The sequence below is a fragment of the Mus musculus genome, chromosome 7 (assembly GCF_000001635.26).
Source record: "Mus musculus strain C57BL/6J chromosome 7, GRCm38.p6 C57BL/6J".
NCBI lineage: Eukaryota > Metazoa > Chordata > Mammalia > Rodentia > Muridae > Mus > Mus musculus.
In genome coordinates, this window is record NC_000073.6 from 126,837,768 (window position 1) to 127,058,874 (window position 221,107).

At 48.9% G+C, this 221,107-nt stretch overlaps 16 protein-coding genes and 1 non-coding gene across 79 annotated transcripts; 5 read left to right on the forward strand and 12 right to left on the reverse strand.

Moving 5' to 3' along the window:
* Positions 1–9,215: 9,215 nt before the first annotated feature.
* Positions 9,216–14,938, forward strand: Doc2a (double C2, alpha). 11 transcript variants are annotated; one of them, XM_030242081.1, is made up of 11 exons: positions 9,216–9,325; positions 9,669–9,753; positions 10,648–11,095; positions 11,453–11,532; positions 11,715–11,789; positions 11,895–12,004; positions 13,167–13,293; positions 13,373–13,432; positions 13,516–13,679; positions 13,770–14,038; positions 14,124–14,938. In XM_030242081.1, the coding sequence occupies exons 3-11, from the start codon at positions 10,819–10,821 to the stop codon at positions 14,267–14,269; spliced, it is 1,308 nt and encodes a 435-aa protein (XP_030097941.1). In that variant the 5' UTR covers positions 9,216–9,325; positions 9,669–9,753; positions 10,648–10,818; the 3' UTR covers positions 14,270–14,938. The 11 variants fall into 11 exon arrangements, with proteins under 11 accessions (XP_030097941.1, XP_030097938.1, XP_030097940.1 ...); NM_010069.1 differs by lacking the exons at positions 9,216–9,325; positions 9,669–9,753 and adding an exon at positions 9,786–10,265 and having other exon boundaries at positions 13,770–13,851; positions 13,942–14,038; NM_001368356.1 differs by lacking the exons at positions 9,216–9,325; positions 9,669–9,753 and adding an exon at positions 9,950–10,265 and having other exon boundaries at positions 10,740–11,095; positions 13,770–13,851; positions 13,942–14,038.
* Ino80e (INO80 complex subunit E) lies at positions 13,817–24,605 on the reverse strand. 14 transcript variants are annotated; one of them, XR_003946467.1, is made up of 9 exons: positions 24,507–24,604; positions 23,938–24,250; positions 23,709–23,779; positions 23,473–23,525; positions 20,107–20,185; positions 19,909–19,955; positions 19,459–19,575; positions 15,722–15,813; positions 14,666–15,224 (listed from the first exon to the last, which is right to left on the reverse strand). XR_003946467.1 is itself a non-coding variant. In XM_011241777.2 (9 exons), exons 1-8 carry the CDS (start codon positions 24,560–24,562, stop codon positions 15,742–15,744), a joined length of 822 nt encoding a protein of 273 aa, XP_011240079.1. In that variant the 5' UTR covers positions 24,563–24,604; the 3' UTR covers positions 14,666–15,224; positions 15,722–15,741. The 14 variants fall into 14 exon arrangements, 9 of the variants coding, with proteins under 9 accessions (XP_011240080.1, XP_006507793.1, XP_006507796.1 ...); XR_003946466.1 differs by having other exon boundaries at positions 19,836–19,955; XM_011241777.2 differs by having other exon boundaries at positions 19,459–19,524; positions 19,909–20,020.
* Hirip3 (HIRA interacting protein 3) lies at positions 24,162–27,610 on the forward strand. Of its 3 annotated transcripts, NM_172746.3 has the most exons (7): positions 24,205–24,749; positions 24,833–24,953; positions 25,051–25,159; positions 25,402–26,483; positions 26,553–26,718; positions 26,796–26,894; positions 26,967–27,355. In NM_172746.3, exons 1-7 carry the CDS (start codon positions 24,685–24,687, stop codon positions 27,128–27,130), a joined length of 1,806 nt encoding a protein of 601 aa, NP_766334.1. In that variant the 5' UTR covers positions 24,205–24,684; the 3' UTR covers positions 27,131–27,355. The 3 variants fall into 3 exon arrangements, 2 of the variants coding, with proteins under 2 accessions (NP_766334.1, XP_030098389.1); XR_001785541.2 differs by lacking the exon at positions 26,553–26,718 and having other exon boundaries at positions 24,162–24,749; positions 26,967–27,362; XM_030242529.1 differs by lacking the exons at positions 24,205–24,749; positions 25,051–25,159 and having other exon boundaries at positions 26,967–27,610.
* A 296-nt stretch (positions 27,611–27,906) lies between these two features.
* Positions 27,907–48,529, reverse strand: Taok2 (TAO kinase 2). Of its 6 annotated transcripts, none has more exons than XM_030242721.1 (19): positions 48,441–48,529; positions 42,730–42,896; positions 42,481–42,552; positions 42,285–42,386; positions 41,640–41,685; positions 41,424–41,520; positions 41,153–41,266; positions 40,956–41,047; positions 38,259–38,352; positions 38,086–38,167; positions 37,290–37,457; positions 36,882–37,166; positions 36,531–36,689; positions 34,430–34,795; positions 34,139–34,342; positions 33,635–33,874; positions 30,343–30,555; positions 29,230–29,412; positions 27,907–29,148 (listed from the first exon to the last, which is right to left on the reverse strand). In XM_030242721.1, the coding sequence occupies exons 2-19, from the start codon at positions 42,859–42,861 to the stop codon at positions 28,630–28,632; spliced, it is 3,168 nt and encodes a 1,055-aa protein (XP_030098581.1). In that variant the 5' UTR covers positions 42,862–42,896; positions 48,441–48,529; the 3' UTR covers positions 27,907–28,629. The 6 variants fall into 6 exon arrangements, 3 of the variants coding, with proteins under 3 accessions (XP_030098581.1, NP_001157246.1, NP_001157247.1); NM_001163774.2 differs by lacking the exon at positions 48,441–48,529 and adding an exon at positions 46,139–47,200 and having other exon boundaries at positions 27,910–29,148; XR_003946498.1 differs by having other exon boundaries at positions 27,910–29,148; positions 29,548–33,874.
* Tmem219 (transmembrane protein 219) lies at positions 48,452–91,054 on the reverse strand. 4 transcript variants are annotated; one of them, XM_006508155.4, is made up of 8 exons: positions 90,866–91,054; positions 85,043–85,269; positions 61,030–61,156; positions 59,259–59,460; positions 58,982–59,171; positions 53,836–54,065; positions 51,124–51,293; positions 48,452–48,548 (listed from the first exon to the last, which is right to left on the reverse strand). In XM_006508155.4, the coding sequence occupies exons 3-7, from the start codon at positions 61,068–61,070 to the stop codon at positions 51,156–51,158; spliced, it is 801 nt and encodes a 266-aa protein (XP_006508218.1). In that variant the 5' UTR covers positions 61,071–61,156; positions 85,043–85,269; positions 90,866–91,054; the 3' UTR covers positions 48,452–48,548; positions 51,124–51,155. The 4 variants fall into 4 exon arrangements, with proteins under 4 accessions (XP_006508218.1, NP_082665.1, NP_081103.1 ...); NM_001374613.1 differs by lacking the exon at positions 90,866–91,054 and having other exon boundaries at positions 48,453–48,548; positions 59,259–59,457; positions 85,043–85,139; NM_028389.1 differs by lacking the exons at positions 61,030–61,156; positions 85,043–85,269; positions 90,866–91,054 and adding an exon at positions 60,457–60,511 and having other exon boundaries at positions 59,259–59,457.
* Positions 77,953–78,059, reverse strand: Gm23445. The gene has a single exon (XR_003947197.1). It is a non-coding gene; the product is annotated as a U6 spliceosomal RNA (small nuclear RNA).
* An 18-nt stretch (positions 91,055–91,072) lies between the features above and the next one.
* On the forward strand, positions 91,073–110,130 carry Kctd13 (potassium channel tetramerisation domain containing 13). Of its 2 annotated transcripts, XM_006507735.4 has the most exons (7): positions 91,073–91,531; positions 92,866–93,035; positions 103,566–103,655; positions 103,744–103,796; positions 104,380–104,575; positions 109,238–109,346; positions 109,794–110,130. In XM_006507735.4, the coding sequence occupies exons 1-6, from the start codon at positions 91,288–91,290 to the stop codon at positions 109,298–109,300; spliced, it is 816 nt and encodes a 271-aa protein (XP_006507798.2). In that variant the 5' UTR covers positions 91,073–91,287; the 3' UTR covers positions 109,301–109,346; positions 109,794–110,130. The 2 variants fall into 2 exon arrangements, with proteins under 2 accessions (XP_006507798.2, NP_766335.1); NM_172747.2 differs by lacking the exons at positions 109,238–109,346; positions 109,794–110,130 and adding an exon at positions 107,118–107,842 and having other exon boundaries at positions 91,112–91,531.
* Asphd1 (aspartate beta-hydroxylase domain containing 1) lies at positions 108,220–111,815 on the reverse strand. 3 transcript variants are annotated; one of them, NM_001039645.2, is made up of 4 exons: positions 111,791–111,815; positions 110,504–110,680; positions 108,950–109,063; positions 108,220–108,443 (listed from the first exon to the last, which is right to left on the reverse strand). In NM_001039645.2, exons 2-4 carry the CDS (start codon positions 110,607–110,609, stop codon positions 108,334–108,336), a joined length of 330 nt encoding a protein of 109 aa, NP_001034734.1. In that variant the 5' UTR covers positions 110,610–110,680; positions 111,791–111,815; the 3' UTR covers positions 108,220–108,333. The 3 variants fall into 3 exon arrangements, with proteins under 3 accessions (NP_001034734.1, NP_001348417.1, NP_001334586.1); NM_001361488.1 differs by having other exon boundaries at positions 110,504–110,872; NM_001347657.2 differs by lacking the exon at positions 111,791–111,815 and having other exon boundaries at positions 110,504–111,392.
* Positions 111,816–112,727: 912 nt separating this feature from the next.
* Sez6l2 (seizure related 6 homolog like 2) lies at positions 112,728–132,843 on the forward strand. 7 transcript variants are annotated; one of them, NM_144926.5, is made up of 18 exons: positions 112,768–113,349; positions 114,233–114,364; positions 115,007–115,306; positions 115,618–115,757; positions 115,948–116,149; positions 120,502–120,687; positions 121,280–121,448; positions 122,024–122,187; positions 123,970–124,170; positions 124,586–124,724; positions 125,498–125,694; positions 125,796–125,990; positions 128,958–129,149; positions 129,247–129,438; positions 129,940–129,978; positions 130,160–130,277; positions 130,393–130,489; positions 132,286–132,839. In NM_144926.5, exons 1-18 carry the CDS (start codon positions 113,271–113,273, stop codon positions 132,313–132,315), a joined length of 2,772 nt encoding a protein of 923 aa, NP_659175.1. In that variant the 5' UTR covers positions 112,768–113,270; the 3' UTR covers positions 132,316–132,839. The 7 variants fall into 7 exon arrangements, with proteins under 7 accessions (XP_030098391.1, XP_006507800.1, NP_659175.1 ...); NM_001252567.1 differs by having other exon boundaries at positions 115,187–115,306; XM_006507737.3 differs by lacking the exon at positions 114,233–114,364 and having other exon boundaries at positions 112,765–113,349; positions 132,286–132,843.
* Positions 132,844–134,852: 2,009 nt separating this feature from the next.
* On the reverse strand, positions 134,853–138,636 carry Cdiptos (CDIP transferase, opposite strand). Of its 9 annotated transcripts, none has more exons than NR_155497.1 (6): positions 138,059–138,079; positions 137,540–137,624; positions 137,173–137,317; positions 136,842–136,945; positions 136,686–136,743; positions 134,853–135,140 (listed from the first exon to the last, which is right to left on the reverse strand). NR_155497.1 is itself a non-coding variant. In XM_030242724.1 (6 exons), exons 1-6 carry the CDS (start codon positions 138,634–138,636, stop codon positions 135,105–135,107), a joined length of 693 nt encoding a protein of 230 aa, XP_030098584.1. In that variant the 3' UTR covers positions 134,853–135,104. The 9 variants fall into 9 exon arrangements, 7 of the variants coding, with proteins under 7 accessions (XP_030098584.1, XP_030098582.1, NP_001349161.1 ...); NR_155498.1 differs by having other exon boundaries at positions 137,747–138,079; XM_030242724.1 differs by lacking the exon at positions 138,059–138,079 and adding an exon at positions 138,302–138,636 and having other exon boundaries at positions 136,912–136,945.
* Positions 138,637–138,690: 54 nt separating this feature from the next.
* Cdipt (CDP-diacylglycerol--inositol 3-phosphatidyltransferase (phosphatidylinositol synthase)) lies at positions 138,691–142,732 on the forward strand. 3 transcript variants are annotated; one of them, NM_001379260.1, is made up of 6 exons: positions 138,691–139,039; positions 139,151–139,285; positions 140,495–140,648; positions 141,148–141,229; positions 141,534–141,636; positions 141,768–142,732. In NM_001379260.1, the coding sequence occupies exons 1-6, from the start codon at positions 138,997–138,999 to the stop codon at positions 141,911–141,913; spliced, it is 663 nt and encodes a 220-aa protein (NP_001366189.1). In that variant the 5' UTR covers positions 138,691–138,996; the 3' UTR covers positions 141,914–142,732. The 3 variants fall into 3 exon arrangements, with proteins under 3 accessions (NP_001366189.1, NP_001334585.1, NP_080914.1); NM_001347656.2 differs by having other exon boundaries at positions 141,538–141,636; NM_026638.4 differs by having other exon boundaries at positions 141,555–141,636.
* A 6,360-nt stretch (positions 142,733–149,092) lies between these two features.
* Positions 149,093–176,827, reverse strand: Mvp (major vault protein). 2 transcript variants are annotated; one of them, NM_080638.3, is made up of 15 exons: positions 176,752–176,827; positions 164,042–164,191; positions 163,713–163,908; positions 160,706–160,829; positions 160,459–160,590; positions 158,471–158,565; positions 157,969–158,205; positions 155,753–156,034; positions 154,787–155,031; positions 154,508–154,705; positions 151,779–152,165; positions 151,059–151,175; positions 150,551–150,677; positions 149,710–149,898; positions 149,093–149,347 (listed from the first exon to the last, which is right to left on the reverse strand). In NM_080638.3, coding segments are annotated over exons 1-15 (2,613 nt in total). In that variant the 5' UTR covers positions 176,754–176,827; the 3' UTR covers positions 149,093–149,215. The 2 variants fall into 2 exon arrangements, with proteins under 2 accessions (NP_542369.2, XP_011240254.1); XM_011241952.2 differs by lacking the exon at positions 176,752–176,827 and adding an exon at positions 165,970–166,021 and having other exon boundaries at positions 149,097–149,347.
* Positions 176,828–177,283: 456 nt separating this feature from the next.
* Pagr1a (PAXIP1 associated glutamate rich protein 1A) lies at positions 177,284–179,585 on the reverse strand. The gene is made up of 3 exons (NM_030240.1): positions 178,676–179,585; positions 178,433–178,515; positions 177,284–177,702 (listed from the first exon to the last, which is right to left on the reverse strand). The coding sequence occupies exons 1-3, from the start codon at positions 179,152–179,154 to the stop codon at positions 177,503–177,505; spliced, it is 762 nt and encodes a 253-aa protein (NP_084516.1). The 5' UTR covers positions 179,155–179,585; the 3' UTR covers positions 177,284–177,502.
* A 189-nt stretch (positions 179,586–179,774) lies between these two features.
* Positions 179,775–183,683, reverse strand: Prrt2 (proline-rich transmembrane protein 2). Of its 4 annotated transcripts, none has more exons than XM_030242963.1 (4): positions 183,606–183,683; positions 183,238–183,317; positions 181,628–182,588; positions 179,775–181,249 (listed from the first exon to the last, which is right to left on the reverse strand). In XM_030242963.1, exons 3-4 carry the CDS (start codon positions 182,522–182,524, stop codon positions 181,049–181,051), a joined length of 1,098 nt encoding a protein of 365 aa, XP_030098823.1. In that variant the 5' UTR covers positions 182,525–182,588; positions 183,238–183,317; positions 183,606–183,683; the 3' UTR covers positions 179,775–181,048. The 4 variants fall into 4 exon arrangements, with proteins under 4 accessions (XP_030098823.1, NP_001096033.1, XP_017167769.1 ...); NM_001102563.1 differs by lacking the exon at positions 183,606–183,683 and having other exon boundaries at positions 179,775–180,963; positions 181,117–181,249; positions 183,238–183,444; XM_017312280.2 differs by lacking the exon at positions 183,606–183,683 and having other exon boundaries at positions 183,238–183,441.
* On the reverse strand, positions 183,683–189,421 carry Maz (MYC-associated zinc finger protein (purine-binding transcription factor)). 6 transcript variants are annotated; one of them, XM_017322010.2, is made up of 6 exons: positions 188,461–189,421; positions 187,537–188,387; positions 187,109–187,172; positions 186,677–186,848; positions 185,251–185,401; positions 183,683–183,688 (listed from the first exon to the last, which is right to left on the reverse strand). In XM_017322010.2, coding segments are annotated over exons 1-6 (1,431 nt in total). In that variant the 5' UTR covers positions 188,653–189,421; the 3' UTR covers positions 183,683–183,687. The 6 variants fall into 6 exon arrangements, 5 of the variants coding, with proteins under 5 accessions (XP_017177499.1, NP_001359450.1, NP_001359452.1 ...); NM_001372521.1 differs by lacking the exon at positions 183,683–183,688 and having other exon boundaries at positions 184,367–185,401; positions 188,461–188,547; positions 189,184–189,238; NM_001372523.1 differs by lacking the exon at positions 183,683–183,688 and adding an exon at positions 185,715–185,939 and having other exon boundaries at positions 184,367–185,401; positions 188,461–188,823.
* Positions 189,422–189,961: 540 nt separating this feature from the next.
* Kif22 (kinesin family member 22) lies at positions 189,962–204,700 on the reverse strand. Of its 2 annotated transcripts, NM_145588.1 has the most exons (14): positions 204,577–204,653; positions 197,981–198,173; positions 196,357–196,484; positions 196,111–196,265; positions 195,702–195,911; positions 195,395–195,625; positions 195,115–195,268; positions 194,862–194,997; positions 193,162–193,330; positions 191,568–191,733; positions 191,148–191,209; positions 190,303–190,515; positions 190,164–190,223; positions 189,964–190,073 (listed from the first exon to the last, which is right to left on the reverse strand). In NM_145588.1, the coding sequence occupies exons 1-14, from the start codon at positions 204,632–204,634 to the stop codon at positions 190,026–190,028; spliced, it is 1,983 nt and encodes a 660-aa protein (NP_663563.1). In that variant the 5' UTR covers positions 204,635–204,653; the 3' UTR covers positions 189,964–190,025. The 2 variants fall into 2 exon arrangements, with proteins under 2 accessions (XP_006507264.1, NP_663563.1); XM_006507201.2 differs by having other exon boundaries at positions 189,962–190,223; positions 204,577–204,700.
* A 7,688-nt stretch (positions 204,701–212,388) lies between these two features.
* Positions 212,389–214,908, reverse strand: Zg16 (zymogen granule protein 16). Its single transcript, NM_026918.3, has 4 exons — positions 214,866–214,908; positions 214,152–214,213; positions 213,860–213,992; positions 212,389–212,832 (listed from the first exon to the last, which is right to left on the reverse strand). Exons 2-4 carry the CDS (start codon positions 214,204–214,206, stop codon positions 212,517–212,519), a joined length of 504 nt encoding a protein of 167 aa, NP_081194.1. The 5' UTR covers positions 214,207–214,213; positions 214,866–214,908; the 3' UTR covers positions 212,389–212,516.
* Between the last annotated feature and the right edge of the window lie 6,199 nt (positions 214,909–221,107).

Below are 221,107 nucleotides of genomic sequence, written 5' to 3' on the forward strand. Positions count from 1 at the left end.
AGAACAGCTGGAAGAGTCTATCAGCCCATGGAATCTCCTGTGTTTGTTGTAAAAAAGAAAAAGAAAAAGAAAAATCAAGTAAATGGAGGATGGTTACAGATTTAAGAGCGGCTAAGAAGGTAACTCAGTAAATGGGTCATTTACAAGCTGGGCTCCTCTACCATCCTTGTTACCAAAACCATGGCCTAGAGCAATTGACTTGAAAAACTGCTTTTTCTGAATACCCTTGCATGAGAAAGACAGGGGAAGGTTTGCTTTCTCAGTACCTACTAAATAGTAGTCAGCCACTAAAGAGATACTCCTGAAAAGTGCTTCCACAGGGATTGTTAAATAGTCTGATTTTGTCATATCTTGTGCAACAACCATTAGAAATTATCTGTAAGCAATTCCTTCAGTCTATCATTTATCATAATATGGATGACATTCTGGTGGCTGATTCTGATGAAGATGTTTTAGAGAATATGTTTATGGTAACACAAAAAATTCTACCATGCTAGGGGTTACAGATTGCTCCAGAAAAAATACAAAGAGGAGGAAATTCACTCAGTTACCTGTGCTACAAAATCAATCAAACAATTCAGCACAAAAGGCACAGATCTATAGGGACCAATTGTATACACTTAATGATTTTCAAAAATTAATGGGAGGGATTAACTGGCTGAGGCCTGCAATTGGATTAAGTACATATGAGTTAGGTAATTTGTTTCAAATATTACAAGGAGATTCCAATTAAGCAGTCCAAGATGTCTATCGGCCAAAGCAGAAAAAAAGAGTTGACTCTTGTAGAATAAAGACTGCAAGAGGTGGATGTGGAGAGAGTTGATCCTGAACTTGAGTATTTTCTGGTCATTTTACTTTCAAGTGATTCTCCTACTGGGCTCATTATGCAGAGGGAAGATAGTATTATGGGATGGATTTCTTAGCTCATAAAAATTGAAGACATATATAGACAAGATTTCTGAATTATCAAAGGTAGAGTAAGACTACATCAATTGTCAGGAACACATTCGGCTAAAATTGTAGTACCTCTTACAAATGCTGAAATTATGTTATTATTTGTGGTCAATGAAGACTGGCAAAAAGTTTGCAGTAACTACTTGGGTGAAATTAAATATCCAAAAAGCAAATTATATAATTTATTAAAAGAACTAATTGTATTTTCTAGGTATACTAAAGAGAACACCAATTCCAGAGGTAACAATGTTTTATACTGATGCAAACAAGATGGGTTATAAGTCAGATAAAATAAGCAAGGTGGTCAAAAGTCCGTATACATCGGTTCAAAAGTCAGAATTTGTATGCTATCCTTATAGTATTATTAGATTATCCTGAACCTCTTAACATAACTACTGATTCCTTGTATGCAGAGTCATTTTGCATATAGAGAATTTGTACCTGATAACTCCAAATTAGCATTGTTTATACAATTGCAACAGGCCATAAGAAGTAGAAATTATCTACACATATTTGGTCTCATAAAGGTTTGTCAGGGCCATTAGCTCAAGGAAATGATGAAACTGACAAATTACTAGTAGGGAATATGTTAAAGCCTCAAAATTTCATGAGAAAAATCATTTTTAAAAAAATATTTATTATATGTAAGTACACTGTAGCTGTCTTCCATCACACCAGAAGAGGGCATCAGATCTCATTATGGATGGTTGTGAGCCATCATGTGGTTTCTGGGATTTGAACTCAGGACCTTTGGAAGAGCAGTCAGTGCTCTGAACTGCTGAGCCATCTCTCCAGCCCGAGAAACATCATGTTAATGGGAAAGGTTTAAAGAAAAAAATGTCCATCACTTGGCAACAGGCCAAAGAAATAATAATAAAAAATTCTTACGTGTTCTCTATACAATCAAATTCCATTACCTGCTGGTAGTAACCCTAGGGGCACCAAAAGAAACGACATCGGGCGGATGGACGTTTTCCATTTTGCAGAACTTGGAAAGCAAAGTCATGTCCACCACACCATTGACATGTACTCGGGGTTTCAGTGGGTAACTGCATTAAGTTCTGAAAGGCTGATTGTGTGATTACATACTTATTACAAATAATGGCAATTATGGGGATACCTGCCCAAGTTAAAACTGACAATGCTCCCGCATATGTATCCAATAAAATGCAGCAATTATTTGCATATTACAATGTAAAACATGTTACTAGTATACCACATAATCCCACAGGACAAGCAGTTATAGAAAGAGTCAATCATACCTTAAAAGAGATGCTTATTAAATAAAAAGGAAGAGGGTTAAAAACCCTGGGATAGTCTAAATAATGCTTTGTTAACTCTCAATTTTCTTACTGTTGGTGAAAAAGGAACAGCAGCAGCTGAGAGACACTGGGTTATTGAAAAACCTGAGGAGCTCGGCCAACCAATAAACTATAAGGATGTGTTGGCATCAGAGTGGAAACCTACAATAGTGTTAAGATGGGGATGTGGCTATGCTTATGTAGCTACAGAGAATGAAAAATATGGTTATCAGGGCTGGAGAGATGGCTCAGCGGTTAAGAGCACTAACTGCTCTTCCAGAGGTCCTGAGTTCAATTCCCAGCAACCACATGGTGGCTCACAACCATCTGTAATGGGATCCAGTGCACTCTTCTGGTGTGTCTGAAGACAGCTACAGTGTACTCATATAAAGAGAAATAAATCTAAAAAAAAAAAAAAAGAAAAAATATATAGTTACCAACAAAACTTAATAAAGATTAGATTGAACCAGGGAAAACCTCTCATGAGCTGAGACGATGCCTTCACAAAGCAAACAGCCCAGGTGATTCAGGCGTCTCAGTTACTGATTTACCCTAGATGTGCAAACTAACTTCCAAAAGGCTAGTCCTAATGACTGATCACACAGAGACTGGGAAAACAGAGATTGGGCACCAAATGCTACAATGACCTTTTTTCAAACTAACCATTTTTCCCCCTTGGGGCCCATACAGGAAATTTTCACCCCAATTCAGCAGGGAGCAATTTCACAAAGATTGTCACCCTAGTCCCTTAAGGTGATGTGGATAGGTTTGGTCATTTGATGTGTTGTTATAATTGTTGTCATCTAGGATGGAAAGTTATTATTGGTTATGATCAGAGATTGATAAAATTTTAAAGTTATTTTGTTTGAATTACTGTATATTAGAAATTTAAGGTATTTTGTTTCATGATTGCATATTGATAGAAATTTAAATTTTTGTTTGAAGTATTGTATATTGATAGAAATTTAAAGTTGTTTTGTTAGATTATTTGACTTTATTGTACATATGCCATTTATTGAAATGTGATGGTTCTTACAATTATTTTCATTGTGTATAGATTGCTAGTGACAGCAAAAAGGAAAATTCTTAAACAGAAAGGGGCTTTAAAGTGGAAACTTCTAGTTCTTTGGAAAGTTATGCCAAATGAAGGTTTGCTGGGGCACACAGGTGAAAGGATGTCTTGCTAAATCAAACACATGAAAGAATGTTTTCCTGAAGCAGACACAGGTGAAATGTTTGGCTATAGCAGACACTTGAAAGGACACTTGATGAAGGAGTATAAATATGGCCCCACAGACAGTGGGAGACAGACACTGAGCTTTGGTTTGCTCCGCCTTGCTACCCTTCCCTAAAGACGGGAATGTATTGGTTCGCCTTACATAGCATCGTTGAGCTCAACTTGTGGTAATGCGCCATTGAGAGAAACTCACCCAAGAACTGCTTGTGGGGTTCCTACAGAAGCTTGCTACTTCTGCAGTCTCGCCTCAGGCCAGTTGGTGAGCCTGGTGGTTTCTTCAGGATTGAACTGCAGCTGCTGGTTTGTGTGTGGTGTCTGCCTGCCTAGAGGAATGGTCTGCAGCTGCTGAGTTGTATTTGGTGTTTGTTTGCTATGGGACTGAACTGCTGCCCAAGAAGATTCGAGCTCACCCCCAAAGAACTATTGCTGAACAGGTCGACCTCCCCCATATCCTAATAACTTTTCTCTTCCACTACCACTTCTGGGTGGTGGGCTAGAGGAGATGTTGAATCCTTATTAAAAGTACTTGGAGCCGGGCAGTGGTGGCGCACGCCTTTGATCCCAGCACTCGGGAGACAGAGGCAGGTGGATTTCTGAGTTCAAGGCCAGCCTGGTCTACAAAGTGAGTTCCAGGACAGCCAGGGCTACACAGAGAAACCCTGTCTAGAAAAACAAAAAACAAAAGGAGAAGGAGAAGAAAGAGAAAAAGAAAAAAAATAGTACTTGGAAAAGCAGTGCCTGCCTACACCCCACCATAGAAGTGATTTTAGGGAGGCTTCTGCCCTGTGGTAGCACATAAAGCTCCCGAATAAAAGACACACAAACCTGGTATTTTTATTAATACACTGTAAGCCTAAACTGGGCAGGTTCTGAGCTATTCTAGCCTGCACTCGAGCCATAGGCCTGGTGTTATTTGCCCACTGAGCCTTGCTTGCTCTGCTCCATGTGTGACCTCAGGGCGATTTTCCCTGTTCATGGTCCATCCTCATCCTCGTGATCCATCCTGCCTCATGACAACCTCCCTCTTCCCCCACCTTTCCCATCTCCTCCTAGTCCCTACCTGAGACTTCTCTACTCCATTTTAAGTCCTGCCTTCCTCTCTCTCCTGCCCAGTTACAGGCTCTAGCTTTTTATTACCCAATCAGAGATTATTGGCGAGTATTCTTTACAGCACACTGGTCAATACAATGCCCATGTCCAGACTGCAACCTGATTTTGGGACACAGCACTCAACTTCTGAATACACAACACACAAGATGAGCCCCAACACCTCACCCACATATACACAGAAAAATAACAAAGCCCACCCCTATTCTACCAGCCAACCAGAATAAGGCAGATGAGACCCTTTCTCCTCAAGTTGACCTCTGAACCTCCTTTCCCTCCGTCTCTCTGGCCATCAGTAATTGTACAGAGTTGTGCTGTCCTGGACTCTATTTAAGGTTTAGAATATATTTTGGGGGTGTGGGAATGGCTAGTGGGAGGCAGAGTATTTGCAGCAGAAATGTGAGGATCTGAGTTTATATACTCAGACCCACTGGGCATGGTGACACACACCACAGGATAAAATCCCAGCAGAGGCAGGAAAATCTCTGAGTTCTAGGACAGCCAGAGCTACATAGTGATATCCCCATCTCAAAAAAATAAACAAAAAATCCCCAGAACCCACCCAAAGCTGCACATGTGTAAACCTAGCACTCGGAGATGAGAGAACTTTTCTCAAGGTGAGGATACACAGACTATCTTTTGCCTTCCACATACATGCCATGGCATACACAAATGAATGCAAAGGAGGGAAAGAAGGAAGGAAGGATGGATAGATAGATGATAGATAGATAGATAGATAGATAGATAGATAGATAGATAGATAGTTTCTGCCTTCTGAAACCTTGAGAAAAAGCTCACAGATGCATATTGGTTTAGCAGAGACAGACAACTGTTGGTGCCTGCACTTGCTGCCTGCAATCTCAGCCCTTTCTGAGGGGCTTACTAGAGCCCCTTGGCTGAAGTCCAGCAATGGGGGATACTTCCTTCTCCATTTGGTCTCTCTGCGGGGTGCCCCATCCCTCACGGCAACATGGACTCACCCTCACTGGTTTTCAGGGCTCATCTTGGCCTCCTCTTTTCATATATATTCTCTCTCCCTAGGTGATCTCATCTATTCTCATGGCTTTAAATACCATCTATATGCTGGTGACTCACAAACGTATATTTCTAGCCCAGACCTCTCCTCAGAGCTCCAGACTCCCATGCCCGACTTCCTGCTTGATGTCTCCAAATCCAAAAACAGTAATCCTACAGGAAGGTCTCGGTTCTCTTACTCCAAGCCCGCGCCTCTCTCTTCAGCAAACGCTTCTGCGGTCTTTCTAGGTGTTTACCTGAGGATCATCTTCAGTCTTTCTTCTTACCTGACAAGCCCCGAGTGAGCATCTGCTGGTGTGATTTCCAGCAGAAAGCTCATGTCTGTCTAGATGTAGTGGTACACAACTGTCATCCAAACACGAGAGGCTGAGAATCATGAATCCAGATCTCTGCCTGGGATGTCTATCCAGATGCTGTCCCAAAGAAGAGGGGAAGGAGAGGAAAGAGGAGAGCAAGGGCAGGCAAGGCAGAGATCTTTTTGTTTGTTTGTTTGCTTTTTGTTTTTCGAGACAGGGTTTCTCTGTGTAGCCCTGGCTGTCCTGGAACTCACTCTGTAGACCAGGCTGGCCTCAAACTTAGAAATCTGCCTGCCTCTGCCTCCCAAGTGCTGGGATTAAAGGCGTGCACTACCACGCCTGGCTAAGACAGAGATCTTACATTTGATTCTCTTTTTCTCTCTCCCTCTCCCTCTCCCTCTCCCTCTCCCTCTCCCTCTCCCTCTCCCTCTCCCTCTCCCTCTCTCACTCTCTCAGGTTTCCTTCCGTTCAAGCCAAGGTTTTTCAACTGATCTATTGATTACCACAGACTTTGGTCTGCTTTCACCATGTGGATTCCTACCACCTAAGTCCCAGCCTCAACGATCAGCAAGAACCAGTCAAAGCCAATGTATTACAGAAAAGGGTCCTGTAAGAGAGCCAGGCCAGGCCAGGCCAGCCCATCTGCCTGGTCATCTTCTCCCATTTCCTTTCCTCCAAGCTGTAAGCCACATCAGTTTCTGACCACTCTATATTCTGGGTTTTCATCAAATGACTGATTATTTTTTTCTGAGAGGATTGTGTTAAGTAGTCCAGGTTGTCTTCAAGCTTGGAATCCTGCCTTCACTTCCTGAGGGCTAGGGCCCACTCATAAGGCTTACTCAAGGTCTCCATAGCCTCCCAGGTGCTCCCACACCTTGCCCAAGCCATTCCTGCTATACTCTGGATCCAGCTAATGCCTCATTTTGGAAATGCCAGTTGGTACATTTCCTGTAGGAAGGGAGCCCTGAGGCACCCGGCTCTGGGCCATCCTTCACCCGTCTTGATTGTTGGGATGAATCATCTGTGTGTCTGTCATCATCTGTGTGTCTGTCTATCTCCCTACAAGACTGGAGGCTGGAGCTTGTTGCATAGAAGCTCTTCAAGAAATGATGGGGTAATGACAGAGCTTTTCCCACGTGAACTGGTAAGGCTCATCACGGTCTGCCACTTCCTTGAACTCCTGCCTTTGGGGGAGGCTTTGCAAGGCATGCTGGGATGAGTCCAAGATGTCCATAGTGAGAAGACAGCATTGGAGGATTCATTAATCACACAACCACTTTCCTTTGGTCCCTGTGTCCAGGCCAACTGCACCTTTGCTCTGTAGTGCTAGCTAGTCTGGAACGTACTACATAGACCGTGGCCTGGAACTCATGGACAAACTTTCTGTCTACACCTCCCAGGTACTGGGATTGCAGGCATGGGCCAGCAGGCGTGGCTTCTTCCTTCATGACCCTGGAGAGCTATGAAGGATGCATACTTTGTCGACACAAGGCCGAGTCTGGTCTTACACACAAAGATGACTGTAATCCTTTTCAATATTTATTGATTTGTGTAAGTGTTTCCCATGTCCCACATGTAGAAGCCAGAAGACAACTTGTAGGAATTCGCTCCTTCCTTCTACCATGTTATGTCCTAGAAGCAAACTCAGGTTTGTGTGTCGAGTGCCATTACCATCTGAGTCACCTCACACCCTCAAATGTTTGTGATTTGAGTGTGCTCTTTGGAAGGGGTACAGACACATGGCACAATTCAGAAGCATGCGGATGCGATGGCTCACACCTTTATTCCCAGTACCTACGGTCAGAGGCACACAGATCTCTGATGGCAGCCTGGTTTACACAGTGAGTTCCAGGCCAGCCAGGGTTACATAGTGAGGCCCCATCTCAAAGGAAAAACCATACAGAAAGTTGTATGTTGGAGGCCAAATCTTTCCTATGCTTGCCCTTCCCTGTTCCACAGCAACCTCACTCTTTAGCGGTCACCATAGTTACCATTTTCTTGTGCAGTCTTCTGGAAATAATACATGAACAATTAAACATGTGTGAGGTCTTCCCCTCATTCAAACAGCAGCATTCCCATGGGCTGCTATGCACTCTGCATCTTGGTTTAAGCGAAAGAGAGAAGATGAAGACAACTGTGTGTGTGTGTATCTCAGAAGCCTCATTTTTCATGGCTATATACTATTTTGATATGGGAAATTATGTCATAGCTGATTTAACCAGCCTCCCATTCATGAACATTTCATTTGTTTTCTTTTTAGCAGTTGTAGGTAAGCCAGTTGGTGGTGGTGCATGGCTTTAATACTAGGACTCGGGAGGCAGAGACAGGTGGATCTGAGTTCGAGGTCAGCCTGGTCTAAAAGCACGGTGAGTTCCAGAACAACCAGGACTATACTGAGATACCCTATCTCAAAAAAAAAAAAAGTTGTAGGTAAGAATCTTGAACTATTATTGTGTATATTGCTGGGTATATTGCTAGGATAAGGTCGGAGCTGGAGTTCCAAAGAGCATGTGTATTTGTGATCCAGTGTCAGACCAGTTGCACCAGCAGTGCCATTAACTCATTTAATTAGTAAGTTAAGAGTGCTGAGACTTGAATTTTGCCCATTTCATAGGTGACTGGTATTGTGTTATATAATGTGACTTTATAGTATTCTTTTAAAAAAGTTTTAAAATACAAACATGTAAAATTTACATGTAACGACTACCATGTTATCTTTTCTTTTTCTTTCTTTCTTTTTTTTTTCCAGAGACAGTTTCTCTGTGTAGCCCTGGCTGTTCTGGAACTCACTCTGTAGACCAGGCTGGTATCGAACTCAGAGATCCGCCTGCTTCTGCCTCCCGAGTTCTGGGATTAAAATTGTGTGCCACTATGCCCAGCCCATGTTATCTTTTTTATTTGGTGTTAGGGATCATACACTGTACCAGGGGCCGCAGGCCTGGACAATGTTCAAGTGTACAGTTAGTCAGTATTAAGCATAGTCACATGTTGGGCAGAAGAATTTCTCTGTTGAGTCCCAATATTTAGTGAGGCTGACTTAGTGTCAGGCCGGTCCGAGATGAATCAGCCCCTGTTCTCTGCCGCAACTCCCCGGCTGTAAACAGGGAGATTTAAACTGTCATCAGAGCTGAGTCTAAGGGTTATGGATAGAGGAATATAGAGAGATATAAGTGTGTGTGTGTGTGTGTGTGTGTGTGTGTGTGTGTGTGAGTGTGTGTGTGTGCACTCCAGAAGACTGCTAGGATCAGGTGACTGTAATGACCCGGAAGGCAGTTTTCAGGAGCAAAGGATCCTAGAGGTGGCGGCAATGCTCTGAAACTGAAGGTTACTTGCCAGCTGTGGCCAGGGGATTCTTGGCTTGAAGGGCCTCTCTGAGGATTTGGTCTTTCCAGGAGGTAAGTTCAGGACGCAAGAAAATCAAAGGTTAGGGTTGAAGCCTCCTGTTAGCACACAGCCTGTAATCCCAGTGAGGTAGGAGAGTCAGGAGTTCAAGGCCAACCCAAGCTTCCCATCTGGCTAATGCCCATTAAGATATTTAAAAAACAAGACAGAAGGCTAGTGGCGAGAGGCAGGAGGCAGTTCGTGGTAACTGAAGGTTCGAGGGACAGAACTGGAGATGACAGAGGGTGGTGGGAGATGTGGGTCTGATAAAGAGACCTAGGTTCTAAGGGCTGAGTTGAATCACAAGATGGAAGGAGGGATGGGAAAGCCAGTCTTCTTCCGAATGTGGTTCCCCAGAGCGGCAGGAGCAGGTCTCTCCTCTTTCGCCGGCGGGTCCCTAGGTCACTGCGGATCTCTAAGCCACACCCACGGACACCCAGGGGTAGGACAGCTGCCCTTTCCTTTCCCCTCTGGTGCTTTCTAGGATGGGGGTGTGAGTGGAAACCAGCGTCGCTATGGCAACCAGGCCGGGTGGTCGGGCCCTGGAGCCCTGGGAGCCAGCGAAGGCGAGAGGCGGGGCAGCGGGAGGCGCCAGGGCTGCGCGGCGGGGCGGGGGCCTGGGTCTCCCGGGAGGAGCTGGGGAACACCGGGCGCCTCTCGCGGAGGTGCACGCCAAGTTCTCGGGTGAGTGTGCACGCGTGTGAGCTGGCCCAAGGCTCACGGGCGGGCGTGAGCACGAGCACACGTGTCGAGTGTGCACTCGCGTGCGTTCTGGGGCCCGTGTCTGGCCCTCTGCGCCCCGCGCCCCTCCCGGCCGCCCGCAGCAGCTCCCGCCACTCCCGCCCCGCGCCGCTTCTCGCTCGGTCCTCGCCCGCCGCGCCGCAGTCGCCGCCGCCGCCCAGCCTGCGCCCACGGGCCGCCCGTGCCGGGCACCTGTTGGAGGCTCAGGGACAGGTGCGGGGGCTGGACTGGCCAGGGGAGCGCGGGTGAGGGTGAGAGGCGGAGAAAACGAGGCAGGGGGTCCCTACCTTGGGAGAACGGATGACCCGGGTTAGGGATAGGCAGGCAGGCAGGCAGGCAGGCAGAAGCTTGGGCTGAGTGAAGAGAAGCCTAGAGGGGTGGGTGACACCCTGGCCAGCCCCGCGCCTGGTGCAGAAGATGGCCAGAGCTTCAGAGCAAGCAGCAAAGGAGGGAAGCTGTGGGGTCCCTGGAGGACTTGAGGGGATGGGGACAGAGGGAGAGCCCAGGATGAGAGGAAAACCCTGGAAAGGTGACAGAGGGACAATGTGCAGGTAGTGAGCAGGGTTAAGGGGGAGTCACGACCTGTCTGCTTTAGGACTGATCTGGCAACCCACCCAGCCCTTTGTGAAGCCAGGCCTCCTGCCTGCCCACCAGCCAGCGCAGATCATCTTTTCCCTCGACACCCAGGAAGGGAGGGCAGTGAGGTTCCTACAGACCCCAGCCGGCCACTCCAGCTCTACACCCGTCTCCCAGTCAGAGGTGCTGCATGAGGGGCCGCAGGGGCGATCGCATGACCATCAACATCCAGGAGCACATGGCCATCAACGTGTGCCCTGGACCCATCAGGCCCATCCGCCAGATCTCCGACTACTTCCCTCGCAGGGGGCCAGGACCAGAGGGTGGCGGCGGCGGCGGTGGCACGGGCTGCGGGGAAGCCCCAGCTCATCTGGCCCCTCTGGCTCTGGCCCCCCCTGCGGCTCTCCTTGGGGCCACTACACCCGACGATGGAGCTGAGGTAGACAGCTACGACTCGGATGATACCAGTGAGTCTGGGGGCTCAGTGAGCTTGTGGGAGAGAGCAGCCTCCTGAATGTGTGCGTGGAGGATGGGGAGGAGGGAGGGCAGTCCCGCCACCACAGCTGCAGTCTGGGTGCAGATTACAGCTTCAGCAAGGCTCAATATTCAATATTTCTGCTGAGACACTCCACCACCCACACAGACAGTTGCGGCCGAGCCAGGGACCTAGACGCAGGCATGCACATGGCTGCTCAGCCTCCTGCACATACACTGGCAGGCCAGCAGAGATGTGGACACATCCTTTTAGCCACCAGGTCTCACACCTTGACCTGGACCAAAGACTCATACTACCTTCTCTCTCTCTCCTTGCCCTTTTTCTGCAGCCGCCCTGGGCACACTGGAATTTGACCTTCTCTATGATCAGGCTTCCTGCATGCTGCACTGTAGAATCCTCAGGGCCAAGGTGTGTATCCCTCCTTCCTAGGCTGTCACCCTTGGGGAGAGGTTCCATCTTCCCCCCAATCAGAGGTACTCCTTCCTGCTCCTTCTGCATCTCTGGAACTGTACTCTGTGGGGAATCTAGTCCTGCAGGAGGCGGGAGAAAGGCTTGGGGGTCTAAAGTCCCCTTTGCATCCTGTCCTCCAGGGCCTCAAGCCCATGGATTTCAATGGCCTGGCTGACCCCTATGTAAAGCTTCACCTCCTGCCAGGAGCCTGCAAGGTATGTCTCCTTCCAGGACCGGCTTGGTTTATGGGTCCCTTCCTACCCCCACCTTTGGGGCTGGCAGGGTCCATGCATCAGAACCCTTTGTCCCCCATGCCCCAGGCCAATAAGCTAAAAACCAAGACACAGAGGAACACACTGAACCCTGTGTGGAATGAGGAGCTGACGTACAGCGGGATCACGGATGATGACATCACCCACAAGGTGCTCAGGTGAGGGCAGCGCCTCTGGGCAAGCTGGCATTGTAATGTTTGTTTGGTCCATCTCTTTATGTCCGATCAAGACTGTCTCGTTGATACCCCACCATACCCAGTGGCTCCCCAGCCCCTCAGCAGCAGGTTCAAATGTTCTTACAGGTCTTCTAGCTGGGGCCTGGGTTTGGCATCCGAAGGCCTTCAGCCGTGCCTACAAGTTCTTGGCTTCCCCTGCCAACCTCAGTCTTTGATATCTGAGGCTCAGCCCCAAACATGCCTCTTCTGGAAAGATTTCTCTGCTCTCCAAGACCCCCTTCCATAGCCTTTGGCTTCAGTCAGATCTACACACCCCGGGCTGCCTGCCCTATGCCATATCTACCTATAATCTGAGGAGGAAAGTCTTCCCGGTCAGAGAACTTGCCACCACCCTAGGTGTGAGAAAGCACCCCTAAAGGAGAGTGTGGCAGCTGAGTCCAGGCCAGGAAAGACTTTACTCCTGAGTAATAGAGAGCCGCAGAGGGCCTCTTATCATGGGACAGACGAAGGCAGCAGCAGCAAAAGTGGCCTCACAGTAGACAGTGGACCCTCAAGGTCACAGGCAGTGTGTTGTTTCTACCGGGTCGGCCCAGGCTAGCCCTGGACTTCGTGCCACCCTACCCAGCTCCTAGGGAGCGTGTCTCTGTTTTAATCCTCATAACAGCATTGTGAGGACACTTGGATGACTTGTCCAAGGTCACACAGGTAATGAGCAGGGCTGGAATTTCAACACACCTTCACACCATAACCACTCATGTCTCAACACCATACTGCTGCACCTGGGCCTTGCTCAAATGGGGAAAAACAAGGCACCCAAGTCAATCAGGAGTCATTGGCTGGTTACTACCACTGTGTCTGGCCATACCCACCCAGACACACATGTAGCGTTCAGCTGGCACTTGTCCCCAGGTGGGGAATGGAGCAGTTCTAAAAGCTGCGAGGACGAGGACGTCCTGTTCAGCTGGGTAATTCTTGATAAGATACTGGACAGCCTTGGGCAGATCCACTTACCCTTCTCAAGCTCCCACCCGTTTTACAGATGAGGTGAACTTAGGGCAGAGCTGGGACTGGTCCGAGGACCTTTTTCTCCCTCCGGAGTGGGGCTCAGATACCCAGGGGCCCTGACCCTGCAGTTCCCTGCCAGGATCTCTGTCTGTGATGAGGACAAGCTGAGCCACAATGAATTCATTGGGGAGATCCGAGTGCCCCTCCGCCGCCTCAAGCCTTCACAGAAGAAGCATTTTAACATCTGCCTTGAGCGCCAGGTCCCGGTCCGTGTGGGTCTAACAGGTACGGGGGAGGGGATCTGGAAAGGTCAGCTTGCCAGAACCTTTTCTTTCCCCCCCTCAGCTTCCTTCACCCTCTTCAATGTCTGCGGCGCTGAGGGGCATATCCTGTTACCTGAAGGAGGTGAGGCGAATGATGCCGAGAGCCCTGTCTGGGTGGGAGGTGGGGAGAGCCTGTAGACTCACCTCTGCCCCCTTCTCTGGCAGCTGGAGCAGGCAGAGCAGGGACCTGGGCTGCTGGAAGAGCGCGGGCGCATCCTGCTGAGCCTCAGCTACAGCTCTCGGCGGCATGGGCTGCTGGTGGGCATTGTTCGCTGTGCGCACCTGGCTGCAATGGATGTTAACGGCTACTCTGACCCTTATGTGAAGACGTGAGCCCTTGCCCAAGCCTGACCCCAGCCTAACTGCTCTGGGGCCTAGCCTGTCTCTAACCAACTTCACGTTCCTCTCTTACCCCCTAGGTACTTGAGACCAGATGTGGATAAGAAATCCAAGCACAAAACATGTGTAAAGAAGAAGACACTAAATCCGGAATTTAATGAGGTAAAAATGTCAGGGAGTAGAAATAAAGTTGGGCTGGGGACAGCGATGTGGTTAGGCCTCACAGAAAGCACCGCCTGCCTTTGTTCTCAGGAATTCTTCTATGAGATTGAACTCTCCACTCTGGCCACTAAGACCCTGGAGGTCACAGTCTGGGACTACGACATTGGCAAATCCAATGACTTCATAGGTGAGTGGCAGAGCCCACCAGGTGCTCTGAGGGAAGTGGAGGAGAGTGGGCGCTGACACGTTGGCCTGCCTTGCCTGTTCTTCAGGTGGTGTGTCTCTGGGGCCAGGAGCCCGGGGAGAGGCCCAGAAACACTGGAATGACTGTCTACATCAGCCGGACACAGCCCTGGAGCGCTGGCATACTCTGACCAGCGAGCTGCCCCCTGCAGCAGGGGCTTACCCTTTGGCTTGAGTGAACAGCAGCTGTCCATCACAGGCCCTCTGGGGCCGGGTCCAGTACCCAACCTTCGCACGAGTGTGTTGCACGTTTACATGGGGTGGGATGCCCCTGCCCCACACTACCTGTCTTATTTTTGTGAGTCTCTGTGACGGGCCTGTCTTCTTGTGAGGGACTGTGGAGAGCTATATTCACATATGCAAACTTCCTCCTGCCTGCCTTGCTGTTACCTGCAAATATGCAACCACCCGTGCACAGGGCCACGTGGGAGTCTCCTGCCAGTGCCCCACCCCATCCTGCAGCTCCTTTCTTGGCCTTTCCAGGCTGCCTGGTCCCCTGCCCCACAGGGAGGGGGTCGGATTAGGGAAGATTAGAGGAGGACGTTTCCAAATAGAGGAAAGGACAAGGAAAGAAAGAGCCAACTCTTTAATACAGAGCCTTCACTAAATCCCAGCCCTGCGTAGCTGCTCTTCTAAAGGGGCGGCCACCGTAGGTCTCTACCTCCCGAAGATGTAGCAGACCCTTTTGGCCACTCGTTTAAATAACTGTTCCCTGGATGGGGCTGGGATGTAAGGGCAGGACCCTGCCACCTTCCTCGGGGACATTGTGCATGTTTACGCCTTTTCTGATTGTGTCAGTGGCCGAAGCATGGCAACTGGGCATCAATAAACATCTCTTGAGGAAGTGGGCTTGAGTTTGCTGGCACAGGAGGAGTGCTGTGAGGTGCCTGGCAGGTGGCACTGGGTGGCTACTCTGGAATGTCGATCACCAGGTCGTCATCTCCGTCCAGGGCGTCATCCCCACTGCCTGCATCGCTGAACATCTGCTGAGGGACGGTGCTCAGGATTGTATGTGGAGGCATCTTGGGAGGAGGCAGGGGGGTCAGGGCTGCCCCAACACTGGCACCAGAACCCCTGGCTGGGAAAGCCAGCGGCCCACCCACGGGGCAGTCAGGGGGTCCAACCGACATCTGCAGCAGAGGGAGAAACGTAAAGAGGTCTAGTCAGAGGCATCGGCACGAGGAAGATGCACAGTGCCCACTGAAAGGCATTCAAGGTGTATGCGGGGGCCCACCGCAGCCCCTCAATCTCACGCCATGAAGTTCCTGGGGTGAGGGGCAGTGATGGAGGCATGATGGGGATGGGGTGAGGGGAGTCTGACAGGGAGCCTGACAGAAAAGCTGGGCTCTTCCCTTTCTAGCAAGGCACTCTGGTTGCTCTGTGCCAGCAGTTACAGCCAGATTCAGGACCAGCGCCTTCTTCCTGCCTCTGGGCACCACCTGCCACCACTGGTCGGCTCTCCCTCCTCCACCTGTGGGGTTCACTGGGTTATAGTAGGCATCACAGGCTACCTAAGCCAGAAGCCTAAGCAGTAGCTTTGCTCCCCAGTTTCTGTGACATCGTGGATGAGCCCCTCCTTGGGACCCCAGCAGCCACCAGCCTGGGCCAGGACCTTCTCTCAGCTCACCTGGTCTAGGTACCAGCCTCCTAACTGGACTCCCTGCCTTCAGCCTCTCCCAGCTCCAGCTCCTCCTCCACACTGCGGCCAGAGTGATCGCTCTAGAACACAAACCTGAGCATGTCACTCCTCTGCCTGAGGCCTTGGCCTTGGCTGCCCTCAGGATGGGCAGTGAAGTGTGCCTAACAGGCTGGCTCTATTCTATTGGTCAAAGTCACGCCTTGTCCTCTAAGGTTGAAAGGACTCTGCTTGCCCCACCCTGCCAGGTCCTCACACATCCTCCCTCGAGAGAGCTCTCTGGATGCTTGTGACAGCTCATGTGCCATGGGCGTAAACTGAACACCTAATATGGCCTAAGTGATGTCTACCAATAATCTCTACTTTATAGACCATCCTAGAAGAGAGGTGGGGTCATATATCAGAGGAAGGAACTGGTGAGGAAATAGAAGTTAAAGGAATAGGGTGCTGGCCCTCACTGTGTAGCACCCAAGGTGGCCATGTGGCTGGGGTAGCAAGTAGCACGTATGTGTGGTCTCTACAATGACCTCCTGACATTGCCATCCCTGCTTGGCCTGTGGGCTGCTCTATGCTTCTCAAGGACCCCCTCCCTTACCTCTGCTTGTGGAGTGATGAGAGGGAGCTAGAGAAGGCGAAGTCTCAGAAAACATGGATGGCAGACAGGAGGGCCAGCTCTGGAAAGAACCAGGACCCCTGTGGTGGTCTGAATGAGAATGCCTCCCCATAGGCTCTTATGTTTGAATATTTGGTCCCTAGCTGGTGACACTGTACAGCATTAAGTAGCTGGCCTTGTTGGAGGAGATGTGTCGCTGGCAGTGAGGTTGGACTTTCCGAAAGCTCTCAGTCTTCTCAGCTAGCTCAGGGGCTCTCTCTCTCTCTCTCTCTCTCCCCTCTGCCCGCCCCAGACTCATGGGCTCTAGTCCTCTAAATCCACAAGTCCCAAATAGGTGTCACAGTGATGGAAAAGTAACCAAGACAACTGAGCACACAGAGAATTGGATGCACACACATGACTAAAGAGGACAACTCCAGGGGGACCAGGCCTCTACAGGACCCCCTCAGCATCACCACCCACTCCCCAGGACCTCCTCAGCCTGACCGAGAGCAGCCAATGTGGCTCTATGGGGCTGCCAAGGCACAGGCACTGGCTAGACAGGCTATGTTCTCGCCCTTCACTCATTTTAGCCTCTCCATGACTGAAACAGAGTTCAGTGACATGCCCAAGGTCACATGGTGAGTATGTGAAAGTGCTGGATTCAAATCCAGCTCAGGCCAAAGCTCCAGCACCCTTGCTACCTCCTCTGCCGCCCACCTAGAAGCTTCTGGGCCGCGGCTCTTCAGTGTGAGCATCGAGGCCTCCCTCACCTCTCAGTGTCCTTCAGCCGCACTGCACCTCCCCCACCCCCTCACCCCAGGAAGATCCTAATCTTACTGACCCTGTACTCTGTTAGCCCCTCCATGGTTCCCAGTGCCCAGAAGCAAAAGCGGTTGACTCTAGCTTTTCCCTGCCAACCCAGTCACTGCATCCAAACACGCCCAAGCTCTTACCTGCCCTAGGTTGCTGTGTCTTTTCTCCCACTGTCCTGAATGCTTTCAACAAAGGCCAGTATACATCACTATCCCAACTGTTTTCCCAGTGCTAGGGGTCAAACTCAGGGCTTTGAAAATGCCAGGCAAGAACTACTACTGAGCCACATGCCTAGTCCTAAGAATTCATACTTAATCCTTCGGAACTAGAGTACAGGTAGGTGTGAGCTGCTTTTCAAAAGCTTGGGTTCCTTGGAATAGCAGCAAACCATCTTAACCACCGAGTCCTTTTTCTAATCCCAAGAACTCATTCATTCATCCTTTATTTTTCTCTCTCCCCTCACTATTCCTTCTTTCTCTGAGACAGAGATACAGCCCCGGCTGGCCTAGAACTTGCTATGTACATCAGGATAGCATCAGACTCATAGTCACCTGCCTCTGCCTTCCACAGTTTAAGTGTTGGACTTAAAGGTGTACAGCACCATGCCAGGCAGCGTTCACACTCTCAGTCACTATAAATACACTCTCTGATTCTGCTTGTGCTGTCAGAGCACCGAGAGCTCGTTAGCCTGGTCCCTATCAGCCTTGCCTCCCAGCTGGTGGGCATTATTACCAGGTCTCATTAGCTTAGGCTTGCTTCTCACACTCCAGAGCTCTACCTTCAGCCTTCCCACTTCTCCATTCAGACAGCCCTATAGAGGCCCAGCTCACACAGGCACTGTCTAGTGAGCATCTCCAGATGTCCTCTCCACAGGTCTCCCTTCTAGAATCCGCTACTCCCATCCTCCTCATCTCAGGAAAGCTGCCAGTCTGCATCTCACTCTCGGGTAAGAGCCTGGAATCCTGGGATCCCTTCTCCTTCTCACACACTGGGCCTCTCCAGAAACCTCGCAGACCTTCTCTGACATGGATCCATGGTGCACTCTGCAGGGCTCTTGCAATCACTGCCTTCTCACCATCTGACTGTACCCAGGCCTGTCTCCACAGAGCCATGCTGTCTATGTGTCTAAAAATGCAAGCGGAACCAGACCTTGCCCTGCTCCCTGCCCAAGCAGCTCTCGCTCCACTCCCACATAAGCCCAGTCTCTCTAGCCCCTCAGGCCATGTGCTTCCACCCTTGGCACTTATCTGCTCTCATCACTGGCCCAGCTTCCTCCCCATTTGTTTTTTGTTTTTATTTTTTTCTTGCTTGCTTGTTTTGAGACACATCCTGACAATGCAGCCTTCGCTGGCTTAGAACTCACTTTGTAGACCAGGCTGGCCTTGAACGCATAAGAATTCACCTACCTCTGTCTCCATAATGCTGAGATTAAGGACGCGAGCTACACACACCCAGCTTCCTCATCTTTCAAGGAGCACGTTCCCCAGACTGAAACCCTTTCCCAGACTCCTCGTGGCCTGCTTCCTGTACGCACTCAATAGCACCCTAGATTATCCTCCTCTAAGTCCCATCCATTCGGTTCCTTTTTCCTACTAGGGCCAATCTATCTTACTGATCTTGTGTCAATTTTGCCAGAACAGGAGCTCTGTACGGGGGTTTGTCTCAGTGTCCAGCTAGGATAGTCAACACAGGAGGTGCTCCAGGACACTTGCTGGTTTCAACTGGTTTGATCACTTTGAGTCTAGGATACTTGCTCAGAGTCACACTGTTCTGAATTGTGGGAGCCTTGACTAGACTCTAAACCCCACAAGCCTGACAGCTCCAGGGCTGCATGCAGTACTCGTATGTGTACAGAGACACTTCCCTCTAGCCATGCTGCAGGCCCTGGTCACACACGTAGGCCGAGGCAGGACCTCAAGCCTCCGAACTGGGAGTCCTCCCAGACCACTGCCAGCACAGTCCTTCCCTCTGCCTTCAGTGCCGAGCCTTGGCCGGAGACTAAGCAATTCAAATTTACCTTTCAACATTCCTGGACACTGGGCTGGGGTGTAGCCCAGTTGGTATGCCTAGCATGCACTAAGCCCTGGGCTCAACTCTCAGCACTGCATAAACCAGGTGTGGTGGCATACACTTGTAATCCTAGCACCTGAAAGTGGGGACAGGAGAACCAGGAGTTCAAGTTATCCTCCTAACTAATGCTATAAGAGACCTTTTCTCAAGCAAAACCAGTCAGTTCCTGTACATGCCCCCTAGTGTTAAGCCTCCTTTAGATCTAAGTCCTGCCTTTGTGGCCCCTCCCTATAGTCCCACATCAGGGTACCTTGAGTTTCCGGGGTAGGCGGGGCCGTTTCTCCAGCTTGGGCCTCAGGGGGCTGGGCTCAGGCAGCTGCAGGGCCAGGTAGTCAGAAGGGAATGGGGGGTAAGGGGGAGAAGCCAGCTGCAGGTGGGAGCAGGAAGATGGAGATGGGAAATGGAGTAGGTGAAGGGAGGAAATGTACACAGGAGAATGGAAAACAAAAGACATGCTGATGAGTGTGGCTCCCAGGCTCCTGAGAACAGAAGGAAGGGACAGCAGCAGGACTGTGTCCTGGGTCTGCCCCTAGTCCTACACAGCCAAGAGTAGGCAGCCCTGACTCACACCCGCCACAGGTTACTTGCTGGCCACATGTGCACACATTCTGAGTTGGTAGGACTCACCCTTGCCCAAATGACACCCACAGCATTCCCAGGCACAGTAGCACACTGCCTCTTAGCCTTGGTCCCAACTCACCGAGCTCAGGTATGGGGAGGGGGCCCCAGAAGTCTGCAGGGGAAAGCCTGTTGAAGGAGGCAAGGAGAGGCTGGAAGGGGATGGGACACCTCCCATGGGGGGGCTTCTCTTCCTGGAGAAGGATAGGGAGGAGAGTTAGAGGCAGCTGGAAAGCCCAGGTCCCCATCCCTGCCCTGGAAGATTCTGGCTCCTGCTTACCTCTTAGGGGCTGGCGTGTCAGACAACTTGGGTGTCCCCTCTGTCTCACTGTTATCTGAAGATGCGGTGGCATCTGAATCTGTGGGGAGGGCTGGTCAGTGGGGTTGTAGAGTTTCCCAATCCACCTTGGAGGTCTGCAACCTCAACACCACAGAGAGTGCTAGGTAGGGAAGGTGACTTCCCCGCTGGCACACATTCGAGCATGTGCTTCTGGGTGGGTGGGTGGGTGGGGTCCTCAGCTCTCATATTTACTTCTCATGCCGGCAGCTCCACGGCACTCTTGTCACACATGTGACTTGCCAGGCTCCATTACACTCTTCTGGTGTTTCTGTAAGTCCATCACCTGTGCTTCCTGGATGAGCCCACTGAGCTCGGAAGGTGTGTACAGAATCCGAACTCAGGTCTCAGATCCTCTGACCATCACAGGCCACTCTTTCATGTGCCTCTAAGTAACCCTCAGGTTTTGCTCCATTTTCCTTATCTAGAGACCCCTCAAAACCACTAAAGCCGCCAGGCGTGGTGGCGCACGCCTTTAATCCTAGCACTTGGGAGGCAGAGGGAGGCGGATTTCTGAGTTCGAGGCCAGCCTGGTCTACAGAGTGAGTTCCAGGACAGCCAAGGCTACACAGAGAAACCCTGTCTCGAAAAACCAAACCAAACCAACCCAAAAACCACCAAAATCCTAAGGAGATGGTCCAGGGCCTCTGGCGCTTCGGTTAATTGCTAGCTCAGTGTTCTTCCTAGGAGACTCCCCATTCCCTCAGCACTCACCACACAAGATGATACATGTTATCTTGGATCCTTTACTTATATCTGAAACACTCTCAAGGTATGTGCATCCCTGGATGGCCTGGAACTCAGAGAGATCTTCCTGCTATTCTCTCCCCATGTTTATGTGTATGTTATGTGTATGTTATGTGTTTGTGTGTGAGTATGTGTATGTGTGGAATGTTCATGCACAAGTCTGAGAGAGTCAGAAGAAGGCATTCAACCCCCTGGAACAGTGACATGCTTGTGAGCTGCACGTAGGTACTGGGAACTGAACCCAGGTCCTTCCCAAGAGCAGTAGGTGCTTTTAACTGCAAAGACATCTCTTTAGCTCTTTGCCTACAATTTAAAGTTAATTGTAAAACAAAACAAAACAACAACAACAACAAAACTTAGGTTGGAAAACCAGCAATCTGTCTTTCTGCTCTTGCCGCACACACCGACCGTCCTCATCAACACCACTCACCTAGACATCACTCACAGGTGAACTGCTGCTTCAATTCCTACACACCGCTTAAAGTTGTTTTCTCATTCATACACAGTTCAGATCATACTTGCTTTTCTGTGCTCTACAAGCTGGAACATACTGTTGATAAGATGGCTCTGGGTAACCCAGGTTGGCTTGGAATTCAATATGTAGACGAGGCTGGCTTTCAAGCTCACCGGCCGAAGTGTTAACATTAGAGACATGTTTCACCATGCCTAACTGGCTCTCATTTGTTTAGTTTTATTTGAGACAGGGTCTTACTTTGTAGCTCAAGCCGGCTTGGAACTTAGAGCGATATATCCTCCTGTCTCAGCTTCCCAATGCTGGGATTACAGATACAAGGCACCATGCCCAGGTGGGTTTTGCATTTGTAGCTTTTCATTTTTACTTAGAGACAGCATTGTGTAGCCGTATGAACTCATGGTTCTCCTGCCTGTACCTCTCAAGACGGGCTGGGATTAAAGGCCTGTTCCACCAAACTTTGCTTCACAACCCACCCCCTTTTCTTTGAAACATAGTTTCATTTAGCTAGGTTGAAACTTATATTTAAATTAAAAAAAAAGAGTTACGTTTACTTATTTGTGTGCATATGGGCACACTCACGTGGAGGTCAGAGTACAGCTGAAGAGAACCTTGTCTCCTACAGTGTAAGACCTGGGGATTGAATTCAGGCAGTCAGGTTCAGCAACAAGTGTCTGTGCTCCTCAACAAGCTATCTCAAAAGAAACTAGGTGTGGGCTCAGGAGCTAAGAGCACAGCACTGGCTTCTCTTGCAGAGGACCTGGGTTCAGTTCCCGGCACTCGCTTCACTGCCTACAACTGTCTGTAACTCCGTCAGCGCCCTCCCCGACCTCAGAAGGGACTGTGTGTGCAGGGCAGGCAGGCAAAACACCCATGCACATAAAATAAGTATGTTAAAAAATAAACCACGCAGGTGGGTGGGCATGTGGCACAAGCATGAAACTCTAGCACCGGGGAGGCCTGGTTAGGAGACTATGAGTTCAAGACCAACTAGAGCTACAAATGAAGACTACACCTCAAACAACAACAGCAAAACGCTATAAAGATTATGAAACTACATAAAATACAAAATGTCATGCTCACAAATAAAAATTCTAATAAAACACGAGTTGTTTTGTTTCCTAATATGCTGGCTGTGGCTGCTTTCACATGAGCCATGCAGTTTTTGCTTCAATGACAGTATTTTATAAAGTAAAATATTTTCCTGACTCTTTGCAAAGGAAACCCAGCCTGTTATTCTGCAGTTACTGCCGTCTTTAATCCTCGTCAAGCTCTAGCCAATCACTTAAAATTCTAGTTTGTGGTTTGGAGAGATGGTACAGTGGTTAAGAGCCCGACTGCTTGCTCTTCCAGAGGTCCTGAGTTCAATTCCCAGCAACCACGTGGTGGCTCAAGGCCATCTGTAATGGGACTGGATGCCCTCTTCTGGTGTGTCTGAAGACAGCTACAGTGTACTCATATACATAACATAAATAATTCTAAAAAATCCTAGAAAACCACTTTTCTTCTCAATACCATTAGTGTGTTTGTGCAGATACCTACATGCTATAGCGAGTGTTTTGAGATTAGTGGACAGCTTTCAGGAGTTGTTAGTCTCCTTTGTTCTTAAAGATTGGGCCTCAGTAACAAACTCTATGCCTCTGCCTCTGGCATGCACTACAGGAATGGCTACTACTTTTATCTTTCTAGTTTACTTTTTCACTTATTATAGACAACTGATAGAAATGACAAGCAGCCAGAGGCTTCCTTCATTTTGCCAGCCTGTGTCAAGCACAGTACCTAGAACACAGTGGATAAGGAAATACTTGAAAATCCAGAGGCGTGGTGTGTTCTTTGGAGGCAGAGGCAGGCGGATTTCTGAGGCTAGCCTCAGGCTAGCCTGGTCTACAAAAGGACTACACAGAGAAACCTTGTCCAATGGGGTGAAAAAAGACAAAACAGGAAGAAGGTGACAGAAGGCAGCAACTAGGCTTAAGAACCATTGGAGGGGCCTGCATCAGCTTCCGGACCCTAGGAGGGTGGACCTAGGAACACGTGTTTCAAGGGCCAGTATCTCATATCTTCCTAAAAGTGGTCATGACTTTGCTCACCAGAGGAGTCTTCATCCACGTTCTCATACTGCAGAAGTCGATCTAGAAGGAAACTGAGACAAGTGGGAAGGAGGGTGGGTATCCCCATTTTGGTGGTCTTGAGCCCTACCTAGTCCCTCCTAGGAGACCCACTGGATCCTCCTAAGACTGCATGCATTTGGGATCCTGTTCCGGGACGGCGTAAGAACGGATTCCCTGGGAGTTAACAGTGCCCTCGTGCCCACAAGATGCCTTACCTCTTGTCTCGGGAAACCTTCAGCAATTTCCTTTGCGCCTTTCTGAGCTCCTCCTGGAAGCACTCGTGCTCCTGCGGCGGACAGGGCGGGTGCTGAGCCAAGAGCAATCCATAAAAGACCCAGAACCCGGAGACATCTCTCCCTACTCACCCCCTTTACCACATGGGTAAACTGAGGTCCTCTCCGAGTTAGGCCTCACACTCCACAACCGCCCCACGCTGGCACTCACGTAAATGAGGAACTTGAGCTTCCGCTTCAGATTCCTGTATTTCTTTTTGTAGTCCACTTCGCCGTCCGCTGGTCCGTTCATGACCCGCCAGGGAGAAACGCCCCGGAGTAGAGTCCCGCTACCCAAGTCCGCCCGGCCTCTCACACCTCCACTTCCGGAGACTTTGCAACGCCGTATGAAACGGACTACAACTCCCAGCGTCCTCCGCGCGCGGGGAGCGTAATCACACCGCCCGCCCTCCTGGGGGAAGACCCGAAAGGAACGCTGCTTCCAGTGGCTTCGCGGTGAGCTGAGGTCACAGAGGAGCTGGACACTGGGGGGGCACAATTATTGATTGTAAACTGTTTATAAAGATTTGGAACCAAAAGAATATAACCAGAAATTCAGTATGTTAGCGAGAATACCGTCTCCCTTCTGCCTTTCGAAACAAGCGACCTAATTTGTTAATCCCGACCACAGGGATTGATTGAACTGATTACGTTATAAAGACTGCCGGCGCCGAACCGGCTTCTAGCGAAAATTTTAACACGTAGTTTTAGCAAAGAGTCGAAACCTCGCTCAAGACCCACCAGCTGCTCAGGAAAAAGCAAGGTCGGCCAAAGTTTTCCGTCTCAGTGCTCCACATCGGAGGCTCAACGGTCCCATTCCTCACGAAGCCGCCGCACTGCGCGTGCGCAAACTACTGTCGCTCGGGAAACCAGCCTTGAAGAAAAAAAGGCGGGAGCAACCAATCCCTGGTGACGCAAAATGGCGCCGGGAGATGAGATGCGAAAATTCACTCGCAGCTTCTTTCGAGCTTGCCCGGACCTCAGGTGCATAGAGTCTGGGTATTAGAGTCTGGGTTGTGAAGGGGAGGGGTTAGGCTGGAACTCTGTCATGACACGTGTCTCTGTAGCTCGGTTACGCACGCCATCGTGCGACAGAAATTTTTGATTCACGTGGGTCGGGATCATCTTGAACCTGAAGAGAAGCAGGCGTTGAAGCGGCTGGTGGAGGAGGAGCTGCCGAAAATGCAGGTGTGGGTCTAACCCTGGGCCAGCAGAGACAGGGTTTGTTGCTGAGGGGTTGGGGCAGGGCATCTTGGTTCGGTTTGCCCTCATGCTGCACCCACAGGCGGATGCTGGTACCAGGGAAGGAAAGCCAGACTTTATCAAAGTGAAGAGGTCTCCTGCTCCCTGCAGTGACCCAAAGAAGAAAAGGTTCCGCTTTAATTCAGAGTCAGGTTAGTGCCTTCTTCCCTGTTTATCTGTCTGTGACTCCAGCATCATTGGTTTCTTCAAAAGGCGAGGCGCATGTATTAATTGCAAGGCTGGGGCTTGGGGGACAGTGAGTCAGGAACCAGCTGGGGCCACAGCTGTGGTGCTTCTTGCTGCCCTTCACTCTTAACCAGAGTAGATCTAGAAGCATCCTATTCTAGATGGAAGGAGAGGGAGGAATCCATCCAGTCCCATCCCCATGTTTCAGAATCCAGCTCTTCACCATCCAGTCCAGATGGCTCAGGACCCTCAACAAAGAACAGGACAACCAAGAAGACATGTCTAAGAAGAGCCTTAAAGAAAGCAGTTGAGAGCACAGATGAAGACCACCAAACAGACCTGGATGCAAAGATGGGATTGGAGGAGAGCAGTGAGGGGGAAGCAGAGGGCTCTGTTAGATCAGGTAAGGTCACCGAGGAAGAGGAGGACATGAAACAAGAACAGAAGGGCCAGGTTAGAAAGCAAGCTGGGGCCAAAGACAAGCAAGTACCACTCAAGGCAGACAGGAAGCAGGTTAGGGAAGAGAGTGGGAGCAGTGAGGAGGAGGCTGTGCTGCAGAGAGCAAAGGTGGAGGGAAGCACAGGTGCTAACTGCCAGGAGGAGAGTGAAGAGAGCGGAGAGGAGAGCCCAGCTAAGAAGAAAGAGCTTAGTGAGCCCAGATCCAGAAGTAACAGAGCAGAGAGAACAGCCAGGGAGAGAAAGAGCTATAAGCAGAAAAGCAGGCCTGGGAGGCCAACTGGAGGCTTGCGAGACAGCGAGGCAGAGAAGGAAGGGGGCACAGTGGGCAGTGGGGACAGCAGTGAGGAGGGGGAGGCAGAGAAGGAAGGAGGCACAGTGGGCAGTGGGGACAGCAGTGAGAAGGGGGAGGCAGAGAAGGAAGAGGGCACAGTGGGTAGTGGGGACAGCAGTGAGGAGGGAGAAGAGCACTCGGTGAAGAGAAAGAGCAAGGTCAGGACCCAGACCGAGAGTGGGAGGAGGCAGAACACAAGCAGCAGGGATGACAGTAACAGCACACAGGAGCAAGCAGCTGCTCAAGGCACTACAAAGTCAGGCAGCCTAGGCAGCAGTAATGGTGACAGTGACACAGAGAGGGAAGTGAGTGACTCCCAGGCAGGACAAAACACCAAAGAGGAGAGGAAGAGCCGCTCTTCCAACAAGAGCTCCAAGAACGGCCAGGCCCGAAGTTGTTCATCTTCATCAGATTCGAGTCCAGAACCCACAGGTCAGAAGGGCAAGGCCCGAAGTTCCTCATCTTCATCAGATTCAGGTCCAGAACCCACAGGTCGGAAGGTGAGAGGACACACCAGGTGGGTGGGATCCACTCAGGAAAAGGGACTTCAGCTGCAAACTCCTTATTAGGCTGCCTCTCGCTGTGGAGAGGACCACCCAGCTGTGGCTAGACTAAAGCGTTACATTCGAGCCTGTGGTGCCCACCGAAACTACAAGAAGCTGCTGGGCTCCTGCAGCTCCCACAAGGCGCGCCTGAGTGTCCTCAGGGCTGAGCTGGAAGCACTGGGCATGAAGGGTGAGAGGGGTGTGCCTGAGATCTACAGGAGGGCCTGAGCACTGGGGAGGAGGCCTCACAAGCTGCTTCTGCTCCAGGGAACCCTTCCTTGGAGAAGTGTCGCGCTCTGAAGCTGCAGCGGGAAGAGGCAGCTGAAGTGGCTGCCCTGGATGTTGCCAACATCATCAGCAGTACAGGTAAACAATTTCTGCTTCAGGGAAGGAAGAGCCTGGGGTCCGGGAACTGATTTTTCTCTCCCCACCTCCCAGGCCGGCCACGAAGACGAAATGCCTGGAACCCTTCAGGGGAAGGGACCTCCCCAGGAGAGACTTATCGCCGAACCCTGGACTCAGAAGAGGAGCAGCCGCGCCAAGCACCTCCAGACTGGTCCCATATGCGTGATATCATCAGCAGTGACGGTGACAGCAGCTGAACTCCCGTGTCCATGGTGGACCTTACCCTGTTATACAAGAGCCTGGTCAGTGGAAGCAACTTCCAAAGACAGACTACAGTGGCAGGATCCAAGTTATTGGCACACTACTCAATTTCATGTTCTCTAAGATGGCCTTGGGGTTCATGTGCAAGCATCCTCTCCAGGCATTTGAGTGGACTGTTGTTTGTTTTTAAAGACTCAATAAAAAATGTTTGTAATTACTTCATCCAAATTGGTCCCAAACCGTCATGCCCTGTCTGTCCTTTGGGGTCAAGAATTTAGTAGTCGAATTCTCTCTCTTATCGATTCCAGAGTTGTCCTAGCCCCTGTACTGTGTCATCCAGTCTGTCACCAGATGGTATCAGAGAGGGTATGGCTCTCCCTCCTCCAGTGTGGCCAATCTGGCCTTAGCAATGTAAAGTTGACTCCAAGAATGTATGCCTAGCATGAATAAAGCCCTGGGTCTCAACCCCAACAACACACACACTCTCAGGCTCAGTTCATCTTCATTCCCATGCCGCCAGGGTCTCTTAGCCTCATACAGGGAGTTTTAGTAGACCCGTCTGGCCAATCAGAGCCCAGGTGTAGTAAGATAGACAAATGGGATCCCAAAGCAAAGCAGAATAAGGACTTAAGCTGATGACCTTCTAGTCATATGTGCACCCACTAAAATCACTACAACTTCAATCACGTCACCCAACTAAGCACAAGTAATACTATCACTTGCCACTGATAAATTCTCCACACATACCTTAGACAAAAAGGGAGACATCCTGTGGTCTGTTAGAATAACCAACAGTTTATTAAAAGCTCGCCCTAGGGCTCTGTGCCAGCCCCATAGCTGAGAGGGGCTCCCATGACTGCTCCCAGGTTTGGCAGCAGCCCTTTCCAAGGTCCTTCCCTTGTCCCCCGCCCCAGCCCTGACCCCAATTTAAAAAAAAAAAAAAAAAAAAAAAAAGACAAGACGGCACAGGACGTCAGACAGCAATAGGAGAATGGTGAGACTCAGGCACCCTGACTGCAAGACCCCTGATCCTTCTGGAGGAAGGCCTCCTCCCATTCTCCTTGCTTTGGCACCAGACCTGCTCTGCCATTCCACCAGGTCTGGGGGCCCTGTTGTCCCCAGTTCATGGCCCCATCACAAGGGTTGTATAATTCTCTGAAATATAATATATCTAGACCCACCCTTCCCCTCCCCTAGGGGACCAGATGAATATTTGACACTCACAGTTCCCACCTTTTATAGGTGGTGATGGAGGGAGACCCTGGCACCATGGTGGGGAGGCAGGGCTCCTGGTCAGCCTTGGGGCACCAATGCCCAAGCTGGCCTGGGGTCACTGGCCAGCCCCAAGAAGCTCATGAGATGAGGAGGTCTGATGGGGGAGCTGGAGCCAACATCTGTCCCCACCACCACTGTGTAGGCTTCAAGCACACTGCCTGTAGGATCAGGCACCACCCACTCCCACCTTGCCCTACTCCTCTGCCCACCACTCTGGACTTCAGGAATAGAAGTGGGAGGAGCCGTTGAGGATGTGGGAAGCAACACTGGTGCTTCGGCTCAGCGGCCCTGGCACTGCAGCAGGTGGGCCGACGTTCTCACCACTGCTGCCCCCTGACGCTGCCCGCCTTAGGGGTTGAGGACTGTTTCTTAGCAGCAGCAGAGCCCCTCCACGGGGTGTTCCACTCTGTGTTGGGGGCCCTAACCAGTTTGGAGGCCCTGGGGGAGCCAGCAGAGCTGGCTGACGCCAAGCTGGTGGGGGCATGCCTGGTGGAGGAGGGCCATGGCTCCAATGGGCCCCTGAACGGGGAACTGGACGGGAGGGCCAGGCAGGGGCGGGGGGTGGAGCAGGATAGCCCTGGGCCGCAGCTTCAGCTGGAATGCCCCCCAGAGCCATGCTGGAGAAGCCCAGTCTCATGCTCTCAGCATCGAAGGCCTCGATCTCACGGGCCTGCCGCTCAAGCAAACTCCGGATACGTTCCGAACGGCCTGTCTGTAGGGCCAGCAGCTCTTCTTCCACCTGGGACACCCAGAACAGGGGTGAGTCCTGGAACAGAGAGCCTGCCCTTCCTTTCCCATCTTGGGGGGACAAACCCCTTACCCGTTGCTCTAGCAGTGCCCGCCTCAGAGCTACTCTCTGCTCCAGCTCCCTCAGCTCCCGCTCATGCTGGCTCTCTGTGCGGATCTTGATCTTGCTCTGGTAAGCGTTGAGGAGCTCCAGCTCCTGCTGGAGCTGCTGCCGCAGGGCCTGAAACTCTGCCTCTTGGGTCTCATCAAGCCGGAGCTGGAGGACAGGGAGAACAGGGTTTAGGGACCTCCTCCTCTGTCCCCATCATCCTCCCCTGCCCCAGTAGGCCTGGGCCCTAAGGTGGCAAGGAGCGGCAGTCTCAACCTCTATGAGAATGGAAGATGGTCATACCCTGTGGCACAGCAATTACACTTGCAGGAATCTATCCCCCAGGTATACTTGCACATGTGCTCCAAGTGTTCACGGAAGCGTTGTGATAGCAAAATGCTGGAAACAACCTAAATGTCCACCAATAAGGGATGGGTTAAATAAATTATGGTACATCCATTCCATGGAAAACTCTATACCGTAAAAAACTGAGATAGACATGTGATCTGGAATGATGTCCAAGAGATACTGGGTGGAAAAGAAGTCAGAAAACTACTGTAAAGTCTGATCCTATTGTGTTTCAAATCTGCACTGGAAACTCTACATAAGGCAATCATTACAAATGCACCTCTGAGAGGTGGGACTGAGTGAGAGCGGGGCCTCTAGCTCTTTAGACTCAAGGTGCATTTGAAGCAGGCCACTCCAGTGCTGGTACCGTTTTCCTAAGAGATTCTTTCCAGATTCCTGAAGTCTGAGTAAAATGGTCTGAGAGCCACACTCATTGTAACCTGCTCCCCTGCTCCCTGTTCACACAAAGTAAACTCAGACCCACAAAAATATATTACAGCCAGTATTTTCTTTGGTGGTTCTTGGCAGAGCAGGCAGGGTGACTTTACTTTCTTAAGATATTAGGAAAATAGTAAGAGAAATAATAAGGCCACTAAGGAGACAAAACCACTATGGAAAATGCTAGCAGTGAAAGAGCACCCAAGTTTCCTAAGTTCAAAAGCTCTGTTCACATCTCCCACCTTCCTTTGCCACAACAAGGTTTAAAGCAAAGGCCAACTCCACAGTCCCCTCCCAGAGCCCAGGCCTCACCGCCTGCGAGCTGAGCATCTCTGAAATGGACTGGTCATACTGCTCAGCCAGGATCGCCAGCTTGCGGGTCTGCTCCTCCTTGAGCCGCTTAAGAAGGCTCTTGTGCTGAGCTTTGGGTGTGGTCTCCAGCAAGTGTGCCCGAAGAGCCTTGTATTGCCGCGTCTGGATCTTACACGTCTCCTGGAACTGCTTCTTGATCTGCAGCTCCTTTGACTGTGCAGTGAACGGATCAAGGGGAAACGGGGCAGGGGAGAAGGAGAAGAGGAGGAGGAAGAGGAACAACGAGGGGAAGGAAGAAAAGGAGGAAGAGACAGAAGCAGAGACAGGGAGAGGGAGAGAAACAGAAAACATGTTAGACAGAGGGGGCGGGGGGAGCTGTACACAGACAGACGTGGAAAGATGGAACTGTTGAGAGATGAAAGTCTCCATGGGCAAGAGAGGTGGAGGAAGGAGAGAGGCTCTGAGTACATCCAGAGTTGCACTGGATGCACAAGAAGAGACGTAAAGATCTTACAGACAGGAAGCTGAGAATCTTTAGAGGGCTGAGTACACAAAAGAAACGCTGATCATGCGAAGAGGGAGGGAGAAAATATTGCCCTGAGACAGAAGGATGTGATCACATTGAATATAAAAGAATATAAAAGGCTGAGTGAGAGACCAAGGCACACACAACATCCACGAAAGGGTAATACAACTAAGGGCAGGCAGAGGAAAGCCCAGGCCCAGTACCTGAAGGAAGGCAGGCAGGAAGCAGCACTGGGCTGAGGAATGGGTAAGAGGATGCCCCATGTCAGGCCACTGAAGGGAAACGGCAGCAGAGAGTGGCCAGAAAAGATCTGAGAAGTTCCGCTGGGAGCAGCTGCCCCCCTGACCAGATCCACACTTCAGCTCAGCCCAACATAATCAACCCAACTCCAAGCCCACAGCAATCCCAGACCTCTAGTTTTTGTACATTCTACCTGGTCCCAACTCACCACCCTTGACTGGAGGTTCTGTGGTTCCAACCCCAACCCTGTAGACTAATGCCTGACCCAGGTGAGAGACGCAGTTCCAAACCGTGTAAGCAATAGGTTCACAGTAAAGGAAGGGGCAAAAAGACCAAAAGCCTTTAACCCTAAGTAAGTACTCGCTGGAAGGGTCGCACAAACAGGTGGAACTGTGAGATGAGGAAGCTCTGTGGAAGCTCCACAGGGACTCACAGCCCAGAGCTGGTTGTGGTCATGGTGCAATGAATCTATGAAGGCAGAGGATGAGGCTGAGGTGTGAAAGGAGTGAAGACAACGGAGGTGGGGTGAGGCGGTCATGGAGCTGAGGGCCAGGGTCCAGATTCAGGGCAAACCAGGGAGGCTGGGCGGTAGGACAAAGCAGACAGAGGCAGCCTGGGCCAAAGGTGTAGTTCCGCTCAGATATTTTATTTGTGTTTTTCTTTTTTTTTTTTTTTTCTTTTTTGGTGGAGGGGAAGGGGACAGGTTGGAAGGGAGACAGAAAAACAAAATCAAAGAGGGAAAACCCCCATGACTTCCATCCCTGCCACCCCTGGCCCCAGGCCTGAGCCAATGAGGGTGAGGATGAGCACACACAGCAGGGGACAGCAATAACTTAGGGGACTGGGGAAAACACAAAGAGTGTCATTTCTGGACTCCATAGCAGAGGAGGCTGCCTGTCTAAAAACCTAGATCTGGGGCCGGGATTGGACTTGGGAAAACATACTGAGGAAGAAAGGTCAGAAGGGGAGGAGAGGCTGGGAGACTGGAGAAACTTTACTGAGTCATGGGAGATAAAGTGCTCAGTGCCCTAAATTTGGGTGGAGAATTGGAACTGGTTACCTCCAGGGAGGCAGGGTCCTGCGAGTCTGAGATCTCCGCCCAGCTACAGTCCCTGGTGGTAGCTGTCGGGAAGCAGAGAGCCCAAGACGGCGTTGGCTGCGTGGCAGCAGCCGAGGGATCCGACTAGGCCGTTCACCCTTAAGCAGGCCCCAGCTGGCTAGTATATGAACAGCCCAGGGGGGCAAGCAAGAAGCTAATCTGTGGCTAGCCCGTGCTAGGCGCCAGTTCCAGCCCTTGCACACAGCCCAAACTCTTGTTAACTGAGCTAGGGGGTGTTGAGTAGTGCGAGGATTTCCCTGACGGGGCCAAGGGACAGGTAGTCGACTTCGGAAACCATTCTTATTGGTCTTAGGGTACAGGGCAAACAGCCCCCGGTCTCCTACAGCCCCACAGCCCTGTAGGGCCCGAAAGACCATGGGTGACAGGCGTAGCAAAATCCTCAACCAGAGTCGAGAGATACCCCGACGCATCTGGGGGCCTTGTTGCCGTACCCATTTGCCCCCAGCTGCCATAGCTGCCAGAGGTAAAGCCAGGCTGGGCCAAGCTAGGAGCCAGGCAGCCCCAAGGCCCAGAGGCACACCCATAAGGCCTCTGCGCCAGCTCAGGCTAAGGACAGCCAACAGTGCAGTACCCTGAGCCAGGAGTAAGAACAGACCGGGGGGCAGGTGTAGAGCTGTACAAAGGAACAGGTAGGAGGCCCCCAGGCCCACTAGCCCTACCTCAAGGGCCAGCAGTGCTGCCTGCAAGCCACCTCCACCCTGGGCTGCCAGCAATGGGAGTAGCAGCAGGAGGAGTAGGGGCAGGAGGCCAGAGGAGGACCCCACTGCAAAGGATAGGCCAGCCAGGAGGCCATGAGACAGGAGTCCAGGGAGCTGGCTAGTAGGGTACTGTCTCAGATGTGATGGAGGTGGCTCTGGGGGGATATCTGGGGAAGGACAGCCATCTCCAGGGTCCCTGTGGGTTCCAATTGGAGCCCCTCCCTCTTCTTCCTCCTCCTCTTCCTCCTCCGGGACTGGAGTCAGAACTGGACCCTGGACCCAGCCAAGCTTGAACTCCACATCCACAAGGTTCCCACCCTCCTTCTCCCACAGACTCCATGCCGCTGCCTCTTCCTGGCCAATAATATTTCTCTCCTGGGATGCCAGTGATGGGACTCTAATCTCCTTCATCTCCTCAGATATATCCCAATCTTCCTCATTAGCCAGACTCCTATGTTTTTGTGGGCTGGAACTAAAGGTTCCCATTTCTTCCCCCAGAATCCTCTGCTCCTCTGGCTCCAAGGTAGTCCCTTCCTTTCCCAGAATCCTTCTCTCTGGCACTGCTTCCTCCTCCTCTCCCAGCATCCTTTGGTCCAGGATTGCCTCCTGGCCAGATGAGCAAGGCTGCTCTTCACTAGGGGTGCCTGTGCTGAGTGGTCCCAGAGCCCCAGTAGCAGGGAGGCCCATGGGTAGCTGGCCTGCACGTACTTTGAGGCTCTTGGGCTGCTGGCGAACCTGGGCCGCGTGCTTCTGCCGTAATTCTTGCTCCCGTCGCTTGTTGTACTCCAGCTGGTTGCCTAGTTCTGTCTGGTGCTGAAGGCGGGTAAGTTCAGCACGTGTGCGCTGGACAGCCTGGAGCTGTCTTAGCTCCAGCTCTCGGGTAGCCTCATGCTGCCGTAACAGCAGAGCACACTCCAAGTCCTTCTGTGTCTGTTTCTTATTCAAGTCCTAAGGCAGAGAAGAAGTAGAACTCAGGGCCCAGTGAAGGAGCCTTCTTGGTACTGAAGAATTAAGGGCAAGGAGGAAGTGAAGAATGAGACAAGTAAGGGCATCCTATCAGGGTCCAGTAGGGACAGAAAGCAAGAAGAATGCTGAAAAGGAGCCAAATCAAAACACAAGGAGGGTAGATGAGAAAGACATTAGCAAGGCAAATGAAAGAGAGAGGTACTAGGCCCTTTACCACGTGGAGAAGGGCAGGTGGGTCAGGTCTACCTCTCGAAGCAGGTCCTGATCTAGGCTGTGCCGAGCCAGTAGCATCTTGCGCTTGTATTGGCGACACTGAAGTTCAAAGTACTGGCGCTGCCTCCGCAGCAGCCCCGCTTCCTCTTCTGCCTGGCACTGTTGCAACTGCTCCTTTTGCCTCAACAGCCACTCAGCCTTCTCTCGTTTGGGTGTGCTAGGGTTCTCCTGGAGCTCCTGGCAGGACAGTGGGGGAGTGGGTCAGTGCCTGCCTTTGTCTTGCCTACCTGCTGGCCCTGGTTCACCCAGGCAGTCTGGCCAAACCTCTTTCAACTGCTCCTTCCGCAGCTTGTAGGTTCGCTTCTGCGCCTCCAGCAGGGCGGCCAGCTCCTTCTTCTGCTGCCCCAGGATGTGCTGCTGGAACTTCCGCTCCTCCGCCTGAGCAGCCCGTGCCTCCTTCTCACCAATGGCCTGGTGCCTCCGGGCCAGCTTCTCAGCCTCGGTCCCAAAGCCAGCCCGCTGTGCCTCGAGCTCCCGCTGTAACCGCCCACTGTGCTCCTCACGTTCACCCCTCAGACGGGACTCCAGGGCCAGCAGTTGCTTCTGGTGCTGACGTCGCATCCGCTTGTAGCCACTCAGCTGCTCTCGCAGGGCTGAGTCCTGCTCATGCTCCTGGATCTGACGGCTGACCTAGGGGAGAAGGAAGGATAAACAGTGGGACTTGGCCCTCACCCCATCTTACTCACATAGATAGGAAGACCACGGTTCTCAGACTCATGGTTTCATTGTTATTAATTAAGTGTCTTCTTCACACTTAACTCTCTGAATCTATTTTGTCAAATGAATAATTGTTTACAACATGGGTTGGGGAAGCAGACTGCGGTGATAAGAGATGGGAACCACAAGTCCTGGTGCAAACAGAGAAACAACTTAGATCAGTGTGAAAGACTGGCTAGGACGCTCCTGGGCTCAGAACCCAGCTCTGCCCGTTATTCTCACCTACTCTCAATGAGCAAGCTGACTTCTCAAACTACTAGTTCTCTCATCTGTTACACAGGTCACACCTCTGCATAGCTAAGTGTGAGTGGTGGCTAGCATCCTCCCTTCGGCAAACACCACTGAGGGTGTACCGTGCTATAGGGACTACGTGAGGATCTGGGTTCTGACACGCTAGATCACGCTCTGGTGACCTCTGGGCTCAGTTCAACTGCTCTCTTAGTGGCTCTCAAGTAATGTAGTTGCCAAGGCCCAGGAAAACCAAATCTCTCTGCATAGTAGGACAAAGCAGCAACAGCAGCTCAAGAGCGGCCTAGCAATCCACCCCCAGTCACAAGCAAAAGCTTGAAACACACATCAGACTTGCCCAGTGGTCACCAAAGGGATTACTGGTACACAAATGCAGCCAAAACTGGAAACCTATCTTATCAAGAGCTATGTTTTAAGAGAAACCTGAACTTGCTGGGCATGGTGCTACATGCCTATAAATTCTAGGACTCAATAGAAGGATTACAAGTTCAAGGCTGAGCTATTTAACAAGAACCCATCTCAATAAGCAAATAACCCCCTTTTCCATGAATTGAGAAAAATAAATTTTAGAAGACCAAGATCCTATTTACAGGAACAGAACCCCACCCAAGGGTACTGGGCAAGTATGTTGGACAACAGCCTCCCCAAGCCATAGTAACCTCAACTCTTCTATTTATTTATTTATATTCACTCTACATCCCATTCACCCCACCCCTTCTCTCTTCCCAGTTCCACCCTTACAAGTCCCTTCCCCTTTTTCCTGTTTCCTTTGGGTACTACCCCACCTCAACTCTTAAATGAGATCCACTCCTTTCCCTCTTCAAGAGAGCTGGAAAGACTAAACATAAGCACGTGTGTAGGCCTGACAATAGGGCAGGTCCCTGAAATCCACTCCCACACTCTGAATCTAGCAACCCTGCACACTGCCCTGGACCACCACAGCAGGGCAGACGTGCCTGCTACCACAGCAGGGCAGATGTGCCTGCTACCACAGCAGGGCAGACGTGCCTGCTACCACAGCAGGGCAGACGTGCCTGCTACCACAGCAGGGCAGACGTGCCTGCTACCACAGCAGGGCAGACGTGCCTGCTACCACAGCAGGGCAGATGTGCCTGAGCAGGCATGTAAAGCACCTGGCGGCAGAGGCCTCCAGCAAGGTCTCCACAAGCTGGTATTTCAACAAGGCCTTGAAAGCAAACAGTCTGGGAATACCCAGATTAGGTAGGTGTGACTAAGTCTGCTTGGAGAAGGGAGCCAGCAAAGACAGCAGCAAAGTGAGGGTAGAATCGAGCCTTAATGTGCCACAGAAAAAGTAACTGCTGGACTTCTGTCTGATGTACCAAGTAAAAGAGAAAAGAAAAAAACTATGGTAAAACTGAGTGAAGATGGCCATCCTTACCAGGGAGGCAGTACGAATGGTAGCAAAGTGGTCTCGGTTGCGGCAATAAGCTCTGCGGCGAGCAGAAGAGGAGGTGGAGGTGGGAGGGGCTGCAGGTGGCTGGAGTGGACCTGGGGTCATCTCTGGCTGGTAGGGATCATCATATAGGTTGTCTGAGCCCTAGAAAAAGGAAAGAAGAAAGGGATGCTCAAAACTCAGGTGCCAATGGGCCTGAAGGGAACCCAAGGAGATAGACTCCTTCAGACTAAAAGGAGGAGCAGACACCTAGAGAGCAGGAACCCAGTCATTCCTGAGCCAATCAGGTGAGGCTTGGCCTTGTATCCACTAAGCTGCTCAGGGTGACCTGCGTACCGGCAGCCGGTGGATGATGGAGCTGTGGGAAGTGACTGTATGCTCCCCCTCCTGCATCATGGCCATCTCTCTGGATTCAGGGCCTTCTTCCTCCTCCTCCTCCTCCTCTTCCTCTTCTTCTTCCTCCTCTTCTTCATTATCTGAGGCATCTGCTAGGCTGTTGACTGAGCTGCTCTGGCTGGAGGCGCTGATGGACATGCTGGGCACTGAATGGCTGCTCTCTAGACTGGTCAGTGTCCCTGCACGGTGCGTGTAAGGTTCTGCCTCCTGGGAACAGGGTGTGAGCTGTTGGGCAGGGAAAGGGAAGGACAAGGATATGGAGTAGCACAAAGAAAGAAGGTGAAGACAAATGGGGAAGAAGGACCAAGCCCTTCTTGGGTGGGGAGGTGTCAGGTTAAGTTAGGTCACCTCCTCTTCCTCTGGGGCCTCAGCACCAGGGCCATTGGGTGCCTCTTGGAACAGTATCTTCTTCATCTTTCGGTACTGCAGGTTATCCAGTTCCCGTACAGCATCCTTGGTCCTCTGGATTAGGTCCATGATGACTGTGGGCGGTCGCTCCCGGAGCACAAAGCGGTGCTAAGGCAACAGAACACCTGAGATCTGCTGTCAGTTCTCCTCAGCCCCTCTAGATTTCATCCCTTTCAGCATCTCCTAACCTGAGGCCCCTGCCCACTACAGCTGCAAGCTCACCCTTGTCTTATCTTTTTGCCCACAGAAACTGTCTTTACTATCCAGAGAGTGTCATTTCTCCAGGCACTGCTGAAGGCAAGATATTCAGGAGATCTAGATGCCAATCCAGTTCTGGTTACCAAAGGCCAAGTGCCTTTGGATGAATCAAAAGACCTCTTTAGGCCCTCAAAGGTTATCCTTTAAAATCCAGCAGGTCAATCCAGCAGTTTGTTCATGCTAACTAGGGCTTCTTAAGACACACTGGGTCTGAAAAGGGAATGAGACTCCAGCAGATTGGAAAACTTAAAAACATTGAAGGGAGTTCATACATTTATGGTCTGTGACTAAGAAAAATGTGAAAACAAATGATTACTTAAGACAGTATAGCAGATAAAATCTAGCAAGACAAGGGAAATGAGCCATCAGGGCCTAGGGCAAAATAGATAAAGAACGCTTCCTGGATGAAGAATTGGGAGTCATGATAGTTTTCTACGGCTCTACCAGCCACCAGTTCTACAACACTAAATGTGCTCACCTTCAAAAGAACCTCTGAGGTTGGTCTGTCTTGAGGGATTTTCTGAAGACAGGAGTCAACAAAATTCCGGAAGTACTCAGACCTGATATCCCAAAAAGTAAGATAGGAGAGGCCATGAGCCAGGCAGGCAGATCCTATGACCCAACCCTTTGGCCAGGAAGCCCAGTCCTTACCAGTGTCCTGACTGGAGAGCAGGAGATTCATTCTGTGCAATGTGGTATAAGGCACTCATTGCATTCATGTTGAACAGTGGTGGCTTCCGCTCCGCTACAGAGAGGACAAAGGAAGTGGAAAGAGGCAGATGATCAGGAACTAGATGGGAACTCAAACAGCTGGGGTTCAAATCCCATCTCCCCGGCTTTCTTCCTGATTGACCTTGAGCAATTACTGATCCTGCTGCATCTTAATTTCCTCTAAATAAAATGTAATGTTCATTTTATCTGCTGCACAAGGGCAGCGTAGGGACTAAAAAAACAGAAAGAAGCACAGTTATCAGCCAAACTAGTGTGCATAAACTAGTTACCAGCCAAACTAGTATGCATAAGGCCAAAGAGCAAAGCCTATAGTGTAGGAAAGAGAAACAAAAAACCATGTACTCTGTTCAAGAAAGTTCCAGCCTGGAATGAACTGAGCCAGTAGCGCTGGGGAGAGCTCAGGGTGCAGCTTTGTTGCTGAATGCTGCTTAGCACCTGCCAGCCTCTAGATCTCATTCCCCAAACCACCAAAGCAAAACACAACTAACACCAAATTAAAGCTGCTAATCATGGTAAGGGGAAACAGATAAACGGCCAGGAAACGAGGTCTTTGGAAAAGGGAGCGCTGGGGGAGCTGTAAGTGGCGAGCCAGGAGCTCCTTGTAGTCCAGGCAAATGTATGGTTGGTTTTGACCTAAATAGTGATTTAATTACCAACAATTACAAGAATGTAAATTTCCAGTTTTTCTTTAAGAATTAGATATGGTGCCAGGCAGTGATGGTGCACGCCTTTAATCCCAGCACTTGGGAGGCAGAGGCAGGCGGATTTCTGAATTTGAGGCCAGCCTGGTCTACAGAGTGAGTTCCAGGACAGCCAGGGCTACACAGAGAAACCCTGTCTCGAAAAACCAAAAAACAAAGAATTAGATATGGTAAAAGGAGCTGAAACTATATATACACATCAATGGTCCTTTAGAGGAACAGAGACCTCCAGCTTGCCCTGACTTCCCTCAACACTGTTCCACTGACACAGTACTGGCTGTCTCTTTCTTTCTCTCTCTCTCTCTCTCTCTCTCCCTTCCTTCCTTCCTTCCTTTCTTTTTTTCAAGACAGGGTTTCTCTGTGTAGTCCTGGCTGTCCTCGAACTCAGATATCCACCTGCCTCTGCCTCCCAAGTGCTGGGATTAAAGGCGTGCGCCACCATGCCCAGCCTGGCTGTCATTTCTAATCAGGCTTTCCAGTAATGGAGAACTAGTTCTGTGTATCCATATCTCTACAAAATCTAGGAATACAATAGACAGCTCTTCTCTGTGATCTGTTTCATACATTTTGCCACCAGTTTGGTCATGGCCTCAAATGGTAAACAAAGGGCAAGAGTACAACCAACTCTCTGATGGCAGGCACAGGACACAAGGCAAACCAAGGCAAGAAAGTGGGTGAGCTCTTAACCATTCCATATGTGCAGAGTCCATAAAAGGAAGAGGAACCAGGGGCTGTAGCTGATTTAAGGAAGCTGGGGACAGTTCTAGTTTAGGAGGCAACAGAGAGCCACAGAGGACTCTGAGCAGGGAGTAAAAAGACTGCACTAAGCTTAGGCAGACCTCTCTGGCATCTGTACATCAGAGAGACTATAAAGAAGAAACTAGTTGTTGGGCATGGCGGTGCACCTGGGAGGCAGAGGCCTGCGGATCTCTGAGTTCAAGGCCAGCTGGTCTACTGAGTGAGTTCCAGGTCAGTCAGGATACACAGAGGGAAAACAAACAAACAAACCCTGTCTCAGGGATGTTGGGGGGTGGGGAGGGGGAGACTGGCAGAGGAAAGATCTCTGCAGGAAGCAGTCAGTTTGAACTACTCTTTCCTTGGACAATTACTTCATGCTTGGTATTGTGCTAGAGATCTTACAAGTATTACCCCATTAGACTGCTTCAGTAGTCCAGCTTGGCAAAGAGCACCAACATAGCTCCAAGACCTGAGGTACTCACTTGGGTCTAACTTTTAGGACCTCTCACCTCATTCCTCTGTGTTATACATGTAGTTCCAAAAGCTCACCTCAGGCTGGCCCTGACCTGTTAAGTCCTGCAATGCTGCTTTCTGTCTAGAATACTCTACCCTGCAGCTTTCTAGCAGCTTTTCATCTTGGAGGTTTATTTAAACATCTCTACCACACAGAGGGCTCCCTCAGTCCCTAAACTTTAGAAGTTTTTTTTATCTCTGTACCACTGTACCCCAGTGATAGAAAACACAACTAGCTTCCCCTATTTGACTGCATTTTTAATGAGGGTAGGAACTTTACCCCTGTACCCCCAGAATCTAGCACACTGGGCAGTAAAAACAGATTTAGAGCCCAGGTAATAGACAAAAAGCAAGAACTGCTATAATATCTTTAAGTGTAAAAATTGGTGAGGGGACCTCACATGGTGGCACACTCCTTCAATCTCAGAACTCAGGAGGCAGAGGCAGTCAGACCTCTGAGTTCAAGGCCAGTCTGGACTACAGACTGAGTTCCAGGACAGACAGAGAAACCCTGTCTGGAAAAACAAAACAAAATAAAATGCAGGGTTTGACAGTTGATTGTATTGAAGTCGGAATAGTCAAAATGGACAGGAACCTAGAGGCCTAGGGTCCATGGGGATGGGAAGTGGAGAATAAGCTGAGGAGGTAGAGAGGAAATCCTTACCTAGCTCAATACAGGTTATCCCCAAGGACCAGACATCCACTTTGCCATCATATTGTCCCTCATCCATGGCTAGGATCACCTCTGGAGCCATCCTGGGAGGACAACAGAGAAGAATGGCTAACGCTGAACCAGATCCTACACTTTTTATTTCCAATATTTTGGGACTAAAAATTCCACCTACTACCTCTTTTACTCACCAGTATGGAGTACCCACAAAAGAGTTGGCAGGTGCCATGATTGACGCAGAGCCAAAGTCCCCCAGTTTTACCAAGCCTGGTTCTGACAGCAAGATGTTTCCAGCCTTCACATCTCTGACAGAAGAAAGTGCAGAGATGAGAAATGCATCTCAGAAAAGATGGGGGTGGGGGTGGGGTGGGGTTGGCAGTACCCAAGACAATCAGAGCTCAGCAAAAACGAGGACTGGTACACAGAGTATCCTATTCTCAGCCACAGTTGGTATCATCATACCTATGGATCATGTTGTGTGAGTGTAGATATGCCAGGCCCTGAAGAGCCCCATGGGTCACAGCTGCAATCTCTACCTCCTGCAGGGGTTTCTTGTGCACTGTAGAAGGAAACCAAATAACAAACTGAGGGACCACAGGGGGAATAAGATGGAATAAGCTACTTTCTCCTATGGCTTTCTTGTTTATCTTCCTTATGCCCATGTTCAGATTTACCTACCTTCTAGAAGATCAGAAGCTGAGCCCAGGCAATACTCCATCACCAGCTAAGGAAGGGTCAAGTGTTAGAGATCATCAGATTCTGGCCACCCAGCTCCCTTGAGCAAAACTCAAAACAGAACTTTATTGTTCATCTTCTACTGAGGCAATGCCAAAAGGGTGATAGAGAAGGGAAGCCAGAGAAAACAAGAGGTGCTGGGAGCATCTCTGGATTCAAGCCCCTGCCCCACCTCACCCCCAAAGATTCCAAGACACCTACCACTGCTCCCATCTGGGCCCCTTTTGATCCCCCTTAATCACCACCTTCTAAAGAGCATACTGTCTATGCAACTTGGTGTCAGCCTCTTCTGCACCTCTACACAGATGTTCATTTGTTTGTTTTTCTTTTTTAATATAGGATCTCACTGTGTAGTTTTGGCCCAGGTTGGCACAAAACTCACTAGGTAGTCCAGACTGGTCTTGAACTCACAGAGATCCACCTGTGTCTGCCTCCTCAGTGTTAGGATTAGAGGTGTGTGCCACCATGCCTGGCTTATTGGTTTTTCTGAGGACTAACATAGTCAGAAAGAGACTGCCTGTTTAAAACGCTGGACCAGGAAAAGATTGACCTGAGTAAAACTGTTACTGCAGTTGTGGGACAGCTCACCCAAGCTGTGTGCTCCCTCAGGTAACAGCCCCGGTACTGAATGGTATTAGGATGCCGTAGCTTCTGTAAGAACCGCACTTCCTTGATGATATCCTGCCATTTCTAGAAGGTCAAGAGAAGAAGGGGTTACCCAGGCTGCACGTTGAGACTAGGGCCCTCTGCCCTCCACAACCTGATGTTAATCAACCTGACTCACCTCATTTGATTGCTTCCCACTATAGGACATCTTCTTGATGGCCACCACCTCACTGTTCCGGACATCCCGGGCCTAGAGGACCAGATTGGAGGATGGAAAAGACCACCTTGGGCATGGGGTGAAAGAGGACCCGCTGAGCTATTAGAAGAGGGTGGGAAGGATTATTTTGGTGGAGTGGTGCAGAGGCCTGGAGACCCACAGGTTGAAAGAGACTGAGCCCTGCTTTACCCTTTTCAAGACCCAACTCACAAAGTACACTGCTCCAAAGCTGCCATGGCCGATCTCCCGGAGGTCAGAGAAGAGCTTCTCAGGGTCATCCTTGAAGAAGAGCTCAGCCACATCAGGGTCCTTCAGGCTCCCGGCCCGGCCCCCAGCTGGCATGATGGCCCCAGGGGGCCCTGAGATTGGGATCTTGCCTGGAAAAAGGACATAGGACCCTTAGAGCTAAGATAGGGCCCAGAGGGAGAGAGAGGTCCTCCCTCAGGTTTCTACCTCCTCCTCCCCTCATTTACTGATGAGGGGGAGGTACTGCTGAGGAAAGGTAGGTAGGGGGGCTGTTAATAACAACATCAAAGCTAAAAAAAAAAAAAGTTGCCCTGGCAACCAGATGGGGGTGATGGTAGTGGGGATGGCTGGTGGTCTCTGGAATCCCTAAAATTGCCACAAAGACAATTCTGGGAAGCCAAGCATCCCCTAATCAGCCCTCACTAATTTCTCAGCTCCCTATACACTGCCATTTCCCTCAAGCATAAAGATTTGTGTCTCAGCCAGAGCTTCAAATCCCAACATGTCCTGCCCCACAAGTTCTCATAGTCCAGTGATTTCCAGGGACCTTCCTGTACCCCTTGGTGCTGAGGCTACCTCCTCCTTCAAGCTCTCAAACACTGGATGAGAACAGGAAACAGGCCGGATGTGGTGGAAATCCGGCCATTGTTACAAGTTGGTACTGGCCTGAAGGGACCAAGGAGACTCATTTTCAAAAAACGTAGGGACCCTGTGGCAGGGAGAACATCCAGACTAGGAACAGTAGGGACTGGCACCTGACATTGGGGACCGCTGTGTTCTGGGCTGCCTCTCTTGTCCAGTCCAACTGCATAAGCAGCATACATGGGAATAGGATGTTGTGGGTCACAAATAACATTCTCTGAGCATGGGTGTTAAGCATCTCGGCAAGCATCACCTCTCAGCGGGCTCCACAACCTCATGGATAAACACTATGGTCACATGCATCCCTTACAGACACGAAAACAGGTTCTGAAAAGGCAAATGATTTGCTACCACCAGGCATCCAGAACAATTATATGAAACTAGCAAGGTCTGATCAAGATCACCATTTTCCAGAGTTACTGAGGTAGAGAGAAGAAAAAGGCCTTTCCCAAGGTCACAGAACAGGACCTTTCCCTTTCAGGTTCAGGACAGAATTCTGTTAGGAGGCAACTAAGCCCAGCCTCCCTGTTTTAGGAGAACCTCCCAGATCATTCCAGCCCTTGAGGGGTGGGCGTTCCAAAGCAAACTCAAAAACAAACTCCAAAGCAAAGTTGCCACAGGGTACCAGGACCAGAACGCACACTCTAGGATAGGCTTTTTAAAGGACTAATGGGAATTTTGGACACAAAGCCCTCAGCAGAGTTGGACTCCTGAGGCAGAGTTCTAGCTACTTAAAAGTACCTAACAATTTCAGCATATAATTATATTCTGTGGCACATTGTTTCCTGTCCATGCTGTTAATTTTGTCTCCTTAGCTCAACTGGAAGCTGGCGGGTGGAAAAGGAGCTAGACTCTTTGTAGGCCCTTAGGGTGGGAAAGGCTCACAACTGACGGACTGGCTGCTCTCAGCTGCTTAGTCTGCTCAAGGCAGGCCCTCTTCTCTTGGAGCATAGTGGCAACCACCCCTCACCACACACCCACACAAAAGGCAGGGCATCACAACTTGCCAAGGGAACCCTCATGACTTCTTAACCAGAAACAAGCCTAAGACTGCCAACCCAGAACCTCAGGCCCCATGAAGAGTGGCAGCCACTGTAAAAACATCGTACAGGTCCCCTTCCTTACAATAACATTTGGGCAATCACCGTGGCCTGGGCTAAATCATAATCACCTTCGAAAGCCCACGTTGCAAAAGAATCCCTAAACTGACTGACCAGTGCGCCCATCTGCAACCTACAGCAAGCGCTTCAGGTAAACTGACTGACCAGTGCTCCCATCTGCAACCTACAGCAAGCGCTTCAGGTAAACTGACTGACCAGTGCGCCCATCTGCAACCTACAGCAAGCGCTTCAGGTAAACTGACTGACCAGTGCTCCCATCTGCAACCTACAGCAAGAGCTTCAGGTAAACTGACTGACCAGTGCTCCCATCTGCAACCTACAGCAAGCGCTTCAGGTAAGTGGCTTACCAGTCCTTTGGTAGGAGATTACAAAATCCCGCTACAGGAGATCTCACTCATACTCAGAGCACTTTGTAGACACCAAACAAATGGCTTTTCCTTCTCTGATTCCAGAGTTGCCAGAGGCTTTACTCCTGGGAGCGAGGGGGCACAGAGAGGGGCTCATTCTAACTCAACAGCTAAGAAAAGGCTAAAGCCATCACTTTTTAGAAGAGAGAACTATCTCTGGAACACGGGCCAAAGTGTGGGATCAGAGTAAAAATGAAGGTCACGTTAGAAAAACACCCATGAGGAAGAGCACAAAGCAGAGCTTCCTCTCAGGAAAAGCTCCTTCTGGAGAGGAAGATCATTACACCCCCAATTTCTAAACCTCACCCTGATACATTCCCCCGCGGGTCCCTCATCAAGCCCAGGCTCAGAAGAAGTGGGTATCCAGTCAGGGACAAGACTTGAGTTAAAATCCTGAATCTGTCACTCAGTGACCTTGAACAACTTTGCTGAGCATCAATGTTTTCAACTGTAAAATGGGAAGACAATAATAAGAGTTCCCACAGGTTGAGTAGGAGTATGTAGTATGGAAAAAAATGTATGCAAAAGCGCTCTGTAAAGGATAGGTCACTTGACAAATATATGAGATTATTTACACCATCTCAGCAAGAGACAGGGCTGGAGGAAATATTACCCCCTCACACACACACACACACACACACACACCTTTGCAAGGACAAAAACTCCAACTAAACCAAGCCAGAAAAAAATATAAGTTCCCAGTGTGGTGGCTTGCACCTGTAGTCAAAACTGTAAAGAGGTTAAAGACTGGACTCCAGGGCCAGATCGACCACCCAGGGCTACAGAAAGGCTGTCTCAATCTAAATAAATAAATAAGCCAGTCCACCTACATGGGAATCAACACCCTAGAGCAGTCTTGGGGAAAAAAAAAAAAAAAGAGTATAATAAAATCATGAAGAGGTGGTTGTGAGGGCAAAATTAATAAAGACTAGAAAGGTGGAAAGCCATTTGATTGGCTAAGCATCCTAGGGCGTGACCCTTGGTGACAAGACAGGCCCTGTCACCTGAGAGTACCCCTTCAACCAGACACAATGAAGGCAAGAGAAAGGGAGAAGAGGTAGCAACAGAAGCAGACTGGGCTGGCCAGAGACTGACCATGGGCCCAACAGGAATCCCTATCCTGAGGAGAGGGCCTACCCAGCCCCAGCTTCTCGGCATGGAGCTGACCAGAGGGGCTCATGCCCATACACCCATGTCTCTCACCTGGTAGGGGTCACTATGGTGCCCCAGCGCCTCCGCTTCCGCCTGGGGTACTCCAGTTGCTCTGACAAGCAGGGAGAGGGGCAAGGAGACCTTCCCCCTCGCCACCTCTTCCTCAGCTTTCGCCCTTCCTGAGGGGCGGGCCCGGGAAGCCTCCCCTGGAGGGGAGGGGGTGACAACCTGATCTGACCTCGCGGTCCAGTCCTCCCCCAACTCGAGGGCGACAGTTGCTGAATCCCGGATTTCCGATTGTGGGGTCTGAGCCCCGTATATTTGCAAGGGCTAAAAATGAGTCCGATATCTGATCGCTTGGAGGATGAACCCCGGATATTGGTGCACACAGGGTCCTGAATCCCAGGTATTTTAAATTCTATAAAACAGAGACCCAGGTTTGTAAAGGTTGGGACTTTGGGTCCCAGATATCTGATATACGAGGGTTTGATACCTGGGTATCTGAGAAACAAGGGACCAAGCCCCAAAATTTGGGACCCAGGGGCCTGAGCCCCAGGTCTTCGGCCACGACAAGGGGCCCACCCCGAGGACGCCCGGCTGCACGGCCCCTCTAAGGCTGGGGTCCGAGAGTGACAGCCCCTACTCCAGCCCTGGCCTACTCCCTTTCCCGTCCTCTCTCTCCGGAACAGCTGAAGGACTGTAGCGGAGGCGCTGCTGATGGTCCCTGTGCCTCACTCCCTTTCCTTTTCGTCTCAGCTTCTCACCGCACCACAGCCCTGCTCTCGTCCCGGCCTCCCTCTCTCTCCCTCTCTCTCTTCCTCCCAATTCCAAGATGGAGACCGGGCGGGAGCGCGCAGGCGCGGTATGCACGCCGGGCCAAAGGGGTGGGGCCCCAAAGGAAATAGCCCCGCCCCTCGCCAGTAGCCGCCGCGGCCCAGACGACAAGCTGCCTTCGAGCCCAAGTGCGCGCGCGCCCCGCCACGCGGATCCTTGGTGGGAAGAGGAGAGGAGAAAGGCTTGGCTTGCTTGGGGTGGAGCCCAAGCGCGCGGTCCAAGGACTGCTGGTGGAGAGAGCTGTGGCGCATGCGCCCGCCACGCTTTCGCGCTGCGACTGAGCCTGTTGCTAGGGGAAGCTCTGAGGGGGTGCTCTAGGAAGGAAAGCTGTGGTCTGCGCCTGCGTGCAGGGTAAAGGCTGAAAGGAGTAAAGCAAGGCTGCTGGCAGCTGGGCGCCGGAAAGGCGGGAAACCGGACCATTATTATGTTCACAAGTATCTAAACTAAACCTGAGCTCCCAAGTGCGAGAACGATGTGCCAAAGTTCGGAAAACCCAATGGGTCAAATCCCTACTGGAAAATTGAGGTCCAGTAGGATTGTATAACTTGCCAAAACGCATTAAGCATTTCATACACAGAACATCAATTTAAGTTCATGGAAGAAAACAAATGACAAAGTAGCACAGTTGTGTTCACAGTGTGTCTAAAGAGTATATAGTGCTAGATTAATGCTTACAATTCCAGCACTCAGCAAGCTGAGGCTGAGGCAGGAGGATACCAGTTCTGCAGGGTATGTAACCTAATGGAGTTCCAGTATCAAAAACAAAAAACAAACAGACACACAAACAAACAAAGAACAAAAAACCACAAATATTTTCCAAAGCAAATCCACCAACACGGCCACAGTTTTAAGTGACCTATGCCAACTTGTATTTCAAACTAAGGTCAACAAGGGTAACAAGACGCTAATCATCAGGAAACTAGAGAGGGTGACATCCAAAGATTTTGAGTTCCAGGCCAGGGGGCCCAGGCTTTTCATCCCAGCAACTTGAGAGGTAGAGGCAGGCAGATCTCTGAATTTGAAGCCAGCTAGGGCTCTATAGTGAGACGTGACAAAACAAGGCTGGGGAGCCTGTTCAGTGGTAGAGTGCTTGCCTGCCTAGTGTAGGCGAGGCTCTACATTCAACCCACAGTGCCACAAAATTGGACAGGAGCAAAATGACTAAGTATGTGCTTGCTGAGAAAAGGCTGGTAACCTGTGTTCTATCCCCTGAACCCATGCAAGGGTTGAGGAAGAGAGCACAACTGCTCTGGGACCCCCATGCACGGGCCATGGCATGAGCACACCCAATAAGAAAGAAAAGCCCCCATGGAGTGGTGGCATGTGCCTTTCATCCCAGCACTTAGGAGGCAAAGGCAGGAGGATCTCTGAGTTCTAGGCCAGCTTGGTCTGCAAAGTAAGTTCCAGAACAGCCAGGGATACATAGAGAAACTGTCTCGAAAAACAAAACAAAAAAATTCTTTTACGTCAACAAGGAAAAGTCCCCAGTATTTACTTTAATCCAATCCCCAGTAAGTACCTTACACAATAGTAGTCAAAAGCCATTTATTTTCCCACAGTCTAGTTCTTCACTTTTTGTAATAGGTCTTCTAAACTCAGAAGTGGGCCCCAAGAACTTGACCTGTACCTGGAGAAAAGGAAGAAAACAGGACAGGTAAGAAAACCCCTGGATGAATTTCTGCAAGGATTCAAAAATCAGAGGAAGCGACATCTAGGGATAGGTTCTGGCACTCAATCCCACTGGGGTAGCCTTGGAACTCTAGGATCAACCAGCAGCCAAAAAGCTAGATGCCTTTTCCCACTTCCGAGTGAATAGGCTCCACTGTTTCCTATTGTAAAAAGATGGGTGGTGAGGCCTGGCCCAAAGGAAAATTAGCAGTGTTCTCTGAGCTTCCAGTTCCTCTGGGCTGGATTCATTCCACAGTCTAGGCTGTTTCAGCTTCTCCCACAGAGATGTCCTAGCACACAGAGGCCAGCAGAACCTGGGGAGGGCTTAGGAGCAGGACGAAAAGCATGCAGCTCTCAAACGTGTGTGTGTGTGTGTGTGTGTGTGTGTGTGTGTGTGTGTGTGTGTGTGAGAGAGAGAGAGAGAGAGAGAGAGAGAGAGAGAGAGAGAAGATGAAGAGCTGTTCTGGATTGCTTTTATTCACTAAGAGAGATGTTGTAAATTAGTAGTATTAGTACTATGAGGACCTCATCTACTACATTTGCCAAGCTCTTTCCCTCCAAAGATCTAGTTAGCAGAGAAAACGGTTTTCTATGTGCCCTGGTGACTGAGTGAAGGCATAAAGCGCTTTGGCAGAGTAGACACCAGTACCAGGGATCCCCATTCAGTAGATCCACTGGAGCTGTCTGAGTAGAATTCCAGGAGGGCCAACGGATGGCTCTGTCACTCGGCTGACAACTTGAGTTTGAATCCCAGGATACACAGGATGGAAAGAGAGAATGACTTCCAAACATGTGCTGTTCCATAAACACAAATTCATGGCTCCTCCTCAAATAAATAAATAAACTTAAAAAATAATAATTTTGCCAGGGGTGGTAGTGCATGCCTTTAATCCCAGCACTCAGGAAACAGAAGCAAGTGGAACTTTGGAGCCAGTCTGGCTTACGTAGCCAGCTTCAGGCCAGCCGGGACTACACAATGAGATCCTGTCTCAAAATGAGTAAGTAAATATTAAATAAGTTTCAGGGAAAAAAAATGAAGACTCCATATTTAGGGCAGATCATCACATGTGAGCTCCCTAATTCATCATTGCTGACATGTGGGCGTGTGAAGTTCAGCTCCACTGAGTCTGACAATCAGAACACTACTTGGAAGACATCAGTCACAGAAGATATGTATGAAAGCATATCTAGTTAAAAAATAAGGCCCTGTGTGGTGTTAGTACAAGTCTTTAATCACAGCACTTGGGAGGCAGAGGTAGGTAGATCGCTGATTTTGAGGTCAGCTTGGTTTACACAGTGCGTCAGGTCACTGGGGCTACAAATGAGACCATGTTTCAGAACAAACAAACAAAAAAAAGTAAAAGGAGGCCCAGGTGGCTCTGTGTTAAAAGCACTTACTGCTCTTGAACAGAACTGATTTCCAGCAACCACATCTGGCAGCTGAAAACCATCTCTAACTCCAGCACTAAGGGCTAAGGGATCTACCACCTTCTTCTGCCTTCCTTGGGCACCTGTGCACACATGATGCATATAAACTCTTGCAGGCACACACATATATACATAAATAAAAGTAAATCTTTAAAAAAATGGAAGAGTGGGGCCTTAGGGAGTTAAAAAATGAAAATACAAATAAAAGCAAACGATATCCATGCTTAGAGAGAGCTTTCGCTTCAATAATCAATCACACCTCCAATAGACTTCCTTGACTCTGACCCTGTCGGTCACTAATCACACAGTTGCCATGATCAGTTGTATAACTGAACAGGATAAAGCAGGAGAATGGCTCACAGGGAGAGCAAGGGTGCTATCAAGGAATGTGGGAAAAACAATCTTTCCTTTTCGTTTTCTTCTTCTTCTTCTTCTTCCTTTTTTTTTTTTTTTTTTTTTTTCTTTTCTTTTGTCAAGGCAGGGTTTGTCTGTGTAGCCCTGACTGTCCTGGAACTTGCTCTGCAGACCAGGCTGGCCTCGAACTCAGAGATCCAAATGCCCCTCAGTTTGGGGATCCAAGGTGTGTGCCACCATAACCCAGCAGGGGAGGTATCTGCATTGCGGATAACAGTCTTTTTCTCTTTTGCTAGTATTTATTAGTGTCCACTTTATAACAATTTACCAAATTGTACTTTTATGGTTTTTGTTTACATGAAAGTTATTTATTTCATAGTAAAAATAAGGCCAGCAAGATATCACAGCAGATAAAGGTTCTTGCCATGAAAGCAAGTTTGGTGACCTGAGTTTCATTCTCCTGACCCTATATAAATGTGGAGGTGAAAACCAACTCCATCAAGTGGCTCTCTGACCTCCACATGCACACCATGGCACATGGGTGGACACACACACACACACAGAAGGAAAACAGTAAAAATAATAAAAATATTCTGTTTACAGAGAAAACTGTTCCCAGTTCCCCAAGGACACAGTTGAACAGGGCTCTCAGGGACTCACATGAAGCTATGATGGAGGATGGATGCCAAGGATCTGCTTTTCCAGGTTACAGCTGCCATCCCTTCCCCACCCTAGTTCCCACAGAGCCTCACCTGACAGCAGAGTGAGGCGCAGTCTGTCGCCCTCAAAGCCGTGTTCTAGACCAGTGGAACTCTGGGCGCGGATGGAAGCAGACTGCAGTGGTACAGCAGAGGAGGCCACAGAGCAGAACCAGGAAGAAGCCCAAGCCCAGCACTCTGCTGCCACACAGAGCCAGCTCCTCCTAGTGGTGGGGACAGAGAGGAAGGGGGAATGGTGACAGTGGAGAGGGGTGGGAATCTTGGGAAGATATCGTGCCCCATTCCATGAAGAACAGAGACAGGCCTCCATGAGGCAGAGCCCTTCTGACACCTAGGGGCAGCTACGGGTCAGGTGATGGATAACATTTGTCCAGATGTTTTCCAAACTGCCTTCCTGCCCAATCATCAACTGAACTCTCAATGACTCCCCAGGGGTCACTATTCTCCACATTCCACTTAGCTTCTTCCCTTTCCCTTCCCCTTCCCTTTCCCCTTCCCCTTCCTCTTCCTCCCTCCCTCCGTTCCTTAAACAAGATCTTATTATGTCTCAGTCTGGTCTCAAACTCTCACGTTCCTTCTGCCTTCAGTCTTCTGACTGCTGCGGTAATAAGTGTTTACCGTTACAGCCAAACATAGATGTTTTCAAAATATTTTTTATATCTGTATTTGTACATGGGTGTTTTGTCTGCACATATATCTGTGCACTGCCTGTATACTGTGCCTGCAGAACCCAGGAGGGGACTTCAGATCTCCTAGGACTGATATAACAAATAGTTGAAAGTTGCTATGTGGGTACTGGGAAATGAACCCAAGTTCTCTGCTGAGGGAGTCTTTGCACTTAACCACGGAGCCATTTCTCCAGCCATAAGACTCTGATTGCCAGCAAATGCCTTTACTTGCTTAAGTCATCTTAATAGCCCTTCACATTTTAAAGACTATGCAAACAGAGCCAAAATCTGTTTCCCCAGATGGCCTCTTAAAAATTATGTAATTATTTATTTTAGTTTTTTGAGGTAGGGTTTCTTTATGTAGTCCTGGCTGTCCTGGAACTCTGTAGACCAGGCTGGCCTAGAACTCAAGAAAGATCCACCTGCCTCTGCCTCCCATGTGCTGGGATTATAGACATTGTGGTGGTTTGAATATGTTTGGCCCATAGCAGAGCAGTACTATTAGAAGGTATAGCCTTGTTGGAGGAAGTGTGTCACTGCCGGGCCAGGGTGGGTTTTGAGGTCTCAAGTCTGGCCAGAGTCAGTCTGCTCCTGGCTGCCTTCTGATCAAGATGCAGAACTCTCAGTTCGTCCTCTGACACCATGCCTGCCTGGACTCTGTCATGCTTCCTGCCTTGATAATAAAGAACTGAACCTCTGAACCTGTAAACCAGCCCCAATTAAATGTTGTCCTTTATAAGAGTTGTCTTGGTCATGGTGTCTATTCACAGCAATGGACTAAGACAGGCAGGCATGCACACACACACACACACACACACACACACACACACACACACACCCCGCCCCAGCACAAATGACCTTTTTTACTAGGAGGAATGAGCATGTAGCAACCTGCTGAGACCTGCTTTCTCTTCCCTAAGGGCTCTGGATGGCTCCTACTTCAATGTCAAACTGTAATGCTTAGTCTAACACTCACAGTAGCTCAGAACTGGCCCTGAAATTCAGATTTCTCCTGCCTCCTTCCACATCATCCCTAAACACCTGTGAATGTCCAAAGGGTGAACTGCACTCATTTCCCCCTTGAGGGATCACCTTCCAGGGGACAGGGGGCTGGACTGCAGCCTTACCTTTGCCTCTTAACCAGATGTGTGCCTTTAGGCAATTCATTCCCTCCCTAAGGCTTTTTCCTCATCTGCAAAATGGGATAATAGTACCTATCTCACAGGATTATCTTAAGATCAAATAAGGCAATACAAATTCTTTGTATACTATAAATTACTATATATAACTATTTCTTACTAAAAATATTCAAGTTAGAGTTAACTGCTCCTTGCTTTATGTCTGTGTAACACTCTGCTCATATCTCTATTACAGAGACTACCTCTTTCTGCCTCGAATTATACTTCCTAGTCTCTTTTGTTTGTTGCTGTTGTTTTGTTTTTTGTTTTTTTTTTTAGACAGGATCATAATAGCCCTGGCTCTCCTGGAGCTCCCTACATAAACCAGGCTGCTCCGAGTCAGCAGACAGCAAATGGCTATCTCTGAGCAAATCTGTTTTGCATCAGGTACTATGCTGAGTACTTTATGGTCATTCTTTTTGTTGTTGTTTTTGATTTTTTTGAGACAGGGTTTCTCTGTATAGCCCTGGCTGTCCTGGAACTCACTTTGTAGACCAGGCTGGCCTCGAACTCAAAAATCCGCCTGTATGGGCATTCTTATTTCAATCCCAATTACTAGAATTTGTAGATTATATCATATTTGTCTTTTGCAAATGAGGAAGCTAAGTCTTAAGAGATGCCATGCTTGCTCTAAACATCACTGCCTGTAACCAAAGGCAGGGTTGTCAGAAACTATGCCTGCTCACTCTTCTTTTTTAATACACGGTCATCATAAAGCCCAGGCTGACCTTGAACTTTCAATCCTCCAGCCTCAGACTCTATAGTACCAGGATTGTAAAGGAGCGTGGCACCACACCAGACCAAGCCCATCCATTCCTTCTCTACTAAGTGAAGTGGCCTCTGCAACCCTTTCAGACAGTGCTCCACATAAAACCTTGAGGATCAACCTAGGCACTTACTGAAGTAAGGAGCTCGGTGAGCACAAGGCGCTCGTGGCTCCAGACCCTGACACACTCCTCACCCATCACTGGGCTCAGGGTAGCATTTCCAACTCCCTCCTCTGAGCAGGATATAGGTGGTTGGCTAGAGGGCAGGACTTTTGGAACACCACTAAAATATAGGCAGGTCCCTGGAGTCCTTCCTGACGCCACTCTGGCTGTGACAAGGACAGACTCTCCGGCAGAGGACCCTGCAAGAGACACAAGACACAAGGTGAAAAACAGAGTGAGATACTGGAGATATAGCCAGCCGCAAAGAGAACTGACTGTTCTTCCAGAGGACCTGGGTTTGGTTCCTAGCACACACATTTAAAGGTTTGTAACTGCCTGAAACCCCAGTTTCAAGGGATCTGATCCTCTCTTCAGGCCTCCTTTGGTAAACACACACACACACAGCATTCACAGATATATGTACATACACAAACCAGGTATGATGGCACATGCCTTGAATGCCAGCACTCATGAGGCAGAGGCAGGCAGATCTCTGATTGAGGCCAGCCTAGTCTACCAAGTGAGTTCCAAGACAGTTTGGGCTACAGAGAGAAATCTTGTCTCAAAGAAAAGAAAAAAAAAAAAAAAGAAGAGAAAAGAAAGCACAATAAAAAAAAAGAAAGAGTTAACTTATCCAAATAAATCAGTTATTTTAATGGCACCAAAAGCCATCAAAAGTTCACACTCTGTTTCAAATTGCTGGACAAGGGGCTGGAGAGATGGCTCAGTAGGTTAAGACCACTGACTGCTCTTCCAGAGGACCCAGGTTCAATTCCCAGCACCCACATGGCAGCTAACAACTGTTTATAACTCCAAGATCTGATGACCTCACATAGACAGGCAGGCATAATTCCAATACATATAAAAATAAATTAAAAAATAATTAACCGATAGTTTTCTTGGTAAGTACCTTTGGAGCAATTCTCAGTACAAAAACCACAAAGTTAAACTGTCAGTAACCCATCTCACTGTCAGTAACCCAGATAGATGTACTAAAGAATATACAAACCAAGGAAAGCTTTCAGAAAAGATTAAAGAAAATACAGGTTATATTCCAATTTTAAAGTGTTGAAGGCATTTCTATGAAAGACAAACCCAAAAGGTTTTTGCTTATTTGGAGCCCAGAGTAGCGTAGAAACCATTATGGAACCAAGGCTGACCTCCTGCCTCTACCTCCCACTGTCAGCACGACTCACCGCGTCTAACTTTTCTCCTCATTTTACAGGAGCAAAGAGAATGCTCACCAAACTGCTGGTGAACCTACCTTTTCTTTGTTCATTGCTATATAGTCTGAATTTCTACATAGTTGGAATGCAGCTCATTTGATAAAATGTGTGTGGACCACAGACCAGCATAAACCAAGAGTGAAGGGTACCACACACCTGTAATCCCAACACTGGGGAGGTGAAGGCAGGCAGACAGACAGCAAGCACAGGGATTTTGAGCAATACAGTGAGTTTGAGGCCAACTCTGGCTAAATGAGATCCTGCCACAAACTAAGAAACACCAAAATCAAATGCACAGTGCTAAAAACAGACGAGCGAGATGGCTCATCCAGGAAAAGTCCTTGCTGTACAAGTGTGAGCACTGGAACACTTGGTATCCAGAAGCCAGGGAAAGGTGGAAGGAGAGAGCCATGGACACAAGGGTTTTCTCTGACTGCCCATCCCCATGCCAATCAAGACAAAACAAAAACAAATGTAAAACTGCAAGTATGTTAACAGGTAGGGGTGTCGGCCCAACAGCATAGGAGGCCCTTGGGGTCATTTTTTTTTTCTTTTGGTTTTTCAAGACAGGGTTTCTTTGTGTAGCCCTGCCTGTCCTGGAACTCACTCTGTAGATCAGGCTGGCCTCGAACTCAGAAATCCGCCTGCCTCTGCCTCCCAAGTGCTGGGATTAAAGGTGTGCGCCACCACCACCCGGCTCCCTTGGGGTCATTCTTAAGCACCAGCAAAAGAAAAAAAACCTAAACAATATAGACTAAGATGTTTGCTTTGGGGGCTGGAGAGACAGCTCAGTGGTTAGGAGCATTCACTGCTCTTCTGAAGGTCCTGAGTTCAATTCCCAGCACCCACAAGGCAGCTCACAAAGGTCTGATGACGTCTTCTGGTGTGCAGATGTACATGAGGACAAAGTACTTATATACATAAAATACGGAAATGAATCTTTAAAAATGTTTGTATTGATTTTATCAAATACAAAAAAGTGAGGAAAGGATAGTGTTAATTACATAAGAAAACATTAAAAAATGATGGCCTAACCACTTAGTGGGTCAATTACAGCCATTCAAATAATAGGCCAGGTCGTGATAGACACAGAAAGCCATATGTGTCTAAGTGAAAAGGAAATACAATTTTATATACATAATCATCACAACTGAAGAATCCACAAGAACAACTCCATAGATAACTTCCCCTCCACTCTACTGCCCAATGGGCTTGTGGGCCAGATGCTGTTTTGTTAATCCCAGACAGTGAATATCTCTTAGTTCACAAAAGTTTTACCTACATTTTTTTTTTCTTCACATCCTTTCTACTTTTTTCTTTACTTTTGTTTGGAGGTAGGGTCTCCTTATGTAGCTCTGTCTGTCCTATAACTCACTTTGTAGACCAGGCTGGCATCAAACTCAAGAGAAGTCCACCTGCCTCTGCCTCTCCCTCCCTCCTAAGAGTGGGATCAAAGGCGTGCTTCGCTACATCCACCTCTACATCCACCTCTGTTATCTTTTCCTTAAAGTTCAGACAGCAAGCCCGTGCTTCTGCCTCAGCTTCTCCGGGCTACAGGCTGGATGCTAACTCCCACTCTCTGTGTAAGCCACTTCCTCCTAGTGTCCCTGTCAACAGACCACTCCTATTCCTTTCTTGGTTAGACTGAGTTTGTCCAATGTACTAGATAAAGTCTAACCATTTTGGGTTGTACACAAAAATCTTTCCTTTTTTAAATTGGTTCTTTTGAAACAGAATATTTCTGTATAGTCCTGGAAGTCCTAGAACTCACTCTGCAAATCAGGCTGGCTTCAAAATGGGAGATCAGCTTCCCTCTGTTTCCTGAGTGCTGGGATTAAAGGTGTGGGCTACCACTGCCCAGCTCACACAGAATCTTTTATTGGACGTCATCAGTTGCAGCTCGAACCTAGAAGGAGTGAACCAATGCCTGCAAGTTGTCCTCTGACTGTCACATGTATGCTGTGGAAGTCATATACATGCTCACACACACTAACAGACACATGTAACTGCATAACTAGTTAATTAATTAATTAAAACACTGTGCATGCTTCTACTTCCTGCTTTGGCCTATGTCCCCACTCAGCATCTCTTTCCTACCCCATCCAAACTGAGCCTGGGAAGTTCCTAAACATGACATCATAGCTCCTTCCCATCTACATGCTTTGTGTCTGTGACTCCTGTTACCTGGAGTGGCTAAGCATTCTAAAACCTTAAGTTTAGATGCTGTATCCTTTACCAACTTACTGTACCTTCTGTTCTACTTCTCACACTGACTGACTCTTGTTAGACAGACTGTTAGCAACTTAAGGGGAAGGCCAAGAGACTGGAAAAATCACTAGTGAAATAAATAGGGCTTCTCTGTGATGAGGGTAGGTAGAATGAAAATGAGAGAAGAGTGCTGATGAGGGGAAAGTGGTGGCGCACACTCGGAGGCAGAGGCAAGAGGATCTCAGTAAGTTCGAGACCAGCCTGGTCTACATAACGAGTTCTAGAATAATCGGAATTACGTAGAAAGACCCTGTCTCAAAAAAAGCAAAAACAAACAAACAAAACAAAGTGCTAGTGAGAATAGAAGACAATATAAGTCTTATGAGACTATAAAATGGTATATCAGCTTGGAAGTTCGCCAAGAGATTTACCAGAGAGTTATCCTATATTCCACGCGTGACTATATTCTCAATAGTACTAAAATTTATGTTCACACAAAAACGAGTGTTAAGAACAACATAATTTCTTTTTGGATTTCTTTTCCTTTTGGGGGAGACAGGGTCTTATTATGTAGACTTGGCTGGCCTGAAGCTCGATATGTAGATTAGACACCCACCTTTGCCTCCCTAGTGCTGGGATTAAAGGTATGAGCGCCAGACCAGGCTGAAACAGTGTCATTTCTAATGATCCAAAATGGAAACAAACTAAATGTCAATCAAATGATAAACAGATACATAAAAATGTAGAGTACTCACCCAAGAATAGTATTCAACAATAAAAAGAAATGAAATAATGCTACTACATGATGAACCATAAAAATCTTATCTCAAGTCAAAGAAGCCTGTCACAAAGGAATGCATATGGTAGCAATGTCCAAAATAGGCAAATTAACAGAGAGAGAAAGCAGATTTGTTTGTGAGGCCTGGGAACCTGGAGAGAAGAGGTACAGAAAAGCTATGGTTTAGCTCCACTTAGATTAGATAGATAGATAGATAGATAGATAGATAGATAGATAGATAGATAAAATATATATGGATTTCAGGGTGGTTCCACAGTTGGGTAAACAGACTAAAAGTGGGCTGGAGAGTTGGGGCAGCGGCTAAGAGCACTGACTGCTCTTCCAAAAGTTCAAATCCCATCAATCACATGATGGCTCACAACCATCTGTAATGAGATCTGATGCCTTCTTCTGGGGTGTCTGAAGATGGCTACAGTGTACTTACATATAATAAATAAATCTAAAAAAATAGACCAAAAGTAACTTAGTTGTATACTTTAAATGAGTGATATACATTTTGGAGGTGGTTTCAGATCTTGACATGTAGTCCGGGATGACCTGGAACTCACTCTATAACCCAGGAAGGCTGGCATGCTTGCACTCTCTCTTCGTATCTATCTAACTTTCTATGCCTAATGGGGCAGGGCCTTGCTTTTAAACCTGAGGCCTCTTGGTATATTTTAGGACAGAGTTGAAGAAACTTGGAACCAGAACAGCAAAGCCAAAACACAGAACCTATATTGCGGACAGCATTCATTGTAAGTATCTCATCCTATCTAACCTGTGTCATAGCAAAAGTCACTAAGGTGTACGGATGTGTCCAAGTTAGCAGTCTGGTGAAGTCAGAAGTCAAGCCCAACCCTAAATGTCGTGACATTGGACCGCCATTTTCCCCAGGTCTCACCTGTCAATCCTATCTGACTACCATGGATCTTGGCTTGGAATGTTTGGGTTTTGTTTCTGTCTGGACCATCTCCGAAGTTCAAAGTGGTCAGTAAGCCGACGACGTGAGGCCCTTGCCACGTCCCTGTGACTGTCTCATTCATGGGGCACAGACTTAGCTGGCCAAAAGATCTCAAGAAGGAAACCCAATCCTGCGTGCAAAAAGGAGAGTGACAGAGAGGTGAGAAGAGCAGCAGGGGCGGGTATATACCACAAGGGTGAGCACCCCGGGTACTTACCTGGGGAATGTCAGGGCTACGGAGGCCAGTTGTGTGGGTGAGGAGGAAGCCACCAAGGCCCAGGCCAGAAAGGCCAAGGAGCAGCAGGATCAAAGTGGCACAGACCAAAGGTGGGTGATGAGCCAGACAGAGATGCAAGTTGTGCCCTGCCTGGCAGCTGCCCATGGGGAGCAGAGGGGTCTGGGCCTCCGTGGGGTGCCTGCTGGAGGACAGTAAGGGAGAACTAGACAAGAGCCTGCTGGTCAGAAGGCACTCACCCATGCTATACAAAGATAACCTAAGGTTAGAAGACAATGAATTTGCTCAAGGCCACGCAGAAAGTGACAGAGCCAGGACCAAAATCCAAGATTCTGAACTCCAAAAGTTCACCTCCTTACAGCACTTAAAAAAAAAAAAAGCTTTCTTTCGTTTCTGAAATATCCAAAGGAGAAGCAGGGAAGAGCATTCTGTACTAGCAAAAGAGATGTGAAACGAATTCTCAGCTGGAGAAAGAGGAAGCAGTTGATCTGGGGTGAGGCTTTGGCAGCCAAGTCACAATCCAGACCGGAAGTGTCTGGGTTCAGTTTCCAGTTTGGAGTTAAGCTAACTAGCCAGGTAGGAATGGACGGCGCTCACACATGCAACCAAGCCAGTTGGTTGTCTGTGAGGTTAGGATGTCCTGAAAGGGAGTTCTAAGAGCACCAAGTAATGAGGATTCGACTGGGCAGCTGTTTGCTCAGTACTTGGCCATGCAGGAATTCAACAGACGTCCATCTCCTTTCTTTCTATTGGTGTCATACTGATCCTTAAGGCCAGAAGCCAGTAGAATACTGAAGCTCAGGGACTCAGAAGTGGTAGGGCTACGGTCTAAAATCCATCTCCAATTTCCGAGTACCCTATTCCAGGCAAGAAGCGATAGACTGATGAAAATAAGCATCTGGAAGGCAGGAGATCATTATAAGGTGTGAGGGGGACAGCGTGGGAAAGTGTGGAAGCCACTGGGAAACACAGGTGTCACATATGCTCGGCCCCGGCGTGGCTCCACGTCCCGGCATTTCTGCAAGGGGGAGGGGAGGAGGAGGGAGGGCAGAGCCTGAGGGGCAGTAGCGGCTGGTGCATCTGGACCTCCCGTCCTCCCCAAAGCCCCTCCAGAAGGATCTCGACACCCGCATCCCTTCCCGATCAAGCGGCGTCAGATCCGTTCGCCACTAGCTCTCACCGCTTGCAGCCCAGCAGAGGCCGGCGCCCCGTGACGTCATGGGTGGCTTGGCGGAGAGGCGGGGCCTTGCTCGCGCGTGCACGCTCCGGCCCCGCCCCAGTCCATTCAGACGCGCATGCGCGGTGACCACGGTTGGAAAGGTTGCTGGCTACTCCCTGGCCTAGTTCCGGCCGAACCAAAAGAAAAGTCACCCAATGGGCCAAGTGGAGGGAGTAACTTGGGAGTAGGTGATAAAACTAGCAACAGCCGAGGGAGGCCGTGCTAGCCGTTTTGGACATCTCAGGGTCTCCCTCCTGAGAGAGCACAGGAGGGTCAGAACCTCACCCAGGCTTCTGGGAAGGACTTGGGGGTCCTCTGGGATGGATGGGACTTTACTCTTCCCCTCTGTGTGTAGTGTATAGGTTTTGCTCTTCTCTGCCCTCTCAAATACTTACGGTCTACACACCTTGCCCTTGGACTTTGGCTCTTTTCTTGAGAGGTCCCTAAGTGCCCAGGACCCTAGAGTTGCAAGGCTGTTCAAAGGGGAACATCTCGTCTCACTCTGTTAGCCTTTTAGAGGGAATATCATCTTACCTGAAACAACATAAGGCACGGAGCCAGGAACTCGGGCTCATCCTCACTCTGGTGATGCAGTCCTGTAACCCCAGCAGTTAGGAGGTGGAGGCCTGAGCATCAGGAGTTCGAAGCCAGCCTGGGATCCCTCCAAAACCAAACAACAACAAAATGAATAAATCTAATTCTGCAAAAGCCATAATAACCCTGTTGTCCTGGGGATAAAACTGTCCCCTTTACAGAAGAACATTTGTTTTGGTTTAGGGTAGGGCAGGGTCTTACTGTGCAGATGACATGGAACTCACTTATGTAGACCAAAGTGTCTTTGAACACAGAGATCCACCAGCCTCTGCCTCCTGTGTGCTGGGATTAATAGTGTGGAACATGGTTCTCTAAAGAAAAACATTTGTACCTCCGGTTTTAGTTCATAACAGTTCTCAAAAAATGTAAATAAAGCAAAAAAAAAAAAGCAAAATGAGGTATCATTCATATCTGTTAGTGTAGCTACCAACAAGAGATCAGAAACTAGCGAGTGTTGGTAAATATGTGGACAAATTGAAACTTCAGCTGAACATTGTTGGTAGGAACATACACTGGTACCGTTATGGGGAAGAATTTGACTTTTCCAAAAAAGGAAAATCAACAGAAATAGTATTGCCATGTGGTTATAATTCTACTTCTGGATATAAAATTGCTGCCCAAATTTGAAACAATGTCTCTGTGAGACTTTGTATACCCATTGTACTGGCTGGTTTTGTGTCAACTTGACACAGACTGGAGTTATCACAGAGAAAGGAGCTTCAGTCTCCATGAGATCCAACTGTAAGGCATTTTCTCAATTAGTGATCAAGGGCGAAAGGCCCCTTGATCAAGGGTGCTATCCCTGGGCTGGTAGTCTTGAATTCTATAAGAAAGCAGGCTGAGCAAGCCAGGGGAAGCAAGCCAGTAAAGAACATCCCTCCGTGGCCTCTGCATCAGCTCCTGCTTCTTGACCTGCTTGAGTTCCAGTCCTAACTTCCTTTGGTGATGAACAGCAATGTGGAAGTGTAAGCAGAATAAACCCTTTCCTCCCCAAGTGCTTCTTGGTCATGATGTTTGTGCAGGAACAGAACCCTGACTATGACACCCGTATTCCTAGGAAGATTATTCACCCCTGACTACGACACCCATATTCCTAGGATGATTATTCACCCCTAACTACGACACTCATATTCCTAGGAAGATTATTCACCCTTGACTGACTACAACAGCCATATTCCTAGGAAGATTATTCACCCCTGACTACGACACCCGTATTCCTAGGAAGATTATTCACCCCTGACTACGACACCCGTATTCCTAGGAAGATTATTCACCCCTGACTACGACACCCGTATTCCTAGGAAGATTATTCACCCCTGACTACGACACCCGTATTCCTAGGAAGATTATTCACCCCTGACTACGACACCCGTATTCCTAGGAAGATTATTCACCCCTGACTACGACACCCGTATTCCTAGGAAGATTATTCACCCCTGACTACGACACCCGTATTCCTAGGAAGATTATTCACCCCTGACTACGACACCCGTATTCCTAGGAAGATTATTCACCCCTGACTACGACACCCGTATTCCTAGGAAGATTATTCACCCCTGACTATGACACCCGTATTCCTAGGATTATTCACAAGAGCCAGAGTGAAACTTCCCTAGAGCAGAAGAATGGCTAATCCAAATGTGAGTCACTCAACATATGAGGGAATATTACTCAACTCTGAAGAGGAAGGGAAGCCATGTACGGTGTTGCATGTCCATGTCTCTAGCATCCATGAAGTAGAGGCAGCAGGACAAGGAATTTAGGGGCCACCATCTTTGGCTACATATTGGGGCATTTTATGCTGAGTGAAATGTAAAATGTATCAGTCACCAAGAGACAGCAGCAAATGATTCCAAGTATATGAAACAAGACAATAGTGTGTGATCCCAGGCATCTGAGATGCACGAGGTAACAGCATATGATCCAGTAACATGATGTGTACAGGACAATAGCAAATGGCTCTCCTGTATGAGATGCAGAAGGTAAGCAAGGGAATTACTCTAACTCCGTGAGATACGTAAGACAGTAATGAATGATTCCAACTACAGGAAATGCAGAGCACCCAAATGTGTGTCACCAAAACGTGAGGTGCAGAAAACAATGGCATGGGATTCCACTTACGTGAGACCCTCAAGACAATAGCAACTATCTATACAAGATGATCCCACGTCCATGAGAGCCTCAAGACAATGGCATGTAAGTCCATCATCATAATATTCACCATAAATTGCGTGTGATTCCACCTGTACATGATAAATAACACAATAGTGAAGGATTCCACCTATATAAGCTAGACAAGACGATAGCATACGATTCCTCTAATTTTTGATGTGAAGGATAATTGCTTATGATTACACCAACCTGAGATGCACAAGACAGTAAGCAAATGATTCCACATATATAATATACATAAAACAATAGCATACGCTCCCAACTTTGTGGGATGTATAAGACAACTGTACATTGACTCCACTGAGAGGCCTGTGACATGCATGTCCCATGAGATGCATGAGACAACTGCATATGAATGCACATGTACAAGATAAGCAAGAATAATAACAAATTATCCCATCAGTACATGCGTGATGCAAAAGATAAATGTAAATGACATCACTCATATGAGGTGCACAAGACAGCAGTGAATGATCCCGTAGATGTGTGATACACAAAACGTTAGCTTATGGGTCCCCTCTGTGAGATGAACAAAAACAGAGCAGACAATTTCACCTCTATGAGAAGCACAGGCTAATAAGTGAGTGGTTCCATCTATACAAGATGCACAAGGCAATAACAGGGTTCCACTAGATGATGTGTACAGGGGAATAGCTAATGATTCTGACTACATGAAGAGAACAAGATGATTGCATCCCACCATGAGATGGAGAAAAGGGAGAGTATAGGCTTCTACCAACATGAGATGCTCAAGACAATAAGAAATGATTCATTCTGTATGAGATACACAAGAGGACAGCATGTATAAGAGATGTTTAAGGCATTAACGATTCCACTCTATGAGATGCACAAGAAAATAGTGTATGATTTCCCTGACAGGAGATGCACAAGATAATAATGTATGGCTCCACTTACGTGAGATGATCAGCCCTATAGTGAATGATTCTACTTTTTGAGCTGCACAAGATAACAACTGATACCAAGACAAGAGCATAAGATGCCATCTGTACATGACCCCAAAGCCAATCCCGGTGGTGGATAATGCATGCCTCTAATCTCAGCATTGGAGAGGCAGAGGCAGGCAGACCTCTGAGTTTGAGGCAACTACAGAGTGAGTTCCAGGACAGTCTGGACTACATAGAGAAAACCTGTCTTGGGGGGGTGGGTGGGGAAGAGCGAAAAGACAATAGCAACTTATTTCAACTATGTGAGATTCACAAGACTGTAGCCAATGATTCAAATTATCTGACCTACACAAAACAGAAGTGTATGATTTCATTGACTGTGTTGCAAAAGACCATAGTGCATGATACGCATATATGAGACAAGGAAGACTAAGTAGAAAATTATTCCACCGATATGAGATGCACAGAGAACTAATGAATGACATCCCCTACATTAGACCACGAGATAATCGTGTCTGATGCTACCTCTGTGTCACTTTGCGAGATGAATGAAACAGTAGAATTTGATTCTATAGACATGTCTTGCAAAAAACTGCTAGGGCCGGGCGGCGGAGGCGGTACACACCTTTAATTTCAGCACCTGGGAGGCAGAGGCAGGCGGATTTCTGAGTTCCAGGCCAGCCTGGTCTACAAAGTAAGTTCCAGGACAGCCAGTGCTATACAGAGAAACCCTGTCTCGAAAAACCAAAAATAAACAAACAAACCAAACAACTGCTAGGAAGGATTCAGGAGATGAACAAGACAGGATCATATGATTTGACCCACACGAGATGCATAGGACAGCAGCATATGGTTCCCAGGGTACAAGATGCACAACACAGTAGCAAGTGATCCAAAATATGTATGATACATACGAGAGTGGTTAATTACCCCACGTCTTTGAAGTGCATAAGACAATATCCACCAACATGATATGCACAAGACAATCTTGCAATTGCAAGATTCCATTGTTATGAAATGAACAAGACGGTAGCACGTGATTCCCCCAAATGAGGTGCAGAAGACAATAGCAAAGAATCCCTTCTATATCAGGTGCACGAGGCACTAATGTATGATCACACATGTGACGCACAAGTCGATTTTGAATGATACACTTATGAAAGCTCAACAAGATAATAGCATATTTCCCCACCATTGTGTGATATAAAGAGTAATTGCTTGTGATTTCATCAACCTGAGATGCACAAGACAATAAATGAATGTCACATATATATGCACAAGACATATGATTCCACCTATGACAGTAGACATGAGTCCGCCTATATGGGATGCATAAGACTAGCTGGGTATGGTGGCGCACGCCTTTAATCCCAGCACTTGGGAGGCAGAGGCAGGCGGATTTCTGAATTCGAGGCCAGCCTGGTCTACAGAGGTGACCCCACCTCTGTGAGATATAAAGACAGTGGGAAATGAATGATTTGCCTCCAAGCAGTGAAAAAGAAATAGTGTGTGATTTCAGTGACATGAGATGCACAAGACAATAGTGATTCCTACTATCTCAGATAATAAAGTGAGTGCCCCTATCTGAGAGGCACTAGACATAGACACTAGCACATAATCCCGTCCACGTGACTTGCACAGCACAATAGCTTATTACTTCATTGTTGCAAGGTGACTATCAACTCAGAGTCAGAAAGTGATGGCTGCTAAAGACCTGGAGAGGGCAGGTGATTGCACGTTATTATTTAACGGATTCAAATTTGTATGCTTGCTAGGCAGAGGCAGAGGCAGAGGCAGAGGCAGAGGCAGAGGCAGAGGCAGAGGCAGAGGCAGAGGCAGAGGCAGAGGCAGAGGCAGAGGCAGAGGCAGAGGCAGAGGCAGAGGCAGAGGCAGAGGCAGAGGCAGAGGCAGAGGCAGAGGCAGAGGCAGAGACAGAGGCAGGTGAATTTCTGTGTTTTGAGGCCAAGCTGGTCTATATAGCAAGATCCAGGCCAGGCAAGGCAACATGCCAAAACCTTGTCCCAAAATAAAGAAAAAAACCAGAAATTTTAGTTTTGCTCAGAGAAGCATCTTGGACATGGGTGGTGGAAATAACTGTAATCACTAGCAAGTGAGTATCCTTAATACTACTGAATGATATACTTAAAATGGCAAAATCACACTGGGTAAGTTGTTTTGTGCCCTTAGACTCAGTATTCTGGAGGTTGAGGCAGGAAGGCTGAGTCCAGTGCTAAGCCTAAGCCTCATAGCAAGATCCAGTCTCAAAAAAAGGGGGTGGGGGATTGGAGGTGCGTGGTCAGAGAGATGTGGCTCAGTAGTTAAGTGCGTGGTCGGAGAGATGTGGCTCAGTGGTTAAGTGCATGCACTGCTCCTCCCAAGGACTGGGGTTTGATTCCCAGCAACCACCCACCCATATCAGGCACCTCACAGCCACCTGTAACTTCAGTATATAGGGATCTGACACCTTTGCCCTCTGTGGTCCCTTCACAAAAACCCACACACAGAGACATGCACATATACATAATTAAAAATAATAAAAAAATGTGGCAATAATAACTTCTTATGTATAATTTATTACAATTAAAAATAATAGATCCAGGGCTGGCAAGAAGGCTGAGCAGGTAAAAGCACTGACTGCTCTTCTGAAAGTCCTGAGTTCAAATTCCAGCAATCACATGGTGGCTCACAACCACCCATAATGAGATCTGACACCCTCTTCTGGTGCATCTGAAGACAGCTACAGTGTATTTATCTATTTGTTTGTTTGTTTGTTGGTTTGTTTGAAACAGGGTTTCTCTGTATAGCCCTGGCTGTCCTGAACTCACTTTGTAGACCAGGCTGGCCTCGAACTCAGAAATCTGCCTGCCTCTGCCTCCCGAGTGCTGGGATTAAAGGCGTGCGCCACCATGCCTGGCTTGTACTTATTTATAATAATAAATAAATCTTTAGGCCTGAGTGAGCGAGGCCAACGGAAGTGAGTGGGGTTAACCAGAGTGAGCAGAGGTCCTAAATTCAATTCCCAAACAATCACATGAAGGCTCACAACTACAGTGTACTAATATACATAAAATAAATAAATCTTAAAAAAGAAAAAAGGTCTGGAAAAATGGCTCCAACAGAAGAGGAACTGTTGTTCTTGAAGAGGACCTGGTTTCAGTTCCAAGGGCTCACATGACAGCTTGTATTCACCTGCGGTTCCAGGCCAGCCGAGGCTACATAGTCAGACCCTGGTCTCAGAGGGAAGGGTAGTGATGGCTAGAGAGATGGTTCAATGGTTAAGAGCAGTTGCTGCTCTTGCAAAAGACTTGGATTTGGTTCCCAGCACCCATACAGTGGCTCAAAACCCATTCTAACTCAAGGCTGAGCGTGGTAGGTGGATGCCCGACTTCAGCATCCCTCCTCTTGTCTATGTTTAGTGCTCAGATCAGAGCTGATGGTCTGAGTGCGAACCATCTACAGCCTGACTTTCCCAAGCTCTGCCAAGAGAATATGGCAAAGTCTGAGGACGAACACAGCTGGAAGTCTACAGTTCCCCCCCCCCCCACTGCCTCCCCACTGCCCCCACTGCCCCCCCATGCTGCCACTTTATTCTTTACTTTTTTGACTTTTTGTTTTGTTAATTTGTTTATCTAATTATGTGTATGTATATATATATAAATGAGTGCTGGTGCCTACAGAGCACAAGGTTATCCAGTCCCCCTGGAGATGGAGTTACAGGGAGTTACAGGCAGTTGTTAGCCACCCAGTCCAGTACCGGTGCTGGGAACTGAATTTGGTTCTTCTCCAACAGCAGTGCTTGCTCGAAACTGCTGAGTCATCTTCCTAGTCCTCCCTCCCTTCCATTATTTAGTTTGTGGGCATCTCCAGTTGGGCATGCATGTGAGTCACAAGTTGACCCCTATCCTCTGTGAGGGCCACTGGGATCTGCTTCTAGTCACATCTTAGCAGTGTACCTTTACCCACTGAGCCATCTGACAGTCCCGTTGGTTCAATTGCTTTTTGAGATAGTGCCTCACTGTGTAGCTCTGGCTGGCTTGGGACTCCCTCTGTAGACTAGGCTGGTCTCTAACTCACAGAGATCTGCCTGCCTCTGGCTCCAGAGTGCATCGTTATGGTTATGTCTCAACAGGACATCATGTAGTCTAAGCCTGCCTTTAACTCACTATGTAGCTGAAAATGACCTGAAACCCCTAATCCTCCCGCTTCCACTTGTCAGGGGAAGGTTACACACTGGGGTCACTTTACATGGCGACTGCCTTAGTCTCACCTGACTCAAAGTCCTTCCAGAGAAGGAGAACAGCTAGCCATGTGGTGTTCCTAGAAAACATTGTAAGCTAAGAGAAGAAGCCATTGTTACTTGGGGGAAAAGATCATAGCTGAGACAAATAATTCTCAAACACACTCTCAAGTACACACACAGACACACACACACAACTAAACTAAACCAAAACAACACAACAACAACAAAACCAAAACCAAAACAAAACAAAAAACCCACCACCACCAACAACACGGGAAGAAAAGATGAGGAGCAAGAAGCTTGGAACATACGCTCCTTTTCAACCTTTTTATTTTTGTTTTATGTGTATAAGGGTCTTGTCTGCATGTATGTCTGTGCATCATGTGTGTGCAGTGTCCATGGCCAGAAGGAAAGGTGGAGGCCCTGGAATTGGAGTAATAGACAATTGTTAGTCACCATGAAGGTGCTAAGAATCAAACCTGGGAACTCTGGAAGAACAGCCAGGGCTCTTAATTGCTGAGCCATCTCTCCAGCTCCTGGAAAATACATCCTTGAAATACCCTCCTCCCCCTGCACTTGAGTGTATACTACACGATGCACACCCTCTATAGGAGGCCATAGACTGGCATCTCTAGTAGGTCTTCAGGGTTAGCAGAGGCAGAGAGCGAGGCTAAGCTAGAGTTGTTAATAAACTCTATAGATGTGGGTAATCTAGCACACAGACTCTGCAAAGGCCTAGAGAATGTCTCTCTTGACTTTTCCTTTCCTGTCTCCTCATCTCCTTGGACCACCTTGCCCTGGGAACCTTCTTCTCTTTCTATCTACATAATAAAATTAGACGAGACCTGGTTTCAGTGAAAATACGTGAAACATATAAAGAAACAGTAAAATACTCCATTTACATAAAATAAAGTACCCAAGGAAGCACAGGACGGGGGCTTTGGGTTTCCCAAACAAAAACTTGAAATCACCGGGGCCTAGCAAACACAAGTCAGCTATTGGATGGATCACAGGTCCCCCAATGGAGGAGCTAGAGAAAGTACCCAAGGAGCTAAAGGGATCTGCAACCTTATAGGTGGAACAACAATATGAACTACCCAGTACCCCCCAGAGCTCGTGTCTCTAGCTGCATATGTATCAGAAGATGGCCTAGAAGGTCATCAGTGGAAAGAGAGGCCCATTGGTTGTGCAAACTTTATCTGCCTCAGTACAGGGGAACGCCAGGGCCAAGAAGTGGGAGTGGGTGGGTGGGGGAGCGGGTGGGGGACTTTTGGGATAGCATTGGAAATGTAAATGAAATAAATACCTAATTAAAAAAAAACAAAAGAAAAAGAAGAAAAAAAAAACTTGAAATCAACTACTTCTGAAGTCCTTGAAGGGATAGAGGAAATCACAGATAAAGAAATGAAAGAAACCAGAACAATGTTTCTGTCACTCAGTGAGACGGCTGGGAATGTATATCTGTTGGCAGAATGACATCACAGCACTGTATAGAGTGGGCATGGGGCACAAACAATCCCAGCACCCAGGAGTTGGAAGCAGGAGGATCATGAGTTTTGGATGGTGCTTGTTTGCTTCTTTGTTTTGAGACAGGGTCTCCCTATGCAGCTCTGGCTGTCCTAGAACTCACTATGTAGAGCAGGCTGACCTCAGACTCACATTGATCTGCCTCTGCTTCCTGAGTGCTGCAATTAAATGTGTGTGCCATCATGTCCAGCCCAGGATCCGGTGCTTAAGATCATCCTCAGCTATATATACCACAGCCTGGGATACGTGGGACCCTTCCGGAGGAAGAGGAGGGGGAGAAAGAGGAAAAGGAGGAAGAGGAAGAAGAAGGAGAGGAGGAAGAAGGTATGAGAACCAAAGCTGGGCTCATTAGCATATGCTATCCCTCTCAACACACACACACACACACACACACACACGCACACACGCACGCACGCACGCACGCACGTGCGCGCAAGGAAGGAAGGAGAGACAGGGAAGAGAGTATACATGCAAGATTTCTCAGCAAAATACTAAGAAACAAACACAGCAGCATATTAAAGAGATTATAATCCATGACTAGTTGGAATTTCTCCCAGGAATACAAGTTCAAAATTTAGGAATCAACCCTTGGCATGGCACATACCTTTAATCCCAGCACTCAGAAGGGAGAGGCAGGCTGATAATCTCTGTGAACTCAAGGCCATCTTGGTCTACAGAGTGAGTTCTAGGCCAATCAGGGCTATATCATGAGACCCTGCCTCAAAAACAGCAACAACAAAAATCAGCCCATGACATACAGCAGATTACTAGAACAAAACGTAAGAAACAAACATTTCAGTCAATGAAAAAAACTTTTCTTGTGCCGGGTGGTGGCGGCGCACAACTTTAATCCCAGCAGTTGGGAGGCAGAGGCCAGCTCGGTCTACAGAGTGAGTTCCAGGACACCCAGGGCTACACAGAGAAACCCTGTCTTGAAAAAACCAAAAAAGAAAAAGAAAAAAAAAGAAGAAGAAAAAAAGAAAAGAAAACCAAAACAAAGAAGAAGAAGAAACAGTGTAATATTAGTTGTCTCATAGTGGTGGTCAAGCAAGGTGACTCATGCAGCAATCAAAATTGCTACAAACTCAAGACCAGCCTGGGCTACATAGCAAGTTCCAGGCCTGGCAGAGCTATGGGACAAAATTCTGTGTCAAAACAGTAGTCAGAATGGAGAGATGGCTCAGCAGTTAAAAGTACTGGCTGTTCTTCCAGAGGCCCTGGATTTAGCTCCCAGCACGTAAGTGAGAGTCAACAACCATTTGCAATCCCAGCTACAGGGGAGCCAACACCTTCTCCTAACGCCTGTGGGCACCAGGCACAGACACATGCTTGCAGGCACAACACTCACACACAAAAAGAACTTGTTCTTGTTGTTTGAGACAGGGTTTCTCTGTATAGCCCTGGCTGCCCTGGAACTCACTTTGTAGACCAGGCTGACCTCGAACTCAGAGATCCGCCTGCCTCTGCCTCTGGAGTGCTGGGATTAAAGGCATGCACCACCACGCCTGGCTAAAAAAAATAACATTTTAAACACAATAAAAATTGATAAGGGAAAAGAAAAGCCTCTGACAAGAGACTGGAGAGATGTTTCAGTGGTTAAAAGCACTGATTGCTCTTTTAGAAGAGCCAGGTTCAGTTCGCAGCTCCCACACAGTGGCTCACAACATCTCTAACTCTAGTTCCAGCGAATCCCATGACCTCTTCCAGCTTGGAGGGCACTGCATGCATGTGGTACACAGACATACCTGCAGGCAAAATGCTCATACTCATACCAAATAAAATGGAAAAAAAAGACCTTTTTATAATAAAATTTTTATAATGCACAAATGGAAAAGAACTTTTTCAAATATATCCAGTGGTGACCACTTAGTGCAGAAGAATTCATACACAGTACGGGATGGAAACCCAGCAAGTAATTCACTCAGCAAAACCTTTACTATGTGGGCATCAAAGAGTAAATACTGGTCTGAACCGATGTTTCCAGAAAAAAGCCACACCAATGTTAAAGATTCTGCCTATCTGATTGACATAATTAGAATTTTGTTAGTGTGGAGAGTTGGAATATTGCAGATCAACAGGCAGATTCTCTTGTGCTATTTTTAGTCCCCTTAATAGCCAATATTGGCCCACCTCTGTGTCTGGCCTTACATCCTTCTGCCTGCCATGTAAAACCTTTGGGATATATTACCTTAACAGGTAACCAGCTTCCACAAACCCTCAAAGGTAACATTTAAAATCTGTAACAGAGATGGTCTTTTCTATAACCCTGCCTACCTCCTGTTTCCACACATTCCACACATGGATTTGAAAAGTGCCCTGAGGCCTGCAAGGAGAAATGCAGGAGAAAATGCAGACTGCCAGACCAAGGACCTGAAGTCACATGATGGCAGAGAGAGCCCCACAGACTCTTCTCTGGCCCATGTGCACTAAATAAATGTGAGAATCTTTTTTTCTTTAAATGAATTTTATTCTTTTTTTTTTTAAGATTTATTTATTTTATGTTTAGGAGTACCCAAACACACCAGAAGAGGGCATCAGATTCCATTACAGATGGTTGTGAGCCACCATGTGGTTGCTGGGAATTAAACTCAGGACCTCTGGTAGATCACTCAGTGCTCTTCACCAGTGAGCCATCTCTCCAGCCCCATCAAACTGTTACTGTATTGGAACATGGTATGAGAGCAAACCAGATCTGCATTTCTGGGCCATAGTTTCTTGTATTAATCTCAGTGAGAAGCTGTTTCTTTTGTTGTTGTTGTTTGTTTGTTTGTTTGTTTGTTTTGAGACAGAATTGCTCTGCGTCCTGGCTATCCTGAAAGTTACTCTGTAGACCTGGCTGCTCTTGAACTGAAAGATCTGCCTGCCTCTACCTCCAGAGTGCTGGCATAAAGGTGTGTGCCACTACCTCCTGGCTGATAAACTGTCTTTATTCCCTTTAACGTGCTATACCATATCTTTGTGTTGACACCGGAGGAAAACTTGGCTGCACAATACCTTTAGCAACACTTCACACATGTTAGCATCAGAGAATCCACACTGGAAAGAAGCCCTACAAAGGCAAAGAATATGCAAGGCCTTTAATCAAATCTCAGTCCTCCTGAGGCTCAGGGAAATCCAATTTGGTAGAAACTTGTGCATGGAATTACTGGGGCGTGGGGAGGCTCTGCCAGATGTGCAGACCTGAGAACCGCAGGGATCTGTGCTGAAGAACAAGTCACAAATGTAAAGAAGAAAAAAAAAAAAAAAAACACCCTGCTCAGACCCTGAGGTTAATAAGGCGCTGGGCTGGGGGTTGGGGTGGGATGCGTTTCCCACAGACTGTGACAAACCCTTGAATTGTTCCTCAGCATTTATTGGCCATCTTCAGTTGATGTTGTGGGGAAAATACATCAACCTAGATATCAGACTAGCTCAGCAGGGTTGTCTCAGAAAGGCTAGAAATTTGTTATGATTTCAGATGCGCTCCATCACCTCACTGCTAAAAACCTCATGAGGGATAGCCCTCAGGCCATCATGGCAGAATCAAGGCTGCTTCCAGGATGCTCTTGGTCTGGAAAACTGAATTTGGGTGAAGGTCAAACCCTAAAGTTTAACATTTAAGTAAATAACAGGTTAGAAGGGGGAGGAGAAAGAGAGGACGAGGCTCAACTTAAAACAAAGGCTGCATATACATTGCTCAATAAAAAAGATACACAAAAGGCTAATAGAAAGCTGGGCAGTGGTGGCACACGCCTTAAATCCAAGCAGTTGGGAGGCAGAAGCAAGTGGATCTCTGAGTTCAAGGCCAGTCTGGTCTATAGAGTGAATTCCAGGACAGCCAGGGCTATGGAGAAACCCTGTCTCAAAAAAAACAAAAACAAAAACAAAAACAAAAATTAATAATTAAAAAAAAGCAAGCTAATGGAACATCATTGGTTGCTTGGGAATGCAAATCAAGAGCACAGTTGGGGTGGGGATTGGCAGTGGTGGGCCCTCTGTAAACACCAGTGCTTGGGAGGCAGGGCAGGCAGTTCTCCTGAGTATGAGGCTAGCCTGGTCTACAGGTACAGATCCAGTCTCAAACAAATGAAACGTGGGTGGTTCGGGCTGAGGAGATGGCATGAAGGATAAGCACTTGTGACAGCACACAGGTCTGTGCTCAATCCCTGGAACCCATACAAGGTTGCCAGAGGCAGCCCCGGTCCATAATCCCATGACTTTCATGGCAAGATGAGAGGCAAAACTACAAATTCTTGGAAGCTCATGGTCCAACTACCTAGCATCTGCCTCAGTAAACAAAGACACCCTGAAGTCATGGGCTGACAGTCAAGGTTGCTCTGTGACTCCCACAAGTATGTTCTGATGTGGCCTTGAGCACACACACTCACGCATGCTTGCAACCACTATTTGTATTTTTTGTTGTTGTTGTTGTTTTGTTGTTTTTGTTGTTATTTGTTATTTGGGAGTTTGTTGTTGTTTGATTTTTTTAGTCAGGTAGACCAGGCAAGCCTGAAACTCACTAAAATAGTTTTTAAAGTAAGGTAAGTATTGACAAGTTTGTGGAGAATAGAAAGCCCTTGCCCGAAGCTGCATGCATTGTGGAAAACAGACTGGCAGCTCCTTGATAAATTAACTATAGAATTACCAGGTGGTCATGCAATTTCACTGCTAAACACACATCGAATTTGAAAACAGGTATTGAAAGGAAAGGGCGTGTGTTCTAGCCTGCAACAGTGAAACAAAGAACTAAGCCTGTGTCTGCCGGCAGATGGACGGACAAACAAGTATACAACACTATGCCTTAAGAAAAGGACCACGAGCCGGGCAGTGATGGTGCATGCCTTTAATCCCAGCACTTGAGAGGCAGAGGCAGGCAGATTTCTGAGTTCGAGGCCAGCCTGGTGTAGACTCTGTAGAGAGTTAGTTCCAGGACAGCCAGGGCTATACAGAGAAACCCTGTCTCGAAAAACCAAAAAAAAAAAAAAAAAAAAAAAAAAAAGAAAGAAAGAAAGAAAAGGACCGCTAGAGCTGGGGGGAGGAAGAGCCATGGCTGCTCTTCCAAAGGACTGCAGTGACTACATGGGGTGGGAGGTTACAACCTCCTACACCAACTCCAGCTCCAGAAAATCAGGCATCTTCTGCCTCTGAAGGCACCCCATCCTGTCCGCACCCATGTGTAAATTCTCACAGATGCATACATATATGCATAAAGATAAAGTTTTTTAAAAGAAAGGAAGCCTGGCCAGCACGCCAGAGCCGGAAGAGGCTCTGTGGATGTGATTTTAAGTGAGATGTGCTTGGCACGAAGGGACAAACATGCTGTGCTCTCCTGTTCTAGATACCCAAAGTAGTCAGAAAGTAGAATGAACAGTGTTTGCCTGGGGTTGGGGGAAGGGGAAAAGCTTAATCTGCTTCAAGTTGGGAAATGAAGTAAGTGGTGGGGCTGGAAAGAGCTGATGGTCATCTCTGGGCTGTACATTTAAAAAGTAGTTAAACTCGTGAACCTTCTTTAGTTTACCTGTGTTTCGCCAAATAGAAAGTGGAAACAAGGAGAAAGAATGGTAGGAAACAAAACCTATCTCCACCCACCCTGTCTGCAAGCAGGAACTCTGTCAAATTTGCCTGAGCCCTCTATGGTTCTCCCAAGCATCCATCTATGCTGAGAATTGCTCTGTAATCTTGTCCCCCACCTCCACCCCAATCCCTGAATTCCCCCCTCCCCAACTCTCACCCCTCTTTCACAGAGAAAGATGATTAACATGAAATCTTTGAAATTTTATGAAGGAAATTAATATGGGGATTCCAGACAGTGAGGGGTCAGGACCTCTTAAATAGGATGGTATCCTGGTGTGGTAAGAACTGATTCCTATGCCCATAAAGACCTTTAGGAAAGTCTGTAGGCTGGACTCAGACAGAAGGAACAAGCAGAAACTAGATTGGCTTGCTAGGCAGGTATGGGAGCTTAGACTGGAGTTCTGGGAGAACAGGCTGGAGTGTTAGTCTGCAGCTAACCTAACAAGCTATGACAGAGACCCCAGGTTACTATGAAGTCAGCAGAGATTCTATTCAATTTACTTTATTTTCATGTGCGTGTTTTGCACCCAGGTATGTAAGTGTCCATGAGCCTGCCTGGTAATCACCTTGGAAGTGGAGTTACTTGTTGCTGGGATCCACCATTTGGGTACAGGGAGCAGAACACCAGCACTCAGGAAGAGCAGTCAGATCTCTTTACTATTGAGCCATCCCTTCAGCTTTCAACAGACTTTTTTTGAAAGAGGAAGACAAAGCTGAGTGTGACTGTGTGTGCCCATAGTCTAAGACTTGGGAAGTAGAAGCAAGAAATCAGGCGTTCAAGGTCATTCTCCAGTATCTCCCTAACCCTAAGCCTAACCTAACTCTCTAATTCAGGTCATCCTCAGGTATAACCCTAACCCTAACCCAGACCTGAAGACAAGGCTAGGCCTAGCACTAATCTAACCTTAACTCTAACACTAGCCCTAGACCTAACCCTAACCTTAACCTAACCCTAGCCCTAGCCCTAACCTAATCCTAACATAACCCTAGCTCTATCCCTAGCCCTAACCCTAACCCTTACCCTTACCCTTACCCCAACCCCAACCCTAACCCTACCTATACAGTGAATTTCACAGGCAAGTCTGGGATATGTGATGCTCTATATCAAAGGGGGAAAAAAGAGAAAAATAACTTAATGTATGCATTTAAAATATTGTATGTCGTGCATATGTGTTATATGAGTATGAGAGAATGCATATGTATTATATGAGTGTGAGAGAAAAGTATTTTTGTGTTTGTATGCATACATAGTACGAGGAGTTCAAGGCTAGGCTCTGCTAACAGTGAGTTTGAGGCAAGCATAGGCTGCATGAGACCTTATCTAAATACAAAGACAAACAAACAAACAAACAGAAAGCCAGTCCAATTGTAATGTGGAAGTGGGTTAAAGGAGACCAAAGGAAGAGAGGGAAAAATAACCAAGACCAACTTCCAGAATGTAATCACAATGTGGTGCGGGAAGACTGGGTCACCACTGTGAGGCTAGAGACGGTGGATAAGTCAAGATACCTCATGGAGGCAGAACCAGGAGGACTTGGTAAGGAGAAGTTGAAGTGAGTTGGTCTGATGCTTCTGGTATTCAAATACTAAGGTCTGTACCCCAAGACCTGGTTGCTCCAAGATGAGCAGATCCTCATGTATAAACCTCATCACTCAACTTATCTGCGATTGGTAAACAAACATGCCTATCTATACCTTGTAGCTGGGCAGACAAGAGGTAGGCGGGGCTTTGTTTCCCAAGCTTGGGGTCTGAGGCAGAGACCAAGGGAAGAAAGAAGAAGTGGCCATGGGGTAGGTGGATTGTGAGCACATGGTCATGAGGACCTGCCAGTTGGAGTAGGAGCAGCCCAGGTGGAGCATGGCAAGTGATATCTCTGGGTTAATGACAGGGAAGTAGACAAAATAGCATCGAGGGTTGATATCTGCCCAGCTCTAGTGCTTTAAGACTTATACATATAAAGGCTTGTGACTTTTATTTGGGAGCTAAATGACCTAGGGTGGGGTAGAAACCCCCAAAGGATATTCACCACAAGAAATCAAACTCCTTTCTGCTGTTTCCTTTCCCTCTGCTCAAATATACTTGCACCAATGGTTTTAACCATCCCCTGGTGTCTAAAGCTAAGAGCTCCAATATCACAAACATGATATCACAAGCCTGAACCTTTCAGGATCATACCCAAATCCCAGACACTGTGAGCAGCTCTACTATATCTGTAGGTCAGATATGGAGAGCAGGACTCAGCTCTGTTGTGCCTACAGTGTGCGCTGCCCTGCTCTGTGCTGCAGTTCCTCACCTTGAATGATGCCACTATCTGCACTCATGCAGCCATAACCCAGGGCTCATCCTTGAGTCCTCTTGCCTCAGTCCCTTGGATGAAATCTGTCCCCAAACTTTCTGTCGCGCAGACATTTCTCAACTCTCTCCTCTACTCCCCTTGCCTTTGTGCCTTACCAGCTTTTTTTTTTTTAAATATGGATTGCTTCACAAATTTGTGTGTCATCCTTGCACAGGGGCCATGCTAATCTTCTCTGTATCGTTCCAATTTTAGAATATGTGCTGCTGAAGCAAGCACGCCTTACCAGCTTTTATCTCTATCTACCTATCTATCTATCTATCTATCTATCTATCTATCTATCTATCTATCTATCTATCTATCCATCCATCCATCCATCCACTGAGACTGGTCTTGCTATGTAATCGGGCAGGTCTCCAATTTTCTTTTGCCTCCTTCTCCTCTTCCTCTCCCTCCTCCTCCTCTCCCTCCTCTTCCTCTTCCTCCTTTGGAGCCAGTCTCCTGTCACCCAGTCTGGCCTTGAACTTACCATATAGCCAAGCATGGTGTTGACCTCCTTATCCTCCTGCTTCCACTTTCCACAGACATTTACTTCCATGCTCAGCTAGCCTTGAACTTGTGATCCTCCAGCCTCAGTCTTTGGGATTATGGATGTGCACCACAGCACCAGGGATCAACCTCTTTCTTGTTTGGATTGTTGAAATCATCTCAAAAACGTCCCTGAAATTCTCTCGGGGGCAGTAAGATCATTCTAATCTTGGCTACTGGGTACCTGTGAGCATCTGCTGCTTTCCCAGCGGATGTGGTTGTGAGCTCCAGCCGGTCCGGGGGTCCTCTACCTACCCCTCTGCCGCAGTGTGGCCTCTGCTTCTTCTGCGGCTTTGAGCTTGACTGAGAGCTCAACACTCCCCAAGCAGAAGTTGTATGGGCCTATGCCCAGCATCAGCTGCTCCCACCCAGGCACGTCTGACCTTCTCCTCCTTACTCTTCTCAACACTGAATTTGTTTTTCATCTCAAAGAACCTCCCTACATATTTCATATCTACTTGACATCTCCACATGGCTGTCAAACAGAGCTCTAAAGATTAACATATCATGGATTTTTTAAAAGATTCATTTTATTTATGAGTACACTGTTGCTGTCTTCAGACACACCAGAAGAGGGGCATAAGATCCCATTACAGATGGTTGTGAGCTACCATGTGGTTGCTGGAATTGAACTCAGGACCTTCAGAAGAGCAGTCAGTGCTCTTAACCGCTGAGCCATCTCTCCAGCCCCCACAGATTTTTTTTTTTTACATTTTATTTATTTTACATGTAATTCCACAAAGTTGTCCTCCTACCTTTGCACATACTGTAGCATGCATACTCACCCACACACATCATACACACACACAAAATAACAATAAGTAAAAAAAAAAAAAAACAAAAAAAAACAACTAAAAACTAAAAAAGACTATGAGGGTGACAGCAGTCAGGCTCTGTCTGCTCCATTTCTTACTGACATTTCTAACCTTCCGGCTGATATAGTATAAATTTGGGGAGGGATGAAACAAAGTCTCACTATGTATCCCAGTCTGGCCTGAAACTCACAGAGATCTACCTGACTCTGCTGAGATTAAAAGTGGTCACAAATTTTATGGTTTCAGATTGGGACAAGGGACTGAGCTGCATATTTTACATATCAAAGCAGATGTGGCTTCCAGGTTCTCCCAGCATCCCTCAGTCCCTATGTGGCATACCCTACCCCTAATCTTGAATTTTCCCGCCCAGGGGCTGGGCTACTCTTTCTCCAGGGGACTCTTCCTGCTAGGTACCGAATACAATGACAGGGACTGCCTGCAGGAGGCCGGGATGGAGAGATCTCAGTAGACCTCAGCAGCTCTTTGTAAAAAACAGTTGCTCCTATTTCTTCTAACCTTAGCGTGAACAACGGCTGTATAGATTTCATTTGTGCATGACTGCTTTTCAGTTGTCCTTGATGTGCATTATTATTCTGTTATATCTGACTTTCTTACTTCTTTCTTCTGCTCTGGTGAATTCTGTGAAACTAGATGTTTCTTGATGTAATGATTTTTTTTTAAAAGATTTATTTATTTATTTAATGTATATGAATGCTCTATCTTCATGTACACCTGCATGCCAGAAGAGAGCATCAGATTACATTTATAGATAGTATTGAGCCACCATGTGGTTGCTGGGAATTGAACTAAGGTCCTCTGGAAGAGCAGCCACTGCTCTTAACCTCTGAGCCATCTCTCCAGCCCAATATAATGATTCTTCTTCTTCTTTTTTTAAAAATATTTTATTTATTTATTTTATGTATGTGAGTACACTGTCGCTGACTTCAGACACACTGGAAGAGGGCATCTGATCCCATTACAGATGGTTGTGAGCCACAATGTAATTGCTGAGTATTGAACTAATGACCTCTGGAAAAGCAGTCAGTGCTCTTAACTGCTGAGCCATCTCTCCAGCCCCCAATGATTCTTAAACAATTAAAAATTGAGGCACGGGGCACAGCACAGCACAGTCCTAATGGCCCAGGCCCATGCTGCATGTTCTTGTCTTGGAAACAATGTAACAACTGCACAATGGTAGTTCCAGATTAATGTTTGACTTGCAAAGCAAGTTCGAAGAAATTATGAGAAAATGAATGAGAGCCAACATTGGAACCCCAAGAAAGGTAAAAGTTATTGAAGTTATGAAATAAGCTTGGCACAACATTTAAGAGTGGTTCCTAGATAAGGAAATATAGAATATATAAAATCTTATATTAGTAAAACTCAGTCAAAATACTGGGACTCTTTTTTGTTTGTTTGTTTGGGGGTTTTTTGTTTGTTTGTTTGTTTCGAGACAGGGATTCTCTGTATAGTTCTGGCAGTCCTGGAACTCACTTTGTGGACCAGGCAACACTGTGACTCTTAGGAGAGTCATTGTGTGCAATGTGCAGAAGCAGAAAGCTAGCAGAACTACTGAGTTAAGGGTTAACTTGATTCTTTCTGGTCACTGCCCGGCAGCTTTGCCCATGTCATTTATCATTAGAGCTTCACAAGAAAATGCAAGTAGCTGACCTCGGAGCTCAGACCTCTGAAGTATAATAAGTTAAAAGCTAAAGTTTAAATAACGATAAGTTTACAATTATTATTGTGGCTACAGGCTTGGGAAAGCTTGAAACTTTGGGGAACAATTATAAATCTTAATTTTTTGTGGGATATGGTTATTCTCTTTCTCTCTCTCTCTCTCTTATGTTTTTTTTTTTTTTTTTTTTTTTGGTTTTTCGAGACAAGGTTTCTCTGTGTAGTCCTGGCTGTCCTCTGTATTCACTCTGTAGACCAGGCTGGCCTCGAACCCAGAAATCTGCCTGCCTCTGCCTCCCAAGTGCTGGGATTAAAGGCATGCTCCACCATGCCGGGCGTAGATATGGTTATTCTTTTGACTTTGATTTGGCAATGACTATACAGTGTCTTTTTTTCTGCTTGCTTTCAGAGTATCAATAAAAGACTAGGGTACGCAAAAGGCAGGAGAGCATGAGAAGAGCAAGCAGAAAGCAAGTAGAGAGTTGAGTGAGGAGAGGATGTGAGGTGTGCATGGAGTGTGTGTGTGTGTGTGTGTGTGTGTGAGAGAGAGAGAGAGAGAGAAGAGAGACAGACAGACAGACAGGCAGGCAGACAGAGATAGAGAGAAAGGAGCATGCCTGTTGTGTGTGTGTGTGATGTGTGTGTAGGAGTATGAGAGTTCAAGAAAAGAAAAGTGCACAGGAAAAGGCAGAGTGTGTGCAGCCTCAAGCTGTGAGCAAGTGAATGAGAAAGAGAGCAGAGAGTGAGAGAGAAGAGAGAGAAACTTTAAGCCTTGAAAAATTGCCTGTCAGTTTGTACCCCAAAAATAGTCTGTGTATATTTATCATGCGCCTTCCAGATATCCCTGCTTCCAGTTGAGAACTTGGATCCTGTGTCAAGGCTGGACCCTGACATCTTCCCTATTTAATCCAGACACACACACACACCCCTCTCTTTCTGTATGCAAACTCTTTCTTGCTTTCTCTTCTTCATCTCCTTTCCCTCCCTCTCCAAGTCGACTTCCCGGCCACCATTCCTGGGGTCAGTGAACTCACCCAAGAGCAGCTTCCCAATAAACATGCATTTAATATAATCTAACCTAGTTTGAATTGGCTCGTTTCACCTGTGGAGATAATATATCAACCAACACACTTGGCTGACACATTACAGATATTTGGCTGTTTTGATGGAAAAAAACAAACAAACAAACAAAAAAAACCCAAATAAAGCAAAACAGGGCTGGAGATGGCTCAGTGGTTAAGAGCACTGACTCCTCTTCCAGAGGTCCTGAGTTTAATTCCCAGCAACCACATGGTGGCTCACAACCATCTGTAACGGGGATCCTATGCACTCTTCTGGTGTGTCTAAAGACAGTGACAGCAACAATGTACCCACATACATTGAAATAAATAAATCTTAAAAAAAAAACACATGGAAATTAAAAGCCTGTGTTGGTAAGGTAGAAACAAGTGCTAACCTGGATGGGGCCCAGCTTACTCATAATTGTGCTGGCGAGGGTGGGACAATCCACTCATAACCTTGAAAAGAGTTTACAGAGACTCAAGCTTTCTCAAGGGCAGGCTGAGAATCACTGAGGCTAATGTAATCGCTGATTCAGCAACTCTACCTTTAGGAGATGCTGTTTCCTTACACTGTGGACAGACGCCAGGGCTTGTACATACAGACAAATGCTCCACTCTGAGAGGCATCCTCCACATCTACGGGTTTCTTTGGCAAACCCACTCATGTGTTCTGAGAAGTATAACAAAGATGCTTATTGCAGCCCTGTGTATAACAGACGTGAAACAACCTAGTTGATCTGTCAGTGGAGCCTCTAGCAAACCATGCTATATCTACAATTAGAGCACCATTCAGCTACTAAATAGGATGAGACGCATCTGCACACTCAAGTGTGAAAGAAGCCTGAGATACAGCAAGTGGAATCAACACAGCATAAAGAAACATACAGTATGCCAGTGTGTGTGTTGAATAAAATGATTAAATAAACATGTGTGTATAATATACGTATAAATAAAGTATATATTAATATATATGTATATGTAGAATGTTTGAGAAAAATTTTGGTCAATGGTTGCTTGTGGGGAAAATAAGGATTGCAAGTATGAGGAAACCTTAGTGGACATTGGATATTCTTACTCTTAAATCTTTTCAATAATTACTAAATAATCTTAAGCAATAAGAGAAGCCAGGCATGTTGGTACACACCTTTAATCCCAGCAGAGAATTTAATCCAGCAGTCTGAGGCCAGCCTGGTCTACACAGTGAATTCTAGGCCAACCAGGGCTGCATACTAAGATAGATCCTGACTCAAAAACAGACAAACATAAATAACAGCTAAGTAATAAAAGAAGAAGTGTCAGGCTGGGGTTATGTCTTGGGTGTAGGCTGCATCCTAACCTACAGCAACCTGCTGTGTGAAGCCTGCTCCACAGAAGTCTGTTTACTCCCCTGGGAGAAAGCACTTGTCCAAGGAGTGTAGTGTAGGGCCCTTGGGGGCGTTAAGCCAACAGCCTGTTTTGAGACGCTTGAGACGCCTGAGCATATCTGGTGACTGCGATGAGGGATACTCTGAAGGCTTTTTGTTGATTTTCTCTCCCTGCTTTGAAACCCTGAGCTGTCTTGGAATAGAAGCTTCAGAGAAGCCCTGTAGAAGACTCTTCGCAGATTCGCCTAGAATCTCCTGGCTCTTTTGAATCTCAAAATTGACTCAATTCCTCAGCAACTGGCAGGCCTTCATAGAAAAAGCATGAATTTATTATGTGAGGACCCCAAGTTCAATCCCAGCACCACACAGACACAAAAAGAGAGTAAGGAGGTAGCAGGAGTCCTTAAAACTGCTTCTTTGGACAAAGAGCTTTAGCCCTCTGTCTGATAAAGCTGCTTAACATAAAACTGTCAAATCTTTTGTAGCCTCTGTATTTCTTGTTTCTCTGTCTTTTATCTATATATGGTATGGGGCAGAGGCTGAATATTTTCTGTTTGCTTGTTTTTCTCGGCAGTTTGTTTCAAAATGGGCAGCTGACCTAGGTGGGAAGCCAGGTGAACGGCAGGGGAGAAAGAGAAAGGACTGGACTGGAGGTCTGGAGTATGACCTTGATCCTCTTCATGACATGTGGCCCTGGTCCAATGGACTTTGTTCAGAGAAACTTGATTAGAAGTGCTGTTATGAGCCACATGGGTGGCTGAAGACATAGGTCCATACTAAAGTGCTTGCCCCACACAGACAGGACCCTGAGTCTAATCCTTAGCCCTGTGATACACAGGCATGTAATTTTCTAGGAGTGGGCACAGGCCTGGAATCTTAGCACCCAAGAGGTGGAAGCTAAGACCCAACCTCATCCTCAGCTATGTACCATGCTGGAGGCCAGCCTGGCCTATGTGCAATGCTCTTTCAAATAAGTAAACAAGATTCACGTAGTACACAGTACGTCAGGGGCAGCCAAAGATCCCTGAATGTGACTCCAGTCCCAATGGTGGTTCTAAATAATCACTTTCTTCTACAGCCCAGCCCAGCCTCGCACGACGAGTGTGGGAAGATGGTCTTGATTCCATGCACTGTAGGCTGGCTTGGCTAGCCCTAGTCATAAGGAAACTGCATTGTTAGGCTGGGCCCACAGAGCAGGAGAAAGGGAACGGGGAGAGCTCTGGTGGGCCTAAGGTTTCCCAGGCTCCAGTGCTCAGAGGAAGGTGAAGTTTCAAGGAGATTTTGGAGAATAGTATGAGGGGGCCTACTGTCAGGGATGCAGAAAAGTGACTTAGTAAGCAAGAAAACCATCACTCAGCCTCAAGCTTTTCTGTTCCTCCCTACCACGCAGGCCTAAGCAGCCACTGCAGAACTGGGGATGCTCTCAGCAGAAGAGCACTTGCCTAGCAAGGCAAGGCCCTGGGTTCAATCTTCAGCACCAAACGTAACATAGAAGCATCGGTGTCCCTGCTCCTGGTTCCAGGGCTGGATGGCCCCATCAGGATCCCCTAGCCGACACACTTGATGATGGTGGAATTGCTTCTAGCCTCCAGACTAGACTACACACACTCACAGACCAGCAGAGCTCTTAAAGACTGGGGCCTTGGTACACAAGGTTCCTCTCCTACTCTCCTCTGGAAAAGCAAGCCTAAAAGGACTCTCCCAACACACCTGGCACAAGCCCAAGCCCCACCCCCGGTCCCCCAAGAAGCCCTTACCTGCGATAGTTCCACTTTCTCCTCCTCCAGAGGCAGCTTGAAGCCAGGAGGCAGCACAAGGCTGCCAAGCCTGGCGTCCCCCGGATTCTTCTGTGTTGAGGCCAGCTGTATTAAAATGAACTTTGTTCCCTGAGGATTTGTTCATGGACATGTTATTGTGTACTTGGCTGCAGTTCCCATGGCTACAGGCTCACAAAGAGAAGGGAATGGGTATTCACCAGCGGTTTCTGAAAAATAGGAATTTGACCTCATTTATAGTCAAACATGCAGCAGAAATTCTTGCAATAACCTAACTTAAAAAACACCACCACTGCCCTGCTGACGTATGAATTTTATCTCTGGTTCAACCCAGGTACATTATAGCTTTGAATTGGTTATCAAGGATAAACCTCTATGCCAGGCAGTGATGGTGCATGCCTTTAATCCCAGCACTTGGTAGGCAGAGGCAGGCAGATTTCTGAGTTCAAGACCAGCCTGGTCTACAGAGTGAGTTCCAGGACAGACAGGGCTACACAGAGAAACCCTGCCTTGAAAAACCAAAATAGATACATAGACAGACAGACAGACAGTTTTTAAAAAATATATTTTAAAAAAATCTGTATATTTGGACTACTGAGATGCATCCATAGAGAAAGGCCCTGACTGGCAAGGCTGCTGGTTCCATCCATGTAACTATTGTGGTGACAGGAGAGAACTGATAAACACATACATGCATACATATACACACATGCACACACAAGAGAGAGAGAGAGAGAGAGAGAGAGAGAGAGAGAGAGAGAGAGAGAGAGAGAGAAAGAGAGAGAGAGAGAGAGAAGAGGGAGATTAGAAGTTTAGAAGTTCAAGGTCATCCTAAGCTACATAGTGAGTTTGAGGCCAGCCTGAGTTATAAGAGACTGTCTCAGTAAACAATGAAACAAACAAAATTCACTATCATTCACTAAGAACCCAAAGCTGTCTTTCGGAGGGCCACCAGGAAGACACCAAACATTGAACAAAGGAAGTAGGAGTTGTGATTCTTCAGAAAGGACAACACAGTCTAGGGAGGCCTGAGGCAGCAGCTGAAGGCCTAAAAGTGACTCACCACAGGACTTACATGTACTGGGTCTCTAGGATTTGGACAGGGGTTTTGCTCTGCTTAGAGCACTGTCAGGAAGCAGGAATGACTCTGGCTGAACACAGTCTATCTGAAAGAAGAGCAACAGGCCACAGCAGGCTCTCAGGGGCTCCTCCAGGTCAGGCAGATGGAGCCTGGGCTCTATCACACATCCTGCCTCTTCTCCAGGATTTTGCTAATCAGGAGCAAACATGTGTAGTTGGACTAAGATAAATGTCCCCTCCTTTTGTTGAAGGGCTCTCTGTGGCATGACAAAGGCCGTTTTGTAGCATTTGGCACTGGTCAGAGAACATCACACAATGGCATCGCGCATAGTCTCAAGGAACAAAAACAGCTAGGAATCCTAACACAGAGCCTGAAGCCCGTTTTGTCTGCGTCTTTGTCTTTTGTTTTGTTTTGTTTCTCTAGGCAGGCTTTCTCTGTGTAGCCATGGCTATCCTGGAACTCACTCTGTAGACCAGGCTAGCCTCAGACCCAGAGACCCTTCCGGCCTCTGCCTCCAGAGTGCCACTTCATCAGGCTCAGTTTGGTTCTTTTGTGCAGGAGCTAGGAAGTGAAGAGGGCTTCCTCTTGTGGGCTTCCTTCTGTGAGGTGAGCACTGACCCACATCCGCAGGCCTAGTCTCACATCTTGTCTTTTTAAAAGCTCGAAGTGACTTTCTTTTCTTTCTTTTCTTTCATTCTTCCTTCCTTCCTTCCTTCCTTCCTTCCTTTCTTTCTTTCTTTCTTTTTAAAGTTTTATTATTTTTGCATATGCATGTCTGTTTGGATGCCCTTGGAGATCAGAGGAGTTTTGAACTTCTGGAGCTGGACTTAGAGATGGCTGGCTGTGAGCCACACACCGTGGGTCCTAGGCACTGAACTGGAGTCTACTCCAGCCGCGGCTTTGTCAGCGCAGTCACAGAGCACTCTGCCAGAGCAGCAGTGTACAGGCACAGCGGAGAGCACCTGGTGCAGTCTGCATTCCCCTTTGTCAATGGATATAAATGGAAACTGGTTTTGAGCTACTAAGTAAAAGGTGCGTTCTTTGCGTTGCGTGGGGGGGTGAGTTTTGGATCACCCTTTCCAGTAGCATCATCCCTATTCAGAGAAGTTTATCCCATGTGGTGTGCATGATAAGGGACTCAGTCATCCCTGCTGGGAGACAGCAAGAGTAGCCTATTGACCCATTTTAGAAATTTCTGGGCATCATTTTCATGAAAACGTGGCCCACTGGAAAAAAAGGTCACTAAAAATATCTGAAGACAACCACCAATAACATCCATGTCTATAAAGTAGAAGGAAAGGAAAAAGCCTACAAGCAGGACCAACTAGGGTATAGGTCACATTGGGTGGGGGTCTAGGGATCACGCATCACAAAAGGCATGGGCAATTTTTCATCTCTTGCAGTGGGCAGATTCTGTGAGGGAAGTTACAGCTTTCTCACTTGGTGACTTAGAAGTTAGGCTCAGTATGGCATCCCTGGAACCCTAGCGATTAGGAGGACTAACCTGGGCATGGAAGCGCCTGCTTTTAAGCCCAGTGCTTGGGAAGCACAGGCAAGCAGTTCTCTGTGAGCTCCAGGACAGACTGGTTTACAGTGAAACCCCGACTTACACAGCAAGAATGCGTGTGTGCGTGTGTGTGTGTGTGTGTGGTGTGTGTGGTGTGTGTGTGTGTGTGTGGTGTGTGTGTGTGGTGTGTGGTGTGTGTGTGTATGTGTGTGTGTGTGTGTGTGGTGTGTGTGTGTGGTGTGTGTGTGTGGTGTGTGTGTGTGTGGTGTGTGTGTGTGTGTGGTGTGTGTGTGGTGTGTGTGTGGTGTGTGTGTGGTGTGTATGTGGTGTGTGTGTGGTGTGTGTGTGTGTGTGTGTGTGTGTGAGAGATGTGTGTGTGGTGTGTGTGTATGTGGTATGTGTGTGGTGTGTGTGTGTGTGTGGTGTGTGTGTGTGTGTGTGTGTGTGTGTGTGTGTGATGTGTGTGTGGTGTGTGTGTGGTGTGTGTGGTGTGGTGTGTGTGTGTGTGTGTGGGGTGTGTGTGTGTGTGTGTGTATGTGTGTGTTGTAAGGGGGGCACTGGGAAACAGTCTCCTATAGAGAGCCCAGATGTTATATTAGTTTCTGTTCCTGACAGGCTAGGATTTACTTACTCAGTTACTGTTTATTTTTCTGAGACAGGGTTTCTCTGCACAGTCATGAATGTCCTGGAACTTGCTGGATCTAAAGGTGTGTACCACCACACCAAGCTCAGGGATAGATTTATTAGTAGCGTTACAACTGTCTAAGCAGAAGCAGTTTTGTTCAGGTTCAATTGTTACAGGACCAAAGCTTAGAATTAATTTTGTAAAAAAAAAAAAAAAAAAAAAAAAAGCCTTAAGGATGGACCTATGGAAGATGTCTTAGTTACAGTTTTATTGCTCTGGAAGAACATCCAGTGTGCTTTATATCTGAGCCATCTCTTCAGCCCCAGGAAGTGGAAATAATTGTTACTGGTTATCATAGTCATTGTTATGCTGGCTAGGGATGTAGCTTAGTTTAGAGTGCTTGCCTGGCACGCACAGATCCCTGGATTTGATAACCAGAACCACATTGGCTGGGTGTGGTAGCCTGCGTCTGTTCTGTTACTTAGATGAGGGGTAGGAGTCTCTCAAATTTGAAGCTGGTTTGGCATACACAAACCAACCGACTTCCCCCTCAATCTTATCTACAAGATGAAAGGAATGAATCAGGGCTAACTCCCTGTGTAAAGCACAGGGGTCTCAGACCTTCAGCAGCCTGCAGAGTCAAGAAGGCAGTTCAACTCAACAGGACCCCAGTAGCCAGTGTTGGTTCAAATTTGGAAAGTCTGACCCCCAACTAGTTTATTTTATCCATATTTAAGCACATCACAACTTGGTGAAAACTTATTCTGGTAATAATTAACTCGAATTTGAGTTAAAAACAAAACAAAACAAAACAAAAAACATACCAAAATCTCTTTGAGGAACAAAGAAAACTAAATACAGGTCAGATGTAACTCCATCAAAACTCTGTAAATTACATAAAGATAGCTTTTAAAGACTGTCTGGGGCTGGTGAGATGGCTCAGTGGGTAAGAGCACCCGACTGCTCTTCCGAAGGTCAGGAGTTCAAATCCCAGCAACCACATGGTGGCTCACAACCATCCGTAACGAGATCTGACTCCTTCTTCTGGAGTGTCTGAAGACAGCTACAGTGTACTTACATATAATAAATAAATACATCTTAAAAAAAAAAAAGACTGTCTGTGGAAGACAAATTTACAACTCTCTTTAGGTGCTGGAAGTCTCTTGCCAAACAGAGAGCCAAGGTCACCAGGTTAGTTAACGGCTGGTTCCAGCCTTCTGCAAGGTATAGCATTTCTTCCCTTGAAGGAACAACTTTCTGTGCTTAACATTACAGATTCCCCAAGTGTTTATCTGTGAGTGCAAGGACCCCTCCCCCATGCCTCCTACAGTAAAGAATTAGCATTTGTAGGAGAGAGTTATATTCGGTCATTTTGTGTTCAGATATGATTATGGAATATGCTTCTTATCCACCAGAGTGTGAATTTGCCTGAAATTGGTGTTTTGTAAAACTGAGCTGACCAAGCCACTGCCACAGCCTCGCTATGGGTGCTAGGCCAGTCCTGGCAACAGCAAGGCTTCAGGGAGGAGAGCAAGTTCCAGTCAAGAATTACCTTCTCACTGCTCCACCTGGTAGGGAGAGCAGGCTTGGCAATCCCTCTTGGCAGAACACAAGTTTCTTCAGTGCCGGACACATTTCTTGATAACATCTTCTAACAGCCACTTTGCTTCTCCACACTGCTACCTCTCCAGAGCCAACACTAGATTTGTACCCCTGACTGAGCAGCAAAAGAACCAACCAGACCCAGAGAGAGGAGCTTTGCCCAGATCTTCCAGTCAGCTGGTGACAGAGTTGGAGAAGAGAAACTGGAACTCTCTCCCGACACAGGGGTTTTCTATGTAGACTAGGGTTGGACTTGAACTCAGAGAGCCACCTGCTTCTGTCTCCTGAGTGCTGGGATTAAAGGTGTGAGCCAACACTGCCTGGTTTGACTTTGCTTAAACATCCAAGACAAAACCCCTTCCAGACGTTAGGGCAGGCTGTTAAATACCTCAGCTATCACCTCTTGTTCACAATGCCCTATACCTTCTTCTCTTTTGGGGTTCCTTGGAAGGTCTCATGACAGCTGGGATTCTAAGACCTTCACTAGCTTGTCCAGTCTTATTCTTGTAATCGCCACGTTCCTGCCTAATGGTTCTCCTTTTGCTTTGAGATAGGTAAGACTGTATAGGCCAGGATCCCCTGGAGCTCATAATCTCTCTGCCTCAGCCTCCAGGGCTAAAATTAGTTATATGTAATTCAGGTCTCTATCCTTTTCCCTTCAGGGAACTCTTTGCACCCGCCTTCTAACCTGTGAGTCCCCTGGAAACCCTATGGCCTCATTGGAGAACTTTCTTTTTTCTTTTTTTTTTTTTTTTTTTTGTTTTGGTTTTTGGTTTTTTCGAGACAGGGTTCCTCTGTTTAGCCCTGGCTGTCCTGGAACTCACTTTGTAGACCAGGCTGGCCTCGAACTCAGAAATCTGCCTGCCTCTGCCTCCCGAGTGCTGGGATTAGAGGTGTGTGCCACCACGCGCGGTGAACTTTCATTTTGTTGACGGTTCTTCTAACAGTCTGTCAAGTGCACTGAGCTGGGCTAGGAAAACTATACTCAACCTTCAGCCTCTGCGCTTGTTTCTTTTTACGCGAATGAAGCGCTGCTGAAATCGTCACGGGTTGCGGTATTCTCCATCCACATGAACAAGGGGGCAAAGGATCCTTTAGACGTTTTCTCAGAACACCACACCCCCCAACCCGCAGGCTGGACTGCAACGGCGCCACCGACTGCGCACGCCCCGGTTCTTGGCTCCGCCCCCGAGACGCGGCCCTCGGCCTGGCCGCGCCTGCGCAGCTCCGCGCGCCGGCTTCCGGGTGGAGAGAGCGCGCGATGGGGCGGCTGGTGGACGTCGCGGAGTAGCTGTGGAGAGTGGGCGTGTGCGCCGAGCGGCCGGGCGCCGGCGCTGGAGTCGCGGGATCTCAGGGAACCGGACCGGGGCGCAGAGAGGGCCTCCGACTGCCACCCGCGTCCGCTCACTGGCATGTCGGCCGAGGCCTCGGGCCCGGCGCCGGCTGCGGCCGAATGCTTGGAGTCCCCTAGCCCCTCGAGTGTGGAGCCTGGCTCCCCCTCGTACAGTCTGAAGCCCCTCACCCCGAACAGCAAGTATGTGAAGCTGAACGTGGGCGGCTCGCTGCATTACACCACGCTGCGCACCCTCACGGGGCAGGACACCATGCTCAAGGCCATGTTCAGCGGCCGCGTTGAAGTGCTCACAGACGCGGGAGGTATGCGTGCCGCCGGTACACGTGCTGCCCTCCAGCTCCCAGTTCATTCCAGGCTCCCTAGTCCCATCTTATCTTTTCCTAATTCAGAATCTCTCTCTTTCCCCAATCCTTTACTTCCAGCAGTAACATCTGCCAAGCGCTCCATTGCCGATTATCTGCTCTTCTTCCCTTAGTTCAAACAGCCAAGGAACCAGGTCTACTGCAAGCAGTACCCCTCAAACAACCTTTATCACTTACTTCCCACTGCCCAGCCTTTTGTTTGCCTCTCTGCGGTAGAACCGCCCCAGGTAGCCTCGAGAACGGAAAGATTTGGTCTGTCTCTAATACAAGTGCCCAGTGCCCGCACTCTAGGAATCATCCATGAATGCGAAGTGAAGGGCGCAGCTTTTCTTGACAGGTGAACCTTAACCTTCTCGGGAGTGTTGCCTTAAATTTGGGACTCACTTATTGTAGAATAGCTTTAAGGGGAAGGGCTTAACATAGATAAAAGCAAACACTTAGGAGGTGAAGTTCGGCTTTCAAATACCGAAGATGAAAATTCACTTATTTGATTAGTATTGTGATGCGTCAGTTACTGCTAGAGAAAGTTTGGTAAAGGGAAATGATGAATCTTGGGGAGTTAGCCCCACACCCCGCAGGGAGTTGGGGAGGGCATGGAGTAGGAATGACCAGTAAGCAAGAAAATCTCATGTAATCACAGTAATTCTTGGTATTCCAAGTAATGTTACTACTTCATCGTTGTGAACCGGAGGATTGAAGTGGGCATTTTTCATTAAATTAGATGGTTAAAATGAATACAAGGGGTTACATTTATTGATAAGGTAATTTGGTAAGAATCTCCCCCATGGTGAGCTGGGCCTGGTGCCTCCTGCCTATACTGCTAACACTCAGTTTGGGTTACATAATGAGATCCTGACTTTAAAACAACGTTCCCACGGTGAGAGCCTTCTGACTGCCCAGCAGATTTGGGAGGGATCTGTTCCGTGGCAGGTGTGTGTATGATACACTGGAGATGTTTGAAACAGTTTTTGAACATGGCAGAGGTCTGAAACAGGTAAGTATTAGGTTTTCTTGTTGTCGTTCTTGTTGCCTCCCTGTCCCCACAGGGTTTTTTTCATGTCACCTTGGCTGCTGGAACTCACTCTGTAGACCACCAGGCTGGCCGCAAACTCAAGAGATCCACCTGCCTCTGCCTTCCAGATACTGAGATTAAAGGGGTGTGGCGCCAGGCATATATAGGTTTTCCTATGGCGTTGGAATCAGTTTCTAACAATGTATTAGCCCCAGTGCCTCCAGCAAGCCATCCTTCCTTTTGCCTTTTCCCACCCCACCAGGTTGGGTGCTGATTGACCGGAGTGGCCGCCACTTTGGCACAATTCTCAACTACCTGCGGGACGGGTCGGTGCCACTGCCTGAGAGTGCCAGAGAACTCGGGGAGCTGCTAGGTGAAGCCCGATACTACCTGGTCCAGGGCCTGATTGAAGACTGTCAGCTGGCGCTGCAGGTGAGAGCCCCTCCCCCACCCCCCCTTCTGGGTCCCTGTCCTTCTATCCAATAGGTAGCTATTACTACAGAAGAGAGATGTGGCCTAAAGAGCCTGGCTTAGACTTGACATAACCCCTAGGCTTTTGATATTTGGGGGCACAGTCCTCGGCAACATCCCCACTGCTTAAAGCAGGGTCTCAATACTCTCTGGTGTCCAGACTGTCGCCATTAAAAATGCCTGCTCTGGGAAGTGGGTGAAGGGGCTGAAGAGATGGCTTAGGAGTTTTAAAGCACTGGCTGCTCTTCCAGAGGTTCTGAGTTCAATTTCCAACAACCACATAGTAGCTCACAACAATCTATAATTCAATTTGATTTCTTCTTCTGGTGTGTGTGAAGACATAGCGTATGTGTTTACATACATAAAATCATAAATGCCTGATCTGTGCTTGTAGCTGTTCCTGTTCAGTTAGTACTATCACCTGAGTGACATTCCCACACAACCCCAGCCCATTTTCCCCTTTGCTCAAAAGCCTTAAACTCTCTAGGCCAGTAGGGGTCTCAAGTTATATAATTTAAGTTTTTGATTTCTTGTTACATTTATGTGTGTGTGCTACTGCAGTAGAGTTTTCACCATGTACAGTCTGGATACGGAGCACTCACTGGTCATCAAGTTTGGCCACTGAGCCATCTTAGCAGCCTGCTCTCACTTCATCTCAGTTTCAGCTGGAGTGTAATAACCTTGACGATCAGGTTCTGTCCTGGGAGGCAGCACACATGTGCATAAGCACGAGTGCCTGTATGCCAACCCTCGGGGCTTTTTATTTTAGGGTTTTTTTCAACACTGAAACTCTTTCCTCAAAGTGTCATAAAGTGGAGCCATACTCCATCCGCAGGGCTGGGGCTTCCCAGGCCTCCCACCTTGCTGTTGTACTTCTTTGGGTTCTGGGGACCCCATCAGCATCCCCTTTGGATCCAGCCCGGCTCTGCTGTGCTCAGTACCTTTCAGCCAGTCAGTTCCTGTCTCTAGCTTTCTGTTTTCCCGTTCCAAAAGATAAGTAAGAAAAAGAAACACAGTGTAGTAAGCTTTAATCAACTCGTTCAGGGTTACTGTAGTAACACAGTAGTAGATTGTAAGTTGTGGTATATTGAATGCCAGTTGTAAGTTCACTGGAGTCTGAACTGCTTTTCTCTCAGGGAATGCTTGTTGGCTTTAACTGTTTTATTATGTTTATTCACTTAATGTGGGTGTGCGTACAAGAGAGAAGGAACCATAGCATGTACATGAAGGTTAGAGAGTCCCCCCTCCCATTTCTTTACCTCCAACAGTAATCAATAGTTATTGATTATTATTATCTGATACTGATGCCTCTTCCTTCCATCATGTGGATTCTGGGGACTGAATTTAGGCCTACCAAGCCACCTCACTGGCCTGATTACTTACTGGCTCTTGAAATCCGAAAGGGCAGAATTCTTTTGGATAGTATATGTATATATTTCAAATTTTTTACCCATAGCCCATGGGGGGAAAATTAGTTTTATCCTTATATAATTCAAAGCATTGTGTGAAAGAGTGCTGTTAAGAAAATGTCCCTTAATGTACCATTCCTTTGTCTCCTCTATCCCCCTCTCTAATATTTGAGACCCATTAAACTTATTTTATGACCCATTAAAGAGTCATCATGTAGCAGTTTTAAAAATATTGAATATCTTTTTTAACATATATTTTTGGGAGGAATGGCATGTGCCACATGTATATGTGGAGGCCAGAGGACAACTGTGAAGAATAGATTCTCTTCTCCTACCTTGTGGCACCTGGGGAGGGGAGACCAGACTCAGGTTGTCAAGTTTTGCCTCCTTTTCTTTCTGAGCGCTTTGTCTGGCCCTGAGCTAGACCTTGGAAGGAAGGATAGTCCTGCTTAGTTACTTTATGTTACAGTTTTGAGACAGGGTCTAGCCATATAGCCCAGGTTAGCCTTGACCTCAAGCTCTTCCTGTGTCAGCCTCCTGGATGCTGGGATTACAGGTGTGCCTGTCTAGCTCTGCTCTGTTATTGAAGTTGACCTATTGTCCTTGCATACTGCTGAGTCAGGAGGGATTTTGCCATTGCCTAGTTGGTACATTTTGTACCCTTGGTTAACATACAAAGATACAAAGAAACATTAGGGATGCTTTAAAGGCCAGTGATCGGTTTCAGCTCCAGTTTATCTGACTCCCAAGTGTAGTGCTTCCTTCCCACCCCCACCCCCCAGCTTTTTCCTGTCCCCCTCTTGCCCTTGTCCCTGCCCCTGCCCCCACTCCTGCAGCAGCTCCACAGTCCTCAGGGCATGCCAAAGCAACTCCAGTCTAGGCAAATCTTTTCTCTTTAAGTTTTGTGTCCCTTCTTCCCCTTCTTCCCAGTCCCTTGACCATCTCCCCTGACTCTACCCCTGTCTAATCCTAATGTGTTGGTACATATCCTTGGATTATATCTCTTCCCTGGAAGACCTAACGCATTTTTGCATATCCGCTTTTGCTGTGTATTTGTTTCCATCAGCTTACTTAGCTGTGGGTCTTGGTGCTGTTTTTCGCTGGGCACTTCCTGCAGGATCCAGTCACACTGCCTGGGCTGCAGCAGGAGTCCATGCTGTTTTCTCGCCATATTTTACTCATTTATCCTCCTGAGTTTTGAGTTTACTTTCTCCTTCCACCCTTCTGGTCTTATTTGAAATTTTGTTTTGTTTTTTCGAGACAGGGTTTCTCTGTGTAGCCCTGCCTGTCCTGGAACTCACTCTGTAGACCAGGCTGGCCTGGAACTCAAATCCGCCTGCCTCTGCCTCCCGAGTGCTGGGATTAAAGGCGTGCGCCACCACGCCCGGCTCTCCTGAGTTTCTTATGTTGCTGTTCTTGCTTAACAGGAGATCCTTGACGGCTTCAGTTTAGTTCCTAGGAGAATTAGACCATGTTACATAAGAGCATGGATCTCACATCCTCTGAGGCATGAATTAAAAACAATTGGCTTTCCCAGCCAGGTGTGGTGCCACACACCTTGAATCCCAGTACTCCGAAGGCAGAGGCAGCAGGATTGTAAGTTCAAAGCTAGCAAGAGTTACATAGGAGCTGGGCATAGTGGCACACACCTCTAATCTCAGCCCTGGGGAGTAAGAGGTAGGCTGATCTCCAGATTTCAGGACAGCCTGGTCTACAGAGTAAGTTCCAGGATAGCCAGAGCTATACAGAGAATCAATTAATCCCTCCTTCCCTCCGTCCCTCCCTCCCTCCCTCCCTCCCTCCCTTCCTTCCTTAAAGAGTTACATAGGGAAATCCCATGTCAAAAACCAAAATCTTCTATTTTTTTTTTTTCTGGCCTTTGAGGAACAGGTTTAGATATTGTCAGTATTTTCTTTTAAAATGTCACTTGTCTGTGGAAGAGATGTGTGTTTAATATCTTTATTACATTTTATTCATATTTGTATGGGGCATGTGTGTCCTACAGTGAGAATGGTAGGGGTCAAGAGAACAACTTGTAAGTGTCAGTTTTCTCCTTTCAACATGAGTGTCCCCATGACCAGACTCAGGTTGTCAGGCTTGGTGACGGGCATCTTTATATGCTGTGCCATCTTGCTAGCCCAAGATCCTTGATTTTTTTTGGGGGGGGGGGGGAGGTGCGGTTCGAGACAGGGTTTCTCTGTATAGCCTTGGCTGTCCTGGAACTCAGTCTGTAGACCAGGCTGGCCTCGAACTCAGAAATCCACCTGCCTCTGCCTCCCAAGTGCTGGGATTAAAGGCGTGCATCACTACTGCCTGGCTAGATCCTTGAATTTTTAAATTGCAAATAGCCATTTGTGTATAGGTATTATATGTGGGTATGTGCACATATGTGCATATGGAAACCAGAGGTTAACATCAAGTGTCTTCCAGTCATATTTTACATTGCTTTCTGGTTTGTTTGTTTATTTTGAGACAGGGTTTTACTTTATTGTCTTACTTGCCTGGAACTTGTTATGTAGTCCAGACTGGCCTCAAATCCACAGAGATCTGCTCCTGCCCCCGAGTGCTAGGATTAAAGATTATGCTCAGCTTCCACCTTACTTTTTGAGACAGGCTTTCCTCCTCCTCCTCCTCCTCCTCCTCCTCTTCTTCTTCTTCTTCTTTTTTTTTTTTTTTTTTTCCGAGACAGGGTTTCTCTATGTAGCCCTGGCTGTCCTGGAACTCACATTGTAGACCAGGCTGGCCTCGAACTCAGAAATCCACCTGCCTCTGCCTCCCTAGTGCTGGGATTAAAGGTGTGCAGATTCACTGGCATGGGTAGGTTTTCTGGCTCAAGGGACCTACCTGTCTCCACTTCCTCAGCGATGGGATTACGGTGTACATCATGGGCTTTTACATGGATACGAGGAACCTGAACTCAGGTGGCCATGATTGTATGACAAGTACTTTATTATTGACTGAACCGTCTTTCCAGCCCCACCACCTAACATTTTTAGAGCAGTATTATCAGCTATAGAAATTTAGGGAATGAATCACCAAAAAAATAAAGCATCAATTTTTTTTTTCAGGTTTTTGTGTGTGTGTATTTATGTCTGCTCACTAAAATCTGGCCATGTTGTATGTACTATTTTGTATACTTTTTTTTTTGACATTGTATATCTTTCTGTGTCAATAAAATTTTTACTCTAACATCCAGGGCATATGCTCCAGTTTCTCTAGTTCTGCCTGAAATGTGTTGAGCAGTTCACTTCTAGTTGAGTTTCACAGTGTGTCTGGCTATGTTCTACAAGTGTCTTCCAATCTGAAACAGCCTGGTTTTTTGTTTGTTTGTTGTTCTTCTTATAAAGCATAGCTGTTAGAAGACATTCCCTATAAGAAGGGTCTGCTTACCAAACTTGCCTGATTGCTCAGTTCTGATGTCATTTGGTTTAAATCCTGATATATCCCAGATTTGCTGCAAACGAGGCCATAAATGTAAAGGTTTGATGGGTTAGAGTATGTTCTAGAAGGTGTAGTGTATTTCACACTGTATTACATCAAGAGACTCATGCAGCTCCTCTAGGCCTGGTCAAGCATGCAGATTTGGTCCCTGAATTCAGATGATAGATGGAGTCCTCCCTCCTCTGTGTGCCGATTTCCTTGTTGCTAACTATACATTTCTCTGTGTGCTAGGAATTTGGGCATTGAGGAAGCAGCAGTAGCCTGTCAACAACACACCAATTGACAGTTCTTGCCTGAGTCAGTGATTTCATTAGGGATAATTATGGGTTTAATATTTCTTCTGTGTTCCATGAGGTCATTTGTAAAGTCGTGCTTTGCACTACCAACTGAGTCTTGTAGTCAAATAGCACTTTCCCATAGCAGTGTAGATAACCATTGGTGGTGGTGGTAATGGGGTTTACATAGTTTGTTGTTGTTGTTTTTTTTTTTTAACTATTCTATGTTTTTATTAGCTTTATAAATTTACATACAAATCTTTTCATATATGGACTTAAAAAAATGTCCATCTTGCCTGCATTGTGTATATGTAGACTACATGCCTGCCTGGTACATCAGATCCCCTGGAACTGGAGTTATGAATAAGTAAGTGGCCATGTGGGTGCTGGAAACCAAACCTAGCTCCTCTGCAAGTGCAGCGAGTGCTCTTAATCCTGAGCCGTCTTCCGCCCTCAGATGTGGACGTTCTAGTCTCAATGAGACTCACTTCTGTAAATGTAAACTATGAAGGGATTTAACTCTTCTTTTGTTCCTCATAGAGGAAGTTAAAATTTCTATTTATTAAACAATTTTGATTCCTAGTATCCAAAATGGCCACCGGTGATTCTTGCCTCCCACCCTGAACAGGATTAACATGTCCCAATCATATTGTAGAGATACATTGTGTAACTGGAAAGACAGTCTGAAGTAGTTGCCGGCTGACTTTGAACTCCTGATTGTTCTACCTCTACCTCCCCACTGCCAAGATCTCAGCTATGCATTACTACCCTCAGCTCTAATGTGTGACTTTTGAAATTAGGTCATAAAATAAGAATGGCTTCCACCTCGTGGATCCTTCACTCTGATAAGCAAGCCATTGTATGAGGAACCCAAATAGTTCTTGGGAAGTCTCCCTGGTAAGGAACTGGAGCCTTCTGTCAAATGACTCCCAACTATGTGAACAAACTTTATCAGAAGCAGCTCCTCTAGGCCTGGTCAAGCATTCAGTATGCAGATGCACTTCTGGCCAGCATCTTACATTGTTTTCAGTTTTGAGATAAGGTCCCCTTACATATCCCAGTCTAGCCTTGAACTCAGGCTCTTCCTCCTTTCACTTCTTATAGACTGGCATGACATCATGTGCAATTGTGACCAACTGTGGCTGTCATCTAGACTAATTCATGAGAGACTGTGGGCTGGTCTGAAGGTCTGACCCTCAGAAAGTTAAGGCAACAACAAATGACTATTGTGTAGTTTGCTATGTCTATAGTAATTTATCATCAAGAGGTAACACATTGTGCAATGACTTCCAGACAGAACAGAACACACACAACAGAACTCAGAGAGACTATGACAAGTACAGGCCCAAACCAGACGAAAGCCAGGCACTAAGAAGGGGAAATGGATGTAAAGACCCACTCCTAACAAGAGCCTGTTTGCAGTGGATAACTTCTGGGAAGGGAGTTCTCCAGTGGAGTATAGCAACCATTTCAAGGTGTCCAGGAGTGGCTAGCCCAGACATACTCCATACCTTTTAGTTTGGTATTTTGTCTCTTACTGGTTTTCTTTTTCTTATTTTTATGTTTGTTTGTTTGTTTGTTTGTGTTCAGACTGGATCTCATTGCTTGTCCTGGTAGAAGTGAGGGTAAGCTAAAGAAGCAAACAGTGGAACAACAAAGCTAGGGACTATTTGCACAGTCCCAAGCTTTCCAATAATGCATACAATTAACAAATGGCTTCCCTGCAAAGATTAGATACTGAACATTCCTAGGAAAATGTAAGGATAATTCAGAGTGTGATTGTCAAGTCCTTTGTTTAGACCCCAGAAGTCCCCAAAGAGATGCCCAGAGAACCATTCAGTTACATACTAGCCCTTTTGTTTTTTAGGCAGGTTCTTCCTTTGTAAGCATAAGCCTTATCCTTCTATGAACTTGATTACAGGAATGTGCTATATATTCACCCAAATCACAGCTCTTCTAAGAGGCTAAGATTGCACTGATCCGTAGCACACCCTTAATCCCAGCACTCAGAGACCCAGTCTAATAGAAATAAAAGTTTAAGGGCTGGAGAGATGCTCAGCACTGACTGCTCTTCCAGTACCTGAGTCAATTCCCAGCAACCACATGGTGAATCACAACCATCTGTAATGGGATCTGATGCCCTCTTCTGGTGTCTGAAGACAGCTACAGTGTACTCATGTACAGACCATTAATAAAATTTTTTTTCCGAGACAGGGTTTCTCTGTGTAGCCTTGGCTGTCCTGGAACTCACTCTGTAAACCAGGCTGGCCTCGAACTCAGAAATCCGCCTGCCTCTGCCTCCCGAGTGCTGGGATTAAAGGCGTGCGCCACCACACCCGGCCATAAATAAATCTTAAAAAAAAAAAAAAAAGTTAAAAAAGGCAATTTAAGATATGACCTCTCAGTTGCTTGTTTCCAAGCCCAAAGCAGTCAAAAGCTCTTTTCAAAGAGGTTACAGGTGTGGTGTGGGTTTTTTTGTTTTGTTTTGGTTTGGTTTGGTTTGGTTTTTTCTCTCTTACAACATGAACCCTAAGCTTATACAACAATAAGCGTTTAATAGATTAGCAGGAACTTGAAGGAGCAGCCATAGCTGAAGCACAAGAGGGCTTTGGACAGTGAGATTCGTGCATGTGGGAAGCAGGCTGAGGAAGCTGGCAGAACTATGACTGTGTCCTGGCAAAAGAATGATTCTTCTGGGCACTGGAACTCCGTGTGGATCATACCTGATTAGGGGTACGCAACAAAGGTACTCAGTGAGGTACAGGGTTAGGACCAGTTACTTCTACATACCTCCTCTTGTCTTTGCCCTCCCTACCTAAGTAGTGGTTAAGTGGAAAAGACAGCATGCCTGTTGTTCATGGCTCTTCCGCTAAGAAAAAAAAAAGTCCTTTCCTGAGCTGAAGTTGATGAACTGTGCCCAAATGGCCTTATCCCATCCTGAACCTAGTTCAGATTTTCTCTGCTTTGAGCTGCCAGTGTAGTGATGAGACTTGGACAATCTTGGGAGCAATGAATTAATGGAGCCAACCTTGAGAGAGCTCCCAGTGACTTAAGGCAGATGAAGCTAGTCATAAGACAGTGAGCTGTCCATTGTCCGTCTTCTCCTTTGCATTATTTTCTCTGGAGAAACCAGCTGTTGTGTTATAAAGACATTCAAGCAGCCCTACAGAGAGGTCCAGTGGCAAAGGTTAGGTCCCTCATGCAACAACCATGTGAACATAGCAGCCATATGTCTTAGAAAGTGATCCCTAAAAAGCAGTAGTGCTCTCAGATGCCTGTACACCCCTGCTGTGCATGCCTCATGGGAGAGCCTGAGGGCCTGAGCAGCTCACCAAAGAGGAAAAGGAACCGTAAAGACCTTACTTTAAGTGAGGCTGTGGCATTTGGGGCCATTTGTTACACAGCACAGAGAACAGGTGTGTGTCCTGCTTCCTGCGCTTTTCCTCAGCTCTCACCTGCCACACCCACAGGTTTCTGTCGGACTTTATTTTGTCTCTGTGCCAAAACTGCAGTTTCCATTATTTTGCCTTTGTAGTGGATCCTTATGCCTTACAGACTCACCGCTTCAAAACTGGCAGTAACTGCAGACTTCTATGCTTCCATTGATGTTTTGTTTTGTTTTGAGGTAGTTTTATTAAGTAGCCCAAGCTGCTTTCAAACTTGATAACCACTTGCCTCTGCCTCCCAAGTGCTTCCGTTACAGTATACACATTCCTGTCTTTGGTTGTTTTTGTTTTGAGACAATCTCAACGCAGAGTCCTGCATAGCCTTACACTCTGTATAGACCTGCACTGTGGCTCTGCTTCGCGTCTACCTCCTGTCTCCTGATTGGATGAACTTACGTTTCTCCTCTGTACTTTCTATGAGAGTTAGGTCTAGGCCATTCTCACAGACGCAAGTTTAAGCGGCCCTTGCACCTCAGCCTCTAGTAGTTGGGCCTTACAGTTCCATTTAAATTCTATATGTACATATGAACACTCATAAACACATACACACAAAAACCTCTTAGCTGGGCAAGGTGGCACAGGCTTTTAACCCTAGTACTTAGGAATCAGAGGCAGGTAGAGCTCTAAGTTTGAGGCTAACCTGGTCTACAGAGTGAGGTCTAGGACAGCCTGGGATACATGGAGAAACCTATCTGTCTTTTAAAAAAAAAATAAGTCTCAAAACCAATTTCTGGAAATTGTCTTAGACTGTGGCGTTAGAGACAGGCATTCCTCTAACATGTTTCTAAAGGGACATTTCAACATGTGGGACGCTGAGACAGGAGGATTGTTTTTTGTTCTGTTTGTTTTTGAGACAGGTCTCACTGTAGATCAGGCTGGTCTCAAATCCATGACATCCTCCTGCATCCACTTCCCAAGTGCTGGATTAGAGGCGTGTGTCACCGAGACAGCCGAGGCAAAGGACTGTCCACTCAAGTCATTTAGTAAGGCTGTCTCAGTATTTTAAAAGTTAATTTTTTATTTTTAAAAATGGTGCAGAGTAGCTGGGTGGTGGTAGCGCACACCTTTAATCCCAGTACTTGAGAGGCAGAGGCAGGCAGAGTTTGAGGCCAGCCTGATCTACAAAGTGAGTTCCAGGACAGCCAGGACTACATAGCCTCACACTCTATATAGACCTACTCTCTTTCTACTAAGAGAAACCCTGTCTCGAACCCCCCCCCCCCCCAAAAAAAAAAAAACTGGTATAAGTCAGCGGCAGTGTCCTCAGTGTCCTCGCTTGGGATGCCCTCACGGTCCTGGGTCCAACCCCCGGCCCTCCAGAGATAAACAACCTCGCTGTACTCAGTCATTCAGCAAAGTGTGCTTACACTGGTCATCACTGTACAGTCCTCAGGAGGCACATGTCAGAACAGACGCAGGCACAGACTTAAGTGCTGTGAAGAGAAGCAACCAATACTCCGAACCCAAGGAAGCTATGTAACTGCAGGAGTGGAACTGCCTGTGGGTCAGCATGCTGAGCTGCACACAGCTCAATGCAGCACACCCCTAGCAGGCTGACCCATGCAGTGTGTGCCTGCAGAACAGCAGGTTGGTAGGCTAAGGGTGGAGTTATGGGGAGGGCAGACAGCTAGACTCTTGTAGATGGGCCTTTGGGGACCTGCTGCCATGCTTGGACTTTCATGTTAATTTTACACACACACAAACACACAAAAAATAAACCTCTTAGCTGGGCATGCTAAATTATACACTAGCTGTACCACTGCACAAGACAGCCAGAGTGGCGTGGAGTGGTCACATCCTAGTGAGCCTTGGAGACATGGAAGAGTATTTTCAACCCCCAAACAGAGTCACACAGCCTTTATTTAAGTGGTGTGAGTCAACACCAGTTGTACTGCTAATCAACTTCCACTTCCTCTCCAGCAAAAAAGGGAGAAGCTGTCGCCACTATGCCTCATCCCCACAGTGACATCACCCCGGGAAGAGCAGCAGCTCCTGGCCAGCACCTCCAAGGTGAGGCCCTGGAGCCCGTGGGTTGGGCAGTTGTGATGGCTGCTTTTGTTTCCCAGTCTCTTGACTGCATCCTTCTGCCTCCCTACAGCCTGTGGTGAAGCTTCTACACAACCGCAGTAACAACAAGTACTCTTACACCAGGTGAGCGGGGGCGGGGCGGGGCGGGGCGGGGCGAGTGGGGGCGGGGCGGCTCTGTGTGTTTACAGCCACAGAATCCTAGGTTTGGCAGAGCTCTACTATTATATTCCATGGAGGACTGTGGTCATATGGAGAGACTGCAGAATGCCTGCCTGTTGAATGTCCCATCCCATCTGTGCCACCTGTCGTCAGTAAATGAGGTTCAAGCAAAGCCTGTGATAATAGTTAGCATAGGCTAGTCCCTTATTTCCCAACAGGATTGTTCTCAGTGTTGTCTGTTAATTTATCTGTGTTCCCAGTGGTCTGAGGATGTGTTGGTCTCCAACTAGAGATGATATTATGGCACCAGAGGATTACGTAACCTGCCTAATGTTGCCGAGTTAAAATGTGGCAGTGCTGGGGTGCCTGGTGACAGCCTGCACCAGGAGCCTCTGTGCTAGGCAGTAATTTGCCTTGCAAATGTGTCCCCTCAGAGGCCTACACAGTCAGAAGTGCCCTGCTGCACAAGACTGGGAATGTGGGCCCCACTGGGGGGAGCGGAGGGAAGGAAGACAGTCACCTAAAACCGCTTGCCCCTGGTTCTCAGCACTTCAGATGACAACTTACTGAAGAACATCGAGCTGTTTGACAAACTAGCCCTGCGCTTCCATGGGCGGCTGCTCTTCCTCAAGGATGTCCTAGGAGATGAGATTTGCTGCTGGTCTTTCTACGGGCAGGGCCGAAAAATTGCCGAGGTGTGCTGTACCTCCATAGTCTATGCTACGGAGAAGAAGCAGACCAAGGTCAGAGGGGGTTGGGGAGGGTGGGAGGGAGGACTGGGACCCTGGACAGAGGTAGATCAGCAGATCTGGCAAAGGAAAGCTCTTTGGTGGTTATTGTGGGCCAGAGTTCTAGTTCATGGCTATGTAGTTTGGGAAGGTCACCTCATTACCAATGAAATGAGGCTACTAGATTAAAGAAGATTCTGTTTTCCTTTTCTTTGTTTGGGGTGCTGGGGATTAATTGGTCCCCAGGCCTTGTGAAGAACATGATTTACCTGTTAGTGGCTTTTTTAAAAAGCTGTATTTAATTTATGTGTATGAGTGTTTTGCCTGCATGTACATAAATATACCACATATGTGCTGGTATTTGTGAAGGGCAGAAGAGGGCATCAGATCCCTTGGAACTACTTGTAAGCAACCAACCATGTGGATGCTGGGAAATGAACCTGAATAGTCTGCCAGAGCAGGAAGTGCTCTTAACCATTGAGGCAACTGGCCAGCCTCAAAGCAGGATTCTTAGTGTAGGCAGTGGAGAGGGCTCAGTGTTGTCTGCGGTGCCCAGGATAGTATGCAGGGTTAGAGCATGTGTGCGCTTTTCTGTATGGAAAGCCCACGAGCTGGGTTCAGTGTGCGTGAGATCCCAGCACTCAGCAGCCTGAGGAAAGAGGAGCAGGAGTTTAAGAACATCCTGGGCGACATAGTAACATCCTGTATCAAAAACTGTCCCCTAAAAAAAGGCCCATGGTTCACTTTAGAACCTCAGAAGGTCCACTAGCAAGAGCAGGCTTTGATTCTGCAGGATTGCAGAAGCAGCTCAGGACCTCACAGCTAAGCCAGTGCTATACCACAGAGCCACCTCCCCAGCCCTTTGCTGTCTCGTTTTGTTTTGAGACAGTCTTAATATGCTGCACAGGGTGGCCTTGAACTTGCAATCCTTCAACATCCGCTTAGACAGCCAGAATTGTACACCTCTCAGGCACGTGGTGCAGACCTTCAGCTTCAATACTCTGAGGCAGTTCTGGACCTGCCAGGGCAGCATAGTAAAATTCTGTCATTAAAAGGAAAAACTAAAACCTCCAGACCTTCTGAGTTGATGCTGTGAATGTAGTAGCCATCAGTGGACATTTCACAGTATCCAGGGCTGGAGAGATGGCTGAGCGGTTAAGAGCACTGGTTGCTCTTTAAGAGGATGTGGGTTTGATTCCCAGCACACACCTGGAAGTTCACAATTGCAGTCCCAGGGGATCTAACACTCTCTTCTGGCCCCCAGGGGCACTGCATTCGAGTGATACACAGACAAGCATGGAGACAAAACACCCACACATATAAAAATTAATTAGTTAAAATTTAAAACTGTCTCAATACCCAATCTGTGTTAGGCACTGCCCCACTGCAAACCCCAGAGGCAGCCTGTTGACCGTGCAGAGCTTCCTTAGTGGTGTCTGATGAGCAGTCAATCCCTGTCGCCTGTCGCCTAATGAACCCAAGCCGGGCATCGTTTCTCCCTGGACACATTTGCTCATGGAATCTCAATGCAACTGCCCCAGACAAAGTTGTCAACCCCCTTTTTAGCTGCACAAAGTGCTGTTGTCTTGGGTAGAACACTGGCTGCAGAGCAATACTATACCTTTTCCTTTCCAATGTCCCCTAGCCAGTATTAGTCTGATACTTGTCACCTAGTGGAAGGACAAAGAAACACTGGTCAAAGAAATGGAAAGTACCTCATCTTCCCGCAGGGTTTTTCCCCCTGCAATTAGGAAGATCTGAAGAGGTAGCTTAAGAGGAAGGTGTGGTGGTGTACACCTATAATCACTTCTAACGGGAAGCAGTCGAACTCAATCTTACTGGCTGGCCTCTTACAGGAGGATTGCAAATTCAAGGCCATCTTGGGCAATCTAGTGAGACTGTCTTAAAATAATGAATTCAGTAATAAACAATTAAGAGTATGGGTGTAGCTCAACAGTAGAACTGGTCCAGCATGCATGAGACTCTGGGTTCATTGTATCCTTTTCAACACTGCCCAGCAGACTGCCCCTTTTCCTGTGTCTTCCTCTGTTTGTCTTTGTTCTGTCCTGGCACTTGAGATGCGTTCCTGTCCTGCTGCCACCCCTCAGTGTGCTTTCCCTAGCTGTCCACCTCCCTCTCTTGAGTTGGTCAAACACCACATTCCCAGCAAGGCCTTGTCTGAATTCCCTACTGAAAGATGAAACTCTCTTGGGAAAGGCTATTCACATCCCCTTTCCAGCTTTCTTCATAAGATGTCATCATCTGACTTAATATATATCTTAGGAAGAATGAGTCTGTGTTCTCCCCCTAGACTTCCAACATGCTGAGGGCAAGCATTTGTTTATAATACTACGTTCCTGATGCTTGGAACAACCCAGGGATAGTGGCAGTACTCAGGACTTACTAAATGAAAAAGCATTCCAAGAGCCTGGGCAGTGAAGGAAAGAAAACAAGTCTAACTGCCTTTGGGGCCTGGAGGAGCCCACAGAGGAGCCGCTGGGGAAGCGCTGTGGGACTGGGCCAGAGGTAGGAGCTATGGGTTGCTGGCCTTTTGCAGGTGGAATTCCCTGAGGCTCGGATCTTTGAGGAGACACTGAACATCTTAATTTATGAGAATTCCCGTGGCCCAGATCTCGCTCTCCTGGAGGCCACAGGGGGTGCAGCTGGAGGTGGTGGGGCAGGCCGAGGGGACGATGAAGAGAACCGAGAGCACCGTGTCCGGAGGATTCACGTCCGCCGCCATATCACCCACGATGAGCGTCCCCACGGCCAACAGATTGTCTTCAAGGACTGACCTTGGCCTTCCCCCGCTGTCCTCTTGCTTCTGGGACCTAGTCCCTCTGTCTCTTTGCCCCGGCTCTGCTGGCCAAGTCGTGGGTCTTCCCTCTGTCCCCTCGTTGCATGCTGTTTTCAGTGAGCCCTTTCCTTCCAGTCATCACCACTCACTGCTAACCACATGGTACATTCCAGCATTTCCCTCTGGCGGCGCTCTTCAGAAAGCCAGTGACCGCCCCTCCTCTACATCCTTGTTCTGCCATCTTTCTCTTACCATCTGATTCCCTTTCTGTTTTGTTAATACATTGAACACACGTGTAGAAAGGACAGTGCTATCAGCCACACTCCAAGCTGCTTTCCGCCATTGCAACAGAGTACTTTGCCCCTCCTGCCCCACCATCCGCCACCTCCCTAACTTTGTACTAGGCTGGCCTGGACCTGTGCCAGCTCTGCTATCGTGATCTGTTTCATATTATTTATTATTTTAATTTTCTATTAAATTATTGGAATAAAGTTGAGCTGAAGGTCTGCTGCTGACTCTCGGGTGAGGGATGCTGAGACGCTTATGTTAAGAAGATGCTACGGAAAAAAACAAAAACAAAAAACAAAAAAGATGTGCTGGGCAGTGATGGCACATGCCTTTAATCCCAGCACTTGGGAGGCAGAGGCAGGAGGATTTCTGAGTTCGAGGCCAGCCTAGTCTACAGAATGAGCTTCAGGACAGCCAGGGCTATACAGAGAAACCCTGTCTCGGAAAAAAAAAAAAAAAAAAAAAAAAGAGAGAGATGCTTATGCCTGGCTGTTTTGTGGTAGAAACATGAGCCCCTTGTCCCAAGCCCTGGCCTGGGATTGGTAACTGGGAAGGAAAGAATCAGGACTTAGGAGAGGATTGAGAATTTGTATTCAATGCTGGCTGAGGAGGTGGAGAAGAGGTCCTGACCACCACTCAGGCTGTCCGTGAGTGCAGCATCACTCAGCTCAGGTGCCAGAAGCGTCTCTCAAGGGTCTGGAGCGAAGACAAAGTCGAGAGCTTGGCGTTCTGCCCCAGCCACATTAGGATGCCAGAGGTCCACAATGAAGACCACTCGAGGCCCATCTTCAGGGGATCCTAGGGCACACAGGGATGGAGACAGCAGCTGATACCAGAACTCATGTGCTAGGATTCATAGTATAGACTGAGGAAAGCAAAGTCAGCACCAGGCCCTCACCAGTGGTGCATATTTGTTCATTAAGCCACGGTTTCATCCTGTAGCCCGGCCCTTAAACTCACCATCCTCCTGGCTCAGCCTCCTGAGTTTCACCATACCTGGCATTTACAGTGGTAGCTCTGTGTGCCCAAAACGGGTACATTTTATACCAGCTGACAGGCATGATATGATTAAATAAATGCCTAAGGTTTCACAGCAAGAGGATAGGGGTGCAGATAGTCTAGCTTATGGGCCTAGCCCATATGCACAGTCACCCGGTAAAGAAGGCAGATGCCCCACAGGTGATTGGAGGAGCTGTGGCTCGCCCAAGGCTGTGCAGTCCCAAAACAGTGCTGCTGAGAGCAGATTGGCTGGAATCCCTCCAGGTCTTTGGTCCCCTGACCCACCAGAATGTGAGTCCTATTACCATTATGAGCCACTGTGTGCAGGAAGGAGTCGTCCACCAGGAGGCAGTGCCCTTCAGCCCAGCACTGGGGCTCACCACCAACAACCAACTCACAACCAGGAGGGATCTTCAGGCCTGTGAAGAGAGAATGGGAATGGAATCCACCATTCCTGCCTGTGTTCAGGGGGCCTGCCCACTCAATGGGCCTCACAGGCCAGATTCTGTGGAAGTCCTGCTTTGGGAAGCATATCTGTCATTTGGAAGAAATCTCCCCTAAACCATCTCCTCCTGGACTTTCTGTCAATTCAGTTCCAGAATCTACTGTGTACTGGGCACCTCTCCCATGAGGCAAAACTAATGGATCCAGTCTGACCCCAGGACCTTAGTCGAGTGTGCTGAGAAAACAGCCGACTCTGACGTAAGTAAGACATTCCGGAAAGTCGTCCTTAAGACTGGGTAGTGTTCCCAACCTTATGAAGGTTAAAAGTCCAACATGTGCATGGTATCTCCAGGGAGCAGCCAAAAAGCCCTCACCCAGGGACCAGGGGTTGGGATGAGCCCTGAGGCAGAGGGGTGGTCCCTGAGAAGCCCCAAGTCCTGTAAACTGGCAGGGAAACTGTTCTGTAGGAACTCCACGTCATGCCTCTGGGTGTCACATGGCACAGAGGGGTGAAGGCAGGTCTGGTAGGAAAAGTAGTATGCCCCAAATCATAAGATCCACCCAGCTGGCAGTACACAGAGATTTATGCTAAGCTGAAGTCATAATATTTACTTTCCCAATTTTCTTTCAATCTTTAGAACATTAGAAAATCTCAGGGGGCTAGGGAGATGGCTCAGCGGCTAAGAGCACTGCTTGCTTTTCCAGAGGTCCTGAGTTCAATTCCCAGCAACCACACGGTGGCTCACAATTATCTGTAGTGAGATCCGACGCCCTCTTCTGGTGTGTCTGAAAACAGAAAATGCCAGGTTGGTGCTATTGAACACCCCACTAACATTGCTACTTATCAGCGAAGAAGCCTAAATAAAGTAGGCTACCTACTGCTCACACCTTTGATCCCAGAACTCAGGAGGTAGTGGGAGGCAGATCTTAGTGAGTTTGAGGCCAACTGGCCTGTATTTAGATTCCAGGCCAGTACTACATAGTGAGATGTAGATTATCTCACTATACTCCCTAGACTAAATAAAAGAGAAATAAGACCCAGGCTTGCCTCAGACTTGTGATCCTCGCCTCAGTCTCCCAGGTGCTGAGATTACAGGCATGCAAGACCATGCCCTGCTCCAAGCAGTCTCTTTTTACAATTTAAAATTCATTTTCTGGGTATTTCCTCTTCAGGGCAAGTAACACTGACCACTTACATTTCAGTGAGAATTTCTTTTAAGTTAAAAGGGGGGAGGGTGGCTGGTGGTTGGAGACAAAGAGTCAGCGTGGGACACTGTGTAAGCCACCACTGACTGGATAGATGCATAAAAACAGAACTCAGATCTGGTTGGGGAAGATTCTGAGAAAAGAACCAAAGTGCAGAAAGAGGTAGTAAAGTAGGAAAGATGGAAGGTTTGTAGACAGGCTATACTCACCCAGATGGCATCTAACCCGAGCATTGGTGGGTCCACAGCGGCCCTCAAGCCGGGCCCCAGGCAGTAGAACGGAAAAGCCAGCATTGCCGAAGGTATTGGCACTCATGAAGCTCCGTAGCCCCCTCAGTGCCCGATAGGCTCCTGGGCACCGCCGGCAGTTGCTGGGTTGGCATCGGCCTGCTTGGTACAGCAGGAGCTGGTAGCACCCAGGGGCCAGGGGTGGGGACCAGCCCCGAGGCAGAGGAGTAGTTCCTGAGAAGTCCCAGCTCACAGCCCCGAAGTCCCGCAAAATGGCGGGAAAGCTGCTCTGTAGGAGCTCCACGTCATGCCTCTGGGCATCACGTGGTACAAAGGGGGACGAAGGCAGGTCTGGTAGAAAAAGTAAGCCAGGGCGCTGAATGCCCATGACCCCTGCCCCTCCTGTGAGGCCAGAGCCTCCCTGAGCTGCCCGCCTCACCCTACCCATCCCAGCCCAGGAGTAACGCCTGGCATAGGCCCGAAGCCGCCTGCTCACTAGACCTTCTGCCCTGGGTCCTTCTCCAGAATCCCCAAGGCCCCTTGGGCCAGTCTGAGAACATACATCAGGCATACCACTAACACCCCCAGCTCGGCTCCCGGTCCCCAGGGCCTGCATGTCTTGGGAACCCAGTCGGTAGCAATACCAAAGGAACAGAGAAGTGAGGGCTCCGAGGAGCATAGTAAGGGCTGAGGAGCCTAGAGGCAGTGGCCATGGAAACATGATAGGCAAAGAGGCCCTGGCTAAGTGGCAAGCTGCATCTTGCAGACCCCAGCTCCCTGGTACCCCCAGTTCTCCACCTGACCCCTCGATGACTGCTTCCTGATTCCCTCCCTTCCACATCCCCACTCCTGTTCACTCCTCCTACAGGCCCCCCAACAAACCTTCCCCTCACTTCCCTCTTTCTTTCTCCCCTTCCTTTTCTATTTGTCTCCACTCGGAGATCACTCTTGTTCTCTCTTCCTTCTGTGGTTCCTCTCTCCTTTCCCCTTCCCGCAGTCTCCTCTTCCTTTCCTCTCTCCACCCTCAGTCTCCCAGTCTCAGCTGGTTTCTCCTCCCTCCACTCCAGCCCCCCTTTCCTTATCGACCCCTTCTTTTTCTTCTAGCTTCCCCTGACAACAGCGGTTCCTACTCCACCTGGCCCGCAGCCCCACTCTATAGCGGCTCTTTCTCTTTCCTCTCTCCTTGACCTGTCTTCTCCCTCGAAAGGGTCGGGTCTGTCCTCTCCGATTCCCGACCTCCTACACACCCCTTCTTGGGCGCCCACTCACCCTGACGTCACTCCTTCCCGCAACCCTCTCTGTTTAGCTACCCAGGACCCCTCCCAGAGGCAGCCGCAGCCCAGCCCTGCAAGGGGGGTGGGGGGAGACTTCTCTCTGGATTTGCCGCTCCAGACCCCCTCCCCCAGCCCTGACCGAGCGCCACGTGGGGTACAGGGACACAGTGCCAACCTCTAGCCGCCCCGCAATGCGAAAAGAAGGGCAGGGCAGACTCGGGGGCGGGGCGAGAGCCCTGACCCGCTCGTGAGGCCGGTGCTCTGGAACTGCGAGTCCGGCCGTGGGCCTGCGGGTCCCTGGAGAGGTCGGCCTGTGACTCCCCTTTCCCCTGGCTTGGCTACGCCAGAGCCAGCACAGAGCAAGACGCGGGTTCGCGAAAGCGGCTTCAGCCAATCAGTGGCTTCAAGGCCGCCCGTGCAGGCGGGGCCGGGAGCTGTCCTCGCGCCCAGGTGCTGAAAGGGCACTCGCTTGCTCAGTGGCAGAGCCAGTAGATCACGGGTGGTAGCCGCTAGGCTGCAGGTCTCTGTCAGGTCGCCTGCTAGAGAAGGGAGTCTCAACACATACCCATCAGGCTCCTTACAAACCTGGATACTCCCCATTTTCCTGCGGGAGGGGCGAGCCCATCCCACCTGAGCTTCCATAAAGGGCATAGTGAAGGCCCGCGGGGAGGTCCGGGTGTGGACAGAGGACATACTGGACAGGCCAGGAAGACGTGAACCAAGCTGTGCCTACTCTTGACACCTTAGGAAGACCAGGTGCAGATACCAGATGTTCTGGAATGGCGCCGGGAGGGAACCTAATTACTACTGGGACCAGAGTTTCCTTCCTCTCCCCTAGGGGCCTCGGGAAGTGCAGTCCTGGCTCGGCATCCCTCCTTCCTCCATCTGCACTTCCTCCTCCTCCCTCGTCAGAGAATAAATCCCAGGCCCCTCCTTTCACCCGTCCCCAGGATCTGACGTGGGCTTGACACCTTTCTCAGCTTCTCCCTCCCGCAGCTCCAGTGGCCGAGCTTCAGCTTCCCTGGTTCCGCAACCCTTTCCCTCTTCCTCTCCGAGATAAGCCCCGGTTGAACCTCATAAGGGCCCTCTGGATCCTCAAGCCCACCCTGGACCCTCGGAAGCTGCCTTTCCCCTCCCACTTTCCCCGGCTATCTATCTATCCATCCCGATGGGCCCAAGCTCCCGAACAAGGGGATAACCTTCGGCCCTCTCGGCCCCACCCCCCGCAGCGGGAGCCGCGCCCCCCTTTGCCATAGATCGCAGAGCAAAGGATAAAGATTGAGCAAAAGGGGGCGGACTCCAAGCAACCTCTAGGCCAATTCTGCTTCTCCATCCCAAAGGAAGAAAATTTGCCTTCCTTTGCCGACCCTTAGCAGGAAAGCAAAATTAAAGGAAAAGATAAAAGGACGCAGAGGGAAAGTGACAGCGAGATTATTCAGAAGAGCCACAGAGGAGAGAAATTAGTGTGAGTCGCCATGGGGACTCCCAAGGCCCAGCACCCGCCGCCTTCCCAGCTGCTGCTCCTAATTCTGCTGAGCTGTGCCTGGATTGAGGGTAAGGACATGTGGGGGTGGGCCCTGGGAAGGTTCTCGCGGGTCTTCTACCTTCTTTCTCTGAAGATATTGAGTCTTCCGAGCTTGTGGGGGAGGGGAGGGGCACAGTTGACTGGGAAGGGGCAAGCCAAGGCTCTTTGACTGTTACACGGAGCCCTTGAACTCCTAATTTTAAGGAGATAGAGAAATGAATAAGAAGAGCATTTAGTTGTATCTTAGGGGTTAAAATTCGGGAAGAAGAGCTGAGGGAAGTTGGGTGGATTTCTGCGGAGGCGGTAGAAGCAGGCAGGGTACCTGGGTGGGAGATGGAGGTACTGGGAGAGATGCCAGGCGCTGTACACACAAATGTTCTTGGACATATGGACAAAGGCAGATGAACACAATCAGGGATATTCAATCCCTGACTCTACTCTGATCCCCAACCAGAGTCTAGAGAAGGCACAGAGGCTGCAAAGACTGCAGAGAGAGAGAGAGAGAGAGAGAGAGAGAGAGAGAGAGAGAGAGAGAGAGAGAGAGTCTGCAGAGGCAAAAACCCTGAGAGAAAGCTGGCACTGCGGAAGCAGTCTGGGAGATGCTGTCAGACTCTCCTCAGAGTTTAGGGATCAGGGGAGTATTTCACTGGGGAGGAATAGAAAGCAGTCCCAAAGCACACCCTGCTAGAGCTGTCCAGGGTTAGTACTAATTAAGGTTCTCACTGAAGGCCCAGAGACCAGGAGCTGGAACTCAGTGAGGGAGAGGGCAGATTGGAGCCACTCCTCTGATCTTGGCTCTCAACCCAGCCTGGGACTCCCTGAGTGTCCGATAAGATGTGCTCTGGGGAGCATCTCTCCAGATAAGGACAGGATGTAGAGGAATGGAGAGGTTCACAGGACTTCACCTCCTAGGTCTGCCCCTGAAGGAGGATGAGATGATGCCAGAGCCTGGAAGTGAGACTCCCACAGTGGCCTCTGAGGACCTGGCTGAGCTGCTCCATGGGGCTTTGCTGCGGAAGGGCCCAGAGATCGGCTTCTTGCCGGGTGAGGCCCACAGTGTGGCATAGGAGTAGAGAGAGAGGCTATGTCGCTGAGAGCTGGAGTGCCTGGCTAGAGGGAAGGCGGGTTAGAGAGAGTTCTGTGGGAGAGACCCCCTAGGAAGCTGAGAAAGAGTCAAAGCTGGCCCTCGACAGAACCAGAGACAGGGACAAAATGAGGAACAGTCAAGAGGTCATGTATACAGAGAGAAAAATGTGAATTCAGACAACCAGAGTCACAAAAATGGCGAGACAGAGAGAGATATAAAACCAGATCATAAAACTAGGATCATAAAACCAGAGAGCAATAAGAATGCTAAGCATAAAAAAGCTCCAGAGAGAGCTAAACAGAGAGGAGAGAGAGAGAGAGAGAGAGAGAGAGAGAGAGAGAGAGAGAGAGAGAGAAGGCAGGAGTGAGAGCCAGAACTGGGGGTGGGGAGAGGCTCAAGGGGGCCGTTAAGACGGTGGTGAAAAAGAAAAAGGGAGTTTTAGCTACAAAATCTTGAGAGAATGTGGGGAGCCTGTGTGGGTAGGGGAAATGGAGCCTGTACCCTGTGGGGAGGCTTTGGGGTGTTTATTCTAAGCTGTTCCCCACCCCCATGGGCCAATTTGCTGCTCCTGTGTGCTGACTACCCTTAAACTATCTCAGGATCTGACCCAGACCCCACACTAGCCACCCCTCCAGCCGGCCAGACTCTTGCAGCACCTTCCCTGCCACGTGCCACTGAGCCAGGGACAGGGCCTCTGACGACAGCTGTCACCCCCAAGGGAGTCAGGGGGGCAGGCCCCACCGCGCCAGAGCTGCTGACCCCACCCCCTGGAACTACAGCCCCGCCCCCGCCTGGCCCCGCCTCCCCAGTCCCACCCCTCAGGCCTGAGGGAGGAGAGGAGGAAACCACCACCACCATCATCACCACAACAACTGTCACCACCACTGTCACCAGCCCAGGTGAGGTGATGGAAAGGGCATAGATGCTCCTGTGTGGGACTGGCTGAGGGAAAGCTGCTTGGATCACGTGGAAGGAGATTTAGGTACAGGTCAGAGAGGGGTAATGACACAGGCCAGCGTTAAGGTCCAAGGGCTGTTCTGTGGGCTTCCATCCATATTGTAGTTGGGGAAGGAAAGTCTCAGGTGAGGTAGAAAGGGTGCACAGGATAACGATGGTGAAGGGTGGTGGGGATACAGGCGAGCCCTGAAGATGCTCGGCGGGGAGGGCATCACGCAGGACCTCTCAGTCCCAGCTGCTTACATCTCTTTAGTTCTGTGCAATAACAACATCTCGGAGGGCGAAGGGTTTGTGGAGTCTCCGGACTTGGGGAGCACTGCCAGCCGCTCCGTGGAGCTCCTAGATTGCACCTACAGCATCCATGTCTACCCTGGTTATGGCATTGAGATTCAGGTACTTTTCTGTGGTGCCTATTGAGTGTGACTGAACCTGGCCTGGGAATTGGTGAACCTTTTTTCTGAATTAGATGATCTCAAAAGACTTCTGCAACCTGGGTGGTTTACTGGAGGGTTGGGGCTTAGGCTGTCATGTAACCCCTCCCCCTTCTGACATCCCCTGGCCTCCGTGTATCTGGCTTCTCTAGGTGCAGACACTCAACCTGTCTCAGGAGGAAGAACTTCTGGTGTTGGCCGGTGGGGGTTCTCCAGGCCTGGCCCCCAGACTCCTGGCCAATTCCTCCATGCTGGGAGAAGGACAAGTGCTGCGGAGCCCAACAAACCGGCTGCTCCTGCATTTCCAGAGTCCTCGAGTCCCAAGGGGCAATGGCTTCAGGATTCACTATCAGGGTGAGGAGTCTGAAGTGCCAGTAGAGGGACAAGAGCCACCTAGGGTACAGAAGACATCTCAGGGTCCCTCTGACTCAGGGTTCTGAGAGAATCTTCCTCCTGCTTGGGACCCTCTGGGGAGTGGGACCCTCAGAAGACAATCATGCACATTTGCTCACCCATTCCTGGGTCTGCAAATGCAAGTAGCAAATTCACTTATTCCACGCAGTGACTTTTTACTGAGTACCTACTTCATACCAGGCTCTGTGTTTGCCTTGGGAAAAACAATAAATTAGCCCACTATAAGTCTGTCTTTAAGGAGCTGAGGATCTGGGTGGAAACAGATAGTAATTGGAATGGTGATGTCCGTCAGGTAAGGCCTATGATGGAGGAGACTCAGGCCAGGGGAGCAAGAATCAGAGAGACCAGTATTTCTCTAAGGAATAGAGGAATGGCTTCTTGAAAGAGCTGGTGACTAAGAAGGGACCTACAGGATGAGCTGGCCAGGGAAAGGGTGGGAGGAAGAAAGGGAAAGAAGCAACTGGAATGGATAGGAAGAATATATTCCGAGTCCCAGAGAGGAGAGAAAATGGAGCCCTTAGAAAGGTGGAAGGTAGGGTTGTCTGTATTGTGTGACCCAGGGCAGTTTATTTCACCTTTCTGTGTCTCGTGGCTCCGACTGAAAAGGGGAAATTAGAATACTTACCGTGGCTGTGACTAGGCTGATCAGAGGAGTTAGTACCTGTGGAGTATTGAAAACAGGGTCTGGAGCACAGTAAAACCCTCAGTCAATGTCAGTCAGTGCCCCCATGGCCAGAGCAGAGAAGGCAGGGAATGGAGAGTGACTGGAAAGAGCACCCTGGGAAGCAGGCAGACAGGGGCTCAGGGAGCTTTAATCTGCAGATTCGAGGCAGACAGCTCGAGCAGGTTTGCAGTTTTGGCAACTCCTTCTGACTTCCAGGTCAGTACAGGGAGTGTCTCATGCATCCACACGTGGATGAGCTACACATGTGATTGATGCTAGCCTCTGTGTGTGTGTGTGTGTGTCTGTGTGTGTGTCTGTGTGTGTGTGTGTGTCTGTGTGTGTGTGTGTGTGTCTGTGTGTGTGTGTCTGTGTGTGTCTGTGTGTGTGTGTGTCTGTGTGTGTGTGTGTGTCTGTGTGTCTGTGTGTGTGTGTGTGTCTGTGTGTCTGTGTGTGTGTGTGTGTCTGTGTGTGTGTGTGTGTCTGTGTGTGTGTGTGTGTCTGTAGTGTGTGGTGGCTTCCCATAGTGCAAATGTATTTTGTAGCACACATACATGTGCGTGAGCCAAGGGACTCAGCCAGTATCCTCATTCCAGACAGTACTGTTCTCTGCAAAATTATTTCATGTGCTCTTAGAGACAGGAGCCACTGTTCCTTGGCCCCATGTACTTCCCCCTTCTTCCCAGATACCACGTGTATCTTATTGAGGTTGCAGCATATGTCCCTTCCTCATGCCCTGAGGGTCGATTGTTCAAGGCAGAACCTCCTACCACCAGACCTGTAGGAGAGACCAGGGAGCCAGGGCTTGTACTTGGTGCCAGTGACCTGGTTGTTGGAGACACAAGCATTCTTGCCTTGGGATGCTAGATATCAGATGGAAAAATAAAAAATAAAAAGCTACCCACTGGCTCCTTTAAGCAGTCATTTCCCTAGGGCATCAAAACTAGGACTCCCGGGCTAAGTGGAACATGGAGGGGAGCAGGGCTGTTTCATAAAGGGGACTTCATTGCCTGCCTTGGTTTTCCTGATTTGCAGCTCCTGCAGGCATTCTTAGGACAGAGGCACTGTTAAAGCCCTCCTTAGTCCACTCTAACTGTGGCCTCATGTCTAGAGTGCCAGCCCAAGTCTAGCAAATTTGCAGGTGCAAAGCCCCTCACTTCAGCCACTGCTTCTCATGCAGAGAGGGCTGAGTCAGCTCCCTCTCTCAGAGGAGGGAGAAGGTTTGAGGTTGCATGGCTCTCTCAGACACATGAAACTTTATTGAGCGGTCAGAAACCAGATAACCAAGTCTGTGCCCCATGGTCATTCCTAAAATGAGGGTCAGTGTGTGTGTGTGTATATGTGTGTGTGTGTGTGTGTGTGTGTGTGTGTGTGTGTGTGGCATGAGTCCCCTTGGGCAGGAAGTCTTTTGCATGCTTTGTTTTCTTTGTTTTGAGACAGTGTCTCATGTAATCTAGACTGGCCTGGAACTCACTATGTAGCCAAGTATAGCTTTGAACTTCTGATCCTCCTACCATTCCCAGTGCTTGGATTATAGGCCTGATTAATTCAGAGCTAGATATTCCTTACTGACTGAATTATATCTCCAGTTCTCCATTTAATGTTTTTATTTAGATTTCAGACCCATCCCCTTACTGGTATGAATTATTGAAATTAGTGAGAGACACCCCTTTGCAGTATGAGATCAACCAGCTCAGGCATTGTTTCAGTCTCATAGTGATAACATAATAGATAATGTAAAGAGAACATGACATATAAAGAGTTGAACATGGGTGAGACCTTATGGGAACGGGGAAAGTCTAGAAGGCTTCCTGGAAGGCATGGTCCTTAACTTACTCTTTCAAAGGTCAGAAACAGACTAGGAAGCCTTGCATATAGAGGCCCAGAAATGGGCAAAGATACGGAGATGTCTGTCTGTGATGGTGCATGCAGGTAATTCTAGCTCTCTGGGTGCTGAAGCAGGAGGTACAAGAGTTCAAAGCTAACCTGGACTATATAGTGAGATCTTGTCTCAGAAAAAAATTGAAGGGTAGCTAGGTGCCAATGGTGCATGCCTTTAATCCTTGTACTTAGGAGGCAGAGGCAGATGGTTTCTGTGAGTTCAAGATCAACCTGGTCTACATAGAGAGTTCTAGGATAGCCTACATAGTCAGCTCTCGTCTCACAAACAAAACAAAAATCACAAGGGCTAGGGGTATATTTCATGGGGGAGCATTTGTCTAATATGTACAATGTCCTGGATTTAATTCTATCACCAGAGGGGAAAAGAAAAGGAAACGATCGTGCGATAGGAAGGAGTCACAGACTGGTTGTGGAGCCTCAGGAGATGAGTACCAACTTAAGGACTTGCTGGGCCTGGCCAGGAAGGGGATAGAATATCAAGCTAAAGCATCCAGATTCGGCTCTGCTGGTCACAGAGGGCTGGCATTTACCCAACCTGCTGTATCTTAGATAGTCGTTTTTATGTCTGCTAGTCTTGGACTGGTGACTCCAGAAAGAAAAGGAATGGGCTTGTTTTGTTTCTGTCTGTTCTCACAGCTAGATAAATGCTTGGTGAGTTTTGAAATGTGGAAGGGATAGATTCCTGACAGTCACCAAAAGTTCCAGAGTCAGGAAAGACAAAGCTCTCTACTGACTAAAACTGGCCTGAACCCCCTACAAGACACAGCCTTGGAAACTGAGCATGGCAGTGAGATTTTCTAGAAGCTGAGGCAGGAGGATTGAGAAATTAAGGCCAATCTGGGCCACATAACAAAACCTTGTTTCAAAATCAAATTCCACCTTACCCACTCCCTATGCCAAATCATTTCAAGAGGTTCTGAGAAGGAATGTAAGTGATACAACTGTGCAGTGTGTAGAGGGGCAGCGGCATCAGGGGATGGTCATCAGAGAACAGCATGACAGGAGTGTGGATGAACGGGTCACTGTTGCTAGGGAAAAGCCCTAATTTGAGGTACAAAGAAGTCAGTGCAAAAAGGAATGGCTACACAGTTGTCAGTGCAAGAGATAGACACATCAGCTTCCCAAGGAGAGCAGAGCACTCCATTTCCACCAAGGGGTCCTCCAGGGGTGCTGAATAGTAAGATCTTAAGTCAACATTCCGAGAGCAGTTTCTTGTGTCTGGCCTGGCTAAAGGCTGTGTGCACCTCCATACAAGAAACTTTGGGAAAGAAAATGCCACAAAGCATTTCACAAGCCGGAGCCTCAGCATCCACCTCTAGAAAGTGGGTCACATTCTTCCTCCGCCTGCCCTTTAAAACCGCAAACTGAGCCTGACGTTGAACCATCTCTGCAGATGCCATTTGATGTTAGTGCTGATAGAAATCAGGGTACTCAACTGATTTACCTGGGGTGCTGCAACCAATAAGATCGGGCTCTAAAATAACTTTTACCTATAAATGGCCAAAGCAGTTAAAATGGCAAAGGCCAGAGATGAGCACTGTTGATGTTGCCTCTTCATGAGGCAGCGAACCAACATAAGGAGTAGCTTTTCTTCCATGTGCACTCCAGCATGGAGCCCATTTGTTCCCTGGGAGTTGGGGATGGAGGGATTTGCAGAAGCACCAAGGAGTAGGTATGAGAACTCACCAGGGGGACAACAGCCCCTCTTCCTCTTTTTTGACCTGTCCAGCATACCTTCTGAGCTGCGGCTTCCCACCCCGGCCAGCCCACGGGGATGTGAGCGTGACAGACTTGCATCCTGGGGGCACTGCCACCTTCCACTGTGACTCAGGATACCAGCTACAGGGTGAGGAGACCCTCATTTGCCTCAATGGTACCCGGCCAGCCTGGACTGGTGAACCCCCTAGCTGTACAGGTGAGTCTCTCATTGCAGGACTTCTGTCCTGGCTGGGGGTTGGGGGGCAAGCTGGGAAATTGCCATCTTTGGGGAGAATCCATCTTGAAGACTTTAGTTGCGGAGCCCCTGTCCCAGGGTCTCCCCTAGAGGTCTCTACCATGACAGTTTCCACCCTTAGAGAACCTCCAATCTTGTCTGGGCTTCATCTTGGGATGCCCCATTTGGTGTATGCCATCCTGTTACCACTTGTAGATGCCTGTTCTTTGGAAAACGCTCCACTTCAGTGAGCTGAGTTTGGGGTTCCTAGCTCTTAGTCCTAAGCTCTTCATTCTGCAACCTATCCACCAAGCTTAAAATGCTCACATTCGAGGGATTCCTTCCTTCAAAGCTTCTATTCTGAGAGTTTCAGTTTTGAGGCTCCTTAACTCCAGGTACCTACCTCTCCAGAGGCTTCATTTTAGCAGATCGATGCATAGGCTTCTATTTCAAGCTAGGCAGCAGCCTAGGGAAAGTCTGGTCTCTCTGCTAAATGCATGGGGCAGAGGTCATCCCTGGCCTAGATTAGGCCTGAGAAAGGGCTGAAGCCTTCCTGTTCTCTCTCTGCCCACAGCATCTTGTGGTGGCACCATCCACAATGCCACACTGGGTCGCATTGTATCCCCTGAGCCTGGGGGAGCTGCAGGGCCCAACCTCACCTGCCGCTGGGTCATTGAAGCGGCCGAGGGACGCCGGCTTCACCTACACTTTGAGAGAGTCTCACTGGATGAGGACAATGACCGGTGAGAATCTCTGGGCTTTGGGTCAGAGGTCCCCACCTTGGGAAAGCTGAGAGGCTTCAGGGGAGAGTCAGATACATTGGATGAGGTTTCAACCTGAGTTTTGTCCTAATCGTCTCAGACAGTGCGGCTGTGCAAACCTTAGATGCCTCAGTGTGCCTGGAAGCGTCTCATTTCTCACTGGTGGGACAGAGCATCCTTCCAAATGCTTACTTAATAAAAGCATTAAGATATGTAAAGTAGTAGGAGTGGTCCCTAGGACGTGATAAACACTATAAAAGTATGTGCTGTCATTTTTCCATTCTTCTTTGTTGCTTTGTAGTGTGCTCTCAGGCTGAGCATCCAGTCTTTCTGTGCCTCTGTATCCTCACCTATAAAATGAGGGGTTAATAATAGTGTCTGACTCAAGAGTCCTTGTGAAGATCAAACAAGATCAAATATGTTGGGGCTTAAAAGAATGCATGGTATGAGTTAGTATTTGATAATAGCAGTTGTCAAGATAAGCCAGGAGAGCAGGCAGGGAGGCAGCTTCCTGGGGGGGGGGGGGAATGCACCTGCCACCCTTCTGTCCATCCCAGGCTGATGGTGCGCTCAGGGGGAAGCCCCCTGTCCCCTGTGATTTACGACTCTGACATGGATGATGTCCCTGAACGCGGTCTCATCAGTGATGCCCAGTCCCTCTACGTAGAACTGCTTTCAGAGACACCAGCCAACCCCCTGCTGCTCAGCCTCCGATTTGAAGGTAATAGCCTCACTTCCTTCCCGACCACACCCAAGTCCACAGCATTTCCTCTTTCTCACACGAGGAATAGTCACAGGCATATACTCTCTCCATGCACTTCTTTGTGGTTGGTCTCTGATATCTGACAGGGACATCTTTTTATTCCAAGTAGTCTCTTCTGATTCCATTTCAGATATGGCGAGATCCATACAGCCAAGTGGACAGTTATCTGTCTCTTAGTTTTTACTGTGCAGTGGCTTCATTGGCATGGAGGCTTTCCCTGTGTAGTGGACCTAACTATGCTCTTACAGACTATCACCTTACTTAATGCCATCAGGAAAGAAAATGAGATGAAAATGAGAAAGGAAATGCTCGTGAGAGTCCAGGCAACAATTCCAGAAATGGTTCCCATTGACTTGATTAAATTCAATTAAGCCAGACAATATTATGATTGGCAAGTCTGAGAGGCATGGCTGTCTCTGGTGGGCCCCAACCAACCTCACGGACTAGAAGTAAGGAAAGCATGTTCCATCTAGTGAGGATAGGGGAGCTGGTACCAGAAGGAAGAAGGATGCTGGACAGGTCAAAAGGAATCAGCATTCATGGCAGTTAGGGGTGACCTTTAGGATGGAGCGAAACGAGATGACCTGAGAGAGGAAGTCAGCGCAGGGAAAAGGGAAAACAGTGCACTTGCGTGGCCACTCAACTTACAGAGAACCAAATCAGCCAAAAGGCACATCGCTAGAGCATTTTTTCTGCCTACCTGATTGTATCTTATACCAAACAGCGTGGCTGAGCATTTGTGAAACCAGTAGAAGAGACAATGGAGAGCTGGGCAATGTAGTAGTGGCGCACGCCTTTACTCCTAGCACCCAGGAAGCAGAGGCAAGCGGATCTCTGAGTTCAGGGCAAGCCTGGTCTACAGAGCAAGTTCCAGGACTGCCAGGACTGCACAGAGAAACCCTGTGTCAAGAACAAAGAAAGAGGCAATGGAGGGAAATGCTCAGATTAGTCAGACGTAGTTTTAGATAGCTCACAAATGGGTAGGATTGGCCCTGGGACCTGGGAGATGGATGGGATTTGCACAGGATGCCTCGCTAGTTTAAGTAATACAAAAGACAGCAGTGAATCTGCAGAAATCCAGAAATGTGGGTTCTGAAAGCGCTAAGGAGCTGTCTGTGTTTCAGTGAGAATCCTTACCTGCATCATAGGTGGCTCTATGCTGCTCTGAAGATGAGATGCTCATTTGGCTGATTTGGTCCTCCGTGAAAATTGAGCAGCTTCTGCACTAGCTGCAGTTTTGGATTCTAGCAACAGTGTGGATGATCAGGATCCAACTGTTATTTCTGAGGCTAGAACACACCTACGCAAGCCAGCTTTCCAGACACACCCCTTCCCAGGCCCCTCACTGCTCCCAAAGCCAAATGTCTGTGGATGAGAACTCATCGTCCAGGATTGTAGCTCTGCCTCTGCAGTTGTCCCCTAGCTGACCCCAGGCAGATGGCTTTTTGTCTGAAGATGTCCTTGTCTGTAGAATAGTGGTTCGTACTATGGTGCTAACTCTAAATGGTGGTTGGCGCAGGTGCATGGTCCCGGCAGCCACTTGGAAGGCTGAGGAAAGAAGATCTCAAATTCAAGGTCAGCCTGAAGGATATAGTGAGACCCCCATCTCTAGATACCAAAACAAACAAACAGACAGACAGCCTGTGAGGGGCCTAGCAATACCCAAATTCATTGTAAATCCTCAACATGAGTCCCTGAGATCTGTCTAATGCTTCATGTTTGTGACAAACTCATTTCTAGCCTTTGAGGAGGACCGCTGCTTCCCCCCGTTCCTGGCTCACGGCAATGTGACCACTACAGATCCTGAGTTCCACCCAGGAGCACTGGCCACCTTCTCATGCCTCCCAGGATATGCTCTGGAGCCACCAGGACCCCCCAATGCTATCGAATGTGTGGATCCCACCGAACCCCACTGGAACGACACAGAGCCAGCCTGCAAGGGTAAGCCCTCATGTTCCACAGAGCCCTTGAGCCTACAGAAGACTGCCCCTGAAGCTGGGACCCCAGGAAGGCATTGTGCACGAACATGGAAACATTGAAACCCAGGGCCTGGGTAGAGCTCTACCCCTTCCGAGGCTGCTTTCTTGGGGGAGTAATTTCTGGGCTTGTTATGAATTCAGGCTTAGACCCAAAAGGCTTCTAAAGCTAGAACTAGATTTGGGCTGAGTGTGGATCGGGTGGTGAGTAAGCTGGAAAGTGAGTGGGGTTAGCTGAGTGCAGGGCTAGAGAAGCAACCATAATAAAACCTGGATATGGCAAAATCAAGGTAGCCTTGTGCACACTGCCAAGGACAATGAGGACCGGTGAATGGAGAGCACATGCCCACAAGGTTCTGAACCTGATACCTCTTCCCTAGCCATGTGTGGAGGAGAGCTGTCTGAGCCAGCTGGTGTGGTACTCTCTCCCGACTGGCCCCAGAGTTACAGCCCTGGCCAAGACTGCGTGTGGGGCCTGCACGTCCAGGAAGAGAAGCGCATCTTGCTCCAAGTTGAAATGTATGTTTGGGTCATGGTAGCCTGTGTGATGGATGTGGGCTCTATTTGGTGTTCGAGAGGGCACTAGCCTGCATTCTGAGCCCAACTGGCTCTTCTGAGCTCACACAGAATTCCTTGGGTACATGGTGTTCTGAAAGAGGACATTGGAGGGTAGAGGACAGAGGTGGGAGACCTGGGTTCAAGTCACTTGGAGAATAAGGTCAAGTACAGGGGTAGCCTAGCCCACTTTAAGGGCTGCTGGAGGTCTGGAGGGTTCTGTTCTCAAATGCTCTACCACTGAACTATATGTGTGTGTGTGTGTGTGTGTGTGTGTGTGTGTGTATCTAACATGGCAAAGGGACCCGGCCCCAGTTTGGTGCCTCATTGCTAGTACAAAGTCAGTAGGTGCAAGGCAGTAAGCGCATTTGGTATGTTGGTCATGTGAATGGAGAAAAGGAGAGTGGGCAGCGACCCAAAGCAGATAAATAGGCAGAATCCAGCATTTGAGTGTGGAAGGGCTGTGGTCTGTTATTGATCAAACTGGATTTGGGCAGGTTGTGGGGTTGGATGACAGCCTGGAGAGTGGATGAAGCTAGTAGTGTACAGGGTTGAAGATTAGGGAGCAGGAGCAGGAAGTAGCCATCCCACCTCTGGGAACTGGAGGGAACCCTAGACTGGTCAAAACCGAGACGGGGGATTCAGGGCGGATCTAGTTAAGATTGAGCGAGTTGGACGGAACGGGATGAGATGGGTTAGTTGTACTTGGCCTAATTGTCTGATTCCCCTCACTGCAGCTTGAATGTTCGCGAAGGGGATATGCTAACACTGTTCGACGGGGACGGTCCGAGCGCTCGAGTCCTGGCCCAGCTGCGAGGACCTCAGCCGCGCCGCCGCCTCCTCTCCTCTGGACCTGATCTCACTCTGCAGTTTCAGGCACCCCCTGGTCCCCCAAATCCGGGCCTAGGCCAGGGTTTCGTGTTACATTTCAAAGGTACGGAAGGCGAGGAGGTCTGGATGGCCAGGGGTCTGGAAGGGAATGGGTACCATCGCGAGGTCCTCTGAAGCTGGAAGGGTATTCCATCTTCACTGCAGAGGTCCCGAGAAACGATACGTGCCCGGAGCTACCACCACCTGAGTGGGGCTGGAGGACAGCATCCCACGGGGACCTTATCCGGGGTACAGTGCTCACCTATCAATGCGAGCCTGGCTATGAACTACTGGGATCAGACATCCTCACTTGCCAATGGGACCTGTCCTGGAGCGCGGCGCCACCTGCCTGCCAAAAGAGTGAGTAGGGCCCCACCTCTAAACTTGTGCTTGGGTTCTGGCTCTGCCCTTTCCTGTCCCTTTTGGATTACTTCTTTTTGCTCTGAGTCCTGCCTGAGTCCTCAACCCAATCCCTATGATCTTTAGGGCCCATACAGTGTCTTGAAACACACGCGCATGCCTTTAGCGAAAGCTGCTTTCTTTCCTTTCATCCTGTGTTCCATTCGGCTTTTTTTTTTTTTTGACTGATTCCACCCCTGCCAGGTTTGAGTCCCTCCGCTATAAAGTTCCATCAAATTGCAGCTGGGCTCTGCCCGTTAACTCTTAATTCTCTTCCAAGCCTCAACCGAACTCTCAGTTCCCCAAAAGCTGACTGTGGGAAGTCCCTGTAGAATCAAGGCTTATCAGTGGACTTGGTTTGTTTGAATGCAGTCACTGAAGCCCATTTCTGGGTTATGGTTATAGGACAGGTTTCTGGCTCTTTCCTACCCCGATGGGTCTCAAACCTGGAAGGACGAGAGATACATGAGCAACTAGGCATGTTACACAGTAGTAACATGGAATGACTGGGATACAGTACTGGGATACCTCTGAGTTTTGGCTCTCCCGCCGATGGAGTAGGAGCAGGGTGATGTGTGGAGCAGGGGTAGCATCTCACACAGTGCCTGGTGCAGCTCTGTAGCCTGCAGCTCTGTAGCCTGCACTGTAGCAAGATTGTGGCTCCATTCCCGGGGCATGGGACACATTTACATCAGAGGAGGTGAGGCTTAGAGGAGTGTGGAGGCTTTGTTCACTTTTTAAAAAAGGCTGGGCACAGTGGCACACACCAGTAACCCTAGCACTTGGGGAGCTGAGGCAGAACGATGAGTTCAAAGCTAACCATGTCTGAAAAGCCCAAGGACCCGAGGGTGGGGGGCGAAGGAGATGAAACAGAAGAATTTCTTTAAGTTTAAGGCCAGCCAGGGCTAATTAGTAAGACCTATCTCAAACAAACAAACAACAAAACAAAAACCAAATAAAATAAAACAGCAGAAAGAAGTAGTATCTTGTCTCTTTAAATTTAGGGAAATTAGTGAGGTGGTGCTAGTGCATGCCTTTAGCCCAAGCAGAAGGATTTCTGAGTTCAAGGACAGCCTTATCTACAGAGTGAGTTCCAGGACAGCCATGATGACACAGAGAAATCCTGTCTTGAAAAAGCAAAAATAAGCTGAGCAGTGGTGGTGCACACCTTTAATCCCAGCACTTGGGAGGCAGAGGCAGGTGGATTTCTGAGTTAGAGGTCAGCCTGATCTACAGCCAGAGAAACCCTGTCTTGAAAAGAAAAGAAAAGAAAAGAAAAGAAAAGAAAAGAAAAGAAAAGAAAAGAAAAGAAAAAAGAAAAGAAAAAGAAAGAGAAAAAATAAATAAAATTAGGGAAACTGATACAAAGATTGATTTTAGTTTTCCCCCCACCCCTTACTTTTTTTTTCCAGACAGGCTTTCTCTGTGTAGCCCTGGCAGTTCCTAGAACTTATTCTGTAGATCAGGCTGACCTTGAACTCAGAGATCTGACTGCCTCTGCCTCTCAAGTGCTGGGATTAAAGGTGTGTGCCCCCATGACCCATTCCACTGTAGTTCTTACAAATAGCTCCAAGGGAGCTGGAGAGATGGCTCAGCAGTTGAGAGCACTGCCTGCTCCTACAGAGGTCCTGAGTTCAGATCCCAGCAACCACATGGTGGCTCACAACCATCCATAATGATGCCCTTTTCTGGTGTGTCTGAAGACAGCTACAGTATACTCATATACATAAAATAAATAAAACTTAGTAAAAGAAAAGTTGCCATGGTGGAGTGACTAGGCTGGAGTTTCAGAAAGCCAGGTTTGGGCTGGACACAAGAAAGAGTATGTGGCCAGCACAATGCCTCTTCCCTGAGAGGATTCACAGAACAGAGATTCTGAGTAAGCTAAGCAGTCAGGTTGCCTAGCCAAGGCTGGCCTTGGAGAATTGCCCAGGCTACCCCTGAGTCTGCTGCTGAGTTGAGACTCAAGTGCCAGAATCTCTCTAGTGCCTCCATAGCCGTGGTCCTGGCTAAGTGCCAAGCCCTGGGCCACAAGAGAAACGGCAGTAACATTGATCTCTCAGGAGAATCAAGATTAAGTTTCTATTGGGGTGTCTAGCGCAGGTTTATATGAATCAAAGGCCATGTGGTGGAGAGTTAGCTCAGGAAGCATCAAGATTTGATTGAACCAGATCTCCTGAACGGACATGAAAGCCAGGTGTGGTGGTACACATATCTGTAACCCGAAGTGGTGGGGACATGGAGGGTCACTGGAGCTCACTGGCTAGACGGCTCAGCTAGATAGGTGAGCTCCAGATTCAGTCAGAATGATCTGCCAAGCCGGGCAGTGGTGGCGCACACCTTTAATTCCGGCACTCGGGAGGCAGAGATGCAGGCAGATTTTGAGTTCGAGTCCAGCCTGGTCTACAGAGTGAGTTCCAGGACAGCCAAGGCTACACAGAGAAACCCTGTCTCAAAAAAAAAAAAAAAAAGAATGATCTGCCTTGCCAGGGACAGTGCCGGGCTTTCGTTAATGTGCTCTGATATAGTGATTAAATATTTTTAATTTTACCTGAATACAGGGGCCAGGTTTGCCCCCACTTATTCTGTTTTCAGAAGAAATATAAAACACACTGTTTTTTTTTTCCCCAGCCACAGGGTCTCATTATGTATCCCAGGGTGTCCTGTTCTGGAACTTGCTACATAGCCCAAGCTGGTTTTGAGCTTGTATTCCTTCCCTTAGTCCCAAAGTGCATTGATTGCACTATCAGAGTCAAACCCATTGACCCTGAAGTGTTTCTGACTCACTATCTGTATCCTTCTAAGGGATTTTGAGAAGACAACAGGGGCTGTTTTGAGGAGATGGCAGAAGCTCAGGCCTCTGTGAGCCCTGTTTCCAGGCAATCTGCTAAGACCCTGGAAACCTCTAACCTGTCTGTCCTGTCCCAGTCATGACTTGTGCTGACCCTGGCGAGATCACCAATGGCCATCGGACTGCCTCAGATGCTGGTTTCCCTGTGGGCTCCCACGTCCAGTATCGCTGTCTGCCAGGGTACAGCCTGGAAGGAGCAGCTGTGCTCACCTGCTACAGCCGGGACACAGGCACACCCAAGTGGAGTGATCGGGTCCCCAAATGCGCCTGTAAGTTTGGGGACACCCCGGGAAGGGAGGACCGGGGAACCCAGACTAGGCCTGCTCAGTATCTAAGCGGGCATGTGGCTTGGTGTGCTCCCTGCAGTAAAGTACGAGCCGTGCCTGAACCCCGGTGTTCCTGAGAATGGTTACCAAACTCTGTACAAGCATCACTACCAAGCGGGCGAGTCGCTACGCTTCTTCTGCTACGAGGGCTTTGAGCTCATCGGCGAGGTCACCATCACATGTGTACCCGGTCACCCCTCCCAGTGGACCAGCCAGCCCCCACTCTGCAAAGGTGCCTGGGCAGACAGGGCAGGAGGGGCATAGCGGTATACGGGGAGTGACAGGGCTAGAAAAGTTGGGTAGAGAATTCGAGAACAATGGCTGACCCTGCTGAGTGCCTGTCCTGTGGGCTCTTATCCTTATAGGCATGGCTGGAAAACCTGGGGAGATCTGAGGTCCCACAATTATCAAGGAATGTAGTGAGGGCCTTGGTTTAGAGGCCCCTGCTCTCTCTACAAAGGGAGAGTTTTGCTGTCAGTGAGAAATTCTGAAGCTGCCTGGCTCAGACTGTCCAGGGACCTTGAAGCTTTAGTGGTCTGAAGGGAGAGGACAGGCCTTGACCCATCAGTCCTCACGGCCTCCACACACTCAGGGAGAGACGAGTTCAGATTGAACAGAGGGCAGAGAACCAGGCTGTGCAGCCCAGCCTCGCCCCACCGGGCTCTGGCCCTCTCCTCAGTCTCCTTCCCTCCCTGGCTCAGACCCCGTCCCCCTCCCCCTCCTCTCCCTGCAGTGGCCTATGAGGAGCTCCTGGACAACCGAAAACTGGAAGGTCAGTGAGGGTGCAGGTGGAGACCAGGCCTGGCCAGGTTGGGAGGGCAAGATCAAGGCTGGGGGTAGGAGGCCAGGCCCCGGAGGGGTGAAGCCAAGGGTTCAGGCCCCAGGGCAGGAGGCTGGGAGAGCCCAGGAATGGGGATGGCCTTCATTCATTTGCTATCTTCCTCCCTCCCCAGTGACCCAGACTACAGACCCATCACGGCAGCTGGAGGGTGGTAATCTCGCTTTGGCCATCCTGTTGCCCCTGGGCTTGGTCATTGTCCTTGGCATTGGCGTTTACATATACTACACTAAGTAAGTGCCCTACTCTTGACTGCTGGCCAGGGCAGGTGGCTTACCTGGCGTGGGAGTAGGTATGGGAGTTCAAAGACGCACACATGATAAGACCGATCTCCCCTACCTTTTCCAGGCTACAAGGAAAATCCCTCTTTGGCTTCTCGGGTTCTCACTCTTACAGTCCCATTACGGTGGAGTCAGACTTCAGCAACCCACTGTATGAAGCTGGGGTGAGTCTCTCCCCTCCCCTTGGTATGTCCCATCTGTCAGTTTACCCTTAGACCTTCATAATTGTCTTCCAAAGTCCCTGTGATCTTTTGGGGGGGTGGGGGATTTCAAACTTGGTTGCCCACAAAAGCTATGACAATAACAAAGCAAGCTCTGTGTAAACAATAGGGAATAATAGGGACTGTAGCAACCTAGGGAACCAGAGCCTGTCTACAGGACCCAGCTCCAATCCATAGTGGGTGCTTAGGCTCAACCTCCAGATCTTCCAACTGTCCAAGACATTTCAGAAATTCATATCTCTGTCATCTTTTTGTTGTTGTTGTTGTTGTTGTTTTTGTTTTGTTTGTTGTTGTTGTTGCTTTTTTTTTTGAGACAGGGTTTCTCTGTATAGCCCTGGCTGTCCTGGAACTCACTTTGTAGACCAGGCTGGCCTTGAACTCAGAAATCTGCCTGCCTCTGCCTACCAAGTGCAGGGATTTTAGGCGTGCACCACCACGCCCGGCTCTTTGTCATCTTAAGATACTCTAGTATAGGGCTGGAGAGATGATTCAGTGGTTAAGAGCACTGACTGCTCTTCCAGAGGTCCTGAGTTCAATGCTCTTTTCTGGAGTGTCTGAAGATATCTAGCATTTATATATATATATGCTAGATTATATCCAGGAAGCTTGCTTGCTTTGTTTTTTTTTGTTGTTGTTTGTTGGTTTGTTTTTAAGACAAGGTCTCACTATATATTGTTTTGTTTGTTTGTTTGAAACGGGGTTTCACTATGCATTGTTTGTTTGTGTGTGTTTTGAGACAGGGTTTCTCTGTGTAGCCCTGCTGCACTGGAACTTACTCTGTAGACCAGGCTGGCCTGGGACTCTCAGTGATACGCCTGCCTCTGCCTCCTGCATGTTGGGGTTTAAAGTGTGCACTACCACACCTGTTTGAGAATCTTTACTAAAAACAATTACTAAAAAACAATTTCTAAAAATTTTAAAATTGTTTTATGTGTATGGGTATTTGCCTGACTATATGTCAGTACACCATCTGCCCTCAGATGCCAGATGGGGGCATCAGATCCCCTGGAACAGGAGTTAGAGATGGTTGTGAGCTGCCTTGTGAGTGCTGGGAATGTAACTGAAGTCCTCTGGAAAAGCAGCCAGGACTGCTAAGCTCTGTCCAGATCCTCTATATTAATTTAAATACAAAGGTCTTGCTGGATGTAGTAGCTCACAATTTTAATTCCAGCACTTCAGAGGCAGAGGCAAAAGCAGAGACAGGAAGATCTCTAAGTTTGAGGCCAGCCTGGTCTGCCTAGGGAGTTCCAGGACAGACAGGGCTACATAGAGACACCATGTCCCAAAATAATATGAAGATCTATTGGAGAGTGTGTGTGGTACTAGAGACTGAACTTAGTGCCTTATGTAAAGTCAAACAACAATTTCAATGTCTCATTCTCTTTTGTATTTTGAGACAAGAGTCTCTCTATAGCTCTGGCAGGTCTGGAACTCTATTTAAATCAGGCTGGCCTCAAATTCACAGACCCACCTGCCTCTGCCTCCAAGTGCTGGGATTAGAGGTGTGTGTATAATCATGCCTGGCTCTCTAGTCCTCTTTAAGACAAGGTTTAAATTTTCTAGTCTAGCCTTGAGCTACTCTTATACCCCCCAGGCCAGCTTTGAATTGTGAGCTTCCTGCCTCTACCTCCCTGGTAGTTGGGATTACAGGTTGGCACCACCAGACTTAGGACTGATATGTCTTCCCGCTTCTTGTGGATGCTTCTTCACCCCCAACTGACTCTAGTTTATCTCCTCAGGATACGAGGGAGTATGAAGTTTCCATCTGAGCCTCAAGTCTACAAGTCTGCAGGACCCAGGACCTCTGGTTCTCTCCTTGTTCTGGGCAGTGAGGAGCATAGGACCTGGTCTCTGGCTCTCCTCCCCCCTGCTGTGTAAATAGTCTCCCCATCCCATGAGGGGGCTTTGATGGCCCTGGAGACCCTACAGTAAATAAACCAGCATCGTGCCGCCCAAAGCCGCCTCTGCTTAGTTGCCAAACAAGGGGTCTTCCACCCCCTATTCTACTGATTTCTGGACCCAGGGAAGGGAACTCAGCCCCTTACAACTCTTGGGGCTCCTCCAGGCCAGGGCCCTACACAAGAACTGTCCCCCAGCTCTGCTATCCCCATGGCCATGAAGGCTCCCTACCCCCAGATGCCTGACTGCTGCTGGGCCTTGGAGGGTGAGAAGGATGAAGGGAGAGGTGGGCCTGAACCCATCCCTTCCCTGTGTCTCCCTGCCCACTCTCTCCACCTTTATTTGCTTCTGAGTTCTTGTTTTTGAGCAATAAACAGAAAGTCACCACTTGTAACTGAGCTGGTGAGTCTGGAAAAATGGGTCTCAAAGTGTTGGGGCCGGTGGTGGGGAGCCCTCTGGAGAGTGGGTTTGGAGCAATGGAAGCTCTTTGGAGAGAAATGGAAATCCAATTTGGGACAATGTCCCAGGTGTTGGCCTGGAGTCCAAAAGTCTGTACTCAGTATGATGGTGCATACCTTTAGTCCTAGCTCTTGGGAGGTAAAATCAGGCAAATTTTGAGGGCAGCCTGGTCCTACACAGCGAGTTCCAGAACATCAAGGACCACAGAGTGACCCTGTCTCACAACAAAAAACTTGGCTTGAGGCTCCACCCCTGTAGAGGGCTAGCTGGCACAACCAACCTCTCCACAAGTTCTTGTTAGGTTCCTCCAGCTAGAAGAGCCAAACCCTTTCACAGACCCAGGGAGCACTGAGCCTTCCATTCGTCTCACGAGCGGTTTCCCTTTTGAAAATGTTTGCAAATTTTTGTGCATTGTGTCCTCTCTCCTGCTGTCCTCTCTCCTGCTGATTCTCTGTGGCTTATTTATCACCTCTCTTAGTGCTCTAGCCCAGGAAGCAGGGTTCCACTCCGTAGCTTTGGCTGTCCTGGAACTTGCTCTATAGACCACACACACCACTTGCCTTGAACTCATGGAGATCTGCCTGCCTCTGCCTCTCAAGAGGTGGGATTAAAGGTGTGCATCAGCATGCTATTCTCCAGGCTGGCCTGGAATTTGAACTCCTGCCCAGCCTCTTAAGTGCTGAGAATATAGGTGTATGCCACCATGCCTAGCTTCCTGCCATGTCAATCATACTGCTGTTACGTGTCTACCAAGAATGCCCCTCCCCCATAATATTCGATCTATATTATAAGCAGATCAGAGCCTCCTTTTGGAACTGAGAATTGAACGCAGGATGACATGTATAAGTAGGTTGTGTGGCTTAGAATCCCGCCCACTGTCTAGCCTATTTAGTTTTTTAAATCAAATGAGCTGAATTTTACTAACTTGAAATCATGTACTCCACCTGCATGTCTACAGGATGTTTGAAACGATGCTTAAATATTTAAAAGGGGGTGAATTTTAGGGGGACTCGTTCAAAATGGCCTTGATTACAGCTTAAGTAAATTTGAGACAGCTTTTGTATTGAATACTTTTGTTTTTGAGATGGGGCCTTATGTGTCCAGGTTGGTCTTGAACCCCAGATCCTCCTGGGATCCAGCAGGAGCCTGTTGAGTGGGTAGGATTCTAGTTGTTTTGTTTCTGTTTTTGTTTTGTCTTCTGTTTTTGAGACAGGACATCACTGTGTAGTCCACACTGGCTTGATACTATGAATTGGAAGCAATCTTCCTGCCTCTGCCTACTGAGTGCTGAGATTATTCAGAATTAAGAGGGATAACCCACCTTCCGTTGTTTTTTTAATCCTTGTAAGGAACTTGGGAACCTGGGATAATTTATTACTTACAGTTTTGGGGTTGTTTGTTTGGGTTTTTTGAGACAGGGTTTCTCTGTGTAGCTCTAGCTGTCCTAGAACTCATTCTATAGACCAAGTTGACCTTGAACTCACAGAGATCTACCTGCTTCTGCCTCCCTAGTGCTGAGATCAAGGGTGTGCGCGCCACCACTGCCCGGCTACTCTGTGTTCAGTTAAGGAAAGTAAGGCTGAAAGAGGTGAATGGACTTCCTCAGAGGAACAAACGAGGAGCCACAAGGGCCGCAAATACAAACCCCTCAGGGCTTCCTGCATCACCTTCTGTCTGGTAACAGGTCAACACGCTCTCTTAACCATGCGACCCCACAAGCTCAGAGGGAGAAGCAGAGGCCCAGGGTCCTGAGAACCCAAGGCAAAGGCTCTCCTGACCATCAAGAGTGGCCTCCTGGATGCAAGGGCTAGTTAAATGGTACCAGGCAGTGGGTTTGGCTCTAGCAGGTGTCTGACAACTGGATTTTAGAGAAATGCTGACATGCACTGTCTCCCTGTAGAAGAAAGGCATCCCCTGCCAGGAGCTCCTCCAGAACACTGCCACCATCTCGGGGAAGGGAGGATCCTGGTTCTTTATTAAAACCTTTTCTTCTCAGTAGCATTTGCCCACGGAGGGTGGAGGGCCCCGCGACAGTTCCAGAAGATTTTCTTGGTTTCAAAGGTGGCATTGCTTATGACCAGGAGTTCCTCCCAAGATGAGAGGCTTAGCCAGTTGCAAAAGAGAGGCCTTGAGGTTTTCACTGAGGGACATAGTGGGGGAAGGCAAGAAGCTGAGAGAGCAGTACTAGGGAGGGCCGAGCTCATCCTCCAGTTGTCAGGCTGTTGGGGAGTGGTCCCTGGAAGAAAAGAAGAGCTGGTGACTCTCTACACTTAGGGCTCCTGTCATTTCCTTCCATCTTTCGCCTGGCCATCCAAGCCACACACCACCCTTGAGCATAGACCCCATGCTCCACCTATCCACATAACCCATTTCTCCATGCACACAGCCACCTACACCCTCCTTTCCCAGCCTTCAACTCTGTCCACCTCCCTCATCACCCACTCGTTACTCATCCATCTTCCCTCCCAATCATCTCTCATCTCCCACTTACACTTGAGAGCTGGGGCTTTACTTTGCTCAGAGCTGCACTCCAGGACAGTGCATACAGCAAGTGATTAGCACATGCTGAGCTAACATATCCACTCATCATGTTCCCATCTGCCAACTACTCCTTCAGTTCACTCATCCCTTCCTATCTAATGTTTGTTTGCTTTTTATTTTAAATATTTATTTACTTGTCTACCTATAGGGTAGTATATAGATAGCTCTAGCTGAGTTAAAACTCCCTCTGTAAACCAGGCTGGCCTGGAACTCACAGAGGTCAACCTGTCTCTACCTCCTGAAGCTGAAATTAAAGGCATGTACTGCCACATCACGCTTTTTGTATATTTTTAAATTTATGTGTATTGGTGTTATAGGTCTGTGTACCACTTGTGTGCCTGGGGCCTGTGGAGACCAGAAGAGGGTATCTGATGCCCCTGGAACTGGAGTTATGGATTGACCATTGTGAGCCATTACCTGTGGGTGCTAGGAATCGAATCTGGGTCCTCAGGAAAACCAACAAATGCTCTAAACTGCTGAGCCATATCTCTCCAGCCTCTTTTATTATGTATATATACTTTCTAAATTTCTGTTTGAGACAGGGTTTCTCTGTGTAGCCTTGGCTGTCCTGGAACTCACTCTCCAGATCAAGTTGACCTCAAACTTGTACACCCAGCTCTGTCTCCAGAATGCTGAGCTTAAAGGCATATGCCACCATGCCTGGCAGGTCCTAGAGCATACCAGCTACTCACAACCTCCCTGACTAACATACCTCTGTACCTTGGCCCATACAATCCCTACTGCTTAGAATACTTAGAGCTGTTTCCCTAGAAAATTTTTTTCTTTAGGTGTTTCCTTCTTCAGGAAGCTCTATGATGCCTTTCCTTCCTAGCCCAGATGAGGATGGGGTAAAAATAGTCTTATTGTTTTCTCTTCTTAGGTAGGCACCATTCCATATTGTGTTGTCACTGACCATTAATTTGTCCTGGTCTCATTCTAAACTGAATTCTGCTGGACATGGTGGTGAGCACCTTTAATCCTAGTACTGGGGAGGCAGAGGCAGGTTTATCTTTGTGATGTCAAGGCCAGGCTGGTCTACATGGCAAATTCCAGGGCAACCATGCTACATAGGGAGACACTACCTCAAACAAACAAAAACAAACAAACAAACAACCCCCTGAATTCTTATAGGGCTGAGTCTCTACCGTGCATTCTGTCCCCCCAATCATCTAACTCCTAACACATGGAACGGCACACAGGGGAAGCTGGAAATGTTGGAATTGAATAACCTCATACAAACCTTTTCACGAGGAGATGGCAGAAGGTGTGCCTTGGTTCGGGTTCGATTTTTGTCAGAGCTGGAGATGACAGAAGACAACAGAATAGGCTGAGAATCAGGAACTGGAGCATCAGGAGGGAATAGAATAGAACTTCATGGTTGAAAACTTCCCCCTACCCTGCTGGGATGCTGTCAACCCTTGCTCTCTCCCCACAGGCTCCTGGGAGAAGGACAGAGCCTCACTCACCGGGTGTCAGTGCCTCGGGTCTTAGTGAAGAACACTGGAATTAGAGGCCCCAGTTAAAGGAACAACTTTCCCCATGTTTAGAAGAGTTGTGGCTAGAGCAGGTAGGGACAAGGGGGTTCCTGGGTAGTGACAATGAATGAGTTAGAAGTTAAGGGGCACTGTGCCTAGGATGGGCAAGGAGGCAGAAGATTCCTGGGGAGAGCAGCTATGGTTGGGAGTGAGTCAGGGACTGGTCTCTAGATGAAGAAGGAGAGCGTTCACCATGTCTAGATATCTGAGTCCCTTGGTCTTTTGTGTTCTTTTCCTTATTGGGCAGAGGACTCAAACGGGAGCGAGCAATAAACAGTGCTTCGTCTGTAAGTTCTGTGCTGATTCGGGTCAGGAATTCTTCAGAGCAGGATAATTTCTGAAAAGGAAGTTAGAATTCAGTCTGCAAATTCCCATTGGTCTGGTGTCTTCCAGGCTGCAGGCTCTGGCTTGGGAAACTGGTATTAGAAGGCCCTAGACCTGGAAAGCTGTCTGTGGGGCCTTAGGGTTAAGGCTCAAGGCTAAGGCTCAAGGCTCATGGCTCAGACAGGGCTCCCTGCCTGGCTCTTCCCATCTCCTTCACTTTTCCATTGTCGTTTACCTGCCCTCCACCTAAGGAGGCGGCAGCTTGAGATGACCTGATGTCCTTTTTGTCCCCACTCCTGGCAGATGTGGATGCCATCCTCCTGGAAACGAAGTTTTTGTTAGACTGAGAAGCCAACCCACACCCCCTCAGATTCCGCCTCACTCCACTCCCGGGGCCCCAGATTTATTTAGTCCATAACTATAGCTCAAACATCCTACTGACTCAGTTCTGTCCTTGAAAAAATTGGTTGTTTTGCCTACTAAGTTGAAGGGAGGGGCTCTCAGAACAACTCCCTTCCCTATTCCCTCCAGAGCCCTTCTTCCTCCTTTTCTGCCAAGGCACTTCCTTAGGCAAGACAGCCAACATGCAGTCCCCGACCCGGCTAATTGGTTGAAATCTTAGGGTACTCGGCAGGAGGGGGGACGGAAAGTTCTAAGGGGACCCTATGATGGGCCTCAGGGGATTGGGAGTCCGGGAAAGAAGGTTGGGAAGAGGGAGAGCCAGGGAAGTGCTGCTCCGGATTGCTATAAAGACCTAAATGTTTACGGAAGTTCTATGGTTCCGTTGCTAGGAGACTAGAGGTTCTAGAACTAAGGACAATGTCCTAGTGTGCCATACTGGCTCTCCTGATTCCTTCTTGGAGGCGGTGACCCCAGAGTTATATCAAGGCATTTAGGAGATGGAAAGGCGTTAGGGTGGAACTTGGGCTCTAATCCTCCCACCACCAGGGCGGCGCTAGAAGCAAGCGGCAGGCATGCTCGGAGCCTCTCTAGCCACCTCTTCCCAGCCTGGGTCCCGGAGAGCGACGAGGATCGCAAGCGTCGCGGGCGGGGAAGCGATGTGGGCTGTACTAAGTCACCCAATCTCTTGGGGAGGCGCAGACTCGGGACGGAGTAATCTCTACGCCTTACGGTTGCCTCCAGGAGTTTACGCCCTCTGTGAAATGCAAAATGCAGATTCCCTCTCAGGTCTCTTCTGCTGCTCCCTTTCCAGTTTCTTCCTTTGCGGCTGGCTCTCGAGTCTCTCCCCTCCCCTGTGCGTTGGTACGAGCCGAAGCCTAGGGGCCCCGGCAGGAAAAGGAAGCAGGCCGGCCTTAAAGGGACCTCAGCCATTATTTATTTAATTAATTTATTTATATTTAAAAGCCGCTCTCTCCTTCTTCCGATGTTCTTAACGTCCCGGACAGAAGAGTAGGCTCCAGAAGCCAGGCGCAGCGGAGCTGCGGAGCCCGCTGCTGGAGACGTCAGCTCCTGCCCATCGGAAGGCCAGGTGTGCGTGAGCTGTGCCCAGGGGTGTCCCGCACCCCGGCGCCCTGCGGGCTCTAACAGCTGGGATTGCCCGGGGGAACTGGGCCCAGGGCTCAGGTGGAGCGGCTGATGCCCGGAGCTGAAAGGTGAGACCACGCTGGTAAGGCTGGTACCAAGACCTTGCCCCTCCAGACCTGGGCCGAGACGACAAGGGGAGCCGCCAAGATGCCAGAGGAAAATATCTTCCTGTTCGTGCCTAACCTTATCGGTGAGTGCTGCCTGCGGCCCCAAAACCAGCGGGGTGGGGGTGGGGAGGGGCGCGAGAAACCCTAAGCTGGCTCCCCAATCACACCCTGTACCTCTCCCATCCCATCCCAAGGTTATGCCCGGATTGTCTTCGCCATCATTTCCTTCTACTTTATGCCCTGCTGCCCCTTCACGGCCTCCTCCTTCTATCTACTCAGCGGACTCCTAGACGCTTTCGATGGACACGCAGCTCGAGCCCTTAATCAAGGTGACAGAACTTTACCACCACCAGCACTAACTGGGGTCCCAACATCCTCTGTCCTTTCCCTGCTTTCTCAGAACCTCGTTGAGAGCTGCCTAGGATATAAGCTTGCTCTTGATGATTGATCTCTGTTTGGGATGGGTGTGGAAGACCTAGACCCTGCATAGCTGTGAGCATGGAATTCCATTCGGGTGTGGCATAATGGCTCATGCTTGTAATGCCAGCACTGATAAGGTAGGTAGATTGCTCCAAGTCAGAAGTCATATTGAGTACCACGTGAGCCAGGACTACACAGTAAAATCCTGCAAAAATAAGTGATTGGGGCTGAAGGCTAAGTTTGTTCTCAGAGGTTAAGACTGCTTACTGCTGCCTGGCGGTGGTGGCGCACGCCTTTAATCCCAGCACTTGGGAGGCAGAGGCAGGCAGATTTCTGAGTTTGAGGCCAGCCTGGTCTACAAAGTGAGTTCCAGGACAGCCAGGGCTATACAGAGAAACCCTGTCTCAAAAACAAACAAACAAAGCAAACAAAACAAACAACAACAACAAAACCGAAAGAATGCTTACTGTTCTTCTAGAGGACCTAGATTTGATTCCCAGAACCAACATGATGGCTTACAACCACCAGTTCCAAGGAATCAATGTCCTCTTCAGGCTATATATATATATGTGTGTGTGTGTGTGTGTGTATATATATATATATACGCTGATAGACACTGAGACCATAGAAGATAAATAAACTTTTAAAAATGTAAGTAAATAACAAAGTTCCATTCAACAGGTGTTTACTAGGTAGTTGCTAGGCACAAACATTCGGGATTCTGGAAGAGAGGTTGGTGCCCGGTGGGAGGAAAGCAGATGATGTTTGGAGCTCTGACTTAATTTTGTAATCGAGTTCCCCAGACCCACTTCTAAAATTGCCTCTGAGACTTTGGGTCTGCTTGCCTTTCTTTGGGGCCTGGTTTTGGGTTAGAGGAGTTGAAGATAGAGTTTCCCCATTCCAATACCTCTTTCTTGCCATAGCCCCATGCCTTCTCATTTCTTGTCCTCATAACCCATGCCCTTCTGGCCTCACCATCTTTCCTTCTCTGGCAGTAGATGGTAGGCACTTTCAAACTCCTTTTATTGTCAGCCTGGAGTGATAGGCCAGAGCGGGTACCTGTCACAGGTCCACTATGCCAAACAGTCCCTTTCCACTTAGTAGTCATCATTTTTCAGGAACCCGGTTTGGGGCCATGCTCGACATGCTGACGGACCGTTGCGCCACCATGTGTCTCTTGGTCAACCTGGCCCTGCTCTACCCACGAGCCACCCTTCTCTTCCAGCTCAGCATGAGCTTGGACGTGGCCAGTCACTGGCTGCATCTGCACAGGTTTGTTTGCTTTGATTGATGCTTGGGGTGCTGGTGAGTGGAAGGCATTACAGTGGGGCGGGGACTGGGATGGCTTCAGGCTTGTGGGTGGTTTCTTTTTCCTCTCTCCTTGAGACAGTAGACCAAGGCTTGCTTAGAATTTAGTATGTGCTCATGTAGGCCTCAAATTCATGACAGTCTTCCTACGTCAGCCTCCTGACTCCTGAAGTTATAGGCATATCCCTGCATGCCGCTGTCCTTAAGCCCCTGGGTAATCCCTGTGTCTCTGAGTGGGCTTGTCATTTTTATAGGTGGTGTGAGCAATTTCTAGCATGGGCCTGGCTGAATAATTTAGGGTTCCAAATGGGGGAAGACGTATGGGTGCTTTGTATAGGGCATTCAGTCCTGGCTCTGCCTCACCTAGGGAACTGTATGATTTTGCACAAGATATAATTTTCAGCTTCACACCAGTTCCTCCGCTCAGTGAACGCTCATGAAGTCCCATGCTTTTCTCCCCAAGTTCTGTGGTGCGAGGCAGTGAGAGTCACAAGATGATCGACCTGTCTGGGAACCCTGTGCTTCGGATCTACTATACCTCTAGGGTAAGCACTTCCTGCCCCTCCTCAACTTGATCTGAAAACAGGAAGTCTGAGGCTGAACCCTGGCCAGGAGAGATGCTATACAGCCATCTGAGCAGGAGTGGTCCATGGAGGATAATTGGTGGGACATCATCATGGCAGCAGTGACAGTGAAGCCCCAAGAGAGAGAGGGCGAAGGGGGTGGGTGGAGTCAGAGAGAGACCAAAGAAATATGCAGTATAGTGCAGTGTGCAGCTGGCTGTGAGGCGCTCTCCTGTCTGGCAGAAGTCCCTGTGGGTTACAGTAGGGACATGGCCCTACGTCTTAGGCAGCCTTATATTGTGTGCAGCCTGCTCTGTTCACCCTGTGTGCTGGAAATGAACTCTTCTACTGCCTCCTGTATCTCTTCAATTTCTCCGAGGGACCACTAGGTAAGAAGTGGGGGTGGGGGTGGGGTTCCGCCCTGCCCTGCCCTGCCCTGCCCTGCCCTGGGGGAGAGAGAGGCCTCCCTCTCACACCCCTCCATCCCCTGCTTTCCATCTTTCTTCCTGCCTCCCTGTAGTCGGCTCTGTGGGCCTTTTCCGGATGGGCCTCTGGGTCACAGCTCCCATCGCGCTGCTCAAGTCCGTCATTAGTGTCATCCACCTCATCACGGCTGCAAGAAACATGGCTGCCCTGGATGCAGCAGACCGCGCCAAGAAGAAATGATCCTCTCCCATCCCCAGCTGTCCACCTGCCCTGGGTATCTACTGTACCACGTGACTCCTCTCCTCCTAAGAGGTCCCAGTGTCATGTCTTTCTCATGTGTTCTCTAACCTGCTGGGATTAGGGGTCACCTTCTGTTTGGTGTTGTCACTATCTCTTTAATCCTGATGATTAGACCCAACCTGTGACCCCAAGGACCTGGCACTGCCAAGCAGGAAGGGTGCTCAGGAGGCCCTGCCCATCCAGCTGGTGCTCCGGGAGGCCTGACTGAAGACTGGGTGTTGCCACACATCCTGCTGCCTCAGTCCTGGGGTCTGGAGTGAGACTTTGGGGACATGTGAGGGCAAAGGAGTCAGACTGATGTCATTGGACCTGGGGTACCAGGCTGGGGAGGGAAGGGGCCAGCTAGATCCTTCCCTGAGGCCAGCTCCTCTCTCCTGTCCTGCTCTGGAAACCTCCACAATAAAGGGGGGCCCCTTCAGTCTTTTTGGATGTGTTTACTTTGAGACACTCTTAGATGATGGCCCAGGGTCCATGGGAGCTGGATTAGAATCCACCTGGATGCTTTCCCAAAGGTGGCTGGCTCCTCCCTGTCGTTCCAGTGATCTCGAGAGGCTTTGTGGCTCCTCAGGTTCACAGGCATTGTCTCTGCCCACCTGCTTTATGTCCCTAGCTGGCCACTTTTGATTGTAACCTTGATATTTTCTACCCTCATGAGAATGTGAGCTTCATGAGAGCAGACTTATGTCTTTCTTGTCTCTGCCTAGAGTGAAAACTAGCCTGGCATGTGGTAGCTGCTTAATAAATATTCATGGGAAGATGGATGGTTTTCTCAGAGCATGGTCCTTAGGCTGAGAGTGTGTAGTGTGTGTGTGTGTGTGTGTGTGTGTGTGTGTGTGTGTGTGTGTGTGTGTCTGTGTCTGTGTCTGTGTCTGTGTCTTGGTCAACCTGACCCTGCTATACCCTGTAGCCACACACACATCCACACACACATGCATGCTTGGACGCACACATGCACACACACCCCGCACACCACACACCTTGCTTCCTGGAACTCCTGGTCCTACTTTGGCCTTTTTCACAGTCTACCACCATACCAACTTAAGGGTTAGTGTACACTGTGTACTGACTTAAGGGTTAGTGTACACTGTATACCAACTGAAAGGTTTTTTTTTTTTTTTTGGACTTTTCATTGCTTTTTAAAAAATGATTTATTATTTTAGTACATTGGTGTTTTGCTTGCATGTCCCTGTAAAAGTATTGGATCCCCTGGAACTAGAGTTATAGACAGTTGAGACCCGCCATGTGGGTGCTGGGAACTATACCGCGTCCTGTGAAAGAACCAAGTGCTTTTAACTACTTAGCCAACTCTAGCCCCAAGGCTTTTTATTTTTATTTATTTTTGAGATGGTATCACCACCCACACTGGCCTTGAGTCCCAAAGTGGTGTGCTTCTGCCTCCTGAGTGCTGGGATATGCCACCATATGAATTTTGGTTTTGGTTTTGGTTTTGGTTTGGTTTGGTTTGGTTTGGTTTTGAGACAGCATTCCTATATTACTCTTTCTAGGCTCAAATGAGCCGACCATGGGACCATGGGGACAGGTCACTACCTTGCACCAGCTTTCTTTTTCTGGGATTAAAGGTGTGCGTCAGCACCAGCTTGCACAAGCTTTCTTTATTCTGGCTTTTGAGACCCGGGCTGTCTCAACCGCTCTAGGGAGCAGAGGATGACCATGAACTGATCTTCCTGCTTCCGGCTCCCTTGTGCTAAGACTACAGTAGGTGCCAGCAAACTCAGCGCTCCTTCATTTTGAAGTGCATTGGGCTGCAGCGCTAGACCCCCATTGTTGGCGTTGTTGGCAGACAGGATTTGTTCCATCCTCATAATGACTTGGCTGTTTCACACAACTTGTGTTTGGGAAAGCTGGCATTCAGGTGCAATGTTGGGCTTTGGGGAGATAGGATCTTACTATATAGCCCAGGCTGGCCTCAAACTCAAGACCTTCCTGCCTCAGATCTTTGAATGCTGGGTGTGTGCCACTGCACCCAGTAGGATGAGGTGCTGATATTTTAAGAAGATAGCTGGTGAGGACAGGGAGGGAAGTTACTGCTCTTGGCAGAACAAACAGCCCACAGAGGCAGGGGTCCAGAGAGCACCCAGGCAATTACGAGAGATTGAAATAGATCTTGATCCATGTGTCTGGAACACTAAGTGCTGGGGTGTAGGAGCTGGTGAAAGCTGAGGTACCAGCAGCCAGCTGGGCAGCCTAAGGAGCTCAGTAGGGCTTTAGACCTCTATTTCCTTATGGCTATCGCTTAAAAGTGCTTCTTTTTTTGGGGGGTGGGGGTGGGTTTCAAGATAGGGTTTCTCTGTGTAGCCCTGGCTATCCTGGAACTCACTTTGTAGACCAGGCTGGCCTCTAATTTAGAAATCTGCCTGCTTCTGCCTCCCGAGTGCTGGGATTAAAGGCGTGTGCTACCACGCCCGGCTAAAAGTGCTTCTTATCAAAGAACATTATCTTATCTCCTGGGCATGTTCCTCTGTCAGATGACTGTCTATTGCTGTGCTTGTCTGGAGGCAAATAATTAGAGGAAGCCAGTTTGGCTCCAAAGTCCATCCTCTTTGCTGTTTCATGTCAGTAAATTTCTAGAACATGAAGTGCCCTCTATTCCTAATGTAACTAGGTCCTGCCATGACCTAAAGATACTGCTGGCAACTCTTCTTCCTCCTGTTTGGGGAGGCATGTGCAGAATACATGTAGGAGGCCTGAGGTATTTGTATGTGACCCACACAAAACTGATCTCATTTCTGATGGCGACCCCCTGCCTGGTCTGTCCCTGTGGAGGTGGGAGGGTGGGTGAGGAGGCCCTAAGGGCTTTTCTGGAAGTAGCCATCACTCCCACCAAATGGATCTTCTGAGCGTTCAAGCCAAGGTGTCCTCTGCTGTCCTTGCTCTCACAGTCCTGACCGACTCTAGGGCCCTGGCTGTGATCATTTATGGTGATACCAGCAGCATCCCTATAAAGGAGTGCAGCTAGCTATGTATGATCTTCACAGGGGGGATGGGGAAGGAGAGAGTGGATGCTTTGGAGAATGTTGCACCTGAGGGAGGGCCTGAAGCCTGAAAGGGTAACCCTGCATGAGAGGCATGTGCACAGAAGGGCCTCTGTGTCCCTTGAGGTTGAGTTTCAAGTCAGCGTGGGACCTTTGGTCCACCATTTGGTGGTTGGACTCCACTCCTGGAAGAGCCTGCAGGGTGCAAGACATGCCTTTACAGCCTAGCACCCACGGGCCTTTGACCTGGAGGCAGGAGGAAGTCTGGAATTTGGTCCTGGACAGATCTTGGGTTCCATTTTGGGGGTGTGCCCTCAAACCCATCCCCCACAGGTACAGAAGGATGGTTGTAATAATTTCCTAGAAATCAGCTATGTTCATTCTGGTAAAATGCAAGACACGGCAGCAGTTCATCCATGTCTTGGGAAGGGCGGGAGATGGACATCCCCAGCTGACTGTCCCTTTGGGCGCTCTCTAATCTCCTCTGTTTCATGCTGCAGTTAAAAGTGACCCTGGGTGTGGGAGGGCTAGCTCAGCTGCTAGAAGCCCTTGCTGTTCTTACAGAGGATCAGAGTTTCAGTCCTGGCAGCTCACAACCACCAGTAACTCCAACTGGAAGGAATCCAGGTTGTTCCTCGGCGCCTGCACAGGGATGTACATAAATAAAAGGATTTCAACCTGGCGTGGTGGTGCATGTCTTTAGTCCTAGAGATTGGGAGGTAGAGGCCAGCAGATCTCTGAGTTTAAGGCCAACGTTCTCTACATAGTGAACTTCAGGACATCCAGAACTACATAAAGAGACCCTGTCTCAAAAAGCCAAAATAGAACTTTCCTGTGTGGCTGTGGCTGTCCTGTCCTGCAACAAACTATAGATGAGGCTGGACCAGTCTTTGCTGCATACAGTTTAGAGTGATTTCCCTACCGCCTGGGACTGTAAACCCTATGGAGTACACACAGTACTCGGGTCAGGCTCGTGAAGCTGTCAGAACACCCAGCACCCGTCTTGCATGGCACACATTCCTCTCCGCTACTGTCTGTCTGTCATGGTTTACCTGTGGTTTATCCTGGTTTACCTCTGCCATTTTCCATCTAGGATGCAGGCTGGTGGAGTAACTTGTGTGTGGGATATTACTGGTCATACTTTTATATGGAAAGAGAGAAGAGAGTTTAGTGGTTACGTTAAGTCCCCAGCATTTCATTGGCTATAACAAATCTGGAAGAGAACCCAGGGATCCGCTGAGGCAGTAAGGCTAGAGAGGTGGAGTCTGAAGCCAGTGGTACTGGCTGAGAATGTAGGTAGGAGAAAAGGGGGTGTGGGTGGGGGGTAAGGGGACGCTGCCCTGAGAGCTATGTAGGAGAGACATCACTGGTCAATGGTGAGGCAAAAAGAAAACTAGAGTGTGTGGTCATGGGAGCCCAGTGTGGAAAGAGGTGACCTGTCAAATGACAGGCAAGGCCAGACAGGAGCAGGCTCAACTGAATAGGCAGGGAGACATACTATGACGGTCTGAAAAGCCAACGAGGTGTGAGCAATGGGAGCTAAGACTGCAGAGGACTCTGGAGAGATCTGGCTGTGAAGAACAAGAGAAAGGTAAAGTCAGGAATGGTATAGGAGTCGGGGAACTCTTGGGACAGACGAAGACTCTGGTGTCCTGCCCTAGTACTTCCCACCCTATTCCCTAGAGGCAAGGCCTCTCATTGAGTCTACAGCCACAGTTTTTGGCTAGGCCAGCTGGCCAGCAAGCCCCGAGATCTGTCCCTAGCTCCCCAGTGTTGTGCTTATATCCTTACAACCTGGCCATAGTTGTTGCCTTTTGAAATTTTGTTTGTTTGTTGTTTTGTTGTTGTTTTTTCGAGACAGGGTTTCTCTGTGTAGTCTTGGCTGTCCTGGAACTCACTCTGTAGACCAGGCTGGCCTCGAACTCAGAGATCCACCTGCCTCTGCCTCCCAAGTGTTGAAATTTTTAAAAGATGAATTTTTTATGTGCATTGGCATTTTCACTACATGTATGTCAATGTGAGGGTGTCAGATCCCCTGGAACTGGAGTTATAGAGAGCTGCCGTGTGGGTGCTGGTAATTGATCCTGGGTCCTTTGGAAGAACAGCCGGTGCACTTAACCACTGAGCCATCTCTTCAGCCCCCACAGCTGCCTTTTTATGTGGGTACTCAGATCCGCATGCTCTTTAACAGGGAATGAGTCTTACCTGTTTGTTTTTATAGAGTTGGAGGAATTTATAGACTGGGGCCTCAAAGAGAGGAAGACAGAGGCAGATGGGCTTCGCAATCAGCTCTCAGGACAAGATGGGTGGGATTGGGGCCCAAGGTGAGAAATCCTTGATGGGCACAGTGGTGGGGACAGCCAGTTCAGCGGCTCAGTGTGTTGATCTGCTGCTGGGAAGGAGAGAGCCTTCCTGCCCGCTCTGCTTCTATTTTTTTCAAAGAGGTGAGAAAAAGTGGGCAGGGGAGGAGGAGGGTGTAAAGAGGAGGCTTGAGCAGTTGTTCTGGAGAGGGAGGATCTCAGAGAAGACAGGGGGAGCACGGCTCCCTGGAGATTGTGGCTGAAGTCTAAAAGGAGACTGGTCACATGCTGGGGTCTCCTCCAACAACTAGCAGCTGCACTTTGGCGTGACAGAGGGAAGGAGGAGCTGATGGACAAATGCCACATGCCATGATCCTAACGCTGCACGGGGAGGCTGGAGGGCTGAGTTCATGGGCAGATCCTGTCTCAAAAGAGGTGGGGGCGGGGGGGAAGGGGTAGGGAGGGCAGAGAGAGAAGGGAGTGAGAGAAAGGAAGAAGAGGCAAGAAAAGAAAACCAAATGCCAGGGTATAATTCAGTGGTGGGGCACCTTGCTGTGAGGACCTTGGGTTCCATCCCTAACCCAGGGCAGTGGGGAGTGGGCATGGGGGAGACATCTAGCGGTGGGGAATCACCGGTTTTGAGTCATTTGTAGGGACAAAGCCCAGGATCCAAGTTAGGCAGTGAACAAGTTGTCCGTGGTGGTGTGGTTATTGTCCAAGGACAGCCGTAGGAGCCAGTAGCTGAGACCTGAACAGCCACCAAGTACAATCTTACTTGGTCCCAGAGGCCCTTGGTAATACACAGCATTTAGTAGGCAGCAGGGACAAGTTGAGGAGCTGTAAATTAATTGGTTCTCTTGAGGAAAGACTTGGGAAGGTCTAGGTAGGGACTCACACCAAGCCAGAATGTGAGTTGTGAGTTAATATGGGCAGACCCTTGGCCTTATGTTCAGGCTTTAGAAGAGACACCAACCATACAAATACAGCTCAAAAGCACTCAGGAAGGAAAAGGAACAAAAACATCACCTACCTTGCTTATCTGGGGTAGCATGGGCCCATTTCAGGGGAGGTGATAGGAGGGACTGAGTCAGTTGCCTTCATAGACACACAGGGAACTTTCTCCATTTTCTCTCCCCACCCCAGGATCATTTTACTTCCACAGTGGTGATGGGGCAGGCCTAAAGCTCCACTTGGCCTAGAACCCAGTACCCTATCCCCCACTGGTGTTTCCAAGCTGACTGAGCTTACGTCGGCTACCAAGTAAAGAAGACCTTTTACAAGTTCCGGGGCAGATAGGAAAGAGGCACCCCAGTGCTCCTTAAGAGCCCAGACCGGAAGCTGCAGAGTGTGCTCGAAATCCTGCTGCCCCTGGCAGGGTCCTCTTCCCTAGAGGAGGCAAGCACAGCCGTGCCCAGGGCAGGCCTGGCACACCTGCTGGTACTGCAGGCTGCTGGTGAGGCCGGCAGGTGGTGCCAAAGGAGAGTCTCCCATGGTAGGCGGAGCAGGCTCTGCAGCCTGAGGTGACTCCTCGACTAGGTGGCCAGGATTCATGGAAAAAACAGCTGCGAGCCACAGAGCCAATGCAAGGGCGGGAGTGCTCTCAGGTGCTCTGCCTACCCAGGGGCTAAGGAGGTGCAGTCTAAGCTGCGGGCTTGAAAGACTCTGGGTTCTGTGCTTATCACTGTGGCTTTGAGATACTTTTCTCCCTGTTTCCTTGGAGACCAAAGTAGTCTCATAATTTTACCAAGATTTGAGGGGGCACCTTCTCTAGGTCACCACGAAGATCCCTGATCACCCAGGCTGGAGATAAGAGGGAAAAAGAAACATAAATGTCTACAGTTGTCATTTTATTTATCCATTGTCAGTGTAGTCAGTGTCTACCTAAGGCACAGAGTGGCTGCTTCAGAGGACCTGGTAAAGCAAGCCTTCCTTGGGGCTGGGCCGCCAGGTCACTTTTGTACAGGTGGCTGACCGTCAGACCCCAGCCCCAGCAAGCCGAAGGCTGTGTTGAAGAGGTTGATGGGGGACGAGCCATCTGTGATGAGAGTGGATTTCAGGCCCAGGGACTGAAGAAGTTTCACCTGCAGGGTTGGAGGATAAAGTCAGCAAAAGAAGACACCGACACCGTCAGAAATGGCCATTTACCTCAGCTGCCTCCCCAGGGAGCCGACCTTCAGAGCAGCTCTCCCTAAACCAAGTGGTCACCGTCACTTTTCATTGTATTGTTCCTTTTGACTTCCTTCGAGGCACTGATGTCTCATCTGCTACTGTCCCCCTAGCAGTGCTGCTGCCTCTGCAGGGTCTAGGACAGTGCCTCATCGCACAGTGCTCAGTGACAGGTCACACCCCTTCCCATCCTCCAACATTTCCCCAGCCGAGGTTGCCTTCAGCCTTCTTGGTTCCGAGGCAAACACCCATCTCCTCCCGTGTCTTCTGTTCTCACCTGCATCTCTGGCCCGGCCACAGCCAAGTCCCTGATGGTTCCGGGGCCCAGTGCCTCTGTCATCTCCTTGAACTTCTTTGCCTCCACGTCGGCGAGCTGCTGTGCCTTGCTCACCTCCAGCTCCAGCTGGGCCCGGGAGTAGATCAGCTCCATCTCTCGCACTTTCTTCACTCGCTCCAGCTCAGCCTCCTGGAAAAGGGAGACCAGGCTGGTTTTAGGTCACGGGGCCCGGGAACTGTCCGTCCAGCAACTCTGAAAGAAGAGAACTGAGGCAGAAGGGAATCTCAGGTGCAAATCCTAGCTCTGCCACTATTTAGCTAGTGAACCTTGGGAAGGAGTCCTGCGATTCAAGCCTTGGAGGTGATACATGCTTCAGGTATGAAGGGAGGTCACAGATGTAAAACACACAACAAAGTGGGCAGTGAAGCTCATCTGGGGAATGGCTGTAAGACGCCCTGTCTTCAGGGATTGTTCTAAGTGCATTGCTACAGGACTGAGGCAAACCGCAGGGAGCATGAGCAGGGCTTTGTCAGGCCACTTGGTTTCAGAGTCTTTTTTTATTGTTGTTGATTTTGGTGTTTTGGTTTTTTGGTTTTTTTGGTTTTTTGTTTTTTTTTTTTTGTTTGTTTTTTGTTTTTGGTTTTTTTTTTTTGAGACAGGGCTTCTCTGTGTAGCCCTGGCTGTCCTGAAACTCACTCTGTAGACCAGGCTGGCCTTGAACTCAGAAATCCGCCTGCCTCTGCCTCCCAAGTGCTGAGATTAAAGGCGTGCGCCACCACTGCCCGTCTCAGAGTCTTTGACAAGCAGGCCCCAGTGCCCCAGCAGCAGCCCCTCCACTTACCGTCTCAATGGCTAACGCCTGCGCCTTTAGCTTGGCCTGCAGCACAGAGCCTTCTCCCTCAATCCTCGCTGCCTCTGCCCGGGACTCAGCCTCCGCCTTGGCATTACCAGTGCTCTCCACAGCCATGCTGCGGGGGAAACAGAGTCAGGGGCAGCCTAGAAGAGACGCCTGCCTACCCAGGGACACCATGACAGTCAGAGGACAACGTGTGACAATCAGTTCTCTCCTTTCGCTATGTGGGATCGGGCTTGGCCGGCAAGCTCCTTCACCTACCTTCTTCTTGCTGGCCCTTCATTTTTAATTTTTTTCCAATATCAGGGATGGAGCCACAGGCCTTGTGCATGGTGGGCACGTTCTCTACTGCTAAGCGGCATCCCTATCCCTTCTGGGGTTTTATTTATGCCTCACAGCATGCTCTGCTTGCCTCTCAACCCCCACTTGCCTGAGCCAGCAGCTTTTCCAAGACCCTCAGACCAGCCAGTCTTTCTGCCTCCATTTCTTGACCCACCTCATCGCCTCAAGCTCCAAAAGTTCCTTGCGGGCTTTTTCAGCTTCTGACTGGTCCAAGATCTTCTGCCTCTCAAGCCGACCACGGGCTTCCTGCTCCAGTCTCTGAGCCTCGTGCCTGGGTAAGAGCAGGGGCAGATGAGAGGGTGACCCAGAGCTAAGAAAGGAGCACCTGGAGTAGAGACTGACCCCGCCCCCTCTCAGAGCCTTCAGCATACACTGGGACCCAGCACAGTGTGCAAGCTGTGAGCAGCCACGGCCCACGGAAGACAGACATGCTGGATGCCAAGAAAACAAGCTGGGGTGCTTTAGGGCATTGATGAGCACCTGAGAGCAAGTGGGTGAGCAGGGAAAGAGGGCACTGCAACAGTAGCTAGTGAAAATAAAGGAAGGGCTCTCTCCAAGGAGGTGACCTTGGGGCTGGGAAAGTACACTGGGCAAAGAAGTTCCAAAGGCCCAAGGTGGGAACAAGCTGAAGGTAGAGGACAGGGAAGCCAAACTCTCCTGGAGAGCGAGGAAGGCGCCCAAAAAGGTTAGGAAGCCATGGGAGATAGGAGCCGGGATGCCCTCCTTGCTCACAGCTTTATTAGTCATGCTGGGTAGAGAATAGACCCTTGTGGAGCAGATGGCAACAGGCAGAATGTTTGTGGGTGCCACGTGTTCAGGTCTTGGCCCCAGCTGAGCTGCTCCACCCCCCACCCCGGGTCCCTGCACCACTCACTTGGCTGCTGCCTCCTGGGAGTTGGTTGTAATTTCGATGGCTAGCTGGACACTGCGCTGCAGGGCATCCCGGGTCCTCTGGTCCACAGGCTCCACTGACTGCACGTCCACACTGCTCACAACCAGCCCATTTTGGGGAAAGACGGCCCGGTCTCGAGCCCTGGGCAGGAGTGCGCCATCAGGACCGGCATCTTCGGACATCTCAAAGCCAAAAACAGCCATGCGAATGATACGTGCTGAGTTCTTATGGAAGTCATCAAATGTGACCGAGGCTACAGCCCCCCGGACTCGGGACGCAATGGCCTTGCAGGCGTCGCCCACAAAGTCAGGCACAGAGAAAAGCTTGGCTGTCTCTTCAGGATCATTCCGGTTCTTCAGTTCAAAGTGCCTGTGAACAAAGAGGCCCAGAGCGGGGGAAGCTATTTTCCCACAAGAAGTGATACCCTTACTGAGCTGCATCTGAACACCCTCCTCTGGGGCTCAAAGGAAGCTCCTTCCTACAACGGAGATGTTAAATTGTGCCCCACAAGCCCCTGTTTCCATTAAATCCTCCCAGAGTCCCCCAGGTGGAGATGCGTATTATCCCATTTTCCAGAAGAAGAAATAGAGGGTTCTAGGTGCTAAATCCCAGGGCATACCAAAGATCACACCATATATGCTAAGCCAAAACTTGGAACCCAGGCAAGATGGCTCTAAGGTCTGTGCTCTTAACTGTCACTAGGCCAGCACCCCGTCTACCTCAGTCACAGTACTAGCTAGCTCTTCTCCACCACAAGGTGAGGAACTTGGAACAGGCCCAGACACTGGTGAACCTCCTCACACTAGAGACCCAGGCTGGCTTTGAGCTCTTTCAGAGGACTCTGGCCTTGAATACCTGATCCTCCTTCTACCTCTGGAGAGCTGGGATTACAGCCATGTGCTGTGGGTTTCTCTGTATAGCCTTGGCTATCTCTGTAGACCTCATTCTGTAGACCAGGCTGGCCTCAAACTCAGGCCTGCCTCTGCCTCCCAAGTGCTGGATTTAAAAACCATGTACCAACATTGCCCAGCTTTGGGCCATTAATTTTTTAAAAAAAAAATCTTATTGTGTGTGTTTGCCTACATAGTGTGGAGGGGCACTGCCATGGGCTCCGATGGAGTTAGTTTCCTCTCTCCACCTTTCCGTGGGGTCTGGGGGGAGCGCAGGCTGCCAGGTGGTGCTCAGTGCACTTCATGGGCCCTGCTTGCTCTTTTGAAAAATAGTTTTTTATTTATTATCTCATAATCTCATACATACATATATATGTGTATGTATATATGTATATAAATATATAAATGTATGTATACATACATATAAATATATAAACAAATATAATGCATATATACACATATATGTCACATATGTATTTATATTATATATAATATACATGTATATATGTGTATACACACACATATATATATACACACACATATATACACACATATATAATATATGTACATGTATTTATATATACATTATATATATTTAACATATATAATGTATTTTGATCATGCCCAATTTCCTTCTGTTATCCTCCTCTCCCTCCCATGGACCCTTTGTTCCCAACCTTGCTCCTAGCTCCATGGCTTTAGAAAAATGACCCACTGAGTTTAACTAGGGCTGTTTGCATGAGCATCGGGCAGGGTTATTCACTAGAGTATGGGTAATTTATGGGTGGCTACATCACTGAAGAAAAGTTACTCTCCTGCCCCCAGCACCTCAGTATTTCACTATTTCATTAAAGTCTCTCAGCACCCCGTGAAGTAGGTGATCTTCATTTTCCATCTAGGGGAAAGGAAGAAAACACAACGTTCCCTGTGCAGGTCCCCAGACAGCACACAGCACAGCTGGGACAGGACCCAGCAGTGCGTTCTGGGGCAGGTGCTCTGACCACTTATTCACACTGCTCATGCACATAGGTTGTGAAAAAACTCTTGCATATAAATAATGGAGCATACAGTGAGCACATCTAGCTGATGATAAATATACCCCCCTTCCCTCAAAAAATGCAAAATGGTAAATCTGATCATCCTTGTGTTGTGAACTTTTAAAAAAAATCAAAATGTTAAGGAAGCAAATGGTTTGTAACTTTGTAAGTACTTAAAACATGGTGTATCTTTTGCTTATGGATATTCTGTACTATAACCATTGTTTCTGCAGTTTGATTAAAGTGTTTTCTTGGTGTTAAAAAAAAAAAAAGGGCTGTGGAGATGGCTCAGTGGGTAAGAGCACTGACTGCTCTTCCGAAGGTCCTGAGTTCAAATCCCAGAACCACATGGTGGCTCACAACCATCTGTAATGAGATCTGACACCCACTTCTGGTGTGTCTGAAGACAGCTACAGTGTACTTATGTATAATAATAAATAAATCTTTTAAAAAATAAATAAAAATAAAAATAAAAAAAATCTTGCAGAAACCGGGAGTGGTGCTATACCCCTTTAATCTGAGCACTGGGGAGGCAGAGGCAGGTAAATCGCTGTGAGTTTGAGGCAGCCCTGGTCTACAGAGTATGTTTCAGGATATCCAGGCCCGTAGACAAACCTTGTCTCAAACAAACAAACAAACCAACCAAAATCAAAACCAAAACAAACCTTGCAGTAATAAACGACAGAGGTGGGCTAGGGCATCAAGGCCTGCCTTCTGTCTGAGTTGGGGGCCCTCCTCTGTTTCTGAGGCTGCCCCCCCCCCCCCCCGCAGCCCCCAGCCTCACCAGTTGTAAGCCAGCTGCAGCTGCAGCCTGGCATGATCTGCAGTTTCGATGGTGATGACGTCAGTGAAGAAATCAGGTCCCAGCAGCAGGCAGAGTGCACGACGGGCATGAGGACGCTTGGGTCGCCCAGCAGAAAGGGACAACACTGTGAACTGCTCCTCGGGATCCAGTGACACTAGCTCAGGCCCAAAGACCACACTGTGGAGAGAGCTGGAAGTCAGCCGCCCTGAGAGCTTCCCTGGGGACCCCGGGACCCCGCAGAGGCCTCTGCTGGCTCACCGGGCTCTCTTGGCTCTGTAGTCGTACACCTGCACCGCTGCGTTGTGGGGGACACGGTAGCTGACCACTCGGGTCTTGTTCCTTGCAGCTGAGGGCTGAAGGACCTTGGCTGTGCCCTTCTGACCCCTGTCAGCCAGAGGGTCATGCCCCAAGTTCAGCAGCTCCTCCACTCCAGAAGGCAGTTCCTTTTCCCACAGGACTTCATCCTGAGTCAGCATGTAGGTGCTTCCAATCACAGCCCGCACCTAGGGGAGGCATTTTCAGAGAGGGCAGGAGGGAGAACCATCATCCTTTCAGCCCTGAGCCCACCCTGCCCAGGGCTAGCACAGTGTCCTGGTTAAAGCAGGTGTCTGCAGGAAGACTGCATTCCAGCTTGGTTGCCGTCTGCTCGCTTTTTCTCAAGCTATTGCTCATGCCTCACTTGCTCATCTGTACAATGGGCCATCTGGGGTTTCAGAATGAGGAAGGGCTCACACGTCTAATTCAAAGAACCACACTTGGTATGTAGTAAGTGCCTGGTATTATTTCTAGGGTTTTCCTTTGCTGAAGCAATGTGGTGTGCATCAGAACTTCAGCTGTGATCCTAGGAAGCGCCTTATATACACGAGTGCTGCCTCTGGCTCTGAATTGTTTCTACATTAGAGTCTCAGGGGGAAAGTTGGCAGTGTCACCCCAAGTAAAACCAAGGTCAAGGTTTAGGTGAAGCAGCAAAAGTCCACCAAGACCTTTATGCTCGGACCACATCTGCATCAGGGCAGAACTCCTGTCCTAAAGCCTAGCCCATCCTCTCAGCTGGAGTCTCTGAAATGTAAAATTAGGTATTTAGGACAAAGATGACAAATGGAGTATGGCATGGCCACCTGGCTGCTGCTGTATGAGTCTTCTCCCAACCTGCCTCTCTCCATCAACTCTACCTGCTTGCCCAGAGGAAGCCACCACCGGTACCTCCCATCCCACAGCTGGTACCTTTCCCGTCTTGACATCCTGAACATAGATGCCCTCATTTTGGTCCAGAGGGATAGCCTGACGCTCTTCCACCACCTCCACTTTGGCAGATGGCACATACTCCAGGGGCCCTCGGATGAGCCAGCGGTCTCCAGCCTGGTGGGCGACCTTCTCCTCCCCCTCCCCCTCCTCCAGGGGCTGCAGCGCCTTCAGCAGGAGCCCCTGCTGCTCTGACAGCACGTACACATCCTGGATGCCTCGTTCCAGCCTTTCTCCTGGCTGGAGGAAAAAGGACTTCTCTCCCTAGTGGGAAAAAAGGGGATGTTAGGTCATGGTGTCTCTCTGGCCATACTGCCTCAATATAGCCTCCTGGCTTGCCACTATTGCATGACCTTGAGCCAGGTCTTCTGGTGGCACTTTCCCATTCCCATACTGTGTAGAGGGATTTTAATCCAGCAATATAGCTACTCGGGCTGAAATACAGACATGCCCTTAAAACACACCTTTAATCCTAAACAACGACAGTAGAGTTAGTTTGTACAAGGAAGCACCCATGTTTGAAAGTGACATCTAACTAAATGGCAGACACTCAGAGAAGGATTTGACAGAACAGGATATGCCCAACCCTTACAAGAACAGAGAAAAAAATGAGAGGCTACTTAAGAGAGAGCAGCGCAGAAAGCAAAAAAGGAGGTTTAATGGGAGCCTTTTACAGAGATAGGTTGTAGAGAGAATACACTAGACACGGGTGAAGACAGATTGAGCGAGAGAATGAGAAGGAGCCAGAAGATGAGAACAGATTGCCAGAGTTAGTTTGACGCCAAGCAGATCAATTCAGTCGGAGGTGGAGAAAGAGGCCAGTTTGAATCGGTCAGCACAGAGAAGAGCTTGAGCCAGAAGAGCTGAGCTCAGAAAGAACAATAAAGAGTGAGCATATGTCGCAGTGAGTCTCAGAGGCTGGAAACATTCTAGGCCTAGATTAGACTGTACAGAGGCTAGCAGTTTCCAGGACTAGGTCTAGGTTAGCAGACTGAGGGAGGCCGGGCAGTGGTGGCGCACGCCTTTAATCCCAGCACTTGGGAGGCAGAGGCAGGTGGATTTCTGAGTTTGAGGCCAGCCTGGTCTACAGAGTGAGTGTTAGGATGGCCAGGGAAACACCTATAACAATAGGTGTTTCATTTCTCCCACTGTTTGTTTTCTTGATATTGGCAGAATTTGAGGATTTGGGGTTGAGGATTTGAGGGTAGGCAAACTCTTAGAGTCAAATCTGACCTGCTCCCAATGATGATATGGAACCAGAATGGGTTTGAACTTCTGGACTCCTGTATCAGCCTCCCAGGTAAGTGAGAATATAGATACCTGTGTTGTAGGTTTCCCTCCCCATTGAGAAGGGCTCCTGCTGGGTAGCCCAAGTTGGCCTCAAATTCACAGCCACACATTTTAAACACCAACCCATCAAATGATTGACACTTTAGGTTGTTCTGTTTGTTTTTGAGACAGGGTCTCATTAAGTCATCCTTGCTGGCCTGAAACTCGCTCTGTAGACCAGTCTGGCCTAGAATTCAGAGATCTGCCTGCCTCTGCCTCCGGAGATTAAGCTGGGATTCGGGCCCTGCGCCACCACATCTCGCAAGGGTTGTTTTTACTTTTAAGCCTCCTCACCCCTTCCTTTCTTTTCCTTTCTTAAGAGATGATGTCATGTATCCAGGGTGACCCCAAAGCTCACTATGGCCCTTGCGCTCCTGATCCTCCTGCCTTAACCTCCCCAGTGTACCTGCCTTTTGCACACCTCGTTTCTAGTTTCGCTTCCTTGTTGTTTCCATGATGCTGTGGCAATAGCCTAGTTGGATAACTTCAGCAGAAATCTCATCCACACAAGCCCTAAACTATCTAGTCCCTGCCTTTGTAGGGGTAGCTTGCTGAGCCCTAACGGTTCTCACAGGAGGCAGGATAGGGGAGAAAGAGCATGGGGGCTGGGGGCTGTGAGATTTATTTTATGCAGCATGACAAAGGTTCCAGAAATTGGGAGAAAAAGTTCCAGAAACTTCAGGAGAAGCCTAAGGCCCAGGGTAAGCAAATAGGACAGCGTGTCAGGAATATAAACCTGTGTGCAAAAATACTAAAGGTATTTCTAAAACATATGTGTTGTTTGGAAGACGTGGAGCAAGACAGATGAGAAGGCCGCTTGCTGCTCAAGGGTCTCCCTTGTCACAGCTCTGAGGTGGAGATGGCCTTACCTTGACAACACGCTTTTGTCCCAGCTGGTTCTTGCCATCTGGTCCCATTGGGTCAAGGATAACACAGTAGTGTCGAGGTCCCAGGGTGGTGATGGGCACCACCCCCAGCACCTCCTCATAGACATCCGGGACATGGGCTTCCGTGTCCTGCACCGTCACTAGCCATTCCTCCCCAGTGCGGTGGGCCACTCCCCGAAGGTCCTTGAAGTTTTGCCGAGCCCGGAGGTGCAGGGCCGTCTGCAGGTGGAGACACAGGGTACTTGTGGAGGCCTCTTGCCACCTTCCTGCTGCCAGTGCTTTGGATCTGGGAACACCATAGGCCCCTAACTTGATCCCAGGTCTCGGGGACAATGTCTACCTACCCTGGAGGATACTCCAGGACTCTCCTCGGGAGATCTGACCTGATTTCTCTAGTGTGCATAGGGACGATGCCTGCTCCTTCCTTGCACCTTGTCTGCCCTCTGAGCACTGCCAGCTTCTCTCCCCACACCCAAGCACAAACCTTTTCTGTAAGGATCACAGCGTCCACCAGATCCAGCACCTCTTCAAAGACAGCGGGGAGATAAGCACCGACGGATCGGACCAGCCACTCCTCACCTGGGTCAGGAGCAGGAAGGACAGCCAGTCACCCACCATCACTGCGTGGCAGCCCAGAGACCAGGACCAGCTGGGCTTTGAAGGCAAAGAAAAGCCACTGTCCCTAGAGTTGAGCACCTAACAAGGTCCTTGAAGCCACTGCTTTCTCTGAGGCCAGAGGAAAACTAACCTCTTTCCCAGAAGAATTAAAAACAAAAACAAAAACAGGGGGCTGGAGAGATGACTCAGCGGTTAAGAGTACTGACTGCTCTTCCGAAGTTCCTGAGTTCAATTCCCAGGAACCACATGGTGGCTTACAACCACCCATAACAAGATCTGGCGCCCTCTTCTGGAGTGTCTGAAGGCAGCTACAGTGTACTTACATATAATAAATCTTTAAAAACAAGAACAAGAACAAGAACAAAAACAAAACAAACCTATAAAACTTTTAGAGGCTGGGCATGGTGGCACATACCCATAATCGCAGCATTCAGGAGATTGATGTTGTAGGATAGGGAGTTTTTGGCCAACCTGGGCTATGCAGGGAAAGAAACCTATCTCAAAAGTCAAAAACCACAAAGGGCCTTCTAGAATGTCACATCAGTGCTACAGGTGCACCCTGCGATGTTGTCTCTAAGCACCAAAGACTAATTTTTCATGCTCCTGCAATGGGTAAAAGGGCCTCTCATAGACCTGAGAAAGTCATTGCCCAGTAGCAAATCACAGTCTTGCCCTGCATGGCCACATACCCTACAAAAGTGCGTCAGTCTTGCTGTGGATAAATGGGAACAGTAAGAGTCTCACTCTTGGGCTGGTGAGATGGCTCAGTGGGTAAGAGCACCCGACTGCTCTTCCGAAGGTCAGGAGTTCAAATCCCAGCAACCACATGGTGGCTCACAACCATCCTTAACGAGATCTGACTCCCTCTTCTGGAGTGTCTGAGGACAGCTACAGTGTACTTATAATAAATAAATAAATAAATAAATAAATAAATAAATAAATAAATAAATCTTAAAAAAAAAAGAGTCTCACACTTGTCAGGGGACTAAATAAAATACCATCTATCATCTTGAATGTATGTGAATATCTCACCTTTGATCTAGAACCAGGTAACATGTGTCCAGTGCCCACAGTTTATGTTACAGAGTGGGGACAGTAAGACGCTATCATGGTGTGAATGCAGGCTCAAGGCTAGCATGGAAGTGCGTGTGCAAGATGCAGCTGGTAGACCTCAGGAGAGACTGGGAGAAATCAGGCGTGGGAATGCATTTATACTCCCAGGACTCGGAAGGCTGAGGCAGAAGGATTACCATGAGTTTGAAGCCATCATGCACTACACATTGAATACCAGGTCAGTCAGAGCTACATGAGACACTGTCTCAAAAGGAACAGACCTGGGAAGATGGCTCAGTGGTTAAGAACATTGGCTGTTCTTCCAGAGGACCGGGGTTCAGTTCCCAGCACCCGCATGGTGGCTCACAACTGTCTATAACTCCAGTTCCAGGGATCTGTCACCCTCTTGTGGCCTCCATGGGCACCAGACACAAAGTGGTGCATACAGACATACAGACATACAAAACACTTATACACATAAAAATAAGGTAATTATATAAATATATATTTTAAATCTTTAAAACAACAACATAAACAAACAATGGAAGACAGACATATGCTGGGCAGTACTGGTAAACACCTTTAATCCCAGCCCTTGGGAGGTAGAGGCAGGCAATCTCTGAGTTCCAGGCCAGCCTGGTCTACACAGAAAAACTCTGTCTCAAAAACAAAACAAAACAAAAACAAAACACATACACACACACCTCACTTCTCTGGCTTCACGTGGTTCCTCTTGCTTTCCCTGCAGGCCCTCCCTCCTTCCTGCCTGCCCATCCACCACAGTGCTGCAGTCATTCCCACCTGTCACCCGTTCCTTGCCATCCCGGTCAAAGCATTCCTTGCGGGCCCTGAGCCGCAGAGCTTGGTTCTGTTTGATGACTGTGGCCTGAATGATCTCCACGACTTCCACCTCCTTCTGTGGGATGTAGGTGCCTGGGGAAGGAGAGGAGGAGACAGCTGATGCTCACAGCCAAAGATGTCAGGGTTATGGGAGAAAGGCAGGAAGCCCCGGCCCAGACAAGCACCAAGAGATGGGGACAGAACTCACCAGGTCCCTCAAACAGCCACTCGTCTCCTGCCATGACCTTGTCTCCATTCTTATCTTCAAAGTCCAGCAATGCCTTCAGATGCAGGGCAGTGTTGGGCAGAACCACCTGCAGCGGGGTGATGTCCTGCAGGGAAAGAAGGGTCATGAGTGTTCAAGCTGTGATTCCGAGCTCAAACCTGATACTTGGAGACCAGAGCCACAGCACCAGTCTCTGAGAGGTCCACACTGCTGTGGATCAGAACAGGGCCTTGTGAATGCTGAGCAAGTGTTCTCCCACCGAGCCACACACCCAGCCATCTTTGTGTATCTCCATTAAAATCCTAGTGTGATATACAAGGTAGGAGTGGGCCCAGGGCCACCAGGTCTGAAGAACTAAGGAGGATGTCACTGCTCCTGAGCCAAGGGCACTCTCTTCTGACTGTCGAGGACAAGTGTAAGGAGGGGACCTAGTGGGAAACTGGGAGAGACATTTAGGCAGCCGAACACCACCTGCAGGACCTGGTTCACACTGATGTGCTAGAACAGGGGTTCTTAGCCTGTGGGTCATGACCCCTCCGGGGTTACATATCAGAGATGTATATTAGGATTCAAAAGAGTAGTTATGAAGTAGCGATTTGGGGATCACCACAACATGAGGGACTGTATAGGGCGGCAGCATTAGGAAGACTGAGAATCACTGAACTAGGAAGGATTTGAAATTCAAACATAAAGCGGGGTGTAGTGGCACACGCCTATAATCACAGCACCTGATAAACGCCAACAGGCGAAGCAGGGATGGAATTGCACAGCAAGTTCTAAGTCAGCTTGGGCTACATGCAACCGTGCCCCCAAAAAGCAAAAAAGAGAAAGGAGGACGGAATAAAGGGGTGTAAAATGCAGGTTTTAATCTTGTAGCTTTGCTTTCAGTATTGCCTTGTGCTCGTAGGAAGGGGAGGCCTTACAAAAGCAGATGAACCTAAAAGTTTATAAAAATGACTAGATTTGGTCTCTGAAAATATTCTAAACGAGGCAGGAAAGATGAGCAGATACGTGTGAGCTGAACTAGCCTACAAAGCTGTTAAAGAATAGTGTCAGGACATTCACCCGAGTGATGCCCGTATTCCCCGTGTAGGTCTGCGCTGTAGAGGTGGGCAGCCACTTTATCTCCTGGCCTCACTCTGGGATGGAGAAAACAGATCTCCCGATCGGCTTCTGTCTAACCTAGACTTGCCTCAAGATCACCATCTTCCTGCCTCTGCTCTCTAAGGCACATGTCCACACACCTCGCTGTCATTTCCTGTCTGCTGCATCACAGAGCCACGGCACCTCCCTGGCCTGCTCCCTGCCTAAGTGACTAGGATGACAGTGACAACTGGCTGCCCCCACTGTTTCTTCCGTTCATTCGTCTAGCTTAGGCACTCCTTCGCCTGGTGGTATCTTGAACCAATACTGAAACTTAGAAAGAACAGAGCTGGGCTGGAGAGATGGCTCAGCAGAAGTCCTGAGTTCAATTTCCAGCAACCACATGGTGGCTCACAGCCATCTGTAATGAGATCTGATACCCTCTTCTGGTGTGTCTGAAGAGAGCAACAGTGCACTCACATAAAATAAATAAATAAGGGGGCTGGTGAGATGGCTCAGCGGTTAAGAGCACTGATTGCTCTTCCAGAGGTCCTGAGTTCAAATCCCAGCAACCACATGGTGGCTCACAACCACCCATAATGAGATCTGAAGACAGCTACAGTGTACTTACATATAATAAATAAATAAATAAATAAATAAATAGATGGATGGATGGATGGATGGATGGATAGATAGATAGATAGATAGATAGATAGGCAGATAGCTCCCTCTCCTTCTCTCTCTCTCTGCAGCAGGGTGGGGTGGTGGTGGTGGTGGTGGGAGGGTTTCTAGACAGGATTTCATTATGTAGCCCTGGCTGTCCTGGAGCTCACTCTGTAGACCAGGCTGGCCTTGAACTCAGAAATCCGCCTGCCTGTGCCTCCCGAGTGCTGGGACTAAAGGCGTGCGTCACCACTGCCCGGCTTCACGGATTCTTTCTAGGATTGCTTTGTCCTCGTTATTTATTGTTTCATTAAAATTTTCACTTTATGTATTCATGTGTGTATGTGTAGCTACACATGAATTACCATGCATGTTTGGAAGTCTGAGGAAAATGCTCGGGAGCTGGGTTCTCTCTTCCCAGCACAGGCACGGGTCTGGGGCACTGATCTCAGGTTGTCAGGCTTATGCAGCAAGTTCTTCTGGACCATCTCACTGACCCCTGGTTACTTCTATTGTCTTTCTCCCCAGCCGTGGACACACCCAGAGTTATGCTATTAGGCTCTCAAGAGCAAGAAGCACCCATTAGGATTTACAGATATAGAGCACTTGCCTAGCATACACAATGAACTAGGTTCTATCCTTAGCACTGGGGAAAAAAAAAAAGGAAAATTTAAGAGTGAGCTGGCAAGACTGCTCAATGGTGATGGCCCTTGCTGCCAAGCCTGGTGACCTGAGTTCAACCCCAGGACCCACATGGTGGAAGGACAGCACTGACCCCTGCAAGCTGTCCTCTGACCTCCGCATGCAGGTCTGTAGCAGGTGTGCATGCCCTGCCCCTGCCCCCATGAAATAAGGAGATACAATGTAACGATAACAGAAAAGGCACTGGCCAGTGGATAAAGTCACTTTAAAAGCATAAAATACCAAGCAGGTAGAGTTAGAACTATTTTAAAAACTTGGTAGACTCCCTTGCTTGGGAGCTCAAGCGATGGGGCAAATGGATGAGGGTCTGGCTATGATGGTGGTCCATGTCTGCATGGCAACATTCCCAGGCATATAGGCATGGATATTGTGAGCTAGTGTAAGTCTGTCTGAGGTGTGTGGGGAGAGCAGGGGAGTTAGAATGGAAGGACTGTGAGTCGTCTTTGCCCCTGATAAGAATCCATAGCTACCTCCTCAGCCCTTCCTACGGGAGCCGCCGCAGAGCAGGCAGCGTCTGCCTCAAGAGAGGAAAGCAAGGTACCTTTTCCAGCAGCTCCCCTGGGTACAGAGGGAAGGGGTCCTGGGCTAGTCGGATCTCCTGGTCAGCGTGCCGGAGCCGGACTTGTCCTGTGACGTCAAACAACACAGAACTCTGGGCGTCCCGGGACACAGGGTTGGCCACTATGCAGTAGTGGCGTGGTGGGACCGTCACCATGCGAACTGGGGCAAACAGTACCCTGTTGTAAGATAAGAAGGGGCGTGAGGAGCCAGGATGATGTTCCAAAGGAGACAGTAAAAGCAAGAGAAACCTCCCGGCCACCCAGATGAGGGTCATTCCCACCAGCCAGGCTGGGACAGCTCTACACCAACCTCTCATTGTCCTGCCGGATGTAGGTCTTTGGTCCAACCTCTACACGGGACACATTACTGTTCTGGTCCAGCACATGGATGTAGTGGTATGGGGGGATGCGGATGATGGCCTCTTCAGTTGCCATGGTGAATCCCAAGCCCCGGCCTAACCTGATTGCAGCACGAAAAAGGACAGGTGGAGAAGACAAAAGATTAAACAGGGCATTCGGGACAAAGCAGGGTAGTCCAAAATTTGCCTCCCCTTCCCAGCTCCCCTGATTGTCCCCTTCCTATTCCCACCTCCTCTGCTTTTTAAAACATAAAATATTTTACTTCATGTCATATGTACTTGCTTACATAAGTTTTTAAAAAAGATTTAGTTTATTTACATGAGTACACAATGTGTATATATACATGTACATACATATATATATATATATATACATACACACACACACACACACACACACACACACACACACACATACACACACACACCAGGCTGGCCTAGAACTCGAGATTCTCCTGCCTCAGCCTGGAATGACACACTGACACACCAGAAGAGGGCATTGGATCCCATTACAGATGGTTGTGAGCCACCATGTGGTTGCTGGGATTTGAACTCAGGACTCCTGGAAGAGCAGTCAGTGCTCTTACCTGCTGAGCCCTGCTTGCATAAGTTTATGTGCACTGTGTGCTTGCATGCAGGAGCCTTCAGAGACCAGATTCCCCGGAACTAGAGTTAGTGGCAGTTGTGAGCCACCATACGGGTGCTGGGGACTGAACTTGGTCCTCTGCAGGAGCAGTGAGCGCTTCTTCTTCTATATGTATATAATGTGACTTATTTTACATGCATGAATGTTTTGCCTGCACATATGTATGTGCACTTTGTATGTACCTGGGGCCCTGCAGAGGTCAGAGGAGGATGTCAGAACCCCTGGAGTTAGACTTAGAGGTGACTGAGTCACCCAATGTGGGTGCTGGGACTCAAACTTGGGTCCTCTCCAAGCACTCCTTACATCTGAGCCATCTCTCAGTGCTCTTCCTCCTGTTCCCCCTCTTCCTCCTCTTCCTTCCCCCTACACCCTCCTCCTGCCCCACCCCTACTTCTGAGATAGCTGGCCAACTCTGAGCTCACCGGCTTCCTGCCTCAGTCTTCTGGAATGAAAAGCAGGCTCTGCCATACCTGCTTCTCCTTTTCTTATCCCACCTCAGACCCCACCTCTGCAAAGAACTGCTTGCTTCCATTTACCCACAGAAGCCAGAGAGATGTACAGCCACCTTTCCCTCCCTCCCGCCCACTCCCTCCACACACCTGTGAATCAAAGGTTCCCATTTCCTAAGGTGCACCAAGCTGAGTGGGGACACCCCGATGTTGCCTTGTCCCACCCACGCTGGAGAGCCACAGTTCTGTGAGGGTTACTGACTTCTCCAGAGTCAAGCAGCTTTTTATTCCACGAGTCAAGAAAGCCTGGCTGTATTCAGATGTCTGTCTGCACCCCTCTGCCTCCCTGTGCTCTAAGCAGTCCTGAGGTGAACTTTTCAGAAGTGGGGTCCCCACCAGGAAAAGACCCAGTGGTTAAGAGCACTGACTGCTCTTCCGGAGGTCCTGAGTTCAAACTCCAGCAACCACATGGTGGCTCACAACCATCTGTAACAAGACCTGATTCCCTCTTCTGAAGTCTGAAGACAGCTATAGTATACTTACATATAATAAATTAAATAAATTAAAATATAAAAGAAAATAAAAAAAGAAAAAAGAAGACCCAAGTGATGCTCCCATCGAACCACGTGGATTCCTAACACAGCAAAACCCAGTGAAGGTGAAGAATCTCCACCGTTCTTAGCTTGTGGACGCCCCCAGCTCCCACTGTCAGAAGAAACAAGAGCAGGATGGAGTGGGAAGGAGGGGTGAATGGTTTTGTATCTACCCACACCATTGTATCTACCTGTGAATCCTGGCTGGTTTCCTTCAGTGCTCGGTTTGTTTGAGAATGTGACACACCCAAGTACTGCCCATCCTTAGACCCAGCCCCTCTTGGACTTTGGACATGTCTATTCCAGTCAGAAAAAGGCAATCAAGTCTGCTAGGCAAAGCAGAGGCTTGCCTCCCTTCCTCCCTCCCTCCTCCCTTCCTTCAGTGTGTATGTGTGTGTGCACACATGCGTATGTATGTATGTATGTATGTATGTATGAGTATGCGCAATGCCTATAGAGGCCAGAAGAAAGCTTTAGATTTACTGAAACTAGAGACACAGGCAGTTGTGGATTGCCTATTATGGGTGCTGGGAACAAACTCCTGTCCCTTGCAAAAGCAACAAGTGTTTGTTTGTTTGTTTGTTGTTGTTGTTTTTTGAAACATGGTTTCTCTATATAGCCCTGGCTGTCCTGAAACTCACTCTGTAGACCAGGCTGGCCTGGAACTCAGAAATCTGCCTGCCTCTGCCTCTGCCTCTGCCTCCCAAGTGCTGGAATTAAAGGCATACGATGACACCACTGCCTGGGGCAACAGGTGTTCGTAACTGCTGAGTCATCTCTCCAGCACCTGGAAATATTCCATATCTTCTGTCGCTAGACTGTGATTCTACTGAATATTTGGAATGTGGTTGGGAGGTCTGAAAAAACAAATCATTACCCTTTTATTTCTTTGTTTTGTACAGACTCTTGTTATGTAGCCCAGACTGGTTTTAAACTCTCCATGTCCTCACTTCAGTCTCCCTAGTGTGGGGGTTACAAGCATGTGCCACCATGCTTGGGCAAAGCATCTTTGTTTTGGCAGTGTTGATAATGTAACCTAGTGGACTGGAGAGATGGCTCAGTGGTTAAGAACACTGTATGTTCCTTCAGAGGTCCTGAGTTCAATTCCCAGCAACCACATGGTGGATCACAAGCATCTATAGTGGGATCTGATGCCCTCTTCTGGCATGCAGGTGTACATGCAGACAGAGCACTCATACATAAAATAAATAAAATACAGAAAGAGAGAAGAATCTAGCCTAGGGCCTTCCTTGCACATGCTGGGAAACTACACTATATCCTGTCCGGAGTAGGTTCTTGTCAACTTGACACAAGCTAGATTCAAGTGTAATGCTAAGTTCAGGTCCCCAAGAGACAAGACGCTATGTGACCTTGCCCCCAAGTTATTTCTACAGCCTATACCTGGGCAGAATTGATTGAGATAGGTGGTGAGACCACCACATGTTGCTTTTTGAAACATGATTTATCTGTATAGCCCTGGCTGTCCTGAAACTCACTCTGTAGACCAGGCTGGCTTTGAACTCAGAAATCCACCTGCCCCTGCCTCCTGAGTGCTAGGATTAAAGGCATGCGCCACCACGCCCGGCTTTCTTCATCATGTTTTTTTTTTAAAGATTTATTTATTTATTATATGTAAGTACATATCCTCAGATACTCCAGAAGAAGGCATCAGATTTCGTTACGGATGGTTGTGAGCCACCATGTGGTTGCTGGGATTTGAATTCGGGACCTTTGGAAGAGCAGTTGGCGCTCTTAACCACTGTGCCATCTCGCCAACCCCCGCTTCATCATGTTTTATCACAGCAATAATTAAGACACATCCCCAGGGGGGAAAAATTAATTTAATTTCAGGGGCTAGCAGTATGGCTCAGTAGGTCCTAGGGACAGTCCCCCACATGGGGGGGGGTGCCCATTTAAATTTTAATTCAAATAGGCCATTGTGGCTTTTTGATCCATTTACCATTGTGGATAGTATAGCCCCAAGTAGCTCAGATAAAGATCGTGAGTCATTCGGGGTCACTGGATGTGACACTCAGGACTAGACTCCTGAGTCAAAGCCTGAAGCTTTTTTTTTTTTTTTTTAATTTATTTATTTATTACATGTAAGTACACTGTAGCTGTCTTCAGACACACCTGAAGAGGGCGTCAGATCTCATTACAGATGGCTGTGAGCCACCATGTGGTTGCAGGAATTTGAACTCAGGACCTTTGGAAGTGCTCTTAACCACTGAGCCATCTCTCCAGCCCCAGACTGAAGCTTTTTTAAAAGTTTTATTATTGTTGTTAATATTATTAATTGTTCTGGCAGATTTGAGGCGTGTACTTCACAAATGCTAGACAAACTTTCTGTGTAGCACTGAGCTATATCCTCAGCCGGTCCTTTCTTTCTCTAAAGGCAGTTAGAAACACTGGCGACGTTGGTTAAGGACATGGACTCAGAAGCTTGGGTTGGAGCAGGGGTGAGGCTCAGCTGGTAGAGTGCCCTTGCTTGTCATGCATGAAAGCCCTGGGTTCAATTCCCAGCACCACATAAACGGGCACAGTGGGTCCCACCTGCCATCCCAGCACTCAGAAGGTCCAAGGGGAGTGTCCCAAGTTATCCTTAATTACACAGCAAGCTTGGACCAGACACGAGCCTCCATCTCAAGACAAAAGAAAAACAAGCAAAAACAGAAGGAAAGGTTCTTGCTGTTTGGGGTGTGTGTACAGAGGCTACATGACAGCCTTGGGCGTTTATCTTCAGGTAACATGCACTTTTTTCTTTTCTTTTCTTGGTTTTTCAAGACAGGGTTTCTTTGTGTAGCTCTGGCTGTCCTCAAATCGGAAACCAGCAGCCTGAGTGCTGGGCATGTGTTACCCCCACCCAGCTTACTTTCTGTTTTTAATTTGTTAAATTTTATTAAGTGGGTGCGTGTGCCAGAGTGTGCCGTGGAAGTCTTCTTCCACCGTGTGGATCCCTGGGCCCAAACTCTGTGAGGCTCAGCAGCAAGCACCTTCACCTCATGTCTCCTGTCCAACCTTGGTTATTTTTAGACAAGTCCCCCCCTCCCCCCCAAACAAACATACATAATTTCTCTGTATGACCTGTGGTTTGCCAATTCCAATAGGCTGGCTGGCCAGCAAGGTCCAGGGATTTGTCTGTCTTCACATCCCCAGTGGGGCCAAAATCACAATTTAGATATCTTTTCTTTCTTTTTTTTTTTTTTTTTAAGGATTTATTGTATTTTATTTTATATACATTGGTGTTTTGCCTGCATGTATGTCCTCGTGAAGATGCCAGATCCCTTGAAACTGGAGCGTCAGACAATCGTGAACTTCCATGTTGGGAACTGAACCAACTCAGCAGCTCAGCTTTTTTTTTTAAGTGCTGGAGACTGAACTCAGGGCTCACTTGAATGACAAGCATTTTACCAGCTAAGCTAACTTCCCTGGCCCAATGCTTTTCTGTTTTTTTTTTGTTTGTTTGTTTGTTTGTTTTTTCCGAGACAGGGTTTCTCTGTGTAGCCCTGGCTGTCCTGGAACTCACTCTGTAGACCAGGCTGTCCTCAAACTCAACAATTCACCTGCCTCTGCCTCCCAAGTGCTGGGACTAAAGGCGTGTGTCACCACCGCCGACTACAATGCTTTTCTGATATGCTTCCCATGTTAAAGGGAGGAAATTTTGCTTGGGATGGCTAAGCGCTGCCAACTTCACAATGTTTAGAATCTCCCAGGAGATGGTCCTCAGGGCATGTTTCTAAGGGAATTTTCTACAGTAGGTTTAATTGATGTGGGAAGACCCAGCCTAACCACCACTCTGTGGGCTTGGGGTTCATGCTGACTCAAAAGGAGAAATCTGAGGACCAGCATTCAGTGTTTCCTGATAGCTGGTGGGTACAGTGTGACCCGCTGCCTCAGGTCCTGATAGCTGGTGGGTACAGTGTGACCCACTGCCTCAGGGTCCTGCTGCCATACCATCAGGCATGCTGACTGCAACCTCAAACAGTAGTAAGATCAAGTCCATCCCGAAGTTGCTCTGAAGGGACTTTGTTTGGAAACACATAAAGCAGGGAACAACTGCCTCTTTCTTTAACCCTGCAGCTTCGATCTAACCTAGAAGCTGTTCTGGGTTCCCTTTTCACAGGAGGCTGAGATCCCCGATTCTCAGGAGGGTAGCTTTTCCAGGCTTACAACTTGCCTTCTGACTTCCAGGCTCTGTCCTGCCATGTTGTCCAGTCCTGTCCATCCGGTGTCCCATCTCTCCTCTATGCCCCACCCTGCCCCCAAGCTGATCCCTCTGCTCTGAGTCCTCCAAGCCACTGCATATCCGGCTCAACTTTGCCTCTATTCCAGTTGCTGCAGGACATGAAATGGAACCCTGTTCCAGGAGAGCAACATTCAAGACTCTAAGACTAAAGCCACTTAAACTAAGACCCTCTTTTTTGTTTTTGTTTTGTTTTGTGTGTAGCTCTGGCTGTCCTGGAACTGGCTATGTAGACCAGGCTGGCCTGGAACTCAGAAATCTATCTGCTTCTTTTTTTTTTTTTTTCCAAGACAGAGTTTCTCTGTGTAGCCCTGGCTGTCCTGGAACGAACTCTGTAGACCAGGCTGGCCTCGAACTCAGAAATCCGCCTGCCCCTGCCTCCCAAGTGCTGGGATTAAAAGTGTGCGCCACGACGCCCTGGCTCTATCTGCTTCTTGAGTGCTGAGATTAAAGTTGTGTACCACCACCGCCATTGGACACCTGACCCTCTTTGGATGAACGACCTTACAGGATGTCCTTTGTTCCTCTATCTGCCTCCTCCATTACCAAATTGAGATGACTAATAGTCTTTTCCCAGCACGGTGATGACACGTTTGTACAGAAAGCACCCACAGCCAAGCCTGGCTCTTTACCAGTACAGTGTTTACTACTGAGAATAGACAGGGCCCAAGGCCCAATTTTCCTAACCCACTGAGGGGTGTAGTCAGGGCCTCCTTCCCCATCTGGCATTAGGGCTGAACCCTCACTTGTCTACTGGTCAGGTAAGGCTTCGCACACCAGAGGCACAGCTATGCAGGGGCTCCCCACAGTTGGGTACAGCATCTCTCCAGGGGCTCCAATGCAGGTTCACTGCAAGGGAGAAGCCAAGCCAGGAAACCAGATGGGACAAGAAGAAGGGCCTGTACTGCCAGCAGGGTTTGGAGGCCCCACCCGGAAGAAGAGAAATATAGAAGGTCCTGTGAGGTGGGAGTAGGCTCCAGGCACAGCCTCTATTGGCTCCACTCCCCAAGACTGAGGCCTCTCCACCATCTGTCACCCCAGCTGGGAACAGTCAGGGGGCCTGAGAGCCTCTCCCAGCTCAGTGACTCAGCAAGAGCCTTCCTCAAAGCTAATCAGGCTGGGTTCCGGCCTTGTTCTGAGGCCAGGCCCCTGCTTCGGTACAAGGGTTCCATCTCACTTCCCTGTCCACTCCCCTACCACGCCCCATAGCTCCCCCACCACTGAGACTACCAGTCAGTTCCCTTGGAGCAGGCATCGCCTTTATGCCTCTGGCACTTAGATTTGTGACAAGTCTCACACTCTGGCAGCTTACTCGATGATGTGCACAGTTCCAGCCTTTTATTTCTGTTATTTCAAGGCCCTCAAAAGACACAGTATGCCAGGTGTGGTAGCACCTGCCTTTCGTCTCAGTATTTGGGAGACAGAAGTGGGAAGGTATCTGTGAGATGGAGACCAGCCTGGTCGACATAGTGAGTTACAGGCTAAGAAGGACTACATAATGAGAATGTGTCTCAACAGAAATGAAGAAGCCAGTGGCAAAGGGTTGTCTATGGCTGCCCCAGGTCCGGATGCCGAGGTCTGGCTCCAACTCTTGCCGGCTGCACCTCTCCTTTCTGCCTTGTGCTGAGCCCTGCTCCCTGCCGGCTCTTGCCGGCTCTTGGGCACACGTCTAGTCTGGCCTGCTCGGAGCCACAGCTAGTCCTCAGGTAGCAGCAGAAGCTGGGGTACAGTCTGCTGTGCAAAGAGGGGTGTGTGAGGCCAGGGTGCAGCTTGGCTTACTGGTCTCCAGTGCACGACACAGAACGAGGGCAGGCTGCCAGCCCCAGGTTTTGTTCTGAGACGTCTCACTCTGTAGCCCAGGCTGGCCTTGCACAGCAATCTTTCTGTCTTCCAAATCCTTAGAGTGAACTACTACGTCTGTTCTTTCCCTTTTTCTTTTCCAGATAGAATCTTGCTATGTAACCCTGGGTAGTGGATTACTACTATGATGAAGTCTATGAAGGCTTCGAACTCAAAGCAAGCCTCCTGCCTCGACTTCCTGAGTGCTGAGACTACTGGTATGGGCCACCATGCTTGGCTTCGTTCCTTTTCTGGCAACTCAAAGGCAATGTTGATGTATCAGCCAAAATCAATGAGCCATGAATCATCACATTTCAGGAATTTTCAAAATAACCTTCGAATGTCTGGCATAGGGAATCTAAATAGCCAGTGGCTGGTTCACAGTGCCTCACTGCTCGTGGTCCGCAGGGAGGTTTTCTTTTTTGTTTTAGTAGTAGTAGTAATTTTGAGACAGTCTCTGTAGCCCTGGCTGTCCTGGAACTCACTCTGTAGACCAGGTTGGCCTTGAAATCACAAAGATCTGCTGGCTTCTGCCTCTGGAGTGCTGGAATTAAGGGCAAGTATTACCACTGCCCAGCTTAGTCTTTTATTATTTTAACTATGTGTCTGTGTGGGAGTGCTCATGTGAGTGCAGGGAGTTGAACTTCTGTAAGAGCAGGACCAGCTCTTCGTTGTCAAGCCATCTCTCCTGGACATTCTTAAAGCTGTGTATCTCTGGAGATTTGGGGTTTCTTTCATAGAGGGTAGGGTCTGAGCACTGATTAATTTTTTAAAAAGTTCTCACAATGACTCAAAGATTGAGAGCCACTGTAGTGAGAATTCTGGAATTGTGGTTTCTTTAAAAATACAGAAATATTTTAAGAAAGCACTTTTGTTTTAATCCCAGGTGTGGGGTGTGGGCTGCATCGGACCGTCCACAGCAGCTGACTATGATTTGCCTCGTGCTCTAGCAGAGGCATGGTTTTACCAGCTGCAGATAGTTTCTGCAACTGTGTGACATTTGGAATTCTGGGAACTTTTCAGAGGGTACATAAATGCTAGCACCCCAACAAGCGTGGGTGGTTGTTGGCTTCATTTGGTTGGTTTTGGTTTGTTAGTAGTCATGCTCATAAAAGAAACAAAAGTTCAATTCAGGGATCTCTCTCCTCTCTCCTTTTCTCTTATCTAGTGGTAGGGGGTGAAATGGGGTGGAGGGGAGGATAAAGGGTGGGGAAAAGAACCCACAAAGCAGCAAAGACCAGCTATAAGCCATCTGGAGGTGATGGTGACAGCACTAGCCCAGGCTAGCCTGGGTTACCCAGAGCGATGCTGGTGTGTGTGAGTGAGCTGAGTCTAGTGGTTTATGCTTATAATCCTAGCACTTAGGAAGTAGGAAGAAAACTACAACATGAAGGACTGAGATACAGAGCAAGTTTTCAGCTAGCTAAGGCTACAGAGCCAGGTAAATCTCCAAATTTAAGGCCAGCCTGGTCTAGAGTTTCGGGATTGCCAGGGCTGTACAGGGAAACCCTGCCTCAAAAACAAAACCAAACCTCAACAACCAGAAACATTAGCCTTGTCACAGTTCTGTTATTGCAACCTTGGCTCTGAATCACTCCTAGCAACCAAACTTCCTCTGCTGGACTGAAAAAGTTGCAAAGGTGTCTGTCCTAAAGCTACAGGTTTAGGGAGGGGAAGGTCCATCTCAAACAGTCCAAGCTCAACAAATCTGTTTACATCTGGAGGGCAAAGACCAAGACCTTTTCTTCTTTCTCAGGTGGGTCCAGGGTAGCTGTGAATTCACTGTGAAGCTGAAGGCCTCAAATCTCCGCCTTCAGGAGAACAAGACCATCAACTCAGTGGCTAGCCCATTCCAGCCTCCCTCCATTCCTGTGACTGCATCCCACTTTGAACAGCCCCTCTCCTGTGGGTGACAGTTCCAGTTGCTCTACTTCACCTTAAAATCATCACTGGGACCATTCCTGCACCTTCTACTTTAACCATTAACACTGTCACAGGTCTCTCTCCTGCCTTCCTGATAAAAACCCTTCCTCTCCTGCCTAGCTCCAAGTAGCTCCCTTTGTCCCCAGCTGTTCTCTTAATCCTGGGAGGACAGAGAGCGAAGGGGAAGGTGGTGACCCAGCCCAGCCACCAGATGGCTGCCTACTTTGGATTTAAGAAAAGGTCTACCTACATTCAGTATAAGCAGGGCCTGTCCTCAATGGAGTTCTTCCTTGATCCCACCTTCCACCATGTTGGCTCTGGGGCTTGAACCCAGGCCAGCAGAGGCTCAGCAGCAATCTCACTAGCCCCTCCCCCAAACAATCTTAGCCAATCGACAGCTGGAGTGGTAGCCCAGGCTGTGATACTGTATGTAACACAGGCAGGCCAGGCTAAGGGCAGGCTCTGGAAAAAAAAAAGAAAGCCTTAACCTTAACTGTGACACAGTTTGGTGGCCTCACCATGTGCCAAGTGGCTCTGCCCCTCCTCAACAGCCCCTCCCCCCCAAAATGTTACAAATGAAGAGTGTGCAGACTAGAATTAGACTGACTCAGGAGCCCTGATCTCCATTAAGGTTTTCTCTCCTAAACGAGACCTGACTGGGATTTTTCTTTTTTTTTAAACTTTTCTTTATGTAAGTAGTTAGCTGTCTTCAGACACATCAGAAGAGGACATCAGACTCCATTACACATGGTTGTGAGCCACCATGTGGTTGCTGGGAATGGAACTCAGGACCTCTGGAAGAGCAGTCAGTGCTCTTACTCACTGAGCCATCTCTCCAGCTTGTGTCAAGAAGAGTTTTATTGTGTTGTTTAGGCTGGCCTGAAACTCTGGGGATAAAACAATTGCCATGCTTCCACACCTGGCTTCTGACTAACATTGAGTCCTCGTCACACTTTTCTCAGGCCTTACTCCAGATTCACAGAATCAAGGATTCCAGGAATCGCCCACCCTACGTCCAATGCCTTCTGATGACTCATTCTAGCCTTTGAGGTCAAGACCTAGCCCAGCCATACGGCTTGGTCCTGGATGGTTGGCCAGGTTTCCCTGGCGTTCCTGGAGACAGTATGGCTTGTCAGCACCAGGTTGTCAGCCAGTCTCACTGAAGGGGACACAGAGGACCTGTTCCGGTTTGTTGCTGTCCAGGAAATGGCTTTTATTTTTCTTTTTTGTTTTTTTTCAAGACAGGGTTTCTCTGTGTAGCCCTGGCTGTCCTGGAACTCACTCTGGCCTCGAACTCAGAAATCTGCCTGCCTCTGCCTCCCAAGTGCTGGGATTAAAGGCGTGCACCACCATGCCCAGCTGAAATGGCTTTTCAAAGGCGAGCATTTTCCATACGCGGAGCCAGCGAAGTCTTGGCTACACGAGAAGAGTGTGGGATACCACAGCAGGCCTGAGCATCGAGCGCCCAGGATGGCAAAGGTGGTAGCTGTCCTGCCCAGGTGCCCCACCTCAGGGTGGGGATAGATATCCTGTGTGCCAAAGGTATATCCTGTGATGGCCAGCCTCTTTTTCATGTCCCAGGGAGCCACAGGCAGGCAGGGCAGAAGGAACAGCTTTGTCAACCACCATCTCCCACGAGAGCTGGGCAATAGTCACCAATCCCAAGTCCCCAGACCCTCAGGCCGGCTGTCCATTGAGCTTCCTCCTGTTTCTTCCCCTAAAGCTTTCCTCTCGTTCTCATTAAATCTGCACCTCCTGGAAACCAAGCTACTCTTGTGATCGTCCCGCTCACCACCGAAAAGATGGCCAAGGCCCATGGTTCGCACAGCCCTGCCCAGGGCAGCAGGAAAAAGCCTCCACGACCAGTGGAGAAGGGAATCAAGGAGGTGAAGTCACACATGCCAGTCACTCAGAGAAGGTAGAGCCCGGATCCTCTGGAGTGACGGCAGAAGGGAAAAGCCAGCAATGGAGTCTGAGTGGAAGCTGTAACTTTGCCCAGTTGGCTTCTGTTATTTGTGACAGGGTCTTACACGGTAGCTTAGGCTGTGGTGGAACTATATCTCAGGCTGGCCCCAAGCCTCTGGAGACCCTCCTGCCTCAGCTGCCCAAGTGCTGAGATTACATGTAAGTATGCTGTGCCACCGAGTCACACTCTACCCATCAGGTTGTAGAGTCCTTGTCCCAAATGCATGAAATCCTAGGTTCGAGCCCCAGCTCTGAATAAAACTGATATTCATGACAGAAATCTATAATGTTAGCACTCACTCAGGAGGTGGGGGCAAGAAGGTTAGATGTTCAAGGTCATCCTGAGCTACACAGAGAGTTCAAGACCACTTAGAAAAAATGAGGAGGACCCCCCCTTCTCTTTTTTTCGAGACAGGGTTTCTCTGTGTAGCCCTGGCTGTCCTGGAACTCACTCTGTAGACCAGGCTGGCCTCAAACTCAGAAATCCACCTGCCTCTGCCTCCGAAGTGCTGGGATTAAAGGCGTGCGCCACCACGCCCGGCTGAGGAGGACCCTTTCTCAACAACAACCACCACCCCCAAAACAAAACCTAAAGTCAACCAACCAAACAAGAGAAACAGAAATGATGGGGTCTCTCCTGCTAAGTGCAAGGCACCCTTCCTGCTTCAGGTTTCTGAGTAGGGAGTGGCACATGTGTGCTACTGGGCCTGACAAAAGTCCCCTTACCGCCCATCTCCTGTGAGGGAGACCCTATGTCAGGGACGCCTGAGGTTTTGGGGGCCGAGGACATTAACAGGGTGCTTTCGAACCCTGAAAGTCTTAGAAAGTGAAACCTCACAAGGCAGAGCTGCCCACGCCCTCCTTCCTGTAACTGCTGAGACGTCACTGCCCCAGAAGAAACGTCGCAGGAAAGCAGTCAGACTAGAGAGAGCCTGTGGGACAGACATCTACTCCCGGGTTGGAGTCTTGGGGGTCCCGCCACGGTCACAAGATCCGTACTCACATTTAGCAGGGTAGCTGGCTGCTGCAGGCCACAGGTCAGGAATTTCCCTCACCAACACTTGGGATGACTTCCCTAATGGGCTGGGCAGGCAGGGGCGGAGCTTGTGTATTTAAAGGGCCCTGCAACTGGATCTTTTGCTCCTCCAGGCTGCACTGAAGTCACCACAGCTGGGGGCAGTTTCTGAATCAGTGCTAACTGGCGGGTCTGGACCGAGACTAGGAAATCAGAGGATGCAGCAGTAAGGGTGGGGGTGGGGGATGGTGGCTGGCTGAGCCTCTGCCTCTTCTGGCTTCAATATTACAGTGTGGAGGAACACAGCTCTGCCTCTGCCCAAGTGAGAATGCGTGCTTGGGTTGAGCTGCAGTCTCTCCTCTGAGAAGATCACCCGGCATCTTTTTTTTTTTTTGGTTTTTCGAGACAGGGTTTCTGTGTAGCCCTGGCTGTCCTGGAGCTCACTCTGTAAACCAGGCTGGCCTCGAACTCAGAAATCCGCCTGCCTCTGCCTCCTGAGTGCTGGGATTAAAGGCGTGCGCCACCACGCCCAACTCATCGGGCATCTTTTATTAGATTTAGCACATCCAGCTCAAAACTGCGAACAGACACTAAACAGAACACACAGGCACTCTCCTGAGAGGCACTGCGCTGGGAGCCTGAGGCCTTCCCCATTACAAGTTCCCCAGAGCCTGGGTTGGGAAAGGCTGGCCATGCCCAGCACAAAACAGTCTGCACCTGTAGGCAGGAGCAGCACCAGTCAGTACTTCCGCTGTCTGGGAAAGAGACTGTTTCCTGAGGATCGGAGTGGAGGGCTGGTGGGGCTGGGGCCCTCTGAGTCTAAGCTGAAGAGGTCTCTCCCGGTCCGGAGGATTTGCTCCTCTAGTTTCTTATGGCGCTTCATGTCTGAGAGGACCTTATCCAGACGCGCCTCCCGTTTCTGGCTCCGGGCTGAGCTTCCTAAGATGGTAGAAAACATGACAGCATTGAGACGTGAGCCCTCCAAGTGCCCACACTTAGAGATCTTGTTAAATACTCCCTTCTTAGGCCTCAGGGGCACAGAGGAGCTAATGTTTAGGTTTGGGCCACACACAGGATGGCTGGTATTAGACTAAGATACCCATAATGCAATGGCTGGGGAACATAACCATCATGTGCAAAGGTCCTGGGGCAGGGGTAGAGGCCAGAAAACTTAAGACTCTCCGTGGACATGCTCTTCCTCTCTGGAATGGAATCCTCGGGAGTAGTACAAGCTGAGGAAAGACGGGACCTCACTTAAAAGGACTCCTCTGGTTGACAATGGTGGATCTGTACAAGCGGAGCTAATGCAACTTGCTGTTGGCTTGGCCGGCTGCGAGAGAGCTCCAGAATGATTCTAAAAGCATATTCTAGGAAGGCCCACAGGCTGGGATGTCAGGTCAGCTCTGGGCATGAACATAGTACTTCAGAGATGTGTTCAACAAACTTTGAACTTCTGGGAAGGTCTGCGGGGTCCCTGATAGGAAAGTATGGCACTGACCTAAGCCAGAACTATGCTGCTACTGTGTGAATGCTACTGTATGAATGCTCCGTCCCACTGCTGGTCAAGATGATGGCTGAAACCAGCCAAGGCCTCAGACCAGCCCACTTGTGGGCGGGGTAACTAGGGGAGGCCCTTTACCTCCCCTCAGTTCTTCCCTCTCATCCGTACCTGGTGTCCGTCTCCTGTCAATCAGTGAGTCCTTTGGTGTCATTGGCTCATCATCAAAGTCAAATTCTGTAGGCATGTGCGGCCTGAAACAGGGTGGACAGAAAGCCAAGGTTGAGAGAAGCACTCCCTAACACCCGCTGGCACACCCCAGCCCGCCGCCTCATCCTTTCCTGCTCTCCCCTCCCTCCAGGCTCCGTGCTCAGGAGAGCAGTCCCGGGAATAATGTGTAAAGCATGGCCTCACTTTTCCTCCTCCTCTTCTTTGGCCTCTGGCTCCTCGTCTGATCTCTCCTCTTCACTCTGGGCCTCTGGGGTAGGCGGCCGGCGGGGTAGGATCTCTGCTTGAAGCTCCAGAGTACCTTGGGTAGCCAGCAGTTCATAGAGCCGCTGGATCTCGGAGGGTGGGGGCATCCAGGACTGCCCATTGGCCGGCAGCTCCACCTCCTCATCGCTGCAGGGCACGCACCAGTCTTCGGCTTCTCCCTCCGCACGCTCGTCGCTCGCAGCGCTGGGAGCTTCTAGTGCCTCCTCAGGCCTGGATCCCTCACGCCCGGCCTCCTCCTGACTGCCTTTCCCCTCTTCCTCGGCCTTACTAGCCGAGACAGAGGGACCTCCAGTGTCCTCCACCGCCAGAGCTTGGAGGCCGGAAGTCACTTCCCCTTCTTCAGACAGAGGCGCTGCTGTGCTGCCTGCAATGGTTCCATGGCCCAGGGCAAGGGACATAGAGTACTAGAGAAGAAGCCCAGCAATAGAGGAGATTCTAGAGTACCAAACCAGTGCGCCTCACCCGAAAGGCTGGAGAGCCTTTCTAGGTCTAGGAAATCGCCAGTCAGTCCAACAGCTGACTGCGGCCAGAGCACCGTCCCCAGGAGGGGGCGCTCAAACCCCTGCAAGGACAGACCCCACCCCACGGACCCAGAATTCTGCCGTTCCCAGGGACCCGCAGGAAACACGCTCGGAGCTGGAAAGGGAAGGGCCTGTTTTCTCGCTTTCACATCGCCTTCTCCATCACCGGGATGGAAGTCATCTTTTTAGACCGGGCAAACCTAGTTCGCGTCTACTCAGCAGCGGTACAAACCTGGAGCTAAAACCCGCCTCCCAGGCTGCGCAGCATCTCAGTACGCAGGCGCAGAGAAATGGCGCGCGGAGGCTCCGCGGTAGTCAAAGCTACTTGGAAGAGGAAAGAGAAGACTTGCGCATGCGCAATTTGGCCCTTAGGACTCATTAACCTCGGCCCATACTAAAGATGGCCACTGCGGCAGCGCATGCGTATTCCGTTCAGTAGGGCCTGCCAGAAAGCAGTACCTTGACTCTGCAAACACAGGGACCAACTGAGGCCAGTCTCATGCATTCTCTGTTTATTAGTGTTTAAGACTCATGCAGCATTCAGCATACAAAAAGGGAGACTCAGTTTTATTTTTTGAAAAGGAATTTTAGTTTTCCCCCAACTTTTTTTTTTTTTTTTAAAAAAGAAAGGAAACAAACAAAAAACCCCGCCAACTCTGAAATGCATCGCAGCTGGCTCTCTGCCTCCTCAGAGGGCTGTCGCGTGCAACAAACCTCCCTCATCCTCTTAGAGAATAATTACAGAGCTCCCCCACCCTTCCCTTGCTCCCTGCAGCTGGGAACTTTGGTCCTGTTTTTGTTTGTTTGTTTTGTTTTGAATTCTACTGTTTACAAAGCACATAAATAGACCTTCAAACAAGAAACTCTGAGGTTAAAAAGCCCAAACGGGCAGATCAATTCAGGCTGACTCTTCAGGCGCAGCTATGCCCCTTCCTCCCCTGGATGTTCAGAATAAGGACTCTCAGAAGGTCCCCCAGGTGAGGACTCACTTGCCAGCTTTGGGACCCAATAGGCACCTTAGGGGTAGGGGTAGGGTATGGTCTGGGCCTGGGTGGTCCCCAGTAGAGAACAGTCAGAGCCCCCAGCTAGGCTCCTCTCCCCACACCATCCTTCTTCCCTCAGCCTGACCTAAGTACTGCAGTTTTTGCAGACTAAGTGTTGGCAGGAGGGTGAAGACGCTAAGGGGGAGATGAAAAGGGAGAAAGGGTCAGGGGACGTGGCAAGGGGAAAAACGGTGTTAAGGAAGGGGAGAACGGGATGGGTTAGATACCAAGACAATGAACGTTGGGAGGCCAGGGATAAGGTTCAGAGGATTCCAGAGGCAGGAAGAAGTGCAGGGAGGCTGGGAGAGATGCAGAGGTGCAGAGTACAATTTAGATGTTCAGGAAGGCTTCCAGAAGTGCAGAGAGGTTTTCAGAGTGCAGGGTTAGGGAGGTCAAGAGGCAGGAGTGGGGTGGGGGTCTGCAGGCAAAAGTGCAGGGAGAAAGGAAGCCTATGGCTGGCAGAGGAGCCTGGCAGGATGCAGGGGGAAAGAAGCTGTAAACAAGGCCGCTCAGGCTCCCTTGGTCCCTAGAGATGGGGGCCAGGGCCATGGACTGGGATTCTCCCAGGACAGGGATGGACCCAAGACAGCTCCCAACAGGAAGAAAAGTCTTGGAATGCAGGGCAGAGCCCCTCACTTATACACTGTGGGAGAGGAGAGGGAAAGACAGACAGGGAAGGAGACAGGAAGAGACAAAGGCATAGGGAGGACAGACAGGAGAGAGCAGGGTCAGGGGTTAGTAAAGCTGCCCTGGTCAACCCTCCGCGCCTCCCTTCCTGTCCCTGACCCCCACTCACCGCCTAAGTTGATGACGCAGGAGGCGATGATGATGAGGACCCCCCCAACCAGCGCCACGATGCTTAAGAGCTTGGCTACTCGGCCCAGACGTTGAGCCCCATCCACGTCCCCCTGTTGCAGGCTGTTCCGGGACTGGGGTGAGGGTGAGGGGTTTGGAGGTATCATGGCCCAGGTCAGCAGGAGCCAGCCCAGCAGGGATCAGGTGAGAGTCCAGAGGAGGAAGGTCAGCCCAATGGGGTTGAGAAAGGAAGGAGAATTGGGGACGCAGGAGGAAGAGGGTACAGGTCAGTAAGATTATATGACACATCTGTTTCCCTCCCGCTTGAAGGGGTCGGGCAGGAGTGCCTTGGAAGGTTAGGTCCTGGGGAGAGACAAGCAAAGGGCCAGCAATTGGAAAAGTGGGATCCATGCAGAGAGGTGAGGGAAGGTGTCATTACTGGGGCTCTGGGCTGACACTGGCACGAAGCTGAGAGCCACAGTACACTTGGGCCAGGGTCCCTTGGGGCTCACCATGACGGCATAAGCGAAGGCCACAATGTTGACAGGCCACATGGGGCAGAAGCAGGACAGGATGGCAAGGATGATATAGTCCCGAGGTTTCTGGGTGCCTTCGCCCCCTTCCACCCCAGGCCCTGCCAGCTGGGAGCTGGGATGACGGCTTAGGCTACCTCGAGGAGATCCTGGATGCCCACCGTGTGCCCTTCCTATTCTGTCTTCCTCAACGAGTTTCTGCAGCACACGGGGGGGAGCCCCATTGGCTGGGGGTGTTTTAGTTGAGGGTGGTGAGTGAGGTTGGGGGGCTGGGCCCTCTTCCCCGTCACCAGCCTGAAGGGGAACCACTGCTCCGTTTTCTTGTTTTTCCCCTGTACTTTCTGTCAGGACCTCTGTGGTAGGGTCCTCTTGGGTGGGGGGCTCTGCCTGAAGGGGTGGTTTAGGAGGAGGCTGGGAAGTTGGCTGAGGGTCTGACTGGGTGTTTATCTGAAAAGCAGGCTCCGAGGTTGGCTCAGGAGGGGCTGTAGACTGCGGCTCAGACCCTTCCTCTGCTGCAGTCTCTCTGTTCACATCTGGTTTGGATGCTGGCTCTTGGCGTGCCTCGCTGGGGCTGGGGCTGGGGCTGGCCTTGGAGCCTTCTTCTGGGTTTAAACTGAGGTCTGTGGCCTGGACTGTTTCTGGGGTTTCAACTGGGGTCTCTGTGGTTTCTGGTGCCAGCTCTGCCTTAGGCCCTGAGTCCACAGGGGCTGCAGTGATGCCTGGGCCCGGCTGAAGGGCCTCTGGCTGGTCTGGGATCTCTGCTACAACCTGGACAGGACCTAGTCCTTCTTCAGAATGCCTGGGACCTTCTGTCTGGGTTTTGGAACTGTCTTCCACCCCCTTCATCTCAGAGACCTGAGAGCTGCTGGCTGCCATCTTAGAGAAGCGAGATGGGAGAGGGCCCGTGGGGAAGAGGAGACAACAGTGACAGTAGCAAATCCTGGAAGAGGAGGAGACAGGCTTGGTGAGGAGGGAAGAGTGTCTCTCATCACCACAGGCTCAAGAGGGCTAGGATTCTGTTTCAAGGCTAGCCTGTACTGTCCCTAGGGAGAGGAGGAAAAGTTGGGATTTCCTTTGCTTTAAGGTGGAGAAGTATTTTAAAGTCGGCTTGGAGAGCCATGGGAAGATAAGCCCTTTTCTAAACAGAACTGCTCTTGGGTCTGTTCCTAGATCCATCCAACACACCCAACAAGACCCAGTCTCTCAGCTTCCAACTCGAAGGCGCACCAGAACATGAAAATCTGTGCATGCGTCAGGCACTCCAACAGGCAGACTGACCAGGACCCCACACAGTCTGCTCCTTCTGTACCCTTCCCTCCTCTCTGGGCACCACCTAAGAAGTGCAGGGTTTCCTACTGTGCATTTGGGCTCAAATGCCCGTCTACCTCCTTCCAGCCCCATTCTTGGGGAAGACCCAGTATCTTGTGCATACCTTCTTAGCCCTTCTTTTAGGGGTTCCCTTGTTGCTTTCAGCAGAGGCTGAGGGGGAGGGGATCTTCTCCCGATGGTACGACGCACCCAGCACCACCCTCTAGTTCGCCTGGCACCTGCATTCTCATGCCACCCAGCTGTCTGTCGTCCACACCTACCAGCAGTCTCAGTTGGTCCCAGTCTCATCCGCTGCCAGCCTCGGGACTGCTCCTGCGTCCCGCCGCCACCGCCGCTGCTGCTGCAGCAGCCGCAGACCGGGGAGGGAACAAGTCTGTGAGCAATGAAGGGAGGTGGCGGGTCTCCCCTCCTCTCTCCTCCGGGTTTGCTCGGCCCTTCTTCTCTGGTCCCCTCCCCTAAGCTCCACTGCTGCCGCGCCGCCCCCGCCCCTAGCACGCCTCCTGCCCCTCCCGGATAGCCCAAGAGAACCTCGTGCCAGGCCCCGTGTTACCTGGGTAACCGGCCTGGGGACCACTCGTGCCCCCTCCCTGCCCTTTCTCGCCCCCTCCCTGTCCTTTCTCACGCGCACCTCCTGGTGGGGCACCCCCTTCTTCCTAAGTCCTCGGCCCCTCCCGCCAACGGTCACCGGGGGATCCTGGCAGAGACCTAGGTCTGCGAAGAGACGGACCAGTGAGGATTGGGTGGAGGCACCCTGAGCAGCATAGATGGGTTAAGCAAACAGGTCTAAGTTTGGGGTGGCTGCAGGGGAACTGCGTGGGGTTTCAAGAGAAGGGAGCCTGCAGAACTGAAGCCTTCCTACTCTTGGAAAGCAGCAGCAGCAATGCGTGATGGAAGCTTAAGGGAGGGTCTTTGTAAAGGTTTGAGCAAAGCCCAGAAATGGAAATTCCAGCAAGCTAGGAAGGGCCAGGGCAAGCAGTCCATGACCACCACAGTGGGACCCGAATGCAGCTTACTGAACCCTGTGTCAACCATGGACCCTGGGATCTGTATGTGCAGCCTGGTGCTGGGTTGTAGACAGGACAGCATCAATAACTAGCTTGGCATCCCTAATCTCCAGTGGGTATTCTGTGCCTGTTCAGATTGGGTATTCCCTGAAGACCTGGAATCTGCTCTCCATAACTTCTGGATTCTTGGCCCTACCCTAAATTTGTGTTGTACTGCAGCTAGAGGTTGTACCTCAGAAGAGAGAAGCTACCACTTTGCAGAGCAGGAAAGGTTGGGACCAAGATCAAGGTCAACAAAGAACCCCTCCCTCTCCCTGGGAGGGGTGAGGCATGAGCACACACAACAGGGGGCTTGGTGAAGATAACTTAGGAACTCAGAGACAAGTTTTTATTTAAAATTTATTGTAATGGGGTCTGCGCAAAAGGAGGGAGGGGAGGGTGGGGAACATGCAAGGGACACAGGAACACGATGACATGGCCAGGGCCATAGCTTCTGTTATGGGAAAGAGGAAGAAAGACCAGGGCTGGAGCTGGGGTGGAAGAGGGAAGGGGGAGACACTGTGGCTGCATTCCCCCACCCCCAGGAAGCACCTCTTGTCCCTGGCTCCCCTCCTTTGCCCTGGCCCCCTAAGATTCCATCTCTCTTGTTCTGCCTCTGGCTCCAGTGGCTCCTTCTGATGCTCCCCTTGGCTTCTCCCTGGACAGACACTCCAGTAGGATGCTTGGGGTTTAACCACCCAACCTTACTCAAGTATCCCTCTGCCTTCCCCGCTTCTGCCCCTCCTCAATACCACCTTTTCTCTCCTCTGGGACAGAATCTTCTTTCCCCTCCTCTCTCCTCCCTACCCCTGGGAAAAAACAACAACAAAAAAGAAAGCACCAACTCCCCAGGAAGGGGCAGCAGACAGTAGGGGAGGGGACAGAAGGAGGAGAGCACAGGACCTTCTAGGAAAGGCTCACAAATCCCTGGGAGGCAAGGCAAGGGGTTAAAGGTGAGGGCAGTGGCTGCTGCTGTCCTCTGCCACCCCTGCTCATTGTCCAGGGGACTTCAACACAACTCAGGGGACAGGTGTTTGTAGGGTCAGCTCTGATAGGGAGAAGAAAGGAGCAGGAGAAACATTGTTAAAACCTAGTGAATTCCTTCTTCCTCCTCTCTGTCTGGAGGCTCCTTGGTTGATGAAGAGTCGTGAGGAGTTGGTGGGAAGAGGAGACTGTACCAAGAAGAGCTTTCCTCCACTCTCCCCTCTCCCCCATCAACTTGGAGCTCACCAAGGCTGGGAGGGAAGTGGCTGAGAGCTCACTGGTACCCCCTCTGCCCCAGAGAGGGAGCCCACAGCTGTGGGGGGGGCTGCCACCACTGCTGCTGCCGCCGCCGCCGCTGCTGCTGCCGCTGCCGCCATTGGACAAACCTCACCAGTACCTATAGGGAGAAACACCAAGGATCACAGCACAACCTAAATGGCAAGAAACATGTTCCATACCCCAGACTTTTCAACTATTTCCCTATTTCCCCTGGGACACAGCCGTTACTTCCTATCTGGTCCCCAGAGGCTTCGGCCTGCCTGCTTACCCAGACTGAGCATGTCCATACTGCCCTCTCTGGATCCCAAGGCTCCCTAATCTGAGTGACAGACTGGCATCCCTGGCCTTCCTGCGATCCCCTATTGGGCCCTTTGAGTTCCCTTGTCCCACACATCCCATGCTGCCCCCCCCAGCCATGTCCCACACCTTGCCTGGTGGGTGCAGGGGTCCCCCTCAGCAGGTAGGCTGTGGCTGGGGGGCATCTCCCGGGATAGGAGGGGCGGCCCCCCCCAGATGGGTCTGCATGTGGCCGGCCAGCTGGGCAGGGGTCTTGCAGTGCACGCTGCACAGCTTACACAGGATGCGGTCAGCCCGCGGGGCCTGGAGCCCATGGTCCTTCACCGCGTGGATGCGCAGGTATGCTGCTGTGGTGAAGCCTATTGGGGGGGGGGGTTGGGATGGGGGGTTGGGGTCAGCCTGGTGGAGACCCCAGAGACAGGGCTGTTCTCCTAGGCTGGGGACACCCTCCTCACATGGCACTGTCCTCCTCCCACATCCTTGGTAGGCTGGGGCCAACTACTCCAGAGAAGCATAGCCTTTCCCTACGCTTGCTGGGGACTGGTTTGTGTGGTGCCCTTACTTAGTCCTTAATCTCTACAGAGACCGTCCACGACACGGCTACCTAGCTTTTTAAAGGCTTGACTCTCAGTGGAGACGGCTGTGTCCCCCCCCTCTCCAGTGCCCCCGTCTCAGCTCCTTTAGTCACCAACCACAGTGAAACAGCTTTCTGCTACTGGGTAGGGTGCATGCTCGTCACACCCCTGCTGATGTACTCCACCTGCCCCAGGAGCTGGAGACAAGAGCTTGTGGCTGCTAAGTTGAAACCCTTGGGACTGGCTTTTTGGCTATTCCTTTCTCAAAGTAACCACGTCCCACTTCATTCTCCCAAGCACACCCATGAGGTTGAATTTCTGGTAGACGGTCTCCTGTGAACCATGGCACATAATTTAGTGGTGGTGTTTCCAATGCTGTTGTACTTGCCCCTTAAAGAGTTCTCTCTACTCGCCACAAGCTCTTAGCTGCAGCACCCTTGACCCACATCGGTGAAAAAAAACCCAACAGCTCTGTGCCCCCCTTTTTAGTCCCTGCCCTCCTGGCACCCCTTAGCATGTACCTTTGTTGCAGAGCTCACAGACATGGTGAGGGCCCTGGCTGTGCACCTTCATGTGGTCGGAAATATAAGCCGAGCTCAGCATCTTGCCACAGACATGACATGGCACCTTCTCCTCGTGTCGGACTGTGTGCGCTCGGAGGCGATCCTTCGTAGCAAAAGCTGCCTCACATTTCTGGGGGAGGGTGTGGGGTCACAGGAGAGTTAAAGCTTCGGGGAGTAGAGAGAAGGGAGCAAGATAAGGGGATCAGAGTCTCGGGGGTCTTTGATCTGTAGGAAATGGGCGTGAGATGACCAGGCCTTGAAGGAGAAATGTGAAAATGGAGTGAAGAGGCAAAAAGAGAGAGAAAAAGGGGGTCTGAGAGGCTGAACCCACACAGCTACAATGAGGATCAAAATCATGAAAACCAGGACAGGAGGAAGCTGGCTTCCTACCTCACATTTGAAGGGCCGCTCTGTTGAGTGCACTTGTCTGACGTGACTGTTGAGGTGATCCGGCCTAGGGATATGTTGAGGTGGGAGGGGGTGTGTGTTAGGGCTTAGGCTCCAAGGTAAGGTGTGCCTCAAATCTACCTAGGTTCCTCCAAAATGCCTCTGCAAAGGTCCCAGCGTTTCCCCCTCAGCTTCAGTCCTCAGGCAGGAAAGCCCTCAAACCAAGATTCCTCTTCTGCCCAGAGGCTGCTTTCCTTCAGCCCAGAGACCCACCTCTTCTAAAGTACCACCCCCTGTTCCTAGCAACTTCCCTCCTCCCTGGGAGTGGTTCCTGTCCCCAGGAACGGGAGCCGCCTCCCCACCAGCCAAAGACAGGCCACCTTGTTGCCCTCCCCCCCACCGGCCTAGTGGGCAGCGAGGCCCCTGCACACCGGGAGAAGCTCTTGCCACAGTGGGAGCAGTTGTAGGGCTTGTGCACAGCGCCGTCATGTGAGCGCACGTGGTAACTCATGCGGTCCTTGCGCTTGAAGCGCTGCTGGCACACAGGGCACTGGTAGGGCTTCTCGTCCGAATGCGACAGCTTATGTCGGTTCAGGTGGTAGACGTCGCGGAAGGCCTTGCCGCACATCTCGCAGGCGTGATTCTTCCGGATGCGCTTCCCAGAGGCAGTCGTGGTCACAACGCCACCGGCCGCCACCGCGGCTGTGCCGCCGCCAGCCCCGGCTTCTCCCCCACCCCCGCTGGCCCCGCTCAGCTGGGGGACACTCAAGAGGCTCAGGGGCACCATGGTGGGCATCTTCATAGCACCCGAAGGGACCCGGCCAGCCTTGGCTCCCGTGTGGATGGCTTCGTGCCTTCGGAGGTTGTAGCCGTTCTTGAACTCCTTGGCGCACAGGGCGCAAATGTAGGGCCCCTTGCTCTTTGTCTTCTTCTCCAAGACAGATGCAACTGGGGCCACGGCGACCGTCGAGGTTGGGGCGACGACAGCGGTGGCAGCCGCTGCTGCGATAGTGGCGGCCGCGGCGGGGGGCGCGGCCTCGGCGGCTGGTGCGGAGACGGCAGGGGGTGGCGGAGGAGGCGCCGGAGGCTGCTTCAGGGCCGCTGTGTCCACTGTGGAGGCGGCGGCAGGGGCCGGGGGTGCAGTAACCACTGCAGCGGCAGCCGCCGCAGCAGCCGCCGCCGCCGCGGCTGATTCCTGCGCGGCGGCGAGAACCGGGAGCAAGTCCACTTGGAGGGGCTCGGCCGCCGGGGCCTGGGGCGTGGGTGGGGGCGCCGGCGCGGCCTGCGGAGACAAGGCGCCGTGTGGGCCGCGGTCGCTGGTCGGCGCCTGCCCGCCCGGCCCGGCCCCTACTCACCTGGAATGGACTCTGGGCGCAGCCCTGGGAGGCAAAGAAGCGGGACTGGAGCTCAGCCCCGACCTGCAGGGGGTTCTGGGCGTGACCCTGAGGTGGCGGGAAGGAGTTCATGAGGCCGCCCACCCCCCGGGAGTCCAGGCCCAGCACGGGGAAGGGGGGGGCCAGCAGCGTGCAAGGGAACACGGGGAACATGGCCTCGGCCACAGTGGGGGCCCCCGGAGCTCAGCGGGAGCCGGGGGCACGGGCCGCGCGGGGCCCGGGCTCGGGGCGCCGCCCCCGGCCGGCCGGGTTGGGCCGAGCCGAACGCATGGCCCGAGGGCCGCCCCGCCGCCCGCGCACCCCGGCCGGCGGGAGGGAGGGAAGGAGGGCGTCTTGTGGGGCGCGGAGCGCGGCGGCGGCGGCGACGCCCCCTGGGTGGGGGCGAGAGGCCCCGCGGGGCCGAGGGCCGGGGCCGGGGGCGGGGGGCCCGGGCGGCGGCGGCGGCGGTGGTGGCGGCGGTTGGAGCCTGGCGGGGCGGGGTGGGGGGAGCGAGGGAGCAGCTTCGGCCCCCGCCGCGCGCGCGCGCCCAGCCGGCGCCTCGGGGAGGGCGGGGGAGGGCGCGAGGGAGGGAGGGGGACAGCTGCGCGCGCACCGGGCGCGCGGAGGGGGTGTGGGACAGGAGGGAGGGCGGGCAGGAGGGGGTGTGGGAGGGGGGGCAGGGGCGGGGGGGGCGGGGGTTGTTACCTGGAAGATGAAGCTGCTCCAGTTGCTGGGATCCATGGCGGAGGGAGGAGGGAGGTGGCTCGCGCTCACCCTGGGGCGGGAGGAGGCAGCTGTGGGGGAGGGGGACCCAAGGAGGAGGCGCGCAAGGAGGGAGGGGGGAGGAGGGTGGGGGAGCGGCGCACACTGCGCGCCGGAGGGCGGGCGGGGGGCGCGAGGACACACAAGAGGCTGGAGCGGGCGCGAGCGCGAGTGCGCGCGGGGCCAGCGGGAGGGGGAGGGACAGGAGGGACTCTAGAGGGCGGAGGGACTGGGGAGCCACCCAGCAGCCCCGGTCGCCCCGAGCGCGAGACCCCCAAGACGGTTGCTGATTGGCTGGCGATGGTGCAGGTGGTGGGCGCGCGGGAGACTAGGCGGCTTCTCTTCCCCCACTTGAACGATTCCACCCCCCACTTCCCTCCGCCAGCGGCCGTTATTTCGCGCGCACGCGCACATAACAGGGACGTCGTTGCTGAGCGGGAGAGTGGGGAGCGCGCCGAGGGAGTTACAGCGGGGCGGGGCTAGCTTGGAGCGCGTGCCCGCTTAACGGTCGGTCGCTGTGCTTAAGCTTTCGCGTCAGCTTTTTGATTCTTCTAGGCCACCGTCCCCTCCCCATTCCAGTGGTTTATTTACAATCTTGGCCTAGTTTGGGGGTTTCCCAAAGATGGCGCCTACATGGGTGTCCTGCAGAGCTTGATCCTGACCCCCAGGGTAGTTATGGACTCTGACCCCAGCCCTGTCATCCTCAAAAACCAGGCTCAACCATGGAATAAAAACTGTATTTACACAACACGTCACTATACAAGGATTTTTAAAAGAAGGTAGTGTCAAGAGGGACCGCTGTGCTGGCTGGCGGCCAAGCTCAAGAGATTCGCCTGTAAAGAAGAGGAACGTGCGTTAGCATAGCAGCCTAAGGTGGGCTGCGGTGGGGGAACACCATGCAGAAAGGGCAAAGGTGGCCTTACCTTCAGGAAAGACTCCACCTGCTTCCCAGAGATGCCTTCCACCTGTTCCAAGTCCTCCACCTAGTGGGACAGCAACACTAGGAAGGGAGTGGACACAGCACGGGGACCCCCCCACTGCACCTGTCCCCAGGGTTGTTACCTCACTGAAGGGGCCGTGGAGCTCCCTCCAGCCCACGATGAGCTGGGCTTTCTTCTGGCCAATGCGCTGCAGGCTGCGCAGTTCCCGAGCTGAGCCTTCATTCAGCAGATCCAATAATTTTTTGCGCCCATGTGCCAGTAACTCTGGGCTAATCTGTACCTCCCAGTAGTCCTCATCCTTTTCCACAGCTTCTGACTCAGGGGATGGCTCCAGCTATGAGGTAACAGAAATGCCAGTAAAGGCAGTGGGTGACTGCCATGACGAGGCACAGTCCATCTCTCTGCGGCCTCTCCCCTCTGGTCACTAATTTTGTTGTGCTTCTTTAATTGCTAGCTCCTTTCTCAGTTGCTGTGAAGAGTCAGTGAGTGACTGAGCGCACACATCAATCCTGATTAGGAAGAAGTGTAATTCAGTGGTAGAGCGCTTGCCTTCCATGCTTGAGGGCTGGGGTTCAATTTCCAGTACAGGGGGGAAAAGGGAAACCAAACAAAAAACCCATGCGGGGGAAACTGCATCATGCCATTACAATGGGGACAGTTCTACTAATGTTTTGTGTGGAGAAAATTATATTTTTCATTTTATGTGAGAGATTCTTAAATACTTGTCCATTTCCTAAATAGGCTCTACAGTTCTTAGAGGGCAGGGGCCACATTAGATCCAGTCAGCAGCCAATCCAAACACAAGGGGCATCAGGGGCATCAAGAAGAAAAGAAACAGTGGTAGATATTTTCTATGAGACACATCCATACCTCACTCCCCCACCACACCCCCTCAAAAAAGCTCTATAAGGCATCTTTAAGGCATTATGCAAAAGGCTCCCAGCTGGAAAATGGGGTGGGACTCACCTTCCTTTTGGGGCCTTTCTTCAGGAGCTGGATTTGGTTTGAGGACTCTCGCTGCTTCTGAACTGAAAGGAATTTGGAACTGGTCAAAGACACAGGCCACCTCCTGCCCTCCCTCCCCTCCTAGTAACCATTTGCTTCTCCCATTTCTATTTCCCTAGCTCCTTCCTTTCAACATGACTTTTTTTTTTTGAGGCAGGGTCTCATTCTATAAGGCTAACCTAGAACTCATAGTAACCCTCCTGCCTCACCCTCCTGAGTGGCACCATAGCCAGTCAGTACCCCACTGTCTACAATACTAGAGGACAAGCATCTAGGGCTTCTTCAGACCCAGTGGGAGGATGAGTGACATGATAACAGCATCTTTCCGTCTCTTCCTTTCTGAAATAGCTGCTTCTTCCTGGAACCTGGAACTAAACTTACTCCGTTGCAGGGGCATCACTACAGCCTTTTTCAGGGGCTTTGCCACTGTGCCACTATAAGAGGCAGGCGGCTGGAGAATTGTGGGAGTGTTCTCTTTTTCCCTTGGATCCGGTGCCTCCTGGGCCAACACCTTGGCTTCCAGTTCTTTTTGCTTCATCTTAAGCCTCTGTCGGAAAGAATCATGGGAGATGTGATTTAGCTCCAGCCCCAAAGCAGTGGATTAGGAAGGTTAGCAGATAGAGTTCTGAGGTCCAAGAGGAGAGACAGAATTCAAAATAACTAAGGGAGGTCTACATCAGAGGGCTACCTAAAGACAGAATGAGTCCTTTTAAGCAAGGTATTCAACGTGAGGAGGCTTTGTTTTTTGGTTTGTGGGGTTTTTTGTTTTTGTTTGTTTTTTGGCTTTTCAAGGCAAGTGGTGAAACTCAAACTCAGAGATCTACCTATCTGCCTTCAGAGTGCTCGAATTAAAGGTCTGCAACACCACCTCATGTTTTAAAGATTTTTTTTTTTTGATTATACAGTGTTATACCTGCATAGGCACCAGATCTCACTGCAGACGGTTCTGAACCGCCATCATGCCGTTGCTGGGGCCTGTACTCAGGACCTCTGTAAGGAAAACCAGCATTCTTAACCTCTGAGCAATCTCTCCAGCCTTAGATTTTTTTTTCTTTTACTTTTTTATTTTTTTAAGATAAGGTCTCACTATGTAGCCACAGCTGGCCTAGAACTTACTATGTAGATTGGGCCAAACGAATTCACAAAAAGAGCTGCCTGCCTACTTAGGCAGGTTATATATTTTTACTTATATGTGTGGGTGTTTGGCCTGCATGGATGTCTGTGCGCTATGTGCCTGGTGCCCTTGTAGGTCAGAAGACAGTGATGGGTCCTCTGGAAATAGAATTATAGGCAGTCATGAACTGCTCTGTAGTTGCTAGAAATTGAGTCAGTGTTCTTAACTGCTGAGTCATGTCTCTAGCCTCTGGTAATATATTTACTATCTTGTGTATGTGTGCAGTCTATGTATATACCCAAAGACCTCAGAGAGATGTTTGCTTCCTGAAGCTGGAAGTTGCCTCATGTGGGTGCTGGCAATTGGATTAGTGTCCTCTGCCAGAACAGCATGGGCTCCTAACCACTGAGCCATTTCTCTAATTTGGATTTCTTCCCCCTGTTATCTGATCTCAGTTGTTTCTTAGGCTTCAGTCATGTTAAGTGCATTCAAGCAGGGGCTAGAGAGATGGCTCAGTAGCTAAGTATACTATTCCAGAGAACCCAGGTTTGATTCCACCAATATGGGGCAGTTCATAACTATCTCTTAACTCTAGACCCAGAGTATCTGATAACCTCTTCTGACCTCTGTAGGCATTGCACACATGTGATACACAGTCATAAAGGTCAGAATAAAACCAATATACATAAAAATAAATCTTAAACACCAAACAAACATTATTCCAACAGAAGACAGAAAATGTCCAGAACGGGATGGAAACTGAATTCTAGATCAGCATCTAAGCATCCTTTCCTGTCTGAAGATACTAGGAATGCTTCTTAAAGCTGGTTGGAATATTCAGCCACCTTCCCCAACATTTACCTCAATCTCTAAGTTCTTTTCCTCCACTGTCTTCATGAGCACCATTCGTTCTCGCTTTGGGGTATTCAGTAGGGGGGTCCCTTGGCTTCCCTGGGAACCCAGCAAACGTTCCATACTCAGGAGGTTCTCCAACATGGCTGGATCCATATTGCTTAGCTTCTGTAAGAGGCTGAGTTGAAAAAAAGGTTACCTTTTCTCTCCTCACCTCCAGCAGCAGGACAACCCTTGTCATACCTTAACTTGGTGCATGTGTTCCATGATCCTGATGGGACTCTTTAAGCAGTTACCTAGTCTCTGATAACTGATATCTAGTTATCTTGTCTTTTTCAGGTGAAGTAAACTCTCAGGGATACTGGAATATCAGATAAGAGGCTAACATGCACTGGATGCCACACATTAGGGACCTCAATTCTACCCTGTCCAAGAGGTACTTGTGATAAGGAAGAAGGGGAGGGGGGCGCTGGGAAGATGACTCAGCAGTTAAATGCTTTGCCATGTAAACAAGGGACTTGGAAGTTGGATACTTAGAGCCCACAATAAATGCCAAGTGGGTGTGGCAGCCTATTATTCTAGCCTCAAAGGGAGACACAGGATGCCCCAAGCAAGCAAGCAAGCAGGCTAGAAATACTAGCCACAACAGGAAGCTCTGGGTTTTATTGAGACCTTACCTCAGTGTGTAAGGTACAAGAGTGACTGAGGCAGAGTCTCAGCTTCATCCTCAAGCATCCATATGCATATGCACACATAGCCTTGCATACCACATGCAGATGCACACATAACCATGCATACCACATGCAAGCACACATAGCCTTGCATACCACATGCAGATGCACACATAACCATGCATACCACAAACACAAAGAAAGGGATAAGGTAAGAGCTGAGGGCTTGGACATTTGTAAAGCAAGCAGGGAAAGTGTCACAAAAGAGGCCCTCGTGAACAGGAAAGTTACTAAAGACCTAAAGTGAGAAGACGCCTTTATCCAGTGGGCTGTATACAGAAGATTCTTGTTCCAGCGGAGTCCTGGCTATCTAAGCACAGTAAGTCCTATCAGTCATACATCAATCTGCCTTGAACCTTCACCCTCACCTCTGATGAAAATTGTTTTTTCAAAGTGAAAATGCCACTTTTCTAATAACATCCAGTGAGATTATCTGTGCTACACTGAACGAGCTCTTCAAAGCCACAGGCCATGACCTGTTCTCCATGTCCCAGCCTTAGGAGAACAGCATAAGAAAGTGTAGAGTGAACAGTAGGAATAACTTTTCCTGGCTTTCACAGAACGAGTCATTCTTTTTGGGGAGTGGGGTAGGGAACAGTTTAGAGACAGGGTTTCTCTGTGTAGCTCTAGCTGTTCTAGAACTTGCTTTGTAGATGAAGCTGGCCTCAAAGTCAAGAGATCCACTTGCCTCTGCCTTTCAAGTGCTGGATTAAAGATATGCACCACCACTGCTGGGCACCTGGTTTTCTGTATGAGCTTCCTGGCTTTAAAAACTCAGGATCTCCATCTCCTAAAAGTGAATCCTCAAAGTGAGGATCTAAGCTTGATGCGCCCCATCTAAGCGTGCCTTCGTCCAGAGCGCCAATCTGGCTGGCCCTTTGGTGAGTTTAGGATGAATCCCTTTGCTCAAAGACTCGACAGGCTAACCCCACTGTTACCTCCAGCTATCTTATCCTGTAGGGAAGGCCTGACTCTCACCTTAGTTTCTGGGAGGCAGACGCTGGAGCTGCTGTAGACTCAGGGCTCCCAGTTGATTCTTCTTCAGGGCCTTTGGCCTTCTTTGCCTCTGACGGGCCTAGCAGTTCTTTCTGAGACAGCTTAACAGGTGCCAAGGCTAAGAAGATTAATGAGATAGAAGAATCAGAGTGGTCAGCTTCAGTATCAGTGCTTGGTGATTTTGGCAAACTCCCCAACTCTCCTGGCTATTCCACCCCTCTTCCCTAGTCCTCACCATGAGGCTGTAGACTCTCATTGGTGAAAGGCCGGTTAATCACCTCCTTGGACCTAGCAGTGAAGTTCAATGCTGAAATTGTATCCTGGTAAAAACGTCTTTCAGGAGCAATGTTGGCAATGAGGATGCTATGAGCTGAGCCTCCCAGAGAGTCCTGAGGAGTGAGAATTAGAGTATGGGTCAGACTCCTATTCCTTTACAACAATGCCTGCTTCCCTAACCAGCAGGCCTAAGTGCCACCTTCTCCTGTTCCTTTTGATTCAACATGGGTAGACATGACCTGCAGCAGACGAGTGAGCTTGCTGTCCCGGTATGGTATGCGAGGGAGGCCCTGGTTTAATGCATCCACCACTTTGCCCAGTACAAAGAGGGAGGTGTTGATGGCTCCGCTCTCTTTGAGCCGAATGCCCTGGTTGCCTGTGCGACGGTTGTCCTCTGAACCAGCCAAATCAATAAGGTAGAGTTTTCCTTCCCGCTGGCGAAATGGAGTCAAACGTTCACGCTGATCTACCTAGGGGAAGAGCAAGAGACCCAGACTCAGTCCACATTTCAGGGGCTTCCCAGGCCTTTCTGTCAGCGGGCCTTACCTTGACCAAGAGCACTGCGTGACTACGGGAAGAGCGCTGGTTAAGCCGGGTGGCTCCTACAGCTCGATTTCTACTGGCTGGAAGGAAGTGCTGCTCGAAGTCAGAGAAGCTGGTGATGGGCTTCTGTGTGAGGCCTGGGATCAGGATGTTCCCTCGGCAGTCTTCGCGGATCACGAGGTCTCCTGATGCAGGATCCAAGAGGTCTAATACCTATTTGAGCAGTGACAGTGAGCCCATTTCTCCATGACCAGGGTGCCTGCTGAAGCAGGGGTTAGGATCCCTTTCTCTACTGGACTGTTAGGGTTCTTTCACTTGCTACCCCAACCCTGCCTGTCTAGGCTTCACTACACCTTTACTAGAGGAGAGCTTCATGTCCTCTCTAGATGGCCCTGGTACTTTGCCCCCTTACCTTTTCCTGGTAGATCTCTAAATAGGACATAGCAACAGAAACGTCCCATGGCCGTCCCTCAGCACTCTCTTCCCTTGCTAGTTGCAGGAGGTCCATGAGAGCCCGAGGAATCACTCCAGGTTGCTCTGGGCTGCCCAGCATTGTGTGTGTCTTCCCTGGGCAAAGAGCAGAGAAAGGTATGAAGTTCCCCTCAATGTTCCTAGTTCTTTTCCTCATGCATAGGTAGTTCTCGTCTGGCTCTCTCACCTGCCCCAGTAGGCCCATAGGCAAGTACACTGGCATTCTGCCCTTCCAGCAAGTGCCTTAGGATGGGCTGTACTGAACCTACATAGACTTCCTGCTGAGTGCTCTTCTCGCCATAGAAGGCATCAAACCTGTAGGTGAAAAAAGGTGTTATTAGGATGTCCTATTGATACCCTCACCTAGATGATGCTGGCTTTAAAGGCTCTATCCCATTTTTTTTTTTTTTTTTGACAAAGACCTTCAAAGTGTCTCTGAAAATTTTACCATATCCAGTCATTGTACTGATGTTAGGGAAACAAATTAATCTCACACTGCAATCTGGTTGGCCAGATATCCATACTCTACAATGATTCAGGAGACAAGCAAGACCATGTTAGAAGGAATAAATGATTTTGCCAGCAGAAGGAAGTGCTGCCAAGTAGGACACAGGGACAAGAGGCAGTGCTCTGTGGAGGGGAGCCTAAACTCCGGAAGTATGTCCTGAGCTTGACGTGAACAACTGCCTCCCCAGACATAGCAGACAGGGTTCAGAGAGCAGAGCAGGCTGGAGAAACAGAGGCCAGTTGAGCTGCTTGGAAGAGGCTCATTGCCTGCAGGCTGTGCCACGTGCTCCAGGATTCCATCTCTGTGAGCTGGAGTGGGCTCTGGTGATACAGCTGTCTATGGGTCATTTACCTGCTTATAAACCCATATTCCTATAAATAACCCCAAATAAAACGTGTTGGCTCACCAAGTTGGATATTGGTGGTGTCCTTATTTAGGTTATTTTGGCAGTTAGTTCCTGCCCTGTGACAAGCACCCACACAACATGGTGTGAAAGGGCTTTCCAGTATTTTCCTTGAGGTAGCATTGGAACAGGGTAAATAAAAGGTTGGCCTAGTGAGTCAGTGCATGCTGACAAGAGAGAGCTGGAAAGGGCCAGAAGCCTAATTGCTAAGGGATTAGCACTGAGGTAAACTAACTTCCTATAAAGAAGCAAATAATAAATATTTTAGGTTTTGTGTAAACATGCCTTAATTCTAAGGCTAGTTAAGCACCTATTGTTTTGTAAACAAATGATAAACTTTATTTACAGAAAAGTCTACTGTGCTGGGCATGTCAGCACAGCACCTGGGATCCCAGCACTGAGGAGGGAAGTCAAGAGGATCAGTAGTTCAAGGCCAGCCTGGACTTTATGAGACCTTGTTTCAAAAGAACAAAATCCAAAGAAACAAAAAAATGAAACAACCAAATGGAAGACTTTGGTTGGATCTGACCTGCATGCAGTCTGTGGTTTATAGCCCTCTAGGCCAGACTAACAGGCCAAGTGTAAGTCTTTTGTGTAGTTCCCGTCTTGTTTGCCATTCCGGAATCTGAATGGTCTTCTCTGGTTGACTGCCAGGTCTGCTTTCCTGCCCTTCCCCTGTATTTTCTAGAACTTATTTGAAGCCACATTGCTCCTTCCTTCCTTTGTTCAACTTCTAGTCTTTCTCCACAGCACTCACCTCACACCATTAACATCTAAATAACTGGAGGAAGGATTGAGTGACAGCAAGGAACAGGATCCTGAGAGAGAGAGAGAGATCTCAGAAACCCAGTGAGAGTAACAAACGCGCAGGCCGAGGTGGAGGATCAGCCTGAACCTTACTGATATTTGAGCGTCTCCTGGTATTTCTTCCAGTTAGCCACTTCAAGAGAGCAGCTGTCTATGGCTCGGACACAGGGGAGCTCCTTCGCTTCTGTCTCTCCATCCATAAACGGGCGCAGCCGCACAGCCACCCTTACTCGAGCTAGAGGCGGACGCCGGCCAAGCCCTCCTTTGCTTACACAGCGGCCAGGTCCTGCAATAGACCAGTTTTAGGTGTTAAAATTTGGAGAAGCACAGAGAAATGGGAATCTACTTTGCTAGAAGGTCCAGGGGTGCCTCTTACTTAGGGGGAAGCTCTTTTCATCATGGTTGTTGTGATGGTTGACCCAGGGAGTGGCATTATTAGGAAGTGTGACCTATTGGAGGAAGTGTGTCATTGTGGATGTGGGCTTTAAGACCCTCATCCTAGCTGCCTGGAAGCCAGTATTCTGCTTGCTGCCTTCAGATGGAGATGTAGAACTCTTAGCTCTTCCTGCACTATGCCTGCCTGGATGCTGCCATGTTCCTGCCTTGATGATAATGAACTGAACCTCTGAACCTGTAAGCCAGCCTCAATTAAATGTTGTCCTTACAAGAGTTACTTTGGTTATGGTGTCTGTTGTTATATATAAGGCAAGTTTTTTTTTTTTTTTTAAGATTTATTTCTTTTATTTTTTATTTTATTTAATTAATTAATTAATTAATTAATTAATTTTGAGACAGGGTTTCTCTGTATACCCCTGGCTGTCCTGGAATTATTTATTTATTTTGAGACAGGGTTTCTCTGTATACCCCTGGCTGTCCTGGAACTCACTTTGTAGACCAGGCTGGCCTCGAACCCAGAAATCCGCCTGCCTCTGCCTCCCAAAGTGCTGGGATTAAAGGCGTGCGCCACCACCGCCTGGCAGATTTATTTATGTATCTGAGTACACTGCTTCAGACACACCAGAAGAAGGTATCAGATCCCATTACAGATGGTTGTGAGTCACCATGTGGTTGCTGGGAATTGAACCCAGGACCTCTGGAAGAGCAGACTGTGTTCTTAACCACTGAGCCATCTCTCTAGCCCCATAAGGCAAGTCTTATAAGGACCACATTTAATTGGGGCTGGCTTACAGGTTCGGAGGTTCAGTCCATTATCATCAAGGCAGGAGCATGGCAGCATCCAGGCGGATGTGGGGCTGGAGGAGCTGAGAGTTGCACCTCTTATTCTGAAGGCAGCAAACAGAAGACCGGCTTCCAGGCAGCTAAGATGAGGGTCTCAAAGCCCACTCCCACAGTGACACACCTACTCCAACAAGGTCACGCCTCCAAATAGTGCCACTCCCTGGGCCAACCATATACAAACCATCACAGTTGTGCTGTGGGCGTCCCTCAAGTAAGCCAGTTCCTTCTCTGCTCTATAAGTAGGGTAGGTGGACACAAGACACAAAGCAGAATTCTCCAAGTGTGATATATACATAAATAACATGGAAGATTTTGTTTAAATCTATAAACAGCATAAGTCTCTGAATGAATCTGAGATTGTCTTTCTAACAAGGTTTCAGACAGTGCTGGGCCCCACTGTGAACTGCCAATCACAGGAATACCCTAAAGGACTAAGACCTCCTCTCCTCTCCTCTCCTCTCCTCTCCTCTCCTCTCCTCTCCTCTCCTCTCCTCTCCTCTCCTCTCCTCTCGTCTCCTCTCCTTCCCTCTCCCTCTCCCTCTCCCTCTCCTCTCCCCCCTCCTTCTCTCCTCCTTCTAAGACTTTACATCTGACACTGACAGAACCAAGCAAGGGCTGGAGAGATGGCTCAGTGATTAAAAGTACTGGTTGCAACCGGGCGTGGTAGCACATGCCTTTAATCCCAGCACTCGGGAGCCAGAGGCAGAGGCAGGCGGATTTCTGAGGCCAGCCTGGTTTACAAAGTGAGTTCCAGGACAGTCAGGACTACACAGAAAAACCCTGTCTCGAAAAACCAAAAAAAAAAAAAGAGTACTTGTTGCTTACACAGAGGACCCAGGTTAGGTTCATGGTAAACACCTGGGGGCCAGGCCAGGAGAAATGTCTTGAGTTTGAGGCCAATATCCTTTTCTGGTCGCTATGGGCACCCCCCCCCCATGTACACACATACACACACATCAATAAAAAGGGAAAAGTCCTGGGTTTTACTGAAATGACTTGTTGATCATTTAGTTAAATACAAAAGGCAAACAAGACAAAGATACAGACGTGTAACTCTTATCTGACACACTCGTCATTTCTTTCCAGTGATTTAGTCATTGGAAAAAAATCCTAAACTATTTTTTATTGTCAAAAAACACAAAAGTTTTTTTTTTAATCCTTATTTTTTATTTATGATATATGTCTGTTTGAATGAATGCCCCTCCTAGAGCGGTGCCCACCAAGGCCGGAATCGAGAGTCAGGTCCTCTGGAGCTAGAGGTATAGAAGATGTGAACAGTCCAATGCAGGTGCTCAGAACCAACTCAGGTCCTTTGGAAAGCAGCATGAGATCTTATAGATGAGCCCTCCCTCCAGCCCCAAGCCTCTATTTACAGGTTAAAAAAAAAAAAAAAAAGAATCTCTGGGGCTGGAGAGATGGCTCAGCAGTTAAGAGCATTGACTGCTCTTCCAGAGGTCCTGAGTTGAATTCCCAGCACCCACATGGTGGCTCACAACCATCTGTAATGGGATCTGATGTGTCTGAAGACAGCTACAGTGTACTCACATATATAAAATAAATAAGTCTTTTTTTGTTTGTTTGTTTTTGTTTTTGGAGACAGGGTTTCTCTGGGTAGCCTTGGCTCTCCTGGAACTCACTTTGTAGACCAGGCTGGCCTTGAACTCAGAAATCCACCTGCCTCTGCCTCCCAAGTGCTGGGACTAAAGGTGTGCGCCACCACGCCAGGCTCATAATAATTTATCTTATCTTGGAAAGTATCATAACAAAGTTCAGAGAGATTCAAGCCTGGATCATTTATTCTAAAATTGTTTCAGTTTGGTTGGTTTGTTTTGCGATCATAAGGGGCCTCTATAGTGCTAGACACTCAGTGCCTGAGTCTGAACCCTGACCTCCTTCCTGAAGGAATTCAAAACCCAGCACACTTGTGAGACAAGTTTCCCAGCCATCCATTTCCCTGGTTATCTTATTAGTTTTCCTGACTATTCCTCAGTTTAGCAATCTTAATTAAATGCTTTCCCTATGTCCCATCCTCTGTCAACTTTTGTATTACTAGCATTCTGAGTTGTATAGTTCTTTGTTTCGAGGCTGTCACACTGTAAACTGTTCAACCCCGGTAGCACTCTCCTTATTCACCTCCAAGTTGTAATGAGCAAACCGTCTCCAGACGCTTCCACATGTTCACTGGGGTACAAACGTCCCTAGGTGAGATAGCTCAGATTCACTTCACAGGCACAGTCACCTGCTCTCTTGGCACCAATTATCTTTTGTTCCTTTTAAAAATATTATCTTCACCCGGGTGGTGGTGGTGCACGCCTTTAATCCCAGCACTCGGGCGGGAGGCAGAGGCAGGAGGATTTCTGAGTTTGAGGCCAGTCTGGTCTACACAGTGAGTTCCAGGACAGCAGGGCTATACAGAGAAACCCTGTCTTGAAAAACCGGAAAAAAAAACACAAAAAAACAAACCATCTTCAAGTTGATGACTCCTCCTTAGCACTTCCTATTAAAGAGCTGTCTCTGGCTGGCAGAGCTTCCGCCCAAGCTACCATCTAGCTTCTCCTGGATGTTCTTAGGTACCTCAAATTCCACCTGTACTAAACTCTTCCCTTGCCCATCTCTGCAACTGTTTCCTCACTTTGCTAACACCCACAAATAGCTCAGACCCCCCACAAGAAGAATTTTTAACTGTTTTCTTTCTTCCCACAGTCATCAATACCTGTTAACTCTTTTTAATTTAAAATTTCTCTGATGTTATGTATGTCTGTGTGCTACTGTGCTGGCTAGTTTTATATCAATTTGATATAAACTGGAGTCACCTGAAAGGTAGCAATCTCAGTGGAGCAAAAGCCTCCATAAGAAAAAGCTGTAGAACATTTTCTTAACTAGTGACTGACTCGGGTGGTGTCAGTATCCTTGGGTTGGTAGTCCTGGGTCTTGTAGGAAAGCAGGCCATGGTGAACGGAGAGTGAGCGGATGAAGTAAACAGCATCCCTCCATGGCCCCTGCATCAGCTCCTGAGTATCAGTTGCAACCCTGCTTGCATTCCTGTCCTGACTTCCTTCAGTGATGGATTAAAATGTGGGAGTGTAAGCCACATAAACTTGCTTTTGGTCACTGTGTTTCATCACAGCAATGATAACCCTAAGAGAACCTCATACATTCCCGATGACCGTGGAAGCCAGAAGAGGGCATCAGATCTTCCAAAACTGGAGTTATAGATGGTTGTGAGCCACCATGTGGGTGCTGGGAACCCAACCAGGATTCTCTGGAAGAACATCCAATTTTCTTAGCAGCTGAGCCATCTTGCTAGCCTTGGCTCTACCTTTTTTTTTTTTTTTTTTTTTGGTTTTTCGAGACAGGGTTTCTCTGTATAGCTCTGGCTGTCCTGGAACTCACTTTGTAGACCAGGCTGGCCTCGAACTCAGAAATCTGCCTGCCTCTGCCTCCCAAGTGCTGGGATTAAAGGCATGCGCCACCAAACCCGGCTGGCTCTATCTTCTTAAATATGTTTTTGTTTTTTGAGAAAAGCTGGCCCTGAGCTCCCAATCCTCCTACCTTGGCCTTTTGCGTGTGAGGATCACACCAGTGGTAGGTTTTAATTCTTCTTCTGTTTGTGCACACCCACACCTATGTGCGAATGCACATGGGCATGGAGGCCAAAGATCAAACCCTAGTGTTCCTCAACATGGGATGAAACTCAGTCCTCAGGCTTCCGGGACAAGGACTTTACCGCTGAGCGGTGCTCCCAGCTTGCTCCTCTCTACTAGGAAGAGACAACCATTCACCACAATCTTCCTGGCCTCTTTTATTGCTAAGCAACGCTTGCTCTTTTTGATATTTTCAAGGTTGAGTAAAAGTCCACCCAACCTCTGAACCCACTTTAACTACCATTTTCACTATCTTTTTATGTACGTGTTTTGCCTGCCTGCATGGAGATCCAGGAGGCAATCAGTCTCTCGGTCTGAATCCTATCTGACTAATGGAATTCAAAATTCGGCACGAAAGTATGTGCACCATGTCCAAGCCTGGTGAACGGGACCGTTACTGGAATTACAGAGCACTAAACCCAGCTCCTCTCTCAGTCCTAACTATCATTTCTCTCTCTTCCCTTCTCTTATTTTGGTTTTTCCAGACAGGGTTTCTCTGTGTAGCCCTGGCTGTCCTGGAACCCACTCTGTAGACCAGGCTGGCCTTGAACTGAGATCCACCTGCCTCTGCCTCTTGAGTTCTGGGATTAAAGGTGTGCGCCACCACTCAGCTTCCAATTACCATTTCTTAATAAAGATTTCTCAAAATACCCAAAGGTTTGTTTCAGATTCTACACTACAAGTTTATGCTTTTCTACCAATGTATTTCCTCATACTACATTTGTTTATGGGACTATTTGAAAATGATTGTAATTTCTTGGAAAGGGCTAACAGTCTTTCAGCACTTTAACGTTTACTACATACCAAGCACCCTGGGTCTCAGAGTCTGTATTCGGACATAACTGTCAAGGGCAGAGGCATTACAGTGTAACTACCTGAGTGTGAATTTAGATTCCCAATATTTACTAGTTGTGCTATCTTGAAGAAGCTATCTACCCCATTTATGCCTGCTTCCTCTTGTCAAAACACAAGTACAGGGGGCTGGTGAGCCTTAGAAATTGAGTGCCTATTAGTTTTCTAGAGGTTCTGAGTTTGGTTCCCAGGGTCCACATCTGGTGGCTCACAGCTGCCAGTAACTCCAGCTTTAGAGGGTCCAACACTTCTGGCTTCTGCGGAGATCCACACATAGGTGGCACACATTGATAAAATTAAAGCTTTTTGTTAAAGACAGGGCATTAACAGTCATGACCTCAGAGCTCTGTACAACATTAAACGGTTCATCACAAAATGCTTGCAGCACTGCCTGGCTGAGGCGTTCTCCTAAAGGTCTGCCTCCCCCAAAGCCAAACAAACAGGCCAGATTTCGGCCTATAGAAAGAGGAAAGACACGCATACGCAAATCGTCTTAGGAAAGATTTGGAATCTCCTGGCAGCCAGCCTTTTCACCAGGAAAACAGCATCCGGTTCCAAGGCTGGAGGGAAAGGATTTTCCTTTGCCGTGTGATCTCACACAGCCTTCAGTCGGAGTGGGATCTCTGAACAGACAGACAGACAGACAGACAGATAAAGAGGCTCTTCGCTGCTCAGTCTTTACAGACGGGTGGCTGCCCGGCTTTACAGATGACACAAATTGAAGCGCACACATTAGCGCTCAGGCTCTAGACAGGAGCTGGAGCCTCGGCAGGGTCTCAACCCCCTCTACACCGCCGAAGGCAGCGAATAGAGGACAGGGTGCGGTGGCGCCCACCTCCACGCCCGCCAGCCAGCGTCCCCTCGCCCTTCCGCCCCGCGCCGGCTGGATTTTCCGGGACCACTGCTACTCTGTAAGTCTCACGCAGTGGTGCTCCCTCCTCCCGGCCCGCGTACCTGAGGTGGCCGACGCCATCTCCCGTCGCTGCGGACACGTCTTAGCCCTTAAGCTCATAGCCTTCCCTTCTTCGGCCCGCTTCTCTCTTTTGAATTACCGGGGCCCCGCCTCCCTCTCAGATTCGACCAATCGCAGCTACGTGCCGCCGGAAGTTTCGGTTCTAATTTACCGTAATTCCGCCGTCTCGGGCTCACTTCCGGTCTCGAAAGCAAAATATTCCCAGGGATAGGGCCCTGGAGTCTGTCACTAAATGGTCAGTAACTGAGGTCCCTGCACTTTCAGGCTTTTGAATTGCCAGGTTGGAATTGGCTAAATGCAGACTTTCGCCCGACTTTTCCTTCTCAGCTTTTCTTCTGAAAGCACTTGATTGATTCTATATTCAAAGTTCCCAGCTCTGAATACAATTTTTGCCTTTTGGAGCGGACAGAATCTCTTTGTAGCCCTGGCTGTCCTGGTGTGAGAAGGCAAAAAGTTCCTCTTTGAACTTGACTCCCCCACCACCACCCCTTTTTTTTTTCTTACTGTGGGAAAGTTCCCAGCCCTGTTTTAGAATCTTGGGACAAAATGCCCCCAGCTAATTGCATGCGTTTGGCTTCTGTTAAACTGCTTGCTTTCCTTTGCCCTGCAACTGCCAAACAGGATGTAGTTTTTGTGTGCTCTTTACCTTTAAAAGCTTCTGTAAAATGCAGTTGAGACTGCTTTGTGAGGAGTTTCTTTCCAGGAATTTTCTAGCGACTTAATACAGATTGTCAAACCAGACTTTGGTGGTCTTTGGGTCTCTAACTAGCAACATTGTAACTCACTATGTAGACCAGGCTGGGTTTAAACTAACAAAGACCTGCGCTCTTCTGCCCTGGAAGCTGCAACACTTTGCCATCTAACCATGAAGGACCACAGTGAGACAGATTATCTTTAGGTAGCCCTGGCTGTCCCAGAATGGTGTAGACTAAACTGGACTCAAACTCACAGAGACCTGTCTGTCTTTGCCTTCCTGGTGCTGGGACTAAAGACAGGAATCAAAGTTGTGTGTCACTACACCCAGCTAAATTCAAAGATATTGACTAGCACAATTTACAGGTCTAGAATGAGACGGCATTTCACACAATCAAGAACTGATTGGTCACAGTCTAGTGACTTAAGGTTAACTTCATTACCATGGAAATGGAAACTGGACTGTTTGACATTTTGGTTATTACTTCTAAATTCTTTTTTTTTTTTTTTCCTTTCTTTTTCTTCTTCGAGACAGGATTTCCTCTGTATAGCCCTGGCTGTCCTGAAACTCACTCTGTAGACCAGGCTGACCTTGAACTCAGAAATCTGCCTGCTTCTGCTTCCAAAATGCTGGGATTAAAGGTGTGCACCACCACTGCCCGTCTTACTTCTGAATTCTTAAAAGCAAACTTTCAGTTTGATATGTAAAAACTTTGCACCACTCTGAATGTTTTGTTGTTGCTGTTATTTATTTATTTAGAGATGGGGGTCTCTCTAAGTGGCCCTGGTTGTCCTCGAACTTACTATGTAGACTAGGCTAACCTTGAAATTTATTGAAGGCAAAGCACACAAAAATGTGTGTAGACTCATCAGATGGGGAGGGGGGCCCAGATTTGGTGTCCTCAAGAACTGACCTTTTGTCTGGCATTCTAGACTCAAACATACGCTCCAAATATTTTCTCATTTCCCAGTCAATCTGTATCAACTACAGCTTAGCTTCAGCTTTCTGAAATTCCCAGGCACTCTGTCTCAATTAATGATGTCCTGGTAGCTAAGCATTAAGCATTGGCAGTAAGCGCTCCATTCAATGTCCTTACCTGTTCTGTGCATCACTCCTCATTTCCATTGCTTCCTAAAGCTTCCTCTCTCCTCTGACTGCTGCCAGACAGCAAGTGCTGGCATCCCAAGGCCCACTCAGCCTTCTTTTTACTTTACATATACAGAGTTCCCCATCACTGGAACGCCATTATTTAGACACTAATAATTTGTTTATCTATCCTAGCTTTAGTCCTAAATCCAACCGTTTGTAACGACGCGCATGAACTTGGAGATTATGCTCAATGAAAAAAGCCAGGCTAAGGAAGGACAAAAAGCGTGTCACTTCATTTACATATGGAACAAGAATGTGGGGCTCCTGGGAGTGGAGAGCAGAAGGAAGGTTCTCAGAGGCTAAACAGGGGGGTGGCTGAGAAGGGAACAGACTGACAGGAGGGAAACGAGAGCCATGGGACATGGAACAGTTTGGGTAATTATAGTACCGCACACCCCCATAACTGCTAAAGGAGTAGTTGTGTGTGTGTTTGAGATACACCTTGTGTGTTGATGGATGGGATGGCACTTTCTGTGTAGACCAGGCCGACATCAAAACTGAGGTGACCCACCCCTCCGAGTGCTTGGGTTATAGTTATGGACCACCAGGCTCAGCCTTTTGTTGCTGTTGTTTTGTCTTCAAGACAGAGTTTCTTGGGGCTGGAGAGATGGTTCGGTGGTTAAGAGCACTTGACTGCTCTTCCAGAGGTCCTGAGTTCAATTCCCAGCAACCACATGGTGGCTCACAACCATCTGTAATGAGATGCAGTGCTCTCTTCTGGTGTGTGCCTGACGACAGCGACAGTGTACTCATATACATAAAATAAATAAATAAATCTTAAAAAAAAAAAAAAGACAGAGTTTCTCTGTGTAAACTTGGCTGTCCTGGAACTCTATAGACCAGGCTGGCCTCAAAGAGATCTTCCTGCTCTGCTGGGATTTAAGACAAACGCCATCACCCAGCATTTTTTTTCCAGGGGGGAGGGGCAGGTTCATGTAATGAGAATTCTGAAATTTTGGTTCCTTACAAAACACAAAAATATTATAAGAATGTGTTTTCATTTTAATCCCAGGTGTAGAATATGGGCTTCCTCTTTCCCCTCTAACCTTGTTTCTCTCCTATCTAGTGTTAGGAAACAGTGTGTGTGTGTGTGTGTGTGTGTGTGTGTGTAAAGAAAAACCCACAAAATAGCAAATTCCAGCTACATGCTTTCACTCAATATTCTAGGCTAGATTGGATCTTACTGTGTGTCAGACTGGCCTCACATTCTAAGCAATTCCCTGGCCTTTAGCCTTCTAATGCTATTATCAAAGGTATGAGCCATTGTCCATCGAGAAAGCATAAATCTTAACTGTTTTCACTGCACAAAACAGTGCATAAGCATAGATCTGCTATTTAATCATTCCACACTGAAGCATATATCAAAGCATTGTGGAGGATGCTACTGGCTAGGTGGCTCACTCAGGCTCAAGTTTAGCCAGTGTTCTAATACAGCATGGGAACACTTGCTAAGGGATGGTGCTGCTCACAGTGGGCCAGGAACTTCCTTCACCAATTAACAATCCAGGGACTTCCCTATCTGCGGACATACAATGGGTTTATTTAATGTAGGTATTTTCTCAATGGAGGTTTTCCTATCAGATGACTCTAGGCTATGTCAAATTGGCAAAGCTAAACAGGACACCTATATTTCCCTTACTTTTAGTATTTAAATCCTTGACAAGAGATTTGGCTTTATTTCAGAATTAGCACTTTAAGAAATATTGACAAGGGGTTGAAGAAATGACTCAGTGGTTAGGAGCACTGACTGCTCTTCCAGAGGTCCTGAGTTCAATTCCCAGCAACCACATGGTGGCTCAAAACCATCTATAATGGGATCCGGTGCCCTCTCTGGCATGCAGGTGTACATGCAGATAGAACTTTAAATCAATCAATCAATCAATCTTTTAAAAAAGTTCTGACAATGGGATGTGAAAACAATCTGCCCGTGTCATCACTCTATTGATCAGCCAGTGTCCCTCTCCTCTGTCACTGAATGCTTGATTGAAGAGAATGACCTTTCGTGAACAGATGAGAGCCATTCTCCAGCCAAGGGTTTAGAAAATAACTGTGCTCTCCTGCTGGAATTCCAAACAATCTCTCAAGAAATATTGATAGTAACAGGACACCATCAAAATATATCCATGGCAGCTTCGTAATTTGTATGTCTCATGAAAATTCAGTGAATACAGTTCTCAAGCTAACATGATGAACCACCTCCAACCTCTATTACCAATATTAAATAATTCTTCAAATTTATAATGTAGCAGCAAAATACATGAAAACACCCCCTGTACCATGTAGGAAGGATGCTGAAGAAGGCATCATGGGAAAACGCAGCTGTGCCTTTACATAAGTGTGTTTTCTCGAGGGAGTCTGACTCTCCAGTCTACAGCACCACACAGTTTCTACGTCAAAAGAATAAGAGTGTTCCACTGCACATAGCTGTGCACTTGAACAGTGACGATGGAGATGAGAATAGTGTTTCCTTTAGTGCTGGCAATAAGCCCTTACTACAGTGTAAGTTCCAAAATAAGAGGCTTGGTGAGCATTGGTGCACTGAACTGAAACACTAAGCTTAATATTTATAAGTCAATAATTCCATCTGGTCTTGCTGTTTTTACTATACAGTTGCCTAAACCCTTAAATTGTTCAGCAGAACTTTTCCAGTGTCAACACCTAACAGAATTCAAGCAGAACCCAGTGAATTGTCCACATCTAAGCTTATTGCCCAGCAGCCCCACCAGAGCTGAGCCACTGTCTTAGTCATTGTTCTGTTGCTGTGAAGAGACCCCATGACCAAGGCAACCATAATGAGAGAAAATATTTCATTGGGGGCTGGCTTACAGTTTCAGAGGTTTAGTCCATTAAACCATGGCAGGAAGCATGACAACATGCAAGCAGACTCTAGGAACTACATTCTGATCTATAGACAGAGGGAAGAGGGATGAAATAGGCTTTTGAAACTTCAAAACCCACCCTCAGTGACACACATCTTCTACACTTGATCTTAGCCAAAAGGCCGAGAAGCGATGACACACATCTTCTAACAAAAGGCCATACAAATTAATCCTTCTAATCCTTTCAAATAGTGCCACACCCTCATGACTAAGTATTCACATATATGAGCCTGTGGTTCCTATTCTCATTCAAACCACCACAGCCAGGTGCATTAAAAACAAAACAAGACTGCTGAACTGTCTCTTTAACTCTATATAGAAATAGTTGTACTTGTCCTTAAAAACAAAATTTCAAGCTTGTGTTAGAAAATATCAACATTTGCCAAATTGCCACTCCAACAAATGAAAGATACTCTGTTCGCAGAGAAATCTGCATGCAATGGTCCGCCATGCCTTTGTAGCACACCTTGGGGCCAATCAGCTCCAACAGTGTGGTGCCTGCACTTCTGCCACCGCAGGGTCACTCTCCACACCAGCACCACTGCCACCTTGGGCATGTCAGCCTCAACTCTGCTAGCCAGTAGGTCTTTTCTGAAGTGTGCGACATCAAACAGTCCATTTACCGTCTTCACAGGCGACCTTTTCTTAGTTTTAAACTGTATGATGGAGAAGATGTTGAAAAGCCCAGCCCAAAATTAAGAATAAAGTGATGAGGATCTAGACCTGGTTCTATGTAGTGCCAGGGAGTAAACCCAGAGCTGCGTGCCCCCAAATTATGTCACTCTGGCTGTCTTAGAATTCACTATGTAGATCAGACTAGCCTCAAACTCGAAGAGGTTTGCCCAACTCTGCCTCCCCAGTCCTGGGGTTAAAGATGTACTCCACCATGTCAAGTGTTATTTATTTTATTTAATGTGTGTGAGTGTTTTGCCTGTTTGTCTATATGGACACTACATTTGAGTGTAGCGAATTGAATCCAGGTCCTCTGCAAGAGCAACCTGCTGAATCATCTCTCCAGTGCCCAAACCTTTTTTTTTTTAAGTAAATGAAAAATTTCTTCAAATACATGTTTTTTGCAAAAGTCTAACCTGTGAGGCTAGAGAGATGGTTCAGGGGGTAAGAACACTGGATGTAAAAGCAACAGGATTGGAGTCAAATCTCTAGCACCCCATAAGAGCCAGGCATGGCCATTCAAATGTCCAACTACAGCATTGGGGAGCAGAGACAGGGAGATTCTGGGAGGTCTCTGGGCAGCCAGCCTCATAAAACAATGGGCTTCAGACCCTGCCTCAAAACTATTAAGGTGGAGACTGATAGGGGACGTAGTGATGGTGTGGTCTGTCCATGTACACATGTGCACAGCTGTGTGTACCTGCCTACACACACACACACACACACACACACAGAGAGAGAGAGAGAGAGAGAGAGAGAGAGAAAGGAAAAAATAAATGAATGAAAGAAAGGGCTGGAGAGATGGCTCAGCAGGTAAGAGCACTGACTGTTCTTCTGAAGGTCCTGAGTTCAAATCTCAGCAACCACATGGTGGCCCACAACCATCCATAATGAGATCTGATGCCCTCTTCTGGTGTGTCTGAAGACAACTACAGTGTACTTACATAATATAAACAAATATTAAAAAAAAAGAAAAAAAAAGAAAAGAAAAAATTTCAAAAAGGTGGAGAGCAACAGACGATGCCTGACCTCAACATTTGGCCTCCACGCAGGTGAGCACACACTCATGACACACACACACATGCATCACATGTACACATATGCAGGTGAGCACACACTCGTCACATATACATGCATCACATGTACACATATGCATATGCCACAGACTAGACTCCTACCCAAACCGCATCTTTTAAAGGAGTGAATTTTTATGTGATTTACATATAAATAAATTAAATCAATGGCATAGTCTCCTGCATGCAACTGTTTAAAAGAAGGGACATTTGGGGACATGGCTCAGTTGATAAAGTGTTCACCTACCATCACACAACGGGGTATGGTGGCACACTTCTGTAACCCCAGACTTCAGTAACTCCCTACTGCTACCCACTAAAACTGTTTATGTTTTAGGACTTGAAACTGGGATCCTAATAATATTTATTTATTTGTTTGTTTGTTTGGTTTTGGGTTTTTGAGACAGGGTTTCTCTGTTTAGCCCTGGCTCTCCTGGAACTTGCTCTGTAGACCAGGCTGGCCTCGAACTCAGAAATCCACCTGCCTCTGCCCCCCAAGCGCTGGGATTAAAGACGTGCGCCACCACTGCCTGGCCTAATAATTATTTTAAAGTGGCTTATATCTTTGTTGATTCTCTATAGTGACCCTTAATCTCACCAACCCCGTATATTCATGACTACCCACAATGAAGACCTCTCCTCTGTAAACTTGCCTATCTATTTATTCATGCATCCGGTATCTGGGACAGGGTCTCACTGTATTCAAGACTAGCCTGGAATTCACTATGCTCCCATGATGGCCTTAAACCTGTGACAATCTTTCTTCCGCCTTTAGCCTCTTACTTAGGGTCTCACTATGTAGCCCTAGCTAGCCTTGAACTTACTATATAGACCAGATTAGCCTAGTCTCTCAATTATAGTGCACCACTATGGCTCACTTAGAATTTCCTCTTTTGTTTTTGATTTTTTTTTTTTGAGATAGTTTTAGCAAGTTGGTGCAACTGAGCCTTACCCTAGCCTCTGAATTATTAGGAAAAATTCTCAGGGGTTATCTTTGGAAAGAGCCAGTGTAGGCAGAATATTGTCTCTTTTTGATAATGTATAAAGAAAAGCCCCACCAGGCAATGATAATCCCAGCGCTCAGGAGGCAGAGCCAGGTAGATCTCCAGTCGTGGTGGCACACCCCTCTAACCCCAGCACTCTGGAAGCAGAGGCAGAAATAAAGTCAATTTCTGTGAGTTCGAGGCCAGCCTGGTATACATAGTGAGTTTCAAAACAGCCAGGGCTATGTAGAGAGACTCTGTCTCAAAAACATTATTTTCATTTTTTTTAAAGCCAGAAATACGATTCACACATTTCTACTAGAATTAGGATGTGGAAAAACACTGTCTTTAACCATATCCTTTTATTAAGCTATTTGCATACTTTCATGGGGCTTGGTGATAAGGGAGTTCTCACCACCACCACCCCCATACACACACAGCACCCCTGACAGAAAGGAAGGTGGGTTTCATTCAGCAAGTGTTGCAGTGGCTAGGGTAGGTATCCCAGTGCAGGCTAATAGAATCTATGGCAGAGCCAGATCGCCCACTAATGAAACGGAGGACAGTGTTGGGATGCAAGGGAACAGCGTTGAAACTTGTGCCTGAGGCTTTTCCAAAAGGCAGGTAGCGGCCCTTGTCCGTCACGAAGATCATCTGCTTCACGTATGATTTGTACTTGCCAGACACCTGGATCACAGATTCCCCGGGGTGCAGAAAGATCTCCTCCAGGTCTCCCTGTGTGCCACCTACATAGTCACTCCACACTGTGCCATAGCGCACCTGGAGACTGGAGGCAGGGGTGAGAAGAGAAGAAGGAACACATTGGACATGATTATCAAAATTCAAGACCAGGCTGCCGAGATGCCTCAGCTGGTAGAAACGCTTGCTGCGAAACCTGACAACCTTAGTTCAACCCCTAGGACCCACATGTGGAGGGAGAGAACCCCATTCCCACATGGCTTCCACACGCACAATGAGGCGTTTGAACACCCACACACATTGTGCACACCAGCATAACAAATGAAAAAAGATTTCTGACCTGGAGAGATGGCTCAGAGGATAAGAGCAGTGACTGCTCTTCCAGAGATCCTGCGTTCAAATCCCAGCAACCACATGGTTGCTCACAACCATCCATAATGGGATCTGATGCCCTCTGCTGGTGTGTCTGAAGAGAGCAACAGTATACTCGCATACATAAAAATAAACAAATAAATCTTAAAAAAATAAAATAAAATCAAGACTTCTTCGACTACATGCTGAGAACTTCAGGCTGGTGACAAATTCCATATGTTATAAAGGCTGCGTGAGCCCTAGGAGACCATGCAGAGAATCTTAGCCTCTCTTTTTAATGGCAAATAGGCTTGTGGAACGAAAGTTAGTTTCTCAGGGTCACTTAGACAACAAGAGTCTGAGTTTGCTCACAATACACACTTCAAAGAGGCCCGAGGATTTCAAACACCAGAAGACTGCCCAGGCCAGACAGGGAAGAGACAAGCCAACAACTGGCTCATGGTTCAGAACATGGAACAGAAAGAAATACATTTGGCTCTTCATGTGATGGAAGTTTCCAGCTGGAGGGTGGGATAGAACTATTCCAGGACAGACAACAAGCAGGGACAAAGGATGCTCAACAGAAATGTTGGAAATAGGTTTAAACCAAAGGTGAAATCCAACCCAGGTAATGTAAGGCTCCTGGGTGTTTGTGATTACAACGTGCCAAGGTGTGCACAGGTGCGACCCAAGGTCAGCGAGAACTTTCCAACTTAGCAAGGTCCTAGACAGATCCCAACGTACAGAAACGCAGAGACTCTTACCCTACTATGTAGTATCTGTTGACCCGGATACGGAAGGCGGTGATGGGGCCGTCCAGCTGGTTGCCAGAATGAGAGAATCGCTTTCCTCCTTTACCTCCATACTCTCCACTGTAAGAGGATGTCCTGGACTGAACTAGAGGGGAAAGAAAGGCCTGGAGGCACAGATGCTCTGGGAGCACAGCTGTCCCCCATACCCTCCTGCCTCCCACCACCCAAGCCAGCCTCTGACAATCCTGGCCAGCGGCAGTACACGGGCTGCCTTCCCATGATCTCCCTGTGGCATTTCACTTACTGGAATTAGCAGAGGCCGAGGCACAAAGAAGGACTAAGAGGGCGACGGCCAACATTCTGAGGCTGCGGTGGGAAGAAAGTTAAAAAGAAAGCTCATTCCGTGATGTGACTGTGGCTACTCGTCTCTCCAGATCCAAAAGAGAATCCTAACTTCCTTTCAGTCTGTCCAGCTGAGTCAAGCCTTCCTCCATCCCCGCACAATAAACAAGAGAGCTTTCTGAAGAGGAAGTAAAGGCCATCTCCAGAGTCCTGAGGCAGTTGAGTTGGTGAACCAAGAATCTGAGCAAAACCTACCTGAAGTCATCTAGTCTATGAAGTATCTGAGGCACACTTAAGTCTCTAGCATCATTCTACTCTTAAATCAAGGCAAAGAAGATTTTAGAGGTGCCTCCATGTGACCTTGGGAGCAAAGGAGATGACAGAAGACACTGTGCCAACGACAAGGGTCTGAGAAGACCTGGTGGAGCTGAGAGAGGCTAATAGGAGGGATATGTGTGAGCTCAAGACATCAGATCCCAGGCAACTTGTCTGTGTATCATAACCCTGTCTCCACCAGCCAAACTGTCCATATCCATCCCCCCAAGCATCCCTCAGCCAAAACCAGACATCTTTGCACTCCAAAGCAGCTCACATCCAGGAGCTGATACCCAAGTCTCCCCTGCTACAGTCCAGGCATTGTCTTTTCTAGCTCATCTCTGAGTATCTCCCAACTTACCTTTCCCCTAGAAGTTGCAGATGCTAGTCTTCTAGAAATTTCCAGAGCTTTTATACCAGGTCCAAGCCCTCCCACTGTTCTTTATCCTGTGAACCTCACCTGCTGAGCAAACATGATCAGCTTCTTAGGGTCAGGTGTCAAGCAGGCCTGGAACATCTTATCCTGCCTCTCCCGCAAGGGTTACAGGTGGCAAGGTGGGGTCCACTCTAGACAATGTGCCAGGTTTGTGAAGAGACAATTTGCTAAAAGTCCACCTGAAGGGTGGGGAAAGCAGTTAGTATTTAAAGAGTGTGATTAATCCAGACATGGTGGCTCATGTCTGTAATACCAACATTTGAGGGGTGGGGAGAGGGTCATGAGTTCAAGGCCAGGCTGGGCTGTAGATGAGACCCTGTCTGAAAACACAAACAAACAAATGAGAATGTAATCCAAGAGCTGTAGGTATTCATCCCTGAGAATCAGTCCTTGCCCTAGGTCAGCCCCAAGAACTGACCCCAGGTAACTGTCAACCTCAACAGTCATTTGTGATACATCTTCTCCTAGAAAACAAAATCACTTTCAACTCTGAGCAGTGCCAAATATTTGCCTGATAATTTTTCTCTATTTGTTGGTATTATATTATGAAAAAATCTAATTATAAAGCTTAAAAAAATAAATAGTGAGCACCTATATCACAAAGTCTGATGTTATTAATGCTTTGCCATGCCTGGGCTATCTGTCCTTCATCCTTACATCTACCCATCCTCAGTCAGACACTTCTCAAGTCTTTTTTTCTCTGAGAAGGGGAGCCTGGGGCTACAAGTGGGCAGTCCAATGGGCATGTGGGAAGCAGAGGGACAGAGTTTATACAAGTCCTCCTCTGCGAATACTTAGACACTCTGTGAGGACTAGACCCTCAGGACCTCCAGGCACCATGGTTATAGATCACCAGAGTGAGCTGTCCCTTTCCTTAGGTCTGAAACACCTCAGATCAATGCTGTTGATTTCTTCTTCCTTTAGGTCCTTCCCTTCCAAGGCTGATTTCCTCTTGATCTAAAGTCCCTAGACCGGACCCCTAAGTACTAGTACTTGAGACCCTGTTAGACCAGCCCTGTGATCCCTGAGTCACCAGGACCTTCCCAGCAGAGAGGTTGGAGCCTAGGGAGGAGCTAGAATAAGCAGTGTCAGGCCTTAATGACCCGCAGTCAGGAATTCAGAGCATACACCCCTTGCCTTGCAGGCTCACCATCTGGGACTGAAAACTCATCCCAGATAGCTAGAGTCCTGCCCTGAGGAACCAGAAATAGGGCAGGGCTCCTGGTGATAATAGATCCCAGGAATAGAGCCAGACAGCCACCACTATTCCACCTCCCCTTCCTCTCCTCTTCTCCATGTTCAAGAGTATCACTGGCCTCACTCCCCTCGTTTTCTGTCCATTCCGCTGCTTTTCGTTCCCATTCTGCGTATGTGCTGATGTTCCCCACATTTCCGACTCTAAGTTCCTTTGTTTTTATTCTTTCCCTTCCCTGGACATAGCCACTGGAGTCTTCACTTCCTTACTTCCCGTCTCTCCCAAGCCCTCCCTCTAGCGTCTTTCCTCTCAGTGTCATCTGGCTCTCTCTTTTTGTTATTGGGGCACATCATACACACAGTCTGATACCAAACCCTGGGGGGATATGCTTGTATTTCTTACATGACATACCCAGGACCTTTGGGACAGAAGTCTACCTAACTTGTCACAGTTTCAATCTATTGCTCTTACTCTTCCTATGCGGAGTCAGGAGCGCCCCACCTCCTCAACCTGGTTCTGAGGTTTCCTTACAGCAAGTCCTTCTTCCCGAAGTCTAAGAGATTCCTCTGGTGGGACGTATCTCAAAATCCCTCCCTGATCTGTTCAGAGACAAGGAGGTCATCACAAAGCTATGGTAGGTAACTCTAAGATTGCATCTGAGCTGGTGACTGAGGCATTCAAAGTCAGGAAAAGTCTACAGGGTAGACTCACAGGCTGCTATCTCAGTAGCCTCCGTTGTCCGGAGGTACCTGTAACCCGGGTTCCATCCAAAGCCCACTTGCCCACTAATTCTAGATGATGTGCTATAAACCTCACCTCATCCCTGGTTCTACAATGAACCGCCAACACCTTCCAAAGCTTTCTGCTACTGCAGGATTACTGACATTCCTCCTTTTCCTCTGTTCCCTTGGTAACGAAACAAACTCAACCTATGTTGATGACTATGTTGGAGACCCCATTTTGCCAGAGAGGTAGCAAGGGAGCCAACAGCCTACTTCAGAAACCTTCTGTTCCAATGAGAGGAATTGGACAAATTGATGTTAGTATAAAATATGTCAAAGCTATGAAGCAATGAAAGAAGGGGGTGTGAGAGGATAGAGGGCATTAGGGGAGCAGGGAAAGCGAGCTGTGGAGCTGGGAGGTCTCTCTGCTCAGATAGCGACGGGGAAGACACTAGACTAATGTGACAAGAGAAAAAGTGGGTGTTTGTGTGAACACTGATCCATATAGAAACTTCAAACCTGGGCAGTGAGTGTGTGAATCTGAAAAGCAAGGGGGTGGGATGATGGCGGTGTGCACAGGAAGCCAGCAGGAGGTGCCTTCTCACCTGGTGAGAAGCAGGTGATGGCCGCTGGTGACAGCTGGCAGCCCCTGCAGGCAGGCATACAATGTTGGGGTTAGGAATTTGGCTGCTATATTGTGTAGAGTATTTTTATTTGAAGGTGTGAAGAAATACTCTCTGGATTTTGGTAAAGTGGAGGAGGGACTGGAAAGTGTAAGGAAAGTGGCATGATTCTCTATTTCACTGTTTCTCCCTCCCTTCTTGAATTGCCATGGAGACCAGAGTCTGCCTAAGAGAAGCAGCCCTGTCCTCTTGGTGCAAACTCAGACCCCATGATAGAGGTCTACCTCGCACTCTACCAGAAGTAAAAAGGACAAGTTTAAAGATGTTGCTTGACTTTGTTTGCAGTCCTAGCCCCAGGCAACACTTCATTTCATCAAACATTACAAGTGAGGCAAGATAGGAAGACAGAGAATTAAGGGGACAAGAGAAAGGAAGAGAGCCCCCCCCCCCACGCTCTTGGATCTCGTTTAAATTTCCCATTGGTGGTCTGATGAGATGGATCAGTGGTTAAGAACACTGACTGACTGCTCTTCAAAGATCCTGAGTCAAATTCCCAGCAACCACATGGAGGCTCACAACCATCTGCAGTGGAATCTGACACCCTCTTCTGGTGTGTCTGAAGACAGCTACAGTGGACTCATACACATAAAATAAATAAATCTTTAAAAGTTTTTTTCCATTGGTTAAGAGTCAAGAAATTTGACAAAACTGATCAAATCCCACAAGTCTCTAGGAACTATTCTCTCTTCTCCTAGAAGGATCATAAACAGAATTATTAAAGCAGCTAGCCAGCCATGGTTAAGAGCAAAACAGGTATGATCCTTCTGTGTCCTGTGTATAGTAAGAATTCTTTAATCTTTAAACATCTAATTACATTCTTTAAAGAATATAAACTAAATGCCACTACTGGTTTTTTACAGTGTGTGTGTGTGTGTGTGTGTGTGTGTGTGTGTGTGTATGAGCAGTCTGGCTAGACTGTCTTACCAGGGAGCTTTCAGGATCTTGCTGTCTGTATCCTCCATCTCTGGGGTTACAGGCACATGTGGCCCTGCCCTCGCCCGTCCCCAGCTTGTGTGGTTACTGTCCAGGCAGCCACACCTGTACCTCATCTCGGCTAGAACTGATTTTCTGCAGTGTGAGTCAAGGGCCCGACTGTACCTGCGTACAAGTCTTGGAGGACACCTCAGACTTCACAAGGAGCTTGCATGGCTGAGTTAGCTCACCACCAGCAGTGATTTCTCTCTCTAATTTTTAATTTTTAAATTCAGAGTTTCGAGACAGGGTCTCATGGAGACCAGGTTGGTCTCCAACTCATGATGAGGGTGATCTTGTACCCCACCTCTGCCTCTCGAGTGTGGGGTTTTATAAGCATATACTGCCATGCCTGGCCTCTTTGGGATGTTTTCTAGGATCCCTTGAGTTTGATGGTGAGCTTTTCTTGGCTGATGATTACGTGGCCACTTTATTCTGATTTTTTGTTTCCAGAGACCACCTAGTGTGCAACGAGCCATGTGTGCTGAAATAGCATTCATAGAAGGATTTTCCTACCTACCCCATTCTTGCTTCAGGTGACACAATTGCAGCTGTCAGAGAAGACGTGGATATGACAAGTGACCCATCTATGTCTTAGCTATGTTTTTACCTTCAGTAGAGTCAAAGATCCACTCAAGGCTCTTGGTGAGGTCAGCCAACTCTAAGAACATTTTCTTAATTTTTCTGTACGTGTGTGTATATGATGTGTGTGTGTGTGTGTGTGTGTGTGTGTGTGTGTGTGTATGTTTGTGCATGTGCCTGCCACAGAGCTTATACCACTCTTCACCTTCTACCTTGTTTGGGACAGGATCTGTCTTCTGCTTTCTGCAGACTGGCAGCCCCATGGGCTTCCGGATTGCCAGGATAGGAGCGGGGGTGGTGGTTATCTTTCCCTCTCACCTTTCTTCTTTTTCTTTTTTTCTTTTTTTTAAATTAGATATTTTCTTCATTTACACTTCAAGTTCCCTATCCCCCCACCCCGTCCTGCACCCCAACCCACCCACTCCTGCTTCCTGGCCCTGGCATTCTCCTGTACTTCTGTATTTTGTGCATATGAGTGTTTTGTCTGCATTTCTGTACCACGGGCCTGCCTGGTCCCCAGTGCCTTGGAGATCCTGGTGCTTGTAGAGATTGTAACAAGGAGCAAAGAACGTTACAGGATTGAGCTGCTTCAGGAACCCATTGAATAACCTCGCCTTTGGCAATGCTTCCAATTCAAAAGCTGCAGAACCTCCAGTCCCAACTCCCCCAGAAACTCCATCTCTGCGTCTTTCACCCCCACCACTGGAAAAGACATGACACTTTATTTAGTGTATGTGTGTGTATGCGAGTGCCCATACCTTCCACATGCATGCCCATGCTGTGGTGTGCTTATGGAGGTCATAGGCCAACTTGTTCTCACCTTCTAAACATTATGGGTTCTGGGACTGAGTTCAGTTTAGCAGGTGTGGCAGCAGGGTGCCTTCATCCTCTGAGCCATCTCGCCAGTTTACAATCTCACTTTCTTATCTCTCTCATCATCCCTCCTTTTTTTTTTTTTTTTTTTTTTTTTTTTTTTTTTTTTGAGGCAGGGTCTCACTGCATAGACCAGGCTGGCCTGGAACTCATAGAGATCTACCTGCCTTTGCCTACCAATTGCTGAGATTAAAGGTGTGCACTATCACACCCATCATAAAGACCAAATGTTGCCACATATCAGTCGATCTACTCCAGACATCAAGAAGATGCTGTAATAGCAGACATAGGATGCAGACGCGTCGAACTCAGCTCTTCCGTGTGCTCTGGGAAGCTGGCTCCTCGGCTAAGAGCATTTGGCTGTGCAGTCCTAATGATCTGAGTTCCAGATCTATTCAGAAAGCTGTCTCCTGACATTCGCGCGCACACACACAAACACGCACACACAGACAGACAAGTACACAGGGAGAGATCGACTTTTAAAAAGGTTCAAGGCAAAAAAAAAAAAAAATCGCAGGCAAAAAAAAAAAAAAAGGCTTGGTCTTCTTTACTGGAAGGGTGCTTTCCTTGGTATCCCATCATTGTATGCTAAATCACAGTCACCTGTTGTTTGGCTGTGCACAGACTCTGATCCTGTGAAAGCCATCAACGCACTAAGGCAATGTTGGCTCTCGGGTCTAGAGGTAGTCTCCATCTGCACAAGTTGGCTGAAGAACTGGCCTCTCTAACTTTAACATGAAAGTTTACTTCGGGATGTAGAGGATGCGATTTGCCGCCCACAAAATGATATCCCTACCTGATATCAGTGTTGTAATCTTTCTAGGAGAAGTGGAATCCTGAGCAGCCCTAGAGAAGTTTCAGAGGTAGAAATTGCAGGACAGACTGTAACTCAAGGATAATGGGTTCTGGCCCCAGGGTTGTAGGGGGGAGGGGAAAGGAAGGAGCCTTGTGAGGGACAGGACCACTGGGCTCAGCAGTTAAGAGTGCTTGCTGGCCGGGCAGTGGTGGCGCACGCCTTTAATCCCAGCACTTGGGAGGCAGGGGTAGACGGATTTCTGAGTTCGAGGCCAGCCTGGTCTACAGAGTGAGTTCCAGGACAGCCAGGGCTACACAGAGACACCCTGTCTCGAAAAACAAAAC

Excerpts from the sequence above, each read along its gene's own strand:
- Doc2a (XM_030242081.1), top strand. The coding sequence starts at position 10,819 with ATGAGGGGCCGCAGGGGCGATCGCATGACCATCAACATCCAGGAGCAC. Across the intron at positions 11,533-11,714 it reads GTAGAATCCTCAGGGCCAAG|GGCCTCAAGCCCATGGATTT; the intron begins GTGTGTATCCCT and ends CCTGTCCTCCAG. Across the intron at positions 13,433-13,515 it reads TATCCTGTTACCTGAAGGAG|CTGGAGCAGGCAGAGCAGGG; the intron begins GTGAGGCGAATG and ends CTTCTCTGGCAG.
- Ino80e (NM_001370765.1), bottom strand. The coding sequence starts at position 24,562 with ATGTGGAGCACTGAGACGGAAAACTTTGGCCGACCTTGCTTTTTCCTG. Across the intron at positions 23,780-23,937 it reads AGCTCAAGTTCCTCATTTAC|GAGCACGAGTGCTTCCAGGA; the intron begins GTGAGTGCCAGC and ends TGTCCGCCGCAG. Across the intron at positions 15,225-19,458 it reads GCCTACCCCGGAAACTCAAG|ATGTCGGTTGGACCCCCTGA; the intron begins GTACCCTGATGT and ends CCTCTGCTGCAG.
- Hirip3 (NM_172746.3), top strand. The coding sequence starts at position 24,685 with ATGGCGCCGGGAGATGAGATGCGAAAATTCACTCGCAGCTTCTTTCGA. Across the intron at positions 25,160-25,401 it reads CCGCTTTAATTCAGAGTCAG|AATCCAGCTCTTCACCATCC; the intron begins GTTAGTGCCTTC and ends CCCATGTTTCAG. Across the intron at positions 26,484-26,552 it reads CAGAACCCACAGGTCGGAAG|GCTGCCTCTCGCTGTGGAGA; the intron begins GTGAGAGGACAC and ends ACTCCTTATTAG.
- Taok2 (NM_001163775.2), bottom strand. The coding sequence starts at position 42,861 with ATGCCAGCTGGGGGCCGGGCCGGGAGCCTGAAGGACCCTGATGTGGCT. Across the intron at positions 42,387-42,480 it reads GTGGGAAGCAATCAAATGAG|AAATGGCAGGATATCATCAA; the intron begins GTGAGTCAGGTT and ends TTGACCTTCTAG. Across the intron at positions 41,048-41,152 it reads TTTGTGGGTACTCCATACTG|GATGGCTCCAGAGGTGATCC; the intron begins GTGAGTAAAAGA and ends TTGTCCTCCCAG.
- Tmem219 (XM_006508155.4), bottom strand. The coding sequence starts at position 61,070 with ATGAGCCCGAGTTCCTGGCTCCGTGCCTTATGTTGTTTCAG. Across the intron at positions 59,461-61,029 it reads CGTGCCTTATGTTGTTTCAG|CAGGCACCCCACGGAGGCCC; the intron begins GTAAGATGATAT and ends ACTGTCCTCCAG. Across the intron at positions 59,172-59,258 it reads GTAGCCCTGACATTCCCCAG|GATTGGGTTTCCTTCTTGAG; the intron begins GTAAGTACCCGG and ends TTTTGCACGCAG.
- Kctd13 (NM_172747.2), top strand. The coding sequence starts at position 91,288 with ATGTCGGCCGAGGCCTCGGGCCCGGCGCCGGCTGCGGCCGAATGCTTG. Across the intron at positions 103,656-103,743 it reads TCCTGGCCAGCACCTCCAAG|CCTGTGGTGAAGCTTCTACA; the intron begins GTGAGGCCCTGG and ends GCCTCCCTACAG. Across the intron at positions 104,576-107,117 it reads CGGAGAAGAAGCAGACCAAG|GTGGAATTCCCTGAGGCTCG; the intron begins GTCAGAGGGGGT and ends GGCCTTTTGCAG.
- Asphd1 (NM_001347657.2), bottom strand. The coding sequence starts at position 111,362 with ATGTGGAAGGGAGGGAATCAGGAAGCAGTCATCGAGGGGTCAGGTGGA. Across the intron at positions 109,064-110,503 it reads TCGGGTTAGATGCCATCTGG|GCCTGAAGATCCCTCCTGGT; the intron begins GTGAGTATAGCC and ends CTCTCTTCACAG. Across the intron at positions 108,444-108,949 it reads GCACACAGTGGCTCATAATG|GATCCCCTGAAGATGGGCCT; the intron begins GTAATAGGACTC and ends TGTGTGCCCTAG.
- Sez6l2 (XM_030242530.1), top strand. The coding sequence starts at position 113,271 with ATGGGGACTCCCAAGGCCCAGCACCCGCCGCCTTCCCAGCTGCTGCTC. Across the intron at positions 113,350-114,232 it reads GAGCTGTGCCTGGATTGAGG|GTCTGCCCCTGAAGGAGGAT; the intron begins GTAAGGACATGT and ends TTCACCTCCTAG. Across the intron at positions 130,278-130,392 it reads GTTTACATATACTACACTAA|GCTACAAGGAAAATCCCTCT; the intron begins GTAAGTGCCCTA and ends TACCTTTTCCAG.
- Cdiptos (XM_030242722.1), bottom strand. The coding sequence starts at position 138,636 with ATGGCTGAGGTCCCTTTAAGGCCGGCCTGCTTCCTTTTCCTGCCGGGG. Across the intron at positions 137,625-138,142 it reads AGAAGGAATCAGGAGAGCCA|GAGGATGGCATCCACATCTG; the intron begins GTATGGCACACT and ends CTTCGTTTCCAG. Across the intron at positions 137,318-137,539 it reads CCTCCTTAGGTGGAGGGCAG|AAATTATCCTGCTCTGAAGA; the intron begins GTAAACGACAAT and ends CTTCCTTTTCAG.
- Cdipt (NM_001379260.1), top strand. The coding sequence starts at position 138,997 with ATGCCAGAGGAAAATATCTTCCTGTTCGTGCCTAACCTTATCG. Across the intron at positions 139,040-139,150 it reads GTTCGTGCCTAACCTTATCG|GTTATGCCCGGATTGTCTTC; the intron begins GTGAGTGCTGCC and ends TCCCATCCCAAG. Across the intron at positions 140,649-141,147 it reads CACTGGCTGCATCTGCACAG|TTCTGTGGTGCGAGGCAGTG; the intron begins GTTTGTTTGCTT and ends TTTCTCCCCAAG.
- Mvp (NM_080638.3), bottom strand. Across the intron at positions 163,909-164,041 it reads ATCCGGCAGGACAATGAGAG|GGTACTGTTTGCCCCAGTTC; the intron begins GTTGGTGTAGAG and ends ATCTTACAACAG. Across the intron at positions 158,566-160,458 it reads TGGCAAGGAACGGGTGACAG|GTGAGGAGTGGCTGGTCCGA; the intron begins GTGGGAATGACT and ends CTCCTGACCCAG.
- Pagr1a (NM_030240.1), bottom strand. The coding sequence starts at position 179,154 with ATGTCCCTTGCCCTGGGCCATGGAACCATTGCAGGCAGCACAGCAGCG. Across the intron at positions 178,516-178,675 it reads AAAGAAGAGGAGGAGGAAAA|GCCGCACATGCCTACAGAAT; the intron begins GTGAGGCCATGC and ends ACCCTGTTTCAG. Across the intron at positions 177,703-178,432 it reads TGACAGGAGACGGACACCAG|GAAGCTCAGCCCGGAGCCAG; the intron begins GTACGGATGAGA and ends CTACCATCTTAG.
- Prrt2 (XM_030242963.1), bottom strand. The coding sequence starts at position 182,524 with ATGGCAGCCAGCAGCTCTCAGGTCTCTGAGATGAAGGGGGTGGAAGAC. Across the intron at positions 181,250-181,627 it reads CCTTCGCTTATGCCGTCATG|TCCCGGAACAGCCTGCAACA; the intron begins GTGAGCCCCAAG and ends CCCTCACCCCAG.
- Maz (NM_001372523.1), bottom strand. The coding sequence starts at position 188,652 with ATGTTCCCCGTGTTCCCTTGCACGCTGCTGGCCCCCCCCTTCCCCGTG. Across the intron at positions 188,388-188,460 it reads GCGCCCAGAGTCCATTCCAG|GCCGCGCCGGCGCCCCCACC; the intron begins GTGAGTAGGGGC and ends TTGTCTCCGCAG. Across the intron at positions 187,173-187,536 it reads TGTGGCAAGAGCTTCTCCCG|GCCGGATCACCTCAACAGTC; the intron begins GTGTGCAGGGGC and ends ACATATCCCTAG.
- Kif22 (XM_006507201.2), bottom strand. The coding sequence starts at position 204,634 with ATGAGCTTAAGGGCTAAGACGTGTCCGCAGCGACGGGAGATGGCGTCG. Across the intron at positions 196,485-197,980 it reads CAGGAGACGCTCAAATATCA|GTTTGATGCCTTCTATGGCG; the intron begins GTAAGGTTCAGG and ends TTTCACCTACAG. Across the intron at positions 190,224-190,302 it reads TCCACGGCCCCTTCAGTGAG|GTGGAGGACTTGGAACAGGT; the intron begins GTAACAACCCTG and ends CTGTCCCACTAG.
- Zg16 (NM_026918.3), bottom strand. The coding sequence starts at position 214,206 with ATGTTGGCCGTCGCCCTCTTAGTCCTTCTTTGTGCCTCGGCCTCTGCT. Across the intron at positions 213,993-214,151 it reads CTCGGCCTCTGCTAATTCCA|TTCAGTCCAGGACATCCTCT; the intron begins GTAAGTGAAATG and ends TTTCCCCTCTAG. Across the intron at positions 212,833-213,859 it reads AACAGATACTACATAGTAGG|TCTCCAGGTGCGCTATGGCA; the intron begins GTAAGAGTCTCT and ends CCCTGCCTCCAG.